This window comes from Hypanus sabinus, chromosome 23, assembly GCF_030144855.1.
Source record: "Hypanus sabinus isolate sHypSab1 chromosome 23, sHypSab1.hap1, whole genome shotgun sequence".
NCBI classification, from domain to species: domain Eukaryota; kingdom Metazoa; phylum Chordata; class Chondrichthyes; order Myliobatiformes; family Dasyatidae; genus Hypanus; species Hypanus sabinus.
The window spans coordinates 55,691,743-55,943,208 of NC_082728.1; the positions used below are offsets into that span (position 1 = coordinate 55,691,743).

Here is a 251,466-nt window from a genome sequence, read left to right on the forward strand (position 1 = left end):
AACTTGCTCTGTAACTGTTGTAGTTTATTCTGCATTGTTATTATTTTACCTGATTCTAGCTCAATGCACTGAGTAATGATCTGATCTGTATGAACAGGGTACAAGACAAGCTTTTCACTTCATTTTGGTACAATACATGTGACAATAATAAACCACTACCATGTTCCTGAGGCAAATCACTTTCCCTTCTCTTAGAATTCCTTGGAATTGCAGAGAATTCCTGGATTAGTGCTTTGCAGCTGAAGGTCAGAGGTAAGTCACTAACCACAGGATGTACAGCCTCTAATGTGTTTTAGTGCACTAACTGGTCTCCAGAATGTTACTTGTGAAGGACTGGACAATTGTAATCAGTCTTCAGTAAATGGTGAATCTTCCTGTCATTCTCCAGCAATCTGCAGAAGTGAGGAACCATCCTAAACCCTTATCATTATCTCTTAGCTGACAAGATGATGGCATAGTAGCACAGCAGACAGTGCAAACTTTACACTGCCAGCTGTAAGACTGGGTTCAATTCCCACTACAGTCTGTAAGTTTACGTCTTCTTCCCATGACCACGTGTGGTGACACTTGTGGATGACCAGCAGAATCCCTGCTGATTTGATGCAAATCACTGTTTTGATTTACATGTGACAAATAAAGCTAATTATTCTTTCCATCTTTCACAGCAGTGCCTCTACTTTCTGAGGAATCTGCTAAGATTCTGCATTACATCTAAAACTTTGACAAACTTTTATAGATGTGTGGTGGAGAGTATACTAACTCGCTGCATTGTACGTAAACTCCGATGCCCATGAACGGAAAATCCAGGTAAAGCCCTCCCACCTTTGAGTGCATCTACACAAGCCATTGTCACAGGAAAGCAGCATCCATCTTCAAGGACCCCAACCACCCAGGTCATGCTGTCTTCTTGCTGCTGCCATCAGGACTTACACCACCAGGTTCAGGAAGTTATTACCTCTCACCATCAGGCTCTTGAATCAAAGGGGATAACTTCACTTGCCCCATCATTGAAATGTTCTCACAACCTATGGACTCATTTCAAGGACTCTTCATATTTATTGTTTATTTATTTATTTTTGTATTTGCACAGTTTGTGATCTTTTGCACATTGGTTAAACATCCAAGTTGGTGTGGTCTTTATTTGATTCTACTATGGTAAATTGGGAGAATCAGGTTGGTGCTGGATTGCAAGAGAGAGAGTTCATAGAATGCCTCTGAGATGGCTTTTTAGAGCAGCTCATAGTTGAGCTTGCTAGGGGAATAGGCTATTCTTGATTACGTGTCGTGCAGTGAATCAGAATTGATTAGAGAGCTTAAGGTAAAGGAACCTTTAAAGAACCATAGAACATTACAGCACAGAAACAGGCCTTTTGGCCCTTCTTGGCTGTGCTGAACCATTTTTCTGCGTAGTCCCACTGACCTGCACCTGGACCATATCCCTCCATACATCTCTCATCCATGTATCTGTCCAAGTTTTTCTTAAATGTTAAAAGTGAGTGGCATTTACCACTTCATCTGGCAGCTCATTCCACACTCTCACCACACTGTGTGAAGAAGCACCCCCCCCATCTCCCCTTTAAACTTTTCCCCCTTCACCCTTAACCCATGTCCTCTGTTTTCTTTTTCTCCCCTAGCCTCAGTGGAAAGAGCCTGCTTTCATTCACTCTACCTCTACCCATCATCATACCTCTATCAAATCTCCCCTCATTCTCCTACGCTCCAGGGAATAAAGTCCTAACCTATTCAACCTTTCTCTGTAACTCAGTTTCTCAAGTCCCGGCAACATCCTTGTAAACCTTCTCTGCACTCTTTCAACCTTATTATTATCCTTCCTGTAACCAGTGATCATAATATGATAGAATTCACCCTGCACTTTGAGAATGAGAAGGAGAAGGAGAGTGGAACTGGCCAAAATTGATTGGAACAGTACATTGGGATGACAACAGAGCAGGCTGGCATATCTGGAGGCAATTCAGAAGGCACAGGATATATATATCCCAAAGAAGAAGAAATATTCCAAAGATAGGATGACACAACCATGGCTGACAAAGAGTACTCAAAGCCAACATAAAAACCAAAGAGATATAATAGAGCAAAAATTAATGTTGTTAGAGGATTGGGAAGCTTTTAACAAAGAAGCAAAAGATGGAATACAAAGATAATCTAGCCAATAATATTAAAGAGGATACATAAAGTTTCTTCAAAAGAGAGGCAAGTGTAGACATTGGACCACTGGAAAATGATGCTGGAGAAGTAGTAATGGGGGGACAAGAAAATGGTGGTTGAACTATTTTGCAGCAATCCTCACTGTGGATGGAACTAGCAGTATGCCAGAGGTTCAAGAGTGTCAGGGGCAGAAGTGTGTGAAGTTACCATTACTAGGGAGAAGATTCTTGGGAAACTAAAAGGTCTAAAGGTGGATAAGTTACTTGGACCAGATGGTGTACACCCCAGGGTTCTCAAACAGGTGGCTGAAGAGATTGTGGAGATATTGATAATGATCTTCCAAGAATCAATTGATTCTCCCATGATTCCAGAGAACAGTAAAATTGAAAATGTTATTCCACTCTTCAAGAAGGGTGAGGCAGAAGAAAAAAAAATTATAGGCTAGTTAGTCTGACCTCAGTGGTTGGGAATATGTTGGAGTCAATTGTCGAGGATGTGGCTTCCGGGTACTTGAAGGCACATTATAAAATAGGCCATAGTCAGCATCGTTTCCTTAAGGGGAAATCCTGCCTGACAAATCTGTTGGAATTCCTTGAAGAAATAACAAGCTGGAAAGACAAAGGAAACTTTATGGGTGTGGTGTACCTGGATTTTCAGAAGGGTTTTCATAAGAGGCTGCTTAACAAGTTAAGAGACCATGGCATTGCAGGAAAAATACTAGCATGAATACAGCATTGGCAGGAGGCAAAGAGTGGAAATAAAGGGAGCATTTTCTGGCCAGCTGCCAGTGACTAGTGGCGTTCCACAGGGACCCTTGTTGGAATTGCTTCTTTTTACATCACATGTCAATGATTTGGATAATGCAATTGATGGCTTTGTGCAGATGGTGACGATAGATGGAAGGACAGGTAGCTTTGAAGCAGAGAGGGTACAGAAGGACTTAGACAGATTAGAATGGGTAAAAAAGTGGCAAAAGGGAATAACTTTGGGAAGTGTATGGTCATGCACCATGGTAGAAGAAACATAAGGGTAAACTATTTTCTAAATGGAGAGAAAATTCAAAAATCTGAAGCACAAATGGACGTTGGAGTCCTTGTGCAATATTCCTTAAAGTTTAATTTGCAGGTTGAGTCAGTGGTGAAGAAGGCAACTGCAATGTTAGCATTCATTTCATGAGGAGTAGAATACAAAACCAAGGATGTGATGCTGAGGCTTTATAAGGCACTGGTAAGGCCTCACTTGGAGTATTATGAGCAGTTTTGGACCCCTCATCTAAGAAAGGATGTGCTGGCATTGGAAAGGGCATAAATGAGGCTCACAAAAATGATTTTGGGATTGAAATTGTCATCAGAGGATCTTTTGATGGCTCTGGGCCTCTACTCATTGGAATTCAGAAGAATGAGACTTATCATTGAAACCTATCAAAAGTTGAAAGGACTTGACAGAATGGATGTTCTTTTAGAACAGAGATGAGGGGAATTTCTTCCACCAGACTGGTGAATCTGTGGAATTGGTTGCCACAAGTGGCTGTAGAGGCCAAGTCATTGGGTATAGTTAAGGCAGAGGCTGATAGATTCTTCATTAGTCAGGGCATGAAAGGATATGGGGAGAAGGCAGGAGATTGGGGCTGACAGGAAAAACTTAACACTCATAATGCAATGGTGGAGCAGAATCGATGGGCTAAATAGCCCAATTGTGCTCCTATATACTATAATGTTATGGTTATTATTCTATTATAGATAATTAGAAAAATATACAGAAAAATCATAGAAAACCTACAGCACAATACAGGCCCTTCAGCCCACAGAGCTGTGCCAAACATGTCCTTACTTCAGAAATTACCTAAAGTAATTTAGGGTTACCAATAGCCCTCTACTTTTCTGAGCTCCATGTACCTGTCCAGGAGTCTCTAAAAAGACACATCGTATCCACCTCCACACTGCCACTGGCAGCCTATTCTACACACTCACCACTCTCTGTGTAAAAAACTTACCCCTGACGTCTCCTCTGTACCTACTTCCAAGCACCTTAAAGCTGTGCCCTCTCGTGATAGCCATTTCAGCCCTGGAAAAAAGCCTGACTATCCACACATTCAAAACCTTTCATCATCTTATACATCTCTATCAGGTCACCTCTCATCCTCCGTTGCTCCAAGGAAAAAAGGCCGAGTTCACTCAGCCTATTCTCATAAGGCAAGTGGTATCTGACCAGGGTCCTATATAGCCGCAACATTACCTCTCAGCTCCTAAACTCAATCCCACAATTGATGAATGCCAATGAACTGTATACTTTCTTAACCACAGAGTCAACCTGCACAGCAAGCTTTGAGTGACCCGTGGACTCGGACCTCAAGATCCCTCTGATCCTCCACACTGCCAAAAATCTTACCATTCTGTCATCATATTTGACCCACCAAAATGAACCACCTAACGCTTATCTGGGTTGAACTCCATCTGCCACTTCTCAGCCCAATTTTGCATTCTATCAATGTCCCACTGTAACCTCTGACAGCCCTCCACACTATCCATAACACCTCCAACCTTTATGTCATCAGCAAATTTACTAATCCATCCCTCCACTTCTTCATCTAGGTCATTTATAAAAATCATGAAGAGTATGGGTCCCATAACAGATCTCCGAGGCACTGCACCGGTGACCAACCTCCACGCAGAATATGACCCATCTACAACCACACTTTGCCTTCTGTGAGCAAGCCAGTTCTGGATCCACAAAGCAATGTCCCCTTGGATCTCATGCCTCCTTGTTTTCTCAATAAGCCTTACATGGGGTACCTTGTCAAATGCCTTGCTGAAATCCATATACACTACATCTATTGTTTTTCCTTCACACCCTCAGAAAGTTCAATCAGGCTTCAATAGTCAGCCATGCTGACTATTCCTAATCATATTATGCTACTCCAAATGTTCATAAATCCTGCCTCTCAGGATCTTCTCCATTAATTTACCAATCACCGAAGACTCACTGGTCTATAATTTCCTGGGCTATCTCTACTCCTTTTCTTGAATAACTGAACAACATCCATAACACTCCAATCCTCCAGAACCTCTCCCATCCACATAGATGATACAAAGATCATCTTCCTCACCTCCCACAGTAGTCTGGGGTACATCTCATTTGGTCCTGGTGACTTAACCAACTTGATGCTTTCCAAAACCTCCAGCACATCTTCTTTCTTAATATCTACATGCTCAAGCTTTTCAGTCCGCTGTGAGTCATCCCTACAATCGCCAAGATCCTTTTCCATAGTGAATACTGAAGCAAAGTATTCATTAAGTACCTCTGCTATCTCCTCTGGTTTTAGGCACACTTTTCCACTGTCACACCTCATTGGCCCTATTCTCTCATGTTTTATTCTCTTAATAGACAATAGATGCAGGAGTAGGCCATTCGGCTCTTCAAGCCAGCACTGCCATTCACTGTGATCATCCAAAATGTTCCTGCCTTCTCCCCATATCCCTTGATTCCGCTATCTTTAAGAGCTCTATTTCTTTCTTGAAAGCAACCAGAGAATTGGCCTCCACTGCCTTCTGAAGCAGAACATTCCACAGATCCACAACTCTCTGGGTAAAAAAGTTTTTCCTCAACTCCATTCTAAACGGCCTACCTCTTATTCTTAAACTGTGGTCTCTGTTTCTGGACTCCCCCAACATCCGGAACACGTTTCCTGCCTTTAGCATCTCCAATCCCTTAATAATCTTATATGTTTCAATCAGATCCCCTCTCATCCTTCTAAATTCCAGTGTATACAAGCCCAGTCGCTCCAATCTTTCAACATATGACAGTCCCACCATCCTGGGAATTAACCTTGTGAATCTATGCTGCACTCCCTCAATAGCAAGAATGTCCTTCCTCAAATTTGGAGACCAAAACTGCACACAATACTCCAGGTGGGGTCTCACCAGGGCCTTGTACAGCTGCAGAAGGACCTCTTTACTCCTATACTCAACTCCCCTTGTTATGAAGGCCAACATGCCTGCTGTACCTGCATGCTTACTTTCAGTGACTGATGAACAAGGACACCCAGATCTCATTGTACTTCCCCTTTTCCTAACTTGACATCATTCAGATAGTAATCTGCCTTCCTGTCCTTGCCACCAAAGTGGATAACCTCACATTTAACCGCATTAAACTACATCTGCCATGCATCTGCCCACTCACCCAACCTGTCCAAGTCATCCTGCATTCTCATAACATCCTCCTCACATTTCACACTGCCACCCAGCTTTGTGTCATCTGCAAATTTGCTAATGTAATTTTTAATCCCTTCATCTAAATCATTAATGTATATTGTAAATAGCTGTGAGCCTTGCAAGGCTCCGAGCCTTGCAGTACCCCACTAGTCACTGCCTGCCATTCTGAAAGGGACCCATTAATCCCTACTCTTTGTTTCCTGTCTGCCAACCAATTTTCTAACCATGTCAGTACCCTATCCACAATACCATGTACTTTAATTTTGCCTCCTATGTGGGACCTTATCAAAGGCTTTCTGAAAGTCCAGGTACATTACATCCACTAGCTCTCCCTTATCCATTTTCATAGTTACATCCTCAAAAAATTCGATTAGATTAGTCAAACATGATTTCCCCTTCGTAATTCCATGCTGACTTGGTCCGATCCTGTTACTGCTATCCAAATGTGCCGTTATTTCATATTTTATAATTGACTCCATCATCTTCCCCACCACTGATGTCAGACTAATTGGTCTGTAATTCCGTTTTCTCTCCCCCTCCTTTCTTAAAAAGTGAGATAACATTAGTTACCCTCCAATCCTCAGGAACTGATCCTGAATCTATAGAACATTGGGAAAAGATTGGGAAAATGCATCCACGATTTCTAAAGCCACCTCCTTAAGTACCCTGGGATGCAGACCATCAGGCCTTAGGGATTTATCAGCCTTCAGTCCCATCTGTCTACCCAACACCATTTTCTGCCTAATGTGAATTTCCTTCAGTTCCTCCATTACCCTAGGTCCTCTGGCCACTATTACATCTGGGAAAATTATATCTTGTAGAATGCCTTGGGGTTTTCCTTAATCCTGTCTGCAAGGCTTTCTCATGGTTCCTTCAGGCCCTCCCAATTTCTTTCTTAAGCTCCTTCCTGCTAGCAGTATAATCCTCTAGATCTCTATCATGACCTAGTTTTTTGAACCTTTTGTAAGCTCTTCTTGACTGCATTTACAAGTGGTTTTGTACACCATGGTTCATGTACCCTACCATCCTTTCCCTGTCTCATTGGAACGTACCTATGCAGAAAACCACGCAAATAACCCCTGAACATTTGCCACATTTCTTCCGTACATTTCCTTGAGAACACATGTTCCCAATTTATGCTTCCAAGTTCTTGCCCGATAGCCTTATATTTCCCCTTACTCCAATTAAATGCTTTCCTAACTTGTCTATTCCTATCCCTCTCCAATGCTATGGTAAAGGAGATAGAATTGTGATCACTATCTTCAAAATGCTCTCCCACTGAGAGATCTGACACCTGACCAGGTTCACTTCCCAATACCAGATCAAGTACAGCCTCTCCTCTTGGAGGTTTATCTACATATTGTATCAAGAAACCTTCCTGAACACACCTAACAAACTCCACCCCATGTAAATCCCTCGCTCTAAGGACATGCCAATTGATATTTGGGAAATCAAAATCTCCCACCACGACAACTCTGTTATTATTACACCTTTCCAGAATCTGTCTCCCATCTGTTCCTCGATGTCCCTGTTACTATTGAGTGGTCTATAAAAAACACCCAGTGGAGTTATTGACCTCAACCTGTTCCTAACTTCCACCCACAGAGACTCCCTAGACAATCCCTCCATGACTTCCTCCTTTTCTGCAGCTGACACTATCTCTGATCAGCAGTGCCATACCTCCACCTCTTTTGCTTCCCTCCCTGTCCTTTCCAAAATATCTAAAGTCTGGCACTCTAAGTAACCATTCCTGTCCCTGAGCCATCCCTGTGAAATGGCCACAACATCATAGCTCCAAGTACTGATCCACGCTCTAAGCTCATCTGCTTTGTTCGTAATACTCTTTGCATTAAAATAGACACATCTCAAACCATCAGCCTGAGCTCGTCCCTTCTCTATCACCTGCTTATCCTCCGTCTCGCACTGTCTCCAAACTTTCTCTATTTGTGAGCCAACTGCCTCTTCCTCTGTCTCTTCAGTTTGGTTCCCACCCCGCAGCAATCCAAGTTTAAACTCTCCCCAACAGACAGCAAAACTCCCTGCCAGGATATTGATCCCCCTGGGATACATGTGCAACCTGTCCTTTTTAGTACAGGTCACTCCTGCTCAAAAAATGGTCCCAGTGTTCCAGAAATCTGAATCCCTGCTCCAGTCCCTCAGCCACACATTTATCCTCCACCTCATCCTATTCTCAATGTCACGTGGCACTGGCAGTAATCCCGAGATGACTACCTTTGTGGTCCTGCTTCTCAACTTCCTTTGTAACTCCCTGTAGTTTGTTTTCAGGATCTGTTTTCTTTTCCTATGTCATTGGTACCAATATGTACCACAACCTCTGGCCATTCTCCTTCCCACTTCAGGATATAATGGAAGCAATCAGAAACATCCCGGACCCTGGCGCCTGGGAGGCAAACTACCATCCATGCTTCTTCCCTGCCTCTTCAGAATCACCTGTCTGACCCCCTAACTATAGAGTCCCTTATCACTGCTGCCACCCTCTTCCTTTCCCTACCCTTCTGAGCCACAGGGCCAGACTCTGTGCCAGAGGCGCAGCCACTGTTGCTTCCCCCAGGTAAGCCATCTCCCCAACAGTACTCAAGCAGAGTACTTATTGACAGGGGGGGGGGGTACAGTCACAGGGGTGCTCTCTAGCCTCTGACTCCTGCCCTTCCCTCTCCTGACTGTTATCCACTTACCTGTCTCGCCAAGCCCTGGTGTGACTACCTCCTTATAGCTCCTATCACCTCCTTGCTCACGCTGAGCAGACGAAAGTCATCAAACTGCATCTGCAGTTCCCTAACACAGTCCCTGAGGGGCTGCAGCTCAATGCACCTGGCACAGATGTGGCTGCCTGGGAGGCTGGGAGTCGCCCGGACTTCCCACATCTGACACCGAGCACAGAACACCGGCCTCACATACATTCTTCCTGTCTGTATTCTACACAGATAACCTACTTTGCTTTGACCCATTGAGCCAAAGCCTTCCTATAAAGCTGTTTCCTTTTAAACTCTTCTCGCTGTTCTTACTCGCTGACGTCCACCTGCTTGCGCAGTCGTGCCCTGATCAAACCACTGAAGAAATTATTATATATAATTGAGTATGCCCACAAGAAAATAAATCTTATTTATATATTGTTGTATATGGTGACATTTATGTACTTTGATAATAAATTTACTTTGAATTTTCCACCTGTGGGTGAAGTGAACCTTGATAGGTTGTTTTGGAATAAATGTTATGTGACTTATTGACAATAAGATCTTGTGACAGTGGTCACAGCTACACGAGGGAACAGTCTTCTGTGGTCACACTCATCCAGGTTCCACACAAAGAGCGCAGAGCATCACCTGAAAGATCCTGCAGACTGGGGCAACCTCAGCACCGGCACTGTCTAACATTCACCTCTCAGGGAGTATGATGCAGGTGCCCCTCTCCTCAAGATGCTGTGAACACAAATTCTCAACCTGCAAATATCCAGAAGTTAACACCTTCAGGGACTGAAAGTGATGTGGATCCAAAGTTTAGGCAGGGGTATAGAGCCTGAACTGCTGCTGATGGCTGACCTGAGTGATCACACCTTCCAAACACTGGAATCTGTGATGCACCGCTGCTGAGACAATATGAAGGTGGGAGCATCACCCCCAGAAATCGAGGGTATACAGGCCCAAAAGCCCTATTTCCTCACTGAAGCTGACTTTCATTTCTTCATCACCTTTCACCCTGCTCTTCTCTCTGCTAGAAACTCTGCTAAACAGCTCCTCAGAGGAAATCTAAAAAAGTCTTAATTGTTGAGTAGCATTGTAAAGACTAGCACACTCTAATAAGATCCTTCCTAACTCAATTTGTATCAATGAAATGTAAGGTGAAAGTACACAGTTAATGGCTGGATCCTTAACAGCACTATACACAGAGAGAGATTGGAGTGCAAGTCCTGAGCTCCCTGGCAGTAGCAACACAAGCCGACAAGGTGTTAAAGATGTACAGCATGCCTGCCTTCATCGGTTGGGGTATTGGGTACAAGTGTCAGAAAGCTCTGTTACAGCTCTGTAAAATATTGGTTAGGCTGCATTTGGCATTCGGTTCTGGTTGCCCCATTATAGGAAGGATGTGGAGGCTTTGGGTAGACTACTGAAGAGATTTATCTGGATTAGAGGCCGAGAACCTTAAGAAGAGGTTGGACAAACTTAGGTTGTTTTCACCAGTTACTTGGAGGCCGAGAGATCTGACAAAAGTTGGTAAAATTATAAGAGGCACAGGGAGGCAGTCAGAGTCTTTCTCTCAGGGTAGAAGTGTCAGATACTAGAGGACAAGCAGTTAAAGTGAGAAGGGGAAAGTTATTAAGGCAGATGTTGTGAGCAGGTTTTATTTTTAAATGCAGAGTGGTAGATGCTTTGAACAGGCTATCAGGGGTACTACACAAGCAGATATTATAGTGGTATTTAAGAAGTTTTTAAGATGGATTTTAAAAGAAAGATGGATGGAGGGATTTGGATCATATACAGACAGAAGGGATTAGCTTAATCGGACATTGTTCAGCAGAGATACTGTGGGCTGAATAGCCTGTTCTTGTGCTTTACTGTTGTATATTCTATGTTCATCCTGCAAATATTTGATAATCCTCTCAATCAGCACAGGTGTGGAGCTGTTTAATGCTCTTCCCACTGATTTCTCATAAGAGGACTCACTCATGGCATAGTTGTGACACACATGACCTAGTGTGCACCAATTCTGTATCTGCACTTTAATCTCACTTTATTTTTTATTCTTCACAGTTGTTGAATGTTGTTGCTTTTTGCTGCACTCACCAACACACCACAGCAAATTTCTATTACATATAAAAATGTATATTGCGAATAAAGTGAATCTTTGATCACTGCTTCATCCCACCAGTGTCCTCAAAGCAAAGACAAAATAATAAACTCTTGTAACTTTCTTCCTTTCCTTGAGTACATACAACTTTTAAAAACAGAGCTGATTCATCTCCGCTCAGAAGCTAAGGTTTGCACTCTCACAGAGTTGATCTTAATATGTAACTAAGTTCCCCTTGCCTCTTCCCTCTAGATGATAATAGAACAGGGAACAGCACAGGGAACAGCAAAGCCTTATCAGAAATTAAAACATCACTTTAGTGTTGAGCTCCAAAGTACAGAATAGCTGAGTCAAACAAGAACTCCTCCAATCTGATCCACAACAGCACCCCTCTCCAGTACATTGGTTAAACCCTCTTGGTCCAGTTTTTTTTTTAAAACTTGTACAAAATAACATTTTCCAAAACACAAATTCTATCCATAAAAATGTATTTTAAAACCAACAAACATTTCATTATCTTAAAAAATAATTCCATACAAATCTGAAGACCTCCACTTATCTAAGTGCTGGGTCCTGCACTTAATGTAAGATTCTCCTGATTCCCTCCCCCTCATCAATCAAGTAGAAAATATACATCAGACAAATCCCAGCTTCTAAAGGTGCCCACAACTCACATTTTTTGCACAGTTCTGGTCGTTTAAGGGAGGATATGGAATTAGAGGCAGTCAAGAAGAGACTAACTAGGTTAACTCCTGGAATGGGTGGATTGTCTTACAATGAGTAATTAAAAAATTGGAAATGTTTTTTGAAGTTTTGATGAATGAGTGGTGATAGAATTAAGTATGATGAGGTCTTGAAGAGCAGCAAAGGGTATGTTTTGTAGTGTTCCTCTAGAGCAGGAGTTCCCATCCTGGGATCCATGGACTTTTCATTTAATGGTATTGGTCCATGGCATAGAAAAAATGTTGGGAACCCCTGCTCTAGAGGGACAGTCATGAACAAAGGAGCAATTATTTAAAACAGAGGTGCATTTTAATAAGTCCAGAAAGGAGCAAACTCTGTAGTGCCTCTGAGGTTTTTGAAGATGGAAGTACTGCAGTATTTGGAGCAATGGAAAACGTGAGGCAACTTAATACAGGTGTATAAGATTATGAAAGGCACAGGTAAAGTGGACAGCCTGCACCTTTCTCCCAGGGTGGCAGTGTCAAACCAGAGGGCATCTGGTTAAGGTGATTGGGGAGACGTCAGAGGTAGGCTTTTCACACAGAGAGTACAAGATGCCAGGGTTGGTATCAGAGGCTGATACAACAGGGACATTTAAGTACAGTAACTCTTTAGACAGGCACATGGATGAAGGAAAATGGACAGTTATGAGCTGTATAGGAAGGAAGTGTTGGACTGATCGTGGAGTAGATTTATATAGGTCAACACAGCATCATGGGCCAAAGGGCCTTTATTACACTGTTCTGTTCTGTGTTCTTCTCTTCAAAGAGATTGATAAATACGTGAAAGATCAGAAAACTAAGGTCTCTGGGGAGAGTGGCACAAAAGAGAAACTAAAAATCATAAGCACAAGAGATTCTGAAAAACTTGAGCAACATTCGCAGAATGCTGGAGGAAATCTGCATGTCAGGCACAGCACCTGCCACTCTTTCTCAAAGCGCTCTACATGCACTGGGTACAGCTGAGCCCCTCTGTGAGACACCCTCTATCCACCCTTGGACAGAGTGAGGTATGGATGGAAATAAACATTTAACGCTTTGGGTCGAGATCCTTCAGGACTGGAAAGGAAGGAGGCAGAAACCAGAATAAAAATGGCGTGGGGGTGTGTGGAGAGAGAGGAGCACAAGCTGGCAAGTAATAGGTGTAATCAGGTGGGGGGGGGGATGAAGTAAGAAGCTGGGAAGGGATAGGGAAAGAGGTAAAGGCTGAAGAAGGAATCTAATAGGATTGGGGCAGATCAGCCATCGTCATATCAGATAGTGGGGTAGCCAAATAGCCTCACTCCTATTTCCTTATGAAGTCAGCTCCCTGCACCATCCTGGCGAAGTGTGGCAACAACGTTCTCACCCACCCAGACTGCGGGGTAGAGGGAGTGGATGAAAACGGTGTGGAAAGTGTGGATCAAAGTGATGGTGTCAGTGATGCCATAGAAGGAAAGAGTCCCTGCCGTGTAGTCTAGATACACTCCGACTCGTTGGTACTTAGCAGATGGCAGCTTCACCTCCTGGTTGGCGTGCCAAGCAGAGTAGCTCTTGCTGAAGAGCTGCAGGGACCAGGAAAGGCTGTTGCGGCCGATGAGTGTGGCAGGGCCCTTCCTGTCGATTGTACCGTACGCGACACCGAGGTAGACCCACTGGCTGCTGATCTCCACCTCCCAGTAGTGCTGGCCTTTATCGAAGCTCTCACAGCACAGCACCTGCCACTCTTTCTCAAAGCGCTCTACATGCACTGGGTACAGCTGAGCCCCTCTGTGAGACACCCTGTATCCACCCTTGGACAGAGTGAGGTATCGGTGCGCAGAGTTGGGATTGAATCGCAGCCGACGGTAATCTGCAAAGAGAAAGGACTCAGGTAACACAACTGTGCGATAGACATGACAGGGAATTTGCCCTCCATAACCGTTACCCTAAACAAACATTAACTCTCCACAGTTACACTAATCCTAGTCATACCAAATAACCACGCAGTAACCAGCTCTACACTTTTACAGTAACACTGGCCTTATGCAAAGAACAAGTCTACGCTCCTTGCTGCCTCAATAAAGTAGCCAACATGATCAAAGACCCCACCTAACCCGGACAATCTCTCTTCACTTCAGGCAGAAGATATGAACGTCTGAAATCGCATACCGCCAGAATCAAGGACCGATTCTACCCTGCTGTAATAAAGCTATTGAATGGTTCCCTAGTTCAATAAGATGGATTCATGACCTTACAATATACCTCATTCTAAACACCTTATTGTTTACCTGTGCTGCACTTTCTCTGTATTTGTTGCACTTTATTCTGCATTGTTATTGTTTACCTCAATGCATAATCATCTGATCTGTATGAAAGATAAACTTTCCACTATATCTGGGCATATGTGACAATAATAAACCAATTCCAATACAAACAACAAGATTTAGATAGAATGATTCGGTACTATTGCAAATGATAAAGTTTATACACTGCTCTCTAACGTTACAGTGAACATTTCAACACAATTACAGAGTAACACTTACCATGCACCACAGGTTCCCAACCTTTTATTATGCTATAGACCAATACCATTAAGCAAGGGGCCTGTTGACCCCAGGTTGGGAACACATGCTCTATACAAAGAATATTAATTAGAGAAAGAGCAACTCTGCACACAGAGAACAATCCTAACCCTAATGGCTTACTGAAAATCTGTAGAATTTTATAGAAAATGACCTCAGGCTAACTGGTCTAAAATTTCCTTTCTGCTGTCTTCCTCCTTTCTTAAAAAGTGGCAATGATTTTTAGAATATAGAATAGTACAGCACATTACAGGCCCTTCGGCCCACAATGCTGTGCTGACCCTCAAACCCTGCCTCACATATAACCCCCCACCTTAAATTCCTCCATATACTTGTCTGGTAATCTCTTAAACTTCACTAGAGTGACTGCCTCCACCATTGACTCAGGCAGTGCATTCCACACACCAACCACTCTCTGAGTGAAAAACTTTCCTCTAATATCCCCCTTGAACTTCCCTCCCCTTAACTTATAGCCATGTCCTCTTGTATTGAGCACTGGTGCCCTGGGGAAGAGGCGCTGGCTGTCCACTCTGTCTATTCCTCTTAACAGTTTGTACACCTCTATCATTTTTCCTCTCATCCTCCTCTCCAAAGAGTAAAGCCCTAGCTCCCTTAATCTCTGATCATAATCCATACTCTCTAAACCAGGCAGCATGCTGGTAAATCTCCTCTGTACCCTTTCCAATGCTTCCACATCCTTCCTATAGTGAGGCGACCAGAACTGGACACAGTACTCCAAGTGTGGCCTAACTAGAGTTTTATAGAGCTGCATCATGACATCGCGTCTCTTAAACTCTATCCCTCAACTTATGAAAGCTAACACCATAAGCTTTCTTAACTACCCTATCTACATGTGAGGCAACTTTCAGGGATCCGTGGACATGTACCCCCAGATCTCTCTGCTCCTCCATACTACCAAGTATCCTGCCATTTACTTTGTACTCTGCCTTGGAGTTTGTCCTTCCAAAGTGTACCACCTCACACTTCTCTGGGTTGAACTCCATCTGTCACTGCTCAGCTCACTTCTGCATCCTATCAATGTCTCTCTGCAATCTTTGACAATCCTCTACACTATCTACAACACCACCAACCTTTGTGGCGTCTGCAAACTTGCTAACCCACCCTTCTACCCCTACATCCAGGTTGTTAATAAAAATCACGAAAAGTAGAGGTCCCAGAACAGATCCTTGTGGGACATCACTAGTCACAGCCCTCCAATATGAATGTACACCCTCCACCACAACCCTCTGCCTTCTGAAGGCAAGCCAATTCTGAATCCACCTGGCCAAACTTCCCTGGATCCCATGCCTTCTGACTTTCTGAATAAGCCTACCATGTGGAACCTTGTTAAATGCCTTATTAAAATCCATGTAGATCACATCCACTGCACTACCCTCATCTATATGCATGGTCACCTCCTCAAAGAACTCTAACAGGCTTGTTAGGCACGATCTGCCCTTCACAAAGCCATGCTGACTGTCCCTGATCAGACCATGATTCTCTAAATGCCCATCGATCCTATCTCCAAGAATCTTTTCCAACAGCTTTCCCACCACAGACGTAAGGCTCACTGTAATTACCCGGACTATCCCTACTACCTTTTTTGAACAAGGGGACAACATTTGCCTCCCTCCAATCCTCCAGTACCATTCCTGTGGACAACGAGGACATCAAGATCCTAGCCAGAGGCTCTGCAATCTCTTTCCTTGCCTCATGGAGCAGCCTGGGGAATATTCCGTCTGGCCCCGGGGACTTATCCGTCCTAATGTATTTTAACAACTTCAACACCTCCTCTCCCTTAATATCAACATGCTCCAGAACATCAACCTCACTCATATTGTCCTCACCATCATCGTTCTCTCTCATTGGTGAATACTATAGAGAAATGTTCATTCAGGACCTCGCACACTTCCACAGCCTCCAGGTACAGCTTCCCACTTTTATCTCTAATCAGTCCTACCTTCACTCCTGTCATCCTTTTGTTCTTCACATAAATGAAGAATGCCTTGGAGTTTTCCTATACCCTACTCGCCAAGGCACTTCTCATTACCCCCTTCTTGCTTTTCTCAGCCCCTTCTTAAGCTCCTTTCTTGCTACCCTATATTACTCAATAGACCCATCTGATCCTTGCTTCCTAAACCTCATGTATGCTGCCTTCTTCCACCTGGCTAGATTTTCCACTTCACTTGTCACCCATGGTTCCTTCACCCTACCATTCTTTATCTTCCTCACCAGGACAAATTTATCCCTAACATCCTGCAAGATATCCCTAAACATCGACCACACGTCCATAGTACATTTCCCCGTAAAATCATCATCCCAATTCACACCTGCAAGTTCTAGCCTTATAGCCTCATAATTTGCCCTTCCCCAATTAAAATTTTTCCTGTCCTCTCTGATTCTATCCTTTTCCATGATAATGCTAAAGGTCAGGGAGCGGTGGTCACTGTCCCCCAGATGCTCACCCACTGACAGATCTGTGACCTGATCCGGTTCGTTACCTAATACTAGATCTAGTATGGCATTCCCCCTAGTCGGCCTGTCAACATACTGTGACAGGAATCCGTCCTGGACACACTTAACAAACTCTGCCCCATCTAAACCCTTGGAACTAATCAAGTGCCAATCAATAATAGGGAAGTTAAAGTCACTCATGATAACAACCCTGTTATTTTTTGCACCTTTCCAAAATCTGCCTCCTAATCTGCTCCTCGGTATCTCTGCTGCTACCAGGGGGCCTATAGAATACCCCCAGTAGAGTAACTGCTCCCTTCCTGTTCCTGACTTCCACCCATACTGACTCAAAAGAGGATCCTGCTACATTACCCACTCTTTCTGCAGCTCTAATAGTATCCCTGACCAGTAATGCCACCCCTCCTCCCCTTTCCCCCCCTCTCTATCCCTTTTAAAGCACTGATATCCAGGAATATTGAGAATCCACTCCTGCCCTGGTGCCAGCCAAGTCTCCGTAATGGCCATTACATCATAATTCCATGTATGTATCCAAGCTCTCAGTTCATCACCTTTGTTCCTGATGCTTCTTGCATTGAAGTACACACACTTTAGCCCTTCTACCTTACTACCTTTATACCCTTTATTCTGCTGCTCTTTCCTCAAAGCCTCTCTATATGTTAGATCTGGCTTTACTCCATGTACTTCTTTCACTGCTCTATCGCTCCGGGTCCCATCCCCCTTGCAAATTAGTTTAAACCTTCCCGAACCATGCTAGCAAACCTACCAGCAAGGATATTACTCCCCCTCGAGTTCAGGTGCAACCCATCCAATCTGTACAGGTCCCACCTTCCCCAGAAGAGATCCTAATGGTCCAAAAATCTAAAGCCCTGCCCCCTGCACCAACTCCACAGCCATGCATTCAACTGCCATCTCCTCCAATTCTTACCATCACTATCACGTAGTACTGGCAGCAATCCTGAGAACACCACCCTTGAGGTCCTGTTCTTCAGCCTTAGCCTAGTTCCCGAAACTCACACTTCAGGACCTCATCCCTCTTCCTGCCTATGTCGTTGGTCCCAACATGTATCACCACTTCTGGTTGCTTTCCCTCTCGTACCAGGATATCATGCACCCGGTCAGATACATCCCAGATTCTGGCACCTGGGAGGCAATAAACCATGCCTGTTTCCTTCTCACGTCCACAAAATCTCCTGTCTGCTCCCCTGACTATAGAGTCTCTAATGACGACAGCTCTCCTCTTCTCCATCCCATCCTTCTGCACCACGGGTTCAGACTCAGTGCCAGAGGCCCTGCAACCATGGCTCACACCTGGTTGGTCATCCTCGCCAACAGCATCCAGGACGGTAAACTTATTATTCAGGGGAATAGCTATAGGGGTGCTCTGCACTACCTGTCTACTCTCCTTCGCTTTCCCCCCTCGGACTGTCACCCAACGACCTGCTTCCTGCAGCCTAGGTGTGACTACCTCCCTGTAGCTCTCATCTATGACTGCCTCATTCTCCCTTATGAGTCGAAGGTCATCCAGCTGCTGCTCCAGATTCCTCACACTGTCTTCCAGATCGCCGAGCCGCAAGCACCTGGCAGATGTGACTCTGCAGGAGAGGGGAGTTCCCCCAAGACTGCCACATCTCACAGGAGAGGCACATCACCATCTTAGGAGGCATTGCAAAGACTAACTGGGAAGAAACTCGTCCTCCGCCTCTTCCCGTCAAAGCCTCAAATCTCCACTCCTTCACTGGCCCATCTTGAAAGATCATTACTAATGCTTCCACAATCTCTACCACTACCTCTTTTAGAACCCTAGAGTGCAGTTTATCTGGTCCAGGTGACTTAAGTACCCTTAGGTCTTTCAGCTTTTTGAGTATCTTCTCCCTTGTAATAGTAACTGCACTCACTTCCCCCACACCCTTCCACATCTGGCACACTGCTAGTGTCTTCCACAGTGAAGACTGATGCAAAATACTCACTTAGTTCATCTGGCATCTCCTTGTCCCCTGTTATTACTTCTCTGGTCTCATTTTCAAGCGATCCTCTATCCACTCTTTTATGTTTTTTTACGTATTTGAAAAAGCTTTTACTATCCACTTTGATATTATATGCTAGCTTGATTTCATATTTTATTTTCTCCTTCTAATGATTCTTTTAGTTGCTCTCTGTAGGTTTTTAAAAGTTTTCCAATCTTCTGTCTTCCCACTAATTTTGCTTCGTTGTTTGCCCTCTCTTTTGCTTTTACATTAGCTTTGACTTTCCTTATCAGCCATGGGTGTACTATTTTGCCATTTGAGTATTTCTTTGTTTGTAGATTACATCTATCCTGCACCTTCCTCATTTTTCCCAGAAACTCACACTGTTGCTGCTCTGCTGTCAGCCCTACCAGCATCACCTTCTGATTTACTTTGGCCAATTTCTCTTTCATACCAATGTGGGGATAACTTAATTTGTCCCATCACTAAACTGTTCCCACAACCCATGAACTCACTTTCAAGGACTCTTCCTCTCACGTTCCTGATATTTATTGCTTATTAATTTATTACTATTTTGTTTTACTTTTGTACTTTCACAGTTTGCTACCTTTTGCACATTGACTTTTTGTCTGTCCTGTTGGGTGTGGTCTTTTATTGATTCTATTATGCTTCTTGGATTAGTATGTCCACAAGAAAACAAATCTCAGGGTTGTATAGGGTGACATATATGTACTTTAAGCTTTGCTCGGGCTTCCAGCTAGATACAGGTGTTGATTATAACTGACATTTTGATGACCAACTCTGCAATCTTCATCAGGGGTGATGCTTGGGCATGGCAAGTCTGATAGTATATACAGTCGGCCCTCCTTATCCGCGGGAGATTGGTTCTGGGACCCCTCGCAGATACCAAAATTCGCAGACGCTCAAGTCCCTTATTCAACCTGTCTCAATCCAGTGGACCTTAGGACCCAGCGGAACCCCAGATCTTATTCAACCTATCTCAGAGTGGAGGACATTAGGACCTGACGCTAGAGCTCTGAATGCGCAGTGTTTCTGTTCACAAAAATAATCACAATCACGATTGAAAATAAAGTGGAAATAAAGTGGAAAGGAGTGGAGGGTTATGGGCTGAGTGCGGGTAGGTGGGACTAGGTGAGATTAAGGGTTCGGCACGGACTAGGAGGGCCAAGATGGCCTGTTTCCGTGCTGTGATTGTTATATGGTTTATATGGTAATAAAGTGATTGAAAAGAGGTGAAACGCCATCAGTCATTGGAAAAGCATTAGGCTAGGTTGGTCAACGATCGGAACAATTTTAAAGGATAAAGTGAGAAAGGCTCTGCCCCGATGAAAGCTACAATTATTACTAAGCAACGCAGTGGTTTAATTATTGGGTTTTGAGTTTTTGATCCTCCACATCAACCCGGCACGGTGGAGAGCACACTCAGGAGCGATCTGTCCCCAGTCCCGAGAACTTCTGTTCCCGAGCCCGGCGCTGAAACATACATTCTTAAGTGTTTTATATGTATAGAATGGTAAAATATATACTATATACTAAGACAAACGTTTGACTAACTGACTGACGCTAAATAATAAAGGACTGACTTACTTAGTGAAACTTCTGATTTTTTCGATCCCGATGCACGATAACCCACGCACATCCTCCTGTATAATTTAAGTCATCTCTAGATTACTTATAATACCTAATACAATGCAAATGCTATGTAAAATGGTTATACTGCATTGTTTAGGGAAGAATGACAAGAAAAAAAAGTCTGTACATGCTCAGACAACAAGTGCTGGAAGAGCACTTCCAGGTTTTCGCGATTCGTGGTTGGTTGAATTCGCGCATGCGGAATCCATGGATAAGGAGGGCCGACTGTATACCACCGTTGTCTATCCTCTTGATTAGTTAGTCTTCATCCAATCAGATTTCCGCTGTCCCACCTTATTTACAATCGAATTCAAGTTCTTACTCAGAGCGAGATCTCTGTCTTTGTTAAAATTATTCCCCTCTAGTTTTATTTCAATTGCTTCTTTCACCAGGTGGTCCCAAAAGCCATTGGCATGGCACAGTAGTTCTGTGCTGAAGTCAATCCCATGGCCATTGCAAATGCAGTGTTCTGTTACCACTGATTTCTCTGGGAAACCCAAACGGATACACCTCCTGTGCTCCTTGATGAGAGATTCCATTATGCCAATATACACTGCTCTGCACCATAGACCACCGGACTTGACACATCTAGGCATCATGCAGAGTTTATTATCCAAATGTCAGTTATAATCAATACATGTACCTGGCTGGAGGCCCAAGAAGAGTTTATTCATCATATATACCTGGAAAACACAAGATCCATTTTAATATGTACAGTACTTCGATAATAAATTTACTTTGAGCTCAGAGAGCAAAGTATAGTACAGTGCAGGGACCATACTTGGTTATTTGTGAAATTACAGATAAGGGTAGTGCAGGAAAATGGTGCTGAGGTTGGCCATGGTCTAGCCAACTGGTGTAGTAGACTCAATTCTATGTCTCTCAACAGACCTGTGCATGAAAACACAGATTAGTATGTTGGTAAGTTTAAAATTAATGTCACCACCACAGAGTATCCCATGAACATAGAACAGAGTCACACACTTACTCTTGAGGAATGGCTCCCTTATGTGTGAAGTTGATGGTAGTACTCGAGGTTCAGGTTTCACTGACACACAATGGCTGTTCCCCGTGGATTCTGCACCAGAGAGTAGTTACAGTGAAGTTATACCTGCTGCACCAGTATACAAGGCCACAGAGTGAGATAAAGACATCTAATAAACGAGCGTACATGCTTCTTGTCTGCACAATTATGGAGCCAGTCATCACCTGACTGAAGTTCAGTACTCAGCTACAATTTCCCTTCTACACAGAGAGGTGCAAATGCCCTGGAGGTGATTACAAGCCTCTGTTGCATCATACTCTGGCTGCCTACAGTTCAAAAGGACACTTTCCTTACAATTATAGAGCTCTGTTGAGACTGGTGTTTTGTGTACTGGTCTGGCCCCCCTACTTCAGGAGGCATATTCTTGTAATAAAGAGAAAGCAATAAAAGTTCAGTGGATTGATTTCCTGGGATTGGGTATTTGTCCTAGAAGGGAGATACAGCAAATTGGGCCAATGCACTCTCAAGTTTAACTGCAATTGAAAGATACAAAATTCTAATGGAGCATAGAAGCAGTTACCAATAAAATCAATATATGATCCCCCTTTATCCCATATAATCTCACCAACCCAACCTGTGAAGATCAACCCCTGGGCCAGGATTTTGCTGTGAACTCCACAACATATTTAAGCTTGCCTCAAAGTGAAGATTTCTGGTAGGAACTATCCCTGGCTAGACAACACACTGTGACCATAAACCCCAGCACTCCCAATGTATCCAACCTCAAACACACATGATCCCAACACACCCAACGCACACCCACACACCCTCAACTCCCATTCTCTCTCCAAAGAACCCTCTGCCCTCACTCCCACCCTAACCCCAACTATCAGAACATCTCTGCATAAACCCAGCCAGCTCCCACTCCACCTTCCAACTTTCCTTTACAGAGGGATCTCGTGCTAACCAAGGTCACAACTGAATTTTGATGCAAGAGGGTCAAGATCTAGTGTTCCTTGCCTTACTTCCCTTTACTGTGCATGAGAACCCAACACAATGTAGCTGTGGTATTACCCAGCAATGTCTCATCCTTCCATTGGCCAGCTGTACTGAATGTACAGAAAAGGTTTTTATAATTAGTATTCCCTTAACATGACAGTGGTAATATACTGTGCAGTATGCCCTACTGGAGCAGATATTGGTGGTAACACATCCCTCAGAAAGAAAAGTATACTGTATGTTTTCTGATGCAGGGCAAGTTGATAACCTTGCTCTCTATAGTAGGTCTCTGTTTTAACAGATTTTACTAGGACAGTGGCAAGCCATTCAGCCCATCAATCCCATCCCAGCTTCCATCAGTCCCTTCTCCCTCTCCTTATTCCCCACACCACTGTGAATTATTCTCTATTAATTCCCTCTTGGTTCTTCCAGTATTTACCTGCTCTATGGGACAATTTATTGTGACATGAATTTACCAGCATACGTTTGAGATGTGGGGAAACAGATACCCGAAGAAAACAGAGAATGGGCAAACTCAGGGCAGCACAATGACAGGATCAGAGCCTTTATTAAGCAAACATGAGTAAATCTGCAGATGCTGGAAATTCAAACAACACACACAAAATGCTGGTGGAATGCAGCAGGCCAGGCAGCATCTATAAGGAGAAGCACTGTCAACATTTCGGGCCAAGATCCTTCGTCAGGACTAACTGAAAAGAAAGATAGTAAGAGATTTGAAAGTAGTGGGGGGAGGAGGAAATGTGAAATGATAGAAGACTGGAGGGGGTGGGATGAAGCTAAGAGCTGGAAAGGTGATTTGCAAAAGTGATACAGAGCTGGAGAAGGGAAAGGATCATGGGAAGGGAGGCCTCGGGAGAAAAACAAGGGGAGGGGGGAGCACAGAGGGAGATGGAGAACAGGCAGAGTGATGGGCAGAGAGGGAGGAAAAAAACAAACAACTAAATATGTCAGGGATGGGGTAAGAAGTGGAGGAGGGGCATTAACAGAAGTTAGAGAAGTCAATGTTCATGACATCAGGTTGGAGGCTATAAGGTGTTGTTCCTCCAACCTGAGTGTGGCCTCATCTTGATAGTAGAGGAGGCCATGGATAGACACATCAGAATGGGAATGGGACGTGGAATTAAAATGTGTGGCCACTGGGAGTTCCTGCTTTCTCTGTCGGACCAAGCATAGGTGTTCAGAGAAATGGTCTCCCAGTCTGCGTCGGGTCTCACCAATATATAAAAGGCCACACTGAGAGCACCGGACGCAGTATACCATACCAGCCGACTCACAGGTGAAGTGTCGCCTCACCTGGAAGGACTGTCTGAGGCCCTGAATGGTGGTGAGGGAGGAAGTGTAAGAGCAGGTGTAGCACTTGTTCCGCTTACAATGATAAGTGCCAGGAGGGAGATCAGTGGGAAGGGATGGGGGGGACGAGTGGACAAGGGAGTCACGTAGGGAGCGATCCCTGCGGAAAGCAGAAAGAGCGGGGAAGGGAAAGATGTGCTTAGTAGTGGGATCCCATTGGAGGTGGTGGAAGTTACGAAGAATTATACGTTGCACCTGGAGGCTGGTGGGGTGGTAAGTGCGGACAAGGGGAACCCTATCCCGAGTGGGGTGGCAGGTGGGTGGAGTGAGGGCAGATGTGCGGGAAATGGGAGAGATGCGTTTGAGAGCAGAGTTGATGGTGGAAGAAGGGAAGCACCTTTGTTTAAAAAAGGAAGACATCTCCTTCATCCTGGAATGTAAAGCCTCATCCTGAGAGCAGATGCGGCAGAGACGGAGGAATTGTGAGAAGGGGATAGCATTTTTGTAAGAGATGGGGTGGGAAGAGGAATAGTCCAGGTAGCTGTGAGAGTCTGTAGGCTTATAGTAGATATCAGTAGATAAGCCATCTCCAGAGATGGAGACAGAAAGATCAAGAAAGGGGAGGGAGATGTCGGAAATGGACCAGGTAAATTTGAGGGCAGGGTGAAAGCTAGAGGTAAAGTTAATGAAGTCAACGAGCTCAGCATGTGTGCAGGAGGCAGCGCCAATGTAGTCATCGATGTAGTGAAGGAAGAGAGGGGGACGGATACCCATATGGACTTGGAACATGGACTGTTCCACAAAGTCAACAAAAAGGCAGGCATAACTGGGACCCATACGGGTGCCCATGGCTACACCCTTGGTTTGGAGGAAGTGGGAGGAGCCAAAGGAGAAATTATTGAGAGTAAGAACTAATTCCACTAGACGGAGGAGAGTGGTGGTAGAGGGGAATTAGTTAGGTCTGGAATCCAAAAAGAAGCGAAAAGCTTCGAGACCATCTCGGTGGGGGATGGAGGTATATAGGAACTGGACGTCCATGGTGAAAATAAGGCGGCGGAGGCCAAGGAACTTAAAATCATTGAAAAAATTCAAAGCATGAGAAGTGTCACGAACATAAGTGGGAAGAGATTGAATGGGGGGGGGGGGGATAAGACAGTGTCAAGGTATGCAGAAATGAGTTCAGTGGGGCAGGAGCAAGCTGAGGTAATAGGTCTACCTGGACAGGCAGGTTTGTGGATCTTGGGTAGGAGGTAGAAACGGGAAGTGCGGGGTGTGGGAACTATGAGGTTGGTGGCAGTGGATGGGAGATCCCCTGAGCTGATAAGGTTGGTGATGGTATCGGAGACAATGGCCTGGTGATCTTTAGTGGGGTCATGATCAAGGGGTAAATAAGAGGAGGTATCAGAAAGTTGTTGCTGTGCCTCGGCCAGGTAGAGGTCAGTACGCCAGACAACAACAGCTCCCCCCTTATCAGCAGGTTTTATAGTGAGGTTGGGATTGGTGCGGAGGGAGCGGAGAGCAGAGCGTTTGGAAGGAGTGAGGTTGGAATTGGAACAGGGTGCAGTGAAGTCGAGACAGTTGATGTACCGTCGGCAACTAGCAATAAAGAGATCCAGAGCAGGCAGAAGACCAGAGCGGGGTGTCCATGAAGAGGAGGAGGGTTGAAGACGGGAGAAGGGGTCATCGGTGGTGGTAGGAGAGTCCTTGTCAAAGAAGTAAGTTCGGAGACGGAGCCGGCAGAAGAAGAGTTCAGCGTCATGGTGTACGCAGAACTCGCTGAGGTGTGGGCGAAGGGGGACAAAGCTGAGGCCCTTACTGAGGACAGAGCGCACTGCCTCAGAGAGTTGAAGGTCAGAGGGAATGGTAAAGATCCGGCACGGATGGGAGATGGGAACAGAGGGGGGAGGGAGGCTGGTAGTGTCAGTGGAGAGGGAAGGGTTGGAGTGAGAGGAAGATGGAGCCTCTGAGGGCCCAGGAACTGACGATGGGATCTGAGGGAGAGGGGATTGCAGAGTGGTGGTGGGGGAAGGGGAGACGGGAGACACAATCGCAGCGTGTGAAGACCCGGCCTGGAGTCGCAGTTGGTGGTTGCACAATCACTTTGAAGCTGTCCATGGTCGTCGGAACACGCGGTGATGGCGCTAGAGCCTGGGTTTTCAATATGCCCTGGGATGCTGTTGATGGTGCCTTTATTACTTGGATTTTTAGAAGGCCTTTGACAAGGTGCAGCACGTAAGGCTGCTAAACAAGACGTGATACTACTAGCATGGATAGAAGATTGGCTGACTGGCAGACAGCCAAAAGTGGGAATAAATGGGGCCTTTTCTGGTTGGCTACTAGCGAATAGTGATGTTCTACAGAGTTGGATGTTGGGGCCACTTCTTTTCATGTTATATTTTAATGAATTGGATGATGGAAACTTCCCTCCCCTTTCTCAATTTCTCTGTCCCTTTCTCTGGAGACAGCTTACCTACTGATGTCTATTACAAATCCAATGATTCTTACAGCTACCTGGATTATACCTCCTCCCACTCTATTAATTGTAAAATTGCCATCCCTGCTCTCAATTCCTTTGTATCTGCCACATCTACTCTCAGGATGAGGCTTTTCATTCCAGAAAGGAGACGTTCTTCTTCAAAGAAAGGGGCTTCCCTTCCTCCCCCATCAATGCTGTCCTCAACTGCATCTCTTCCATGTCACGCATATCTGCTCTTACTGGATCCTCCTGCCACCCCACAAGGATAGGGTTCCTCTTGTTCTCACCTACCACTCCACCAGCCTCCATGTCCAGTGTTCAGTGCTTTCACCTACTTATAGGTCTTAGCTGTACATAGATGAGACTGGTGTAGACTGGGAGACGGCTACGCTCTATCCATCAGAAAAAGCAGGATCTCCCAGTAGCCATCCATTTTAATTCCAATTCCCATTCTGATATGATACTGTTCTGATGAGGCCACACTCAGGCTGGAGGAATAATACCTTATATTCCGTCTGGGTACCTTCTAACCTGACGGCATGAACATTGATTTCTTGAACTTCAGGTAATGACCCTCCTTCCCCCTTCACCATTCTCCATTCTCTTTTCCTTCTCTCACATTATCTCCTTGCCTGACCATCTCCTCCCTCTGGTGCTCCCCACAATTTTCTTTCTTCCATGGCCTTCAGTCGTCTCCTGTCAGAGTTTGGAGTTCAATTCCAACACTGACTGTACGCTCTCCCATGACCACCTGGGTTTCTTCCAGGTGCTCCAGTTTCCTCCCACAGTCCAAAGATGTACGGGTTAATTGGTCATTGTAAAATTGTTCTGTGTTTAGGTGGGTTGCTAGGTAGTGCTACTTGTTCAGCCAGAAGGGCCTGTTCCACACTGTCTCTCCGAACAATTTTAAGTAAAGGGATATGTAGATGAGGGCAGAATGGATGGTGGTAAAAAGGAAACCCTGTTTTTTGACGGAGGAGTTCATCTGAGATGTTCTGGAATATTCCAGAGGACGGGACAGAGACATCAAGAAAGGGGAGAGGGAGAGACAGAGATGGACCAAATTAATTTAAGGGCAGGGTGGAATTTGGAAGCAAAGTTGATAAAAAAGATGAGCTCAGCATGGCTGCAGGAAGCAGCACCAATGCAATTGTCAACGTAGCGTAGAAAAATTCGGAGAGAGTTACCAATGTGGGCTTGGAACATTGACTGTTCCACGTAGCTAACAAAAAGGCACATGTAGCTGGGGTATGTGAGGGTGCCCATGGCTACGTCTTGGGTTTGGAGCAATTAGGAGCCAAAAGAGAAATCGTTGAGTGTGAGGACCAGTTTCGTCAGTGGAGGGTAACTGGTTAGAGATGCTGACTGAAAAGAGCAGAGCGCTTCGCCTTCCAGATGGGAGACAGAAGTATACAGGAATTAGACATCCTGAAAATGGGGCAATCAGGGTCAGTGATTGGTTCTTCCCGAATACGATTACTGCACGATCCCTTCTGTTGCTGAGACACTGAGCTCCGAATTCCCTCCGTCTTTACAACCACCCCCCCTACCAAGCTCTCAAACAGGATGTTACATTGTTTATGGGAATGTGCAAAAATTGTCTACCACAGTTTAATGAAGAACAAACAGTTTTCTTTTAGAACTCAGTGGGTCAAGCAGCATCTGTGGGGGAGTGGGGATGGTTGGAGGGAAGATCTCGATCTTGAGAACATGTGAAGTGTCTCAGAGCTGGGGGGAAGCGACTGAACCAAGGAGGACAAAATGTTATCAAGGCATGCGAGGCACCCAGGCCTAGCTGCAAAAGGAGGAGGGTTGGGTGAGGGGCTAGCAACTTCAACCCGCTTAAAAAAAAAACAGAGGCACAGAAACACCAGTTGAAGCTCCAAAGACCCATCCCTGAGAAAGGAAGGATCTTCAAAGATGGGCAACACCTGGGACAACTTGAAAGACTGGACCAGGACAGAGGACTCTGTCAGTGGTCTATACTCCAGCAGGGGTGATGGGCTTAAGTAAATACGTGGAAATGAGTTCAGTGGGAAGAGCAGGCTGTCAGGTTTGTAGATCTTGGGCAGCATACAATAAAGAAAGGGTGAGAGGAGATTTAGGACTAGACAGAGCTGGGGGGGGGGGGGGTTGGTGAAACCCTGAACATCGACAATTCTTCCCTCCAACTATCCCCACTCCCCCACAGATGCTGCTTGACCCACTGAGTTCTAAAAGAAAACTGTTTGTTCTTCATTCAACTGTGGCAGACAATTTGTGCACATTCCCATAAACAATGTAACATTCTGTTTGAGAGCTTGGTGGGGGGAGGGTGGTTGTAAAGACGGAGGGAATTCGGAGCTCAATGTCTCAGCAACAGAAGGGATTGTGCAATAATCGTAATCAGGAAGAATTATATTCCCTTAACTCCCATAAGATATCTCATTCACCATTCACAGATTTCCAGGAGAAATATCTGGAGAAATATCCCCCTCTCGGTCCAAAAATCACTGATCCCTTTTGAGACTCTGCCACCGAGTTCTCTACTCTCCAGACAAGGGAAGAAGTCCTTTCAGACATCTTCCTTGATAATAAAATGCAGACTTGGGTTTCAAAATAGTCACGCCTCTTTTTTTTCTAAATTCAGTGTGTGTTGGTCATTCCTATTGTAATGCCCTGGTTAATATTTTTACTGCAATGCTGTATGTACTTCATTTTGGCAGTTCTGTAAGAGTAGTCTGTTTTGTTTTCAGCTTGTTTGAGTTATTGTTGAAGATAAGAGATGAGGAGAAATGTCTGCCATCCAATTAGGATGGTTGAATTAAGGGGAGGTTTCTCTGGTGAAGAACACCGAGGTTGGTCTTGGGCTTTTGAACGAGAGGAGATGAAGAGGGAAGATGCTGGGGAGTCCCGGTTGTAGCATATGATTCGGTGGGAGACCCGTTTGTTCGAGATGGATTGTGAGGGACGTTCAGAAGGTGGTGTGTGCTTTCACGTTGACCGAGGGCCCAGTGCACAAGCGACAGAAAAGTTCAAGATTTATAACCATATAACAATTACAGCACGGAAATAGGCCATCTCAGCCCTTCTAGTCTGTGCCAAACGCTTACTCCTACTGACCCGCACTCAGCCCATAACCCTCCATTCCTATCCTGTCCATATACCTATCCAATTTTACTTTAAATGACAATACCGAACCTGCCTCTACCACTTCTACTGGAAGCTCGTTCCACACAGCTACCACTCTCTGAGTAAAGAAATTCCCCCTCGTGTTACCCTTAAACTTTTGCCCCCTGAATCTCAACTCATGTCCTCTTGTATGAATCTTCCCTACTCTCAATGCAAAGAGCCTATCCACGTCAACTCTATCTATGCCCCTCATAATTTTAAATACCTCTATCAAGTCCCCCCTCAACTTTCTACGCACCAAAGAATAAAGACCTAACTTGTTCATCCTTTCCCTGTAACTTAGGTGCTGAAACCCAGGTAACATTCTAGTAAATCTTCTCTGTACTCTCTCTATTTTGTTGACATCTTCCCTATAATTCAGTGACCAGAACTGTACACAATACTCCAAATTCAGCCTTAGCAATACCTTGTACTATTTTAACATTACATCCCAATTCCTATACTCAACGCACTGATTTATAAAGGCCAGCATACCAAAAGCTTTCTTCACCATCCTATCCAACATGAGATTCCACCTTCAGGGAACTATACACCATTATTCCTAGATCACTCTGTTCTACTGCATTCTTCAACACCCTACCATTTACCATGTATGTCCTATTTGGATTATTCCTACCAAAATGTAGTACCTCACACTTATCAGCATTAAACTCCATCTGCCATCTTTCAGCCCACTCTTCTAACTAGCCTAAATGTCTCTGCAAACTTTGAAAACCTACTTCATTATCCACAATGCCACCTACCTTAGTATCATCTGCATACTTACTAATCCAATTTACCACCCCATCATCCAGATCATTATTAGACAATAGACAGTAGGTGCAGGAGTAGGCCATTCGGCCCTTCTAGCCAGCACCACCAATCACTGTGATCACGGCTGATCATACACAATCAGTACCCCATTCCTGCCCTCTCCCCATATCCCTTGACCCCGCTATCTATAAGAGCTCTATCTAACTCTCTCTTGAATGCATCCAGAGACTTGGCCTCCACTGTCTTCTGGGGCAGAGCATTCCACATATCCACCACTCTCTGGGTGAAAAAGTTTTTCCGCATCTCAGTTCTAAATGGGCTACCCCTTATTCTTAAACTGTGGCCTCTAGTTCTGGACTCACCCATCAGGGGGAACATGCTTCCTGCCTCCAGTGTGTCCAATCCCTTAATAATCTTATACGTTTCAATCAGATCCCCTCTCATCCTTCTAAATTCCAGTGTATACAAGCCCAGTCAGTCCAATCTTTCAACATATGACAGTCCCACCATTCTTGGAATTAACCTTGTGAACCTACGCTGCACTCCCTCAGTAGCAAGAATGTCCTTCCTCAAATTTGGAGACCAAAACTGCACACAATACTCCAGGTGGGGTCTCACCAGGGCCCTGTACAGCTGCAGAAGGACCTCTTTACTCCTATACTCAATTCCTCTTGTTATAAAAGCCAGCATGCCATTAGCTTTCTTCACTGCCTGCTGTACCTGCATGCTTACTTTCATTGACTGATGTACAAGAACACCTAGATCTCGTTGTACTTCCCCTTTTCCTAACTTGACTCCATTTAGATAGTAATCTGCCTTCCTGTTCTTGCCACCAAAGTGGATAACCTCACATTTATCCACATTAAACTGCATCTGCCGTACATTTGCCCACTCACCCAACCTGTCCAAGTCACCATGCATTCTCATAACATCCTCCTGACATTTCACACTGCCACTCAGCTTTGTGTCATCAGCAGATTTGCTAATGTTACTTTTAATCCCTTCATCTAAATCATTAATGTATATTGTAAACAGCTGCGGTCCCAGCACCGAACCTTGCGGTACCCCACTGGTCACAGCCTGCCATTCTGAAAGGGACCTGTTAATCACTACTCTTTGTTTCCTGTCAGCCAGCCAATTTTCAATCCATGTCAGTACCCTGCCCCCAATACCATGTGCCCTAATTTTGCCCACTAATCTCCTATGTGGGACTTTATCAAAAGCTTTCTGGAAGTCCAGGTACACTACATCCAATGGCTCTCCCTTGTCCATTTTCATAGTTACATCCTCAAAAAACTCCAAAAGATTAGTCAAGCATGGTTTTCCCTTCATAAATCTATGCTGACTCGGACTGATCCTTCTACTGCTATCCAACTGTGTCGTAATTTCCTCCTTTATAATTTACTCCAGTATCTTTCCCACCACTGACGTCAGGCTAACCGGTCTATAATTCGCAAACACGAGGAAATCTGCAGATGCTGGAAATTCAAACAACAGCACACACATAATGCTGTGTTCCACCAGCATTCTGTGTGTGTTGTCAGTCTATAATTCCGTATTCTCTCTCCCTCCTTTCTTGAAAAGTGGGACATTAGCCACCCTCCAATCAGCAAGAACTGTTCCTGAAACTATAGAACTTTGAAAAATGATTACCAATGCATCCACAATTTCTAGAGCCACCTCTTTAAGTACCCTGGGATGCAGACCATCAGGTCCCGGGGACTTATCAGCCTTCAGACTCAACAGTCTATCCAACACCGTTTCTTGCCTAATATAAATTTCCTTCAATTCATCCTTTACCCTAGTTCCTTTGGCCACTATTACATCTGGGAGATTGTTTGTGTCTTCCCTGGTGAAGACAGATCCAAAGTACCTGTTCAACTCATCTGCCATTTCCTTGTTCCCCATAATAAATTCACCCGTTTCTGTCTTCCAATGGCCCAATTTTGGTCTTAACTATTTTTTTTTTGCTATTTACATACCTAAAGAAGCTTTTACTATCCTCCTTTATATTCTTGGCTAGTTTACCTTCGTACCTCATTTTTTCTTAGTGTATTGCCTTTTTTGTTATCTTCTGTTGCTCTTTAAAAGCTTCCCAGTCCTCTGGTCCTGCTCATCTTTGCTATGTTATACTTCTCTTTTATTTTTATACTGTCCTTTACTTCCCTCATCAGCCACGGCTGCCCCTTATTCCCCTTAGGATCTTTCTTCCTTTTTGGCATGAACCGATCCTGCACCTCCTGCATTATTCCCAGAAATACCTGCCATTTTTGTTCCACTGTCTTCCCTGCTAGGGTATTGTTCCATTGAACTTTGGCCAGCTCCTCCCTCATAGCTCCATAGTTCCCTTTGTTCAACTGTAATACTGACACATCCGATTTTCCCTTCTCCTTCTCAAATTGTAGGTTAAAACATATCATATTATGGTCACTACCTCCTAATGGTTCCTTTACCTCAAGGTCCCTGATCAAATCCGGTTCATTGCACAACACTAAATCTAGAATTGCCTTCTCCCTGGTAGGCTCCAGTACAAGCTGTTCTAAGAATCCATCTCGGAGGCACTCCACAAACTCCCTTTCTTGGGGTCCAGTACCATTCTGATTCTCCCAGTCTACCTGCACGTTGAAATCCCCCATGACAATTGTATCATTACCTTTGCGACATGACAATTTTAACTTTTCATTCAACTTACACCCTACATCCAGACTACTGTTTGAGGGCCTGTAGATAACTCCCATTAGGGTCTCTCTACCCTTAGAATTCCTCAGTTCTATCCATACTGACTTTACATCCCCAGATTCTATGTCTCCCCTCGCAAGGGACTGAATATTATTCTTCACCAACAGAGCCACCCCACCCCCTCTGCCAGTCAGTCTGTCCTTTCGATAAGATGAATATCCTTGAATATTCATTTCCCAGGCTCTGTCCGCTTGAAGCCATGTCTCAGTTATTCCCACAACATCGTACTTGCCAATTTCCAACTGAGCCTCAAGCTCATCTAACTTTATTCCTTATACTTTGTGCATTCATATATAATACTTTTAATTCAGTACTCCCCTCTCCTTTCATATCAATTCCTATTTCACTTGGCCATTCTGTATGATCTCTTCTTGAGCTTTCTACTCCATTGATTCTGTTGTCCTTTTTAACTTTTCTTATTTTCACTTTCCCTTTAACTCCATCCTTATATTTCCAGTTCATCCCCCCCCACCCCCCACTACTTAGTTTAAACACATCCGTGTTGCAGTGGCAAACCTATCTGCCAGAATGCTGGTCCCCCACCAATTAAGGTGCAACCCATCCCTTTTGTACAATTCATCCCTACCCCAAAACAGATCCCAGTGATCCAAGAATGTAAACCCTTGCTTCCTGCACCAGTTCCTCACCCACACATTCAGATCCATTATCTCCCTGTTTCTGCCCTCTCCAGCACGAGGAACTGGAAGCAAACCGGAGATAACCACCCTGGAAGTCCTGCTTTTCAGCCTTCTTCCGAGTTCTCTGAAGACCCACTGCAGAATGTCCTTCCTCTACTTCCCGATGTCATTTGTGCCGACATGCACTACCACTTCCGGCTGTTCACCTTCACCCTTGAGGATTCCCTGCAATCGGTCCGTGATGTCCTGGATCCTAGCACCGGGGAGGCAACACACCATCCTTAAATCTCGCCTGTTGCCGCAGAAACCCCTTTCCGTACCTCTTATTATGGAGTCCCCTACTATCACGGCTCTTCCTGATGTCTGACTTCTCGGCTCCGCTTCTGCACCAATTTTCGGCTCGCAGACTTGTCCGCCTCTCAGACTGGCAGAATCTTCTGTCCTGACAGCTTCCAAGAAGGTGAACCTGTTCACAACCCCTGGGGTCTCCTGTACTTCAAGCATCCTTACCTTCCTCATCGTCGACCCCTTTCTCTCTTCTGGTATCCTCGGTGTAACGACCTCACTGTAGGTCCTGTCCAGAAAACCCTCGTTTTCGTGGATATACCTGAGGTCATCCAATTCTTTCTTCAGTGCTGCAACATGCTCCTTCAGAAGCTGAATCTGGACACACTTTCCACAGCTGTAGCAGTGTACCATCAATGTCCTTGACCTCCCACATCATGCACGTAGCACACTGAATCAGCTTAGCGGTCATGTCTTCACCCTCTGCAATTGTGCCTGGCGTAGTCTCCTCGCTGAAGACTCTCGAGCCAAAGACTAGTACTTTTCACACCAGGCACTTCCCTCGACCAGGCCACTTCCCAACAGGCATTAATTAATGTATCTGACAAACAACATTGGACCCAGTACAGATCCCTGAGGCACACCACTAGTCACCGGCCTCCAACCTGACAAACAGTTATCTACCACTACTCTCTGGCATCTCCCATCCAGCTACTGTTGAATCCGTTTTACTACTTCAATATTAATACCTAATGATTGAACCTTCCTAACTAACCTTCCGTGCGGAACCTTGTCAAAGGCCTTACTGAAGTCTATATAGACAACACACACTGCTTTACGCTTGTCAACTTTCATCATAACCTCTTCAAAAAATTCAATAAGATTTGTCAAACATGACCTTCCACGCACAAATCCAAGTTGACGGTTCCTAATCAGACCCTGTCTATCCAGATAATTATATATACAATCTCTAAGAATACTTTCCATTAATTTACCCACCACTGACGTCAAACTGACAGGCCTATAATTGCTAGGTTCACTCTTAGAACCCTTTTTAAACAATGGAACCACATGAGCAATATGCCAATCCTCCGGCACCATCCCCGTTTCTAATGACATTTGAAATATTTCTGTCAGAGCCCTTGCTATTTCTACACTAACTTCCCTCAAGGTCTTAGGGAATATCCTGTCAGGAATATTCCTTAAAAGTGCCAGTACCTCCTCCTCTTTAATCGTCATAGTTTCCATAACTTCCCAACTTGTTTCCCTTACCTTACACAATTCAATATCCTTCTCCTTAGTGAATAGCAAAGAAAAGAAATTGTTCAAAATCTCCCCCATCTCCTTTGGCTCAGCACATAGCTGTCCACTCTGATTCTCTAAGGGACCAATTTTATCCCTCACTATCTTTTTGCTGTTAATATAACTGTAGAAACCCTTTGGATTTATTTTCACCTTACTTGCCAAAGCAACCTCGTATCTTCTTTTAACTTTTCTAATTTCTTCCTTAAGATTCTTCTTACATTCATTATATTCCTCGAGCACCTCATTTAATCCATGCTGCCTATTTTAATTGTAGATATCTCTCTTTTTCCTAACCAAGTTTCCAATATCCCTTGAAAACCATGGCTCTCTCAAACTTTTAACCTTTCCTTTCAACCTAACAGGAACATGAAGATTCTGTACCTTCAGAATTTCACCTTTAAATGACCTCCATTTCTCTATTACATTTTTCCCATAAAACAAATTGTCCCAATCTACTCCATTTAAATCCTTTTGCATCTCCTCAAAGTTAGCCTTTCCCTTTCGCATCTCCTCAAGAAGTTCCAAATTGTGCACATTTGACAGTTTAGTTAGAATGGGCTCTTTTCTTTTTGTTATTCTTTACTAACCCTTTAGTTAAGATTCATAATTTGTAACAGGGTAGCAAATTACTCAGCATCCACACAAACCGTGATTTGGAGTAGGATCGAGCCGTCTCAATCTCACAATTGTAGCGGGACTTGAGCTCATCTTCCCTAGACTTACCCAGCCATGGAAACTAGGGTGTTTCACTATCGGTTCTGTTCTTGTACAGCAAACCCTGCCAAAGGAATTTACACATTGCAACACTTGCAATACTTCCAGCACACAACATTCCAGGTGTAGACTTGCTAAAGGTGTGTCAGAAAAAACAAACTTCCTTATACTTTTACAACTTATTGCAAAATGACTATCGTACTATTTTGCTGATTGTTTACTGCACCTGCATCTTTCTTACTATATCCTATGATAAGCACTTACTTCTGCATACTATATTTCATCTGACACTGTCTCTCTGCTCTCTCTACATGCTCCTCACCTACTTTGAGTTAAGTTACTTGGGTCCAGAAATCTATTGCAATCACTGTGAAAATTATTTAGTCTTCTAGAGCGGAATGTAATCACCAAGATTTCTGGTTGAATCAAATCCCACACTGGGAATGTAACAGAGTAATTTAGCTGCAAAGTGCACGTTAATGATGTATTTGCTTGTATCAGATAGTGTAACAAACTGCTTCATTCTCTGCATATACGAAGAAGAAATTGGATATCCAAGCACTGAATCCAGTACTGGAGAGGGGGCTTAGATTGAAATTTGTATCAGTGATCTAGGATCCTAGGGTACTCTAGGATCCAGCAGTTTAGGGGTTGCAGTGGAGACATATTAAATGAAAGGGAACCCTGTACACCAGAGGCAGAGAAGGTCAAGTCCCTGCCATGTTCCAAAAGTACCATCCCATTGGAAGGTAGCTTGTTCTGCTCCACTGACTAGGAAACTGAATCGGGTCAAATGACAAACTTAACACATGGAGGTTGCCTGAAATTTTTTGCAGGATGGTGGAAAATGACCTGGGAATTAATTCTGGGGAAAAGAATCTAACTTCAATTGTGGCTCATGCAGTTGAATTGCTAGCCTAATACCTCTAGGTAGAGGTAGTACAATCAAGTTTGCCATTGAGAAGTGAATGTAAAAGCTTGGGTGTGGAAGTGTGGGTGCTATGAAAACTATTGATTGATTTATTAACAAAGGATTTATAATTCAGTTCAATATTCTCCAAAGTCTTCCTTTCCCATACATACTAAGAAATATTGCTGATTCTATCTCTTCCTTGTGCCCAAGCTAGCCTACTTCAGTCTGTGGTGGACTTGGTTGCCTATCCATTCTCTGATACAACTGAAGGGGGCATTGCTGGTACCGGAAACCGGGAAGTTCTGGAAATCCACATCATTGTGTAAAGGTCTCCACCCAAAGTGTCAAACCTTGTTTCATCTACTTTATAAACACTGACTCATCAGCTGTATATTTCTACATTTTTATTTCACTGAGGTCATCACTTCTATTTCTATTAAATTCCAAAGTACAGATAAATGTCTCCATCCATCACACTCAAGGCACTTCTGCAGAGTGTTGAATGTAAAACTATACGTAAATCTCTTCAGTTTGCCCTCATTACCAACAGCTCTCATGTCTTTGTAAGGTATTTCTGAATGGACAATGAACATGTACGCTACCTCACTCATTTTTTTGCCTCTCTTTTTGAACTACTTATTTAATTAACTTTTTATACTAAGTATCTTATTATATTGTCAAGAAGTTTTTAATTAAGTATAGCAAAGTACTGCTGTCAGAAAACAACAAATTTTATGATCTAGATAGATACTTTATTGAGCCCAAAGGAAATTACAGTGTCACAGTCGCATTACAAGGGCATAGATATACAAATATTATAAGAGAAGTAAGAAAGAATAAAAAAAATAAGTTACCACAGTCTAACAGGAAGGGGGTCATCCCTGCCTATAGATTAACTCACTATAGAGCCAAATGGCCAAGGGTAAGAATTACCTCACATAGTTCTCTTTGGAACAGCAAAGTTGTCTTAGTCTATGACTAAAAGTGCTCCTCTGGTCAGCCAAGGTGGCATGCAGAGGGTGAGAAACACTGTTCCAGAATTGACAGGATTTTCCGTAGGGTACTTTGTTCTACCACAGCCTCCAGTGTGTCCAGTTTGACTCCTATAACAGAGCCAGCCTTTCTGATCAGTTTATTGAGCCTGTTGGCATCACCCATGTTGATGGCATTGCCCCAGCACACCACCACATAGAAGATTGTACTGGTGACAACAGACTGGTAGAACTTGTGAAGGACAGGCCGGCATACTCCAAGAGAACTCAGTTTCCTCAGGAAGTAAAGGCGACTGTGTCCCTTACTGTACACAGCCTCTTTGTTGGTGCTCCACTCAAGTCTGTCATTCAGGTGCACCCCCAGGTACTTATAGGTTCTCCCGCATCCATGTCTCACAATCAATAGTAACAAGGAGCAATGCAGGCCTAGTCTTCCTAAAGTCCATCACCATCTCCTTTGTCTTACTGATGTTGAGCTGCAGACGATTCAGCTTACACCATTTGACAAAGTCCTCCACCAGTGCCCTGTATTCATCCTCCCGTCCTCCCTTTATACACCCAACTATTGCTGAGTCATCAGAGAATTTCTACCGATGACACGACTCAGTGTTGTGTATATGAGTGATATTAAACCTGATTCTGATTCTAATATTGTGATATTTGAACTCCTAATGCTTGTGCCACATCACCCCCACCCCACCTACATGGCATTTCCTCCACTTCACCACAGTCTGGAACTACTTCCCTCAACTCTACTGCTCTCTCGGCGAAGAGTCTCCTGATAACCTAACCAACAGTCCTTCACTATTCTGTGATGCGAGTACTAACATTCGTGGAAAGTGCTGTGGGATGTAATGCTGCATTAACAGTGCAAATTTTGTAGTTTGATCACCTCTGGCTTTTCGTGTCAGTTCTGTTACATATGATGATTATATCCCAATATAGAAGCAAAGCTCTGTTATTTAAACTCCAGAATCTAACATAAAAGCACCACCTATATGGCTGGCTGGTGGCGCAATGGCATCAGTGCTGGACTCCGGAGCAAAGGCCACCCCCAAGCTCGCTTTCCACCTGTGCTGGGTTGAGCATCGAGCTAGCCGCTCGGCCTCATTAAAAAAAAAGTCAAGTCAGGAACGTTCATATAATGATCCGGTTAATCCGAAAAGAGACCAATCCTGACACCACGCGCCAGACAAGAATGGCTGACTGTCTTGTGCAACGCTCTAAAAAAGACACCTGTATCTTTTCCTAATCCCAAGGAGGAAATTAACAGAAATAGAAGCAACAATCCAGACAAAGTTCTAACCTGGAATTTTCCTTGATTCTGGAGCTTGCCTGAAGAGACCCTGGAGGCACTTGGAGATAAGTAAGGAGATCGCCTCCAAATCCTTCTTCACTGCGTCCAGCTTGTTCTCTATTGCCAGCTCTGGAATAGGCTCTTCCAGGTTCTGGGAACTTTTTTTCAGTGCATCAATCTCTTGAGGGAACTGATAGGCAGTGTATATGGAGCAAATAAAAGAACTTGCATTAAAATACAGACTTTGCCACTGTAAGGACAGTCCAGACTCTCTATAGCTGTTAAAGTGATGGAACTAAATTCAAAACAAGATTATGAAAAGTTATACAGAACTTCACCAAGCTAGGGGGAAAAAAACACAATACACTGGAGAGACAAGAGACTACAGGTACTAGAATCTGGAGCAACAAACCATCAGCTGGGGGATCTCAGTCGATCGAGCAGCATCCGAGGGAAGAGTGTCAAAAATGCTTGGTTCCCACGAAGACCCGTTGTAAATTGGGGTGGGATGGGAGAAGGCAGGTGAGAGAGGGGGTTAGAAGAGGGTGGAACAGAGGTGGGGGAGAGAGCCTTGTACTCTCCCCCTCACTCATGAATACTTGTTGATGATGGATTTAGCGAACATTATTTTAGGGAGAGGGTTGTAAACAAACTTAAAGTTTTAAATGTCGCTATCCATTTCTGCTCCCTCTCCTATTGCTATCCATTTCCTCTCCCTCTCCTGTCGCTATCCATTTCCTCCCTCTCCTGTCGCTATCCATTTCCTCTGCCTCTCCTGTCGCTATCCATTTCCTCTCCCTCTCCTGTCGCTATCCATTTCCTCTCTCCTGTCATTATGAATTTCTTCTCCCTCTTCTGTTGCTATCCATTTCCTCTCTCCTGTTGCTATCCATTTCCTCCCTCTCTCTCCTGTCATCTAGTTGTTGTTATTCTACCCTCTTTTCCAGCTCATTCTATTTTTTTTCTCTTGGTCAATCCTGAGAGATGGATCACACCATTTTCTCTTGGAATTTTGAGAATGGCCACCTTTCCAGAGTCTTGAAGAATTTATATTCATGCCATGCAGTCGATGGCAAAGGTTTTAGCTGAGGATCCTCCATCTCAACAATCACTTTAGTACAGTGAGTCTCCTTCTCCAATTTTTGGTTGGGCTGCAGAGTATGCTAATCCTTCTCATTGCTGTAAATGTAAATGTGCTATTGCACATAGTCCTAAAGCAAGCAAATTGGATTAGTGTAGATGGGCAAAAAAGGATGGCTTTACAGGTCAATTTCTGTCTGCACAACCTCAAGACATGAGTCAGAGACATTTCACACCTTCCTGCTACATGCACCATCCTTCATTTACTAGCTCACAATCTGACCAGATGACACATCTGGAAGGTGTGACCCTTTGACAACTCTCTGAATATCAGCTGCACATTGACATGGCATTCCCATTGACATTCAACGACATTGCCACATTCTGAGTCACTACCAGTCAGTAACTCAACTGAGCAGGCACTGAAAATACCCCAGGTCACAGGGCACATATCGTATGAAGTGACTCATCATGGAGAGAGTGGACATGGACAAGATGTTTCCATCAGTAGGATATTCTATGAGCCAAAGGCACAACCTCAGATTAAAGGGAGACCCCTTTAAAACTGAGACAAGGAGGAAGTTCCTCAGCCAGAATGTGGAGAATGTGTGGAATTCATTGCCATGGAGGCCAGGTCAGTGGTTATATTTAAGACAGAGATCAATAGGCTCAACAAACCGCAAGAACACTATGGGCACAGTCACTCTTGAAAAGCCTCTTCAGTACCTACCCCCAACCCTCAGTCTCACTCTTTAAAGTGGAGGTCAAGTGTCCAGAAGAATATCAGCACCTTCATGTTTTCCAAGAACTTCCAAGACTTGTGAAAGTTGTGAAGCTCCCATCCCATCTGTACTGTTAATCACCAACACTTCAAGAAGGTCAAGAACTGGGCCCAGCATTGTTTACAGAGCCAATTATTAATGGATGATAAAGAAGCTTGAGAGGCAAACTTTTCGCACGCAGATGATCAGTATGTAGAAAGAGCTGCCAGAGGAAGTGGTAGAGGTGAATGCAACATAAAATATTGAATAGTACAGCACAGGAGCAGGTTCTTCAGTTCACAATGTCTAACCTGACAACTCCATTGCCAATGCTCAAGAAACTCAGTGCAAACTAGGACAAAACAGTCCCATCCAACACCTCATCTACTCACCACAAGCACATTAAGCCACATACAACTACCACATTTGGAACGGAATATGGATAGGAAAGACTTAGAGAGAAATGGGTGAAACATGGGTAAATGGGTTATGTGTACTGTTAGCTTAGTTGTGTGTACTGGTCAGGCTGGATGAGTTTGTGTGAAAAGTTATACAATGTGGAAATAGGTCCTATTTACATTATGAGGATGAAGATAAAAGAAAGCTGCTGATAGGTCTACCCAATGAGGAGGGACATTAAATTTTGTCTCCAAGGGATTTCTGGTGACACCATTATCCAGTATTGACCTGCCTCGCATTCCCTCTCACGAAACTCGAAGAATAATAGCTGTTACGTTACTTTTGGCTATCTATGAAAGACGTTTTTGCTAAGTAAAGAGTAGAGGAGCACGACTATGGCATCTCGGACTTCAAAACACACCGGAAAACCAGAAATACAAAGAGAAAGTAAAGACAAAAAGATACAGCTAGCGCCAGAACAAGCTGAAGCTAGCAAAGATGAGGAGGAGAAAGATATGGTCGTGATACTATATGAGTTGAAGGAGTTGAGAAAAGAGGCATCCCTACCAAGACTGGAGACCTTGGTGACAGATCTGAAGGAATGACTGGACCTACTTGGGCAGAAATCTCCCAAGTCTGAGTCCAGAATTAGTGCTAACTAGGATGCACGTTTCCGGCATGAGAGAGCACTTAAATACCTGTTGAAGTGAGAAGCCGCTCTTACCACAGCTTGCGATGATCTCCAGAACCGCTCACGAAGGAATAACTTAAGAATCTATCAGATACCTGAGGGTAGTGAAAAAGGAGATATGGTGCAGTCTATCAAACAGTTAATTAAAACGACGCTTCGGCTGCCAGAGGACTTAAATATATACATTGAGAGAGTCCACCGATTCCTGATCACAGAGCCAGTGCCCTCTGCACCACCGTGCTCTGTCATTGTACAATTCTTGGATTATACAACAAAAGAGGCAGTACTGCGTCAAGCATGGGCTCAAAAACAAGTTACGCTTCAAAGCAGAGTCATCTATTTTGATCAGGACTACTCTCCTGAGGTCCAAAAAAGAAGAGCAAAAGTCCGCACTGCGATCAAACAGCTAAAGGAGAAAGTTGTGCAAGCAAGTTGTCGCTTCCCAGCACAGCTGAGAATAAACTTGGATGCTGGAGTGAAGACATGTCTTTCCTTGATTGGATTTTACCTACACTTAACAACCTGGGCGTCTCCATGCCGGTGAATGGGAGGGAGAAGTTGGAGCAACGAGGTATGGCAGGTGCAGCGGAGGGGGAGAGGAGGGAGCGCTGAGCTGTCAGAGGCAGACATGAGAGCTTTCCAGACATAAGAAAAGGATGATTACATTTTTTTTTCTCTCAAGGAAAGATGTGTTATGAACAGTGTCTTCTTTGGACTGATTAATAATTTCTGGGTGTGAGCAATATTTAACTGTCTTCGCCAACATGTACAGTTATTTACCAGCATAATTGATATATCTTGATATACAATGCAGTTTCATGGGGAGGGGGAGGGCGAGTTACATTTTGTTAAGCAGGCAGAAAAGGAAAAGGAATTGCCAAGGGTGGGCAACAACTCAACCAGGAGAATCTAGTTTGTAGCTATGACAGCACTGTGTGCATGTTCCCCAGAGAGAAGTAGGTGTCATTACTCTCTGCCTAATTATTATCAGGGTCTGGACTTGATAAGAGAAAAAGGAGTCATAATAATTTGTTTTATCAGGAATGTTAAAAGACCAACTGGGTTTTTGGAAGTCTTGTTTGGTTTTATTGTGTTTTGTGAATTATATTCTTTTGTAAATAGCTCTCTAGGCATTGACAGGTCATCACAAGTTTTTCCAGTTATTATACTATAAAAATGCCGGGTTTGGTTGAAGGTGGGGTGGGGGTGGTGATGTAGTAAGAGAAGTATTGTATCATGGCCACTTTGAACATAATTAGTTATAATATTAATGAAATCAATCACCCCATTAAAAGGAAAAAATATTGGCTCAGTTGAAAAAGCTTAATTGCCCTATAGCTCTATTACAAGAAACATACTTAGGAGACATGGAACACAAAAAATTAAAAAGAGAGTGGGTAGATCTAGTCTATTATTCATATTGCCCTAATAGTAGAAAGAGAGGAGTTGCAATATTAATTAACAGATTAGTTTATTTCATGGTGGAAAAAGACGTTAAAGATTTCTGACAATACGTGTAGATATGTGTTAGCTTTGTGCTCAATGGGAGGTGAAGGATTTACTAACACGAGTATCTCAGTGTGGAATGGCAATTGTCCCGTATCGGACTGTAAAGACCTCCAACGGGTGGTGAAAACTGCCCAGCGGATTATCGGCACCCAATTGCCCACAATTGAGAACATTTACCATAAACTGCCTGGGCAGGGTGAGAAGCATTATCAAGGATACATCTCACCCTAACCATGGACTTTTTACTCTCCTGCCATCCAGTAGGCGCTTCAGGAGCTTCCGCTCTCACAGGCTCAGGAACAGCTTCTTCCATAAGGCTGTGACCCTGCTGAACCTCACATCACAGCGCTAAGCAGTATTGCACCCATTTGTACTGCCTCAATACTTTTATATTTGTATGCTGTTGCACTTACTTTTTATTAGCAGTTATTTTGTAAATAACACTATTCCTTTGCACTTCTGGTTAGATGCTAATTGCATTTCATTGGCTGTACTCGGCACTATGACAATAAAGTTGAATCTAATCTAATCTACTCACCGAATGAAGATAACCCCACCTTTTTCAAAGAAGTAGCTTTATTACTTGCCCGGGAAGCTAGAGGTACTGTTATAGTTGGAGGAGACTTTAATTGTATTCTTAATAGGAGTTTGGATAAATTAGCTGGGAATGGAGAACCCCTGAGCAAGAAGTCTAAAGCAGTAAAAATTATGTTGGATGAGCTTGGGCTAATTGATGGCTGGAGAGCTTTGAATCCAGGTGCCAGGGATTTTAGTCATATATCAAGAGCCCATGGCTCACGTTCAAGAACTGACCTTATTTGCATCCCAAAGAAGGATCTACATCAGGTGACATTGTCAGATCATGTTCCTGTTAGACTTGTACTGAAAGTAGGCTCTGAAACGGCACTTCAAATACTGGAGGCTCAATGTTTCCACGTTGATGGACCCCTCTTCCTATAATCAACTAAAACAATGCATTGACGAATATTTTGTGACAAATGACAATGGGGAGATTTCTCCCTTGATTGTGTGGGGAGGTGCAAAAGCTGTGATTAGGGGAAAATGTATTGATTTGGCTGTTCAAATGAAAAAATACCAAACAAGGATGATTGGAAAAACTTACAAAAGTGTAGGGATGCCTTGAATGAGTTGCTCACATACAAAGCAGAAGGAGCACTTATATACACAAATCAAAAGTATTATGAGATGGGGAACCAGGCCAGCCATCTATTAGCATTTCAGTTGAGAAAGGCACAATCTAACAGAGTTGTACCAAAAATTAGACATCCTTTAACTTTCTCCAAGTTATCGAACCCAAACGATGTAGCAGAGGCATTTAGGGCCTTCTATAAAGATCTGTATGATTCTTTGGATCCACCACAAAATAAAGGCAAGCTGGACAAAATTTTCAGACATCTGTATAAACAAACTTTCAGAAAGTGAGATTGTTTCACTGACACAACCAATCTCAGAATTAGAAATAAAAGATATTATTAAAACATTAAAATATAATAAATCTTCAGGTATGGATTTCCGGGTGAGTTCTATGAGATACTTACAAAATAACTTACTCCAATTTTATGTAAAGTTTTTAGTTAAGCTCTGAATGAACATGAACCCCTGGAGAGCTAGTCAGAGACAATCATATCAGTAATCCACAAGGATGGAAAGGATGATATAGTTCATATAGACCAATCAGTCTGCCTGGTACTGATGTGAAGATTCTTTGTTCTATTTTAGCAAAGAGTCTACAGAAGTATATAAGATCAAACTGGATTTATTTCAGGCTGCCAGGGAGCAAACAATGTTAGAAGAGCTTTAAATACCCAGTCTTTAGCACAGAGATCCATCCACCCTTCAATGTTTCTTAGCTTAGATGCCGAGAAGGCATTTGATAGGGTGGATTGGATATACTTAGATAGACCAGTGGTCCCCAACCACCGGGCCGCAGACCAGTACCAGGCCGCAAAGCATGTGCTACCAGGCTGCGAGAAAAACGATATGATTTGGTGATATGAAACAATATCAGCTGCACCTTTCCGCATTCCCTGTCACACCCACTGTTGAACTTGAACGCACGCGAGGTCATTACTCATGCGTCATCCATGTCAGCACGGGAAGAAGACCAACTCCTTGAGCTTGCAAATGATGGTGGCCTAAAAAGTATGTTTGACATAACATCTCTGCTGGCATGCTGGATCAAAGTCAAGGCTGAATATCCTGATATAGTCATGAAAACGTTGCTTCCATTTCCAACATCATATCTCTGCGAAGTGGCTTTTCTGCAATGAAAACTAAATTGTGGAATACACTGGACATAAGGAACCCCCGTCAAGTATCGCTGTCTCCCATCTCCCGTCAATGGGACAGTCTTGTTGCAGGGAAACAAGCCCAGGGATCCCACTGATTTAGTGGTGTGTTGCAATGATTGTATATTTTCATTTGGAGAAAATATGCGCAGTGTGTTTAATATTAAATTCATTAGATATACCCTTTTAGAAACAAAACTGAGTGAATTAGCCACTTACAAGTGACTTAGTTGACTTATCATCTATATTCCGGTCGTGACTACCTGAGGTCCCTGGTGGGGCAAGAATATTGTCAATATTAAACCAGTCTGCAGTGCAAAAAAGGTTGGGGACCCCTGACTTAGACTATACCTTAGAAAAATGGGTTTTAATGCAACATTTTGAAGTTAGATGAAGATACTGAATAAAGATCCAATTTCCAGGGTTAGAGTAAATGGATACTGTTCTAATTTCTTCAGGCTCAAAAGGGGAACCAATCAGGAGCCCCCTATCCCTGATATTATTTGCCTTAAGCAGCGAACCACTGGCTGAGTTAATAAGACAAAATGAACAAATTAAGGAGTGTAACAGATAAAGCAGATATAACCCATAAGATAGCTTTATTTGCAGATGACTTTCTTCTCTTTATAAAGAACCCTCTTTCATCAGTCCCCACGCTTATACAATGTTTGAGAAGCTATGCTGAGGTCTCTGGATACAAAGTTAACAAAGCAAAATCTAAAGCTATGATGATTACAGGGCAAAGCCAGCTGGATGATGAAGTGACTTTTCATTGGCCAAAACAGGACTTCAGATATTTGGGGGTTAGTCTATCTCATAGTTCCTCCGAGCTCTTTGCAGCCAATTATGTTAAACTTATTAATCAAGTGAGGAGAGATCTTGAACATTGGGAGATGCTTCCTTTATCACTGATAGGTAGAGTAGAAATGATCAGGATAAATATTTTGCCCAGGTTTCTTTTTCTTTTCAGTGCTCTACCCATAATAGTTCCTATACCTATGTTTAAAATGTTGGACAGACTCATCAGTAGGTTTACAGTATATGGCAGAAAGAGAGGCCTAGGGTGAGACTAAAAGTGTTATATTCAAATAAAAAACAGGGAGGTTTAGCTTTACCTCATTTAAAGACCTATTATTGGGCTACCCAATTAAGAGCAATTGTGTCATGAATCAGAGAAGACGTGGATTCAAGATGGGTTCACATAGAGCAAAATTCACTTGGTGAGTTATCTTTAGCTTTTTAAATCCAAACGTGTGGAAGAATGTTAGGTCTCAGAATGAATGGGTTAACTAAACATTGAAAGTATGGGATAAAACAAAACAACACAGCACAGTACAGGCCATTCAGCCCACAATGTTGTGCCGACCCTTAAACCCTGCCTCCTATATAACCCTCCACCTTAAGATCCTCCATATACCTGTCTAGTAGTCTCTTTAATTTCACTAGTGTATCTGCCACCACCACTGACTCAAGCAGTGCATTCCACGCACCAACCACTCTCTGAGTAAAAAACCTTCCTTTAATATCCCCCTTGAACTTTCCCCCCCTTATCTTAAAGCCATGTCCTCTTGTATTGAGCAGTAGTGCCCTGGGGAAGAGGCGCTGACTGTCTACTCAATCTATTCTTCTTAATATCTTGTGTACCTCTATCATGTCTCCTCTCATCCTCCTTCTCTCCAGAGAGTAAAGTCCTAGCTCCCTTAATCTCTGATCATAATGCATACTCTCTAAACCAGGCAGCATCCTGGTAAATCTCCTCTGTACCCTTTCCAATGCTTCCACATCCTTCCTATACTACATCATTACATTGTGTCTCTTAAACTCTATCCCTCGACTTATGAAAGCTATCACTCCACAAGCTTTCTTAACTACCCTATCTACCTGTGAAGCAATTTTCAGGGATCGGTGGACATGTACCCCCAGATCCCTCTGCTCCTCCACATTACCAAGTATTCTACCATTTACTTTGTACTCTGCCTTGGAGTTTGAGTAGAGGTCCCAGAACCGATCCTTGTGGGACACCATGAGTCACAACCCTCCAATCCAAATGTACTCCCTCCACCACGACCCTCTGCTTTCTGCAGGCAAACCAATTCTGAATCCAACTGGCCAAACTTCCCTGGATCTCATGCCTTCTGACTTTCTGAATAAGCCTACCGTGTGGTACCTTGTCAAATGCCTTACTAAAATCCATGTAGATCACATCCACTGCACTACCCTCATCTATATGCCTGGTCACCTCCTCAAAGAACTCTACCAGGCTTGTTAGACACGAAGCCCTTCACAAAGCCATGCTGACTGTCCCTGATCAGACCATGATTCTCTAAATGCCCATAGATTCTACCTCTAAGAATCTTTTCCAACTGCTTTCCCACCAGACGTAAGGCTCACTGGTCTGTAATTACCTGGACTATCCCTACTACCTCTTTTGAACAAGGGGACAATATTCGCCTCCCTCCAATCCTCCGGTACCATTCCCGTGGACAATGAGAACATAAAGATCCTAGCCAGAAGCTCAGCAATCTCTTCTCTCACCTCGTGGAGCAGCCTGGGGAATATTCCAGAAAATTGTATCTTGTATATATATAAAAAAAACCTGGATACAATGGATAAAACGTTAAATGTTAAATATAAGTGGGAATTGGAGGTAAATACCATAATAGAAGAGGAAGAGTGGAAGAGGTCTTGGGAGTCATGGCATAAATGCTTGAATAGTCCCAATTGGAGGGAATTTGCTTGAAAAATAAAGATGAGGTACTTTAAAACCCCGATAGTAATATCATTATACACAAAAGAAAACAGCAGACTTTGCTGGAGAGGCTGTGGCCTAGCGGGAGATTTTGCACATATATTCTAGGACTGTCCCAATTTAAGGGAATTTTGGTACAAGGTCACTGAGGAAATAAGAAGGATTTTAGATATAAGTACACTCTTTGAACCTAGTCATTTAATTTTAGGCAAGCTCCTGCATTCTGCATTAGAGAAGAATAAACTATACATGTTAAAAGTCTTGATTCTGATTGATCATAAAATGATAACTGTTAACCGGCTTAAATCTCATCCACCCACTTTGGAACAATGGATAGAGACTGAAAGAAGTGAACTGCATGGAAAATATCACTGCAAGTTTACAACTGAACATGGACTCTTACTTGGACAGATGAAGCTCTGTTATAGTGTACCTGGCACAGTGAAAGACCCACACAGGGGCCTGGTAAAATATAGGACGAGTTGATTACTGAGGATTGCGATTTTATTTAAAATAGATGTAAATCTACATTGAGGGGTGATGTAAAGTATGTAAATCATGCGCATGTTTGTGTTTGTATGTAATTGTATGTTTGTGCTCTTTGTTTCTTCTTTCTCTTGCTCCTACCCCAGTATTGTTAATATAGGTATTTACCATTGTGCAGTGAACTGTGGACTGATAGCCGATGCTTGTTTGTAGAGCAAACACGAGGAAATCTGCAGATGCTGGAAATTCAAACAACACACACAAAACGCTAGTGGAACACAGCAGATGCTGCCTGGCCTGCTGTGTTCCACCAGCATTTTGTGTGTGTTGCTTGTTTGTAGATATGTGTTTGTTCAATAAATTTAAAAAAAAGAAAAAAAATTGTCTCTGATAGCTCTCCACGGACCAGACGTACCTGCAAAATCCTCCATGGGTCATTGCTCTTCAGTGCGGTCTCTAGCTTCAGCCTGGCATTCCTCAGCTCAGTGTACCTCTCTTCCAGTTTCTCCAAGGTGCTGCTAACCTGCTCCAGAGAGCTATTTTCCTTGGTCACTATGTACTCAATCACTTTGGCCTTCATCTCTTCCAGCTCCCTTGCCAATGTACTAAACTTGTTGACGTAACTCGTTTGCACTCGAGAAACTGAGTCCTGGAAACAAGCCAACATTGCAATCAGCTAAGGGACGGAAAACAATGGAAACACTAGCAGGTCTGGCAGTATCATAGGAAAGACACAGCAGTGATATTTCAGCTTAAAGAACCTTGTTCAGACCTGAGAAAATTTAGAATTCAGGTGTACTTAAATTTGCTGGTTTTCAGGTTTTCTCAGCTCTCAGGAAAATCAAGGACCTGGAATGTTTCTTTTGCCTCTGCCAGACCCAATAGGGGCGTCCAACCTTTTCCTTCGTTTCAGATTTTCAGCATCTACCATCCACTTGTCAATGCTGTGGATAGGAGTGATCCCCTACCTTCTCTGATTTACCGGCAAGTTCATCCAAGACAGCTCCAATTTCTGATCCTGTCACTCTGAAAGTTTTATAGGTTAAAAAAAGCTGCAAGAAGCTTCTGCTATTTATTTCCCAGAGGGAACTGACATATCAGCTCATTCTTCACCACTCAGTAACACTACTTAAAAGCTCCCCTGTGCCACTGCCAATACTTACCTCTTACCAAAAGGTTAGATTCTGTGTTGGTGCTTCATGTGCATTAATAGCTGGCCAATTTTGGGCTACATGTGACCTCTTCAAAGGGCAATTAATACTTAACCACACCACGTGTTAGCAAGTCCAACAGCGGTTGGAGCGGGGGGGGGGGGTGGGGGTGGCAGTTTTATTTAATTAATGTGCCACTAGGTGAATTATTTGGGCCTTTATCACAATGCCATACAACACTCTATTTTTAACATTTTTCTTATTTACTGTATAATGCATTTGAACGTAATTAAAATCCTAAAGTGCACAGGAGGGAGTGCAACTCACTATACATTGTATCATCCAATCACTGCTCTCCATTCTTCCAATTTGTTGGTGCAGGGGTTCCCAACCTATGGTCTATAGACCCCTCAGTTAATGATAGGGGTCCATGGCATAAGAAAGTTTAGGAACCCCTGTGTTAAGAATGATAACACAAATCATGGACCACAAAGACCCCAGAAATGTTCTAGACAGCAGGGAGATTAACGTTCTCCTTTCAGATGACTCTGTTACAGAGATTAATTGATGAGGGTGACTGTACTTAACATGAAATATCCTAAACCATACATACACTGGGCTGGTATTGGTCATGATCTATTTGCCATCACTTGTTCGGGTAAGTCTCTGTCATTCTCAGCTGTATGGGATTGATTTTGATAGTGTAGTAGAAGGGTAGGGGCCAAGGAAAGGACTGTAGCCAGAATTTTTCTTTGTGCTAGTTTGCCTGTGTGTTTAAAACTGTATCCACATACACATCCTGTTAGGTCTGTGCAGAACAGCCTATTCTCCAATCATCTTGAAACTTCTTCCCATTGGAGCAGGACACCACTCTGGCGACTCCTTGGTGCAACACTGCTGCAAGTAAAACAAGTCATACTCAAGCTTCTTCCATCTTCTGAATCAGACGGATGGACAACTAACAAGACAGAGACATTCCTCAAATATATGATTCTGCAGATGCAGGAGATCTTGAGCAACACACACAAAATTCTGGAGCACATCAGCAGGTTAAGCAGTATCTATGGAGGGAAATAAACATTTCGGGCCAAGACCAGTACAGAAGCTTGCCTGCTCTTCCTCAGGTCAAATCTGAGAATTCTTACCAGCACCTGAGGCCTTTCTACCTCATGCAAACGACAGAGCTTATATTGTTGCAGCAATAGCACTCCCCACTATTCAAGTAAAGGCTAGGATCTTCAATATCCTCCTCAGAAGGCAACGAGCATTGATTATTAAAGGAATGGGGAGTACCTCAGGCTGCGTTTAGAACCACCCTGTCCCCTCCAATTAGGTTTGACCCAGAATGAGGCCCTTATTAATGGGGAATAGAGTCTTTATTTTCTTCGGAGGTCAAGGAGGTTTGGCTTGTCACTAAATACTCTAACAAACTTCTACAGATGTACTGTTGAAAACATCCTTAACTGGTTGCATCATGATCTGGTAGGACAGCTTGAATGAGCAAGAAGCTGCAGAGAGAGTCAGAGGGGAAGACAGAGATAGAGACAGTCAGATAGACAGAGACAGAGACTGAAGGCAAAAGACTTCAGGCCAGGAGGACCAAAAGGCAATACATATCACAGGACAACCAGACAAATTGGCAAATAAAAGATTATATGATGTATAAAAGTGGAAAATAATTTTAAGTCAGAAATCAATACTCTTATTTGAGCTTATATACCCTCACCACCTCAACAACCTCAAGATTGATGGACTTTGGGCCCAACACTTCCAACAGCCAAACAGCTTGGCTGTTCATCTGATAAACCCACAGAACCTTCAGGGAACTCAGATTTAAATAACAGACGGATGAACAACAGGAAGCAAATACAAAACTGAAATGCAGAACTGCCTTTACCAAGTTACCCCCCATCCCCTTCCCTCTCTGCTCTTCAGCTGAGACTGAGATGATAGCTGAGCTTAACTGGAATCTCTCACATCCCCCATTCAGGGGCTTGTGACCTTAAGCCCCTTTGATTGATTTGAGAAAAACTCAGCTGATGCCGGTCCTGTAACTGCAGTGGCTCCTCCCGTCCTCTCTGATGGAAAATACCCCATGCCATTATTCAAAGAGCAGGAGAGATCTTTCATTTGATGACCAACCAATGTCAACGGGATGCTGCTAGTTGCTATACCTTGCTGTGCACAGTGCCCACATCACAACACAACCTGCTATCACCACTTATCAAGAAAACAAACACCACTCATTCTGCAAATGGAAGGAACTGTGAGAATGACTTTTGGGTAACAGAATAGGGGCAGCACAGTAGCATAGCATTTAGTGTAACTCTATTACAGTGCCAGCAACCTGGGTTCAATTCCCACTACTGCCTATAAGGAGTTTGTCCATTCTCACCATGACCATGGGGCTTCCTCTGAGTGTCCCTGTTTCCTCCTATACTTCAAAGACATTCAGGCTAGTAAGTTAATCAATCCTCCAAGAGAACAATAACCTTGTTGTAGGACTTGGAGGCTATGGGCCTAAATAACCTGGAGAGCTATGTCGGCTGGAGTCAGGACCTTGTGCTTTGGTTCATGTAAGGTCACCATGCCAAACAGGTCAAAGGGTAGAGGCCAGACCAAGAGTGGCCCACTGGTCCTCCAGGTTCAGGGTGTTCATCTCCCTGACTGGTCAAAAAAATATTGTTATGGAAACAGCAATGAAGAATCCTTCTGTATCTGTGTCGACTGAGAGTCCTAAACCACACCTGGGGCACAATAGAAAGGACAGCCAAAGACAGACAGAGATGGAGGACCTTCTTTGCTGCCCTAAACATCAGAAGCGGAATGGGGATCTTGACGAGGTTAATTGATCACATAGGTGTAATCAGGTAGCACGGACTCATCGGGTTGGAAAAGTTTGTTACGAATGGAACCGTTATGTGCACAATGGCTGCTCTATTACTCTAAATGTACCTTCCTGACCACACATGGCTTTGAGACACATTGAACTGTTAAATATACAGGCAGTCCCCAGGTTACGAATGAGATCCATTCCTAAGTATGTCTTTAAGTCAAATTTGTACGTAATTCGGAACAGGGACATACGGTTCTTATTTAGTGTCAGTTAGTCAAATGTTTGTTTTAGTATATATTTTACCTTTCTATGCATATAGAACACTTAAGAAACACTTCCAAATGTACTAAAACATCTTAAAATACAATAATAATAATAAAAGTAACTACATATGGTACTGAAGACAAAGAGAATCTGTGTGTGTGTGTGTGTGTGTGTGTGTGTACGTATACAGTACTGAAAAAAACCATAAAAGAAACAGTTTAGATAGAAAAAAAGAAAAATGATCATAAAGGTTAACACTTTCTCTCGTTCCATCAATGTCTTGCATACCGGAAGGGGCATTCGTGAGGTAACGTTATGATAACATTAATAATTAGATGATGATAAACACATTGATGAAGGAAGAGCAGTAGATGCAGTGTGTATAGATTTCAGCAAGGCATTTGATAAGGTACCCCATGCAAGCTTATTGAGAAAGTAAGGAGACATGGGATCCAAGGGAACATTGCTTTGTGAATCCAGAACTGGCTTGCCCACAGGAGGCAAAGAGTGGTTGTAGATGGGTCATATTCTGCATGGAGGTCAGTCACCAGTGGGGTGCCTCAAGGATCTGTTCTGGGACCCTTACTCTTCGTGATTTTTATAAATGACCTGGATGAGGAAGTGGAGAGATGGGTTAGTAAATTTGCTGATGACAAAGAGGTTGGAGGTGTTGTGGATAGTGTGGATGCTGTCAGAGGTTACAGCAGGACATTAATAGGATGCAAAACTGGACTGAGAAGTGGCAGATGGAGTTCAACCCAGATAAGTGTGAAGTGGTTCATTTTGGTAGGTCAAATATGATGGCAGAATATAGTATAAACGGTAAGACTCTTGGCAGTGTGGAGGATCAGAGGGATCTTGGGGTCCGAGTCCATAGGACGCTCAAAGCAGCTGTGCAGGTTGACTCCGTGATTAAGAAGGTGTGTGTGGTGTATTGGCCTTCATCAATTGTGGGATTGAATTTAGGAGCCGAGAGGTAATGTTGCAGCTATATAGGACTCTGGTCTGACACCACACTTGGAGTTCTGTGCTCAGTTCTGGTCTCCTCACTACAGGAAGGATGTGGAAGCCATAGAAAGGGTTCAGAGGAGATTTACAAGGATGTTGCCTGAATTGGGGAGCATTCCTTATGAAAACAGGTTGAGTGATCTCGGCCTTTTCTCCTTGGAGCGAAGGAGGATGAGAGGTGACCTGATAGAGGTGTATAAGATGATGAGAGGCATTGATCATGTGGATAGCCAGAGGCTTTTTACCAGGGCTGAAATGGTTGCCACAAGAGGACACATGTTTAAGGTGCTGGGGAGTAGGTACAGAGAAGATGTCAGGGCTAGTTATTTTACTCAGTGAATGATGAGTACGTGGAATGGGCTGCCGGCAATGGTGATGGAGATGGATATGATAGGGTCTTTTAAGAGGCTTTTAGATAGGTATATGGAGCTTAGTGAAATAGAGGGCTATAGGTAAGTCTAGTAATTTCTGAGGTAGGGACTTGTTCGGCACAACTTTGTGCAGTAAGTTTTCTATGTTTCTAAAATGCAGAAGATGATGGAGAGATGGCTACTGTTGAAGATGATTGGCCTGGTGCTGGAGAGTCAGGGTTTGATTCTGATGCTGGGGGTGGGAGGTTTAACTACTGGAGTCAATTTCTTGAAGTTGGCATCAAGGGAAGCTTGTACAGAGCTTTTCTTTCTCTCGTCATAAATGGCCTTGTAGCAGCTGAGGCCCTTGGTAACTGTACAGTAAACTTTGGTGAACCTTGCTGTCTTAGGATCTTGCTCCTCTAATTTTGCCATCCCTGCTTCAATGAGACGAAAGGCTTGAGCTAACTCTTTCGTCAAAAACTTTTTCCGGTTCTAGAGTTTTTAGGTCCCAGTCTTCTTCCTCAAATGCTATCATATGCTGCTCTAGTTCCATAAGGTCTTCATTGGTTAGTTCTTCGGCATGGGAGTTGAGTAACTCTACGACATTATTTTCACTGTTGTCTAACTGCAGTTGATTACCAATATCAACCACAGCTTGCCTGGCTACGGCAATATCGTCACCTGAAAAGCATGCGTGAATTGGGGGCACAATTTGTTCCACACTCCTTTCATATTTGACTGCTTCACTTCATCCCAAGAATCAGCAATATTTTTGATGGCATCATAGATGTTATAATTCCCACAGAATTCCATTAAGCTCATCACATCACCTTGGGTAGCCCTGACAGCTTGTGAGAAGGTTCACCGTAAATAATAGGCCTTAAAGTAGGTTATGACTCCCGGATCCATTGGCTGAAATAGCCATATGGTGTTGGGGGTAAAAATACAACCTTTACATTGGGGTGAAGGTCATCTAAAGTGCTTGGATGTCCGGATGTATTGTAAAGCACAAGGAGAATCTTGAAAGGAATTTTCTTGGCCAAGCAATAACATTCAACTGCAGGGACAAAATGGTTCAAGAACGAATCTTTAAGGATGGGAATTGTAACCCAAGCCTTTGCATTTGCCTTCCAAATAACCGGAATAGATACCTTAATGACATGGCGAAGTGCCCTTGGATTTCAGGAGCGATACACAAGCAAAGGCTTAAGCTTGAAATCCCTGGATGCGTTACCCCCAAGCAATAACTTTACCCTATGCTTCAATGCCTTTTTCCCCTTTCGAAATGTAGGTCCTTTCATTTTCTTCTAAAATAAGACAGTCTCGTCTACATTAAATATTTGGTCTAGCAAATAAACTCCCTCCTCAATAATTTTTCAACATTTCAGGAAAATCACTCGCAGCACTTACATCGGCACTCACTGCTTCACCTTGCACTTTAATATTATGTAAATTTGCCCTCACTTTGAAACAATTGAACCAACCCCTACTCGCAACAAATTCTTCATCAGTCACCTTCACTTGCTGCACATGCAGTTTTTAAATCATTGAAAAGGCTTTGAGCCTTTTCTTGCACTGAAGTAAGGCTAATAGGCACATTACACTGATTTTGATCATCTAACCAAATTATCAATAGCCTTTCCATTTCAATAATCAAACCACTACTTTGCTTAGTAATAATTGTAGCTTTCACCAGTGCAGGGCCTTTCTCATGCTTCATTATTCTCACTTTATCCTTTAAAATTGTTCCGATTGTTGACCGACTGTAGCATAACGCTTTTCCAATGACTGATGGTGTTTCGCCTTTTCTGATTGCTATAATATTTCCACTTTATTTTCAATCGTGATCGTTTTCCTTTTCTTCGATGCATCACCAGCACTTGCATCGGATTTACGCTTTGGAGGCATGGTTACAGGGGTAAATAAGAGAAGCTGAAGCCATGAAATGTTTTCATGAGCATCACAAAATAGTGCGTGTGTTTGTTATTATGAATCTGTAGCGGTGTGCTACACGCAGTGCTGAAATAATGACACGGAGTCGGTAAACTGCAGTTAAAGAAGATTTTATTCGAACTTAGCGGCTTCGCTTTAAAGCCTCCCTGATCCCGCCCTCCCCGGGCGCGGATGCTGTAGGAGGCACGTATTCATAGTCCCGCGCGGGCTTTTCCCTTTGTTAGTGAAGCAGACCTGGCGCCCTTTTGGGACTGGCCTTTATGCCAGCGCGCTATTTGTGAGCCGGTTCGAGTGCGCTAGGTCGCCACATAACCCCCCCAGAACCGGCGATACACCCCCCAATGTCCACAGTCTGGGCTGGACCCTGTTTGGGAGGTCGGCCCCGGCGTCGTGGTGCTGGGAACTCGACCGGTTGCACCACGTCCACATGGGCCGGTTTGAGTCGGTCCACTGTGAAAACCTCCTCTCTCCCCCCAACGTCCAGGACGAACGTGGATCCGTTGTTCCTGAGCACCGTAAACTGCCCCTCGTAGGGCCATTGCTGCAGTGGCTGATGCCCGCCCCTTCGTACAAACACAAACTTACAGTTCTGCAGGTCTTTGGGTACGCAGGTCAGGTTCTGCCCATGTTGCGAAGTGGGTACGAAGTGGTTACCAAGCCTCTCGCGTAGTCTGCCCAGGACTGCTGCGGGTTCTTCATCATGCCCCCTTGGGGCTGGCATGAACTCCCCGGGGATGACCAGGGGTGCACCTTACACCAACTCGAACGACGAGGTTTGCAGATCGTCTTTGGGCACCGTGTGGATGCTGAGTAGGACCCAGGGAAGCTTGTCCACCCAGTTAGCTCCTCGCAGGCAGGCCATGAGAGCCGACTTTAGGTGACGGTGGAAACGCTCCACTAGTCTGTTTGACTGTGGGTGGTAGGCAGTTGTGTGGTGCAGCTGTGTCCCCAAAAGGCTGGCCATAGCTGACCACAGGCTGGAGGTGAACTGGGCGCCTCTGTCGGAGGTGATGTGAGCCGGTACACCAAAGCTGGACACCTAGGTGGTGATCAGTGCCCGGGCGCAAGATTCGGAGGTGGTGTCGGTGAGCGGGATCACCTCTGGCCATCTTGTGAACCAGTCCACGACAGTGAGAAGGTGCCGCGCTCTGCGCGACACTGGCAGGGGGCCCACGATATCCACATGAATGTGGTCAAAACGCCGGTGGGTGGGGTGGAACTGCTGCGGCAGAGCTTTGGTGTGCTGCTGCACTTTGGCCGTCTGGCAGCGCATACACGTTCTGGCCCATGCACTGACTTGCCTGCGGAGTCCATGCCAAATGAACCTGCTGGAGACCATCTGGACGGTTGTCCTGATGGAGGGGTGCGCTAAGTTATGAATGGAGTCGAAAACACGGCGCCACCAGTTTGCCAGGACAATGGGACGGGGTTGGCCGGTGGTGACGTCACAGAGTAGGGTCCTCTCACCTGGGCCTACGGGAAGTTCTGGAGCTGCAAACCGGAGACTGCGGTTCTGTAACTAGGGATCTCCTCGTCTGCCTGCTGCGCCTCTGCCAGCGCCTCAAAGTCTACCCTTTGGGAAAGGGCATGAATGTTAGGGCGAGAGAGCGTGTCCGCCAAGACACTGTCCTTACCCGAGACGTGCCGGACATCCGTCGAGTATTCAGAGATGTAGGACAGATGGCACTGCTGGCGGGACGACCAGGGGTCGGACACCTTCGTGAACGTAAAGGTAGGCGGCTTGTTGTCTGTGAACACGGTGAAGGGCCTACCTTCCAAGAGGTACCTGAAATGCCGGATTGCCAGGTATAGCACCAACAGTTCCTGGTCAAAAGCACTGTATTTGAGCTCGGGCAGTCGCAGGTGTTTGCTGAAAAACGCCAGGGGTTGCCAGCGACCCGCGATAAGTTGTTCCAGTACCCCACTGACTGCCGTGTTAGATGCATCCATTGTGTGGGCGGTAGGGACATCCATTCTGGGGTGCACTAGCATCACGGCGTTTGCCAAGGCTTCTTTCATTTTAATGAAAGCGGCGGCGAACTCCTCGTCCCAGGTAACGTCCTTGCCCGGACCCAACATCAGGGCGAACGGGGGCGCATGATTTGGGCAGCTGAAGGGAGGAAGCGGTGGAAGAAATTTACCATATTTACCATATACGAATTCCTGAAGGACAGCAGCAGGCACATGTCCTCTGGCATCTGCTCCAGGAATGCCTGCTCAAACATGAGGGAGGGCTTGTGTCCTCTGGCTACAGACAACATCTCATCCATTAAAGCCGATGGAGGTCTGTCCCCCAAACCATCCAGGTGCAGTAAACAGGCAGCCCGCTCGCGCCATGAGAGTCCGAAAATCCTTATGAACAGGGCTTTGAATTCTGTGTACTTGCCGTCCGCTGGGGAAGACTGTATGAACTCCTCAACCTGGGCCGCTGTGTCCCGGTCGAGGGAGCTCACCACGTAGTAGTAACATGCGTCCTCTGAGGTTACCTGCCGAACGTGGAATTGGGCTTCTGCTTGCTGGAACAACAGGTGAGGTCGCAGAGTCCAGAAGCTTGGCAGTTTCAACGAAACTGCATGAACAGATGCGGCGTCGTTCATCTCTGGTCCAAATATCATTTGGATCATCGGGGTCACCAATTGTAGCGGTGTGCTACACGCAGCGCTGAAATAACGACACGGAGTCGGTAAACTGCAGATAAAGAAGATTTTATTCAAACTTCGCGACTTCGCTTTAAAGCCTCCCTGATCCCGCCCTCCCCGGGCGCGGATGCTGTAGGAGGCACGTATTCACAGTCCCGCGCGGGCTTTTCCCTTTGTTAGTGAAGCAGACCTGGCGCCCTTTTGGGACTGGCCTTTATGCTGGCGCGCTGGCTATTTGTGAGCCGGTTCGAGTGCGCTAGGAAATGGGTCGCCACAAATCACTGTATTTAACTCAGATCTTTAATAGGCTTTATGGCAGTCTGTTTGTATGTACGAGTTGTCCGTAAGTCAGACGTTCTTAACCCAGGGACTTAATGTACACTGTTATGAATGAGGAGCAACTCTAATGGGCAGAAGGGTACAGAATCGCAAAGTCGCCCCCCCCCCCTTCGGAGAATCGCAAATCGCTACTATTCCAATGCTGTTATCAAGGGAGATGAGAGAGACACAGGATAACAGAAAAGGCAGTTGTTATTGACAATGCAGGGATACACAAACGTGGAATGTCTCCTTCTAAGCAGAATGGAAGCACTGATTACGGCTATTGTCTCTTGGAGAAGGAATTGTGTATTGAGTACTGTTCTATTCATTGAAACCCCTCAGGGGGCAACCAGAGTGGTCTGGTTGAGGGATTGCATCATCCCAACCTGATTGACACCTGAGACCCCGTGAGTGGGGATAAAAGTAGGGTCTGGGGCAACACCCCTCAGACGCACCAGGAGAGATGCTACGAGACCGGTGGGGGCACCTTGCCTTGGTGACAAGTCCTCCATGGAACGGACTAGCTCAAAGACGGAGGGGTCATACGTGAATGGTCACAACAACAACGTATCGAAGGATCAAGATCGTAAAAGGAAAGTCAGCTAGTTAATAGCTGTTACTGCATTCTCTCTCTCTCTCTCTCTCCAACAATTGCAACACAGTGAACAACAACTACTGCAGCCTGTATGAAATGAACTGAACTTCATATTTTCATCGGACAATTCATTATCCCCTAGACAATGATAGAGCTTATTTCTTAATGATTATTATTATACCCGCACTTTTAGGTTTAGTATTGATGACGTATATTATCTGTATATTTGCATTGATATTATTTTTGTGTATTTTTACTAATAAATACTGTTAAAAATAGTATCATTAGACTTCAACGGATACTCCTATCTTTGCTGGTCAGACACCCAGTTACGGGGTTTGTAACAACACCACAAATACAACTCCTTTCATTATTACAAACAACACACACAAAATGCTGGTGGAACACAGCAGGCCAGGCAGCATCTATAGGGAGAAGCACTGTCGACGTTTCAGGCCGAGACCCTTTATCAGGACTAAGGGTCTCGGCCCGAAACACCGACAGTGCTTCTCCCTATAGATGCTGCCTGGCCTGATGTGTTCCACCAGCATTTTGTGTGTGTTTTTTTTTTGATTTCCAGCATCTGTAGATTTCCTCGTGTCTGCTCCTTTCATTATTAAATAGTTATAAGGCCATAAGACCACAAGACATAGGAACAGAATTAGGCCATCTGGCCCATCAAGCCTGCTTCGCCATTCAATTATGGCTGATCCTTTTTTGCTTCTCCTCCTTTTTGTTAAGAGTTTGTTAAGTGTGTCCAGGTTGGATCCCTACCACAGTATGTTGACAGGCCGACTAGGGGGAATGCCATACTAGATCTAGTATTAGGTAACGAACAGGGTCAGGTCACAGATCTGTCAGTGGGTGAGCATCTGGGGGACAGTGATCACTGCTCCCTGGCCTTTAACATTATAATGGAAAAGGATAGAATCAGAGAGGACAGGAAAATTTTTAATTGGGGAAGGGCAAATTATGAGGCTATAAGGCTGGAACTTGTGGGTATGAATTGGGATCATGTTTTTACAGGGAAATGTACTATGGACATGTGGTCGATATTTCTCTTGCAGGATGTTAGGGATAAATTTGTCCCGGTGAGGAAGATAAAGTATGGCAAGTTGAAGGAACCATGGGTGACAAGTGAGGTGGAAAATCTAGTCAGGTGGAAGAAGGCAGCATACATGAGGTTTAGGAAGCAAGGATCAGATGGGTCTATTGAGTAATATAGGGTAGCAAGAAAGGAACTTAAGAAGGGGCTGAGAAGAGCTAGAAAGGGGCATGAGAAGGCCTTGGTGAATAAGGTAAAGGAAAACCCCAAGGCATTCTTCAATTATGTGAAGAACAAAAGGATGACAGGAGTGAAGGTAGGACCGATTAGAGATAAAAGTGGGAAGATGTGCCTGGAGGCTGTGGAAGTGAGCGAGGTCCTCAATGAATACTTCTCTTCGGTATTCACCACTGAGAGGGAACATTTTGACGGTGAGGACAATATGAGTGAGGTTGATGTTCTGGAGCATGTTGATATTAAGGGAGAGGAGGTGTTGGAGTTGTTAAAATACATTAGAACGGATAAGTCCCAGGGGCCTGATGGAATATTCCCCGGGTGCTCCACGAGGTGAAGGAACAGACTGCTGAGCCTCTGGCTAGGATCTTTATGTCCTCATTGTCCATGGGAATGGTACCAGAGGACTGGAGGGAGACGAATGTTGTCCCCTTGTTCAAAAAAGGTAGTAGGGATAGTCCGGGTAATTATAGACCAGTGAGCCTTATGTCTGTGGTGGGAAAGCTGTTGAAAAAGATTCTAAGAGATAGGATCTATGGGCATTTAGAGAATCATGGTCTGATCAGGGACAGTGAGCATGGCTTTGTGAAGGGCAGATCATGTCTAACAAGCCTGATTGTGGAGGTGACCAGGCACTTAGATGAGGGTAGTGCAGTGGATGTGATCTACATGGATTTTAGTAAGGCATTTGACAAGGTACCACATGGTAGGCTTATTCAGAAAGTCAGAAGGCATGGGATCCAGAGAAGTTTGGCCAGTTGGATTCAAAATTGGCTTGCCTGCAGAAGGCAGAAGGTCTTGGTGGAGGGAGTACATTCAGATTGGAGGGTTGTGACTGGTGGTGTCCCACAAGGATTGGTTCTGGGACCTCTACTTTTCATGATTTTTATTAATGACCTGGATGTGGGGATAGAAGAATGGGTTGGCAAGTTTGCAGACGACACAAAGGTTGGTGGTGTTGTGGATAGTGTAGAGGATTGTCGAAGATTGCTGAGAGACATTGATAGGATGCAGAAGTGGGCTGAGAAGTGGCAGATGGAGTTCAACCCGGAGAAGTGTGAGGTGGTGCACTTTGGAAGGACAAACTCCAAGGCAGAGAACAGAGTAAATGGCAGGATACTTGGTAGTGTGGAGGAGCAGAGGGATCTGGGAGTACATGTCCACATATCCCTGAAAGTTGCCTCTCAGGTAGATAGGGTAGTTAAGAAAGCTTATGGGGTGTTAGCTTTCATAAGTCGAGGGATAGAGTTTAAGAGACGCGATGTAATGATGTAGCTCTATAAAACTATAATTAGGCCACACTTGGAGTACTGTGTCCAGTTCTGGTCGCGGAAGCATTGGAAAGGGTACAGAGGAGATTTACCAGGATGCTGCCTGGTTTAGAGTGTATGCATTATGATCAGAGATTAAGGGAGCTAGGGCTTTACTCTTTCGAGAGAAGGAGGATGAGAGGAGACATGATAGAGGTGTACAAGATATTAAGAGGAATAGACAGAGTGGACAGCCAGCGCCTCTTCCCCAGGGCACCACTGCTCAGTACAAGAGGACATGGCTTTAAGGTAAGGGGAGGGAAGTTCAAAGGGGATATTAGAGGAAGGTTTTTCACGCAGAGAGTGGTTAGTGCGTGGAATGCACTGCCTGAGTCAGTGGTGGAGGCAGATACACTAGTGAAATTTAAGAGACTACTAGACAGGTATATGGAGGAATTTAAGGTGGGGGGTTATATGTGAGGCAGGGTTTGAGGGTTGGCACAACATTGTGGGCCGAAGGGCCTGTAATGTGCTGTACTATTCTATGTTCAACCCCTGTTCCCAGCCTTCTCTCTGTAACCTTTGATGCATTGTCCAAACAAGAGCCTATCAATCTCTGCCTCAAATACACCCATTGACCTGACCTCCACAGCTGTACGTTGCAACAAAATCCACAAATTCACCGCCCTTTGGCTAAAGAAATTTCTTCGCATCTCTTTTTAAAAGAGTGCCCCTCTATCCTGAGACTGTACTCTCTTGTCCTAGATTCTCCCACCATGGGAAACATCCTTTCCACATCTACTCTGTCTAAGCCTTTCAACATTTGAAAGGTTTCAATGAGATCCAGCCTCATCCTTCTGAATTCCAGTGAGTACAGACTCAGAGCCATCCTCGTATGATAACCCTTTCATTCTTGGAATCATCCTTGTGAACCTCCTCTGGACCCTCTCCAATGCCTGCACATCTTTTCTAAGATGAGGGGCCCAAAACTATTGACGACACTCAAGGTGATGCCTCACCAGTGCTTATAAAGCCTCAGCATCACATCCTTGCTCTTGTATTCTCGACCTCTTGAAATGAATGCTAACATGCCATTTGCCTGCCTTACCACTGACTCAACCTGAAAGTTAACCTTCTAGGTGTTCTGCACAAGGACTTCCAAGTCCCTCTGCACCTCAGATTCCTGGATTTTCCCCCAGTTTAGAAAATAGTTTGCACATTTATTCTTATTACCAAAGTGCTTGACCATGCATTTTGCAAATCTGTATTTTTTATTTGCCACTCTCTTGCCCATTCTTCTAATCTAAGTCCTTCTACATTCTACCTGTTTCCTCAACCCTACCTGTCCTTCCACCAATCTTTATATCATCTGCAAACTTGGCAATAAAGCCATCTATTCCATCATCTAAATCATTTATAATCAGCATAAAAAGAAGCGTCCGAACATTGATCCCTGCAGAACACCACTAGTCACTGGCAGCCAACCAGAAAAGGATCCTTTTATTTCTACTCCCTGCCTCCTACCAATCAGTCAATGCTCTAACCATGCCAGTAACTTTCCTGTAACACCATGGGCTCTTAACTTGGTAAACAGCCTCATGCATGGCATCTTGTCAAAGGCCTTCTGAAAGTCTAAATACACAACATCTACTGCATCTCCTTTATCCATCCTACCTGTAATCTCTTGTATTCCAACATCTCATCCTTATCAATTGACTCTAACATCTCCCCAACCTAACTGGTCTATAATTTCCTTTCTGCTGCCTTCTTACTGGAGTAATGTTTGCAATTTTTTAGTCCCCTTGCACCATGCCAGAGTCCAATGATTTTTGAAAGATAATTTCTAATACCACCTCAATCTTTAATACTAGCTCTTTCAAAACTCTAGGTTGCAGTTCATCTGGTCCAGGTGACCTATGTACCTTTAGGTCTTTTGACTTTTTGAGCACCCTCTCTCTTCTAACAGTAACTGCACCCACTTCTCATCCTTCATATACATCAGGCATACTACTAGTGTCATCCACAGTGAAGACTGATGCAAGATACTCATTTATTTTAGCTGCGATCTCCTTGTCTCCCATTATTATTTCTCCTGTCTCATTTTCTAACAGTCCTATATCCACTCTCATTTCTCTTTCATTTTTAACACACTTGAAAAAAACTTTTACTATCCGCTTTGATATTATTTGCTAGTTTGCTTTCATATTTCATCTTTTCCCTTCTAATGGTTTTTTTTAGTTGCTCTCTGTAAGTTTTTAAAAACTTCCCAATCCTTTATCTTCCTACTAATATTTGCTTTGTTGTATGCCCTTTATTTTGTTTTTACAATAGCTTTGACTTCCCTCATCACCCATGGTTATACTATTTTACCATTTGAGTATTTCTTCATTTTTGGAATATACACGTCCTGCACCTTCCTCATTGTTGCCAGAAACGCACATCATTGCTACTCTGCTGAAATACCTGCCAGCAGCTCCTTCCAATTTATTTTGGCCAACTCCTCTCTCATACCACAGTAATTTCCCTTACTCTACTGAAAATCTGCTACCTCAGGCTTCACTTTCTCCCTATCAAATTACAAGTTGAACTCAATTCATATTGTGATCACTGGTTCCTAAGGGTTCTTTTACCTCAAACTCCGTAACTGCCTCTGGTTCATTACATAACACTCGATCCAGTATAGCTGATCCCCTAGTAGGCTCAACGACAAACTGCTCTAAAAAGCCATCTCTTAGGTATTCAACAAACTCACTCTTTTGTGATCTATTACCAACCTGATTTTCCCAATCGATCTGCATGTTAAAATCTCCCATGACTACCCTTTTGACTTGCCTTTTGTATTTCCTGTTGTAACCTGTGGTCCACCTCCCAGCCACTGTTGAGAGGCCTGTATATAACTGCTATCAATGTCCTTTTACCCTTGTAGTTTCTTAATTCACCCCATAAGGAGTCAACATCTTCCAATCCTACATCACATCTTTCTACTGATTTGATGCCATTCTTTACCAGTAGAGCCACACCACCCCCTCTGCCTACCTTCCTATCCCTCCAATCCAATGTGTAACCTTGCATATTCAGCTCCCAACTACAACCATCCTTCAGCCACAATTCAGTGATGCCACAACATCATACCTGGCAATCTGTAATATTGCAACAAGATCATCCACCTTATTTCTTATACTACACTCATTTAGATACAACACCTTGAGTACCGCATTTGTTGTCCTTTCTGATTCTGCATCCTTAATGATTTGATACTCAGCCTGTTGGCTGCAACTAAGTCTGATCACCTGCCTGTCCTTCCTGACAATCAGACTGTATGCCTTCTTTACTTTTTTACCATCTGTCCTTCCACTCCAGTTCCCACCACTTTGCCAAGTTAGTTTAAACCTCCCCAACAGCTCTAACAAACCTGCCTGCAAGAATATTGGTCCTCCTTGGGTTCAGGTGCAACCCATCACCTTTAGCAGGTCATACCTCCCCAGGAAGAGGTCCCAATAATCCAAGAACCTGAAGCCCTATCCCCTGCACCAACTTCTCAGCCACATATTTATCTGCCAAATCATCCTGTTTTTACCCTCACTGGCACGTGGCACAGGCAGCAATCCAGAAATTACTACCCAGGAGATCCTGCTTTTCAGCTTTCTACCTAGCTCTCTAAATTCTCTTTTCAGGACCTCATTGCTTTTCCTTCCTATGTCATTAGTACCAATAGGTATCAAGACATCTGGCTCTTTCTGAGGGGAATGGCCACAGGGGTGCTCTGCTCTAACAGCCTATTTCCATGACTCCTGATGGTCACCCAGCTACTCACCTCCTGCAACTTCGGGGTGACTACTTCCCTGTAACTTTGATCAATTATATTCTTGCTCTCCCGTACAAGGCGAAGGTCATCCCACTCCTGTTCCAGATCCCTAACACGGTCTTCAAGGAGCTGCAGCCAGATGCACTTCACACAGATGTAGTTCCCCAGGAGAGCCTGGGTCTCCCAGTTCTCCAACATCCAGCACAAAGAGCACAACAAAACCATTTAGATGGTACAGTGAGAGAGGGAAAAAAACTAAAAGGAAACCTTAACAGATGTTTTACACAGAGCCGAAGCCTCTTTTGAGCTAAAGCCTGTTGCTTCTACTCTCGACACTGGCCTACTCCTGATAATGGCTGCTCCACTTATCCCTTCTGTACTTTTATTTAGTTCATAGAGCTCTGTTGTCATCACTGATAGCTTGTACAATGGACAAACGCTCCTGACGCTCCCTTTTTAAATAACTGCCGCCAACCTGCAAGAAATCCCTCTGGGTAAAGCTCTGTTGACGCCACTGATAGGCCACGTACAATGGACAAACACTCTCGAAGCTCCCATTTTAAATAACTGCTGCTGACCCGTTATTACCTTGATAGATATGCTTTGTTGTTTCAGAGTGTTGATCCGCATTTTCATCTTCTTTTCTTGACGCTCAATCTCCTCATGTTTTGCCATAAGTTCTTTCTAAAACATTTTAATCAAGAGATGCTTGTAAGTAATTGTACCCTTGGTCTGGACTTAAGTAATGCTTCATATGAATAAGCAGTTTCTCTACACCAACAGCCCAGTTCAGCAATACACACAAAGTGCTGCAGGTACTTGGGAGGTTAGGAGGAATCTATGAAAATGAATAAACGGTTGGTGTTTCGGGCTGAGACCTTTCTTCTGGACCGAGAGGGGTGAAGAGGCCAGAATAAAAAGCTGGGGGGGGAGGAGGGGAAGGAAGCTAGCTGTAAGGTGATAGATGAAGGTGGGTGGGAAAGGGAAAGTGCTCAAGAGGAAGGAATCTGATAGGAGAGAAGAGTGGATCATAGGAGAAAGGAAAGGAGAGGACCCAGAGGGATACAATAGGCTGGTGAGAAAATGTAAAGGCCAGAGTGGGAAATAGCAGAAGAGGGGAAGCAGAGGGGAGGGGGAAAAAGTTGTTCCTCCCCTAGTTCAGCTTTCGGGAGAGAAGTTGCAAAATCTCAGTGGATAAGGCCTTATATTGTCTCCATCTGCCCTTACACATGGATAAAAGTGTCCCAGGTTTATTTTCAGTGAGCACAGCTCCCACTCCACTGAATCAGAATCAGGTTGAATATCACCAGTAACACGTACAAACAAGCTGGAGGAACTCAGCAGGTCGGGCAGCATCCGTGGAAACGAGCAGTCAATGTTTCGGGCCAAGACCCTTCGTCAGAACTAAAGAGGAAGGAGGCAGCGACCCTATAAAGGTGGGGGGAGGGTGTGAAGGAGAAGGCTGGTAGGTGCCAGGTGAAAAACCAGTAAGAGAAAAGATCAAGGGGTGGGGGAGGGGATAGGCAGGAAAGGTGAAAGGAAAGCACTTAACCCTGCAAGCGTAAGTGCTACACCTGTCCCTACACCTCCTCTCTTACCACCATTCAGGGCCCTAAACAGTCCTTCCAGGTGAGGCAACACTTCACTTGTGAGTCTGTTGGGGGTCATCTATTGCATCCGGTGCCCCCAGTGCGGCCTCCTCCACATCGGCAAGACCCGACGCAAATTGGGGGACCGCTTCGTCGAGCACCTCCGCTCCATCCACCACAACAGACAGGATCTCCCGGTTGCCACCCACTTCAACTCTGTTTCACATTCCCATTCGGATACGTCTATACATGGCCTCCTCTACTGCCATGATGAGGCCAAACTCAGGTTGGAGGAGCAACACCTCATATACTGTCTGGGTAGTCTCCAGCCCCTTGGCATGAATGTTGAATTCTCCAACTTCCGGTAATTCCCTCCCTCTCCCTTCCCCCATCCAGTTTCACTCTGCCTCCTTCTCCAGGTGCCTATCACCTCTTTCACGATTCTGCCTTATTCTACTACCCATAGTGCTTTCCCCTTACATTCCTTCTTCACCTTAACTGCCTATCCCGCCCCCCACTCCTTGATCTTTCCTCTTATTGGTTTTTCACCTGACACTTACCAGCCTTCTCCTTCCCACCCTCTCCCCATCTTCTTTATAGGGCCCCTGCCCCCTGCCTCTTCAGTCCTGACGAAGGGTCTCCGCCCAAAATGTTGACTGCTCGTTTCCACGGATGCTGCCCGACCTGCTGAGTTCCTCCAGCTTGTTTGTACATGTTGCTTTGACCCCAGCATCTGCAGTGTACTCTGTGTTTTTGAATATCCTGAAATTTGTTAACTTAGTTACAATATATCATAAATATAGAAAAAAGTTAATAAATCAATTATTGTATATAAATTAAATAGTTAAATTAAAAATAGTGCAAAAATAGAAATAGAAATAGAAAAAAAAGTGAGGTAGTGTTCATGGGTTCAATGTCCAAATGGAAGTCAGATGGCGGGGGGAAGAAGCTGTTCCTGATTCACTTGATGTGTACCTTCAAGTTTCTGTACCACCTTCCTGATGGTAACAATGAGAAGAGGTCATGTCCTGGGTAATGGGGGTCTTAATAATGGACACCATCTTTCTGAGGCATTGCTCCTTGAAAATGTCTTGGATACTATGGAGGCTATTATCCACAGTCATGACAATACACAGCTCCCACTAACCAAGTATAGACAATGTACATTGTTGGCCCTGGAGAATCAGATGTGGAGGGGAAGGGATAGATCAGTAATTGGAAGGGAAGTTGGAAGGATTAAGGTGAAAAGTAGGACTTGTGAATGGAGAAGTCCATGCAGACTGTTTAGTGCCATGGAAGTCACAACTCTACCCAACATTTCAATATGGCCATTGCTAACCTGCTGTACCTCGTCTAGATGATGGCAGAGGCAACAAAGTTCATTACAGTTCACTATGAGTGGAATGTAACCTGGAAATGTTTTACGTCAGAAACCAAACGATGGAAAGTAGGACTCAGCTCACTGACAAGAATGAACAGATTTGGTACAAAGATATCCGGGTGCACCGACCTCCCGCTGGGCCCTCTCGTCGTCCACCGTCACCAACTCGTGGCCCCGGTGCTCCCCAATGGAGCAGGCGGAGCAAATGAGGCGGCCATCCCCCCTGCAGTACAGGTCGAGCGGCTTGGAGTGATGGAGGCAGCTCGCTGGCTCGGCCGATACACGCTGCGGCTGCCCGCTACTCAGCTTCAGTAGCTTCACCATCTCGTCCAGCACCAGATTCTTGGCGAGGGGCTCGGGCCGCCGCTCGAATGTCGTCCGGCAGGCCGGGCAGGTGTGCAGCTCTTGCCGGTCCAGGTGATCAGACAGGCAGCTTCGGCAGAAACTGTGACCGCACAGCGTGGTCACCGGCTCGGTGAAGAGTTCCAGACAAATGGCGCAACTCAGCTTCTCCTCTAAGTCCAGCCCGGCCATGACTAGGAGACGGCACTTCCGTCAACAAGCCAGCGAAGAGGGCGAAACTAGAGGCGGAGTCCATTGAGAGGGGTGGTGACAAAGCGGGAGCCGGGGAGATCGCGGAGGCAAGGTCAGTGAGGCCGTGGCATAGTTGGAGTGGGGTCCGGACTGGAGAGCGATGGTGCGGAGAAATTATATGCATTGGCGGGATAGAGCAGGGAGTTGGTCTGAAGCCACGTTAAATTTATTCATCCTTTTCAACTTATCTCTGTAACAGAATTATCATAATATCTCACGATAAACAGAACATTTCTGGGCCCTCTTTGAACTGTGATTTGTATCATCCAACGATAGGACAGAATAAAATGTTCAGCTTCGAAAGCCAACTATATTGTAACTTAGAATTAAATTATATTTAATTCATCCCCTTATTCAGTAGATCACTATAAATAGTCAGAAATATTTTTTGATGAATATTTCTATTAATGCCCTGGTGTGATTGAGACTACAGGTATGGCACCAATGATGAATTGGGCGGTGTCTGAAAGTGAATTTGGCTGATAATCTGATGGCTTTGATGGAACTATTCAACTTGTTCCACTTCCTGCTCTCCACAAATTTACAAGATATGGTGAGACCATCACACTCAATACTGGCAGTTGCCTTCAGCTGGTCTCCAGACCAACTCAATCACATGCTCGTTCCTTCCTTGGTCACAGATATAAATACCCATTGCTTATTTCCCCCATCCTCCTTGACACTTGTCTCTTCTTCCTGCATCTTCAGATTCTTTGTTTACCACTTGCTTAGCCACAATCATGCAAAAAACTGGCAATGGATGGACTTCACATCTTGCACATGAAAGTGGCAAACAATATTCTCCATGGTTAGGTTGTACTTTGTCAGGCTATTAAATGTACTGATCTAGAGAAGAGTGCTCCTCCTCCTCCCCCCCCCCCCCCAGGGGGAACTATATACCATATGCCCCACTGCAACAAAATTACCTCCCCAATATGCATACTGAGGCCTGGACTCACCAATCTCCTTTCTCAATATGACTAATTGATGAGAAAAAACAGAGGAGTTGAAATGCTGGTTAAAGAGAGCAATGTGGCTGCTTGCAAAGCCTTTTGAAATTAACTAATAAGCCATTTCAAAAATAATCAGGAACTACTACATTGATCAAAGGAAGTGGTAAATCCCTAAAGGAAGAGAGAAGGGCATTAATGTCAACCCAAATATCAAGACACTAATTATATTCTGCTGCACCTAAATTCTTGTGACAAAGGAAAATAGCAGAATTAAGATTACTGAAGGTCTTGACTTTAAAAAGAATTTTCTCTAATCAGTAGGGCAAGATTATAACCAGAGGGGGGTGACAGAGAGGAATAGGATTTTATGGAATCAGTATGACCAAATGGAAATTATGCCATGCCACAGCACTTTAAAAGTAACAAATATACTCCATTAGATTTGGCAGTCATACAAAAAGAGAGCAAAATATCTTAATGAAAGTAGGGACATGTCAGCAAGCTGTTTAAAATATTTTCCAAACTGTAATGACAGTATTTATTCAGAACAAATCAGTGTCACAGCAGGAAGAACCATTCAGGTCAAGTTGTTTCCTCTGGTGGGAGAGTCACAAAAAGAAAATATTGCTACACAATAAGGAGCCAGTTATTTATAACTTTGAGGTGTTTAGACATTTATTCTGTAATCTCTGATGAATCTCTGTAATTATTGCCTCAGAGGGTGGCAGAGGTTAGATCATTTGATGTATTTAAGGTGGAGGTAAGTATTTGAAAGATCCGGGAATTAAGGGTTATGGTGAAGCGGCAGAGGAGTTAAGGACAGCACAGATCAGTCATGATCACCCTGAAAGGCGGGACAGACTCAAGGGGCTGAGTGTGGTGACCTACTCCTGCTCTTACTTTCTTTTGTTCTTGGATGGATGGACTTAAGGGAATGGCAGTATTGTCTTCAAAACACACACCTTGCAAGTAAATCAATAAAGTCATTACAGTAGCTGAATGTGGAATAAACTGTTATAGTTATAACTGACCAAAAGGGCCATGGTGGGGAGGAGAAACTGAAGCTCTGTACAAGAAAAAAATGACCTATCTCCATACACTTAAGTACTTTGCTTCATTCTTAATGCATGAAACATCACCAGATAATTCATGTTACTGCCTCCACAAAGAAGCAAGGTTAATACATAGAAAAGGCAGGGGTATGGAGTCAGAGATCTTCCATAATTTCATGACATAGCAGAAGGGTCTTGGGGGAATAAATGGACTACTTCAGCTTTCAGTTATGTTAAGAACAGCTTATTCCGTTCCGCCATCATATCACTGAACGGTCCATGAACACCACCTCATTATTCATCTTCTGCACTACTTATAGTAACTTGTTGGTTTCGCACTGCACTGTTGCCACAAAAGGACAAACCTCACGACACATATTAGTGATAATAAGCTGATTCTGGTTCTTTACCATTGCCTTGGTTAATCTCAATGCTGAAGAGATTGCAGACACATCATGCTAAAATAATACACTATCAGCCTCTTGGTTCCAGGGTAATTAGGAATGAAAAACAAACAAAGGTCTTGTTAACAATTTCCATTCAGCTCCAACAGATGGTAATTTAGATTTCTACATAAAATCAAACTTGCAACCGTGAGTAGTGGGCCATTGCAGATCAATGGGAACTTGGATTTGAAGTTTAACTGCATCCGTGTAAATGTCTAAACTCACTGCTAAGGAAACTAAAGGGCACAGGTTTAAGGTCAGAGGGGAAAGATTTAAAAGAGACCTGAGAGTCAAGTTTTTCCACACAGAGGGTGTTGAATATTTGGAATTTAAGTGGTAAAGGTTGGTACAATTACAACATTTAAGAGACATTTTGACAGGAGAAAAGGTTTAGAGGGATATGGGCCAAATCCAAGCAAGTCAGATGAGCTCAGAAAAGTACCTTGGTCAAGGTGGACAACTTGGGTTGGAGGACCTGTTTCCATGCTGTATATATAAGAGCCTCCAGAACTTAAACTTTCCAGTACAATTGATCAGTAATCTTAGAAATAAACCATCTTAGGTTATTGTAATTTTCATCAGAGGCAATGAATATGTAGTAGTATATAGTTGGAATAATAAAGTGCTCGAGGAATATAAAGAATGTAAAAAGAATCTTAAGAAAGAAATTAGAAAAGCTAAAAGATATGAGGTTGCTTTGGCAAGTAAAGTGAAAATAAATCCGAAGGGTTTCTACAGTTATATTTATAGCAAAAGGATAATGAGGGATAAAATTGGCCCCTTAGAGAATCAGAATGGACAGCTATGTGTGGAGCCAAAAGAGATGGGGGAGATTTTGAACAATTTCTTTTCTTCAGTATTCACTAAAGAGGATATTGAATTGTGTAAGGTAAGGGAAACAAGTAGGGAGGTTATGGAAACTATGACAATTAAAGAGGAAGTACTGGTGCTTGTAAGGAATATAAAAGTGGATAAATCTCTGGATCCTGACAGGATATTCCCCAGGACCTTGAGGGAAGTTGGTGTAGAAATAGCAGGGGTTCTGACAGAAATATTTCAAATGTCTTTAGAAATGGGGATGTGTATTGCTCATGTGGTTCTGTTGTTTAAAAAGGGTTCTAAGAGTAAACCTAGCAATTATAGGCTTGTCAGTTTGACATCAGTGGTGGGTAAATTAATGGAAAGTATTCTTAGAGATGGTATATATAATTATCTGGATAGACAAGGTCTGATTAGGAATAGTCAGCATGGATTTGTGTGTGGAAGGTCATGTTTGACAAATATTGAATTTTTTGAACAGCTAACTAGGAAAGTTGACGAGGGTAAAGCAGTGGATGGTGTCTATGTGGACTTCAGTAAGGCCTTTGACAAGGTTCCGCAGGTTGAAGCTTCAATCATTAGGTATTAATATTGAAGTAGTAAAATTGATTCAACAGTGGCTGGATGGGGGATGCCGGAGAGTAGTGGTGAATAACTGTTTGTCAGGTTGGAGGCCGGTGACTAGTGGTGTGCCTCGGGGATCTGTACCGGGTACAATGTTGTTTGTCATATACATTAATGATCTGGATGATGGGGTGGTAAATTGGATTAGTAAGTATGCAGATGATACCAAGGTAGGAGGCATTGTGGATAATGAAGTAGGTTTTCAAAGCTTGCAGAGAGATTTAGGCCAGTTAGAAGAGTGGGCTGAATGATGGCAGATGGAGTTTAATGCTGATAAGTGTGAGGTGCTACATTTTGGTAGGAATAATCCAAATAGGACATAGATGGAAAATGGTAGGGCATTGAAGAATGCAGTAGAACAGAGTGATCTAGGAATAATGGTACATAGTTCCCTGAAGGTGGAATCTCAGGGTGGTGAAGAAAGCTTTTGGTATGTTGGCCTTTATAAATCAGAGCATTGAGTATAGGAGTTGGTATGTAATGTTAAAATTGTACAAGGCATTGGTAAGGCCAAATTTGGAGTATTGTGTACAGTTCTGGTAACCGAATTATAGGAAAGATATCAACAAAATAGAGAGAGTACAGAGAAGATTTACTAGAATGTTACCTGGGTTTCAGCACCTAAGTTACAGGGAAAGGTTGGACAAGTTAGGTCTTTATTCTTTGGAGTGTGGAAGGTTGAGGGGGGACTTGATAGAGGTATATAAAATAATGAGGGGGATAGATAGAGTTGACGTGGATAGATTTTTTCCATTGAGAGTAGGGGAGATTCAAACAAGAGGACATGATTTGAGAGTTAGGGGGCAAAAGTTTAAGGGTAACACGAGGGGGAATTTCTTTACTCAGAGTGGTAGCTGTGTGGAACGAGTTTACAGTGGAAGTGGTAGAAGCAGGTTCGGTATTGTCATTTAAAGTAAAATTGGATAGGTATATGGACAGGAAAGAAATGGAGGGTTATGGGCTGTGTGTAAGTGTCGGCATAGACTAGAAGCACTGAGATGGCCTGTTTCTGTGCTGTAATTGTTATATGGTCCCTTTTAAAACTATCCACTTTCAGAAGTCGTCAGCCATTCCATTCAAAGTAAATAGTTTCTTGGTGCAAGCGCAGTAAGTAAACAGTTTGTGCACATTTCAAATCTTTAACTACACCAACATACTATAAAAATATTTATTTTGGTTGCATGAACAGAGTATTTGTTCTTGTAGATGGCCATGTGAAATTGCCATGATGGAGCCGACTTGGGTAGTCATCCACAGCTGTAGTGGAAAATGTTGGACCTCTGTGGGAAGCTGCTGATGGATCAGTAGATGCCATAGGTGGGCTCTTGGCTGTCTCTGTATCGGTCCAAGTACCGGAGTGGCTTACCATGTGGGTACTTTCTCTGAGCTGGATGGTAAGCTGGAGGAAAGTCATATTCAAATATTGGCTCCTTCATATCTGCCAAATACAAGGAAATTATTGATCATTCTCTCCTTCTCTAACTTGATTTCTTCCATCCCTTTTTCCAGCACTGGAATCACTGATATTTTCAATTCTGTTTCTTGTTTCTCATAGAATTCAAATACATAATAAATTCTTTCCCTTGACAGTCTGACCTGCAGTCCTCTGTATTGAGATAGGACTGCACTATTTCCTCCATTCCTAAAGCGGCCACCAAGAGGTTCAATTTCTTCTTTCATTATAGTATATTGCAAATTACAGCCCAAACTCCACCAGTACTTCTATAAATTACTATAAAAACTGGACAGCCTTGAGTATCAGTATGCTGTCAACCCCTGAAGCTGTTACAGCATCTTTTGAAGCTTTTGATTTTTCGGAGCGAAGTGAGTTTTTTTATTACTCGGATTAAAGAGAGGCAAGACTGCACAGGCATGTGACGTCAGCCAGTAGAGCGCGATAGGTTTAAAAAGGCAAGGAATCTTCAATGGCTTTTGATTTGGAGCAAGAAGGCTGCAAGTGAACTGCTAATTTTTTGGAGCAAAGGGAGTATTTTTTACCACTAAAGGGAGGCAAGACTGCTCAGGCGCGTGACATCAGCCAGTAGAGCGCGAAAGGTTTAAAAAGACCACCATATCCAACAGGCAGTGGAGTGAGAGGCAGCAGAGTAATAGGACTTTGACTCAACAGGGTTAGGCAGTAACAGGACGAGACGAGGTAGGAAGCATGTGTGTGAGGCTAGTTTTCTGTGCTCAGTGTCAGATGTGGGGGGTCCTGGAGTCTCCCAGCCTCCTGGACGGCCATACCTGCACCAGGTATGTCGAGCTGCAGCTCCTGAGAGACTGAGTGAGGGAAGTTAGGGATGCAGCTCGATGACCTTCGCCTAGTCAAGGAGAGTGAGGAGGTGATAGGAGTTATAGGCAGGTGGTTACATCAGGGCCATGGGATACAGACAAGTGAGTCACAGTCAGGAGGGGGAAGGGGAAGAATCAGGTACTAGAGAGTACTCCTGTGGCTGTACCCCTTGACAATAAGTACTCTAGTTTGAGTACTGTTGGGGGTGGGGTGGGGGGGGGGGGGAAGACAGCCTACCTGGGGGAAGCGGCAGTGGCCATGCCTCTGGCACAGAGTCCGGCCCTGTGGCTCAGAAGGGTAGGGAAAGGAAGAGGAAGGCAGTAGTGATAGGGGACTCTATATATAGTTAGGGGGTCAGACAGGCGATTCTGTGGACGCAGGAAAGAAACTCAGATGGTAGTTTGCCTCCCAGGTGTCAGGGTTCGGGATGTTTCGGATCGTGTCCAAGATATCCTGCTGTGGGAGAGAGAACAGCCAGAGGTCATGGTACATATTGGTACCAATGACATAGATAGGAAAAAGGGAAGAGGTCCTGAAAAAAGACTACAGAGAGTTCGGAAGGAAGTTGAGAAGCAGGCCCACAAAGGTAGTAATCTCTGGATTACTGCCTGTGCCACGTGAAAGTGAGAATAGGAATAGAATGAGGTGGAGGATAAATGTGTGGTTGCGGGATTGGAGCAGGGGGCAGGGATTCTGATTTCTGGATCATTGGGACCTCTTTTGGGACAGGTGTAACCTGTATAAAAAGGATGGGTTGCACTTGAATCCCAGGGGGACCAATATCCTGGTGGGGAGGTTTGCTAAGGCAACTGGGGAGAGTTTAAACTAGAATTGTTGGGGGTGGGAACCAATCTGAGGAGACTGGGGAAGAGAAGGTTAGCTCACAATACAGAAAGCTTGTAGACAGTGCAAGAGGGAGGATAGGCTAGTGACAAGAGAAGGGACATGCTCAGACCGAAGGCTAGAGAAGTGTCTATTTTAATGCAAGGAGTGTTGTGAACAAAACAGATGAGCTTAGAGCATAGATCAGTACTTGGAGATATGATGTGGTGGCCATTACAGAGAATTGGATGGCTCAGGGACAGGAATGGTTACTTCAAGTGCCGGGTTTTAGATGTTTCAGGAAGGACAGGGAGGGAGGCAAAAGAGGTGGGGGCGTGGCATTGTTGATCAGAGATAGTGTCACGGCTGCAGAGAAGGTGGATGCCATGGATGGATTGTCTACGGAGTCTCTGTGGGTGGAGGTTCGGAACAGGAAGGGGTCAATAACTTTACTGGGTGTTTTTTTACAGGCTGCCAAATAGTAAAAGGGATAGCGAGGAGCAGATAGAGAAACAGATCCGGGAAAGGTGTAATAATAAGAGTTGCCGTGATGGGAGATTTTAACTTCCCAAATATCAATTGGCATCTCCTCACAGCAAGGGGTTTAGATGGGGAGGAGTTTGTTAGGTGTGTTCAGGAAGGTTTCTTAACACAGTATGTAGATAAGCCTACAAGAGGAGAGGCTGTACTTGATTTGGTATTGGGAAATGAACCTGGTCAAGTGTCTCTCAGTGGAGAGCATTTTAGAGACAGTGATCATAATTCTATCTCCTTTACAATAGCATTGGAGAGAGATAGGAACAGACAAGCTAGAAAAGTGTTTAATTGGAGTAAGGGGAATTATGAGGCTATCAAGGAGGAAATTGGAAGCTTAAATTGGAAACAGATGTTCTCATGGAAAAGTCTGGAAGAAATATGGCAAATATTCAGGGGATATTTGTGTAGAGTTCTGTATAGGTACATTCCAATGAGACAGGGAAGTTATGGTAGGGGTACAGGAATCATGGTATACAAAGGCTGTAATAAATCTAGTCAAGAAGAAAAGTTTACAAAAGGTTCAGAGAGCTCGGTAATGTTAGAGACCTAGAAAATTATAAGGCAACTAGGAAGGAGCTTAAGAAGGAAATTAGGAGAGGATGAAGGGTCTCAGCCCGAAATATCGGCTATGCTTCTTCCTATCGATGCTGCCTGGCCTGCTGCATTCCACCAGCATTTTGTGTGTGTTGCATATATGAGGAATGTTAGAAATGAATAAACTTAGCCCAGGAAGTCATATTGCATCAAATAGTTTCTCCACCATTCCCCAGGGAATGCAGCATTCATATACATTTACCCCTATGGATGGCCTCTATGTTGGAGTGTCAAACATCAGGAGCACATAATCAGTTTCCAATTTGAGCTGCATCAGATAGCAAGTGTCATTCTAAGGGTGCACTTGGGGGAAGGGGACATCAAAGAATCAAGTTTATTATTATTTGTTCTTTTGTGGCAGCTCCACAAAGGTGGAGTGTATTGTTTTTCCACCACACATTATTCGTCAGTGGCAAAAAGAAGTGATTTCTACACAGGGTCTAAATATCCTGATAGGTCCCAAATACACAGCAAGAGGAAAATTAAGGGCAACTTTCACTGGCTTCAGTACTGTTCTAGAGAGGTCACCCAGTTCTACAACCGTTTTTTTTAAACCACACACCTTTAGCACACAATATGGGAGAATGTACAGGGACTTACCGAGAACGTTGTGGAAAGTATGCGTTACAGACTCATCCCAGCGACTCTGGAAGAAAGTCATCCCAGCTGGAGTCATCAGATCCTGATGTTTCTTGTAGAAGTCAAATGTTTTAAAGGTTCGCATTTTCAGGCTGAAACTATGAATACATAAGTAGTGTATAAGAAATGCACGTATCAGAGGAAAACTATTCCATGGCTTACTCAGGAATGTAGACATCTAATATCAAACAGACCAATCACAAAGAAGGGGATTATAAGCAATTAAGAACAGAACACATTCACAGGGTGACACACGTATACACATGCACAATCTCAAAGATTGTCAGACATTGTACAAGAGAGATGATAAGACATTGGAGCAGAATTAGGCCACTCAGCCCATCAAGTCTGCTCCACCAGTCCATCATGGCTAATCTATTATCCCTCTCAACCCTAAGGTGAATAGTTACACCATTTTTCCCTGGAGGAGTGTTAAACAAAAGGGGAAGATTTAAGGTGAGAGGGGAAGGATTTAAAGGAGATCTAAGAGAATTTTGTCCACACAGAGGGTGGTGGATATATGAAAGGAGGTGCTAGAACAGATAAGAAGGCAGATACAATTGCAATGCTTAAAAGTCATTTGGACAGGTACATAGATAGGAAAGGTTTAGAGGGATATGGACCAAATGCAGGCAAATTGGAATAAAGTAGTTAGGCATCCTGGCCAGCGTGGATGAGCTGGGTTGAAGGGTTTGTTGTCTATGAATCTAATTTATCTACAATATCTAAGATACAACTTAATTCAGTTTTAATCAGAATCAGCGTCAGTATTCATACCATACGTTGTAAAATTTGTTCTTTGCGGCAGCAGTACAATGCAATACATAATAATATAGGAACAAAACTGAATTAAAGTATATATTAAATAGTTAAATAAGTAATGCAAAAATCAGGCAATAGAAAAGTAATGAGGTAGTGATCAGAGGCACTAACCGGGTAAATACAGAAGTGAGAGAGCTTCATGATGTTAAAACTAGGTAGTCAAATTCTATTTCCATTTATTTTGGCATATATAGTGCAATACTTAATACTGAAAATATCACCAAGAGCTCAAGAGACATGGCAGACATCGTGGTAAGTGTATTCTCTTTGCACTATGCTGACTTAAGTCCAGTCCTTAAACACTGAGATTACATTTGCAGCTGTTTATTTAACCTTACCAAGGGTTTGACCTGGAGTCATCTTTGAAATTAATTGCTTTATCTTGTTTAAAGAGAATGAAGATGCATCGATGATATCCTGTGCCTTTAGCAGGAAAAGGAGGGCAATAGTGGCAGATGTCCTCTCCTTCTGAAACCGCATTCCCCGGAATATTACCACTGCATAACAAAAAAATATAATGAAATAAACGGATCCAAATTCCTTAATTTACTTATTTCACCATTTACAGATGTTATGAATGTACCAGAGCTCTGAGGGGCCGAAGGGGCGGGAGCAGCCCCCTCCTTCCGGAGAATCGCAAGATCGCTATTAATTCGGGTCTCAGACCCAGGAAGTGAGAGACAATGCAACGGTTTTGGCCATTGTTCTCACAGGCAACTGTGGGACGTGCATGTCCCTGCTACGTGACAGCTACCATGGATATGGACACCCTCGGGCAATGTGGGGGTGGGGATTGCATCACCCTACTTTGATGGACATCTGCAACTCTGCAAGTCAAGATAAAAGGGGACTGCAGGAGGCAGTACCCCAGCGACGCACCAGAAGGACACCCTCGCTCAGTGCTCTCGTAATAGCTGGAAGCCACTCAACGCCACGTGCGCTCCTAACTCCTTTGCCTGTGGAGCGGTTGGCTGATAATACCGAGAAGGACTTCGAACTAACAACAGGGAAACAACGTTCCCCTGATTTTACGGAGTGGCTTCATAAAGACCCGGGCAAGTTTTTTCCGTTTTTCACCGATCCCTCCAAAACACGTGAAACCCAGCGATTCCCCGAAAGGCTAAAGTCTGCAGACTTCTGAGTGATTTTTATATTTTCATCGGACAATCTATTAACCCCTAGACAACAGTACAGCTCACTTCTTAATGATGATTATTACTATACCCGCGCTTTAGATTGAGTATTGACAACGTGCATTATCTGAATGTTTGTATTAACCTTACTTTTGTGCCCCTTTATAAATAAAAACGTTTGAAAATAATGACATCAGACTTCAACGGACCTCTCTATCTTTGCTGGTAAGTTATCCAGTTACGGGATACGTAACACAGAACAGACACAATAATGCACATTAAAAACTTAACACATACATTTGGCACGGATGGGATTTCAGTAAATGCTTAACTATCACTGAGTACATTTTTAGGGGAATGATGGCAGAAAAAAGTACTCAGTTGAGTACTCGAGGAATCAACTTTCATTCATGCTAACACACTAACTAAATGCCAGACAGCAGATAAAACCAAACCAGAAGGGTTGGGGTAAAGCAAGGAAATAATTGATAAATCCAAGGAGATGACAAGGGAACTACACAAACACCAAAATCATAGAAAATTTATGACACTGAATGAGGCTACTCAACCATTGTACCTGTGCTGATTAAAAACAACTATACAATCAAATCATGCTTTCAAGTGTTAGGTCTGTCTCAATGATAGGTCCTGAGCTACACATCCAAGTTCACCCAACTTTTTTAGCATTTAACCTAAATCTATACCATCTGCTAAGGAAAGTAGAGTCTTCTTATTTACACACCCAATAATTCTGAAACAATTCAATTACGACTCATCTCAGCTTCCACTGCTCCACAAAAAACAAACGGAACTTGTAAATCTTTCCAAGTTGTACTGGGCTATAACTTGTACAGTCCTTACAATATTCCTGTAAATCTCCTCAGCGCCTTCACAATTTCATCTAAAGTGTTAACTAGAACAGTGTGCAATTCTCAAACTATAGTCTATTTATTACTGTATACAACTTTACCATAATCACCCTGCTCCTTTATTTTGTGCCAATCTAATAAAGGACAGAATAGAACATAACATGGTACAGCATAGGGACAGGCCTTTGGGCCCAACTAATTCCTTCTGCATTTGAAATGTCAATATCCTTCCAATTCCTGCACATTCATGTACCTATCTAAAAGCCCTTGAATGAACCCATCATATTTGCCTCCACCACCAATCCAGGAAGTGCATTCTAGCCACCTGTGATAAAAACTTGCCCTGCACATCTCCTTTAAGCTTGCCCCCTCTCACCTTATATACATGCCTCTGGTATTAAACATTTCAATCCTGGGAAAAAAATACTGGCTGTCTATTCCAATCTCACACGTTTTCTATATCCTGAGACCTGCCATGCTATATTTAAGATGCTATGGATATACAGTATACTCCAAAGTCTCTCGTTTCTTCCCACACAGTTTACCTGCCATTTAGTTTACATCTGCAACCCTTGTTGCACCCCCTCAGGGGATAAACTCCCCTTCTTTGGATAATATTATATTCTTTGGATTATTTTCCACTTTTCTGCTCAACTCACCAGATCATCTCTACCTTCCTACAATTTACAACTCTCCTTAGTCAACCCCTGGGCATTTTTTAATATCATCTTGATAATGTATCTTACATTTATGTCTAAATATTAAAATGTTGCACATAAAATTCTAGTTGAAAGTAAAATATTGCAAGAGACAGAAATTTGAAAATACGTATTAGTAGTAAAGGGTGTATAGGCACAGCAAGTATGTCTGCTGACAAAAAGATTAATGCTTTCACTCAGGAGAGGCAAATATAAAGCCTGGAAAGTTGTAATGTGTATTTTTATTAATTATGTATGTGGATATCACTGGAAATAGCAACATTCCCAGTAATATCCATACCTGCTTGCTCCCAAATCATCCCCATTGGTAACCCTGCAGATACCCACAAGCAAGATTACATAAAGACAGCAGAATTCATTCCTTGAACAAATTGATCTAGCAGGTAGATTTTTTTTTTAACAATAACATGATAGTTTCAAGTTTACCGTTATGGAGAGCAGTTTTTTTTGATGGAGGAAAGGACAAATAAGCAAAAACTTGGTCGGGTACTGACTTTAAGGAAACTTGTCAGCCGGAATAAGTGACAGTCAAAAGTAAGGGAAGTCATGATGGTGCCTGACATCTTGGCAACTGAAGATGTGTCTTCTGGATTAATTAAATTGGGGATGCTATGGAAACCAGAACTGAAAAAGTATGTTTCTTGGATGGATAAAGGAAATTGCAGAGATAGGGAAGGCCAAAACCACTGATGTACTTGGAAATGAAAATGGGAACTTTAAAACAGAGATGGTTTTCAACCAGGAGACAGCTTAGGTCAACCAAAGCACAGATGATCTAACACCAGGACTTCAGTTAGGATATAGTCTGCAAAGTTTTGGATGATCTCATGTACAGAGAAAAGCTGGATATGATCATAATAAATAATAATAGGAAGTCTACTTCAATCAACAGCATCCAAATTTAATGAGTTTAGGTATTGTGTGTCATAACTTGATATTTTATTATTAATATATTTCTGTAGCACCCAGTACTCCAAATGGTAAAGATTATTAAGCAGATCAGATGGAAGTTATTTCTTGTTACTGAGTAAAATGATATTAGACATGGAGAACAACATTTAGCTCCCATTGACAATACTCACACAAGCCAGTGGATGTACTCTGATTCATTGTCTCTCAGGTGTCCATCTGAAATACAAAACAACCAAAAGAGGGTGGCACAATTTAAGTAATAATGAGCTTAATTGTGAAAATTAAACAAATTAATCAGAATAATCTTCTTGAAAGGTCCAAAATGTGTGGCTTTTATGATATGAAATGACATACTTTAAAATTCTCATGAGCAGATCCATCCATGGGCTTGCATTTCTTTGTCCTCCAAGCCCATATCCATTTGATCTCTTGCACATCCCCAGTCTCTTTTACCTTTTACCCCTCTAATAACTTGGTTACATTGAAGTTCATAATAAATAGATAGTATCATTGTTTTAGGTGATACATTGTAGGGAGGGAGAGGTGGGAAGTTAAGAGCCCAGGAAGAGAAGTTCAGACCATGGACCAGCAGGGGGAAAGCTGATAGGTAGCTCTGGGTTTCACTGTTCCTCACCTTATAGCTGGATATTGGTGACCAAGCTAGTATTAGTTTTAGTGCACTACAAAAGATATGATATGGAAGGAACAGCAAGACAAAGTGGAACTGATTAAAACTAGTCCCAGGTCCTGGTGAATTGCCCCAATTTGCACTTCCATAGCCACACTATCTCAATTCCAGTCCCTTTTCTGTCTGTCCTCAGTTCCTTCCTCCTCCAAATAAAACACTCTCCCAGCACTCCATTCACTCTATTCCACTTCTACGACTTCCAACATCTGTACTCTCCCAGCCATTTAACTTCAACCCCATGCTCCCTTCCCTCAAATCCACAATCTCTTCATCTCTGTCTCTCAACCTCCCAGCAACCACCGACTCTCTGCAAGTATTTGAAACCAATTTAAGCCAATAAAACATGTTGACATCCTTGAGAAGATATCACAACAAGGCTGGGGTTCCCAACTTTTTTTATGCCATGGACCCTTACCATTAACTGAGGGGTCGTGGACCCCAGGTTTGGAACCCCCACAATAAGTGAGCCAAAAAAAATACAGCAAAAAACTTTTCCAAACTATGATGTAATTGTTAAAATCTTGAATTGTATTGGGAGAGAACATTCTGAGCTTCACAGTTTATAAACCAGTTTTTAAAACTAATAATCAAAACTGGTTTGTAGCAAAAAGTTATGTATACTTAGATATGAAGGCACTGCTGGTTACAGATTCAACACTGCATGGTATTGTGTAAAGTACTGGTAATTTTATAACACCATGATTAGAGTTCTTTGGGACCCTCCAAAATCTTAAACATCTTCCAAGGATTTGACTCCAAGTGCCCAAGCAGAAGGAAGTTACAGTTCCTGCTGGACATTATCAAACTGAATTACTACACTGCTACTGGTGCCTTTGGAACAGCAAAAGCCAGAGAGAGAAACTAGAATTACTGTAAATGAAATGAACTTCAAGAGATGATCTTTTTCCCATAAAGGATTGCAGTTATGTTTTGATGGCTTTTGAGTTTCAGTTCCACTCCAATTCGAGAGAAATGCAGACCTGGATTGGTAAACAGCAACGTCCATAGGGAACCCTCTTCTGCCTCAAATGATACCTTGGGAACATTTGTAGCCTGGGAAAGACAAAGGAAAATTGGTAGGATGTAGAATCAGCACAATCTGCACAAATGAATGTAATGCTATTCCATAACTCAAAAAATATACTGTACAAATGGTACTATTGAAACAGCATGGATAGAGAAACTCCCTGATCAAAGTAAAGAATATTCATTTTGTCTTTTTATCCAAAGACTCCGCTCCCAGCTTCTAAATTTCCTAGTCAGGAACAACAACTACTCTCAGTCATTTTCAGAATTTTGTAAATTTTACTGAGATTGTTTATTATTCTTCTAATGATAATAGACGTTCATACAGAATCTACATCCTAGGAATGAATCAATTGCCCAGATTTGTAAATCCTTCTTTAAATACAGAAATTAATTTTGCACTCAGTGTTCCAGTAACTAATGGCCAAGTTAAAATTAATTGAATTAAAAATACAATTATTAGGGAATAGTAACCATTCAATATTCTCATGATGTACGTTAGTTATGTATGGAGTGTATGTGAATTAAATAGTCAACTGAACTTGGCCAGTCATACCTCTGTGGGAGTGACTACGTTTCCAAAATATACTGGCATGGAATAGTCCTGACAGTCATAGTGAACACGTAGCATCACACGTGGAACGAAGGTTGCACCATTGAACAGGTCTCTAAAAACTGCATAATGTTCGCCAATGTTCCTTAGATGATAAGGGCCGTTTATTTTCTCCCAATCAGCATTCACTTCATCCAGTGGAATCAATACTGCAAGAATAGAGAACTCAGCTTAATTTAGGAACAGCTTAGGATAATCAAGGTTGCTCTGCCATTCAATAAGATCACAGTAAATCTGTTACATCATGGCTTTAATTTTCTGCACCACAAAATCATATTTTAATAGTCTGTGGACCCACAAGGCTCTCTGTACCTCCACTGTATGCAGCTTTTCATCAGCTCTTTTGCTATTATATTGAATGAACCCATACGACCTATTAAATTCAATTTTCCAACTCATTTAACACATTATTATCTCTGTCATTTCTTAATTCCATCTGTGTCCTAAGTTGACACAGGATTGCATTGTAACTAAACTTACCAAAAACTATAAACTAAACTGTCTGATCAAATCATTAATAAGTACAGCAGGCCAATAATTATAGGACACTACCAATCAACCTTGCCAAATATTGTTCTGCCCTGTTAAATCTACCCCTATTTTCCTGCCAACAATTAAGTTCCTAACAACAACATTAGTTTTGCTTCATTCCTTGAATGTTATGTTTAATAATGGTTTCCTAGGAAATATTTTATAATGTCTTTTGGACATCCATAGACTTTCTGCATATTCATCACCCACTATTCAAAGCCTGCACACATTCGCCATTATCCCCTCATGATTTATATCTGCTGACTCTGCAATTAAATGGATCCCGAATGGAATACAGAGAAGTCGACAGTGTGGAGGAGGAGCTGAAGTTAGTTGAAAAAAGGACAGGACTTGGTGGTTTTCACGGCACCACAAAGATTGGTGGCCACATGAAGACAAAGATGGGTGGTCATCAGTGCAATGGGATTAGGATCCAAAGGTTTCACAGTGATGAACTTAAAAAGCAGAAGTGGAGAGGGGAGATAAACTGGAGAGGTGTTTCAGGAATGGAAGATGTGGTAGGCAACCAGAAACACCTGAAGTTGACTAATATTCTTTTCAATCTTAGTGGAAGGAGCAGGGAGCCCTGAATAAGGATTCAAATTGAGAGTAAAATGAAAAGAGCCAGTTACCATCTCTTACAACCCAGGAGGACCCTTGAAGAAGAGGTAGTTGTGGAGACCCAATAGTGCTTTATGCTCCTTTTGTTCTAGCTTTAGTTTACTTATAATAAATGTCATGGACTTTCTTTGAAATTTCTCCACATTATTTGTTAACCCTTCAGGGTTATTTTTACAAGTGTACAATAGAGTTTCCTGGAGACTGCTATCTTCCAGTCTCCCTTCAGCCTTTATTTTAGTTCAGTAGAAATGGGCAGACGCACGTGGTTCTGATAGACAAGATGCTGTGCTTGGACAGTATCACAGCCAGAATAATCCTATTTGTGCGGACATAAATCAAACTTGCAGAGGCAACTTAACCAAATGCTCACAACCACCATCTAGTTGAATCGAAGCAAGTTATAAATCCAGACTGAGGACTACAAATAGGGTTGCCTTGCTTGGTCAATATCGTCTTTTAGTCTTTTACTTCTCAATACTGACTTACATGTCCTGTGCCGTGATGCTCTCTCAAGATCACTGTTGTTACGATTTGCCCTGAGAATGCGTTTACGTTCCTTCAATTCCTTTTTCCGAGATCCTCTAAAATGAGGGAGACCGATATCAATTTTCTCTGGAGCTATAAGAAATGCAATGGAAAATCCTGAAACACAGGAGCAAATCCCTCTGCTGCTTGAGAGGAAGTTTATTTTTACAAGTTCTGCTTTTTTACAACAGACTAACTATATTCCAAGTACATTGCCAATTAAGCAGCAAACCAGACATTTTGATTAAATTACCTTATACAAACCCAAGTGATCTATGTACAACAGTCACAACAAGCAGGCCAGTCAGTGACCTGAGAGAAGAAAGGTCACGGTTCCACAACATCCCATCAACATCTTCAGGATTAGAATCAGGTTTTATATCACCAACATATGTCATGAATTTCATTGTTCAGTTATAAACACTTGTGGTTATTGTTAACATGATACATTTCCCCCCTTATACAATACAACTTACTAGGCTTTTGTATGTGTTGTTGAAAAGTCCGCCACCAGGTGGGTTCCTTCTTTTTTCCCTCTGCCACCTGCAGATACCTTGAATAGCTGCGGTATTTCTCCAGAGACTCCAGGTCGGTTACATCAATATCCTCATTGGGCATTGGCCCAAGTGGAGCTGTACGTTTAAGTAGTACGGCTAAAGGATAGGAAGACACAGTAAGATATACTGGAATAATTTGGGTTCACTCAGTATAATGTAGCAAAATACCATTATTGTAGTTTAGACCAAGCAGAGATAGGGAAGGTGATCAGTAAAGATCAAAGATACAAGTTATTTTAAGGAATTTGCTTAAGACAACATGGTTGATAGTGCAAAACAAACTTCCAGATTGCAAGACAATATCGAAAACTACAGCAAAATACAGGCCCTTCGGCCCACAAAATTGTGCCGAACATGTCCCTACCTTAGAAGTTACTAGCCCTCTATTCTTCTAAGCTCCATTTACCTATCCAAAAGTCTAGTACAATAGTCAATAATAAGACTTATTACATAGAATGGAAGCAGCAAATTCAGTGCTGCATGTGGTAGCACTCACACTCTTAGGAAAGGCAAACTAGGCATAATAAGTGGTGAGATGCTACAAAATATAAATGAAGATAAATCGTGGAAAAGATGTCCACAACATCCTGAAGAAAATGGAACAGGTACGATGGTAAAATGGCAATCTGAAGACATGCCCTTATTAGTCAAAGAGATGTATAAAACTGCTAGAGTACTGTGCACTGTTCTGGTACTCCACTTTAGCTTTTGCTAAAGGATGCAAAGGAAATTTTTAAGGATGTTGCCAGGATTAAAGGAGATTTATAGATATGGGGGAATTGGGATGGTTGACATAATTTTCTTTGCAACAAAAGGAATTCAATCTAAGGGTTACAAAAAAGTTAACCAGAAATGCACAGCCGACGTCTCGAATACATACTAGCAGATTACATGGGTATAGTCTAAATATAAACTGAAAGTCAGTAGGTCAGACACTATTTCTGCAGAAAGAGCCTTCGATCAGAACTTGTTTCGAACCAGTTAGCTCTGCCTCAGTACAGGCCGAGACTCCTCACAACGCTCTCTCCTCGGGCGACAGCAGAGATGCTACTGCATCTCGTCGTCGGGGCCGGGTTAAGGAAGTGAGGACGGTCATCAGGTTCCCATGGTGACCCCAGACGACGCCGCTGTTCATTTAGAGTTCGACTCAACGAGGATGCTGCAGCCCAACGTCATCTTACTAACCTGTATTTGTCACCATCCTGACTGGTTTCACAACCTCCGGGAAATGAAATAAACCACTCTGCAATCCCGGACGTAGCCTCACCAACGCCGCCATCTTCTTTTCACTGGTCCGCCAAAACCCGTCGGCCCCACGGCATCAGTCTTCCTACAACATCCCAAGGGTGTCCTCCAGTATCCCGACAGGCACCAAAGCTCGTTCCCTTAACGTAAACCCGAACAGCAACTAGACGTCAGCTCGGGTGTTCTGGGTATTGTAGTCGCCGATGGCAAGAATTGCGGAGTGAGCGGTGTGTCCCCGTAATGTGATTGAAGAGAGCATATGGCCTGAAATTTAGATGGGGAGTTAAACGATGGTATGGAATGGCTTTTGGCAAGAAATAAAAGGAAAATGAGTCGGGGGAGGGGAACGGATTCGGATGTGCAGGGATTTCGAAGATGCTGTCGATGATGATTACTTAGGTATCTAATTGTGACAAAAATCTTCACCCGGTTAGATTGGCAAATGCTATTGAGAAGGATATTGGTAAAGTAAAATCAGCATTAAATCTCAGCAAAGGTAGGGTGTTGATTTAAAACAACAGGAGAAATTACTGAAGATGGCTCTGGGTGGGAGTAACATTGCATCCGTTACTCGGCCAGTTACCCTCCACCGTCGCGGTGTTTTTAATGCCAACGAGCGGGACTTGTTCTTGCAGGGGAGATTGCGATGCACAAAATGTGGAGGTGAATATGAGAGTTGTGAAGTTGCTGCAACTATGCGGATGCTGATAGTGCTGCTTATCAAGTCAAGTCAAGTCACTTTTTATTGTCATTTCGACCATAACTGCTGGTACAGTGCATAGTAAAAATGAGACAGATTTTTTCAGGACCATGGTGTTACGTGACACAGTACAAAAATTAGACTGAACTACGTAAAACACAGAGAAAGCTACACTAGACTACAGACCTACACAGGACTACATAAAATGCACAAAAACAGTGCAGGCATTACAATAAATAATAAACAGGACAATAGGGCAAGGTGTCAGTCCAGGCTTCGGGTATTGAGGAGTCTGATAGCTTGGGGGAAGAAACTGTTACATAGTCTGGCCGTGAGAGCCCGAATGCTTTGGAGCCTTTTCCCAGACGGCAGGAGGAAGAGATTGTATGAGGGGTGCATGGGGTCCTTTATAATGCTGTTTCCTTTGCGGATGCAGCGTGTAGTGTAAATGTCTATGATGGCGGGAAGAGAGACCCCGATGATCTTCTCAGCTAACCTCACTATCCACTGCAGAACCAGGCAGTGATGCAGCTGCTCAGGATGCTCTCAATACAACCCCTGTAGAATGTGATGAGGATGTGGGGGGGGAGGTGGGAGATGGACTTTCCTCAGCCTTCGCAGAAAGTAGAGACGCTGCTGGGCTTTCTTTGCTATGGAGCTGATGTTGTGGGACCAGGTGAGATTCTCCGTCAGGTGAACACCAAGAAATTTGGTGCTCTTTACAATCTGTACTGAGAAGCCGTCGATGTTCAGCGGGGACATCTATGTGCTATGTGTGTTATGTGTTTCTATGCGCTGTGGTCAGTCCAACAGTAAAGGGAGGAAATAAATCTAATAGACTCGGAATAGTGGTGGATGCAGCATCAAGGTATTTGGATTTAGTGCGAATTACTGCAGAACGGGTACATGAAGTACTTCAGAGAGAAGATTTGGGGAATGACAGTAGAGGGAATGGGCTGGTGGTGGATGGCAAATGGGGAATGGGCCACTGGCATGTCAGTACCTCCAGTTGAACTCTGTTTTTTGTGTGCTTCCCCCTAGCTGTCAGTCTGTGGTTTTGTATTGCCATGTGCCCTTGTTTGTTTTCGTGCCCCTTGTGCTCCTGTCTCTGCTCCTGCTCTACTCCAGGCCCTGTATTACTGAGTACTCCGCCTCTCACCTGTTTCTCATTGTTACCTGTTTTGCTGCCACCTGTGGCTCATTGTGCTCCACCTATCATCTGCCTCTCTGTAAATTGCTCAGTGTATTTCAGTCCTGTGTTTTCACCTGTTTGTTGCTAGATTGTGCCAGTGAGTTTTCCTGAGACTTTTTAGCATATGTATCTGTACTCTTTCCATCTAAATATTGACTCTGCCTGTTTCCTGATTCTGGTTTTTGGATTTCTTTGGAATTTTTTTATCTCTGCCTGAACGTTGATGCTGGCTTGTTGCTGCTCTGGATTTGCTACTCAGTAAATATCACAGTGCACACAGTAGTTGGTTTGTGATTGGGTCCCTGCTTCAGTGCCCTGACAGTGCAATCTGGCCAGGATGGATCCAGCAGACCCTGTTTGTCTGAGAGCTGTCCTGAAATAACAGGGAGTGATGCTGGGGAAACACCAGCTGGACTCTGTGTGCAGGGCAGTGGGGTTGCTTTCTGCCAATGTGATCTTGTGGCCCAGACTCAGTCACTCCAGCTGTCCCAGAGTGCCCATTGACAATCTGTGACTGAATTTTCTGCCGGGTCCTACACGTTCTCGCTCACACCTCCCATCCAAGAGCCCCGTCTGTCTCCTCTAGAAAAGTACTCAGATGAGCCCAGTACCTGCTGCTCTTACCTTTCCCAGTCCACCCTCATTTTTTGAATTACAATCAACAATATTTCCGACTGATCGAGGCAAGGTGGCCTACATCACCACCCAACTGTCTGGTCGGCGAGAGAATGGAGAACAGCCATCTGGGAGGCAGGCTCCCCTTTCTGCAGCAGTTTTCAGTTATTTTCTGAGGAGATGAGAAAAGTGCTTGATCGCTCCAAACATGGGAGAGAGGCTGCCCATGAAGTACTGCATATGCACCTGGGGCGCAGATCTGTGTCAGATTACGCAGTAGAGTTCTGGACCCTAGCCACCTCCAGCAGCTGGAACTCGGAAGCACAGTATGACACCTTCCTGAATGGCCTCTCTGAAATCATCAAAGATGAACTGGTTATCCAGGACCCTCCTGCCACCTTTGAAGCCCTGGTGGATTTGGCCATCCATATTGATTTTCGCCTTTAACAGTGCCACAGAGGGAGGGGTTCCAGAGGGTCCCTGGGGGCACTGGGTGAGTTCCAAGCTCCTTGTCAGTCTACTTTGCCCTGCTGTTTGCCCCCATCTACAATTCCTGTTCCAGAGCCCGAGGCTATGCATGTGACCATACCTGCGTGACACTGACTGAATGACAAAGCAGAATCAGCACCTGCTCCTGCCAGCCAGGACACTGGTGTGGAGGGGTGTTTTATCGATGCCGGCTTGGCTGCCCAGTGGGGATTACCTGTGTCTGCTCTCCGGTCACCATTAATGGCCAATGCCTTGAATGGTCGGAGACTGGCAAATATCACACATGTCACAACTCCGGTAAGACTCAGTTTATCCGGCAACCATCATGACAGTTAAACCTTTATGTTTTTGACTCTCCTCAAGCTCCCATTGTTCAAGGCCATCCCTAGTTAGTTAAACACAACCCCCACATTGACTGGCTCAGTTGCAAGATTGTAGGCTGGAGGCCAATCTGTCACTCCCACAGCCTCCTCCATGCTCAGCTCCCCTTGTCTCCAAGCCCAGATCCCCTCGAGGAATTTCTGGACCTCAGTGCCATAACCTCCTGAATATATGGATGTCAAGGCTGTATTCAGCAAGTCCTAGGCCACTTCCCTGCCACCTCGTCGTCCATATGATTGTGTCATTGACCTCTGAGATGGAGAAGATCCTGAGAGGCAGGATTTATGAACATTTGGAGAGGCATAATATGATTAGGATGTCAGCATAGCTTTGTCAAAGGCAGGTTGTGCCTTATGAGCCTGATTAAATTTTTTGAGGATGTGACTAAACATGTTGAAGGTAGAGCAGTAGATGTAGTGTATATGGATTTCAGCAAGGCATTTGACAAGGTACCCTATGCAAGGCTTATTGAGAAAGCAAGGAGGCATGGGATCCAAGGGTCTGAGTCCAGGTTGACTCTGTGGTTAAGAAAGCATTGGTCTTCGTCAAATGTGGGATTGAGTTTAGGAGCTGAGAGGCAGATGATAGGTGGAGCACAATGAGACACAAGTGGCAGCAAAACATGTAATAGTGAGAAACAAGTGAGAGGTGGATTAGAGCAGCAGCTGAGACACGAATAAGTTTGACGTCAGTAGTAGGTAAATTATTGGAAGGAGTACTAAGAGATAGGATCTACAAGTATTTGGATAGACGGACTTATTAGGGAGAGTCAGCATGGCTTTGTGCGTGGTAGATCCTGTTTAACAAATCTATTAGAGTTTTTCGAGGAGGTTACAAGGAAAGTGGATGAAGGGAAGGAAAGTGGATGAAGTGGACTTCAGTAAGGCCTTTGACGAGGTCCCGCATGGGAGGTTAGTTAGGAAGATTCAGTCACTAGGTATACATGGTGAGGTAGTAAATTGGATTAGACATTGGCTCAATGGGAGAAGCCAGAGAGTGGTAGTGGAGGATTCCTTCTCTGAGTGTAGGCCTGTGACTAGTGGTGTGCCACAGGGATCAGTGCTGGGTCCATTGTTATTTGGCATCTATATCAATGAGCTGGATGATAGTGTGGTAAATAGGATCAGCAAATTTGCTGATGATATAAAGATTGGAGGTGTCATGGACAGTGAGGAAGGTTTTCAAAGCTTGCAGAGGGATTTGGACCAGCTGGAAAAATGGGCTGAAAAATGGCAGATGGAGTTGGAGACAAGTGTGAGGTATTGCACTTTGGAAAGACAAGCCAAGATAGAACATACAAGGTAAATGGTAGGGCACTGAGGAGTGCAGTAGAACAGAGGGATCTGGGAGTACAGATACATAATTCCCTAAAAGTGGCATCACGGGTAGATAGGGTCGTAAAGAGAACTTTTGGTACATTGGCCTTTATAAATCAAAGTATTGAGTATAAGATTTGGAATGTTATGGTGAGGTTGTATAAGGCAATGGTGAGGCTGAATTTGGAGTATTGTGTGCAGTTTTGGTCACCAACTTACAGGAAGGATATTAATAAGGTTGAAAGAGTGCAGAGAAGGTTTACAAGGAAACTGAGTTACAGAGAAAGGTTGAATAGGTTGGGACTTTATTCCCTAGAGCGTAGAAGAATGAGGGGAGATTTGATAGAGGTATATAAAATTATGATGGGTATAGATAGAGTGAATGCAAGCAGGCTTTTTCCACAGAGGTTAGGGGAGAAATAAAAGAGAGGACATGGGTTAAGGGTGAAGGGAGAAAAGTTTAAAGGGAACATTGGGAGGGTGCTTCTTCACACAGAGAGTGGTGGGAGTGTGGAATGAGCTGCCAGATGAAATTAAATGCGGGCTCACTTTTAATGTTTAAGAAAAACTTGGACAAGTACATAGCTGAGAGATGTATGGAGGGATATGGTCCAAGTGCAGGTCAGTGGGACTAGGCAGAAAGTTTGGATTTGTGCTTTCAGAGGGCGAGGGCAAACTGGGGAAGATTTTCCAATGTGTGTGAAAAATCATTTGATCAATTATCTCTAGGTGATGCCAGAGACGAAGACCGTCAGAATATAATTTCTAGATAGTGTTGGGCAGCCCATCAAGCCAATCCTTTTGTTACGTACCCCGTAACTGGGTTTCAGACCAGCAGAGAAAGAAGAATCCGTTGGAGTCTGGTGGTACCAAAACTAAAGGTGTTTATTAGTAAACTACACAATACAGTATCAAAAATGCAAATATACATATAAAACCAGTTAGCAGTAATAAACCTAAAAGTGTAAGAATAATAATAAGCAATAATAAACAAGCTCTATCGATGTCTAGGGGTAAATGAATTGTCATAGAAGAGTATAAAGTTCAGTTCAGTTCATACATGCTGAGTTAGTTATGGTTGTTGTGTTGTAATCGTTGGAGAGAGAGCGAGGGATTAGTCAGCTGCAGCAGGCAAACCTTCTGTGGCTTTCATAACCCATTGTGTCGTTGTGGCCATTCAGTTATGACCCCTCCGTCCTTCAGCTAGACCATTCTAATGTGGTGGACTCGTCACTCTGGCATGAGTGGACACACACACGTCCCCACCGGCCCTGCTGTCACACTGTGAGCTTTATTGACCGATCTCCTGGTTTTGCCTCCAAAACCCCCACCTTTCTGTGGGTTCACAACACTCAGTCAGTGTCCACTAGTGTGTCTGAAGGGTGTCTCTCCAGACCTGTCTTTTATCCCTACTAACAGGGTCTCAGCTATCCATCAACTCTGAATGAGTCCATCAAATCAGGCCACTCCTGCTGTCTCCTGAGTAATGTTAATGAGCAAAGTTAAGTCCTTGTAGTGAAAGGTAAATAATCCAGGAAGAGTCAAAATACAATAAATCAACAGTCTCTCTCTCCCTCTTATCTGTAGCAGATGTTCTTGCCTGGGCTTCATCTCTTTCTCATTAGCAGCATAGCAACAGCAATAGTTCAAAGTTCTCGGGGGGGGGGGGAATGGTTAACTCTGCATTCCATTTCCATCAGGTCTGTTCATCACTCACAACACTGTCCAGGAGAGATGGTAAGAAATGTGTTCCTTGGTGGACACAAGAATGTACAGAGCCTATCAGAGACTGGAGGTGGGCTTTTTAGGTTTTGAAATGCAAGAAGAATTCTGAAGAAAAGAGTGATAGCAAAGAGGGAGCTTGGGATGATGGTGCCTGATGGTGATTTCTTTCTTTGCCTCTCTGGAAACAGCTCTATTTCTATCTTTAATATTTATTTTCCTTTCAGGGTTCTTTTGAAGACCCTGACCTAGAATTACACATTGACTTTGGTTCTTTGTGGGAATGGGACCCACTCTTGGAGCTTCATGACTGGCTGTTTTTCAATTATGCCAAGGACACGGCCTAGAAGACTAGTGCGCCTTCAGGGTTCTGGATTTTTGTTGCTCTGGAGGTGGCAAACTCAAGATCAGTGACACCGCAAAAAACTGGTGTGTTGTGGGAGTACATAAAGGATTGGCTGTTGGCTGTGTCCCCAAAGACCCAAGATCTTCGGGCATAGAGCTCGGAAAAAGTGATACAACAGACATTTAACAGCATAAATCGGCGAGTTGTTTTCTTAAGTCTCCCCTCACTGTGAAACGGGGACACCTCATTTATCCTTATTAAGGAGAGAGAGCCTGTGGAATCCCTAATACTGGATGGACGAGTAGTTTTTGGAGTACTGCAAGTATGTGTCTTTATTGATGCTTTGCTGCATGCTTGAGGGTTTGGTGGAAGGTGCAGATGCTTTTTTGCTGGTGGGGGAGGGGGCTTGTTGCTTTACTGCTGCTTATGCATGAGAGGGAAGGGAGCTGGGGGGGTGGGGGCTTTGGGGTCCTAACATTTAACTGTCATTCATTCTTTGGGGAACTCCTCTGTTTTCATGGACATTTGCAAAGAATTTCAGTATGTATATTGTATACATTTCTCTAACATTAAATTGAACCGATTAGCAATGGTAAATGGACAATTTGGAGAGGCTTTGCTTATCAACTGGAAGGGAAACTGGCAGGACAGTGGAGTGGAGAATGCTGAAGAAAATGAACATTGTCAGATGTTATAGTCAGCTTCTAGCGTTAGTGGAGCATGGAAATTCGACGACAATGGACAAAGAAAAGGCGAAATGTCTGAGAAACTCATTTGCAAAGAGACTAGACAAATTCAGGGATGAGTATGTTAAGAGAGGACAGTGTATTTTGAAGGAGAATGGTAAGATATGTGAGAAACGAGATGTTTGTGAGTGCCATGGATGAGAATTTTACGTTGTGTTATGATATGGCAACAATGAATATGGAATTGAGACAGGTTTTTCAGGAACAAATAAACATTTATTTAAACTCTGCTCAATAAAATTGAAAAATAAACAAACAACTAACTTAACCGAAAGTTAACTGCTAAACGGCAACTCGAACAGTTCTTAAAGCGATAAATGCGAAAGTCCAAATGATTTAACAGTCAATTAGGAGCGACTTTCCTGAAGTTATGAATTCCTCGACGACGTGACGTTACTGCTGATCCCAGCCAAAATATGCCTTACCCGAAGGATTCACGATGAAGGAAATAAAAACGGCTTGAAGGAACTGACCTTTCCCTTGATGAATAACGCTGCGCCCAATCCTTCCTGCTCTTACAGTGGGGGCTATCTCAGATTCAGATCACTATTTCTGGAACGAAGATCCAATAAGGTCGATCCTGTTTTACCGCTAACGACACCAACTTTACTCGATCCTTTGGGTTTCTGTACCTTTCCCTGTTTTATACCTGTTGAAAACAGGCCATCACATGACCTCACATTGGCAGGAAAATTACATCATGTGACCTCACACTGGCAGGAAACTACATCACTTCACCATCACAAAACCATTACCCTGCACTCACCGGATACTCAATTACATCATGATCATGTGACAGTCATAAGATACCTATGTGATATGTAACACCTCCCTCCAAAAAAAATTTGATCCGTCAAGAGTAAAATTTTAACAATTAACTATTTACAAAAAAATTAATAAAATCTACAACATGTACAATATACACAGTATTATCATATAGCACCTTACAAATTACTATGCAGTAGGAGTGTTACAAATGTTAATATCACTCCGCTGTGGGTGCTAGCTATCACTGGAGTGGGCTAGCACCCACAGCGTCTACAGCCCAAGCCCAGATTTGCCTCACCAGTCACCTCCAGACCCACAGTCACAAACCCTCCACCTGACAGAAGTCGTGGTCGTCTTTGACTCTGAAGGACGAACAACAACAACAACAATATCATTCCATAAGAAAATTACATTGTACGTTCAACATCTAGATAAACAATCAGCAATCACACTATCTTTGCCTTTAATATGAGTTATCAAAATATTATACTCCTGTAACATTAAACCTTTGTTGCTAAACTGGAGTTTGATATATTTCCTTAACCATTTTCCTTACTCAAGCCCGGACCTACAACATAATCAAGCTAAGTCTCAGTGGCATGACCAAATTCACTTTTAGCTAAATTAATAGTTAAGTTAGCTTTTGAAAGCCTTTCAAATAGTTTCTCTACAGCAGTAAAACACACACAGATACTTTCCAAGTATCATTTCCTGTAACTAATTCATCAATACAGACATCTCCAACATCTACATCACGTGAAGCTACTGTGGTTCTTCTAGGAACATCTGGAAATAAATCCCTATACTTAAGAATTAATTGCTTCATCTGCTGCTTCTGCTCTGGCTGTAAATGAGCTAATTTTTCGTCAATATTTTCCAGAATTGTTGAGTTTGGTAATCTGGCAGAAATAATATTGAATTTAGAATGAGTTTCAGATGAATTATCCATTAAGTTCCTAGTGAGATCAGACTCATTATTATTGACCACAACAGTCATAGTAGCAGATTGTTTCTCATAATATGCTTTTATCATATTTATATGGGTTGGCATTCTTCGATCTGGTGTTTTTATCACATAATCCACATCATTAACTTTAGACATAATTTCATAAGGACAATGAAATCTAGCTTGTAAAGGATTCATTTGCACCGGGAAAAGAACCAACACCTTATCTCCAGGCTTAAATGCTCTCATTTTAGCTTCTTTATCATACCAGGTTTTCATTTTCTCCTGGGCTGATCTTAAATTTTCCCTGGCCAAGCTACAAGCTTTATGTAATCTATCCTTAAATTTTAAAACATAATCCAGCAATTTAGTGTGTACCTCTTTATTAATCCATTCTTTTTTTATAAGGCCAAAGGTCCTTTAACTCTGCCCAAATACAAGTTCAAATGGACTAAAACCTAATGATGCCTGTACTGACTCCTGTACTGCAAATAGAAGTAAGTATAATCCCTCATCCCAATCACTTTCATTTTCTACACAATACGTACTAATCATAGTCCTGAGGGTAGAATGAAACCTCTCCAAGGCTCCTTGTGATTCTGGATGGTATGCAGAAGAGGTAATCTGCTTAGCTCCCAGTTTATAAACTATCTGTTGAAATAATCCAGACATAAAATTACTCCCTTGATCAGATTGTATTTCCTTAGGCAACCCAAAGTAAGTAAAGAATTTTATGAACCTTTGTTACAGTTTTAGCTGTTATATTCCTAAATGGTATTGCCTTTTAGTTTTTGGCAATGGGCCTACGCAATCTATAATAATTTTAGAAAACGGTTCACTGAATGCGGGAATAGGTTGCAGTGGAGCCACAGGAGTAACTTGATTAGGTGTACCCACAATTCGGCAAGTACGACACGTTCTGCAAAATGTCATCACATCTTTTCTCAAACCAGGCCAGTAAAAATCTTCAAAAACCTTGTTCACAGTTTTCTTCACTCCTTGATGTCCACCCAAGGGCACACTATGAGCTAAAGTTAAAATCTCATTTCGATAAACTTTAGGAACAACTACCTGGTGAACAACCTTCCATTCATCGCTTGCAGGAATTGTAGGTGATCTCCACTTTCTCATCAACACTCCTTTCTCAAAATAATATCCTATTGGCACCTTATCAATTTCACTATTCGGGGGAGCTTGTTCCTCAGGGTCTCTACTCTGCTCTGCTATCATCTCCTTCTGAGTCAGAGACAAATACTCATGGTCAGACTTACTCCAAGAATCTTGATCAATGAAGGTAAGAAAGTTTCTGACACATCCTCAAAATTTGAATCCCGAGTTGAACAGTCATGGGTAACAACCTCATCCCGCACATCAAGCTTTTTAGCCATAGCTCGCGTTACAACATGGGAGGAATCTGTATTAGAATCCATCTGTGGTTCCTCTGACTTTATTTTCAAATACACTTCAGGAAAAACTTGTCCATTTGCTAAGTCACTCCCCAACAATAGAGAAATGTCATTCACAGCTAAGCTGGGTTGTAGTCCTACTTTAACCGGTCCTGTAACTAACCCTGACCTTAAATTTACTCTATTCAAATGTACAGGCATAACGGCACTCCCAACACCTCATTTATAGTTTACCTCACCAGTGTCAGACTAATCACTAAACTTTAACACACTGTCTGACATCAGTGATTGAGAAGCTCCACTATCCCATAGGATTTTTATTGGCACCGTAGGGATCCTCTTTCAAGGATACAAATCCTTCAGTTATAAAATGATCATATCCCCTCTTAACTTGGTCAGACTCTGACAAAGCTTCATGTGTGTTTATCAAACCCTGTGGATTTACAGGTGTTTCAATATGTTGCACACAGGCATCTGGGACTGCTTCCCTCTTCTTTTTCATTGAGAAACAGTTAGCTATTATGTGACCAGGTTTCTTACAATAATTACACATGGGACCAAACTATCTTTCCTTCACATGTTTTCTTTCATCCTTACCTTTCTCACTAACTTCTGATTTAATTTCTGGTTTACCTTGACTCTCTGTGTTATTTTTCCTTTTAAAAGTTCTACACTGATGGAATTTATTCTTATGGATTAAGGCATACTCATCTGTTAATCTAGCAGAATCCTGCAATGTAGCAGTGTCCCTTCTATTTAAGTATGTTCTTACTTCAACAGGGATGCTCCTTTTAAATTCCTCCATTAAGATCAACTTTTTCAATTTATTATATTCCACATTCACATTTTTAGAGGAAACCCATCTCTCAAAACACACAGCTTTATTGTAGGCAAATTCCACATAAGTTTTTTCTATGGACTTCTTCAAATTTTGGAATCTTTTTCTATAAACTACTAGAACCAGTTCATACGCTCTCATTATATGCTGCTTCACACTATCATAACCAAGTGCTTGTTCAGCAGTTAAAGCTGTATAAACTTGTTGTGCCTTGCCTTTAATTACACTCTGTAACATCACTGGCCATTTCTCTTTCAGCCACTCTGAAGTCTGAGCAACACTTTCGAAACGTTGGAAATATTTATCCACTTCTGTTTCATTAAATGGAGGAGCTAATATAACTTCTCGACTAGCAACAAACTGTTGCCGAGAACCAGAGGGCTGATTTTTGAGATTTAATTTCATAGAAACATAGAAAACCTATAGCACAATACAGGCCCTTCGGCCCACAAAGTTGTGCCGAACATGTCCTTACCTTAGAAATTACTAGGCTTACCTAGAGCCCTCTACTTTTCTAAGCTCCATGTACCTATCCAAAAATCTCTTGTGTCCATCTCCACTACCATTGCCGGCAGCCCATTCCATGCACTCACCACTCCCTGAGTAAAAAACTTACCCCTGACATCTTCTTTGTACTTACTCCCCAGCACCTTAAACCTGTGTCCTCTTGTGGTAACCATTTCAGCCCTGGGAAAAAGCCTCTGACTATCCACACAATCAATGCCTTTCATCATCTTATACACCTCTATCAGGTCACCTCTCATCCTCCGTTGCTCCAAGGAGAAAAGGACGAGTTAACTCAACCTATTCTCATAAGGCATGCTCCCCAATCCAGGCAACATCCTTGTAAATCTCCTCTGCACCCTTTCTATGGTTTCCACATCATTCCTGTAGTGAGGCGACCAGAACTGAGCACAGTACTCCAAGTGGAGTCTGACCAGGGTCCTATTTCGCCATCACAAGTTCAAATTCCCTCTGTTTATTTGCAGCTTCTAACCAACTTTGTTCCAAGTTCGCTTCCAATTGTTTGTTTTAACTCAGCTTCTATTCTAAGCGTTTCTAACGCCTTACATTGCTTTAACTTCATTTGTTCAATTTGTAACTGCATTTCCAGGTTACTTCTTGGAAACATATCTAACACCGCTTCACCCAACTCTGCATAGTGTGATGCGATTTCTCTCTGAATTACAGGCTTTGATGTAGCTTTCAAAATACCTTTAAGTTCCAAACTGCTCACAATCCTAGATACATCACTCTTTTTCACCTTCGCTAATAACTCCAAGTCTGGCGATGCCAGAAAGTTGTTGATATTCATTGTTGCCGAATATCACCCACAAGCCAATAAAAGAATTGGGAATTACCCTTTTCCAAATCAGACTGATAATTAAGCAAGCACTTAAACTCAAAAACGGAACATATCCAGGCCGAGCCCCCAATTGTTACGATACAGCAACAATGAATATGGAATTGAGACAAGTTTTTCATAAACAAATAAACATTTATTTAAACTGCTCAATAAAAATGAAAAATAAACAAACGACTAACTTAACTGGAAGTTAACTACTAAACAGCAACTCGAACAGTTCTTAAAGCGATAAATGCGAAAGTCCAAATGATTTATACAGTCAATTAGGAGAGACTTTCCTGAAGTAACGAATTCCTCGATGACGTGATGTTACTGCTGATCCCAGCCAAAATATGCCTTGCCCGAAGGATTCATGATGAAGGAAATAAATACGACTTGAAGGAACTGACCTTTCCCTTGATGAATAACCGAACCCTTTCTGGTCTTAGAGCAAGGGCTATCTCGGATGCAGGTTACTATCTCCAGAACGAAGATCCAATAAGGTCAATCCTATTTTACAGCCAATGACACCAACTTTACTCGATCCTTCAGGTTTCTGTACCTCGATAAATCTTCACTCTCCAATACTTAGACTTTAAAATTAAATCAAAAATACATCAAACATAATTGGCAGTGATTTTCAAAACTGCTGGCACAATGACAATGTACCTTACAGTAAGAATTAAAACTCCACGTTAAAACAAAACTGTGTCATGAAACCAAATATGCAGCATAACAGAGTAACAGACTACTTAAACGATGTCCCATCAAAAACTCCTGCATCACAGCAGGCTTTCCCTGTTTTATACCTGTTGAAAACAGGCCATCTCATGACCTCACACTGGCGGGAAAATACATCACTCCACCATCACAAGATGGAGTGCTCACCAGATACTCAATTGCATCATGGTTATGTGACAGTCACAAGATACCCACGTGATATGTTAACAGTTGGCTGTACTGAAACCTGCTGACAATAATGTAAGTACTACAGCCCCAGGACAGGATATCATGTGCTCCAGTATCTGCCCTAAAGATATTGCTTGAGCTTTATAATAAGGTCTGGAAGCAAGGAATGTTCCTAGGAGACTGGAAAAGGGCTGTAGTGTTGCCTATTGTTAAACCTGAGAAGGATTTGACCCAACAAGTAGCTACAGGCCTGTTGCTCTCACCTCTTCACTGTGTAATGGACAAAATTATAGTAATTGGGCTTCCATTTGTTTTGAAGAAGAGGGAATTAATTTGTCGCTACTAGTGTGGGTTTCATGACTGGAGATCTACATATGATGCCCTTCTATGACTGGGAAATGATATTTGGAAAGCTTTTACAGTAAAAGAGTCAGTAGTTGCAGTGTTTCTGGACATCAACAAAGCTTATGAAAAGCTATGGAGGGAGGGGCTTTTGATTAAACTAAGTAAGCTTGGTATTGGTGGCAGGCTATACAACTGGGTTTTGATTGGCCAATGGTTTAGAGTGGGTGGGAGAAGTGTCTTCAGAGTTTTCAGCGGATTGTGTATTCCACACCCCCCCCCCCCCCGGGTAGTGTCATTAGTACAATATTTTTGATTGTATTGGGCCTGGCTTTGTATGCTGATGATGAGGCTCTGGAAAACGCATCATAATACTACCTATGTGGTAAGGTCTGTGCAAACAGTGGAATCAGCAATGGAAGAATGGTCTTCAGACTGGGTTTAAAATTTTATTTGATTCTGTCAAAATATATGGTTTTTACTTGGCAACATGGGTTGGAAATACATATTCACCTTACTCTCTATGGGCGATCACTGTCTAGGGTTCCCGTGTTTAAATAGTTGAGGTCATGGCTGGATGCACGACTGACTTTGAGATGTTTTCGGAGGCTAAGTATAAGTTTGTCATTAAAATTTTGTGGTGTGTAGCTGGGGAGCTTCTAGGGGTGTGCTATGGACAATTTATCACACTTTAATACGCTCTTGTCTGGATTATGGTTGTATGATTTATGGGAAGGCAGCTCATTTAGTTTTATACCTGTTGGATGTTCTACAGGCCAGGGCACTTAGAATCTATCATGGAGCATTCTGGACCACACCATGAGATGTATTAAGGGTTGAACTAGGCGAGATGCCACTTGACCTGTAGAGAGAAAAATTGAGCCTTGCATTCTGGACTTCATTAGTAGAATGCGGGGGGGGGGGGCAATCCCATTAGACATATTCAATTTTAATGGATTGTTGGGAATATACTAACAGAATTGGTAAATGTTTTGGGCAGATATTTGGGGTGTAGGTACAGGAATTTAGTTTTGGGGATTTGTGAATTAGCCCCAACAGTGGCCTGACCTTGGAAATTTCCAAATGTGGGAATAGATTTGTCATTACTGGGGGAGAGGCAGAGTCCTGTGGGTGGAAGGATTATTATTATTACATTATCTACAGCAGAAGCATTTTTTCTTCTTTTTGCTCATCTTTACAGATGGTTCCAAAGATCTAGTTAATAACTAGGTGGGCTCAGGGATATTTTTCCCCTGGTTTAATGTTAAGGTGGGGAAAAGGCTGGCAGATGGGTTGTCTGTCTATACAGCAGAATTTATGGCCTTTATGATTAGTTTGTAATGGGTTGAACAAGTTAAGTCAAACAGGGTTATGATTTGCTCAGACTCTGCCTTGGTACTGCGGAGTTTGGAATTGAAGTGTTGAAGGAGAGCTGATCTGTTGATCAACATGTTGATCTGTTGACCTATATGTTCTGGAGAGTATGGGAATAGTAGTGAAGTTTTGTTGATACCTGCCATGTAGGTGTATTGGGTAATGAAAGGGCAGATGATAGAGCAAAACAGGCACTTAGTAAGTCAGATGTAGACATTTCTAGTCAATATAGGAAAGTATGAAGCCAAATCTTGGATTGGCTGGGATTGGGAAATGGCAGAATTTGTGGGATAGGAGTGGGACAGGGAGGTGGTATTACAAATTGGTTCCATCAATTCACAGAAGGCGCCTTTTGGGTAGGAGGGAAGATGTGTAGTTGGCAAGATTGAGGTTGGGACACAAGAGTTAGCACACTACTTTGGCACTTCTTGGTAAACATGGGAATGGGTGGTGTGACTTTTGTAAGGTATCAGAGACAGTAGAATGTGATCATGGTGAGCTACAGATACTCATTAGAACATAGGAAGCTGTTTAGGCAATTATAGGGTAGATCTGGGGTGCCTAGGCTGCAGGATATTCTGGCACCTGAAGCAGGGATGACCAAGTCATGTAAGGCCCTGGTGAACTTTTTAATTAAAACAGTTTTGGGAGGCAGAATCTGATCCCTGTTATGGCTCCTGTCACACTCCGTTACAGTAGATGGCATAATGCACTTCCCTGATGAGTGTGAGCTGCCACTAGCACAAAGCAAAAACAGGAAGATACATTAGTGACAGCAGAAGCTGTGTTAGCAAACTGTGTGACACATAACTCTAAATTTGATTAAAGTAGACAGTGGAACCAAGGAAGGGCTGGTTATGGTGTGGGTGGGAAGGGTGAGGAGCGGCTGGGATTGCACCATTACCATCCTTCCGTTGATGAGTTTCTGCAGCAGACTCATCCCCTCAGTCCCAAAATGAGAGAAACCTGGACTGTAACTCTCCACAGAGCCCTTGCGTTGGCTGCTCTGAGCTTCAGTGTGTCCCTCAGTACGTACTCCTGCAACCTGGAATATACCTGTCTGCATCATTAGCTTACAGACATCTCACTGTGCTGGAGACCAACAGATTTTGGGTAGACCAAAGAGCATCTTTCACTATACTGATCATCTACTAGTGTACCGGAAAAGGAAAGATGGTGAAGTAGAATAGGAGGAGATCATAGGCATATGGGCCAAATGTGGGGAAATGGGGCTTGTTTAGATGGGCACCTCGCTTGGCATAGACCAGTTGGGCTGAATGTATGACTGTGACTTGATGTCTGCCTCTTTGTTTTGTATGTGTGTGCGTGTCCTAAGGAATAGCCCATTGATAACTTCACTCAACTTCGAGTCATAGTACAGCACAGAAACAGGCCCTTCAGCTCACCTATGCTGAACCATTTAAACTGGCTACTTCCGTCGACCTGCATCGTGACCATATCCCAACATACCCATCCCATCAATGTACCCATCCAAACTTCTCTTAAACATCGAAATAGAGCTCTCATACACTACTCGGTCTGGCAGCTCATTCCACATTCTCACCACTCTGAGTGAAGAAGTTTCCCCTGATGTTTCCTTTAAACTTTTCACATTACACCCGTAGCTCATCACCACTGGTAGTTGTTCCACCCAACCTCAGTGGAAAAAGTCTCTCAAAAAACTTCACTTGTCCCAACATTGAAATGTTCCCACAACCTATGGACTAAGTTTCAAGGACTCTTCATCTAACGTTCTTGATACTTACTTTTTAAAAATTATTTTGTATTTAGTTTGTTGTCTTTAGCACATTGAACACCAAGTTAGTGCAGTCTTTCATTATGTCTTTTATTCAGTCTTTTATTATGGTTATTATTCTATTCTGGATTAGAGAATGCCTGCAAGAAAATGAATCTTGGAGAGGGCTGACATGGTGACATATATACTTCAATAATAAATTTACTTTGAACTTGGATCACATCAAAAAGACTGTGCAGATGAATTCCTCGCCACTGGGTGGCAAACTGCTCTCCAGAATGCAAAGACTCAAGACACTGAGATCATTCAGAAGTGGCAGATATTTGCTCATGGAGGGATACAGTGCATAAACGTTGTGCACCTCAGACATCAGCCTAATGGATGGCAGATCTGGCTTCAAGAGCCTTGCTTTCTTCCCCCCACAAAGAGGTACTGCCTGGGCAGCTGAAGGTATTCAAATAATAGGCAAAAATAGAAATAAATACATTTAAATATGATGACTGGCAAGGCAGAGAACTTGTCTGGTCCATGGCAACTTCTTGCTGCTACATTGTACAGGAAGTACAGAAGCCTGAAGTCCCACACCACCAGGTTCAAAACCACTAGCTCCCTTCAACCATTCAGTTCTTGAACCCACCAGCAAAATCCTATAGTTACTACCTCAGATGGCAACACTGACCACTTTGCACTAATGGACTATTATTATCATTTTTTTGTAAAAATTGTGTAAAATTTGTTTTTTACGTGAATGCTACTTATCTGATGCTATGTGCCTGTGCCACTGCTGCAAGTAAGATTCTCATTGCACCTGTGCACACATATACAGTTACAATGGAGTTTAGTGGGACTGGTACATTTTGGCGCAATTAAGTGGCTGCCTCAATTAGCTGAAGTTTCATGGAAATAGGTAAAAAGGTACAAAAAAGACAAACTACCATCTAACTGAGGAACAAACTATGTATTCAAATGAAATACAGAACAAATTATAGCACTATCAATACTGCTACAGTGCTATAAACTGTATTAGTTCCTAACAATTATCGATGGAGAAATTCATCTGCCACATTCTTTAGCCTGAGACCGTAAATAAACAAAATCAGTGCAGACACCTAGTGTAAGATAGTGGACTACCTTCATAAAATGCTATTAACAATTGCATCCTCCAAATCTTCATTTCCATTTTAACATTCAAGATGATGTTAGTACCTTCCAATTCCTTATAATTCCTAACTTGTTTAAGTAACTTTCATTTACACTCCCGGCCGTTTCTGGCCTGAATGCTTGAAACCTCAGTGAGCAAAACAGTTCTAAATTGTCTTACTGCTTACTTCTCACCAACTTTCAGTGATAAAAGTCACTGTTTTTGAATACAAGCACATGCCACTGACAGTTAAAAACTTTGCACTAAGCATGGTGTAGTGTCTAACAGCTACACAAGAGTACGCATCTGACACTAGTTAGAAACTGTGCAGCTACAGACTTCTGCCCCAGTTAACTGGCATAGTGTCCTAAATAAACAAAGGGAATTCTGGCTAGTTTCTCAATTACTTTTTGTTCTGTAAGAGTTGTTTCAAATAAGCAGCTGCCCTGATTAACCAGAATCCACTGTATTTGCTAACCACAGTAAACAACATTGATCCTAAAATGCATTTCTGTTTTGAAAGCCTGCAATGGACAACAGCAGCAATACTGGCCACATCTTCAGAAAATGTCTAGCACTGAAGAATCAAGAACTAATAGGCATGAGATAATTGGAACAACTTTGTAATAAGGCTTCTTAGTTAGGCTGAATGGCATTTAAAAACAGTTGGCTTTTGTTGACAGAAACAATGAACATGGATACCTGATGTCATTTTCTGTAAGGAAAAATTTGGAAGTTGGGTGGGTGTAACCAGATTTGAGGACAAGAGGCTCTCTGCATGGAGTTCGTATTAAAAAGAAACCTAATGAATGGGTTCTCCTGGAGGTGGTTACTTTGGAGAATTTTGACATCAAGAATGCATTTTTTTTGGCATCATATTTGTGCTGGAGAGAAAAGGTTCTTAAACTCACTTTCTTGGACCCGAGAAATTTAATGAGTGTTTGCTCCAGGCTGCCCATGACTACTATCTAACAGGATTTTAAAGTTGTTTATTTTTTATATACTGTTATTTGTGTACTTTAGGTTATTTCTCTTGTTTTTATATGTTTCTATGATTTTATAATTCACATTGGTCTAATTTATGTAATAAAATTTATAGTTCTGTTTTTAAAATATCAGTTGAAGCCTTTACATATGAATGGTCTGAACCCTTTCAATCTTCTCATAGCACTGCACAGTGGGAGATCAGCTAGGTTCCCTTGTAGATTAGGAACAGTAAAACCATTAAAGATTAGAATAGATAAATTGTTAGTGTGCTATCATAGTTTGAGTCAATCTGTGAGGTTGCTCAGGAGGGAAAAGAATTTAAACTTGACCCAGGCCTTAAACTACCTTGCTGTAAATGTAGCAATGTTAAACCAATGTTGATCCATTTGAGACTAAAACCAAGAAGAGAGGGCACATGCATTCATACAAGCACATCACTATGATAGAATCACATCAAAGTAGCGAGAGTAGTGAGCCAGACTGGCAGGGAACGGTCTGACCTGAATCTGCATATTTTGTCTCAATATACATTTATCCAAAACTGGCAGATACTGTTGGAAGTAGGTAAGACAGTCAGTTCCACTTCCAGCACTTTGTTTTAATTTCAAAAATATAAATAAAATGTGCTGCATTTAATTAATTTTGTAGAGAACTTCTCATAATGTACATTAACTAATCTCTAGAAAACTATCAAGAATCCTTACAGTAAAAATAGATGAACTAGATAGTTTGTTTTCCATGAAGTGAGTATTCCAGAAAGTAGCAGGCTCTTTTGGGTTGGAGCCACAGTTTCAAGAGAATGAAAGTTTTTAATACTTTTGATCATGGATTGATCTGCTGACAGGATTAAAAAGACCATTCTGAAATTTGAAATCCGATGTACATTAATGTTCAAAAGTTAAGACTAAGCTTCCCTTCTATAAGCTTCTCTATACTTAACACAGATTGCCAGCTGACTGTCTAATTCCAGTATCAAGTCAAACCATATAGTCCTTCCCAGGAAAGTAATCAACTTATCAAGAAAACGAAATGATTAAGGGAATAGAACTAGGTATGGGCTGTGAGCAAGTTAATTTTTTAATTATGATTTAGAAGTGCGTATTTCAGAAAACTCAGACCATCCTTAAAGTCCCTGTCTGCATAGGATTTTTGGTTCATAACTACTGAAAAAGTTCCGTTACAAATCTGGTAGCTTCAAACATTGCCATGTCAGGTCTGTCAACTGCCCACACAATGTGATTTACATTTGAGGGACTAGGCAGGAGTTGCTTGATTTTCACAGACAGTCTAAACTTGTGTCAAAAAATTAGTTACATCTGAGCCAGCAGATGAGTTAGAAATTGTTACCACGGGAACAATCAGGTACATATTCATTCACAAACTGATATTTTAATGTACCTGACTTGCTTTCCTACAAAAATAATTAATATTTAAAAAGTACTAGATTAAAAGTTTGCACAATTACTACGTACAGTTTACACATATAACAAATGTAAAAAAAAATGCCAAGGGAGGACCAGCATCATGCAGTTTTTATGCTGTTTGGCTAAATACATTATATTGAGCTTTCTTCAGCGTCTCCAGGAAGAACTGCTCATCTTCAAGAAAATCACGATCCTGCAGAAGGAGAGAACAAGACATGTCACTGAAGGGGCACTATTAAGCTAATTGTGTATCAGACTGATATTGACAATATGATTTCAGAATGTGCTAATTCTATTCAGAGCTAGAAACATAGAACATAGAAAACCTACAGCACAATACAGGCCCTTCATACCACAATATTGTGCCGAACATGTACTTACTTTAGAAATTACCAAGGGTTACCCATAGCCCTCTGTTTTTCTAAGCTCCACGTACCTGTCCAGGAGTCTCTTAAAAGACCCTATCGTATCTGTCTCCACCACCGTTGCTGGCAGCCCATTCCACGCACTCACCACTCTCTGCGTAAAAAAACTTACCCCATGACATCACCTCTGTACCTACTTCCAAGCACCTTAAAACTTTGCCCTCTCATGCTAGCCATTTCAACCCTGGGAAAAAGCCTCTGACTATCTACATGATCAATACCTCTTATCATCTTGTACACCTCTTCTAGTACACCTCTATCTGTCAGCTCTCATCCTCCGTCACTCCAAGGAGAAAAGGCCAAGTTCATTCAAGCTACTCTCATAAGGCATGCTCCCCAATCCAAGCAACTTCCTTCTAATCTCCTCTGTACCCTTTCGATGGTTTCCACATCCTTACTGTACTGAGGTGACTGAGGGCAATATTCCAAATGGGATCTGACCAGGGTCCTATGTAGTGTAACATCACCTCTCGGCTCTTGAACTTAATCCCACGGTTCATGAAGGCCAATACACTGTATGCCTTCTTAACCATACAGTCAACCTGCACAGCAGCTTTGGGTGTCCTATGGACGGACCCCAAGATCCCTCTGATCCTCTACACTGCCAAGAGTCTTACCATTAATACGATATTCTGTCATCATATTTGACCTACCAAAAATGAACCACTTCACACTTATGTGGGTTAAACTCTATCTGCCACTTCTCAGCCTGGTTCTGCATCCCACTGTAACCTCTGACAGCCCTCCACACTATCCACAACACCCCCAACCTATGTGTCATCAGCAAACTTACTAACCCAACCCTCCACTTCCTCATCCAGGTCATTTATAAAAATCATAAAGAGCAGGTCTCCCAGAACAGATCCCTGAGGCACCCCACTGGTGATGGACCTCCATGCAGAATATGACCCTCCTATAACCACTCTTTGCCTTCTGTGGGCAAGCCAGTTCTGGATCCACAAAGCAATGTCCCCTTCGATCCCTTGCCTCTTTACTTCCTCAATGAGCCTTGCATGGGGTACTTTATCAAATGCCTTGCTGAAATCCACGTACTACTCTACCTTCATCAGTCACATCCTCAAAAAATTCAATCAGGCTCGTAAGGCATGACTTGCCTTTCACAAAGCCATGCTGACTATTCCTAATCATATTATGCCTCTCCAAATGTTCATAAATCCTGCTTCTCAGGACCTTCTCTATCAACTTACCAACCACTATTAAGACCTACTGGTCTATAATTTCCTGGGCTCTCTCTACTCCCTTTCATGAATAACTGATCATCTGAAACCCTCCAATCCTCTGGAACCTCTCGCATCCCTATTCACGATGCAAAGGTCATTGCCAGAGGCTCAACAATCTCCTCCCTTGCCTCCCACAGTAGCTTTGGGTATATCTCATCTGGTCCCGGTGACTTATCCAACTTGATGCTTTCCAAAAGGTCCAGCACATCCTCTTTCTTAATGAATTGAATTGACTTTAATTCTTACATCCTTCACATACATGAGGAGTAAAAAATCTTTATGTTAAGTCTCTGTCTAAATGTGCAATGTGCAATCATAGTAATTTATAATAAATAGAATAGTCAATGTTACATAGAAATACACTGTAGAAATACAGCATGAGTTAATCAGTCTTATGGCCTGGTGGAGCCTGTTGGTCCTGGATTTTATGCAGCGGTACCATTTTCCGGTTGGTAGCAGCTGGAATAGATTGTGATTAAGGTGACTGGTCCTGAAAGATCCTTTGGGTCCTTTTTACACACTGTCTTTGTAAATGTCCTGAATCATGGGAAGTTCACAACTACAGATGCGCTGGGCTGTCTGCATCACTCTCTGCAGAATCATGTGATTAAGGGAGGTACATTTCCCATACCAGGCAGTGATGCACGTAGTCAGGATGCTCTCAATTGTGCCCCTGTAGAAAGTTCTTAGACTTTGGGGGCCCATACAAAACTTACTCAACTGTCTGAGGTGAAAGAGGCGCTGTTGTGCCTTTTTCAACACACAGCTGTTGTGTACAGACCACATGAGGTCCTCAGTGATGTGGATGCTAAGGAACTTAAAGCTGTTCACCCTCTCAACCCCAGATCCATTGATGTCAAAAGGGGTTCCTCCTATAATCCACAACCAGCTCCTTTGTTTTTGTGACATTGAGGGTGAGATTGTTTTCTTGACACCATTATGTCAGAGAGATGACTTTTTCCCTGTAGGACCTTGTTATTGTTTGAGATTCAATCAATGTAGTGTCGCTGGCTGTGGGTGGAGACACAGTCACGGGTATATAAGGAGTAAAGGAGGGGATTCAGTACATAGCCCTGAGAGGCTCCCGTATTGAGAGTCAGAGGTGTGGAGGTGAGGGAGCCCACTCTTATCACCTGTCAGTTATCTGATAGGAAGTTGAGGCTCCAGCTACACAAGGCAAGGTCAAGGCCAAGGTCTTTGAGCTTCTTGTCGAGCCTGGATGGAAATATGGTGTTGAATGCTGAATTGTAGTCCAAGAACAGAATTCTCACATAAGCCTCCTTCTTCTCGAGATGTGCAAGGATGGTATGTAGAGCAGTAGCTATTGCATCGTCTGTCGATTGGTTGTGTTGGTAGGGGAATTGTAGGGATCCAGTTTGGGTGGTAGTAAGCTGCAGATTTCCTTCTTGACCAGCCTCTCAAAGCATTTGCTTATTATTGAGGTGACACCAGTCGTTCAGGTCTTTTTTAGTACAGGGACAATGGTGGATAATTTGAAGCAGGAGGACTATATGCTCAAGCTTTTCAGTCCGCTGTAAGTCATCCCTACAATTGCCAAGATTCTTTTCCGTAGTGAATACTGAAGCAAAGTATTAATTAAGTACCTCAGCTATCTCCTCCCTTTTCATGGCCCCTTCTGGCACTCCTAATTTCATTCTTAAGTTCCTTCTTGCTAGCCTTATAATAGAACATAGAAAACCTACAGCACAATACAGGCCCTTTGGCCCACAAAGTTGTGACGAACATGTCCCGACCTTAGAAATTAATAGGCTTACCTTTAGCTCTCTATTTTACTAAGCTCCATGTACCTATCTAAAAGTCTTTTAAAAGACCCTATCATATCCACCTCCATCACCATTGCCAGCAGCCCATTCCATGCACTCACCACTCTCTGACTAAAAAACTTACCCCTGACATCTCCTCTGTACCTACTCCCCAGCACCTTAAACCTGTGTCCTCTTGTGGCAACCATTTCAGCCCCGGGAAAAAGCTTCTGATGATCCACACGATCAATGCCTCTCATCATCTTGTACACCTCTATCAGGTCACCTCTCATCCTCTGTCACTCCAAGGAGAAAAGGTCAAGTTCACTCAACCTACTCTCATAAGGCATGCTCCCCAATCCAGGCAACAGCCTTGTAAATCTCCTCTGCACCCTTTCTATGGCTTCCACATCCTTCCTGTAGGAGGCGACAAGAACTGAGCACAGTGAGACCCATGTGGGGTCTGACCAGGGTCCTATATAGCTGCAACATTACTTTTTGGCTCCTAAATTCAATTCCACACTTGATGAAAGCCAATACACCATATGCCTTCTTAACCACAGAGTCAACCTGCGCAGCTGCTTTGAGTGTCCTGTGGACTTGGACCCCGAGATCCCTCTGATCCTCCACACTGCCAAGAGTCTTACCATTAATACTATATTCTGCCATCACATTGGACCGACCAAAAGAAACCACTTCACACTTATGGGTTGAACTCCATAAGGCACTTCTCAGCCCAGTTTTGCATCCTATCGATGTCCCGCTGTAACCTCTGTAACACTATCCACAACACCTCCAACCTTTGTGTCATCAGCAAACTTACTAACCCAACCCTCCACTTCCTCATCCAGGTCATTTATAAAAATCATAAAGAGCAGGTCTCCCAGAACAGATCCCTGAGGCACCCCACTGGTGATGGACCTCCATGCAGAATATGACCCTCCTATAACCACTCTTTGCCTTCTGTGGGCAAGCCAGTTCTGGATCCACGAAGCAATGTCCCCTTGGATCCCTTGCCTGTTTACTTTCTCAATAGCCTTGCATGGGGTACCTTATCAAATGCCTTAATGAAATCCATATACACTACACCTACTGCTCTTCATTCATCAATGTGTTTAGTCACACCCTCAAAAAATTCAATCAGGCTCATAAGGCATGACCTGCCCTTGACAAAGCCATGCTGACTACTCCTAATCATATTATACCTCTCCAAATGTTCATAAATCCTGCCTCTCAGGATCTTCTCCATCAACTTACTAACCACTGAGGTAAGACTCACTGGTCTATAATTTCCTGGGCTATTTCTACTCCCTTTCTTGAATAAGGGAACAACATTTGCAACCCTCCAATCCTCCGGAACCTCTCCCGTCCCCATTGATGATGCAAAGATCATTGCCAGAGGCTCAGCAATTTCCTCCCTCACCTCCTACAGTAGCCTGGGGTACACCTCATCCAGTCCTGGTGACTTATCCAACTTGATGCTTTCCAAAAGCTCCAACACATCCTCTTTCTTAATTTCTGCATGCTCACGCTTTTCAGTCTGCTGAAAGTCATCGCTACAATTACCAAGATCCTTTTCCATAGTGAATACTGAAATAAAGTATTCATTAAGTACCTCTTCTTTCTCCTCCAGTTCCATACACCAGTGGTCCCCACCCACCGGGCCGCAAAGCATGTGCTAACGGGCTGCGAGGAAACGTTATGATTTGGCGGTATGAAGCGATATGAGTCAGCCGCACCTTTCCTCATTCCTCATCATCATGCCCACTGTTGAACTTGAACGCACGCGAGGTCATCAGTTGGTCATTAACCTACAACTACTTGATGAATAAAAAACAAACGTCGCTTGAGAGTTTTTTTGGAAGAGGTAGTAGGGGACATAACAGGCCTAATGATGATGATAACGCTTGACAGTTGAGGTTGAGACTGCAAAAAAAAATAAAGCTTCCTTCAATAGAAAATGCGACGAGTCGTACATAAAATATGGCTTTAATGCGATCAGTGACTCGCACACTCCAAGCCCCCTACGTGTGATATGTGGAGACAAGCCATCTAATAAGGCAATAAAACCCTCAAAACTTCTTCGATACCTTGAGTCCAAGCACCCTGCACTTAAAGACAAACCCGTTGAGATTTTTGAGCGGAAAAAACGGGTCAGAAGCAAGTGCTGAGAGCCACCACTTCCACAAACACTGCTGCTCTGAGAGCATCGTACTTAGTGGCTAGCCGTATTGCTAAAGCTAAGAAGCCTTTCATCATTTGTGAAAAATTGATTCTATCTGCTGACAAGGACATGTGCCGTGAACTGTTGGGAGAAGCTGCAGCTAACAAGATGGCACAGGTTTCTCTTTCAGCTACCAGTGTTTCAAGTAGAATCGATGACATAGCGGAGGACATCAAAGCACAGCTGTTGGAATGGCTTAACGAGTCACCATGGTATGCTATCTAGGTCGACAAATCTACCAATGTCTACAACAAGGCAATACTGCCGGTTTATGTGCGATATATATTTCAAGATGATGTGCATGAGGATATGTTGTGTGCACTGCCGCTGCCAACTAACACAACTGGGACAGAACTATTCAAGTCTTTGAATGACTAAGTGTCAGGCACACACAGTTGGGGCTGCAGCTATGACTGGACGGCTGTCTGGTTTCACTACCCGAGTCAAAGAGGTTGCTCCTGAATGCCAGTCTACACACTGTGTCATACACAGGGAAATGCTGGCTAGCCAAAAATATCACCTGATCTTAACAGTGTATGAGTGACATTGATGAAGTTATCAATCACAGCAAAGCAAAAGCCCTTAACTCACGTGAGTTTGAGCAGCTTTGCGAGGAAATGGATGCAAAGCACAAATGCCTTCTCTTACACACTGAAGTCAGGTGGCTATTGAGGGGGAGAGCCCTGGCCAGGGTTTTTGAGTTAAGAGAGCCGCTAGAGATTTCTTTCAGGAAAAAAGTCACCACTGGCAGCACACTTAAGTGATGAGGAGTAGATAGCAAAACTCACTTACATGTGGGATATCTTCAACCTGCTCAATGAACTCAATTTGTCACTTCAGGGGAGAATGACAACTGTCTTCAAGTTGGCAGATAAAGTGCTGCTTTCAAAGCCAAACTGGAACTGTGGGGACAGCGGGTGGACAGGGGCACATTTGACATGATTGGGATTTTGGGAGAGACTGAGGTTGCACCGTCCTTCTCACAACTGGTGATCACCTATCTTCGCTGTTGACAGAAGTTGAGCGTTACTTCCCAACCGCAAATGACCCAAGGCGTATAAAGGAATGGGTCCGTGATCCATTTGTGAATGTCCCCAGTGAATCATCCATGTCAGCACGGGAAGAAGATCAACTCCTCCAGCTTGCAAATGACAGTAGGCTGAAAAGTATGTTTGACATAACATCTCTGCTGGTATTCTGGATCAAAGTCAAGGCTGAATATCCTGAGATAGCCACAAAAACACTAAAAACATTGCTTCCATTTCCAACATCATATCTCTGTGAAGCGGGGTTTTCTGCAATGAATGCAACGAAAACTAAATTGCGGAATAGACTGGACATAAGGAGCCCCCTTTGAGTATCGCTGTCTCCCATCACCCCTCGATGGGACCATCTTGTTGAAGGGAAACAAGCCCAGGGCTCCTGCTCATTCAGCGATATTGGTGTGTTGCAATGATTTTATATACTCATACGAGGAAAATTTGTGCTGTGTGTTTAATATCCAAACGTTATTTAACATGATGCTATTGACCTATAAGTAACATAATTGACTTACCACTATATTCACGTGAGGAAAATATGCGGTGTGTTTAATATTGAATTCAAGTCAAGTCAACTTTTTTTGTCATTTTGACCATAACTGCTGGTACAGTGCATAGTAAAAACGTTTTTCAGGACTATGTTGTTATATGACACAGTACAAAAAACTAGACCAAACTACGTAATAAAAAAACACAACACAGAGAAAGCTACACTAGACTACAGACCTACTCTGGACTGGATTAATTAGATAAACCCTTTTAGAAACAAACTTGAGTGTATTAGCCACTTATAAGTGACTTATCACCTATATTCCGGTCGTGATTAACATCCCCTTCCCCACCCTCGTCAGCCGGTCTGCAAGAATATTGTCAATATTAAACCGGTACGTGATGCAAAAAAGGTTGGCGATCCCTGCCATACACACTTTCCCTCTGTCACACTTGATAGGCCCTATTCTTTCATGTCTTATCCCCTTGCTCTTCACATACTTATAGAATGCCTTGGGGTTTTCCTTAATCCTGCCCACCAAGGCCTTCTCATGGCCCCTTCTGGCTCTCCTAATTATCTCCTTAAGCTCCTTTCTATTAGCCTTGTAATCTTCTAGATCTCTAACATTACCTAGCTCCCTGAACCTTTAGTAAGCTTTTCTTTTCTTCTTGACTAGATTTATTACAGCCTTTGTGCACCACAGTTCCTGTACCCAACCATAACTTCCCTGTCTCATTGGAATGTACTTATACAGAACTCCACACAAATATCCCCTGAATATTTGCCACATTTCTTCCGTATTTTTCCCTAAGAACATCTGTTTCCAATTTAAGCCTTCAATTTCCTGCCTGATAGCCTCATAATCCCCCTTACTCCATTTTAACACTTTTCTAACTTGTCTGTTCCTATCTCTCTCCAATGCTATTGTAAAGGATATAGAATTATGATCACTATCTCCAAAATGCTCTCCCACTGAGAGATGCCTGATAATCCTTTTGATGCAAATATGTAGTAACTTCTACTTTGAAAAGGACCTCTTGACAACTTCGTGCCCAAAAGGAACAACTTTATCTAGGACGGTAAAACAATATTCTCATACAGAAGTTTTCACTAATGCGCACCGGGCAGAAAAGATGGGAAGGAAAACCCCGCAACCCTGGAAACAATTTCTCTTTACAGTTTCTGTAGTGGGAGTATTGCTATATTACCACGATCCTAATTGGTATTAACTTATCTTTATAATGCTCACATTACAACCCTTCTCCCCCTTAAAATTCCAACATTCCCCAAATGTACCAGAAACGGGAAACAAGAACAGTGGTGTCATTAGCTTGTGAACCCCTGAAACTTACACTAGTGTCTTAGTAATAGTTTACCAATACCAAGTAAAGTTCAGGAGCTGAAATCGGGGTTGAAGGCCCAGCAAACATGCTGCTCAGAGGACGTGGATTGACAAGTGTTAAAGGACTTTCACTCTGTGAATATTTTTCACTACAGTTTGATGAATCCCTGGATGTAATGCAAACAGCTCAGCTTGTTGTATTTGTCTGCATGGCTTTCCAGGATTTTACAAAAAAGGACTTCCTCACTCTATTGCACTTAAAGGAGAGAACAAGAGGTGAGGATATTTACAAAGAGTTTAAAAAAAAATGTCCATGAAAATGACATCCCCATTCATAAACTGATGGCAATTACTACCCAGCAATGCACGATGTGTGCGTTGCTTTTATAGCACAGTGCTGTAATGACCCTGATTTTCCCAACTTCCTGGATTATCACTGTGTGATTCATCAGCAGGCCTTGTCTGGGAAGGTTGTGGACTTCTCTCATGTACTGACACTGGTGGTCAAACTGATAACTTGATGCCACTATGGCCTGTTTGATATGCCAGTTACAGTGTTTTCTTGGTTAAATTAATTTGAAAGTTTGACAAAAGCATTTTATGTAATTAAAATAAAATTAGCCCAAATAAAGGGCCTCAAGTTGGAAGTACAATCTGAGCTGGGTTTTTTTTCTGAATGATTTAGTAAGTCGATCTTGCCTTTCATTAAGGCCGAGGTAGGGGATCTTGGGCTTAAAAAAGGTTGGTGACCACTACTCTAGGGAGATGCCAATCGATATTTGGGAAATTAAAATCTCCCATCACAACAACTTTATTATTACTACACTTTTCCAGGATCTGTTGCCTTACCTGCTCCTCGATATCCCTGTTACTATTGGGCGGCCTATAAAAAACACCCAGTAAAGTTATTGACCCCTTCCTGTTCCTAACCTCCACCCACAGAGACTCCGTAGACAAACCCTCTAGGGCGTCCACCTTTCCTGCAGCCGTGACACTATCTCTGATCAACAGTGCCAGGCCCCACCTCTTTTGCTTCCCCCCGTCCTTTCTGAAACATCTAAGACCCAGCACTTGAAGTAACCATTCCTGTCCCTGAGCCATCCAAGTCTCTGTAATGGCCACCACATCATATCTCCAAATACCGATCCATGCTCTAAGCTCGTCCGCTTTGTTCACAACACTCCTTGCATTAAAATAGGTACATTTCAAACCTTCGGTCTGAGCGCATCCCTTCTCTATCACCTGCCTATCCTCCCTCTCGCACTGTCTACAAGCTTTCTCTATTTGTAAACTAACCTCTTCCCCAGCCTCTTCAGTTCGGTTCCCAACCCCCAACAATTCTACTTTAAACTCTCCCCAGTAGCCTTAGCAAACCTCCCCGCCAGGATATTGATCCCCCTGGGATTCAAGTGCAACCCATCCTTTTTGTACAGATCACACCTGCCCGAAAAGAGGTCCCAATTATTCAGCAATCTGAATCCCTGCCCCCTGCTCCATTCCCTCAGCCACACATTTATCCTCCACCTCATCCTATTCCTATTCTCACTGTCACGTGGCACAGGCAGTAACCCCGAGTTTACTAACTTTGCGGTCCTGCTTTTCAGCTTCCTTCCAAACTCCCTGCAGTCTTTACTAGATCTCTATCATTACCTAGTTTTTTTCAACCTTTCATAAGCTTTTCTTTTCTTCTTGACTAGATTTTCAACAGCCTTTGTACACCATAGTTCCTGTACCCTACCATCCTTACCCTGTCTCACTGGAATGTACCTATGCAGAACACCATGCAAATATCCCCTGAACATTTGCCACATTTCTACTGTACATTTCCCTGAGAACATCTGTTCCCAGTTTATGCTTCCAAGTTCCTGCCTGATAATTTCATGTTTCCACTTACTCCAATTAAACGCTTTCCTAACTTAACTTAACACTATCTCCAAAATGCTCTCCCACTGAGAGTCCTGACACCTGACCTGGTTCATTTCCGACTACTAGATCAAGTACAGCCTCTATTCTTGCAGGCTCATATTCATATTGTGCCCAGAAACCTTCCTGGACACACCTAACAAACTCCACCCAATCTAAACCCTTTGTTCCAATCAATATTCAGAAAATTGAAATCTCCCACAATGACAACCTTGTTATTATTACACCTTTCCAGAATCGGTCTCCCTATCTGCTCCTCGATGTCCTCTTACTATTAGGCAGCCTATAAAAAACACCCAGTAGAGTTATTGACCCCTTCCTGATTCTAACTTCCACCCACAAAGTCTCACTAGTCAGTCCCTCCATGACTTCCTCCTTTTCTGCAGCTGTGACAGAAAAGCTTGAGCATATAGATATTAAGAAAGAGGATGTGCTGGAGCTTCTAGAAAGCATCAAGTTGGACAAGTCACCGGGACCGGACAAGATGGGGGAAGCGGATACGATACGGTCTTTTAAGAGACTCCTGGACAGGTACATCATGGAGCTCAGAAAAATAGAGGGCTATGGGTAACCCTAGGTAATTTCAAAGGTTAGGACATGTTCAGCACAGGTTTGTGCTGTAGGTTTTCTATGTTTCTATGTGACACCATCTCTGATCAGCAGTTCCATGCCCCCACCTCTTCAGCCTCCCTCCCTGTCCTTTCTAAAACATTTAAAGCCTGGAACTCGAAGTAACCATTCCTGCCCCTGAGGCATCCAAGTCTCTGTAATGGCCACAACATCAAGAAAGAGTTAGATAGAGCTCTTAAAGATAGCGGAGTCAAGGGATGTAGGGAGAAGGCAGGATCGGGGTACTGATTGTGGATGATCAGCCGTGATCACAGTAAATGGCAGTGCTGGCTTGAAGGGCCGAATGGCCTACTCCTGCACCTATTGTCTATTGGGGATCATGGTTTCACATCAAGGAGTTCACCATTCAGGACTTACAGTGAAAATAGTTTCACTCAGCAGATATTTGTTGTTTGGAATTCTCTACAACATCTCCATGGAGGTTTAGTCACTGAGTATATTCAAGACTGAGGTCAATAGATTTTAAAATATTAAGGGAATTGAGGGAATAAGGTTTTAGTGCAGGACTACTGCAGAGATAAACCATTCACCATGCTTTTAATGAATGCGAAAACAGACAGGAGGGGATGAATGGCCCATTCCTGCTTCAGCTTTTATTAACAAAGATCAAAAGACCTCACCTTCTCACCAGCAAGTCTGAAAACAGCAAGTTTGGCCCCCAATTCAGAAGCCTCAGATCCTACAATTTTCTCAGTATATTGATCTGATCCGGAATTCCCAGGTGTACCCTGAAGAGCATTCTCACGCATTGGAGAAAGATCTGAAAGAGAAATGAGCAGGACTCAACATTTACCTTTGGCTTTTGCAACTTGCAATGAAGGACACAGATAGTATTATTCCAAAAATCACTTGAAGTTGGAGAAAAATTTTAAAAATGTCAGAACCTCATATATTCCTTATGTATGGAGGAGAGGCAAACAGCCTGAAATCACATCCTCGACTTTGGGATTTGTGCTGGTGACACCTTGCCATGTTTACCTGGAATCTTACTGCCAAAAGCTTCCATCAATGTCAAAGGGAAAATTAAGTGATTTACCACAACCCAAATGAATAGAAACTACTAGTACTGAAACATTTGGGAGACATGGGTCTGAATTGACCCATAGATTTGCAGTGAGGGGTATGGGAAGATCCAATCCCTGATTATTTTTAACATGGGGAATTCAGCCTGACTCAGTGTACGCTCTCATTGCTACAGCTGCAGGTTTGCTAGAGCTCCAGAACTTGAAATGTACTTCAGTGTTGTAGAAAGAGCTGCTGTGGTGTCAGCTGTTTAAAAACAGAATGCTGGAAATACACCTGAAATGCTGACAATTCCTCTTGCCCTCCCACCCCTGCATCCCCAACCCCATATCCCCACAGATGCTGCTCAACCTGCTGAGTTCCTCCAGTAGATTGTTCAATGCTGGAAATACTCAACTGTTCAGGCAGCATCTTTGAAAAAGAAATGTAGCCCGATTTTACTGAGAAGCCGTGTGGTATTTTATTGTGTATTCTTAAACATTGTTTTTTCAAAGCTGATGGACTCACAGTGTAGGTGCCACAATCAACACCACTCCACACCTTCACACTGCATTATCTCCACACACAATACACCCTTTACTGTAGGTATTACACACCCCTCTGCATTGAGTGCTACAAGCTGAGGAATACAACTAACAAAAAGTGCACTGCATGTACCAATCAATGGGAGATTGTAGTTTCAATGAAGCACTTACAAGAATGGTCTACCATGGGTACCATTTGGTTCCTGATAGGTGGCACCAGTGTATTGATGGGAATTTCTGTTGTGAATTTGCGTGGTTGATATCGTTGCTGGGCTAGACTCAAACGCTCCTGAAAATCAAATTGAGTTTAGTCAAAAGAGATGCAACTTGATCCATCTATTTCTCTTCCCATATTATTTTCAACAGTATCACCCACTCCTATCTATTAAGCACTTAGATTGAAACAACACTCCCTCTTTACAAATGTTGTCACAGTTCCATTATAGTATTAAGTGGAAACAGTTGAGTCTCCCCTGCAGCCTATCCATGAAAAGGTGTCTGTTATTTTCCTCTCCTTTTTACACAGGCCCGTGCACAGTACATGGAGGTGGGTCAGCATGATCATCATATGCCAAGACTGTCTTCTCTCCTCCCCATCCAGCTGTAGTGCTTGTCAAAGCCACCCCCACCTGACCCAACAGTAAGAAGTGTAAATGTTCCTTGCTTTTCCCCTCCACCCTTGTCACTCTTGTACCTGGTGTATCTGCTGTTCTTGCTGCTGAAGTCTCTCCATTTTCCGTTGGATAGCATGCAGTCGTGCTTGGTGCTCAGACTCTACCCGTCTGGCTTCCATAAAAGCTTGTTCCCCTTCCTCAAACTTCTGAGAGGCAAGCTGCAGAGGAAAAGATTGAAGACAGCCACTTGACATTTTTAACTCACTTAATAGAATGCATTCACCTGGTAATTATTCCAGAAAATGATCAAAAACTCCTTGGACAAGTAATTCATGTGCAACACCTAAGTCACACCAATTGGAACACGTGGCCAGGAAGGCTGTCTAAGGTGTGTGAGTGGGAATTCCCAGCAAAGTGAAAGGCTAACTGTCCTAAGTTATCAAAGACTCCAGATTGAACCCACAGAGTTCTGGATATGAAGTGGTGTGTTGGTGTTATTGGTGGGGCCAATGATTATTGCCCACCTCTGACTGTCCTTAAGATGATAGTGATCTGTATTCTTGAAATATAGCAGCCTGTGTTTTAAAATGAACAATGAAAAATTGAACATATTGTGACAAATACAAGTATAAATGTTAACATAGCTATAAATAAACACCATTTTACATTTTAAAATTTCCCAAGAAGGTGCATATGCAGCTGGATACTACTTTATTTACTGGAGATATTTAACAAGTCATCAAAAAAGTGATAATTTATTAAAAAAATTCTGTTAAGTGGAAACAGACCAAGTGGATCTGGGATAGGGAGAGATGGTGATAGAACAAAGAGTATGTAATGCCCTAGTTCATATTTTTACTGTTATGCTGTTATGTATTTCATTTAGCAGTTCTGTAAGAGCAGTCTGTTTTGTTTTCAGCTTATGTTTGAGTTATTGTTGAAGATAAGAGATGAGGAGAAATGTCTGCCATCCAATTAGGATGGTCGAATTAAGGGGAGATTTCTCTGGTGAGGGATACTAAGGTTGGGCTTGGGGGTTTATTCGAGGGAGATGAACAGGGAAGACGCAGGACAGAAGAGGTCATAGGATTCAATCCAGAGTGGGACCGTGATTCGAAGAAGCCAGGGGTGAGATCGACTGAGCATTTGTGGAAGCTGAAGGACGCTGGGATCCAGAGCCCTGATGCATCCCCAATGGTAGAGGACAAGAAGATGAGAATGGGAAGGTACGGATGTGTGTGGACTATAGGACTCTGAACAGGCATACTGTCCCTGACCAGTATACGGACCTGAGGATCAAAGACGTGCTAACCTGTCTGAATGGTGCGAAGTGGTTCAGTGTACTGAACTTGAGGAGTGCGTATTACCAGATCCCTATGAGTGAGGCTGACAAAAAGAAGACAGCACTTATATGTCCACTGGGATTCTTCCAGTTCGAAAGGATACCCCAGGGCACATATGAAGCCCATGTGACTTTCCAGCAGTCATGGAGAAAACGGTGAGGGATATAAACTTACTTGAGGTATTGGTGTATCGGGATGATCTCATAGTATTAGGTTCCACCTTGGAGGAACATGAAGCAAGGCTACTGAAGGTGCTGGGCTGCCTGAAAGCTGAAGCTTTCCCTGGACAAGTGCCAGTTCTGCAAGATGTCTGTCAACTATGTTGGGTACAGTCTCATGGGATAGAGTAGCTAAGTATCTGTCTAAGATAGAAGCGGTGACCACATCATCAAGGCCCAAGACTGTGAGCGCTTTGTGCTTGTTCCTTGGGTTCTGTGGGTAATATTTGAGGTTTGTGTAGGGCTACACGAAAGTGAGTCACCCTTTAAATCAGCTTCTGTGCGGTTACCCTCCCTTGGGGAAGAAAGGGAGAACAAAAGGAGAGGAGAGGAAAGGTCATCTTAACCCTTCAGAGCCTTTTGGAGTGAGATGGAATGTGAAATGCGAAGAGGCCTTTTAGTCACTGAAGGAGCTGCTGACAAAACTGACTCTGCTGGCTTTTGCAGACCCCGATTGCTGTATGTACTGAAGACGGATGCCAGCAGAGAGGGCTTAGTGGATGGCCTTTCTCACGATCAGAGCACAGAGTTGAGACCTGTTGCAGTTGTCAGCCAGTGACTGTCACCCTCTGAGAAAAACTATTCCACGCACAAGTTGGAATTCCTGATATTGAAATGAGCTGTGGTGGATAAGTGATTTCCTCTCTGGTGCCAAGTTTGAGGTGAAGACGGACAACAATCTTCTAACTTATATCTTGACCTTGGCGAAATTGAACACTGCAGGCCATTGGTGGATGTCAGCGTTGTCTGCCTATGATTTCAGCCTGAATTATCAGCTGGGAAGTAGGAACATTAATGCCGATGCATTGTCCCGACATCACATGACAGGCTGCAAGGGGATGGAGAGTGTTCCTGCCCCAGGAGTGAAAGCCATGTGTCAGTTTTCCATCACAGTGAAGGCAAGGACAGGATCAATTGGGAGCTTTTGATGGTGCCATTCCACAAGCTTACTGCAACCTGACTGCTCTGAAGACAAACCAGTTGCCGGAATTGAGTCCTTGGGAAGTGGCAGTTGCTTAGCGAGGTAACCTGGGCATCGGCACTGTTTGGTCACAGATCGGCACAGATCGAAGAGTACTGCAAGTCGTGCAGTTGATGTGTACGGAGGAAGATACTGCCTATGAGGGCCGCCCCATTATCCCACTTGTGGAGTATGGAGCCACTTGACCTAGTGGGCATGGATTTCATGTCAATAGAGCCACATGTCAACAACATGGCGAATATCTTGGTCATTACAGATCACTACACCAGATATGCGCAAGCCTTCCCTTCCAAGGATTGGAGGGTGTCCACAGTGGCCAAAGTGTTATGAGAGAAGTATTTCATTTATTATCGGCTCCCCAGCTGGATACATAGTGATCAGGGACAAGATTTTGCAAATAGGCTCATACATGAGTTACTAAACATGCTTGGAGTCGAGAAGTCGAGGACTATGCCTTATCACCCGCAAGGTGATCCCCAGCCCAAGAGGTTAAATTGGACCTTGCTAGATATGCTCGGAACCTTGGAGATCAGCAAAAAGAACAAGCGGAGGAGTCAACATATTGGACATCTGGTCCACTGCTACATATATACACAAAATGAAGCTACTGGGTACTTGCCATATTATCTGTTGTTTAGACGCAAGGCGAGGTTGCCTGTCGACCAAAGACTTATCTGAAGTATGTGCCTGATATGAGAAGGGTGCTGAAAAAAGCTTATGAATTAGCTGAGGTTGTGGCTGCCAAGCAGAATCAAGGAAATAAGAGGAGGTATGATCAAAAGGTTTGGTTCTCCCAACTCAGGCCTGGAGACCAAGTCCTCATAAAGAATTTGGGACTACCTGGGAAGTGTAAGTTGGCTGTCCACTGGGCGGCTATGCCCTATGTAGTGGAGAGTCAGATGCCAAACATATCAGTTTTCTAGGTAATATGAATGGGCCTGTCAAAATGCCCCATCAGAACCACCTTTTACCTCTGGGACAAAAGGCATGTTTTGACCCAGAGTCTGACCTGGGCCTTACACCTAGTAAGAGGACTCTGCGGCAATGTGGGAAGAAAAACCAGCAGCCGGAAGGATTAAACTGGCACCCACCCTGAATGGGATACGGACTTGGAAGATGAGGAAATAGGGGTGTGGTATATACTGCCTTTAACTCCCTAATAACTGAGGAAAAGATTCCCAACCTTTCTCATGCTGAGGCAGGTGAAATGGGGGTGAGGGGGAATTAGCAATGCTCAGGCAGGCTTGCAGCTGGACCATGAAGGGGAGGCTGGACTCTAAAGTAACTGGGGATGAAGCTGAGCTCAGCCAAGTAGCAAAAGGATTTGGGGGAGGCCTCGCCCTATAGACCAGAAGTAGACAAGGAATGTCTGAAACTGAAGAATAGATGATGGGATAAGGAGGTTTCAAAGAATTAGGAGATCCCCCCCAGATAGCCTAATAGCCTATGTAGCACCAGGGGAACAAAGTGCTATGACTATCCCCCTACTGAGATACGTCACTACCCTTTACAAACGGATTGGAGGTGCTGACATCACGAATTTCTTTTGAAAGCGGTGTTATTAATACGAGAAGACAAATTATTTCAAAGTCATGAGGACATGACTATTTTGGTGGGAGGGATGGGGAAGAGTGTAATGCCTTGGTTCATATTTTTACTGTTAAGCTGTATGCATTTAATTTTGGCAGTTCTGTAAGAGTAGTCTGTTCTGTTTTCAGCTTGTTTGGGCTATTGTTGAAGATAAGAGATGAGGAGAAACGTCTGCCATCTAGTTAGGATGGTGGGGTTAAGGGGAGGTTTCTCTGGTGAGGGACACTAAGGTTGGGCTTGGGGCTTTTGTTCGAAGGAGATGAAGAGGGAAGACGCAGGAGAGAAGAGGTCGTAGGATTCGACCCAGAGCGGGACCATGATTCGACAAAGCCAGGGGCAAGATCAGTTGAAGGTCGGTGACTATGGAGAAACTTTGAGCTCCAATTTGTGCACATTTGACTGTTTAATTAAAATGGGCCCTTTACTTTTTTTTGTTCTTTTCTTTACTAGCCCTTTAGTCAAATTAAGATTCATGAATATAATCTTTTAATCATATGCAATGTACTGAATGTTATTTGGTAGCACTAATTTGTAACAGGGTAGCAAGTTACATAGCATCCACACAAACAGGAGTTTGTGCCTCAATCTCATGAGTTTGGCAGGGCTGGAGGGTTTCTTCCCTAGACTTATGTAGCCAAGGAAACCAGGAGGTTTCAATAGTAAATCTGGTGTATAAATTTTCATTGATATTATTCCACAAACTCTTGAATAAATGGGGAAAATGGTTGCTGATTCCTTGGCTGCTTTTTCCCTAGTCAGCTAGGCATAACTGATTTGATAGTTGATTCCAGGTTGCTAAATTTGTATACAACCACTAGCATAACAGTAACAAGATTTCCCTGTGTTGAAGTGTTGGGAAATTGGACCCAGGCATCATTCACCTTAACAAAGGCTTCATTTTTGCCCGTCATATTTCCTTATGACATATCAATATCTGTTTTAATTAGTTAATGACAGAAATTAGATCCAAAAAAATCACATGGTTTGTAAACAGCTCACAATAAAATAAGAACAAGATGGCATCAATAATTGGTAACTTCTTGCAAGCAGCTCCAATGGGAATCATCAAATAGGGCTACTACAGCTGACAACCATACTCACAGCCATGGCTACCTTGGTAAGCTACATTATTTTAAGGCAATTAAAAAATCTATCAATATTCAAGATCAGCAGAACCCAGACTGCAGACTTGGTTCATGAGTTCAATTCCCCTTTTAGGAAATGGAAGTGTGGAAGACAAGCCAGTCTACAAGTATGATTGAAACGCAGAGGCTTTAGACCCCCATTCTCAACGATCCTGCTCATGAATGTACTATCTCTGGAAAATAAAACTGAAGATTTCTGAGCAAGATTGCAGTATCAGAGGGATATCAGAAACTGCTGTGTACTTTGCTCTACGGAAGAATGGCTCATCACCACCACTTCAAATGCAGCAAAGATAGGGCAGCTCATGAGATTGAGCTTTTAAAGATTGAGGAGGTGGAGTAAGATTTATGATTAATTCATGATGCACAGACATGGTGGTTCTGTCTTAACCCTGCTCTTCCAACCTGGAACATCTAACAGTCAAATGTCATCCATTTTATCTGCTGAGGAAGTTTTCAGCCAATGTTGAAGCAGTGATGTTTGTTCCACCTCAGGCCAACATCAGCGTGAGCACCATGATCAGCAGAACCAAAACAGAACCCTGATGCCTTCTGTATTGTTGCAGGGGATTTCAACCAGGCCAGCTTGAAGAAGTCTATGAACTTTCTAGGTGGAAGTCTAAACACCTGGCTGTACTTCTACTCCAGCATATACACAGAGACTAAAGACCACAATACCAGTGGTGTGGTCCAAGAAGGTATGATGAAGGGAGTTAGAGGAGCACTAATTGGACTGACTGGACAATATCTAGGAATTCATTTCAGACGAATACGCCATGTTGTCACCGACTTCATCAAGACTGTGTGAATGAGTGTGTGCCTTCAAGAATATACCAGATGTACCCAAGTCAAAAGCTGTGGATAAACCAGGAGATTCATAGTCTGCTGAAGGCTAGATCTGTGGTATTCAAGACTAGTGATCCAGGATTATACAAGGCGTCCAGGTACAATCTACAGAAGGCTATTTTAGAATAAAAAAACAATTCTGACAGAATTAGATGCACCTAAGCTCTGGCAGGGTTAGCAAACCATTACTTCCTTCACTCAGTTTTGGATCACCTGGACAATAGCAACACCTACATCACGATGTTGTTAATTGATTACAGCTTAGAATTCAACACAATCATATCCTCAGTTCTAATCAACAAGCTCCAAAACTTAAGCCTCTGTTCTCACTCTGCAAATGGATCCTTGACTTCTTCACCGGGAGACCACAGTCAGCGTAGATTGGAAATAACATCTCTACCTTGCTGATAATCGGCATTGGCAACCTCATGAATGTGTGTTTAGCCCCCAAATCCTAAGACCTTTCTACAGCGGCACAAATGAGAGCATCCTGACTGGCTGCATCACTGCCTGGTATGGGAAACTGTACCTCCCTTAAACGCAGGATTTTGCAGAGAGTGGTGTGGACAGCCCAGCGCATCTGTAGTTGTGAACTTCCGATGGTTCAGGACATTTACAAAGACAGGTGTGAAAATAGGGCCCAAAGGATCATTGGGGACCCGAGTCACCCCAGCATAAAAGCCAGGACCAACAGGCTCACTAGGCCATCATACTCATTAACTCAAGCTGATTTTGAGTATTTCTATGTTACATTGACAGTTCTATTTATTATAAGTTACTATGATTGCACATTGTACATTTAGACAGAGATGTAATTTAAAGATTTTTACTCCTCATGCATGTGAAGGATGTAAGAAATGAAGCCATTCAATTCCTCACTGAGGGATCAGTAGTGGAAAAGATGAGCAGTGTCAAGTCCCTGGATGTCAATATTTCTGAAGCCCAACATATTGATACAATTACAAAGAAGGCACGACAGCGGTTATGTTTCATTAGGAACTTCAGTAGACTTGATATATTACCAAAGACTCACTAATTTCTACAACTGTAATGTGGAGAGCATTCTAACTAATTGCATCACAATCTGGTATGAAAGGGCTGGATCAGGATCAGAACACAGGATCAGAAAAGCTGCAGAAAGTTGTAAACTCACCCAGTTCCATCAAGGGAACTAGACTTCCAGCATCCAGGACACCTTCAAAAAGTGATCCCACAAGAAGACTGCATCTATTATTATAGTACCTCATCATCCAGGACATACCCACTTCTCATTGCTATCATCACGAAAATGGCCTGAAGATACATACCAAACATTTCAGGAACAGTTTCTTCCCCTCTGCCATCAAATTTCTGAATGGCAGAAAACTCACTTCTGTTTTTCCCTTTTTGGCACTACTTATTTAATTGATTTTTATGTATACTTCTAATTCTATTTATTATTTTTAATAATTATATTAATATTTTTAATATTACACATTGCAATGCTGACGCAAAACGACATACTTCTGGACATAGGCCAGTGATAATACACCTGATTCTGAGTGTGTCACACTGAAAATAAAATAATTTGGTTTAAGTGTTCTTCCCTCGGTGATGGTCCTTACTTTCAGAAATATTGTGGGCACAAAATTGTGGGCCAAAGGGCCTGTACTGTGCTGTATTGTTCTATGTTGTTCTATTCCCATGAAGCTTTTTATTAGGTTAAAAAAAGACTGGTGCTTGCAGGCCTTTGTAAAGACTGAGGCTCCTGTGAACTAAGTGTAGTTTACAGATCTCTCCATCTGTAGACCTAGTACCTACCATTGATTGTTTGGCTTGGGGTCACCCAAGATTACAAGGCACCACTTTGCCTGCTCCACAGTCAGAATTAACTGCTCAGGCACTCATGTGCTCTTCACTTATCCATCTTCCATGATTTTCTTCCCACCAACCCCCCACCCCCCCAGTGAATTATCCCTTAGTTTCAAGGCAGAAATTTCTTTAAAAGGTTGACTTGCGCAGTAGTTGCCCATTAGGCAAAGTAGCTTTCATCTGTAAAACACATCAGATGCCATGTAACACTCTGGAAAGGAATCATAACATACCAGCCTGTGTCTTACATATAGAAGATGGAAAATACAACATTTTAAACAAAATATTAAATTTTCTAGGCATGACATAATCATCATTTTATTGTGAGTTGTTTACAAACATCATGAACTTTTGTTCCAATGTCTGCATTAAATAACTAAAACAATTACTTTTTAAAGCAAGGGTGTTCCAATTTCAAGATTTTTTTGTGATTTCCAATATGGCATTAGCATAATATGCAGCATCCATTTAACTATTTTTATTTAGAGATATAACACAGAATAGGCCCTTCCAGTCCTTTAAGCCACTCTGCTAGCATCCCACTAATTCAACCCGAGCATAATCACGGGATAATTTACAATGACCAATTAACCTAATATCCAGTACATCTTTAGACCGTGAGAGGAAATCAAAGCACCTGGAGGAAACCTACAGACCCCAAGGAGAGAACGTACAAACTCCTGAGGATGCCAGGATTGAACTTCAAACTGACGCCCCAAGCTGAAATAGCATTGTGCTAACCACTACAAAATGCCTAATGTCTAATTCAATTCACACATATCAGATCAAAAGATAGGCTGTTAACTGCCTTTCTTTTCTATCCTATTATGTCTCATTTGGTCAACAACTGAGGATTACTTCAGTGGCAGACCTACAGATTCAAAATTTGTCTCTTTAAAGTGGTATTAAAGTTATCCCTGCTCCTTGTTTCTCAAGAAATAAATTGAATTTAATTCCTAAACTATATTGTAAACTTTGTTCTTGGTAGTAATTTGAATTTAGAAATGAATTTAATAAAACTAGGATTTGCACACCTTACTCATGTTGTCCACCTCTTCAGCCCTCTGCTTGATGCGAATTGCCATAGCGTTAATCTTCTCCTTTTCCAGCTGTAGTTCATGACGCTCTTGATTCAGCAGCTCTCGTTCCTCAGCTAGCTTTTCCTCCTTTGATTTCATTTGCATGGCTTTTAACTTCAATTCAGCATGTTCCTACAGGGACAAGGTCAGTTACAAATATTAAGGATGAGGTTTCGGGGTACTTAGAGGTAGTTGATAAAATAGATTGAAGTACTGATATTATTAAGGAAAAATCTTGCTCAACAAATCTGTTGGAATTCTTTGGGGAAATAAAGGGGAGGATAGACAACGGAGAATCAGTGGATGATGTTTAGCTGGATTTTCAGAAGACTCTTGACAAAATGCCACACATGAGGCTGTTAAACCAGTTAAGAGCCTACGGTACTATAAGAAAGATTGGCTGATTGGCAGAAGGCAAAGATGGGACCTTTTCAAGTTGGGTGCTGGTGGTTGCCACAGGGGTCAGTGTTGGATGCACTACTTTTCACATTATATGGTAATGATTTGGATGATGGAATTGTTGGCTCTGTGATCAATTTTGTGGATGATACAAAAATAGGGGGGGGGGGAGTAAGTAGTGTTGAGGAGGTGGGGAGTCTACAGAAGAACTTAGATTAGGAGTATGGGCAAAGAAGTGACAGATGGAATACAATGTAGGGAAGTGTATGGTCGTGCACTTTGATAGAAGGAATAAAGGAGTATGGGAAGCAAGTTCAGAAATCAGAGGTGCAAAGGTACAGGATTCCTTAAAGGTTAACTTGAAGGTTGAGTTGGTAGTTAGGAAGGGAAATGCAATGTTAATATTCATTTCTAAAGGACTAGAATATAAAATAAGGATGTAATGCTGAGACATTACAAGGCATTGATCAGACCATATTTGGAGTATTGGGCCCTACGTATAAGAAAGGACATGCTTGCATTCGAGAGTCTGGAGGAGGTTTATGAGAATGATCCCACGATGAAAGGGCAACATATGAAGTTCACCTGAAGTCTCTGGGCCTGTACTCAATCAAGTTTACACCTACTCTCTCGGAGTGTCAGACACCCTGAGCCAATAGGCTGGTCCTGGACTTTTTTCCACCTGGCATAATTTACTTATTATTATTTAATTATTTCTGGTTTTATATTGCTATATTTCTACACTATTCTTGGTTGGTGCGACTGTAATGAAACCCAATTTCCCTCAGGATCAATAAAGTATGTCTGTCTGTCTGGCTGTTTAGGAGAATGAGTTAGGATCTCATTGAAACCTAGCGAATATTGAAAGGACTAGATAGAGTGACCCTGCAGAAGATGTTTCCAATAGTGGGAGAGACTAGAACTAAAGGGCACAGCCTCAGAACAGAAGTACATCCCTTTAGAAGAGATGAGGAGAAATTTCTTTAGCCTGGGGATGGTGAACCTGCGGAACTCATTGCCACAGACATTTGTGGAGGCTGTCATATTTAAAGCAGAGTCTAATAGGTTCTTGATTAGTAAGGGCATCAAAGATTGTGGGAAAAAGGCAGGAGAATGGAATTGAGAGGGGAAATAAAGTTCAAATAGAATCAATGAAAATCTACACAGAAAGACTGACAGATTGTACGAATACAAAAGAAACAAGCAATATAAATAAATTAGATAGATAGATAGGTAAATCAATCTGAGAACATGAACATAGAGTCCTTGAAAGTGAATTCACAGGTAATGTTCAGTGATCATTTCAGTGTTGTAGAGTGAAGCTGTCCATGCTGGTTTGGAAGACTGATTGTTGAAGTGTAATCAGCCATGATCAAATAGTGGAGCAGAGTTCATGCGCCAAATGATTTAATTCTGCTCCTATGTCTTATGGACTTATGGTCTAAACAACAGATACTGACTTTTGAAACAACCTTGAAACATTCTTAAAGTAACTAGTACTTAACTATGAAGCTGCTAGCTAAAAGACAAAATCCTAATAAAACAATAAGATTTTTGTATTTAAAATATACAAATGGTCAAACCAATCAAAATATTCAATGAGAAAGATCTATTTGAATGTCTTTACTTGCTATGCCTCTTTGCATTCATTATCTTTAGGAGGTGGAGCAGCTTCAATGAAATGTTAAAATGAGAAATTTGGCCAATTGTGATAGAGAAATATTTACCAGATCAGACAACATCTTGCGAGGAAAGAAATAAAGATAACGTTTCAGGACAACAAACCCATCATCAAAGCCGTGATTGGTTAACGTGATTTTAAGGTGCAGAGAAGTTTGGAAAGGTGGGGGGGGGGGTGTTGAGGAATTAACAATAATGAAGGTCTGTTACAGAACCAAAGGAGAGAGTAACTGTCAGAGGGGACAATGATAAAGGCAAAGTGAGTGGCGACAGAACAAATAAAGAAACAATACAGGAGATATGCAAGGGAATAGCTATTCACTATTTCATATTAGTAAACTCAAAGCTGAAGACAGCACACCTAGTCTGAAGATTGTGCTATTTCTTAGTTACAGTGAGTTTCAATGGAAAAACATGGAAGATCAAAGAGACAGAGAACAAAATGGGAGTGAAGAGAAAAATTAAACTGGAAGCTCTGAATTACTTAAAAAAAGGCATTTTGCAAAATGGTCCTCCAAGCTGTATTTGGTGTCTTCAGCAAAGTAAGCAGTGGAGACAACTGTTTCATCTGGACAGAACTGGATGGTGCAGGAGGTAAAAGCACAGGTATTGTATCCCTAGTAATCATAGACTAGGCGGAAATGAATGGAATAATGAAACAGGGAGGAGCAGGAATTTGGTGGCACCTTCCCCTGTAACCACTGGAAGCGTAGAGTCTGACTTTACTCATTTTTATGGCGTTGCTATTCAATATTTTGTAATATTATTTGTTTTGTGTATAGGTTGATACATTAATGAGTATCTCCGGCTAATATCCTCCATTCTGTGTAGTCTAAGCTAACAGCAAAAACTAGATAAAGTTCACACAAATTAATTACCTAATTTTCAACAGTTCTGCAATTAAGTCACCAGAAATTAAAATAACAAAATATATGCTTTCTATGTTACCAAATTATATGAACTAAGTATTCAGTTGTCTAATTAACTTGCTTTTTCCAGTACTAGCATATTAAAGGAACTTTTTGATGGTGGTGATGCAGGAAAGCAGCTGGTCTTAATTTTGAAGCAAATAAACTTGTCATGACCCTACAACAAATGCTTGGGCCTAAATGAGGCTAACCACTGAAGTAACTGATATCCAAGAAATCAACTCCTCTGATAATAGATAGATAGATAGATAGATACTTTATTCATCCCCAAGGGGAAATTCAACATTTTTCCAGTGTCCCATACACTTATTGTAGCAAAACTAATTACATACAGTATTTAACTCAGTATAAATATATGTATCTAAAATCACCCTCCCAAAAAGCATTAATAAATAGCTTTTAAAAAGTTCTTAAATAGTTTACTAAAGTGCATTGAGTGGTAACTTAAGCTCAGTCCTAACCCCGGCACTTTAACATGTCTTGCCCCTGGTGGTTGAATTGTAGAGCCGAATAGCGTTGGGGAGTAATGATCTCTTCATCCTGTCTGAGGAGCATTGCATTGACAGCAACCTGCCCCTGAAGCTGCTTCTCTGTCTCTGGATGGTGCTGTGCAGAGGATGTTCAGGGTTTTCCATGATTGACCGTAGCCTACTCAGCGCCCTCCTCTCTGCCACCGATGTCATACTCTCCAGTTCTGTGCCCACGACAGAGCCCGCCTTCCTTACCAGCTTATTAAGACGTGAGGTGGCCCTCTTTTTAATGCTGCCTCCCCAGCACGCCACCACAAAGAAGAGGGCGCTCTCTACAACTGACCGATAGAACATCTTCAGCATCTCACTACAAACATTGAATGACGCCAGCTTTCTGAGGAAGTACAGTCGACTCTGTGCTTTCCTGCACAGGGCATCTGTGTTGGCAGTCCAGTCTAGCTTCTCGTCTAACTGCACTCCCAGATACTTGTATGTCTTAACCTGCTCCACACATTCTCCATTAATGATCACTGGCTCCATATGAGGCCTAGGTCTCCTAAAGTCCACCACCATCTCCTTGGTCTTGGTGATATTGAGACGCAGGTAGTTTGAGTTGCACCATATCACAAAGTCCTGTATCAGTTTCCTATACTCTTCCTCCTAACCATTCCTGACACACCCCACTATGGTCGTGTCATCAGCGAACTTCTGCACATGGCAGGACTCTGAGTTATATTGGAAGTCTGATGTGTACAGGGTGAACAGGACCGGAGAGAGCACGGTCCCCTGCGGCGCTCCTGTGCTGCTGACCACCGTGTCAGACTTACAGTCTCCCAACCACACATACTGAGGTCTGTCTGTCAAGTAGTCTGTTATCCAAGCCACCATGTGTGAGACTACTCCCATCTCCGTTAGTTTGTGCCTTAAGATCCTGGGCTGGATGGTGTTAAAGGCACTAGAGAAGTCCAGGAATGTAATCCTCACAGCACCACTGACCCTGTCCAGGTGAGAGAGGGATTTGTGCAGCAAGTACATGATAGCATCCACCACTCCCACCTTCTCCTGATACGCAAACTGAAGAGGATCCTGGTTTGGAAGTCCTGGATAAATCAAAGCCAGCTCAGTCTTGAAGCCATCAACGGTTCTTGATTACTTTAGATACCACAATATCTCTCCACCTAGTGGCCTGGGTCTTGAGCAATTCAGTGATCTGTTTATTCACTAGATGTGGACACCTTTGACAAGGGCATCAATTGTTGTCCATCCTTAATTGACCTGAACTGAGGAGATAGGTATGAGTCAATCAGCTTGATGAATCTCAAACCATGGAATGTAGAAAGTATAAAGCCAGAAAATTTCTTTCCACAAAGAATATTAGTGAACCAGATACAGTTTTCAACCATCCAGTGGTTTCAGGGTTACAATTACTGCATCAGCTTCCTTTAGTTACTTGAATTTCCATTTCCAATTACCATGATGAGATTTGCACTGATGTTCTGGATCACTGATCTGAACTGTAGCTCTTGGTTCATACTCTGTCATTGTATCATTGTACCTCAGTACGGGACTTAGATAGATTAAGCGATTGTTCAGGTAGAGTGACCTGGTTATATTCATCTCCACTACAGTCTTGGATGGCCAAAAGTTCACAGGAAGATCAAATGCCTTTAATACTTCCTGCTGAATGTCTGCACACATAGCTCACCCAAGCTGATCATTCTGAATAGGCTAAATTCGTTTCCATGGTACAGTACCAAACAAAGTAAAGCCTAAACTGCCTATAAAGTACATTAAATCCCTGTATTTATACATACCTAGGTCCAAATCTCCAGTTTCTGTACTAATATCCACATCGATAGAAACACATACCTACATACAAACATTCCTGCATCCTAGGACTGAACAGAGAGCTTACCACTTTATTAGAGAAAAGTGCTGCTCACTTACTTTTGCCAGGCTGAAGATTGCTCCTTCTTGCTGTGCATTGAGCTGTAAGGAACGATTGGTATCTCGTTCTATCCGCCCACTGTTCAGTTTCTGTTGTGTGTGAAACTCTGCCCATTCACTAGCCAGTCTTCGACGTTCCTCGGCACAGCGCTGCATCGTTGACTGCTGCTCCTCCAGCAAGGCACTCTGACAGATTGAAGCATGCATTATAACCATGGAGTAAGGCCCCTTTCCCACCCACTGTCTCACAATCAGAGCTGCAGACAATCCCTTGGAAACACCTAGTGAGCTGCAAGAAGACTTCCATGTTTTTCCACTGAAACCATCTTAAACCAGCCCAGCATTTCACCTACTGTTTAGGTCAGTGGACCAAAACCAGTGGGCCGCGGCCCGGTAGCACATGCTTTGTGGCCCGGTGATTGGGGACCACTGGTTTAGGTGACCTAAGAGCAAATGAAATTTTTTTACAATCTGCAGATGCTGAAAATCTGGAATAACTGAAACAATATTGGTATTGGTTTATTATTGTCACATTACAAAGATGAGTGAAAAGCTTATCTTGCATAGTTTATACAATCACATCATTACACAGTACATTAAGCTAGAATAAGGAAAACAATAACAATACACACTAAAGTGTAAAAGCTACCAAAAGAGCATAGTGCAGGTAAATGATAAGGTGCAAGATCATAAAGAGGTAGATTGTGAGGCCAAGAGTCCATCCTATTGTACAAGAGGTCCATTAAAGAGTCTAATAACAGTAAGATGGAAGCGGTCCTTGAGCCTGCTGGTATGTGCTTTCAGGCTTTTGTATCTTCTCCTGGATGGGAAAGGTGAGAAGAGGAGTGAAAGCTGGAAACACTCAGTAGGGCAGATAGTAAGGGGTCTTATGCAAACAAGAGCATTGTAGCTAAATTACTGTGAGAATAATTTGGCAGCCTAAAACAATGATCCAGAAATATTAATTCAAATCCAAATTTAAATTTAATTAGTTAAGAATAAAAAATAGTATCAGTGATAATAATCATGAAACTACCAGACTGCTGTACAATCCCAGTTGGTTCATGAGATGTCTGTCAGGGAAAAGAAATCTGCAACCTTTACCTGGTTTGGCTTTTCTGTGACTATAAGACCAACAGCAGTGAGATTGGCATCTAACTGCTTTGTGAAATATCCTGACCAGTCATTCAGTTGTGTTAATCCAATACAACACAAAACAATTTAAAAATTCTGGTCAAACCAACCAGTATCAACTAGGTACCTAGGTTCAGATGCAACCCTAGAAACTAACTCTTCTCTACATTTAGACTGGATTAGGTGAAAATTGTTACATATACTGAGGTACAGTGAAAAGCTTCTCTTGCATGCTGTTCTTACAGATATATTCATTACATACAGTTAGTCCCCGAGTTACAAACGTCTGACTTATGGACAACTCGTACTTACGAACCGAGGAAGGAGAACGCTGTCCGCCATTTTAAGTCATTGCCGTTGACACTGTGTTGAGTGTTTAACTTGTATTTGGCCTAAATTTTTCTTAGTAAGATTCACCCTGACCCCACCCCACTCCATTCCAGTCGGCTCGTGGCGCAGTGTGATCAGCGCCGGCCTGGAGAACAGAGATTCCCAAGTTCGATTTAGTGACAGACCGCTCCCGTGCCGGGTTTGATGTCGATCCAGGACTCCCATACCATCTGTGCTAGGTTGATGTTGAGCTCACAACTCGACTTCGTAAAAAAAAACACTGCCACCTCCAGTTTAAATTCCCAACACGGAATATTGTGGAGGATCAAAAACCCAAACCCAGCACAGCCCCCACTTGCCCCATTTAGCCTGTCTCAATGTGGCGGTTCTTAGGACCCGGTAAATTCAGTGCGGTGGTCCTTAGGACCCAGTGGACCTCGGGAGCCGGCAGAGCTCGGGACCCACCCGAGTGTTTCTGTTCTGTTGAAAGGAAGCGATTGCAATTGAAAATAAAGTGGAAATAATAAAGCATTTGGAAAGAGGTGAAACGCCATCAGTCATTAGAAAAGCGTTAGGCTACAGTAGGTCAACGATCGGAACAATTTTAATGGAGCATGTGAAAGGCCCTGCCCCAATGAAAGCTACAATTATTACTAAGCAATGCAGTGGTTTAATTATTGGAATACATATGTTTCTTAAGTGTTTTATATGCATAGAAAGTTAAAATATATACTAAGACAAACGTTTGACTAACTGACGCTAAATAATACCAGATGTACTTGTTCCGACTTAAAGATGGTCTCAGGAACGAAACCCGGGGACTGCCTGTAGTGCATTAAGGTAGTACAAGGTAAATCAAAAGCAGATGCAGAATAATGCAGAAAAGCTGCAGAGAAACTGCAGTGCAGATAAACAGAAAGAAGCAAGATAGATTGCAACCAAGTTAGATTGTGAGATCAAGAGTCCATCTTATTGTCGTAGAGGCCGTTCCATAGTCGTAATAACACTGGCACAGAAGCTGTCCTTAAGCCTGGTGGTATGTACTTTCAGGCAAGGAGAGGGAAGAAGAGAAAATGTTTGGGGTGGGTGAAGTTTTTGATTTGTGCTGACTGCCTTGCAGATACAACAAGAATTGCAGACCAAGTTCATTGAGGGGAGACTGGTTTCTGTGACGTGCTGAGCTGTGTCCACAATTCTCTGCAGTTTCTTGCAGTCATGAGCAGAGCTGTTGCCATACTAAACCAAGATTTTATGCTTAGATTAGAAGAACTGTCTCACTGATGAGGCAAGGAATCATATACTTCTTCCATCACAGATACAGGTCTGGTAGACCTACAGCTGGCAGCATAAGGATCTACAGCAGAATCAGAATGTCCCTCTAGGTCTTCACCACTGACACTAAATGCCATGAAAGCATTAGATCAAACCTCCTGCTGATAGGATGAATCTGAAATGATAATTCAAAGAACACACACAAAATGCTGGTGGAATGCTGTGTTTCGCAAGCATTTTGTGTGTGTTGTTTGAATTTCCAGCATCTGCAGATTTCCTCGGTTTGCTCTGATAATTCAAAGGTACATTTATTATCAAAATATACACCATGAAATTCTTCTTTTCCAGATAGTCAGAAAACCAAGAAAGAAAAGAATGACAGCACAATTAGCAACCCCCACATCCCTCCTCCCCGTACAAAAAAATTAACAAAACCGGAATAGCCACAGCAACCAAAATCCCCTCACCTGCATGCAAAAAAACAAGAAAGAGCAGGCAAAAAACACAGAATGTAAAAAACTGTAAGATAGATAAAACGTCCATTCAAGTCCATATCCATATCCAAAAAGCAGCACATACAGATAAATTCTCTGGGTACAGCAGCAGCCTCTCCCTTCTTCAGCAGTAGAGTGATCACCAGCGATCAAAAGGCGGTTTTCCTCTCTCCGCAGCAGAGTGATCAAAAGGCAGTGTCCCCTCTCTGGCAGCACAGTGATCCTCCACTGATCAAAAGGCATTCTCCCCTCTCTGGCAGCAGAGTGATCTCACTAGTGATCAAAAGGCAGTTTCCCCTCTCTGGCAGCAGAGCGATTCCACTGGCAATCAAAAGGTAGGCTGCTGGCGACTCACCTTCTGCATTTACCTTGACGTTTCAATCTTCTGTGTCACTTCAACTAGCAAATAATGGAAGCTTTAATCAGCAAAATGGAGTCGAACATCAGCTTGTGCCCCGCAGCGTCCCATAGTCTTCTCGCCACAAGGTTTGCACATGCTGCCTCTGCCACCTGGAATCCTCTGAGACTGCAGAGCATGGAAACACCCAAACGATCTCCAAACTGCAAACCACAGGCTCTAGCATAGTGGTCGCCAACCCGTCGATTGCGATCGACTGGTCGGTCTTTGAGACTTTCCCAATAGATCCCGAGAAAAATGAAAAATAAATACACAAATACTATTGAGAGATAGTTTTCAGCGGGAAAAAATGTGAGCAAGTGGGGCAGAAGCTAAGTGCCAAGAGCCGCGAAAACTAAATTGCGGATTAGACTGGACGTAAGGAACCCCCTTCGAGTATCGCTGTATTCCCATCGTGTTTAACACACACCCCCACCCCCCGGCTGGTCCGCAAGAATATTGTCAATATTAAACCGGTCTGTGGTGCAAAAGTGGGTGGTTACCCCTGATGTTTATATATTATTTCTACTTCCGGGTTGCGTGATTTTACTTCTGGTCTTTTCTGCCCTGGTGCACATGCCTGTAACTAATCGATCTGAGGTCGATCTCGCCTTTCACTAAGGCCGAGGTAGGGGACCTTGGGCTTAAAAAGGTTGGTGACCACTACTCTAGCAGTTCCAGAATCAGATTCAAGAAGAAAAACAAACATGACAGACATAAAAGAAGTGAAATGTATGGTTTCATGATCTATCCAAAATATTTCTTCTGAAGGAGCATTGTACGCAGGCACCATTTTGACCAGAATTTCGCCAGGTTGAAGACTAAATTGAAGCAGTAAGAATACAATATACTCTTGTAGAGTTGCAGCTCTGTGACTTCATATTAAAAAATTCAGTCAGCAGTTTGTTTCATTCATGAAAGAACAATATAAGAAAAAAACCATAAGGCCTCATTCTCACAAATCTGCCATTACAGATATGTCTACGTGTGACATTTTCTTTAGCAGTGATAAATAAACTGCTTCAAGGAAACAACGTCCTGTCTTTGCATTGACAACATCCTCCATGCTTTCTGCCAATACTGTCAAATGAAGTGGGCTAGCTTCAGAACAGATCAAACAGTTCAACTGAGAATCCAAGAGGCAGTGGGAACCATCTGACAGAAGGTGAGGTGTATTCCACTAGTAATGTCACTTTACCAAGCAATCAGTCACATAAACCTAAACACTAGTAGCAACTACTTCACTAAATTCAGGGTCCCAAACAGTCCTTCCAATTGAGGCGACACTTCACCTGAAAGTCTCTGGGTGTTATCTACTGTATCCGGTGCTTCTGGTATTGCCTCCTGTAAATCGGTGAGATGTGACGTAAATTGGGAGACTACTTCACTGAGCACCTAAAGCAGGATCTCCCGGTAGCCACCCAATTCAATTCTACCTCTAATTCCCAGTCTGGCATTTCAATCTGTGGCCTCCTCTATTGATACGATGAGACCACACTCAGGTTGGAGGAGCAACACCAATATTCTGTCTGGGTAGTCTCTAACCTGATGACATGAACATCAATTTCTCAAACTTCCGGTAATTACCCACCTTCACCACTCCCCATTCCTGTTCCCCTCTCTCACCTTAACTCCTTATCTGCCCATCACCTCCCTTTGGTTCTCCTCCTCCCTCCCTTTCCTCCATGGTCTTCTATGCTCTCCTTTCAAGTTCCTCCTCTTCCAGCCCTTTATATCTCTTTCAGCAATCAACTTCCAGCTCTCTACTTCACCATCACCGGCCACTTTGTACTTCCTCCTCCCCTCCCCACACCTTCTTACTTTAACTTCTCATCTTTCTTTCCAGACCTGACGATGCGTCTTGGCCCAAAATGTTAACTGTTTACTCTTTTCCACAGATGCTGCCTGGCCTGCTGAGTTCCTCCAGCTTTTTGTGTGTGTTACATAAAGTTAAAGATGTTTTCTGCTCTAAGCAGCTTGTGTCTCTACCTTTGCCCTCTCCAGCTCCTCCCTCTCAATACTGAAGTGTTGATTCATGAGTTTACGTTCTTCCTCCAGGGATCGCTGCAGTGATTCCACTTTACTTTGCTCTGCTGATGCCCTCCACCGCTCCTGCAGAGAAATGCAAAACAGAGACATGTACAGTCAGTGGCCACTTTATTAGCTACACTTGCAAATTTCTAATCAGATAATCATGTGGCAGCAATTCAATGCATAAAAGCATGTAGACATGGTCATGCTGTTGTTCAGGCCAAACATCGGAATGAGGAATAAATGTGATTTAAGTAACTTTGACCATGGAGAGATTGTTGGTGTCAGATAGGGAAGTTTGAGTGTCTCAGAAACTGCTGATGTACAAGGATTTTCATGCACTACAGTCTCTAGAGTTTACAGACAATATTGCAAAAAAACAAAACATCCAGTGAGTGGCAGTTCTGTAGGTGAATACACTTTGAGAAATCAGAAGGAAATAGCCAGACTGGTTCAAGCTGACAAAAAAGTGATAGTGGTGTGCATAAGGGTATCTTTGAACGTACAACACATTGAACCTTGAAGTGGATGGAGATGAGTTATACAGCTCTCGTTACATGCACGTGCAGTTCAACCCTTTGAGTGATAATGCAGAAAGTTTGAAGTTAATAACTCATCTCCTTCTACCTTAGGCCACGAACTTATCAGTCACCCCTGCTGTGGACCACTCCTGGAGGTCCAAGATGCCTACAAAGAAGGGATCCATATGCTCCAGACCACTGGACTAAGTGTGTAAATGTAGGAAAAAATAAATGTGCTAGGTTTTCTAAAATTGACTCCTTCTACCTTAGGCCATGAACTTATCAATCACCCCTTGTAGAAGCAGCATTAGGGCATGGCCCATTGAGTCTGCTCCGCCATTCAATCGTGGCTGATTTATTATCCCCTCACAACCCCATCCTCCTGCCTTCTCCACGTAACCCTTGCTACACCGACTAATCAAGAACCTATTAACCTCCACTTTAAAAATACTCATTGACCCTGCTGAATTCCCAGTCTACCTTACTGGCAAATAAAAACACAATGTCCTGGTCCAGGCCAAAAAACCTGGCATCAACAGTATGCAGCTTGAGAGAACATGCGTCTTCAAGATCAGTGTAAAAAAATTAGTTTTCTTCTCCCACAACCAAAGAATGTTAACACAGTAAGATGACATGGCCACACATGTACTTTCCTGGTTCTCAGGTTAACAGTTACTCTGGATGCCATCTGGAGAATACAAACAGGAGTGTAAGGTTCTCAGATTATTTACTGTAATGTTAACTGTTAACTGCATATATAAAATGGCTTCTCTGTAGTGTTATAATGAAATGGCTTCTTTGTATGTAACTGATGAAGCAATGCTCTGTTTAGTTGAAATGTTTTGAGTTATAATTATTGATAACAGAGGAACTAACCAATGGAAGCGATATTATTCTATCTGTATGTGTGGAAACCTGGAGATAGTGTGCAGGATTTTTGGCAGGAGAACCGAAGAGGAAGGATGTGTTGGATGCGCTCTGGTTGACCACCAAGGTTGGACCCAGGCAGCGGGTCGAGGAGGTCGGAGAAGATCAAATGGTGGACAGAGGGCTTCGATAATTGAGCTCCAACGGTTGTGCATGAACTGATTGAACTCTGGTAAGCTCTGGCGCCTTTTTCTTTCTTTTTATATTGTATCACTATTAATTACCTAGTTCCAGTAAGATTTATAAAGTGTAATCTGTAAAACATACATTGTGTGCTGTCTGATATTGTAGGTGTGAGCTTGTACCAGTGTGTATTACACAGCATCTACACAAACGGGAAACACAATTTGGCAGGTGGACGGATTTTCCCCTAGACAAACACAAGCTGCTAGCCCTCAGTGTTACATTTGTGGGGGATCGTCCCGGATAGAATTCTGTGTGACCAATCTGCTTAAATAAATCACAGTTAGGATGGTGGCAGCTGCTTTTCAGCATTGGTGTGCAGCTGCGAAGGTGGCAGAGAGGAATGCGTGCGTGTTGAGGGGAGTGGAGACTAGCGTACCGAATGAAGTGTTACTTTGAGGTTTGAGTGCGGTTAAAACTTTTCGCAAAGTGGAAATTGTATTGCGGAACTTTGATTTTGAGGCAGGTACAGATATTGTGTTAGGGCAGACAAGTGAGGACATAATGGGCGGAGTTGCCAGAGGAGATTGACATCCCTGGGGAGGCGGGGCCATGGCACCTGCAGAGTGTCGGGGAGGGAGGGGCCAAAGCTCAGCAAGCAGGGTTGCCTGCAGAGGAGGGAGGAGATCTTAGGGAACAGATTCTTTCGGTGCTGGAGGATGAAGGGAAGGAGTGGTCAGATTTGGAAAAGTTGGTCTGTTCCCATTCCCCAGTGAAAGGCAAGAGTTCTGAGTTGGCCTCTGCACTTACCTCCTTAGCGAGAAGGACAGAGGATTAGAGGATAGCCAGAAGATAAGAGTTTTCTCAGGGATAACGCCCACTCCCGAGGATGAAGAGGATTATGAGACATAAGTAGAGCAAACGTCACAGTTGTTAAGTGAGTGGCAATGCTCGGATGAGGAAAAGTGAATGAGATTGGTTGAAAGTTTGCCAGGAGTGGCAGCTGGGGTAGTGCGAGGCGTGAAGGTTAACTGGCCTTTGGCCACTCTTAAGGACGATATGGAGGCCTTCAAAAGTGCTTTTGGGTTGACCGGGAGCTCCTCAGGGAGTTTCAAAACATGTGTCAGGAGGGTGAGAAGCTCTCTGCGTACCTTTTTCGGCTAGAGAGACAGCTTAGTGGGCTGCGGCACTTGGGGATCATTCAGACTGAACAGGTGGATCAGTCGAGGATGGATCAGGTGCCCAAGTCAAGGACATAATTGCTTGGAGTCTCCAGCAGTCTTATAAAACGCACCCTACTCCGACGTTCATTCAACTGATCAGAGATGTGAGGGGGGGATGAGCGCGCGTTCAGGCCGCGGGAGGACTCTGTCAGCAGGATGAGATCCTCAGTTGTAGCCCCTAGTGGGGACAGGAGAGGAGCCGGCTCCACCTGGCAACTGATAAAGGAGGTGGTGGCCGAGCTGAGGACTGAGGGATCAGTAGGGAGGGCTTTGCCCCCCCCCAGAGGACAGGATGCTGCGAATGGCGGGAGGTCTGTGAGAAGAGGGGCGGCTGGTAGCGTGAGCTATAACTGTGTGTAAAGGGGATTTTTTTCTTTTTCTTTGTTACTGTGTATGTAATCAAAATGGCTTGTTTTGTTAAAAGTAGGAATGCTTCTTTGTTGCGAGAGAGTGCTGGAAGTTTGTTTGGGTTAAAATTTACTGATAACGAGAATTGTATTCCTTTGTAAACCAATTGGGATTAATGTTGTTCTTTCTTCTGAGTCTGTAAGCTATTGTTGGCCAGCTTTTGGGCAGATCGGCGCGAGGGGGTGAGAGAGAGAGGACCCGATGCTGTAAACTGGGCGAGGAACGGACCCCAAGAGGAGGGGTCCAAGGCCAGGAGGTACCCTGAGGAGAGGAGACGATGATAGATGTGCTTGGTTGACCACTTCGGGTGGTCCTGAGCTGCGAGTCGAGGAGTTCGGAGGGGATCGAATGGTGGCCAGAAGACTTAAGTAACTGAGCTCCAACTGTTGTGCACGAAGTGGTTTGGACTTTGATAAGTTTGGCGCCTTTTCTTTATTGTTTTTCCTTCATATATACAGTATCATTATTAATCACTTAGTTATAGTAACCTTTATAAATTGTACTCATTTAATCGCATATGGTGTACTGTCTGTTTTTGGGCGAGGTGGGGACATCACACAGCATCCGCACCAGCTGATTACCCAGTTTGGCGGGGCCGAAGGCTGCTCCCCCTAGACGAGAACGAGTTGAGCGAGCCTGAGGCGACCCAGGGGGTTACATGTGGGAAAGAGGGGCACTTCTGGAGAGACTGCAGGGGGTGTGCTATAACTGCGGGGAGGAGGGCCACTTCCGGCGGGAATGTGAGCGGCCGGAAGCCTCTAGGAGGGCGAGTCCCCAAGTATCCAAGAAGGGAGAGGTGTCAGAGAATTTAGAGGGAAACTAGTGAGGGAATGGCCTGGTGTCTCTAGGAGAACACGTTCCCAGCAATGTACCAAGGAAAGCCCGAAATCAAAAGACTTGAATTTGGAAGGATTAGTGGGACCCCGCTCGAGCGAGTTGCTACGGATAGAGGGAATCTATGCTAAAGCCATACTTGACACCAGGTCGCAGGTCATGCTACTATACCGCTCGTTTTACAACCAGTACTTAAAGCATTTGCCATTGACCCAATTCCATGCACTGGAGATTTTGGGCGTTAGTGCTAGGGATTATCCGTATGATGGGTATTTGTCAGTGAAACTAGAGTTTTCAGAAGCCAATGTGGGAGTGTCCGAAGTTTTGGAGACATTAGTGCTGATTTGTCTGGACCCGGTTGGGGGGGGGGGGGGGTGCTTCAATTCTGGTGGGGATCAACACCCCTGTGGTGCGGAGGCTCATGGGGGCCTGCCAGGAGAGGGAGAGTGAGAACGGTTTGGAGACCCGGGCCATGCACCCAGCGTTTCAAGCTGCTTTTGAGGAAGTGTGGTGCCGCCCTGGGCCAGAGACTGAATGTAAACCAGGGACTGCGTGGTGCACCCAGTCGAAGCTTGTGATAATAAGGCCTGGGGAAGTAGCGAGAGTGATGGGAACTCTCAGATTTCCAGGATTGCGAGGCCCTTTTAGTGGAAGACCTCGAGGGGGAGACACAATTTCCAGCTGGGGTGCCGGTGAGGACCGAAGTGCAGAGGCCCTCGATGGTACAGGCAAGGCGGATAGCTGTGAGTGTCAGGAACACTACGAAGAAAGAAATCACCTTTAAGAGAGGGATGCGGCTGCTGCATTTGTTCCCGGTGATGGCAATGTCTAAACGCCCCTGTGAAGCCCACTTGGGGGGGGAGGAAAGGATTGGAAAACAGAGGAAAGCCGACCACTGACGCCTTTAACTTTGGGGACTCTCCTATGCCGCCGACGTGGAAACGCAGGCTGGTGGAGAAGATGTCGAAGCTGGAAGATGTTTTTTTCTCTTGGAGAGATTGATGTGGGTTGTTCCAAGAGCACTCGCCATACCATCCGAGTGACCGAGGACACCACATTTAGAGAGAGATCACGGCGACTGGCCCCTGCAGATGTGGAAGACGTGCAGCAGCATTTGTGCAAGTTGAAGGAAGCTAGAATCATCACTGAGTCCCTAAGTGTCTGTGCGTCCCCGATAGTAGTGGCCCAGAAGAAGAACGGAAAGGTACGCATGTGTGTGGACTATAGGACCTTGAACCAGCGCACTGTCCCTGACCAGCATACAGTCCCGAGGATCGAAGTTGCGCCGGCCTGTCTGAGTGGGGTGAAGTTGTTTAGTATGCTAGGCTTGAGGAGTGGATATTACCAGATCCCGATGAGTGAGGTCGACAAAGAGAAGACTGCATTTATATGCCCTTCTTGGGTTTTTCCAGATCAAAAGGATGCCCTGGGGATATCTGGAGTCCCTGCCACCTTCTAGAGGGTTATGGAGAAGACAGTGGGGGATATGAATTTGCTTGAAGTGTTAGTATATTTGGATGATTTGGTAGTGCTTGGAGCCACCTTGGAAGAACACGAAGCGAGGCTACTGAAGGTGCCAAGTTGACTGAAGGAGGAAGGATTAAAACTCTCCCTGGACAAGTGCCAGTTCTGCAAGATGTCTGTTAGCTATGTTGGGCACATAATATTGCAGGATGGAGTAGCTACAGACCCAGCTAAGATAGAAGTGGTGACTACGTGGCTGAGACCCTGGAATGTGAGTGCTCTGCACTCATTCTTGGGGTTCTGTGGTTATTATCGGAGATTCGTGAAGGGCTACATCAAAGTGAGTCACCCCTTGAACCAGCTTCTGTGTGGTTACCCTCCCTTGGGGAAGAAAGGGAAAGGGAAACGTGAGGTTGGAGAATATCTCAACCCATTGGAGCCCTTCGGACAGAGGTGGGATGCAAAATGTGAGGAGGCTTTTAAATCACTGAAAGAGTTGATGGTCCAGGCACCGGTGCTGACTTTTGCGGACCTCCGATTACCCTATGTACTACACACTGATGCCAGCTGGCAGGGATTAGGGGCCGTCTTGTATCAAGATCAGGGTACCGGGTTGAGACCTGTCGCGTTTGTCAGCCGGAGTTTGTCACCCTCCAAGAGAAACTATCCCCCTCCCAAGTTGGAGTTCCCAGCGCTTAAGTGGGCAGTGGTGGATAAGCTGAGTGACTATCTCTACGGAGCCAGGTTTGAGGTGAGAACGGACAACAACCCACTTATATCCTGACTTCGGCGGAACTGGATGCTACAGGCCATTGGTGGTTGGCGGCCTTGTCGGTATATGATTTCAGCCTGAAGTACCAGCCAGGGAGCAGGATTGTCAATGTGGATGCTTTGTCATGACAGGAGCATGAGGAACAGGAGACAGACGAGGAGTGGGAGAGTGTTCCTGCCCCTGAGGTGAAAGCCATGTGTCAGTTTGCTATCACCATGAAGGCGGAGGAAAAGGAGAGGCTGGAGCAAGCAGTGGATCCATTGAGGGCTTCTGATGACGCCCTACCCCCAGTTTACTGTGACCTGACTGCACTGAAGACTAAGCAGTTGCTGGAACTAAGTCCGGGGTCAGTAGCAGCTGCTCAGTGAGATGACCTGGGCATTGGCACTGTTTGACGCTCGGTGGAAAAGGGGGACATGGTGTGGGAGGACAAGACGAAGCATGATTCAGTGCCTCCGTTATTGAGGGAATGGCCTCGGTTGAAGTTGAGGAAACAAGTTTTATATCAGGTAAATTTACCCCTGGACCGACCTTGGTGCTGGCAGTTGGTCCTGCCTGCTAAGTATCAGAAGTCCCTGCATAATGATTCTGGACATTTGGGGGTAGAGAAGATCTATGGATTGCCCAAAGACTGGCTTTACTGTCCCTGAATGAAGTCGAAGGTGGAAGAGTATTGCAAGTCCTGCATTTGCTGCATACGCCGGAAGACGCTGCCTGTGCAGGCTGCTCCGTTGTCACACTTGCAAAGCGAGGGGCTGTTGGACCTGGTGTGTATGGATTTTCTGGCCATAGAACCTGGTGCCAGCAATACGGTGAATGTCTTAGTCATCACAAACCACTACACCAGGTATGCTCAAGTGTTCCCTACCAAGGATCAAAGTGGACTACAGTGGCAAAAGTGCTATGGGAGAAGTATTTTGTGCATTATGGCCTTCCCCGGCGGATACATAGTGACCAGGGGCGAGACTTTGAAAGTAAGCTCATCTATGAGCTACTGGGTATGTTGGGGTTGAGAAATCAAGGACTACGCCCTATCATCCGTAGGGCGATCCCCAGCCAGAGAGGTTTAATCGGACGCTGTTAGACATGCTTGGAAATCTGGAGATAGCAAAAAGAGCCGATGGAGTCAACATATTGGGCATCTGGTTCACTGTTACAACTGTACATGCAATGAAGCTACTGGATACTTGCCCTTTTATTTGATGTTTGGGCGCGAGGCAAGGTTGCTCATTGACCTCTATTTTGGACAGATGCAGGTGAAGTATTGCCGAAGCCCTACTTGAAGTATGTATCTGATATGAAGAAAGAAATACAAAGAACTTATGAGTTGGCTAGGGAGGCAGCCGTCAAGCAGAATTGGGGAAGTAAGAAGAGGTATGACCAGAAGGTGAAGTTCTCCCAACTCCTGCCAGGAGAGCAAGTCCTCATAAGGAATTTGGGACTACCTGGGAAACACAAGCTGGCTGATCGCTGGGCAGGCACGTCCTATGTAGTAGAGAGTCAGATGCCAAATCTACCAGTTCTCCAGATGAGGCCCGAGCATGGGAGGGGGCCTGTCAAGATTCTCCATTGGAATCACCTGTTGCCCCTGGGGCAAGATGTACAGGTACAGCGGGAACCCAAGGTGCCGGCTGAGCCTAGTACCGGGACTCTGCGTCCATGCAGGGTGGAGGAAGAGCCCACCCAGGGAGATTGGGGCCCAGGCCCAGTCCCTGTGAGGGATACTGACTCGGAGGATGATGACTCAGAAGACTAGTACATGCTGCCGTTCACTGATGCCCCTGTGATGGAGGAGGAGACCCGTGGCCCTTTCCCTACTAGGTTAGATGGGGTAAAGGGGGTTAGTGATGAGAAGTTGAAGGTAACACTGAGTGTTAAGAGAGGAGGATGTGGGACCCGAGTGAGAGATAGCAGGTTCTGAGGTGCAGAGGGGTTTGGGTGACTGCTCACAGGAGGGTTTGCCTTGTAGTTCCCATGAGCCTCCCGTCTTGTCCGAGGTGGAGGAGTTAGAAGAGGGGGTGCGCAGGTCTCAGAGAAGTAGGCACCCCCCAGATAGGTTGGCCTATGTAGCACCTGGGGAACAGGGTGTGATCTCCCCTGTTTTGGGGAGTTATACCACTGCTTTCTGCACATGGATTGGGCTGTGTGTTCTGCAGGAAGGGTTGGCGAATTATCTGAACGTCATGAGAGCATGACTTAATTCGGTGGCGGGAAAATGTAAAGTTCTCAGCTTATTTACTGTAATGTTAACTGTTAACTGCATTTATAAAATGGCTTCTCTGTAGCGTTATAATGAAATGGCTTCTTTGTATGTAACTGATGAGGTAATGCTCTGTTTAGTTGAAATGTTTGGGTTATAATTATTGATAACGGAAGAAATAACCAATGTAAGCAATATTATTCTACGTGTGTGTGTGGAAACCTGGAGTGAGTGCTCAGGTTTATCGGGAGGAGAACCGAAGAGGAAGGACGTGCTGGACATGCTCTGGTCGACCACTGAAGTTGGTCCCAGGCGGCAGGTCAAGGAGGTCGGAGAAGATCAAATGGTGGACAGAAGGCTTTGATGATTGAGCTCCAATGGTTGTGCACGAACTGATTGAACTTTGTAAGTTTTGGCGCCCTTTTCTTTCTTTTTATTTTGTATCATTATTAATTACCTAGTTCCACTAAGATTTATAAAGTGTAATCTGTAAAACGTACATTGTATGCTGTCTGATATTGTATGTGCAAGCTTGTACCAGTGTGCATTATACAACATCTACACAAATGGGAGACACGGTTTGGCAGGTGGATGGATTTTCCCCTAGACAAACACAAGCCACTAGCCCTAAGTGTTACAGGAGTCATACAATGAAGGTACGTGAATGTTTTAACAGATCAAATTATAGATGAAATTTAATTAAAGTATAATCAAGTATATAGTACAGGAATTACTGAGCATATCTGCAGTCTAAGACAACCAACCTAATCGTTGAAAATTGAGTGTTTGTGGGGTTATTATCAGGCACAACTTTGCTGCATTGTAAAACTTAGAATTATTACAATGTAAATTATTTCTTCCTCAATGCCTCAACCACATCTCCATACCACCAGTCTCTTGCACATCTGGCAACTGGATACAACTCCACAAGTTCCCAAATTACTACATTCCTGACATTGAGCCATCTCAGTTATTCTTGTCTTTTTCATTCATTCCTTTATTCAATTCTTGATCTTAAACTCGATAGATTCTTTTCATCAGTAAATCAAGTTTTCAGACTTTCTCCAAAGTTTATTTTTCCTGCTTTCTTTAAAGATACAATTGTATCTGAATACTTATCTGAAGCAAACTTGTCTCTGACTCTCCAGTCAATCCTATGATTTAATGGCAATGTGAAGATAATAATAATAATAATCCTTTAATGAAGAAACAAGAAGTGGGTAAAATTTGGAATGAAGTGGAATGTCTGAAAAATATTTAATCCAATTCCAATCAAAAACACAATCAGGAATACTTATTAACATTTCAGGCATTGTAACGTATCACAGATTATAACAATTATCTAACACACCTTTTCAAGAAGTCGTGTTTGTTCATTCAGCCTGATCTCCATCTTAATTATAACATCTTGTAGACGTGCCCTCTCTTCCTCTAGGTCTCTCTGCTGGTGTAACAGTCTATCCTGCTGAGCTGAAAAAGATAACAAAAAATATCAAAAGATTCCCAGGTAACATAATCCTCACTAACACAGGACTGACTTGTCTCTAGTACTGGTGCTCTAAATGAAAGAAGTGTTTATCATTATGTGGAATGTTATTTTGAACTAGAAACTATAGTTATATGCACCCTATTACCCAAAAGTCGACTGTACTCTTTTCTATAGATGCTGTCTGGCCTGCTGAGATCCTCCAGCATTTTGTGTGTGCTGCTTGGATCCGCAGATCTTCTCATTTTCATAACCAGTATTAGAAAAAAATAATTGAATGCATTTTCTGATGAGTAGGCTGAAAGAGTTTTCCTACTGTAACAAGCTTAACATCTGGAATGCATTTAGAAAGTAAAGCTCTTTCAACATGTTATCTTGGCATTCTTGAGAACACCACATTGATAATGGAAAAGAAATTGATTTTAATGAAAAGATCTCCATTTGCAGTAAAACTTCAGCAATCCATGGAAGATTGAACCAAAAATTGGTTAGAAATATTTATAAACAGTGAGGGCATGTGAAATACTGAAGTGAAGTTGGTTGATGACTGTTGATTGAAGCTTCTTTCAATTTAAGCTGATTTGAAATTTATTGCACATTAACAGAACAGTTGATGTAGTCACAGCATGCAAGTGGGACATTTCACTGCTTTGTGAGCACCTTTGGAAAAACATTCCTCAATGTTTTGAAAGTTGTGCATTGAATTCTATAAACAGTTATAAATATCAATCGCTTTTACTAATTTGTAGCTAATTACAAAAGGTATGCACAGCTGTTAATGATCAAAATTTCCATGAACCTAGACTTAGTTGAAACAGAAGCTTTTTGTATGGGGGCTGGGGGGAGAGTAAGCATCAGCACTGTACCTAGATACTTATCCAATAGCTTCAAGGACATTTCTTGTCAGTACTTCCCTCCCTTTTTCCCTTGGTTCAGTCAGTTTTACTTCAGTCATTTCCATGTTAAATGGATATAGAATATTTCAGAGCTGTTTGAAAGTGAACAACAAATACTTAACTCTAGTCCACAAATCGAATGGAATAATGCCTATATTACATCAATAACGACTCATTGATAGCTGTAAAGATCATTAGGTTAGAAAAGGGGCCAGAAGTATCTACACAGATGTAAAGTTTTGAGAATTCAATCTTACTCATTAATAAATAGTTACTCCCCAATGTACATGTACCTCGCTGCTGCTCATCTCGTAACCGTGCATTGATCTCCATCTCATGGGCCGTGCTCTGATGTGTGCTTTCCACTTTATAGGAAAGATCATTCAGCTTCCCAGAGAAGATTTCCATCTGCTCAATGATACCATTGAGTGATCTAAAGGACAAGAAGGACAAAGAATTAAAGCTCAAGTCAAGGATATACTAAATCGACACTTTAAAAATTACCAAACTTTTTGATTTATAATACTTCTTAAATTACACATTATAATCAAATCTATCATGATACATTTTAAACCATTCATATTATTCAATTACATTCCACCATTGAATTCCCTCCTAAATATTATTCAATAATCAAACCTTTCCATTATTTGTCATTCACATTTGTATGATCTGCATATTTGTCATTCCACATATAAATAATGTGATGCCCTTTATTAGATTCCCATTGCAATTAACTCACTGATTATCTTTGCTCTCTATATAAACGACCATTAAATTCCAGAAACTTCCTTCTTGATTACATACATGATCTCTTTGTGTACAGCAGAAACTGAAAATGCATATGATGTCGGTGAGGACCTCACTCCTGATGTAATGACGAGAAATTAATTTAGATTGAAAAGCTGAAGACAGTTAAATTTAATCTGTGATAGTGATTTTGCTAATCACTATGGTGCAGCAGTGGTTGCAGAGCACTGGGTGCAGAAAAGAAAATACAACCAAGAAACCTGATCACCATCAAACAAGATTGGTGATTTGGTAGGAACAGGATCAGACTGCACTAACGCTGATATGCACAACAGATTGATTATCTCAATAAAACAATTCACAACAACAACCTTGCATTCAACATCAGTAAAAAGAAGTTGAAAGAACACATATCAGTCGTCATCAGGGAATCAGCAGTGGAAAGGGTGAGCAGTTTCAAGTTCCTGGGTGTCAGCATCTGTGAAGATCTATCCTTGGTCCACCATATTGATGCAATTTCAAAGAAGGCACTATAGTGGTTCTATTTCATCAGGAGATTAAGACGACAAGGTATGAATCTTGCACGTTTCTACAGGGGAGCATTAACTGGTTGTATCACTATCTGGTATGGAGGGCCAGTACAAAGGGACTACTTTTTGCACTACTATTTAAGTTAATTTTTAAAAATCTATTTCTTATTGTAATTTCTAGTTTTATTATAATGTATTGCAATGTACTGCTGCTGCAAAACAATAGATTTCACAACATATGTCAGTGATATTAAACCTGATTTTGATTCTAATTTATAAGGGAAGAGTCTAAAAACCTTTGGCCCCTGAGCATTGCTAAGTATTAAGATGATTCCCTTATGGTCCAATATAGAAAGTAATTTAAAAAAAATGTCTTGCCTCCTTAAAAAATTACAAAGGAGAATCATCAAGCCTATCAGAGGAGCTTTCCCCTCAACCTTCAGCTTTACAGAAGTTAATTTATTCCAAATATAAACAGTAAAATCTTCTCCTTCATAAACATTTTAATAGTATGCCAGTGATACAGGCTATAGATGAAAACATATTATTCCAGGGTTGGTTCTAAATCTTTATGTAGCACGTTGCTTCCTTTTTAATTGCTGCTTCACATTATAATTTCAAGACAATTGGAGTTCAGCAATTCTGGCACAGCAAGCAAGCACCTGCAACCACCTTCTCCTTTGTGCGTACAACAGAGTGAATCAGTGTGTGCAGGATGGCATTGGAATGCTGAGATTTTATGAAGTTCTTTTCTTCTGCTTTTCAATAATAGTATGATAAATGAAGTGTCAATGGACACACTCTCCCAAGAGCATTGCCACATTTTTACATCTCTTTATGTCAAAATGTTACCTCCATCATATGAGGATAGAGTCTAAGTGAAATTGTGAGCTTACTGCCCAGAATGTTACAGCATTCCTGATACAACTCCAAACCAAATGAATTCTAAGGAAGGGTCATGGCCCAAAACTCACTGCTTATTCATTTCCATAGATGCTGTCTGACTGCTGAGTTCCTCCAACATTTTGTGTATGATGACTAGGATTTACACTTAACTGAGTATAATGGAGCTCACTGCTCACTTAGTGCCAACTGCTCATAAGGTTGTTAGCTTGCATGCATTGTGCAGTAATAATGACGATGAATGTTAATTTAAAATGATGCTGTGTTCTTTCTATCTATTGCAATTCTTTTAAGTGAAAGGTTGGTCAATTAGCTTCTTATCATCACAGCTATGGAACACCAGAGATGCCCCTGCAGCAGTGACTTGGAGCACCAACTATCAGAATAAAATTCCATTCTTTATCAGTCACTTGATTTTTCTATGCAATTCTCTTCAATATTGTTCCTGGTACCTTTTCTTTTGCTACCAACCACAAACTCCACACTCCTAAAGGTTTTAAAGTCTTGCTGCAAGCTAGTGTCTCATCTGGAAATCCAGAGTGTTATTTGCATCCTCTCTTCATCCCCCTCACAATTATTATTACTATTTACCCTGTATCTTTAGTAAACTTGGGTAATTACAATCAGTGCCTTCATCCAAAGTTATAAATATAGCTTGTAAATATCTGATATCTGCATACTAATCCTTGGGGCTAATTACAGTCAATTTATGTCAATGTTATGTCAATTTCCATGGTTATGCACTTGCTACCAACCTCATGAATCCTTACCTTCCAAAGCAATGTTTTATATGGAATCCTATTAAATGTCTTTTTAGAGATTTAAATTTACCTCATCCACATTTCCTCCTTAGTAACTCTGCTGCAGTCTTCCTAAGACAGCTTTGAATATAAAACATAATTTCCTTTCATAAACATGATTTCGCTTTCGGCATTCAATACCATCATCCCCTCAAAACTAATCAATAAGCTCCAGGACTTTGGCCTCAATACCTCCTTGTACAACTGAATCCTAAATTTCTTCACCTGCAAATCCCAGTCAGTTCGGTTTAGCAACAACATCTCCTCCACAATTCCCTTCAGCATAGGTGCACCACAAGTCTGTGTGCATAGCTATAGCTCAACATGGAACCTTCCAAACTCCAAAGGGGAACAAGACAGGGCTATCCCCTATCTCCCCTTCTGTTTATCCTGGCCATTGAGCTGCTTGCTATGGCAATTCGAAAAGAGGCTACAATAGGAGGAATAACTATAGGAGATAGAGAACATCGCATGGCCCTGTACGCGGATGATGTAATTTTGTTTTGTTCTAATTTGAAACAAACATTACCTGCCTTAATTGACCTGATAAGTACTTTGGTACTTTTGCAGGCTACAAAATAAACAACAATAAATCTGTAATATTATTCATGGATAAAGATGAGAGACTCAATCCCTCATTTCAAACTCCATTCATGGTGTCAGTACGGGGTTTTACTTATTTGGATGTTAAAATCACTCCTACTATTGATGAAATTATCCCAACTAATCATAATCCTCTCACAGACTCAGTTATTCAACTTATAAACAGATGGTCGAAATTGCCTATATCTCTGATTCGACGCATAAATATTCAAAAAATGTCAATTTTACCGAAGTTCTTATACCTTTTTCAATCTATCTCACTTTCTCCTCCATCATCTTTCTTTTATTTATTAAAGGAAGTTTTTTCTAACTTTATCTGGAATAATAGACGTCCAAGACTCAGGCTTTCCCTATTATATTTGCTGTATGATAGAGGCGGCCTACAGCTACCAAATCTTATATGGTATTTTTGGGCGGCCCAAATTAGAGCAGGAATGTTCTACTTGGTTAAGGATCACTCCCCTACTTGGGTCTCAATGGAATCCCAGTCGATCAATATCCCTCTAGATCTTTATTTGTATTCAGCAGATAAGAAAAAACTGATTAAACAAACTAAAAATCCTTTTTTAAAAAAGACAATGATGATATGGCATGATGCTTTTGCATATTTGGGAGAGACATCACAGTTATCCCAGTTTACCCCCATCTTTGGTAATGATGGCTTTAGGCCCGGCAGAGCAGACCCTGGTTTTAAAACTTGGTCGACCTGAGGCATAGTAAAGGTGTCTGATCATTATAAGGGCGATACATTTATGTCATTTGAAGAACTCAAGGCCACATATGGAATTCCAATAAAACACTTTTTTAAATACCTTCAGTTGTGAAGTTTTATTACGTCCAGGCATGGCAACAGCTTGAAATTCCCTCCTTTGTCTACCCTAGAAGACTTATCCGGACTTATCTGAAGCTGGGGGACATGTTTCTGTACTATACAATTTATTTGCAAGCAAATGCAAAGAGTCATCAAACAACATACTTCAAGCATGGAGAATTGATTTGAATGACAATCTATCTCAAAAAGAATGGTCAGAAGCTTGTCCCTTAGCTCAAACCCAATCAGTGAACACTCACTCTAAATTATTACAATATAAATGGATAACCAGACAGTACATTACTCCAGTCAGATTGCATCATTTTAACCCCAACTTTCCAGACACTTGCATTAAATGTAACCATCAAAAGGGGTCTTTGTTTCATTGCATGTGGGAGTGCCCCCGGATAATCTGTTTCTGGAAGAAGGTGCTGGATTTGATTAGTCAGATTATTGGGAAAAAGGTGCCCCTCAATCCTCTATTATGTATTCTAAATATTTATCCAAATAACTTTGTAACCTCCAAAAATGTAAGGACTCCACTTAACATTTGTTTTTTGGAAGCTAAACACTGCATAGCCTATTCATGGAAGAAACCATCAACCGGTGGACTCTCACAATGGTTGAAAGGAATGACTTCTTATCTTGCTTTGGAAAAGGTAAGTTACATTATAAAAAACAAACGTGACAAATATGGAACATTTTCTACAAGTTCCTGGAGAATAATACTCAAGATGATGAAAGTAATGAACTGAATTGACTGCTTTTTTTCTTCACGGTGGGATGGCTGCATCTTTTTTTTTTGATTATATTTTTTCTTCAAAGTTGTTATATTTTCAACTTATGAATGATATATATTGTGTTTTTTTTGTTATTCCGTAAAAACAATAAAGAGATGTTTAAAAAAAACTATAGCTCAACATTTAACACCATCATTCCCACAATCCTGATTGAGAAGTTCCAGGAACCTGGGCCTCCGTACCCCCCTCTGCAGTTGGATCCTCGTCTTCCTATCCAGAAGACCACAATCTGCGTGGATTGGTGATAGTATCTCCTCCTTGCTAATGATCAACACCGGTGCACCTTGGGGGGGGGGGGGGGTGTGCTTAGCCCACTGCCCTACTCTCTATATATCCATGACTATGGCTAGGCATAGCTCAAATACCATCTCTAAATTTGCTGATGATACAACCATTGTTGGTAGAATCTCAGATGGAAATGAGAGGGCGTAAAGGAGCAACATATACCAACTAGTGGAGTGGCGTGGCAGCAGACTGAAGTGTAAGACGAAGGAACACATACCAGTCCTTATAGAGGGATCAAAAGTGGAGAGAGTGAGCAGTTTCAAGTTGCTGGGTGTCAAGATCTCTGAGGATCTAACCTGGACCCAACATATCGATACAGCAATAAGTTAAGTCATCAAGTCAACTTTTATTGTCATTTCGACCATAACTGCTGGTACAGTGCATAGTAAAAATGAGACATTTTTCATGGCACAGTACAAAAAACTAGACTGAAGTATGTAATAAAAAAAAACAGAGAAAGCTACACTAGACTACAGGCTTACACTGGACTGCATAAAGTGCACAAAAACAGTGCAAGCATTACAACAAATAATAAACAGGACAGTAGGGCAAAGTGTCAGTCCAGGCTTCGGGTATTGAGGAGTCCGATAACTTGGGGGAAGAAATTGATACATAGTCTGGTCGTGAGAGCCCAAATGCTTCAGAGACTTTTCCCAGGCGGCAGGAGGGAGAAGAGATTGTATGAGGGGTGCATGGGGTCCTTCATAATGCTGTTTCCTTTGCGGATGCAGCGTGTAGTGTAAATATCCATGAAGGCAGGAAGAGAGACCCTGATGACCTTCTCAGCTGACGTCACTATCCGTTGCAGGGTCTTGCGATCCGAGATGGTGCAATTTCCGAACCAGGCAGTGATGCAGCTGCTCAGGATGCTCTCAATACAACCCCTGTAGAATGTGATGAGGATGGGGGTTGGGAGATGGACTTTCCTCAGCCTTCGCAGAAAGTAGAGACGCTACTGGGCTTTCTTTGCTATGGAGCTGGTGTTGAGGAACCAGGTGAAATTCTCCGTCAGGTGAACACCAAGAAATTTGGTGCTCTTTACGATCTCTACCGAGGAGCTGTCGATATTCAGTGGGGAGTGGTCGCTCCGTGCCCTCCTGAAGTCAGCAACCATCTCTTTTGTTTTGTTCACATTAAGAGACAGGTTGTTGGCTCTGCACCAGTCCGTTAGCCGCTGCACCTCCTCTCTGTAAACTGACTCGTAGGCAATACAGTGATTATACTTCATAAGGAGTTTGAAGAGATTTGAAATGTCAACAAAAACACTCAAAAACTTCGGTAGATGTACCATGGAAAGCATTTTGACAGCCCGCATTACTATCTGATATTGGGGGGCGGGGGGTGGGGGGAGAGGGCTACTGAACGGGACTGAAAGAAGCTACAGAGGATTGTAAATTCAGTCAGCTTCATCTTGGTTACTAGCCTACACAGTACCCAGGACATCTTCAAGGAGCAGTGTCTCGGAAAGGCTGAAGCCTGAAGGCACACACTCAGCAAATCAGGAACAGCTTCTTCTCCTCTGCCATCCGATTCCGAAATGGACATTGAACCCGTGAACACTACCTCACTTTTTAAAATATATATTATTTCTTTTTGCACAATTTTTAATCTATTCAATATACAGACTCTGTAAATTATTTATTTATTTTCTTCTTCTATATTATAACCATATAACAATCACAGCATGGAAACAGGCCATCTTGGCCCTCCTAGTCCGTGCCAAACCCTTAATCTCACCTAGTCCCACCTACCCGCACTCAGCCCATAACCCTCCAATCCTTTCCTGTCCATATACCTATCCAATTTTACCTTAAATGACACAACTGAACTGGCCTCTACTACTTCTACAGGAAGCTCATTCCACACAGCTATCACTCTCTGAGTAAAGAAATACCCCCTCGTGTTTCCCTTAAACTTCTGCCCCCTAACTCTCAAATCATGTCCTCTAGTTTGAATCTCCCCTACTCTCAATGGAAACAGCCTGTTCACGTCAACTCTATCTATCCCTCTCAAAATTTTAAATACCTCGATCAAATCCCCCCTCAACCTTCTACGCTCCAATGAATAGAGACCTAACTTGTTCAACCTTTCTCTGTAACTTAATTGCTGAAACCCAGGTAACATCCTAGTAAATCGTCTCTGCACTCTCTCTAATTTATTGATATCTTTCCTATAATTCGGTGACCAGAACTGCACACAATATTCCAAATTTGGCCTTACCAATGCCTTGTACAACTTTAGCATTACATCCCAACTTCTGTACTCAATGCTTTGATTTATAAAGGCCAGCGTTCCAAAAGCCCTCTTCACCACCCTATCTACATGAGACTCCACTTTCAGGGAACTATGCACAGTTATTCCTAGATCTCTCTGTTCCTCTGCATTCCTCAATGCCCTACCATTTACTCTGTATGTTCTATTTGGATTATTCCTGCCAAAATGTAGAACCTCACACTTCTCAGCATTAAATTCCATCTGCCAACGTTCAGCCCATTCTTCTAACCGGCATAAATCTCCCTGCAAGCTTTGAAAATCCACCTCATTATCCACAACACCTCCTACCTTAGTATCATCGGCATACTTACTAATCCAATTTACCACCCCTTCATCCAGATCATATTATGTATTGCATTGAACTGCTGCTGCTAAGTTAACAAATTTCACAACTCATGTCAGTGGTAATAAACCCGAGTCTGCTTCTGATAGCCCCCTGCTCTACTCACTTTATACTTACGACTGTGATGCTAAGCGCAGCTCCAATGCCAGATTCAAGTTCACAGACAACTCCATCACAACTCACTGTGAACTTTTATCATATTGTTATCATTTTTCCCTAAAGTATCCTTTATTTTGAATTTACTGTCTCATTATTCAAGGCAAATATCACAGCATACTCTTCAGTTCTTACTTTGAATACATTTTACAAACACAGATGAAAACATTCAATTTAAGGATGGGCAAAAGGCATAATTTGAGAATTATTAGAGAAAAATCTGCCCTTTGTTGCCCTCATCACATGACTACTACTGGCACCTGGAGCTGCACCAAGTTGTACATTAATTACACAGATTATACCTTGTATGTGAGGATGCACTGGTGACAGCATCGATCTCCTGCTCCTTCAGTTGCTGTATATACTGTAACTGCTCTTCATGTTGTCTTTGCATTTCTGCAATTGACTGTCTGCAAATTAGAGGCAGGCAAGTGTCAAGTTCATAAGTAAAATTATTTTGGTTTTACATTTATCATGCCCATTTTACTGTTATAAGACACCTAAAGCTGTCTTTATGTCCCACTAGATCTCGTTCAATCTTCATTTCTCTGAAGATGACTAATTGTAACTAAAAGCTAGATAACCTCTGATGAATGTACATGCATGTGATGGAGGAAGATAGAAACAGTTGCGATGCGCTATTGTCAGATGGCTCCTAACAATTAGAACATAAAACACAGAACACAGAACATTGACAATAGTTAGAAAGAGTTTAATTGAAGTAAGGGGAATTATGAGGCTATCAGGCAGGAACTTGGAAGCTTAAACTGGGAACAGATGTTCTCAGGGAAAGGTACGGAAGAAATGTGGCAAATGTTCAGGGGATATTTGTGTGGAGTTCTGCATAGGTATGTTCTAATGAGACAGGGAAGTTATGGTAGGGTACAGGAACCGTAGTGTACAAAGGCTGCAATAAATATAGTCAAGACGACAAGCTTACAAAAGGTTCAGAGAGCTAGGTAATGTCGGAGATCTAGAAGATTATAAGGCTAACAGGAAGGAGCTTAAGAAGGAAATTAGGAAAGCTAGAAGGGGCCATGAGAAGGCTTTGGTGGGCAGGATTAAGGAAAACTCCAAGGCATTCTACAAGTATGTGAAGAGCAAGAGGATAAGATGTGAAAGAATAGCACCTATCAAGTGTGACAGTCGGAAAGTATGTATGGAACTGGAGGAAACAGCAGAAGTACTTAGTGAATACTTTACTTCAGTATTCACTATGGAAAAGGACCTTACTGATTATAGTGATGACTTGCAGCAGACTGAAAAGCTTGAGCATTAAGAAAGAGGATGTGCTGGAGCTTTTGGAAAGCATCAAGTTGGATAAGTCATTGGGACTGGATGAGATGTACCCCAGGCTACCGTGGGAGGCGAGGGAGGAGATTGCTGAGCCTCTGGCAATGATCTTTGCATCATCAATGGGGATGGGAGAGGTTCCAGAGGGTTGGAGGGTTGCGGATGTTGTTCCCTTATTCAAGAAAGGGAGTAGAGATAGCTCAGGAATTTATAGACTTCAGTGGTTGGTAAGTTGATGGAGAAGATCCTGAGAGGCAGGATTGATGAACATTTGGAGAGGTATAATTTGATTAGGAATAGTCAGCATGGCTTTGTAAAGGGCAGGTCACGCCTTACGAACCTGATTGAATTTTTTGAGAATGTGATTAAGAGCAGTAGATGTAGTGTATATAGATTTCAGTAATGCATTTGATAAGATACCCCATGCAAGGCTTATTGAGAAAGTAAGGAGGCATGGGATCCAAGGGAATATTGCTTTGTGGATCCAGAACTGGCTTGCCCACAGAAGGCAAACAGTGGTTGTAGATGGGTCATATTCTGCATCGAGGTCAGTGACCAGTGGTGTGACTCAGGAATCTGTTCTAGGACCCTTACTTTTCATGATTTTTATAAATGACCTGGATGAGGAAGTGGAGGGTTGGGTTAGTAAGTTTGCTGATGACACAAAGATTGGGGGTGTTTTGGATAGTGCGGAGGGCTGTCAGAGGCTACAGTGGGACATTGATAGGATGTAAAACCGGGCTGAGAAGTGGCAGATAGAGTTTAACCCTCATAAGTGTGTAGTGGTTCATTTTAATAGGTCAAATATGATGGCAGAATATAGTATTAATGGTAAGACTCTTGGCAGTGTGAAAGATCAGAGGGATCTTGGGGTCCAAGTCCATAGGACATTCAAAGCAGCTGCGCAGGTTGACTCTGGTTAAGAAGGCATATGGCCTTCATCAATCGTAGTATTGAATTTAGGAGCCGAGAGGTAATGTTGCAGCTATATAGTACCCTGGTCAGACCCCACTTGGAGTACTGTGCTCAGTTCTGGTCGCCTCACTACAGGAAGGATGTGGAAACCATAGAAAGGGTGCAGAGGAGATTTACAAGGATGTTGCCTGGATTGGGGAGCATGCCTTATAAAAACAGGTTGAGTGAATTCAACCTTTTCTCCCTGGAGCAATGGAGGATGAGAGATGACCTGATAGAGGTGTATAAGACGATGAGAGGCATTGATCATGTGGATAGGCAGAGGCTTCTTCCCAGGGCAGAAATGGCTGCCACAAGAGGACACAGGTTTAAGGTGCTGGGGAGTAGGTACAGAGGAGATGTCAGGGGTAAGTTATTTTATGCAGAGAGTGGTGAGTGCATGGAATGGGTTGCCTGCAATGGTGGTGGAGGCAGATACGATAGGGTCTTTTAAGAAACTTAAGTAAGAACGAAAGGAAGAAGACAAAGAAAAGACTAAGAATAAAGTCATGGACACCTTACACTGAAAATAAGCTCAATCTAAATCAACACGAGAATTTCTTGATAGGAACAGCTCTGAGACAGTTTGCATGACTCAGGCTACAAACAACAAAACTATAACTTATAGAGCACCAATTATACTACAAATTACTACTGAACTCACTATACATTTCCAGACCTACACGTGATTATACAAACATATGTATAAGCAAGCATAAAGAAAGTTAAATTACAAGAAAAATTGTAACTTAAACCCTAATCCAATGCAGTCAAAAATCAATGACCTCTGGAAGTGGAAGAGAAAGTTCTTGGCAAAAGATAAAGCCATAGAGCTTTATTTGTTAAAAACAGCAAGACCAAGAACAGCTTGTCCATACTAAATGCCTTCCTCTCACCGCTGTAGTTCTCTGAGCCGCTCCCTCTCCTTGGCTTTTTCCTCCTCAAATTCGCTCAGTTTGCGCTGGTACCGTGCAACCATTTCTGATCTCTCTCGATCCAGGCACTGTTGCCATGCCACGTGCTGCTCAGAGAGTTCCCGATTCTCATCTTGCAGTCTAGCCACCTGTTGCTGATACGATAACTCAATTATCTTCAAACGATTCCTGGAAGGGAGGGAGACGGGAAGAAATGGTGAATCAAATCTCTTACACGCCAGCTTATAACACCTGGATTTTCAATAACAGGAAAAATGAGGCAATATTCACACCCTGAACAGGAGGGTTGTCTTCCATTTGGTAAGGAAAAGATCAGGCTTGATAGTAGATTCTTCTGAGCTGAACAGGTCAAGTATCATTTATAACCATATAACAATCACAGCATGGAAACAGGCCATCTCGGCCCTCCTCGTCCGTGCCGAACTCTTAATCTCACCTAGTCCCACCTACCCACACTCAGCCCATAACCCTCCACTCCTTTCCTGTCCATATACCTATCCAATTTTACCTTAAATGACACAACTGAACTGGCCTCTACTACCACTACAGGAAGCTCATTCCACACATATCCTTAATTAGATATTAATTAATTAATATCATTCCACACATATCCTTAATTCAACATGGAAAAACCCATTAATTTTTTTTCAACCAATGTTCCAAGATCAATGTTCACAAACATAGTAAGAAAAAATTGTGCTATACTTATTTATGTTATTCAGCCATCCTATTATATCGCGTATCAGCCATCCTATTATATCATACAGATCAATGCAAAGGATTTTTTATATGATATCTAACCTGTGCTATGCCTGACCTGGAAGTCAGCATACAGAAAACTTCATTCAAGGCCTTTAAAATTATAGTTCTTATTTTGAAATACATTTGGTCTGCAACTGGAAGCAATGCATTCAGATGTCATGGCTCTAAGCTGTGGGATATTTTTCTCTTGACTCAACCTATAAATCTGCCTTTAAGATGCTTCTTAGAATAAATTTGTTGGTTGTGCTTTCGATCATACTCCGAAATCCAGTTTTGTTGCTTGATATATTATGAAATGTCTTAAGTCAGTTTAATACAATGAATTCACTAAATAAATGGAAGTTACTTGGTTGCCTTTGAGAGAGGAAAAGAAAAAAACAGAAATAAAACCCTTAAGTATTCCTCTCTAAGTGATTAAAACTAGTCCGGGAGATCACCCTAATCCTGACGACCACAGCCGGAAAAACAAGTCCAGCTCTCACATGAAGCAATTCCCTGACTCGGCATCCACTATGTTCTGGAAACCCACTAAGCTCTGGGAAACAAAGTATATCTTGATATCTTAGCTATAACTGGTCCTCCAGGTCATTCCATTGTAATCCAGAATGCAACCAGAACATTATCTGCTCCCATCTTTTTATAAACTTTGATCAGATCTCTCCACTTTGTTTAAAGTGTAAAATTCAAGCTATTTTAGCCAATTTTGAAAACAAAAAGCTTTAAGTTGGAAAGTCATCCTAATGGCATCCTTCTAATGACTGAGCATTACCAAACCAACAATGGGCAAATTATTCTAACCAAGCCCTGACCATGAGGCTTGAAATAAAAAGGATTTTGCTTTAAAAGCAATAATCTTCATTTCTTATTTATTAGATGTAGCTTAAGAGTATTATATGTAGAGTTTTGAAAATGTATGCACTAGAATATCCAGTTTCACTCTCCACCTTTTGCAATGTTTTTTCACATGTACTGTCACATATATCAGATGCTTTGAACTTTAAAGAAAGACTCTCATGTCAGATTTGTTCACCTACTGGGCTACACTCAATCACATCTGGCGATTCATTAAAATAATCAAGCAGCAAGACACTTACTCTTTTTCCTGAAGTCATGTGTTTTCCTTATGTATTCTTTCCTATCCAATAATAAGACTAACTCATCCAGTTTATATATGAACAGAATATTTTGCCCATTATTGGTCTGGAGTTTCTTTACCATAAATACTGTGATCCTTGCCTCAGAGCCTTCAACCGGATAAAGCTTTGCCTACTCTGCATTTTCCTTCTCACCTATGTGCATCTTCTATCAGGTCTAGATCATCCTTATGTTGCTGCTGCAGGCTCTCCAACAGACTCCTTTGCTGTTCTCGCTCCAGCTCCAGCTTTCTCACCTTACGTAGACACATATTGAAATTTATGAGGTCTTTATTGCAATGTTATCAAAAAAAAATAAATACAATTAGTTAAAAACCTAAACATTGAAAGAGAAATAGCTCTCCCTTTCACTAATTTCCATGTAAAAGATTTAGACCTGTTTTATTTTTTTCCTGGTGACACTTGAATATGCTTCTGCTTACGATGTACACTGTATGTTAAGTATTGGTTTTAGAATTTGTAACAGGGTTAACTCATTATCATAACAGAGACAGACAGGTCTGGCCAATTTCTGTTGTGAATTTGGGCAAAAATCTGTCTTCAGCGTTTCTTCCAATGAACCTTTTATACAGAACAGAAATCACTTTGTATTCACGCAAATTAATTGAAATTTCAATTTCAATTTCTCATGTATGAATACTAAGTCAAAACCTTAGTCTCAAATGACTTCTGTATTATTTGTACTTCAGTAAAATCACAGATGGTTTTACAGTAAAGGAAACATTTTCCCACCCAATCTTTTATCACTTGATTCTTTCAGTGTCCAAACATCTATCAGTTTCAGTCTTGCGTATACTCAGTGATTAAACATTCACAGCCTTTGGAGGATGGAGGATTTCAAAGGGTTAATATCTTCACCACAGTCCTAAATTCTAGATTTAAGAAACAAAGTTCCCTCACAATCTCTTCAAACTTGTAATTACTCCACCCTTCAATGTTCTGAACAAAAGAGAATAAAAATCATTCATAAATCTAAGATAAATTAAATTCAAAAATAAATGTAATCTGTGCTGACGTTAATACATGTGAATGTGTGTCATAACTCCTCAAGAGCCACTATTTCTTTCCTGATGTGCAGTACCCAGAAAGGATCCTCCAAAGGGTATCTGGTCAAGGCTCTACACAACAAAAGCATTGCTGTTAGTTTTACATTCTTAAAGTATAGGCCACCACTCCATGTAGCTCTTTTGGTATTTTTTTGTACCAGTGTTCATTGAAGTGTATCTGAAAACTTAACTCCTTCTGCTCCTGCATGAAACAATGAAACCCAGTTTCCCTCAGGATCAATAAAGTATGTCTGTCTGTCTGTCCTCCAAAGCTCCTAGTTTACATTAAGAAAATATTCTAATTTATTTTCCCTCAGTCCAATGTGAATATGTCACACTTCCCTATGATAAACTCCATCCGTCATATCCTCCATTCAGGCTGCTTATATCCTTTTGCCGTCTCCTTTTTTTTCCCATCCATGCACTGTACAGAATCTGCTAAGTCACTCCCCGCAATGCTTGCCCTGAGGCTCTCAGATACCTTACACTCCAACTCAACGATTTTGATCTCAGCAGCCTTCAGGGTTGCTTGCTGTTCAGCTTCCTCATTCTTCAGCTTCTTCTGCATGTTTGTCTGTCTATTCTTCAGTTCCACAGCATCGGGCCTATCCACATTTGAACCTTGTCTCTCAGACTTTGACTGAAGCAGCTGAGAAAGACAATATTCCATGAAGTTAAACTGTAGCATGTTAATCTATATTTTCAAAGAATGACTTTTAAATAATACTTGCTGTACCACCCTTTTACCATAAAACCTAAATATACACCAAAAAACTATTCTTAAAGGTGGGGCAAAGTTAAGATGGCACTAAATGGCGACTCTTTTGCTTGCATCTTCGGAAATAGTTTTATTTCTATCTTTAATATCGCTTTTTTCTCCTTTTCAAGGTTCTTTTGAAACCCTGACCTGGAGTTACACTCTGACTTTGGTTCTTTGTGGGAATGGGACCCACTCTCAGGGCCTCATGACCAGCCGCTTTTTGATATCCCAAGGACGCAGCCTGGAAGACTAGTGCATCCTCAAGGTCTGGGATTCCGTGGCTCTGGGGACTTGCTGATTCTAGGCTGGTGCCCTTCACTGAAGTGCTGCAGGAGAATATGGAACATCGGGTTAGCTGCTGGGGTTGTGTGCCCAGAGAGCTGCGCAGAGCTGGGAAAAAGCGATGCAACAGACTTTCAACATCGTAAATCAATGAGTTGTTTGTTATGTCTCCCTCTTGCTGTGAAACGGGGGCACCTCTTTTTCCCTTATTAGGGAGAAAGAGAGAGAGCCTGTGGTACATCGAATTATCGAGTGAATGAGTAGTTTTTGGGGCACTGCAAGTCTGTATTTTTATTGATGCTTTACTGTAGGCTTGAGTGCTCTGTGGAGTGTGCTGATGCTTTTTTACTTGTGAGAGTTGGGGGGGGGGGTTGGTGCCTTGCTGCTAATTGTGCGTGGGAGGGGGAGTTGAGCAGGGGTTTAGGATTCTAATGTTTTAACTGTCATTCATTCTTTGCGACACTCCTCTGTTTTTGTGGATGTCTGTGAAGAAAAAGAACCTCAGGATGTATATTGTATACTTTTCTCTGACATTAAATGCACCTATTGAAACCTATTGAAAAACGGCTCAATGTAAGTGCCTATACTAAATTACCACCTGAAAATAATATCTGGCTGCAAATTACTTCACCCACAATCTTTTCACAAAAAAAAAGGTTTGCACTGCACCTGGATGAACATTTATATAGCTCATAATGACAACCTTAATTTGAAAGTTCTCATCCTTATTTTAATCTTTCCATGATCCCAACTTCTTTGTAACAATTAACTGCACATTAATTTCCTTATAATTGTGTATAGAAGAGAATCAAAATGAATTGAGATGGGAATTTTGGGACAATTAAAATGGCATGAATTGTAATGGTCAGCATAAACTCAACGGGCCAAAGGGGCTGCCTCCTTGCTGAATCTCTATAGAGCAAAAGAGTGCAGGATCAGGCCAATGATACCAGGGCACACTGATCTACAATGGCTTCTGGTTCAGTAAAGCCGTAATTTAAAACTTTTCGTCCCTGGTTTCAATTGTTCTATGGGCTCAATTCCTGTTAGCTTGTCAAACATCTCCTTCACAGAAATATTAACTTCCATGTAATTTCTCCAAGTGTGGATTGATTCCTCGAATGGTGGGCTTGATATTATGAAGTTTAGTCTGGCTAGAATATCCAGAACAAGAAGTCACAACTCTCAAGTTATAGGGTAAGAAGTTTAGAACTGAGATGAGAAATCCTTTCTTCTAAGAGGGTGGTAAACATGTGGAATTTGTACCACAAATTACTATGGAGATAAGGTTGTTGAATATGAAATAGGTGAGAAGTTAGTAGAGCAGATTGATATTGAACATGGATGGATTAGTGCATTCAATACTTTGTTAGAGCTTCTAGAGATTGATAAATTTCTTTTTATGTGGGATATCAAGGAATTTGGGAAGAGTTCAGGAATGTAGTATGAATCAATCACACTCAAAGTGATAGGGAGAGCAGGTTTAAGTGTTAAATGGTCTGATTCCTAACCAAAATGAATTTAGATGGGAATTTATTCCAAATCCTATATTGTATCTTATCCATAAGCTGAACTACTAGCAGTAAATAAAAAGCTCTAACAAAGGAGTATTGAATGTACTAATCCATCCATGTTCAATATCAGTCTGCTCTACTAACTTCTCACCTATTTCATACATGCTGGACCATTTTGCTCAGCTTTTTGCTCAGGGTATACTTTTGAAGTATCAGCATTACATTCTTATCTATCAACACCTTAAAAGAGAATAGGATCTCATATTGTAAGCAATCTAACCTTCAATATCACTAATACCTCATCACAGGGACAACCTAACAATGACAGCAATAGGGATATTGCAAAAGTGTGATGGAGAGAACAATGGGAAAAGTTGGAGTGCAAAAGTGCAAAAGAAAACTATCAAAAGAACATTTGAACGTTTTCATACCATTCCAACCAGTTATAGAATACAGGCTGTACCCCAGATAACAAATAGATTCTGATTTTACAGATTCCTGTAAGTCCGTAAGTACACAAATGCTACTGAATGTTGCAATGAGTGGCATTAAAAATGTGACAGATACAGGTGGACAAATACTAACAGTAAAGTGCGAGGAAACTAGTCCTGCTATTCAGAGGGACAAACGTTTTTACATATATCAGACTGTTGGATTTAATAACATTATGGGAGCTCCTTTGTATGTCATGGTGTCAGTAAGGAAGAGTTTATAACCTGGAGATAGCCTACAGAGTTATACTGTATGGAAACAAGCATTCAGCATACATCAAGCATTCATTTGCATTTACCCAAATTAACCCTATTTTATTCATCAGTTCCTTCCAGGATCTACCACTCATCTAGACTGCACAGCCATTAAAATACAAACCTGAACATCTTTGAGATGTGGGTGGAAACTAGAGCACATGGAGGAAACCATCACTGTCACAAGAAGATAGTATACAACCTCCACCCAGGAGCAATGGGGATCATGATTACACTCTGACTGCTGGAGCTGCAAGGCAGAACCTTTACTAACTGTACCACCCTGTCACCCAATAATGTTGAGGTTAAACCACCTCAACCCACCCTATCAAGCAGCACATCAAATCCAAAAGTTAAACTGAAGAGAACAAACTATTTGTATAAAGTTTCTCCTTGGATATCATTGTTATTTTTCATTTGTGTACTCAGATGCAGGGATAACAAGGCCCACTTTACATGCAATTCAGATTATTGATGGGTCCTCACCTGGAGTTGAAGTAACTGCTGCAGTTGATCAGTAGACAGTGATACCTGGGGGGCAAAAGCAGGATAAGAAAGGAGGAGAGGGGAGAGTGAAGGACAGCAAAAGAGTAAAAATGACAAAAAATGGAAAAGAGAAAGGGGAAGATGGAGGTGGTGGAAAAAGAGGAAAACAAAGATTGAATGATTTAGTTTGTAGACACCTCATTAAAACACTGAAATCCAACTGCTCACTAGAAATAACCAAACTGACTACAAGGAGAATGGGGTACAAAGCAGATGTATAGCTGAACAGGTGACATAATTGAATATTGAAGGAAAACTAACTCTGTCCAATAGGCAGAGCAAACATGGGCGTGATAAGGTATAGGGGAGTTGGCTGTCCAATGTGCCACAAGGCTAAATTGTATTTATTTTAATGTATTTAGTCAAAGCAGTAAGGCAGATGAACTCAGAGCATCGATCAGCAAAATTTAAGTACTTTTATCTCTCCACACATGCCGCCTGATCAGAATTAGCAGCATATGTTGTGAAATGTGCTGTTTTGCGGCAGCAGTACATTGCAATACATAATAAAAACAGTATAAATTACAGTAAGTACAATGCCTTGACAAAGTATTCAGCCAGAACTATTTTCACAGTTTACTGTCTCATTTTCTAAATTTAAGATGTATTGAAGTAGTATTGTTTTGAGCTAATGTACAAAACATTGAGCATCATGTCAAATCAGAATAAAAATTCCAAATCCCGTCAACAATTTACTAAAAATTAAAAACCAAAATTGCAATGTTGAAAAGGTATTCATCTCTTTTATCATTACTATAGTAACCTTACTAAGGCACAATATACGTATTACTTTACCAACTCATTCAATTTGTTGATGTAGAAAATTGGAGGATCACCTGTTTTTGATCAATTCATCAGAATACCCCCCTCTCTCTGTAAGTTTCAACAGTATGACAGATTTTCAACAGACCAAACCAAAACTAAGACAAAAGAGCATTCAAGACAAGTCAGGTAAATGATAATAAAGCACAGATCTGGGAAAGGGACCATCTCAAAGGTACTGAGCATAACTCAGAGCTCAGTGCAGTCCATGGTGAAAAAGTGGAAAAAATATGAAGTCACAGACACACTGCCCAAGTCAGGCCATCCCTCTAAACTTAGTCACTGGAGAAGAATAGCACTTGTAAGAGAGGCTACTGTCATGCCAATAGTCAATCTGAGTGAGCTGCAGAAGTCAGCGTCTGCAAGTAGAGAAGATGTTCATGGCTCCACAATCTTTAATGCCTTGCACAAGAAGGGTGTTTATGGAAAAGTGGCAAAAAAGAAAGCATACTCTTGCCCGTAAAGACTTTGCAAAGTGTCATTAGGAGATCCCGTTAAGATATGGAAGAAGGTTTTGTGGTTGGATGTGTGTAAAGTGGAACTTTTTGACCTCAATACTAAGTGGTACATGTGGGGTAAATCTATTACTGCATATCAGCCAGGTAACACCATCCCTACTGTAAAGTGTAGTGGAGGTAACATCATGCTATGTGAATGCTTTTCAGCAGCAGGGAGCTGAAAATATGGCCAGGATTGATGGAAAGATGAATGCTGCTAAATGCAGAGAGATCCTGGAAACCTTCTAGCCTATGCCAGAAAATGAGGAGGAAGTTTGTCTTTCAAAAGGACAACGACCCAAAGCACACTGCCAGAAAAGTCATAGAATGGCCTCAAATGAAGAAAACTGATGTCCTTTCCCAGTCAGAGTCCTGACCTTAATCCGATCAAACATCTCTGGCAAGACCTCAAGATTGCTGTTCACTGCCACTCTCCAGCTAACATGTCACAACTTGAGCAATTTGCAAGAAAGATGGGAAATCTTGCTCCATCATGTTGTGCAAAACTAATAGAGTCTTATCCAAAAAGAATATTGGCTGTAATAATTGCAAGAAGTGGTTCAACTAGTACTGAGCAAAAGGAGATGAATACTTCAGAATTACTGACATTTCAGTTTTTGAACTTTTAGTTTTTTGTTCTTTAAAATGTTTCCTGTTTTTTGGGTTCTACTATGAAAGAAGGAGCATGTTATTTACAAATAAAATTTCTCAGTTAAATTGAGCAAAACCTATGTTTAATACTATTTTAGGTGAACAAGGAGTTGGGGATAAATACTTTTATAAGGCACTGTATATATTGTACATAAAAAACAAATACATAGTGCAAAAAGAGAGGGGAAACAAGTGAGGTAGTGCTCATGGGTTCACTATCCTCACAGAAATTCTGAATACTTACAATATTGTTTTTTTTTTCGGATTTACAGCAGCTGCTGAGTTTTGCTTTATTAAACCTGGGAATCTGCAGAAATAAAATGATTACAGCAGTTGTCCAGACAACAATTGCAGAGTGGACAAAACAAATTCATACCTGTATGGCAGGTAGTTTATCTTCTGGCAGATCTTGGACAGATGCTGTAGATATACAAGAATGAAAGTACGTGAGCCCCATTTAATTACAAAACTAGTGAACTTAGAAAAACATCAGGACAGCGTGCCATGGAATTTATTCCACAGCTCCTTCCACTTACTTAATTACTTTACTTGATAGTACTTTGTTAGATCCTCAGAATATATCAGTACTTTAGAGATTGAAGTTACGCTTGCTAGATTCAACATATGCTGCCAGTCTCTAGCTTGACAACTTCGTCAGGAGGAAGTTAATAGCAAAGTTATGTCCATGAAGGCAACAGTCGCTAAAGTGACTGACTGGCATTTCCAAACAATCTGACATCTTCACAATAGCTTTTCCACATGATTTCTCCAGATACTATTGTGTAAACAAAATTCAAATTATCAAAATGCCATACTGACATTTGAAACCACATATTCTGGAACATTCATTTTGACCTCTGATTTCTAGTTCTTATTAATGCTAACACTAGATTACCATACCCAGCTATGATCACAGCATGAGCAAGAATGACATGAAATAGAAGCGTTGGTCAGTTAACCTCTACGGATAAAAGAACACAATTAACTGTTTCAAGTCACTGACCTTTCATCAAAACTGGGAAAAGTGAGGAACAGAAGCACTTCAAGTTCTAGGAAAGGGAAGTGTGGAAAGAGTAAAAGCAATCTATGTTACAGGATGGAGAACAAACGGTAGAAAAGCAGAATGCAATGACTTATTAATGGCAGCTCATCTTTCTGTAGGAGGTGTAACAAGAGGGAGAATAAAGGAGAGAAATGATACCAAGGAATGCTTGAAAAGGAAACAAAGTACAGCAATTTCTGGAAATCTGAAATAAAATGTTGGGAAAGCTTAACATCTGCAGACACAGGAAATCTGGGCTAGTGACTACAACCACCTCAACTTTTCCACCACCTATATTTACTTTAACCTGTACCCCTCTGAACTCACAATGGATGAAACCTTAACATTATAATCAGATTTATTGACAAGGATGATACTCTAGTGCTTTATTACACCTCCTCATTCCTTCTAGACAGGACTCCACAACAAAACATCAGGTCAGTGTCTTCCAGAAGGTCATATGAGCCACTCTCCACAGTCCACCAACTAGGAATCCCTCAAAAACACAAAAAGCACTTCTACCTCTTTTGTAAGCTCCACAAGCAGGATTATTCTGGTAGACTCATTGTTTCAACCTGATCATATCCCACATAATATACTTCTTCCTATCTTAACACATTTCTTTTTCCTTTCTCCTATGTCTTCTCACTTGCATCTTTTACACTGATGATGCACTCTGACACTCTGAAAGTTTCGACTTTCTAGATCCTAACAATTCACACCACCATGGCATCTAATCCTTTTGCACTTTCACTCTGGACAGAATGACCTGAGCAACATTTCTTTGAACAACTAGACCCTATCCACCACCACTCTCCTTCATCAGGTTGCAGTTGGTAATACATTCAACAACTCTTACAGGTTCCTTGATTTTCACGAGATCAAAGGGTTAGTTATGAAAATCTGCAGTTGTCTAAGCAATGCATATTCCTTTATGAGATACATGAAGCTCTCCTTGTTTAGTCCTGTTCCAGGTATCCTCTCTCATTCTTTTCCACTACATTGATGGTTTGTGTGATGCTTCTTGCTCTCATGTAGAACTTGCATGTTTGCACCTTGCTTAAAATTTCACATGGTCCATCTCTGATTCTTTTATTCACTTCCTTGACTTCTCTATCTCTATTTCAGGGAGTAAGGCAGCAAACAACATCCATTACAAGTCTACACACTGTCACAACTATTTTACCTAAATCTCCTGCCACCCTACTTTCTTAAGGATATCATTCCATTATTCAGCTTCTCCTGACAACTACTCTGACAATTACACTTACCATTTCTATGCTTCTGATAAATCTTTCCTTTTCCTTAAACAAGGTTTCTCTTCCACTAAGATTAACAGGGATCTTAAGCCTCCATCCGGGGTGGAGGGGCAGAGGGAATAGACTCTATTCAATTCTTCTCTCATGCCCTCCTCTCCTTTCTGGAGCAAGGATAAGGTTCACTTTGCCTTCAGCTTCTACACCATCAATTTCTGCATTCAGTGGATCTTAACCTGCAATTTCTAGCACTTTCAGCAAGATGCCAACACCAGACAAATTATCCCAACTCCCTCATCTGTTGAAGGGAGCATTCCTTCTACAAACTCCCTGGATCACTCTTCCATCCCTACCAACATCCACACTCCTTCTCTTGACAGATGTCCATTGCACCTGCCTTGTTACTTCTCCATCTGGTATAATTAAATCTGGTATGGAGTAAGAAGGGGAAGAGGGGCATTATCAGAAGTTAGAGAAATCAATGTTCATGCCATCAGGTTGGAGGCTAACCAGATGGAATATAAGGTATTGTTCCTCCAACCTGAGTGTGGCTTCATCTTGACAGTCGATGAGGCCATGGATAGACATCAAAATGAGATTGGGACGTGGAATTAAAATGTGTGGCCACTGGGAAACCCTGCTTCCTCTGGCCGACAGAGCGCAGGTGTTCAGTGAAATGGTCTCCCAGTCTGCGTCGGGTCTCACCAATATATAAAAGGTCATACTGGGAGTCATACTGGACAAAGTATACCACACCAGCCAACTCAGGTGAAGTGTCACCTCACCTGGAAGGACTGTCTGGGGCCCTGAATGGTGGTGAGGGAGGAAGTGTAAGGGCAGGTGTAGCACTTGTTCCGCTTACAAGGATAAGCGGCAGGAGGGAGATTGGTGGGAAGGGATGGGGGGGGGGGAACAAATGGACAAGGGAGTTGCGTAGGGAGCGATCCCTGCGGAAAGCAGAAGAGGGGGAGGGAAAGGTGTGCTTGGTAGTGGGATCCCGTTAGAGGTGGCGGAAGTTACGGAGAATTATACGTTGGACCCGGAGACTGGTGGGGTGGTAGGTTAGGACAAGGGGAACCCTATCCCGAGTGGGGTGGCGGGCGGATGGGGTGAGAGCAGATGTGCGTGAAATGGGAGAGATGCATTTGAGAGCAGAGTTCATGGTGGAGGAAGGGAAGCCTCTTCGTTTAAAAAAGGAAGACATCTCCTTCATCCTAGAATGAAAAGCCTCATCCTGAGAGCAGATGTGGCAGAGATGGAGGAACTGCGAGAGGAAGATGGCATTTTTGCAAGAGACAGGGTGGGAAGAGGAATAGTCCAGGTAGCTGTGAGAGTCAGTAGGCTTATAGTAGATATCAGTATAGATATACTGATCAGTATAGATATAAGCCATCTCCAGAGATGGAGACAGAAAGATCAAGAAAGGGGAGGGAGGTGTCAGAAATGGACCAGGTAAATCTGAGGGCAGGGTGAAAGTTGGAGGCAAAGTTAATGAAGTCAACAAGCTCAGCATGTGTGCAGGAGGCAGCAACAATGCAGTCGTTGATGTAGCAAAAGAAAAGGGGGGTTGGATACACGTATAGGCTTGGAACATGGACTGTTCCACAAAGCCAACAAAAAGGCAGGCATAGCTGGGACCCATATGGGTGCCCATGGCTACACCTTCGGTTTGGAGGAAGTGGGAGGCGCCAAAGGAGGAATTATTGAGAGTAAGGACTAATAGACGGAGGAGAGTGGTGGTAGAGGGGAACCGGTTAGGTCTAGAATCCAAAAAGAAGCAGAGAGCTTTGAGACCTTCCTGGTGAGGGATGGACGTATATAGGGACTGGACGTCCATGATGAAAATAAGGCGGTGGAGGCCAGTGAACTTAAAATCATTGAAAAAATTCAAAGCGTGAGAAGTGTCACGAACATAGGTGGGAAGGGATTGAACAAGGGGGGATAAAGCAGTGTCAAGGTATGGAGAAATGAGTTCGGTGGGACAGGAGCACGCTGAGACAATGGGTCTACTTGGACAGGCAGATTTGTGGATCTTGGGTAGGAGGTAGAAACGGGAAGTAAGGGGTATGGGAACAATGAGGTTGGTGGCAGTGGATGGGAGATCCCCAGAGCTGATAAGGTTGGTGATGGTGTGGGAGACAGTGGCCTTGTGCTCTTTAGTGGGGTCATGATCGAGGGGTTAATAAGAGGAGGTATCAGCGAGTTGTCGCTGTGCCTCGGCAAGGTAGAGGTCAGTACGCCAGTCTACAACAGCAGCCCCCTTATCAGCGGGTTTTATAGTGAGGCTGGGATTGGTGTGGATGGAGTGGAGAGCAGAGCGTTCGGAAGGAGTGAGGTTGGAATTGGAATAAGGTATGATGAAGTCGAGACGGTTGATGCCTCGTCGGCAGTTAGCAATAAAGAGATCCAGAGCAGGCAGAAGACCAGAGCGGGGTGTCCATTAATGCCCCTCCTCCCCTTCTTACCCCATCCCTGATATATTTAGTTTATTTTCCCCCTCCTTTTTTTTTCTCTCTTTCTGCCCATCACTCCATCTCCTTCTGGTGCTCCCCTCCCCTTTTCTTTCTCCCTAGGCCTCCCATCCCATGATCCTTTCCCTTCTCCAGCTCTGTATCCCTTTTGCCAATCACTTTCCAGTTCTTAGCTTCACCCCACCCCATCCTGTCTTCTCCTATCATTTTGGATTTTCCGCTTCCCCTCCTACTTAACAAATCTCTTACTATCTTTTCTTACAGTTAGTCCTGACGAAGGGTCTCGGCCAGAAACATCGGCAGTGCTTCTTCCTGTATATGGTGCCTGCCCTGCTGCGTTCCACCAGCATTTTGTGTGTGTTGCTTGTGTATCAAAGCTTGTGTATCAAGGTTCTATGTAAGGCAAGCACTCTGTAACCAGAAGCAGGAGCTCTATGAGCCCCTTTAGTCATCCAACAAGTCTTGGCCTCAGAACTACTACCCTGCTCTTTCATCATACCCATCAACTTTAAAATGTCTGTCATTCTCTACCTTGAATATATTCAAAAGTTCTTATTCTTCCCCCTCCCCAAATATCTGACTTTCTAGTATCCTCTTGAGTTTTAGGTTTCCAATAACTGCTGAATTCTGTATCACTCTGTTCCAGTCTTTTTCTCTTTCTGCTTCCATTTCTACAGACAGATAAGTTATTAACAAGTCATCAATTTACCAGTTTTAACTCAGTGGCCACTTTATTAGGTGCACTTGTACACCTGCTTGTTAATACAAATATCTAATCAGCTAATCATGTGGCAGCAACTCAATGCACAAAAGAACGCAGACATGGTCAAGAGGTTCAGTTGTGGTTCAGACCAAACATCAGAATGGGGGAGAAATGTGATCTAAGTGACTTTGACCATTGGTGCCAGTAGGGGTGGTTAGAGTATCTCAGAACCTGCTGATCTCTTGGGATTTTCACACACAAGTCTCTAGGGGAGTTTACAGAGAACAGTACAAAAAACAAAGAGAAACATCCAGTAAGCTGCATTCTGTAGGCAAAAATGCCTTGTTAATGAGAGAGGTCAGAAGAGAATGGTCAGACTGGAATCAACCATATGTTATAACAGTGGTGGGCAGAAGAGCATCTCTAAATGTACAATACATCAAACTTTTAAGTGGGTGGACTACAGCAGCAGAAGATCACAAACATACAGCCAATGGCCACTTTATTAGATATAGGAGGTACCTAATAAAGTGGCCACTGAGTATGTCATTCATTTTCTTTTGGACTGCTCACTACAACAGACACTCTTTTTGCTCCCTCCATTATTCTGCTTCTCTACCACTCAAAACATGCCTATTTTCTAATGTTTCTCAGTTCTGGTGAAAGGCAAGTAAGATGAAATGTTAATTTTGCTTCTCCCTCTATGGGATACTGCCTGACTTGCTGAGCATATCAAGAAATTACAGCCTTTTTTTTTCAGATTTCCAGCATCTACGGTTTTATTGCTTTCCAGTTAGCTTTCCTCATTTTTCTCGACATTACTGGATAAATTGAAGCACAAGAAGTGCTTATTCAGGAACATCTATATATGTAGCTAATTCTTCAGTGCTTCAAACCACAATTGTAATGTTAACAGCAACTCACCAGACAAGTCTATGTTTTTGACGATGGAATCTTTCAAAGAATCAGACAAAACTGGTGGAACAGCCTGCTTTTGTGAAATCTCTTTTGAAAATGATGACCTGTTAAGTAAAGATGAAAAGAGCTTTGGAAAATGCATATAGCACATGCATACCCAAGCACAGAGAAGACAAATATCCTGAATGCACGTACTATGTAATAGGATGTACACAACTGTGTGGTTTATACAGAGTTAAAGGAACAGATCATTTTCAAAGTTTTATTTTGATTACTTATATGGCTGTTTCTACACATAAAGGGACAAACAAATGTTTCACATACCGAGGATCTACATGATCATTAAGAGCTGTCGGTTCTATTACTACAGCGAGTGATGACTCTCCATGTGCATCTGGCATTCCACTTTGTTTGCTATAACAAAATAAATTCATCAGTTCAATGGGACAGAAAACATGGATCAGAAAGATATCAGAGTCATGTTCTTGGAAGTAAGAATTTACTTAATGGCTTCTACTTGTCTCTCTTCTTGTGAAGTCTACAACTTCAAAACCTCCCTATGACATTTAATACAATAAAATTAAAGCCTGAGGAACCCTTCTTAAAAAGTTAACTACCATTAATATACTTTTTACCCTCTGTTTCCCCACCACTTTAAGACTTTTCCAAGATATCCATTCTATACACTCCTTCCACGGAAGATTCACACATTATATTAAATATTTAGCATTATTCACTAGTTCCCTACCAGGTCCCTCTTTGGTTGTTCTCCAAAATTGCTGCCAAATTTCAGGCTCTCCCTACTGAGGCTATTTTTCTTCTCATCTCAGTGTTAGTTTCTGCATTCATCCATTTTAAACACATTTAATTCTTGCCTATCTAAATCATCTTAAAATACTTGCTAAATCAGTATCATTAAATATTTCAGCATTAACTTTCTTTTTATACCTTACTCCACTGGATTGCCTTTGTAGGTCAGTCCTTTCTGACGGCAGCCTGATGATACATGCATTCCACATTACTAGCACTGTTGCAGCCAGGAACACCTGAACTACTAAACAGCAGGAAAATCTGCTCTAGTAGTGTGTCTAGTCAAATAGTTTTAAATGTTGATAGCTTTGATTTCCTAATCCAAGCACGTTCTTACCATATGCCTGCCACTCTACCAACTTCATCACTCAATGTCAAAGGATGAGATTCTGAAGCTTGAGACTTTTGAGATAGTATCGTCTTCAACCAATCATCCTTCACTACATCAGCTTCATCAGTCTTTGAGTTGGAATGTGAAGATCTGACTGGCGTCTTCTCATTTGGCTTTGGTGCAGATGGGGGACGCCCGGCTGAGTGTGGCCTTTTACTTTGGTCATGGCTGGCTGAAAGATTGGAATCAGACATAGCTTTGAAAAACATTGACCTTTTCTGCACTTCCTTGGCTGAGGTTTGATTATCCAAATCAGGAACATCATCGTCCTTCAGGCCCAGCCAGTCAGCAGCTCCCTTATTTCCCTGTGCTTGCATTGGGGTTACTGACGGTGTGGTTGTTTTGGGTTTCTGATCAATATTGGATTTCCTTTCTCCCTCTGAGCTAAATCTGAAAACGGAGACAGTTAAGAATGAAAGAAAACACAAATGATTCATATTGATCATGGAGAATGCAAAACAAAACTATTATTACAGCTTCAGCCTTATTACACTTCAAATGCTCCACCCTTCTCCACCTGTCCCTTTAATGTATGCTGTAGTTGATCAATATCTCCTCACAAGATGGAAAGCAATAACTAAGTAATAAAGATCAAGAACAAAGTTAAACATGAGACATTGCTTAGATATGATTACAATAATAACTTCCAGGATTTAAAATTGTGTTATCAGTCTTTTAGACAAAAACCTATTCATTTCAAAATGAATGGTTTTTACACTGTCTTGAATCAGGTTTAAAGACTGTGAAATAATTAATCTGGACTTGCTCCATCTTCTATTTAATGGCACAAAGGAAAATGATGATAATTAATACTGCATAATTCAACAGGGACAAAGATAATCCTCTCTAGTGAATGACGCACCTCACTGATTGACGCCTGGTCTGACGATCCTCTGGGGCTGTGGCCACAGTTGGCTGGTAGGAACCGAATGCAAAATCATCCAGGTGGTCCTCCTTTTCTAATCAGAAACAAAAGGCAAGCAACTCATGAACACATTTATTTTCAGATTTTTTTTGCTTCTTGTAAAAACATAATTTTTTAGCAATTAGCTATAGTCTCAACAGAAGCTCACTATGAGGGAAAACACTAATTTTGTACATACCTGGAAAAGACTAAAGATTCAAAGAACATTTATTATTAAAGTATGTATACAGAATAGAACCGAGATTCGTCCTCCTACAGGCAGCCAAGAAACAAAGAAACACCATTCAAACAGCCAACGTGCAAAAAAAAGAACAAAGTGCATAAGTGGCAAAAAAAAATGTACAAAGAACACATGAAATACCAAACATAAAACCAGGAGTCCAGTAATATTCAGTTTAGTTCAGCGCCATGCCCCATCACACACACTGCAAGCCCCAGAGTGCCACAGTCCAAATCGATCACCCCAATCAAACCGTTCAAAAGCAACAAAAAAAGTAACCAGAATCCAGAATCACGTGCAACATCAACCTCAAAGTCCCCAAAAATGAGACCACAATCTTGCCAATCAATCCTTAAAATATGGATCCTAAAACTCTGGAATTTTCCTCTGTCAGCTGCTAGCAAGAGAGAGATTGTCCTCCACTCTCATCTTTGTTGACTTCAACCATGCTCAATGCCTCAACTGGAGAGAAGCAATGGACTCAATTATGGGCTGAAGCTCCATCTCCAGGCCACACATTCTGCTCCAAATCTCACCAAACTCCCTCGGATACAGCAAAGTGCCAAGATTGCTCAATTAACCCAAAAACACACCAACAAAATGCAAGTCACAGATTCCAATTACATGCAACTTTGTAGTAGAATCATATTTGAAAGAAGAAGTAAAAAAAAAGTAAAAGAAGTGATTTCATAAACTGCTTACAGGATTCTTCTGTTGGTCAGACCTACATCTCCAAAACAAAAGAGCCAGATGTATTGTGCGCTTTGATTTCATCACACAGTACCATCGGAGACCCTATGCATATTCTGCAGCTACACTATACATCTTGAAGCCTTGTGGATTTAAACAAACTACAGGCCTAATTACCATAGTTATACCATGAAGAAAGAGAGCAGTGAGCAGTGACTAGCCTCCATTTGGGTAAACTAAGAGCTGAGTTTTATGCTGTCAAAGGCCTTTTGAACCCTTTCTAAATGTCTTTGGTAATCAGAACCATCTAAAGAGAGATAAAATGATTTGAAAATGTTCTAATGCTTTAAAAATTAATGCATGTTAATTTTTGGAAAAGGCAAATAATTAATATTCTACGCAGGTTGGTTACTCCAGTCAAATGACCATGCTAAATAGGCCAGGCATGGCTTGAACAAAGCTAAGGGACCAGATCCAGAATGTATCCAGCTCCTTCATTTAGCACACTGAGCTCCTTTTCTGGAACCTGTTCTGCATCCAAAGATAGTGAGGGAAGTCAGATAAGCTGGGATCCAACCTCAATGTGCCCTGACTTCAGTACATATGCTGAACTGTAAAAGCCCCATCCACCACCCAAACTGCTGCAAAAGGGCAAATATCTTTCATCTCATTACTAACAGTGTTAAAGAAGAAATCTGCACAGCTGAATTAAGAAAGTAAAGGTGATGGCAAGTTCTACCAAGTTTGAATATTAACTTTTTGGAAATAATAACCTGGGAGAAAACTTACTACACCTGGACAAATATACTGCGTGGCTAATTTTTTAGACTGAAGGAAAACTTATCTGCAGTCAAGGACTCAGGGAGCAGGGGAATGTCAATGAACTACAAGGAAACCAGATAACTTCCTTGGATTGCTCTGCACTGCTTCACCATTAGAGTAACTAGAGCTGCAACCGGGCCTGGGGTCCTGCATTAATATAAAGATTCTGTATAACAATTACAGCTGCTCTTGATGCATTATTAAGACAGACTGAAAATCATGCAGTTGATATAAAACGTGCAAGTGTACCAAGCATGAAAGATAGCAGTTAGACTAAGATTGGATGGAAATGAGTCAAGCAAAATTCATTGCAGGCAAACATTGTAGGATGTATTGTGGCAGGAACAATCAGGAGAAAGTAAAATAATAATGGCCTGACAGGCACTCAGTGATTCCATGTGCAAATCTTTGAAGGTGCACAGTAGCTTAACAAAGCTGTCAAGAAAAGCAAATGTGCTCTTGGGTTTTGCAAATGGAGACACTTGCCTGGAAATTCTATCACACAGTGCCAAATAATTCTTTTTGAAAACCATTTTTTTTATTGTGTTTTATGGAGACTGACAAACTGCTTCTACATTTCTGCTCAAAGGCGCAAGAGAGAAAGCTGACAAAATCTGGAGGTGGTGTTTAAAATTTTGAGCAGTTTTGATACAGGACATAAAATTATAAAGCACAAGTTGAAGGAAACTTGCACAACTACCATAAGTGATTTAAGAAAAAAACCTTTAAAGAGTGGTAAGAATTTGGGAATATACTTCCTGACCAAATGCAGATATAGATTCAATAACACTAGAAAGTCTGCAGATACTGGAAATCCAAGGAAACATGCACAAAATGCTGGAAAAATTCAGGTCAGGCAGCATCTATGGACATGAATAAACAGTCAACACTTCAGGCTGCGACCCTTTCTCAGAACTGAGAAGGAAGGAGAAAGATGCCAGAATAAAAAGGTAGAGGTAGCAGAAGGAGGCTAACTGGAGTTGATAGGTGAAGCCAGGTGGGTGGGAAAGGTCAAGGGCTGGAGAAGAAAGAATCTGATAGGAGAGGAGAGTGAGCCATAGGGGAAAGGGAAGGAAGAGGGGACACAGTGGGAGGTGATAGGCAGTTGAGAAGAGGTAAAAGGTCGGAGTGGGGTAGAGGGTCGAGGTGAGAAATTGTTTTACCAGAAATCAATATTTATGCCATCAGGTTGAAGGCTACCCAGATGGAATATAAGATGTTGCTCCTCCACCCAGAGGGTGGCTTCATCTTGGCACAAGAGGAGGCTATGGACCGGCATATCGGAACGGGAATGGGAATCAGAATTTAAATGTTTGGCCACTGGGAAGTTCCACTTGTGGAAGATGAAATGGAGATGTTTGATGAAGCAGCCCCCCCAATTTATGATAGGTCTCACTAATGTAAAGGAGGCTGCATCAGGAGCACCAGACACAATAAACAACCACAGCAGATTCATAGGTGCCTCACTTGGAAAGACTGCTTGTGGCCCTGGATGGATGTGAAAGAAGAGGTGTTTGGGCAGGGGTAGTACTTAGACCACTTGCAGGGGGAAATAGCAGGGGGAAGATTAGTGGGGAGGGACGAAAGGACAAGGGAATAGCAGAGGAAGTGATTCCTGTGGAAAGTGGCAAGGTGGAGGTAAAGATGTTTAGTGGTAGGATCCCTTTGGAGATGGCAGAAGATGATGTGTTGGTTGTGGAGGCTGATGGGTGGTAGATAAGGACAAGTGAGACTCCATCACTGTTAAAGCAGCGAGAAGATGGGACGAGCGTGGGTGTTCAGGAAATGGAGGAGATGTAGGTGAAGGTAGCATTAACAGTGGAAGGCAGAAAACCCCGTTTTTTGAAGAAGAAAATTATCTTGGAGGTCCTGGAATGGAAAGCCATGTCCTGAGAACAGATGCAATTGAGAAAAGGGAATAGTAGTTTTACAGAACATAGGGTAGGAAGAGGTATAATCAAGATAACCTTGGGAATCAGCAGACTTTTATTTTTTATTTCAAATATTTTTATTGGTTTTTAAATAAAGAGAACATAGTATAAAGAAGATTTGTGCACTTCATAACAAATATATCAAATGTACAATTTACATCTATGAAAGAGATACAATCATGCTTTAGTTGCCTCCCTGCCCTAACCCACTCTTCCTAATCCCCATCTCCAAGCCAGCATTGCATTAGCAAAAAGGGTTAAACAGAACCTTTGTCCCCACAGAGCTACATTGGTATGTTTACAAGCCTGGGTCTGTAGAATTTTACTGTGAAATGCTGGAGGTCAGGGATTTATGTGCAGAGGAAAGGAAGAAAGGGTGGACCTTTAGTTTGGCTGGGAATTCTGAAAATATTCAAGCAAGGGTCCCCACACCTTTTGGAACTTTATGTCCAAGTTGAGAATTGAATAATGGATCTTCTTAAGGTTTAGACTGGACATGATGTCCCAGAGCCACTGAGCATGGGTGGGCGGAGCAACATCCCTCCACCCGAGCAAGACTGCGCACCTAGCAATTCAATATAATTAATGATGATGAGTCATTGACATGAAATTAAATCAGTTTTGCTGACTGAGTTGCTGATAATTTTAGCAGTTCCTGTTTATATCTCATTCTTCTTTCATTGTTGCTGGACCTGTGTGCAGTACTAGCAACTTTATTACTGCAACCCTTGTAGAAACTATTCTCCAAACATCCGCACTGTCCTTTTTTTTTCCCCAATCGCTTCATTCTTCACCCCTGATCCCACTCAGAAGCCTCTCAGGGCAAAGCATATACAACAGAAAATTGAAGTAAGATAAAGAAAATGCCGCAAAATGGCCAGCAGGTCAGGCAGTATCTGTGGAAAGACTAGAAGCATTAGCTTTCATTGCCTTTCCACAGATTCTACCTGGCCTGTTGAGTGTCTCTAGCATTTCCCATCTTTATTAAACCACCCATAATGTTGCACCAGTGAGGCTTCCATTTTAAAAGGAAAATCTGACATTTGGAATGTGACATACAGACAGAAACCTTATGTCCTGGATTACCTTGTGTTTTTTTGTATTTGGGATCTAGTTTAAATTCTTTCCTTTCACCAGTTGAGGGTTGCTCAAGTAACTTCTTGACTGTACTTCTTCCTAACAATTCATCCAGCTTCGAACGAGCGGGACGCAGTGTCTCTCTAATGCCAAAAGAGAAACAGGCGAAGTTAAAGAACGCAGGTCAAATTAAATTCAATAGATTATTATACTGGTCTACTTACTGGGTACAGAATCATCCAAGTCAAAAGAATGTGGATTCATGCACCCCCTCCTAAACTTGAGTATGTTACGTAGACTGGAATTTCAATACAGAAATCAGGGAGTGCCATAATATCAGGGAATCATGGAACTGTACAGCACAGGAATGGAACCTCATCAACCCACCTCATCCACACCGACCATAATTGTCTTCATACACTGCATTAATCCCATTTGCCTACATTAAGTCCATATCCCTTTACTCTCTCCCTAACTATCTGCCCAAATGGCTTTTAAATAAGGTAATTTTATTTGCCTCTACCACCTCCTCTTTTGTTCGCCTTACAACACTTCGCTTTTACAAAAGACCTACATTAGTTACCTGTTTTTGCTAACCAAAGAGTTTTCGTTTTTACGAAAAAAGGCAGTGCACACCCCGAGCAGCCAAGCTCCTCCCTGGAACTGCATGCAGCATCATAGCTTAAACACGTGTCTGTAAGCATCTGTGTTTTATCTCGATTTATTTTGTGCATCCATTAGCAAGATGTGTCCTAAGGTATCAGAAAAGCCTGAGAGCCCGTAAGGGTGTTACACTTAGCGTAAAATTGGACATAATTAAGCGTTTTGATCGTGGTCAACGAAGTAAGGACATTGTCCATGCATTGAACTTGCCTGCATCCACCATTCGCACTATTTACACGCAGAGAGAAAGAATCTTGAAAGCTGCCAATGTTACTGTTCATAACTCGTAGCAAAGTGGTCTCTTTTAGTCTGCTAGGAACTTTTCGGCAGCTTCATAGTTTAACGTTTACTGGAGAAAGTGCTTCGGCTGATATTGAAGCTGCCGAAAAGTTCCTAGCAGAACTGCAGAAAATAATTACAGAAGGTGGTTATTCATATAAGCAAGTGTTTAACTGTGACGAAACTGCAATTTATTGGAAAAAATTACCGAGCACCCCAACCTCCAACGGTTCAGCCTAACACACCATCATCATCTTCACGATTCCAGTAAGTGAAACTACACTGTACATACATTATTTCTACTTTATATAGGCTCTGTATTTTTATGTGTAATTTGGTATGATTTGGCAGCTTCATAGCTTAAAGGTTACTAGAGAGAGTGCTTCTGCTACACTAGTTAGCACTACGCAGTGAGATTTTTGCTACGCTTGACAAAGCTGCAATGATTGCAGAAAAGTATTTCTATTTTATATAGGCTGAGTATTTTTGTGTTATTTGGTATAATTTGGCAGCTTCATAGCTTAAAGGTTACTAGAGAGAGTGCTTCTGCAACGCTAGTAGCGCTATGTAGTGAGATTATACACTATGTAGTGAGATTTTCACTATGCTAGACAGTACTGCAATGATTATAGAAAAGTATTTCTACTTTATATAAGCTGTGTATTTATCATATCATTCCTGCTTTTACTATATATCACTGTTATTTTAGGTTTTATGTGTTAATTGGCATAATTTTGCGGGTTATTTTTTGGGTCTGGGAACGCTCTCAAATTTTTCCCATATTAATAAATGGTAATTGCTTATTCATTTTACGACATTCCAGCTTATGAACCATTTCATAGGAACGCTGTACCTTCAGATAGTGGGGGGAACCTGTGTTACAATAGTGTTATTACCAATATTCCAGAGACTGTACTTAAAAATGTTTAATTGGTTTTACAGTACTTTAGGGATTCTGAAAAATATATAAAAAACTTGGAAAAGAAAGCCTCCTTTTCTTCTTTAACTCTCAACTACAACAGGTCTAAGATGTACATTGTTTATGAAGACAGTAATTCACCAGTTGTGAATCTGCTTTGGCAAATTTTAAGTGCATTCTTTAAGCTTCTGGTGCATATGAAGGAAGCAGACAGTAAGAGACCATAATAACAGACTGACTGTGAGATGTTGAAGGATCTCAGTGGTTCTAAGTATGTAGTTAGTAGACACTAAAGGGTCTACACTTACTCTTCCACTCTCTTCAACTGCTTTGATGTCTCTGAACTGTCTCCAAATCCAAGGGCATCCATAAGATCATCTCCTTCATCATCAAAGAACAATTCTTCTTTCCTCTGTGCAGTAGTCATAACTGGAATAGATGCTGAGCTGGAGGGAACTGTGGAAAGTATTCACAATGTTACATCATCAGATGAATTCTGCAATCTATTACTGAACCTGCCAAACTCACTAATCTTATTAATTGGGTCCAGCTACAAGTGGTGCTGGGCATTTCTTAAATTAGTCCTTCATCATTGCAATACTGTGGTAATTTGTAGTTAAGAATCAGTAAACATAGAAACATAACAAGGAACAACCATCCACTGTAACCTCTGAAGACTTACAGCAATATAGCCACAAAGTAAATTTAAACTGAAAATTAAAATGTATTCACATGGCACATTAGAATGTCCTGAAGAACTTTTAAAATTTAGACAAATTACTAGACATTTTGCACATGCCATGTTGTACAATGAAGGATCAATCAGCTACTTAATTTGCTTTTGGTGGTGCTAGGTGAGTGGTATATATTGGCAAGAACATGTCCCTTCTCTTCTCCAGCTATGGGAACCCTTCTCATATACACTGAAAAGCATATGGTTAAATTTCCATCTTAATATGATAGTTCAGATAAAAGGTTTCATTACCTTAGAAGTATAAAAGTTCATAAAAGCTGAAGGAAAACGTACAAAATTTGACAGATGTGAAAGATGTTGGTCAAGAAGTCAAGGCAGTCAAACAAAACTTGGAAATAAATAAAAGGATGCTATTGTAAATGTTTAGCTATTTAATTACTGTTAAATTATTTTAATCACTGACTATGCAAACCAAGCCATTGATAGGCAGTGCACGCCTTTATCAGGAGAAGTCTCAAAACTAAGGATAGCAAACTAAGTCCTAAAGAACAGTAATGAGCTATTTACCCACACTAATCCAATTTGCCCACATTAGGTCAATTTCCTCTACATCCTGCCTGTTCAAGTGCCTACCTAAATGTCTCTTAAATGAAAACTTTATATTTGATTCCATTTCCTTGAAGACCTATCAAGGTGACTGCCATCTCTTTTTAAAAGAGACATATCCTCACTCTTTTATAACCTTCTCGAAATCACTAGCTTTTGTCTCATTTGTCTGGTTCTGCCTCTATAAGATCCCTGAGCCATTTTACTAAAGATTCCAACTTTAACTAATGACCTTTCGTTAATTCTTGTGAAGGTTTAATGAAGCTGAAACAATAACACTACTTCTCTCTACAGATGCTGCCTGACTGCTGAAGGTTTCTGACATTTGTTTTTATTTCAGATTTCCAGAATTTCCAATGGTTTCAACTTGTCGCTATGTTACACCAAATAGGTTTTGGGCCAAGATGGGTAACAGTGTATTTGGAACCTGGGCTGTGGTTTTCTGCTTTCCAAATCACTTTCAATTAAAAGTTCCTGGAATATAGTCTAGCCATTTTCAAAATTTATTAAATAAAAATGATGATAAATAGAAACAATATTCACCAGTATTTTGAAAAATCCTAGAACTTGGACAGTTATCAAAAGAAGGATCAGTTTTGGGATGCAAATTAGGCATTATTTACCAGTTCAACACACAAACATATTAGAAGTAAAATAATAAACTAAGTTTGCACTCTGTTAAATAAGTTAGAGTACATAAAGATACCCATTAACAGAATAATCCTTTGTTACCCAGGGAAGCACAGCTTATCTCTTCATGGGGAAAAGATAAGGCAAAAATATCATCTAGTGTAAGTTTATGATGAGCTGGAAAATATGTGCTGTATGGCAGTATCAAGAAATGTCTTAAATAGTCATCCATAATTTTCTGGGGGTTTTTTTATAATCAGGGTGCCAAATAACTTCTTCCTGCCAAAATATTTTTCCAGTACCTTTCTCCTCCTTCTTGTGTGCTTGAAGATCTATGTTTGAGAGGGTCAGTTTTTGTTCTGATTCTGCTTTTTTCTTTGGTTCCTCTTCTTCATCAGAAAGAATCCCTGCCAATGGATCGTCTTCATCTAGAAAGGACAAGGACATTAACAGTTCATGCAGGAATCATTCAACAGAAGGCATCAGAATTGTGTGGTACAGCCTTAGTCACTTTGATGGTTTTCATTTGCAACATGGTGATTCAAGTGAGCAGAAACTCATAGGAACAACTGTTAGCATTTCAGTGTTCATATCGCTGATGAAATGTATGTATCTAGCATCAAATTCAAGTTAAATCAGTCTTTACAGGGAGAAGCATAGAAACTACATTAGGAAAAAGATATGCATATCCTTTATAAGTAATTACCAGAAGAAACATTATTTTGGACACATTTGAAGTGTGTGTCTGTGACCACTTCCTATTGAAGCCATGCAACTGGGAAAATGGACAAGCACTTCCTGATACAATTCACTCTGGCACTGTTTTGCCCGAATATGTGATCACAGTAGCCTCATAAAAAATCGTAGTATCTACCTTTATATTAACTCAGAGCTCAACTGTGTGTGATCTAAGCCATCCCCTAGATGTTATTAATTAAAAACAATCAAAGCTCAATCTTATCAATATTCATAAGACCTTTCAGGAACTTCTACAGTGTTGGAGATCGCGCAACAAATTCCTTATGTAACAGAAATGTACTAGATTTTCTGTGGAACTGGAGGTTATTAGACACTTGGCATGGACCAATAAAAAGAAGTTACGTTTAAGCAGAGTGGCCATGTGCCAGTAGGCAGAGTTAGAGTGGGGAACTGAGGCTTTAACTTAGGAGGCAGAGGCTAAGTTAAGTTTCTTTTTCTCCCTCTCTTTCTGCCTTTCTATCCTTCTTCTTTCTCTCAATCTTTCTCTCTCTCATTCCACAGTTATAGCAGTGGGAGTATCAGTCAGGACACAGGAGTGCTCCTCTTGCAGGATGTGAGAAGACAGGAAGACCTCCAGCTCATTCAGGAAACAGAAGAGCTGATGGACAAAAGATACAGAGAGGTAGTTACACCCAAGGTGTAGGATACAAGTAAATCAGTGACTGCTAGGAAAGGGAAAGGGGAAAAGGCAGCCAGTGCAGGCTATCATTTTGGATACTACTGGGGGACAACCTAGCACAGGAAAGCCACAGTGGTCTGGTCTCTGGCACTGAGTCTGGCTCTGTAACTTAGAAAGGAGAAAGGGAAAAGATACAAGTAGTAGTGAGGTTTTGTGGACAAGAACAAGGTACCCAGATGGTATGTTGCCTTCCAGGTGCCAGGGTCAAGGCATCGATTGGAGTTAATCTTAGACTGAGTTCATAGCATTCTTAAGGGGGACAGTAAGCAGCCAATGGTTGTGGTCCATGTCAGCTCCAATACCAATGGCAAGAAGGGTAAATGTGGTGCTGCAGAGTGAGTTCAGGGAGTTAAAGGTACTAAATTAAAGGACAGGGCCTCCAGGGTGGTGATCTCAAGGTTGTTACCCATGCCACATGCTAGTGAAACTAAAAATAAGGTAATACAGTTTAAAACATGGTTAAGGAGATGGTGCAGGGTGCTTCAGATTTTTGAATCACTGAGTTCTCTTCCATGGAAGGTGAGATGAAGGGACATGTTGCACCTGAATCAGAGGGGTACCAATATCCTTGCAGGAATGTTTGCAAGTACTGCTCCGGGAGCGGGGGATAGGGGAGGAGGGAGTTTAAACGACTCCAGTGGGATGGGAACAAGAGTGCCAGGGCAGTGAGTGGAGCGTTTGTGGGGAAGATAGATGTTAAGCTTACATACCAAGACAGGACCTGAAAGGTTGAGCATGGTGGGAGTTAATGTTCTCATTTGCAGGGAGTATTGTAGGTAAAGCAGATGAGCTTAGAGCTTGGATCAGGACACGGAATTATGATATTGTAGCCATTAGTGAGACTTGGTTACAGAAGGTTCAGTGTTCTGGAGTTAGAAACATAGAAAACCTACAGGGCAATACAGGCCCTTCAGCCCACATAGCTGTGCCGAACATGTATTTATTTTAGAAATTTCCTTGGGTTGCCCATAGCTCTTATTTTTCTAAGCTCCATGTACCTATCCAGGAGTCTCTTAAAAGATCCAATCATATCCACCTCCGCCACCATCACCGGCAGCCCATTCTATGCACTCACCACTCTCTGCTTAAAAAACTTACCCCCTGACATCTCCTCTGTACCTACTTCCAACCACCTTAAAGCTCTCGTGTTAGCAATTTCAGCCCTGGGAAAAAGCCTCTGACTATCCACACGATCAATGCTTCTCATCAGCTTATACATCTCTATCAAGTCACCTCTCATCCTCCACCTCTCCAAGAAGAAAAGGACAAGTTCACTCAACCTATTCTCGAATGGCATGCTCCTCAATCCAGGCAACATACTTTAGATCTCCTCTACACCCTTTCTATAGTTTCCACATCCTTACTGTAGTGAGGTGACCAGAACTGAGCACAGTACTCCAGGTGTTCCATTCTTTTGTACATGATGGAGAAGAAGGTAGTAAAGGGGAAGAGGCGGCATTACTTGACAGGGAAATTGTCACAGCAGTACTCAGAAAGGACAGACTGCAGGCTTGTCTGCTGAGGCTATATGGGTGGAACTGCAGAATAAGAAAGGAATGACTGTATAAATGGGGTAATATTACAGCCAGCATGATTTAAAGGAACAAAACTGTAGAGAGATACACAACTGGCAAGAAATATAAAATTGTGATAATAGAAGATTTTAACTTTCCAAATATTGCTTGGGACTTCCATACTGTAAAAGAACTGGATGGAATCAAATTTGTTGGAATTTTTCCTTAGTCAATATATAGTGGTCTCAAGAAAACAAAGTGCAATATTAAGGAATGAAACAGGGCAAGTGACATAAGTGTGCGCGGGGGAACACTTTAGATCTAGTGTTCATAATTCCTTTAGTTCCAAGATACTTATGGAGAAGGATAGGACTAGTCCTCAGACGGAGATCCTAAATTGAAGAAAGTCTAATTTTGATAACATCCAAAAGGTTCAGACAAGTGTGGGTTGCAACAGATCATTTTCTGGCAAAAGAATACTTGGTAAGTAAGTCTCCAACTCCAGTTCTGACACCTCTACATGCATCCAGACCACGGCTCCTGCCACCTCCCGCTCGGACTTCAATTTAATTGGTTACCTCTAGACTGCAGATCCTGCCATATCTAACTCTGGGTCTGATTGTCCTGGATGCATCCAGACTGCGGACACTACTGTTGCTAACTTTTGCTCCAACAACCCAGGACAGCTCCAGACTGCGGATCCTACCGTCACCAACGCCGGTTCCAAAAACCCCAGATGCCTTCATATCACAAATTATGCAGCTTCGAGGTCCAGCTCCAGCCCAGACCTCGGTGCCTCCACCTGCAGGCTGAGACCTTTAGGCTCCCCTTCTCCCACAACTCCTCCCCAGCTTCAGGTCTCTCAGGCTCCCCCATCACCTCTTGTGTCCTCGGAGCCCCCATCATCCTCCACCCTACCTTTCCTAAACACTTCAACCCTCTCCTCTCCGATGCCTCCCACTCATGCTTCTGGAGACAGAGGTGACTATATTGAGCTCTTCCCAACCTGTCTGCTGTAAAAATGCCTTTCCCTTTTCTCAGTTCCTTCATATCTGCTGCATTTGTTGCAAGGACGAGGCTTTCTATTCCAGGACATCAGAGATGTCCTCCTTCTTCAAAGAACAGGTTTACCCTTCCACAATTGATGCTACCCTCACACAGACCTCCTCCATTCCCCCAACATCCGCGCTCACCCCAACTTCCTGCCACCTTAATAGGATTTGAATTCCTCTTGCCCTCACCTAGCACCCCATGAGCCATGGCATCCAACATATCATTCTAAAGGCATGAACATTGATTTCTCCAACCACCAGTGATTTCTCCCCCTAACACTTCCCTCTTCTTCATTTCTCCACTCTGCCCACCTTCTTACTTCTTCTCCTCGCCTGCCTATCACCTTCCTCAGGTGCCCCCCTCCTTCCTTTTCTTAATTGTTCACTCTTCTCTCCTATCAAGTTTCATCTTCTTCAACTTTTTACCTTTTCCATCTATCACCTCTTCTTAATTCTGCTTCTTACTTCCTCCCCCTTCCCCACCCACTTGGCTTCACCTATCACCTTCTAGCTTGTCCTTCATCCCCACCTTCTTATTTTGGCATCTTCCCCCTTCCTTTTTGACATGATAAAGGTTTCAGTCCAAACCATTTATTCACTTCCATAGATCATGCCTGACCTTCTAAGTTTCTCCAGCATTTTGTGTATGTTGCTCTTGGTAAGTGGGAGGCCTTCAAAGAGAAAATTTGAGAGTACAGATTGTGTATGTTTCTATTAAAATAAAAAAAACAAGGCTAACAGGTTTAGGGAACCTTGGTTTTCTAGGGATATTGAAACCCTGGTTAAGAAAAGCAAACACATATCAAATAACAGCAGTTTTGAACAAATGAAGTGCTTGGCAAGCATAAGAAATGCAAGAGAACACAAGAGGAAAATCAGGAGGGCTGAAAAAAGACATGAGGTTGCTCTGACAGACAAGGTGAAGGAGAATCCCAAGGGCTTCTACAGATACATAAAAGCAAAAGAATGGCAAGGGACAAAATTGGTCCACTTGAAGATCAGCACGGTCAACTATGCATGGAGCCAAAAGAGATGGGAAAGATTGTAAATGGATTTTTTGCATCTGTATTTGTTCAGAAGATGGACACAGAGTCCATAGAACTGAGGTAAAACAATACAGGGGCCATGCACCATATTCAGAATACAGAAGATGAGGGGCATCTTGAGGCAAATTAGGATGGATAAGTCCCCAGGGTCTGACAAGGTGTCCCTTCAGACCTTGTGATAGGCTAGTACAGAAATTACAACAGTCCTGGAAGAAGTATTAAAACATCTTTAGCCGTAAGTGAGGTGCCATAGGACTAACGTTGTTGCATTGTTCAAGTAAGGCTCTAAGAATAAACCGGGCATTTATAGGCTGGTGAGGCTGATGTCAGTAGTGGGTAAATTAATTGAAGGTATTCTAAAGGACAGGATAAATAAGTATTTGGATGTTCAGGGCCTGATTGGAGGTAATTAATATGGTTGTGTCTAACCAATCTTAAAGAGTTTTTCAAGGAGGTTAGCAGGAAAGTTGATGAAGAAAAGCCACAAAAGACATTTGACAAGATCCTGCATGGGAGGCTGCTCAAGAAGGTTCAGTTTCTTGGGACGTAGGATGAGGTAGTAAATTGGATTAGACATCGACTTCGTGGGAAAAGTCAGAGAGTCGGAGTAGAGGGTTGTCTCTCTGACTAGAGGATTGTGACTAGGGTCCTTTGTTGTTTGTCATCTATATCAATGATCTGGATGATAATGTGGTTAACTGGATAGGCAAATTTGCAGGTGACACCAAGATTAGGGGTGCAGTGGACTTCAAGGAAGGCAATCATGGCTTGCAGAGAGATCTGCATCAGCTTTAAAAATGGACAGAAAAATGGCAGATGGAATTCAGTGCACACGCATGTGAGGTGTTACACTTCGGTAGGATCAACCAGGGTAGGTTTTACACAGTGGTGGGGCATTGAGGAGTGCAGTAGAACAAAGGGATCCAGAACATAAGCCCATAATTTATTGAAAGTGGTGTCACAGGTAGATAGGGTCATAAAAAAAGCTTTGGACACATTGACCTTCAGAAATGAAAATATTGAGATGGAATGTTATGTTGAAGTTGTATAAGATGGTGAGGCCTCATTTGGAATACTGTATTGTGTGCCGTTTTGGCCACCTACCTAAAGGAAAGATGTAAACAAGGTCGAAAAGGTGCAGAAAAAATTTACAAGGATTACAACCCTAATACCACTTTCAAATCTCTTACTATCTTTTCCTTCAGTTAGTCCTGATGAAGGGTCTCGACCCGAAACATTGACTGTACTTCTTCCTATAGATGCTGCCTGGCCTGCTGCATTCCACCAGTATTTTATGTGTGTTGCATGAATTTCCAGCATTTGCAGATTTCCTCGTGTTTACAAGGATGTTGCTGGTATTGTGCCTGTGCAACTACGTATCAATTAAGTAAAAGTACGCACATGTGAGATGGCTTTAACTGGTGTGTGAGTGTGAGAGACAAAGAGAGTGAACAGGAGAGAGTGAGACAGGGTGGGAGAGAGGCAGTAGGAGTGAGAGTGTGGGAGAGAGGGAGAGAATGAACAATGCGCATGAGTAGAAAACAGTTCAATTCACATCTGCAGACAACAAATCAATACATATACATAGACAACAGGTCATACATAGTGCTAAGGAGAGTTATTACACTAAAAGAATCGCATTATAGAGGGCCTGAGTTATAAGGAAAATTGAATAGGTTAGGATGATATTCTTTAGAATGTAGAAGATTGAGGGGAGATTTGATAAAGGTTTACAAAATTATGAGGGCTACAGATAGGGTAAATGCAAGCAAGCTTTTTCCACTGTGGAGTGAGACTATAATCAGAAGTTATGGGTGAAAGTTGAGAAGTTTAAGGGGAACATGAGGGGAAATTTTTTCCACTCAGACGGTAGTGAGAGTGTGGAATGAGCTGCTAGCAAAAGTGGTCCCCAAGCAAGCTTGATTTCATTTAAGAGAAGTTTGGATAGGTGCGTGGATGGTAAGGATATGAAGGGCTATGGTCCCAGAGTAGGCTGTCATGACGAGGTAGTTTAAACAGTTTTGGCATGAACTAAATGGGCCAAAGGGCCTGTTTCTGTACTGTATTTCTCTATAACTCATAAGTAGTATTTAATATTGGCTTAGTGAGATGCCAGAAATTGTAATAGATAGTTGCCTATTTGACTGGAGAGCTGTAATTTGTGGTGTTCTGTAGGGATTGGAGTTAAGTCCATTGTTGTTGGTCAGCTATATTAATGATTTGGATGATAATGTGGTAAACTGGATAAGCAAATTTGCTGATGACAGCAAGCTTGGGGGCATACTGGACACCAAGATTGGGGGCTAAGGGAAGGCTATCTTGCAGCAGGATCTAGACCAGCTAGAATAGGCTGCAAAATGGCAGATGGAATTTAACCATATAACAATTATAGCACAGAAACAGGCCATCTTGGCCCTTCTAGTCTGTGCCAAACGCTTACTCTCACCTAGTCCCACCGACCTGCACTCAGCCCATAACCCTCTATTCCTTTCCTGTCCATATACCTATCCAATTTTTTTTAAAATTACAATATCGAACCTACCTCTACCACTTCTACTGGAAGCACATTCCACACAGCTACCACTTTCTGAGTAAAGTTCCCCCTCATGTTACCCCTAAACTTTTGCCCCTTAACTCAACTCACATCCTCATTTGAATCTCCCCTACTCTCAATGAAAAAAGGCTATCCACGTCAACTTTATCTATCCCCCTCATAATTTTAAAGCAGACAATTGTGCGGTATTGCACTTTGGGAGGTCAAACCAGGGTATGGCTTACACAGAAAGCAGAGAACAGAGGGATCAGGGAATACAGATATATAATTCCTTGAAAATGATCTCACATGACTTTATTCCCTGGAGTACAAAGGAAGATTTGACGGAGGCATACAAAATTATGGGGGACATAAATAGGGTAAATGCAAGGTGTGGGTCAATGGAACTAGACAGAATAACAGTTCAGCACAGGCTAGATTGGCCAAGGGCCTGTTTCTGTCCTGTAGTGCTCTATGACTCTATAATCTTCTAACCTTCGGTGTAATGAGCAAAACTGCAATGCCTTTGGCATCATGCTTAAATATGCTAATTGTTCACTAAAATGACTGCTTAAAAGAAGCTTAAAGCAACTTCATTAATCACAAAAAATGGAGGGGAATTTTAGACATAAGACTAAGTTAGCTTTTGCTTCAGTGTGAACATACCAGCTTTGTCATCAATCTATGCATTTAATGACTCACCATCAAATGTAAACTTCTTGTAATGGTTCCTGAAAGTGGTAGCAACACAGTGATGATTTTCTTTCTGACCAGATAAATCTGAAGGGTAGGGCAAACAGTTAACATGAAAATCTTTTTAGCTTTTTAAAAAATAATATTTAAGAAGATATGTAATGCTTCACAGGGTTTCCAGTTCAAGAAAGGATCTATTGCCTTTGTTTTGCCCACAAGAGCCATATACCATGCAACACCGAGATTCAAAAGATTCAAAGTACATTTATTTATCAAAGTTTGTATGCAATATGCAACCTTGAGATTCATCTTCCCACAGACAGTCACGAAACAAAGAAACACCATTGAACCTGTTCAAAGAAAAACATCAAACACCCAACATGCAGAAAAAAGAACAAATCATGCAAACAGCAAAAAATTAATGAAAAACACAGAATATAAAACATCAAACCATAAAGTAATAGAAACAGTCCAGGAATGTTTAACTTAGTTCAGTTTAGCGCTGTGTCATTCATTGTCTGCAGGTTGCAGTCAGTCCATCCCAAAATCGCACAAAATAGCAATAAAAAAGGAACACCCAGAAACACATCATATGGTGAACTAGAGTCTAATCCACAAACCGCATTGATTAAACCTTGCCAAAGACCCAAGACTCCAGCATTATCGAGCAAAGGAGGGGGGAGAGGGGGGAGAGAGGGGAGAGAGAGAGAATGGTCACAGACAGGCATCTTCCTCCAGGAGCATTGAGCGAGACCAAAAATGACTGGTAACACACAGGCACATTCCTACACAGCAGCGAGAGACTGGTCAAATGCTGGCAGGTGGCGCTGAACACCCACTTGCCTTTCACTCTCATCCTCCATGATTTCAATCTTGCTCAATGCTTTAGTTGGTGAGATTGGCAAGAAATGGAGATGATCATGGGCTTGCACTGTCTCCAGGCCACACACTACAATCAAAACCTCACAAAACTCCCTTAGAGACAACAAAGCACCAGATTGCTCAATCAGCCCGAAAATACACCATCAAAATGTAAATCACAGGTTTGAATAGCAGCAAAATCATATTTGAAAGTAAAAGAAGCAAAAGGAGTTTTATGAACTGTCTGAAGGATGTCGCCTTTAGTCACTTTGTTCGTTGGTGCCATCTCTTTCCAACGAGGTTTTGGATTTTAAAACAACTGACATTTCATCTGGTGATGAAATAACCATAACAGTTGTTGATGCCCTGCATCTACATCATTCCAATCACCAAGGAACTGGGAGCCTCCTCCTTTCTTATTGACGTGGTCCTACGTCAGTAAAAAATTGAACACTTATTGCCTTATGGCTGATCTGGTCCATCGGTCTGCCTTGTCTTTTTGATGCTCGACCCTCAACATTTTGAACAATCAATGCCAAAGTGATCACAGCAAACAAACTGAAGCCTGTATGGTCCAATTTCTATTCCAAAGCTAGCAGATTACCTCCACTAGAGCAACACACAAAAATGCTGGAGGATTTCAACAGATCAGGCAGCATCTATGGAGAGAAATGGACAGTTTACATTTTGGGTTGAGGATTGCGAAGAAAGAGCATAGAGCATAGAAAGGAGATGAGGAGTGGAGCAGTAGCTGGCGGGTGATATATGGATCAGGGTGAGGAAGAGAGAAGAGTGGGAAAGATGCAAGAAGCTGGGAGGTGATAGGTGGAAATGGCAAAAGTAGAATCTGATAGGAGAATATAGTGAACTGTGTAATAAAGGGAAGAAAGTAGCAAGGGGAAGCAGGTGAGTGGTGTGTGGGTGACAGGTAAATGGAGAGCATAGGGAGAAGAAAGAGATAGGATAATGGAAATCAGTGGGATCAGGAAAACAGAGAAGGAAGAAGGGAAAGGGAGGAGTGGTTACTGGAAGTTAGAGAAATGGGTGTTCATGCTGACATATTGGAGGTTACCAGGGTAGAATATGAGGTACTGTTTCTCTAATCAGCATCCTGCCTCAATTTGGCAATAGAGAAAATCTTGGACAGACATGTCAGTGTGAGAATGAGAAGTGGAATTAAAATGGCTGGCCACTTTACAGTAGAAGGAGAAAAGATGCTTGGGAAAGTAGTCCCCCAATCAGTTACAGGAGACTGCATGAAGGGAACAGTGTATCAATGTTCAGATACGACATTTCATTTGATAATTGAGCTTGAACTTAACCTACAATCTCAGCAGGTGAGAATCTAAAGATTCTAGAGTGCTGAAATTATTTAGATGTAGGCCAGATACCAACTGTGAACAGCCACTCAGAATAGTGGATCAGACAGCAGGTCCTGCAGCCTTGAAAGCTAAGCCTTTGAATGAAGCTTTCTTTTGATTTCTCTTCAAAAGCTTCCCTTCTCTGCCTACAAAAATTGTTCCTGTTAATATTCAGGTCATGGGTTTAATTTTCCTCTCTTATATCTTCAAATCTCCTCTGGCAGTCATTGCATAAAGCAGTCAATATTTTTTTTTATAACAAACTTTCTCATGATTGAACAATATTCTGTTGCCAGACAACATTATCAGGTTAACAAAGATTGTGACGGATTTAGATAGACTAGATGAAAAGTAAATCACAAAATGAGTGTTCCTTTCCCTCTACATAGTATGGTTTACATCTCTTCAACTTTCCCACATTTTTCTGGAGCTTGCATTATTACTTGTAGTTACCTTTCACTGTTGAAGGTCTATGTACAGTTCTGGAAGATTCTGGTTTGGAGTCTTTTGTGACAGCAGGATATTCAGCAGGTTGTGTTGGAGCAGAGGGCCGATTCTTCTTCCCAAAGAGGTCGGCATCCATGTCATCAATATCCTACATATTAAAAATACAGGAAAGGATAATGGAGGCTAGTTGTTCTTGTAGAGGATTGTCTATGTACGAGGACAGTAGTTCAAAAAAGACCAGGACCAAGATATGAAACCTTTAATGTGAGCACTGGCAACAGAACAATAATCATAGAAACTGCCCAGATAAAATCAGAAAACAAACTGCTGGATGAACTCAGTGGATCAGAAAGCACCTACATATGCAGGGAAATAGACAATTGAAATTTTGAGTCAATGCCTTTCTGGCTAGATGAACAGTCTCAACCCAAAATATCTATTGTCCATTTCCCACTATTGATGCTGCCTGAGTCTCCAACAGTTTGTTTTTCTTTGGCTGCAGGCTTCTGTATCTGTAGCCTCCTGTGTTTCAATTGCCCAAGTTCAACTAGTTTAATAATATCCTCCAAGGAAGGGAAGGCTGCCTACTTTGCCTGACCTGGACATAACTCAAATCCCTCACCTTGTGGTTGTTATTTAATAGCCTCACTAAGGGATCTTGCCCATGTCAACTTTATACCAAAGAAAAATGAAGACAAAAACTTCACTGCATAGCCAATTGCATTTTCTCTAAAAGGAAACAGCAAACTGTTCGAAATGCATTATTTTTTCCAGCTTGTCAAGATGCCACTCAGTTCACTTCAGAAACCACACATATATTTGACAGGATATTACAGCTAAAAAGACCATCATGATTGTACAGATTATTTAAAACAGTTATAGAATTGGACCTATTCCCTGGCTTTTCCACACTGCCCTGCTAATATTTCCATTTTCTTTTCAAATTTACCTTAAAAACCCTTCCATATATGAAATTCCAAATCACAATACTCACACTGTTATTTCTCCTCTTTCCCAATTCCTGGTTCTTCTACCAACCATGTAACCTCTAATTACCAACCCTTATTGTAAAATGCTTCACTTACTTACAAAATGGTTTCCAGATCTGACATGTTTAAAATTAAACTTCCTTCATAGAGATATAGTAAGGGGAAAATCCTGACTAATAATGAAAATTCACTGTAAGGTTGAGATGACAGAGTGATTCAACTAGAAAGGCTGCTGCGTCACACCACATTCAACTCAGGTTCAGTCTTGGTCTCCAGTGCTGTCTGTGTGGAGGTTGCGTGTTCACCCTGGGGACTAACATGGGGGATAAGCCATAGCAGAGGATTCTGAATTCAATGCGAACTTGCACTTAAGCCCTCTGAAACTGAGCAGCAGCTTTCTTGAACTGCTGTAATCCATCTCTTATTTTTGAGTAGGAACTAGACACAGCAATGGTGATAAGTTTTCAGGACAGAAAGTGTACAACTTGAAGAGTCCAACTGCTGCACTGCTACTTATAGATGGTTCAGGCATAAGAAGCAATATTAATGTGGCAACACAGATGACTAATATACATCCACTAGTGAAGCAAGTGAATGTTCAGGATTGCCGATTGAGTACCCAACCAAATGGGTCAACTAACAAGTTCCTGATGATGTTGAGTTTCAAGTTTTGTTAGAGTTGTACTCACTCAGGCTAGCAGAGTACAGACAATCCCTGCATCACAGCAGTTCAAATAACAGAAATTCACCCTTGCAGAATTCACAATTCATTATCCAAAAATTTGAAACTTGGAATTAAATTAACTTCCTTGAGATTTATGTGTTGCAAAGTAAATAAAATAATTTTTTCAACTTCCACTTTTTGACTCATGGGGTTTCACGTTACCAAAAATCAAAGTGTGGACAATTTCCTAAGTACACGCTTCCACTCCTATTAATGCGAGGTTTTAGGTTTTTCCTGGGTTATGGTGCATGATTAAATGCCTTGGACAGTCATTTTTTTTCATATTTTAATGTATTCATTTTTCAGGGCCTGGGTATCACTGGTTAAGGCCAGTACTTAATCCCTTCTCCAACTGTCCTCTGAAAAGTAATGTAGAGCTGCCTTTGTAAACTGCTGCAATTTTTCTAATAAACTATTCTTACAGAGCTGTCAGGTCTGGAGTTCCAAGGTATAAACCCAGTAACAATTAAGGAAAAGCAATGCCAGGGTAATAAGAATCATGGAGAGAAGCATACAGCTGATAATGTCAGCATGTGGAAGTCACTGTTTGAGAGGTTCTGCTGGAATAGCCGGGAGGGCGGAGCTTAGGATGATGACACCTAACAGCGACTCCTTTGCTTGCAAGTTCAGAAACTGCTCTAGTTCCATCTTTAATAACTCTTTTTGCCCCTTTTCAGTGTTCTTTTGAAGACCCTGACCTGGAGTTACACACTGACTTCGGTTCTTTGCGGAAAGGAGACCCACTCTCGGAGTCTCACACCCAGCCACTTTTTTATATGCCAAGGACATGGCCTGGAAGACTAGCACTGTTGCCTGTTGAGATAGCCGTGGGAGACAGATCATAAGCAGCGAGCTGGCTGCTGGCTGTCTGCCCAGAGACCCTAGTTCTTTGGGCACAGAGCTCGGAAAAAGCAACACAAAAGACTTGTAACACCATAATTCTGTGAGTTGTTTTGTTATGTCTCCCCCTTCGCTTTGAAATGGGGACATCTCTCTTTCCCTTATTAGGGAGAGAGGGAGCCTGTGGTATGTTGAATTACCGGGTGAACATGTAGGCTTTGGGGTACTGCAAGTCTGTGTCTTTATTGATGATTTGCTTCACACTTGAGTGCTTGGTTGGGGGGGGGGGGGGTGGGTGCCAATACTTTTTTTGTTGGTGGGGTGGTTCATAGTTTTGCTACTGCCTACATGTGGGATGGAGGAGCTGGAGGGGCTTCGGGATTTTTTTTTGTAATTTATTTTTTCTTGAAGTTCATCATCAAGTATTTCCATAAAATGTATTTCAGATACCGTACATATATTCATATATGTATTCATATTTGCCACAAATCTCCACATAATATTTACCTGAGGTTCACACTTATAGGAAAGAAAGAACAAGCAAAAGGAGAAAACTATGTACAAGCAGGGAATGATTTTTTTTACAACATCTTCATTGATTTGTGAGAATAAAATCAGGTCCATGAGGTGTTATGTAGTTAAACCATTTTTCCCAGTATGAATCAAATTGTTCCAACTTTATGATTAACAAATACTGTTATCTTCTCCATTTTGTAAATGTTCATTGTAATTTCCATCCATGCGTTTAAGGCTGGGCTCTCCTGTGATAACCATTTCCTAGTAAGAGTCTTTTTACCAGCCACCAATAGTATATTCATTAAATATTTATCTCTTTTACTCTCTAAGGGTATTTCACATTTAAAGATGTCTTGTAGGACATTGTGTATCCCACTCCAATAGTCTTTGATAACGGGGCAATCCCAGAAAATACGGTAATAGTTTGCATTTTGATTTCCATAATTTCTCCAGCAAACAGGGAGGTTACTATAATGGGATTCCTGAGAGGGTGTAATAAAATATCTTATCAAGTTTTTCCATCCAAACTCCCTCCATTTCTGTGAATTGGTACACTTCCATTGATATCTCCATATTATTATCCATTCTTCCTCAGATATAATTATCCCTCCTTCCTTCTCCCATTTTGTTTTAATGTATGAAGTGTTTTAAGATTTGACAAACCCTTATACATGCTCAAAATGATCCTACTACCACTATCTGAATTATATGCTTTTCTAAATAGCTCTATCAAGCACGTACTTGCCTTGGTTACATTTTTAACCCTCCTCTTAACATACGGTCGCATCTGCAAATACTGATAAAAGTCTTGTTTTTCTAATAAGTGTTCCTCTTCAAGCATTTCAAAACTGAACAGTGTTCCTTCTTTCATTATGTTGCAAACTGTTATTCCTTTAGTTGTTCAGTCCTTAAATCTAGCAACTAGTATATTTGGCATAAAATCCGAGTCACATGCACACCATTTTAAGAATTGCAATATCTCCCTCTAGTTTATATTCTTTTATAATAGTTTTCCATATTTTAAGAGTCAATTTCACCCATGGGTTATCAATAGTAATCATCTAACTTTGTAGGTTGTTATCAGCGAAAATTGCCTGTATGGGGATGGAAAGTATCCCGTCCTCAATGATTTTCCATTGAGTTGGATATTCCAATGATGGGTTGCACCAGCATATCACAGCTCTCAACTGTGCTGCAAGATAATAATCTCTAAGAGAAGGTAGGCCCTATACCCTTTTCCTTGGCTAATTGCAAAGTTTTGAGATGAACTCTAGGCCTTTTACCTTGCCATATATACCTTGATAACATCTTGTTCCATTCATTGAACTGAATTTGGTTAATCTGTATTGGTAGGGTCTGAAAGAGATGTAATAGTGTGGGAAATACATTCATTTTAATGGATTCTATACTTGAACTGAGACTAAAAAAAGGAATTAGGTTCCATCTTGTTATATCTTCCTTAATTTTTTTATATCTAGGTAGATAATTGCATTCTGATAATTTTGCCAAATCTTTTGGCATAATGATGCCCAAATATTTGAAAGACTCTATTTGTCATGCCCAGGGATATCTACTTTCAATTTCCCTTGATGGGCTATAGCAGGGGTGTCAAACTCATTTTAGGTCACGGGCCGGATTGGGCAAAATGCAGCTTCATGCGGGCCGGATCAGTCGGGCGCGTGCGAACGCAGCTTTCATTGCCTCCGTTTTTTCAGCCTGTTCTCATGCGTCTCAGTCTCTGCTATAACTACAAAGTGTTTCACTTCACAAATTCCGTTTCTTATGAAGAAGACTGCTGAGCAAGCATTATTTTTATGATTGGTATTAACTTACAATCATAGGCTTCATATCGCCGGGCCATTAATAATTAAAATAATAGATCTATCTAAAATGATCTCGCGGGCCAGATATAATTGTACGTCGGGCCGGATATGGCCCACAGGCCTTGAGTTTGACACCTATGGGCTATAGTTATATGAAAGTAATTGGGTTTTATCTATGTTGACCTTGTATCCTGATAATTGATCATATTGTTCAAAGAATTGCATCAATTTAGGTAAAGAGAATGCTGGTTGTCCTAAATAGATCAAAATACCATCTGCATAACAGGCCAATTTATGCTCTGTCCCTTTAATAGTAATTCCCCTGATATCTTCATTTTGTCTGATGTATTGAGCTAGTGGCTCCAGATATAATGTGGAGTAGCGGTGACCATGCACAACCCTGTCTTGTGCCCCTTTCTAGGGTAAAACTATTCAATAAATATCCATTGATTTTAATCCTAGCAGTAGGGTTGTCATATAGTGCAAGACTCTGTAAAGAAAATTCCAATTAACTGAATCAAATGCCTTTTCAGCATCCACACTTATCACTATTGCTTCGATTTTATTTTTTTGTACATGATCCATAATGTGAAGTGTCCTTCGTACAAGTGTCTTGTGTCTGGCATTGTCGTATAAAACCTGTCTGATCGTTACGTATCAGTATGGATAGAAACTCCTCTAATCGTTTGGCCATGATGGAGGTAGATAATCTATAATCTACATTAAGAACGGATATTGGTCTAAATAACCCGCATTCCATTTTATCCTTGCTTTCTTTTGGTATACCTGAGATTATCATTTCCTTCCAACTAGGTAGCATTTGTGCCTTTTTTTAGAGTTCAGTGTGGGGAGTAAAACAGAAATTAATTCATTTTAAAATTCTTTATACCACTTTGCCATACATCCATCTGATCCTGATGACTTGCTTAATTTGAGCCTACTAATTGCAGTTTTTAGTTCAGCTTCAGTTATGTCAGCAGTCATTATTCTATTTTGTTCTTCGCTTAAAGTGGGTAACTCTAGAGAATTCAGGAAGGTGTCAATTAGGGTTATGCTTCCCCCTGGAACTTTGGAATATAGAGTTTTGTAAAACACTTCAAAAGCTTCTTGAATTTCACTTAGTTTACTTTTATCACCTTTGTTCTTGGATCCTTAATTCTATGAATTGCATTTTGTGCTATCTTTTTGTTTTTCAGTTTCCACACCAGTATTTTCATAGATTTCGATCCACTTTATGGTATCTCTGTTTCAGAAACATTAGATTTTTCCTGATTTCTTGTGTAGCCAAACTATTAATTTCATTCCTAATTGTTAAATTTCTTCTAATGTATCCTGTGTCAAACTCAAGTTCCTTCAACTTATTTTGTAATTCCTCTAGTGCTTTATTCCTTATTTTTTTCTCTTAGATGAAGATATCGCTATAATTTCCCCTCTTAAGACAGCGTTCAGAGTATCCCATAGAATGGGAGATGAAACCTCTCCAGTATCTTTGAATTCTAAGTAAAAACCAATTTCTTTTTTAATTTGTTCCATAAAATAGGGATAATTGAATAGACTTGAACTTAGTTTCCAAACAGTATTCTTTGGTTGTAGGTCAAAATCAATATATTAAAAAAACTAGAATGGTTGGGGGGTGAGAATCAAATTGAAGAGACTAAGAGAGAGGAGGTTAGTTCACAAACAGAGAAAGCTTGCAGACAGTGTGTGAGGGAGGATGGGAGATGTAGGGGAGAAGGAAGAAAAAGTTAATAAAGTTGTTTGCCTCCAACTTTCACCCTGCCCTCAAATTTACCTGGTCCATTTCTGACACCTCCCACCCCTTTCTTGATCTTTCTGTCTCCATCTCTGGACACGGCTTATCTACTGATATCTACTATAAGCCTACACACTCTTCTACAGACTATTCCTCTTCCCACCTTGTCTCTTGCAAAAATGTGATCCCCTTCTCACAATTCCTCCGCTGCATCTGCTCTCAGGACAAGGCTTGTCATTCCAGGACAAAGGAGGTGTCTTCCTTTTTTAAACACAAGGGCTTCCCTTCTTCCACCATCAACTTTGCTCTCAAATGCATCTCTCCCATTTCCCGCACATCAGCCCTCACCCCACCCGCCCACCATCCCACTCGGGATAGGGTTCCCCTTGTCCTCACCTACCACCCCACCAGCCTCCGGGTCCAACGTATAATTCTCCGTAACTTCTGCCACCTCCAACGGGATCCCACTACCAAGCACATCTTTCCCTTCCTCCCCTTTCTGCTTTCTGCAGGGATCGTTCCCTACGCGACTCCCTTGTCCATTCGTCCTCCCCATCCCTTCCCACTGATCTCCCTCCTGGCACTTATCCTTGTAAGCAGAACAACTGCTACACCTGCCCTTATACTTCCTCCCTCACCACCATTCAGGGCCCCAGACGGTCCTTCTAGGTGAAGTGACACTTCACCTATGAGTCAGCTGGTGTGGTATACTGCGTCTGGTGCTCCTGGTGAGACCCGACGCAGACTGGGAGACTGTTTCGCTGAACACCTACGCTCTGTCTGCCAGAGAAAGCAGGATCTCCCAATGTCCACACATTTTAATTCCATGTCCCATTCCCATTCTGATATATCTATCCATGGCCTCCTCTGCTGTCAAGATGAAGCCACACTCAGTTTGGAGGAACAACACCTTATATACCGGTTGGGTAGCCTCCAACCTGATGGCATGAATATTGATTTCTCTAACTTCCGTTAATGCCCCTCCTCCCCTTCTTACCCCATCCCTGATATATTTAGTTTATTTTCCCCCTCCTTTTTTTTTCTCTCTTTCTGCCCATCACTCCATCTCCTTCTGGTGCTCCCCTCCCCTTTTCTTTCTTCCTAGGCCTCCCATCCCATGATCTTTTCCCTTCTCCAGCTCTGTATCCCTTTTGCCAATCACCTTTCCGGCTCTCAGCTTCACCCCACCCCTTCCGGTCTTCCCTTATCATTTTGCATTCCCCCCCCCCTCCTACTTTCAAATCTCTTACTATCTTTCCTTTCAGTTAGTCCTGATGAAGGGCCTTAGCCTGAAACATCGACAGTGCTTTTTCCTATAGATGCTGCCTGGCCTGCTGCGTTCCACCAGCATTTTGTGTGTGTTGCTTGAATCTCCAGCATCTGCAGATTTCCTCATGTTTGCTATTGAGTATAGGAGTTGGGATGTAACGTTAAAATTGTACAAGGCATTAGTAAGGCCAAATTTGGAGTATTGTGTACAGTTCTGGTCACCAAATTACAGGAACTATGTCGACAAAATAGAGTACAGAGGAGATTTACTACAATGTTACCTGGGTTTCAGCACCTAAGTTACACAGAAAGGTTGAACAAGTTAGGTGTTTATTCTCTGGAGAATAGAAGGTTGAGGGGGACTTGATAGAGGTATTTAAAATTATGAGGGGGATAGATAGAGTTGACGTGGATAGGCTTTTTCCATTTAGAGTAGGGGAGATTCAAACAAGAGGACATGAGTTGAGAGTTAAGGGGCAAAAGTTTAGGGGTAACATTTAAAGTATACATTGTCATTTATAGTAAAGTTGGATAGGAATATGGACAGGAAAGGAATGGAGGCTTATGGGCTGAGTGCAGGTCGGTGGGACTAGATGAGAGTAAGCGTTCTGCACAGACTAGAAAGGCTGAAATGACCTGTTTCCGTGCTGTAATTGTTATATGGTTATATGTTATTGGTTATAAATATATAGATGCATGGTCACTTACATCAATTGTCCCAATTCCACAAGAGTTCATTTTGTCTTTATCCTTTCCAAATGTTATGAAATAGTCTATTCTTGTATATACAGAATGGGGGGCAGAATAATGAGTGTAATTCCTTTTGTAGTAGAAAAGGTCCCTCTATATATCAATATCGACCAACATCCTCAAAAAGTGTTAACTTTCTTATGTAAGGACTTTATTTCATAGGTTTTTCTATTGGAAGAGTTTAACTTTGGTTGTAATTGTAAATTTAAGCCTCTCCCACATATCAAGAGACCTTCTGTTTCCATTACCATAACATTAGTAACTTTCTGGAAGAAACTAATATCACTTCCTGGGGGTGCGTATATATCCAATAGAGTAACTGAATTTCTGTCTATATTCCCCTTTACCAGAGTATATCTGCCCTCCTTATCTCCCATTTCGAATATTTTTTCAAAATTTAGCTTGCTTGAGATGAAAATAGCAACTATTTTCCTTTGTCCTGATTTATATAAGGAGAAAAACAAATTAGTGATGCCCATTCTCTTAAGTTTTCCATGCTCGTTATCACTTGAGTATCCTGTAAATGCACTACATGGGCTTGTTCTTTCTTCATTTTTGATAGAATTGAGTTTGATTGTATTTAACAGCCCATTGACATTAAAAGAAATGAATTTTACTTTGTCCTTAGCCATGTGTATTTATCTGTCAGTGTATCATTAAAATTAGCAAAATAGAATTTAATCGATCTACTCCCTGAACAAGTAAGAACCAAGAAACGCGAATGAAAAAAAAAGATACCAGAAGTGTGATTCCAAGGCTCTGGCCTCTAGTAGTTGACCCTGGGTTGAACTAGAGGAAATGTCTAGCTGTGGGGGATAGCCTCTCCTGCCTGTGAGTTGAGGGCCCCCACTGCAGTACCCATAGAGTAAAAAAATCTATGTCCATTAACTGAAAAGATTTCTCTGTGTATTCCTCCCATGTATATATTCTCATTTAGGAGGGGATAAAGGAATGAATGAATGAATAAAAAATAATTAATTAAGTAATATAAAATCCATATTATAATAAGCACCTTGAGATAAGTATAGCACCATCTATTTTTGCTTCTGTTTAGCTTATCAACACTTTTGAAATTAGTCAGACCTCATGGCTTTTCTGGAGGGGTTGAGAGCTGTCTTCTGAAAACTCACAGTCTCTTCCTGATATTCTTCTCTCGCCCTCCTCCCATCCCCTGCTTTCTCGATTCTCTCAGTATTTCCCAAGCAGAACAGGCTTTCCCTCGGTTTGATCACGCTTATGGTCAACCCTCTGTCCGTCACGTCTGTAGTCGCCCCTTCCACTGTCTGATACAGCTACATCCCGTCTTCATAAAACACTCACAGTTTAGCAGGGTACAGAGTCTGGAAGCTAATCCTTCTTTGCGTTAATACTCGCTTCGCTTCAGAATATTCCTTACATTTCTACAGGACTGCTGGGTGGGGGGTAATCTTGATCAAAATATATTAATTTCCCATTTTAAATACCTTCTTCTTCCCCCAGGCATGCAGAATCTCTGCAAACACGAGGAAATCTGCAGATGCTGGAAATTCAATCACACAAAATGCTGGTGGAACACAGCAGGCCAGGCAGCATCTATAAGGAGAAGCACTGTCGAAGTTTCGGGCTGAGACCGACCTGACGAAGGGTCTTGGCCCGAAATGTCGACAGTGCTTCTCCTTATAGATGCTGCCTGGCCTGTTGTGTTCCACCAGCATTTTGCGTGTGTTGCAGAATCTCTGCTTTGGTTTTGTTCGGGGTCCCACAGGTTCCATCCTAGGTCCCATTCTTTTCTCTATATATATGCTTCCCCTCAGCCAAATCATTCAAAAATATGACATTTCTTTCCACTGTTATGCTGACGACACACAGCTTTATTTCCCTCTGAAACCAAACAACCAGACAAATCTAGCCAACCTCGTGAACTGTCTTGAGGACATAAAAGTGTGGGATGGCACAAAACTTCTTACAGCTGAATGAAGGCAAGTCTGAAGTTGTCCTATTTGGCCCCCCTGACTCCATCAAAGTGATTACCAACAGTCATGGTAACCGGTCCATCCTTTTCAAACCCCATGTTAAATCCCTTGGTGAGATATTTGATTCCACCTTTAAGTTTGACAAGCAAGTTAATGCAGTAGTAAAAGCCAGTTTTTTCCAGCTTTGTACTATTGCTAAAATCAAGCAGTTTCTCTCTTTCAAAGATCTCGAGAAAGTCATTCATACCCTTATGTCCTCCCGCTTGGACTACTCTAACTCCCTGTATACTGGGATTTAGTCAGTCATCCCTGTCCCGTTCTACAAATGGTCCAGAATGCCACAGCCAGGCTCCTGACAGGTACCCGGAAGAGGGACCATATTATTCCTAACACATACAAAATGCAGGTGGAACGCAGCAGGCCAGGCAGCATCTATAGGAAGAAGCACTGTTGACATTTCGAGCTAAGACCCTTCGTCAGGACTAAGTGAAAGAAAAAATACTAAGAGATTTGAAAGCAGGAGGGGAAGGGGGAAATCCGAAATGATAGAAGACTGGAGGGGGTGGGGTGAAGCTAAGAGCTGGAAAGGTGATTGCCAAAAGGGATACAGAGCTGGAGAAGGGAAAGGATCATGGGACAGGAAGCCTAGGGAGAAAGAAAGGGGGGGAGCACCAGAAGGAGATGGAGAACAGGCAAGGAGTGATGGGCAGAAAAAAAAGAGGGAGGGGGAAAAATAAATCAGGGATGGGGTAAGAAGGGGAGGAGAGGCATTAACGGAAGTTAGAGAAATCAATATTCATGCCATCAGGTTGGAGGCTACCCAGGCGGACCCAATGGTGTTGCTTGAATTTCCAGCATCTGCAGATTTCCTTATGTTTCCATATTACTCCTATCCTGGCCTCCCTCCACTGGCTGCTAATACGGTTCAGAATTGACTTTAAGGTTTTCCTGCTTGTTTATAAACACCTAAATGGGCTGGCCCCCTTATTTCATAGATCCTCTAATCCCTTATTCTACTTCCAGGTCCCTCAGGTCAGCTGACTTGGGGCAAACACGAGGAAATCTGCAGATGCTGGAAATTCAAACAACACACACAAAATGCTGGTGGAACACAGCAGGCCAGGCAGCATCTATAAGGAGAAGCACTGTCAACGTTTCGGGCCGAGACCCTTCGTCAGGACTAACTGAAAGGAAAGATAGTAAGAGATTTGAAAGTGGTGGGGGGGGGGGGGGGGGGGGGGAATGCAAAATGATAGGAGAAGACCGGAGGGGGTGGGGTGAAGCTAAGAGCTGGAAAGGTGATTGGTGAGAGTGATACTGAGCTGGAGAAGGGAAAGGATCATGGGACGGGAGGCCTCGGGAGAAAGAAGGTAGGGGGGAACACCAGAGGGAGATGGAGAACAGGCAAACAACTAAATATGTCAGGGAAGGGGAGGAGGGGCATTAACGGAAGTTAGAGAAATCAATGTTCATGCCATCAGGTTGGAGGCTATCCAGCCGGTATATAAAATGTTGTTCCTCCAACCTGAGTTTGGATTCATTTTGACAGTAGAGGAGGCCATGGATAGACACATCAGAATGGGAATGGGATGTGGAATTAAAATGTGTGGCCACTGGGAGATGCTGCTTTCTCTGGTGGACCGAGCGTAGGTGTTCAGCTAAACTGACTTCCAGTCTGCCTCAGGTCTCACCAATATATAAAAGGCCACATCGGGAGCACCGGACACAGTATACCACACCAGCCGACTCACAGGTGAAGTGTTGCCTCACCTGGAAGGACTGTCTGGGGCCCTGAATAGTGGTGAGGAAGGAAGTGTAAGGGCAGGTGTAGCACTTGTTCTGCTTACAAGGATAAGTGCCAGGAGGGAGATCGGTGGGAAGGGATGGGGGGGAGGGGGACGAGTGGACAAGGGAGTCGTGTAGGAATCCTCTCCCTTCTCCAGCTCTGTATCACTTTTGCCAATCACCTTTCCAGCTCTTAGCTTCATCCCACCCCGTCCGGTCTTCTCCTATCATTTTGCATTTCCCCCTCCCCCCACTACTTTCAAATCTCTTACTCTCTTTCCTTTCCGTTAGTCCTGACGAAGGGTCACGGCCCGAAACGGCAACAGTGCTTCTCCTTATCAGCAGGCTGCCTGGCCTGCTGTGTTCCACCAGCATTTTGTGTGTGTTGGCTGACTTGGGGCTCCTGGCTGTCCCGCGATCTAAACTTAAGCTCAGTGGTGACTGTGCCTTTGCTATTGTAGCCCCTAGACTGTGGAACAGCATTTCCCTCCCCATCAGATCTGCCCCCTCCATCAACTCTTAAATCCAGGCTCAAAATTTACTTTTATTCACTAGCGTTTGAATCCTCCTGATGTGGCGGATTTTTGGCTTGTGCCTAGGCCCTTGAGTTGTTTCTTTTGTGCCTATAAGCTATTTGCCCTGTTAGTTATGTCTCGTGTTTCTTGAATTTGTGATTTTAGCTATCTGCTCTGATCTGTACAGCACGTTGGTTGTTTTTAAATGTGCTATATCAGTAAACTTGACTTGACTTTGTATCTAAGGAACCTGATTACTATTGACTGTAGCTTATTTTCCCTGTTTCCAGAAGGCCTCGGGACGAGTGCACAGTGTGCTCTCTCAATGTCAAGTGTCATGGTCGGGGGAAGCTCCAGCGTGTCCCATAGCAAGTTTTCTACAAACTCTGCCATAGACTACCCCACCGCTCCTTCAGGAACATTATATATCCTGATATTCTTTCGTCGTGATCTTCCTTCTTGGTTGAGTCATTTATTTTCTTGATGATTTAATACTTATATCGTCTTAGTGTCCATTCCACATTTAGAACGTGATCTTCCACCTTTTCAATTTGTCTCTCTGCCACCACTATTTTGAATAACATTGGTGAGCTCTGACTTGATATCATTTAGTTGCTGTTTTATGTCTTTTTGGAATTCCTGTATCTCTTCCAGAATTTTTACTAAATTTGCCACTTGGCCTGAACAAGGTCCAGCATCAGCCTATCAGCCTCACTGCCATGTGCTTGTGAAGGAGACCTGCTCGTTGCACCCCACTCGTCCACTGGCTTCACAGTGACGCTTTTTTTTATCTCCATTCCTTTTCTCTCTTAACAATTCAGATATTTTCTAGAGATCTAGTATTTGGCGGATTAACGGGGCAAAATAAGCATTTTTCCGGAGGAGTTATTATTTTAGGCTGCCATTCTGAATGATGAAGTCACCGGAAACCTGGGGTTCTAACACTTAATTGTCATTCATTCTTTGCACCACTCCTGTTTTTGTGGATGTTTGCAAAGAAGAATTTTAGGATGTATATTGTACACATTTCTGTGATATTAAATGTACCTATTGAAACCTATTGAAAACAGTGATATAATTTTGAAAACAATACACACTGTAGCCACAATGCTCCAGTAATGGAGGAAATTAATGTTTAGGGTAGTAGAAGGGGTATTAATCAGACATGTGCTTTGTGGTAGATGGTGCCAAATCTCTTGCTGAATATTACCACACGTGTCAAATGGGAAATGCAATGTAGGCTGGGCCTAATTTTAGGACATGTATTTTGTACAATTTTTGTCAATAGAATTTTGTTAGGTGAAGGTTGGGTGACTGTGTTAGTCTAACAGGAAAGCAATATTCTAATTTTCCAATTTGCATTTACTCATTTGCATTCTTGAATTTTCTGTTCTTGGTGCAGTTTCTGGATTACCTATTGTTCAAAAACTGGCCTGTTTAAGACAAAATCAGATTGTCACTTAGAGTAGAAGCAATAGTGAGTGATTATGGCAGTGAGGAGTATCTATGGGATTAAGTTATAATTTTAGGCCTCATCTAATGTGGATAAAGCAAGTATTGAATCTATCTATTCATTAGGTTCTACAAAGGAGAGCAAGGGGCAACCATTATAACTTGTATTACATAAACTTACCTTCATTGTTTCTAATAGGGCCTGGTGATCGACCTCTGAAATCTCAGACTCCTGCACAAAGAGAATAAAGTCCTTTACACAATGCACAGTACTGTTCCCTTCAGTACAACTTCAACCAATTAATCCTATATAGTCAAGAATTCAGCCAGTTATTCCCAATTTGTAAATGCAACTTTCTATTAAAGGTTTCCACAGGTGTAATCAAACCAGTTAGGGGGAGAAAAAATGATGGGGAATGAATAATGGCGGGTTTCACATTTCAACTTCGTAAAGAGCACGGGAAATCAGACTGTCTGGAATTCTCACAAAGTCAGTTAAGTGGATAGATTATTCTCAAGGCACAAAACAATGTAAGGAATAAAATTTACGCTGAATTAGGATTTATCATAAATTAGTCAAAAACTGGATGGCCTTGTAAATATATCAGACATAATTAATATAACACTTTTCTAAAATGATCTCAAAACACAATTCAATCTTTCATATTATCTTGTCACCAGGTTCTGACTTCTGAGCTCATGCAGTATTATGATTATAGCAGCATGGAAGCATAGAAAACAGGAGTGGGCCATTTGGTCTTTCAAACCTACTCCCCCATTCAATACAATCATAGCTGAATATTCATCTCAATAAATTACTGTAAAGGGGGTTTCTTCTTTTTTCTTTGTTACTGTTGGGAAAGGGTTTCTTTTTGTTAACTAGCAGGAATGCTAATTTATTGATACCGAGAATGGTATTCCTTTGTAAACCAAATGGGGATTAATGTTCTTTCTTCTGAGTCTGTAAGCTTTTGTTGACGGGCTTTTGGGCAGATCGGCGCGAGGGGGTCGAGAGAGAGGACGCAATGCTCTAAGCTGGGCGAGGATCGGACCCCAAAGGGGGGTCCGCGGCCGGGAGATTCTCCGAGGGGGGGGGGGGATGAAGCTAGATGTGCTTGGTTGACCACTCGGAGGGTCCTGAGCTGTTTGGAGAGTCGAGGAGTTTGGAGGGTCCTGAGCTGCAAGTCGAGGAGTTCGGAGGGGATCGAATGGTGGCCAGAAGACTTCAGAAATTGAGCTCCAACGGTTGTGCACGAAGTGGTTTGGACTTTGATAAGTTTGGCGCCTTTTCTTTAATTTTCTCTTCATATATACTGTATCGTTATTAATCACTTAGCTATAGTAACCTTTATAAATTGTACTCATTTAATCGCATATGGTGTACTGTCTGTTTTTGGGCGAGGCGGGGACATCACACAGCATCCACACCAGCTGATTACCCAGTTTGGCGGGGCCGAAGGCTGCTTCCCCTAGACGAAACGAGCTGAGCGAGCCTGAGGCGACCCAGGGGGTTACATTACATTACATGTAGACAATTCTTGGAACCTTTAAATGAGCCAGAGAATATCTTCACATAAAAAGAAATGCTTTCCTCCTCAGCGGAATCTGATCGTGGCAATTTCTGTGGTCCAGATTTTCTGTTGTCCAGCACGATTAGGTCCCAAAGGTGCCAGACTAGAGAATTTCAGCCTGTATTAAGTGTGGACTAAGCAGTATTAAGGAAAGACACACACTCACATCATTGTCCTTGGCAGCCTCCTGTGCTAACTTATTAAAAAACTCATCATCCAGCAATGACCTGAAAGGGAAAAACACCTATGCATGAATCACTAAATATACAGAGCCTCTGCAGTTTTAGTTATACAGTCTATTGTAAGGACAACAGAATTTGACAATATTGTCATGGATCAGGACATTTTAATGCAACTTGAAAGCTAATTTAAGTTTTCAAACTCCTTCAAATTCAAGCTCTATTTGCACAAAGTAAATATTCACACAGCACGGCTACTGTTCCTTCAGTCAAGCAGGCTGCTAACCCATACTTTTTGTTACTTCTGGATGATGCGGGAGCTGATCTCCTGGGGGTGCTTCCTGATTGCATGGTAGGGAAAGTGATTTTTTTATCTGCAAAGCAAAGTTACAGAATTAAAACAGTTGGCACACCAATACATTCTCAAACCATTGCTTCAATGCAATACTTTAAATAATTTTGCCATCACAGCTCAGGAGATGAAGATGAAATTACAGAAGTTTCCAAGACTAGTTGGAAGTTCCCAGAGATAGCAATGGTAAGCAGTAAAGTGATCACCAATATAAAGTCAAAATTTTTTTTTTAAACTCAACTGGAAGATTATCCTTTCTCACTTCAATTAAATTAATAATGTAGCTTACACTTAAATTTTATTCTCTCATTGCCTGCAGGAGTGGAGGTGTTGCTCACCTTACTGCTTGGGAAAAGTCACTGTTCTTGAGTCTGGTGCTCCTGATGTGGACACTACGTAGCTTCCTCCCTGATGGCAGTGGGACAAACAGTCCATGATTAGGGTGAGTGGGATCCTTCATGATATTACTGGCTCTTCTCTAGCACCTTTCTGTGTGTATCTTTGATGGTAGGTAGGCTCGTTCCAGTGATGCATTGGGCAGTTTTGACTACCCACTGTAGAGCCTGCAGTGCAGTTTCTATACCATGTAGTGATGCAGTATGTTAGGATGCTCTCTACTGCACATTTGTAAAAAGACATGAGTACATATCTGGGATTCCTAACCTGGTGTCCATGGACCCCTCGGTTAATGTTAAGGGTTCATGGTATAAAAAAGGTTGGGAACCCATGGTATAGATGTACATAGTCCAGCTCTCTTCAGCCTCCTCAGAAAGTAGACACTGGTGAGCTTTTCCAATTGTATAGTATGTGTTCTGGGATCATGAATCAAAATTAGAATCAGGTTTGTTATCACCAGCGTGTGCCGTGAAATTTGTTAACTTAGCAATTGCAGTTTGATGCAATACATTATATAAAAGAAAACATTAATAATAAATAACTATACATATAATGAATAGATAAAAATTTATACAAAAGCAGAAATAATATATATTAAAAAAGTGAGGTAGTGTTCACAGGATCAATGGCCATTTAGGAATCGGATGGCAGAGGAGAAGAAGCTGTTCCTGAATCACCAAGTGAGTGCTTTCAGGCTTCTGTACCCCCTACTTGATGGCAATAGTGAGAAAAGAGCATGCTCTGGGTGCTTGGGGGTCCTTAATAATAGAGGCTTCCTTTTTGAGACACCGCTCTTGAAGATGTCCTGATTACCTTGTAGGCTAATACTCAAGATGGAGCCAACTAATTTTACGACCCTCTACATTCTTTCGGTCCTGTGCAGTAGCCCCCTACCCCCACTCATACCAGACAGTGGCGCAGCCTGTCAGAATGCTCTACACAGTACATCTATAGAAGTTTTTTTAGTGTATTTGTTGACATACCAAATCTCTTCCAACTCTTAATGAAGTATAGACACTGTCTTGCCTTCTTTATAGCCACATCAATACGTTGGGACCAGGTTAGGTCCTCAGAGATCTTGACACCCAGGAAGCTGAAACTGTTCACTCTCTCCACTTCTAATCCCTCTATGAGGATTGGTATGTGTTCCTTCATCTTACCTTTCCTTAAGTCCAAAATTAGCTTTTTCATCTTACTGCTGTTGAGTGCAAGGTTGTTGCTGTGACACCACTCCACTAGTTGGTATATCTTGTTCCTGTATGCCCTCTCATCTCCATCTGAGATTCTACCAACAATGGTTGTATCATCATCAAATTTATAGATGGTATTTGAGCTAAGCCTAGCCACCAGTCATAGGTATAGAGAGAGTAGAGTAATGGGCTAAGCACTCCACTGCGGTGCACCTGTGTTCATCGTCAGTGAGGGGGAGATATTATCACCAATCCGCACAGATTGTGGTCTTCTGGTTAGGAAGTCGAGGATCCAATTGTAGAGGGAGGTACAGAGGCCCAGGTTCTGCAACTTCTCATTCAGGATTGTGGGAATGGTGGTGTTAAATGTTGAGCTACTGTTGATGAACAGCATCCTGACGTAGATGTTTGTATTGTCCAGGTGGTCTAAGGCTGTGTGAAGAGCCATTGAGATTGCATCTGCCGTTGACCTATTGTGGCGATAGGCAAATTGCAGTGGGTCCAGACCCTTGCTGAGGCAGGAGTTCAGTCTAGTCATGACCAACCTCTCAAAGCATTTCATCACTATAGATTGGAGTGCTACTGGGAAATAGTCATTAAGGCAGCTCACATTATTCTTCATAGGCACTGGTATAATTGTTGCCTTTTAGAAGCAAGGGGATCTTCTGCCCATGGCAGTGAGAGGTTGAAAATGTCCTTGAATACTCCCGCCAGTTTGTTGGCACAAGTTTTCAGAGACTTACCAGGTACTCCATTGTGTGAGATGTGCACTCCCAGGAGATTGAAAATGTGGCATTGTAAATAGGGGTGTGGGTGGTCAAAGGTGCAATGCCATCTTTCAGATTGCATACCACTGAAAATAAAACTTTTTTTGCACTGTTAGATCCAAGTTCTAGGCTCTAGAATGGGGAGAACAGTGAAGAAACATTTGTTTTGACAAAGTTCAGAACTGGTACATTAAGTATTTTGGCACAACATGTAGTTGAGATACAGATGAGCCTATTTTAAGGGAAAGGAAATACTTTGGCAATACACTGAGTCATGAAGAACAAGTGCAGGATAGGTTTTGGATCATTTCAGAAAAGCCAGTACCTAGATGAGAGGTTCATTAGTCCTTTCTGATAGGTAAAGATGTATGGTTGTGAATCTGGTCTCGTAACACCTTGGTTCTACACTCTGGACATTTGATAAGCAAAATAAGCCCTTATGAGGAAAGTGCATACATTGCTATCAGACAAACAGAAATTCTATAAGTATGTTTTAGTTCAGTTTAATTCAGAAACTTGCAAGGTAATTGATGGCTGTGAAAAAGATGATCAAATTACATGCTGCTTTTTTTCTCTCCTCTGCACACTTAGCATGTTTAAGTTGGGGCACAGTGTCCTGTGTTGTCTCCTCTTTCTTTCCCAGGGCTTCATGCTGAACCTTCTTCCCAAATTATTCTTTTTTGAAACTATACAATGTGCATCATGTCCCCATTAGTGTTTCACTTATCCATTCTCTGTTGTTACTCTTCAAAAACTCTCCGCATTAAGCACTGGGTTTTCATTTCCCCAACTAAAACAAACAAACTTTCTTCAGTCAGTTCTCTGTCATACAAAATATCCCTACAATCCTGTTGTTACACAGATAGGCAAATGAGTTATTTTTAACCATTTAAAGAATAAAGCAAGAAAATAATGCATGAATAATGAACCATTTGGATCGAGTTACCATCATCACCAAGCAGGTCATCCAGAACGTCATCAATCGACTCTGAAAGAGAAAGGTACAATGGTAGAACCATTAATCTTACCATTTCTCTACTTGCTTGCTTGATAATAAAGCTGCATAACTACACAGTGCAGAAAGACAAGAAAATCTGCGGAAATACTGGTCACACACACAAAATACTGGAGGAACTCAACAGACCAGGCAGCATCTATGGAAAAGAGTAAACAGTGGACATTTTGGCCCAAGACTCTTCATTGGGACTGGGGAAAAAATAAAGTTAGAGCAAGAACATGCGGGGAGTCAAGGATGAAGTACAAAGTAGTAGGTGATAGGTGAAACCAGGAGAGGGAAAGGGGTGAAGTAAAGAGGTGAGAAGCTGAAAGGTGAAAGAGATAAAGGGCTGGAGAAGGGAGAATCTAATGGAAGAAAGAGAAGGGGGAGGAACACCAGAGGGAGGTGATGGGCAGATAAAGAAATAAGATGAGAGTGGGAAACTGGAATGGGGAATGGTGAAGAGGGTGAGGGGTCAATTACCAGAAGTTCGAGAAATCAATGTTCATGCCATTAGGTTGGAGGCCACCTAAAGGGAATATAAGGAGTTGCTCCTCCAACTTGAATGTGGCCTCATCATGGGAGTAGAGGAGGCCATGGACTGACATGTCACAATAGTCTTCTACCATCTCTCATCAGATTCCTCCTTCTCCAGCCCTTTATCTCTTTCACCTATCATTGTCTCAGTTCTTTATTTCAAATCTCCCCCCCCCACCCAGATTCACCTATCACCTACCACCTTGTACTTCTTCCTCCCCTCCCCCAACCTTCTTGCTCCAACGTCTCATCCTTTTTTCCAGTCCTGGCCCAGTTCATCAACTGTTTACTCTTTTTCATAGATCCTGCACGGCCCGCTGAGTTCCTCCAGCATTTTGTGCAGTATAGAAAGAGATAATTTTCCCATTGAGTCTGCTTTCTCTGAATTATCTAATTAAAGTAGCTCTCCTGATCCTTCTATTTAAATCTGCAAATATCTCCTTCACAATGTTGTACTCAATTGTAATGAAATATGCTGACAGAATAAGGCACAAGGGATCCATAGAAGCACAGAGTATAAAGTAGGGAAATTAAGTTGGAATTCAAAATATTAGTTAGGTTGCAGTTTGTGTTTGGAGTCTAGTTCCGTTCATCTAGCCTTCAGAAACAGGTGAAAACCCAAGAAATGAGACAGGAAACCATTACTGGCATAGTTCAGAGCTTGAGATTAGAAGATTGAGAAAAGGTGTTCAAGATCATGATGTGTTTAAATAGAGTGACAAGAAGGTATTCCCATTCACGGATTAACATGAGAAGCACTTGATAGCTTGGACCTGTACACACTGGAGTTTAGAAGAATTGGGTGGGGTGTTGGATCTCATTGAAACCTACTGAATATTGAAAGGCCTAGATAGAGAGGATGAGGAGAGCATGTTTCTTTTTGTGGAAGAGTGTAAGACCAGAGGGTATAGCCTCAGAATAGAAAAACATGCCTTTAGAATAGACATAAGAAATTATGTCTATTCTAAATATTCTGTCTATTTAGCCAGAGGGTGGAGAATCCGTGGAATTAATTGTCACAGACAGCTGTAGAGGCCAAGTTATTGATCATAAGCATAGGAGCAGAATTGGGCCATGCTGCTCATCGAGTCTGCTCCACTATTGTATCATGGCTGATTTATTATCCCTCTCAACCCCATTCTCCTATACTAAACCAGTAACCATTGTTGCCCTAACTAATCAAGAACCTACCATCTATCATACTCTGCTCTAAATATACTCAATAACTTGGTCTGCACAGTCATCTGTAGCAATGAATTCACACAGATTCACCACCCTCAGGCTACAGAAAATTTTCCTCAGTCTGTGGTCTGAATGGATGTTCATCTATTCCAAGTCTGTGTCCTCTGGTTCTTTACTCCCCCACTGTGGGAAATATCCTCTCGATATCCACTATCTGAGCCTTTCAATATTCGATGGGTTTCAATGAGATCTCCACCCCATTCTTCTAAGCTCCAGCAAGAAGAGGTCTACAGCCACCAATCCCTCCTCATATGTTAACCCTTTCACTCCCAGAATTATTCTCATGAAATTCCTCTGGACACGCTCCAATGTCATCATATCTTTTCTTAGATAAGAGGCCCAAAACTACTCACCATACTCTAGGTACAGTCTGACCAATTCCTTATAAAGACTTAGCATTACATCCTCGTTTTTATATTTTTTGTCCTCTCAAAATGAATGCTAACATTACATTTATCTTCCTCACCACTGACTAAACTACAAATTAACAGAGGATTCTGCACAAGAGCTTCCAGGTCCCTTTTCATCTCTGATTTTTTAAATTTTCTCCCCATTTAAAAATAGTCCATGCCATTATTTCTTCTGCTGAAGTGCATGACCATGCACTTCCCAACACTATAATCCATCTGTCACTTCTTTGCATGTTCTCCTAATCTGTCTATGTCCCTCTGCAGACACCCTGCTTCCTCAACACGACATGCTCCTCCACCTATTTTCATATTGTCTGCAAACTTGGCCACAAAGCCACCAATTCCTTTATCCAAATCACTGGCATATAACATAAAAGAAGAGGTCCCATCCCAAACCAACCCCCCGTCCCCCCCATGGCACACCACTGGTCACTGGCAGCCAACTAGAAAATGCCCCCTTACTCCCACTCTTCCCCTCTTGCCAGTCAGGCAATCCATGTCAGTATTTTTCCTGTAAGATCATGGTTCTTATCTTATTAAGCTGCCTGAGAGGCCTTCTGAAAATCCAAATAAACAATATCCACTGACTCTCTTTTTCCTATCCTGCCTGTTATTTCCTCAAAGAATTCCAACAGATGTCAGGCAAGATTTCCTCTTAAGGAAGCCATACTGACTTTGGCCTATTTTGTTATATGTGCCTCTAAGTACTCCAAAACCTCATCCTTAACAATGGATTCCAGCATCTTCCCAACCACCGAAGGCAGGCTAACTGACCTGCAATTTCCTTTCTTCTATTCCCTCCCTTCTTAAAGAGTGAAATGACATTTGCAATTTTCCAGTCATCCTTAACCATTCCAGAATCTAGAGATTCGTGAAAGGTCATTACTAATGCCTCCACAATCTCTGCAGCGACCTCCTTCTGAATCCAGGGGTGTAGTCCATCTGGTCGAGGTGACTTATCCGCCTTCAGACCTTTCAGCTTCCCAAGCACCTTCTCTTTAGTAATGGCAACAACATTCACTTTTGCCCCCAACACTCACATTTCTAGCATTTTTCTAGTGTCTTCCAGAGCGAGGACTAGTGCAAAATACTTCAAAAGTTCATCTGCCATTTCTTTGTCCATTACATGGCTTGCCCACTGAAGGCAATGGGTGGTTGTAGATTGTTTGTATTCTGCAAGGAGGTCTGTGACCAGTGGAGTTCGCAGAGATCTGTTCTGGGACCTCTCCTCTTTGTGATTTTTATTTATGACTTGGATGAGGAAGTAGGAGGGTGGTTAGTAAGTTGGGGGTGTTGTGGATAGTCTGGAGTGTTGTCAGAGGTTATAGCACAACATAGATAGGATGCAGAACTGGGCTGAGAAGTGGTAGATATAGTTCAACCCTAAGTGCGAAGTGGTTCATTTCGGTAGGTCAAATTTGCAGGCAGAATATAATATTAATGGTAAGACTCTTGGTAGTGTGGAGGATCAGCAACATGCTTGGGGTCCGTATCCATAGGACAGTCAAAGCTGCTGCACAGGTTGACAGTGTTGTTACCAAGGCGTATGGTGTGTCAGCCTTCATTAACCGTGGGATTGAGTTCAAGAGTCGTGAGGTAATGTTAAGTCTATCTAAGACCTTAGTTACACACCACTTGGAGTACTGCGTTCAGTTCTGGTCACCTCACTACACATCACCATATCCAGACACTATAGAGAGAGTGCAGAGGAGACTTACAAAAATGTTGCCTGGATTGGGGAGCATGCCTTATGAGAATAGGTTGAGTGAACTTGGTCTTTTCTCCTTGGAGCGACGGAGGATGAGAGGTGACTTGACAGAGGTGTATAAAACGATGAGAGGCATTGATTGTGTGGCCAGGGGCTTCTTCCCAAGAATGAAATCACTAACATGAGGGGGCATAGTTTCCAGTTGCTTGAAAGTAGGTACAAGGGGGATGTTGGATGTCAGTTTTTCACACAGAGAGAGGTAGGTGCATGGAATGCACTGCCAGCAAAGGTGGTAGAGGCGGATACAATAGGTCTTTTAAGGGACTCTTAGATAGGTACATGGAGCTTAGAAAAATAGAGGGCTATGTGGTAAGGAAATTCTAGGCGGTTCCTAGAGTAGTTACATGGTCAGCACAACATTGTGGGCCGAAGGGCCTGTAACTTGCTGTAGATTTCTATGTTTCTATGTTATGCTACTAACTCTCCAGCATCATTTTCCAATGTTCTGATATCCACTTGTCTCTCTTTTACTCTTTATATATCTGAAAAAACTTCTTGTATCCTCTTTTATATTAACGCCTAGCTTCCCTTCATATTTCATCTCTTCTCTTTTTATTGCTTTTTTGTTGCCTTCTGGTGATTCTTAAAAGCTTCTTAACCCTCTAATGTCCACTATTTTTGCTATATTATAATACCTTTTCTTTTGCTTTTATCCTGTCTTTGACTTCACTTGTCAGCCACGGTTGTCTCATCCTCCCTTTACCAACTGCATATATTAGCTAACTGTGTCATTGAGTATATTTAAACCAGAGGCTGATAGATTCTTGATTGGTAAGGGTAGCAAAGCAGAGGATTGAGCAGAGATTGAGAGGGGAAATAATTCAGCCATGATTAAATGGCAGAGTATACTCAATTAGCCAAATGGCCTAATTCTTCTCCTATGTCGAATGGTCTTGATGTTACATCTGAGAAAAGTTTCACCTCTTCGATGGTTCAGAATCAGTGCTACAAGTGGAATCCCAGCATTCACTCCAATAAAGATTAGGCACTTTTTTGTTCAATGATGTGTAAATGCTTCTGCCATCAATGGCTCTCCCCTTTTAAAGCAAGTGAATAAAATTAGATGACATATTGTTGCTTACCTCGAAAACCTTTCTTCTGTTTTAATACCTGAAATACAAAAAAAAACCAAATCATTCACATTTTACTCTCAATGTGTAAACCTTTAAAAACTATAAAAGAAAAAACTTCTGTAGCAAAAAAAAATTAAAATATAAAATTATTAAAACTAAGTAATCTTTCAAAATAACACTACACAAAATTCACTTCAATGGCACACAAGCATGAAAATCTGTAGGATACAGTCATGAGGTCACTGAAAATGTATCATAGATATCTACTGGATTATATAGAATTGGACAGATTACTTGATATCAACATATCCATTGTGGACCGTAGCATGTAATGTACAGGCTTCCTTTAACCTTAAACAATTGAATGTGTTCAGAGACAGAAGGGACTCCCCACCAGTACTATTTAAAGAAATCATTCTTTTAGATTAATTGCCAAGTAATTTCTTCGATATTTGCTATAATTCTAAAAGGAATTAACGTCCTAAGGTCACTTGGGGTTGCAGAAATCTACAGAAAACAAAAGGGATTAACCTACTTTCACCTCATCTTCACTTACCTACCTGATGCAAATGTCCTGACGTGGTAAGAAATGCCACTTACAAATTGCCTATTGCTAATTCCCATCTTGACAGGGGACATTCTTCACCATTCTGACACCACTATTGTGCTAGACTAACTCAAAATTGAGCATTGTATTCATGAAAGCTTCTAATTGCTCCAAACAAGAGACCCAGCCTTACCAAAGTGGATTGAAATCAATAATATGCTTAACTATTTTAATAACGAGGTGAAGAAGAAACTCAATAGGCTGAATCACCACGGACCCAGTCTGTTGTTGAGACTACAGTAATTCAAAGTACTACCCCACCCTGTTCCACAAGGATCAGTGCTAGGAGCTCTGCTGTTTAAGATATATGTAAATGACTGCAATAGAAATATAGGTGGATTGATTGGTAAATTTGCATATTTGTGAGTTGTGGATAGTGAAGAAAGATTGTTAGCAGAGTCAGGATGACAACACTGAACTACAAGCTTACTTATCTAACGCTGGTGAATGAGTGGGAGGGCTACATGGAGTACATAGTTCAGACTAAGGAAGGGAAAGCACAACCTTATTCAAGGTGTGAAACACCATCTTGACTGCCAATGACAAGACAGTATTTAGGATATTTTCACCCCATTTTAGATAAACAGAATTCTCAGTGCTGGGTGAGCAGCTGTGTTCTTTAATCAACATCTAATCCACCTATTATTACACTCTGGATGATCAATGCCTTTCGAAATGATTGTGAATTCACCAATGTTTGGCTTGACTTCAAAGATATTAATCACAACATACATGTCAAATTTTGCAGCATTTCTTTCCTGTTCTGCCTAAGTCTTCACAGAAACTGCTCATTCCCATTTAAGGTGATGATTCAAAGTAAGTCAGCTCCTCCATTAACACTAGCCCAAGACTGGAAAAGTAACAACCTCTTCCAGTGTTCTAACGGGTTAACTGATCTACCACCTTGTTCCTGTAACTCTTAATAACCCTGTTTAAATATTTTTTCTGAACTTAAATCTCACAATATATCTGACAAATTTAAGTTCATTATAGTAAACTAATCTGAGATAGAACAGTGAATGTGCAACTATAAGATTGTTGCAAAAACCCAGGATGCTTACTCATATCCTTGTTGCGACCTTACCAGAATCAGAATTCGTGTCCAGCTTAATATTACTGGCATATGTTGTGAAATCTGTTATGCGGCAATGGTACAATGCAATACATAATAATAAAATCAGTGAATTACAGGAAATATATATAAATAAAATAGTTTAATTAAATAAGCAGTCCAAAAAAAGTATTGAAGTAGTGTACACGGGTTCAATGTCCATTCAGAAATCCAATGGCAGAGGGGAAGAAGTTGTTCCTGAATCATTGTGTATGTGCTTTCAGGATCCCATACCTCCTCCCTGATGGCAGCAATGAGAAGGGGGCATGTCCTGAGTGATGAGGGCCCTTAATGATGGATGCCGCCTTTTTGAGGCATCACTCCTTGAAGATGTCCTGGATGCTACACAGACTAGTGCCCATAAGTGAGCTGAATTCACCAGTTTCTAGTTTCTTTTGATCCTGTGTGGTGCCCCTTTCCCCACACCAGATGATGAAGCAACCAGTTAGAATGTTCTCCACGGAAGGTCTATAGAAATTTATAAGCGTCTTTGGTGACATACCATACCTCTTCAAACTCCTAATGAAATTTAGCAGCTGTCATGCCTTCTTTGTAACTGCATCAATTTGTTATGTCCAGGATAAATCCTCAGAGATTTTGTCACCCAGGAACTTGTGTACTTCAATGAAAGAAGCATCAGGAACAAAGGTGATGAACTGAGAGCTTGGATACATACTTGGAATTATGATGTAGTGGCCATTACAGAGACTTGGCTGGCACCAGGGCAGGAATGGATTCTCTATATTCCTGGATTTCAATGTTTTAAAAGGGGAGGAGGGGTGGCATTATTGGTCAGGGATACTATTACAGCTATAGAAAAGGTGGGTAATGTAGCAGGATCTTCTTCTGAGTCAGTATGGATGGGAAGTCAGGAACAGGAAGGGAGCAATTACTTTATTAGGTATATTCTATAGGCCCCCTGGATGGAGCAGAGATACCGAGCAGCAGATTGGGTGACAGATTTTGAAAAGGTGCAAAAATAACACGGTTGCTATCATGAGTGACTTTAACTTCTCTAATATTGATTGGCACCTGATTAGTTCCAATGGTTTAGACAGAGTAGAGTTTGTTAAGTGTGTCCAGGACGGACTCTTGTCACAGTATGTTGACAAGCCGACTAAGGGGAATGCCATACTAGATCTAGTATTAGGTAATGAACTGGGTCAGGTCACATATCTGTCAGTGGGTGAGCATCTGGGGGACAGTGACCACTGCTCCCTGGCCTATAGCATTATTATGGAAAAGGATAGAATCAGAGAGGACAGGAAAATTTTTAATTGGGGAAGGGCAAATTATGAGGCTATAAGAACTTGCGGCTGTGAACTGGGATGATGTTTTTGCAGGGAAATGTACTATGGACATGTGGTTGATGTTTAGGGATCTCTTGAAGGATGTTAGGGACAAATTTGTCCCAGTGAGGAAGATAAAGAATGGTAGGGTGAAGAAACCATGGGTGCCAAGTGAGGCGGAAAATCTAGTCAGGTGGAAGAAGGCAACATACATGAGGTTTAGGAGGCAGGATCAGATGGGTCTATTGAGGAATATAGGGTAGCAAGAAAGGAGCCTAAGAAGAGGCTGAGGAGAGCAAGAAGGAGGCATGAGAAGGCCTTGGCGAGTAGGGTAAAGGAAAACCCCAAGGCATTCTTCAATTATGTGAAGAACGAAAGGATGACAGGAGTGAAGGTAGGACTGATTAGAGATAAAAGTGGGAAGGTGTGCCTGGAGGCTGTTGAAGTGAGCGAGGTCCTCAATGAATACTTCTCTTCGGTATTCACCAATGAGAGGGAACTTGATGATGGTGAGGACAATATGAGTGAGGTTGATATTAGGGGAGAGGAGGTGTTGGAGTTGTTAAAGTACATTAGGACTGATGAGTCCCCAGGGCCTGACAGAATATTTCCCAGGCTGCTCCACAAGGCAAAGGAAGAGATTGCTGAGCCTCTGGCTAGGATTTTCATGTCCTCGTTGTCTACGGGAATGGTACCGGAGGATTTGAGGGAGGCGAATGTTGTCCCCTTATTCAAAGAAGGTAGTAGGGATAGTCCGGGTAATTATAGACCAGTGAGCCTTATATCTGTGGTGGGAAAGCTGTTGGAAAAAATTCTTAAGAGATAGGATCTATGGGCATTTACAGAATCATGGTCTGATCAGGGACAGTCAGCATGGCTTTGTGACGGGCAGATCATGTCTAACAAGCTGATAAAGTTCTTTGGGAAGTGACTAGGCATATAGATGAAGGGTAGTGCAGTGGATGTGATCTACATGGATTTTAGTGAGACATTTGACAAGGTTCCACATGGTAGGCTTATTCAGAAAGTCAGAAGGCAGCTTGCCTGCAGAAAGCAGAGGGTCATGCTAGAGAGAGTATATTTGGATTGGAGAGTTGTGACTAGTGGTGTCCAACAAGGATCGGTTCTGGGCCCTCTGCTTTTCGTGATTTTTATTAACAACGTGGATGTGGGGGTAGAAGGGTGGGTTGGCAAATTTGCAGATGACACAAAGGTTGGTGGTGTTGTGGATAGTGTAGAGGATTGTCGAAGATTGCAGAAAGACTTTGATAGGATGCAGAAGTGGGCTGAGAAGTGGCAGATGGAGTTCAACCCGGAGAAGTGTGAGGTGGTAACTTTGGAAGGACAAACTCCAAGGCAGAGTACAAAGTAAATAGCAGGATACTTGGTAGTGTGGAGGAGCAGAGGGATCTGGGGGTACATGTCCACAGATGCCTGAAAGTTGCCTCACAGGTAGATAGGGTAGTTAAGAAAGCTTATGGGGAGTTAGCTTTCATAAGTCAAGAGATAGAGTTTAAAAGTCGCGAGGTATTGATGCAGCTCTATAAAACTCTGGTTAGGCCACACTTGGAGTACTGTGCCCAGTTCTGGTCGCTTCATTATAGGAAGGATGTGGAAGCATTGGAAAGGGTACAGAGGAGATTTACCAGGATGCTGCCTGATTTAAAGAGTATGGATTATGATCAGAGATTAAGGGAGCTAAGGCTTTACTCTTTGGAGAGAAGGAGGACGAGAGGAGACATGATAGAGGTATACAAGATCTTAAGAGGAATAGATAAAGTGGACAGCCAGCACCTCTTCCCCAGAGCACCACTGCTCAATACAAGAGGACATGGCTTTAAGGTAAGGGGTGTGAAATTAAAGGGGGACATTAGAGAAAGGTTTTTTACTCAGAGAGTGGTTGGTGCATGGAATGCACTGCCTGAGTCAGTGGTGGTGGCAGATAGACTCGTGAACTTTAAGAAACTACTAGACAGGTATATGGAGGAATTTAAGGTGGGGGGGGGTATGTGGGAGGCAGGGTTTAAAGGTCAGCACAACATTGTGAGCCGAAGGGCCTGTACTGTGCTGTACTATTCTATGTTCTATGGAACTGCTCACTCTTCCAGTTCTGATCCACTGTGTGGTCCCTCGTCTTACCCTTTCTGAAGTCCACCATCAGTTCTTTGGTCTTATCAACACCGAGTGCCAGGTTGTTGCCGTGACAACACTCAACTAGCTGATATATCTCACTTCTGCATGCCCTCTTGCCAACATCTGAGATTCTGCCAACAATAATAATGTTGTCAGCAAATTTATTGATGGCATCTGAGCTGTGCCCTAGCCACACAGTCGTGTGTGTCAAGAGTAGAGCAGTGGGTTAAGCACACATCCCTAAGTGTGCCAGTGTTGATTATCAGTGAGATGAAATTATTTCTGATCTGCACAGATAGTGGTCTTCCAGTGAGGAAGTCGAGGATCCAGTTGCAGAGGGAGGTACAAAGGCCTAGTTTGGTCAATGTATGACTCTATAGAATACCTCAACTATTCAAAGGTTTCAAAGGTACACTTAATGTCAGAGAAATGTTTACAATATACATCCCAAAATGCTTTTTCTTCATAATCATCCACAAAAACAAAGGAGTGCCCCAAAGAATGAATGACAGTTAAATGTTAGAACCCCAATGCCTCCCCAGCTCCCCCCTTCCACGAGTAAGCAGCAGCAAAACAATCCTCCCCTCCCAGCAAAAAAAAGCATTGGTGCGCCCCACCAAGCACTCAAGTGTGAAGCAAATCATCAATAAAGACACAGTCTTGCAGTACCCCAAAGACTACTCGTTCACCCGGTAATTCAACATACCCCAGGCTCTCTCTCTCTCCCTAATATGGGAAAAAGAGGTGACCTATTTCACTGCAAGAGGGGAGACATAACACACAACCCGCTGATTTGCAATGTTAAAAGTCCATTGCATCGCTTTTTCCAAGCTCTGTGCCTAAAGAACTCGGGTCTCTGGGCAAGCAGCCAGCAGCCAGCTTGCTGCTTTCCATCTTCCATCTCCCACGATGCACCGATTCCCTACAGAGGCACCCACCTCCAGAGTCAAAATATCCCAGAGCTCTATAGGCAAGCGAAGCTTCTAGGTCATGTCCATGGTATATCAAATAATGGCCAGTCATGAGACCCCGAAAATGGGTCCCATTTCCGCTATTCAATTGTAAGATGAAGATAGCCACTGTTTTTGGGCCCTTGATATAGAAAGGTTTAGTAAGTCTATAAAAATTAGTCATTGAAACTATTCCTACCAATACCTCCAAAATTCAGCCTTTCTACCACAAAGAGGGGCAAGGACAGAAGGTGAGAGAAAACACAACTACCTGCAGATTTCCTTCTACTTGGAAATGTATTGCCACACCATTTCCTGACACTGCTTACCACCAAAATAGTGGGAGTGCCTCCATTGGAGAGACTGCAGTTGTTTAAGAAGGCACCATCACCACCATCCTTCTCAAGGGCACTTAGGCATGGTCAATGAATGCTCTACTACCAATGAACCCCACGTGATGTGAATGAAAACATTTTTTTTTAATTAAAACTAACACCAAAAGAAATCTAAAATTTATATTTCAATTCTATTTCACAACACATTCTCAAGCTAGTGCTATTGTTTCAACCAAAATGGAATGAGCATCACAAAACACAATCAAAATCAGCTATTTTATCACCAGCATGTGTCATGAAATTTGTTAACTTAACAGCAGCAGTTCAATACAATACATAATATAGAAAAAATAATAATAAACAATCACAATATATATACTGAATAGATTAAAAATCGTACAAAAAACAAATAATATATATTAAAAAGTGAGGTAGTGTTCACGAGTTCAATGTCCTTTTGGGAATCGGATGGCAGAGGGGAAGAAGCTGTTCCTGAATCGCTGAGTGTGTGCCACAGTCCACAATCAGCATTTTCGTCTTACTGACATTGTGCAAGGATGTTGCTGCGATACTACTCCACTATCTCACTCCTGTATGCCCTCTCATCTCCATTTGAGATTCTACCAACAATGGTTGTATCATCAGCAAATTTATAGATGGTATTTGAGCTATGCCTAGTCACACAGTCATGGGTATACAGAAAGTAGAGCAGTGGGCTAAGCACACACTCCTGAGGTGCGCCAGTGTTGATCATCAGCAAGGAGGAGATAATATCACCAATCCATCAAATTACGGTTTTCTGGTTAGGAAATCGAGGATCCAATTGCAGAGGGAGGTACAAAGGCCTAGGTTCTGTAATTTCTCAATCAGGATTGTGGAAATGATGGTATTAAATGCAGAGCTATAATAAATGAACAGCAAGTCCCCCACTTACCATATCTGGTTAACTTCAAAACCAAACTTGTGTAGGTACATCAGCATCTCTTATTGCAAGGAGTCTTGAAACAGACGAGACCTGCCAAAAATCCAATTCTTGTACTATATTGGCGTGAAAGATATCTACCAGCTCATCTGTTCAAAGGAAAACAAAAGAAAAATATTTGAGATGGTGATATTGTAAAACATAAAATACACGAAATAACATGAGGAAATTCAGAAGTCAAAAAACTGCAGATGCTGAATATCTGAGGGAAAAAAGCTGATATGCAGGTGGTCAGGCATCTCTGGAGAGTAACAGAGTCAATGCTTCAGATCAATTACTTGTGAACAAACTGCCAGCCTGCACTGGTACAGCATTCATCTGAAGGGTCGTTGACCTGCAGTACACTGCTTCTCTTGACACATATGCTGCCTGGCTTGCTAAGGGACCTCCAGCAATTTTTATCTTTACTTAACCACCGAATCTTTGTTTACCTTATTTAGCTGTTAAACTTCAAACATAGTTTTAATACACTATTTTTAAAAAGGTTGATAAAAAGATGGCAACAGCAAGCAGCAAACAGTTACAGTATGTCATACTTGATATATCTATGTCACATATTGCAACTGCCCTAACTACTCATTTATCACATGATCTTAGGAGTGTGAAGCCAAGCTTTATTTGCCACCACATCACTTAATATCCAATCCTCAGAAATGTAACAAATATTCTAATGTCTCAACATTATTCAGACTGAAAGACTGTATTTCCCTTTAGTTCAATGCTACTTAGAAATACAGTGGGTTCCAATTAATTAGACATTGGTTATTCAGCTCAGTCGCTTATTTAGGACAACCCTTAAAAGAACAAAAACTAATTGAGGATATAGCCAGGATTCCCTTTGTTTACTATGCTGATTAATTGGGACGGGTAACTGTTGCTGAATGGTTTCTAACTAGCCTCAGTCTCTTGTACTTGCATGGCCATTGGACACTACATCGTGCTTACAGCAAACAGCTTTTAAATAGCAGCAATTGCCCATGTTTGTATTCAAAAAGTAGTGATATTTGTCACTGACAGTTGTCGAGAAATAAGCAGCAAAACAATTCAGAACGGTTTTGGTCACTGCATTTTTAAGCATTCAGGCAAGCTCCCATGAACGTCCCCTTGAGATGCCAGAAGTAGCCTGGAGTGAAAATGAAACAATTTCACGCAAACCAGTTGGAAACTATGAAGAACTTGAAGCAAAATATCTTGAATGTTACAATGAAAATGAAGATTTGGATGGTGCAATCATAGAAAGCATTATATGAAAGCAGTCCATTATCTGCACCAGGTGTCTGTGCTGATTTTGTTCTTTTACAGTACAAATACACTCTCCAGTGCACATCACCATTTCAATAATCCCCTATCTCTATCTTCCACATATTGCTTGGATCTTGTCTCTGGCAGTTGCTGCTGGGCTGAACAGCAATGAACCAGAAAAAAATGGATTTGGTTAAGCTCTTCTCCAGAAACTTGTGCAGTAAATGGCTACAGCCTCCACCCCTACCAATGTCACAGTAAGGGCATGCTTCACCACAGATGAATCTTTTTTCAAATCATCCACAAAAGAAAGGCTGCATCCCAAAGCAGGTAAATGATCCCAAATCATGGACCATTGATGAGTTCTCCTGGCTAATATTCATACGCAGCCAACATCACCCCAGAATCTAGTAGGTACTTTGACCCAAGGATCGAGCAGCATCTTTGAGGGGGAAAGGAATTATAGTCATTTGGGGTTGGAACTTTGCATCAAGACAGAGCGAGGGAAGTTGAACAACAATAAAGAGGGGTTGGGCTTGGTGCTTGGAGCTGAGATAAGACTTGCTCTCCTTCCGGTTCTCTTTCCCATACACCCACAAGAGACACCCACCACTCACTTTCATTCCCCTTTCACCCTCCTGGTTTCATCCACCTACTACCTTCCCTGCACCATCCACTCCCTCATCTAGTTCCTTTATCTTCCCCCCCCCCCATAGATTCCATATTATGGACACCTGCCTGCCCCCAACTCCACCTCTCCCCTCCCCCCCCCCCCCCGCCGCCAGTCTCCATCACCCCTCCTGTCCATTGCATTAAACCTGTTCCAATGACTCCCCATCCCCCAAACATGCTGCTCGAGTTCCTCCAGACTGTGTGTTGCTGAAGACTGCAGTCACTTGTGTCATCAACACCAAGATCTCTGCTCAAGGGGCCGTTGATGGGAGCTTGCTGTGCACGGTACAGCTGCAACACCACTTCACCGGCAGCAGAGCGGGTTTGGTTAGGTTGCTACCTAAATGCAGGTTGACAGTCCATCAGCACATGAAGCCGGGGACAGATAGAGTATTACAGCGGGTCTTCTCTCTCAGCCCACTCCCTCCCCGCAGCGCAGTAACTGCATTACCTGAATCAGCGGGTGGCGTGGGCCCCGTTACTAACCCTCCCCTGGCAACGTGAGTACTTCCGGGGCAGCTTCCCCCTTCACCCGTTCGCTGCCAATTACGCATGCGTCCCTCTGAGCCCGGTCAAATAGTTATGCATCAGACTCCGCGAGTCAGCATGTGACGCGATGTTACCACGGCGACGGTGACGTTACTACCCTTCGTACGCCCTGTCATTGTAGTTGTAGTTTAGTTGTTTTCAAATCAAGCCCGTAAATACTGAAATAGAATTGAAAACACTCCGTGAATCAGGCAGCATCTATGTGTTCATGAAATGTTACTTTATTTCTCCACAGTTGCTGGCTGGACTGCTAAGCATTACCAACATTATCTCTTTCTGCAATGGAATAACAACTTGTGATCATAGAACCACAATCTGTAGCAAAACACAAACTGCTGAGAGCACTTACAGCAACCAGCATAAAATGCTGGGAGAACTCAGCGTCTATGAAAATGAATAAACAGTTGAGGTATCTGGCCAAGACACTTCTTCAGGACTGAGAAGGAAGGGGGAAGATGCCAGAATAAAAAGGGGTAGGGGAAGGAGGATAATAGATGAAGCCATGTATGTAGGAAAAGTCAACGGCTGGAGAAGAAAGAATCTGACAGGAGAAAAAGGGAAGCAGGAAGCTACCCAGAGGTAAGAGGCCAGAGCGAGGAATAGGAGAGGAGAAGAAAAAATACTGGAAGGAGAAATAGATATTCATGCCATCAAGTTGGAGGTTACCCAGATAACAAAATATAAGGTGTTGCTCCTTCACCCTTAGGGTGGCCTTGTCTTGGCATAAGAGGAGGCCATGGACCAACATGTCAGAATGGGAATGGGGATTTGAATTAAAAGAGGTAGCCACTGGGAAATCCTGCTTTGGAACAAAGGTGCTCAACAAGGTGGTCCCCCAATCTGCATCAGGTCTCACCAATGTAGAGGAGGCCACATCAGAAGCACCGGATGCAGTAGATGACCTCCACAGATTCACGGGTGAAGTGTTGCCTCGCCTGGAAGGACTGTTTGGAGCCCTGAATGAAGGTGAGGGAGGAGGTGAAAGGGCAGGTGTAGCACTTTGGCCTTTGGCAGGGATAAGTGCCGGGCGGGAGTTTAGTATGGAGGGACAAATAGACAAGGGAACCATGCAGGGAATGATCGCTGCAGAATACAGACAGAGGAGGTAACAAAATGTCCAGTAGTAAGATCCCTTTGAGATGGGGGAAAGTTGCAGAGGATCATGGGGCGGTAGGTAAGGACAAGAGGAACTCTTACTGTTAAGGTCAGCGGGAAGATGGGGTGAGTGTGGACGTACGGAAAATGGAGGAGATGTGGATGAGGGCGGTATCAATTGTGGAAGGAAAACCCTGTTCTTTGAAGAATCGGGTCATCTCTGATGTCCTGGAAAGTAAAGTCTCATTCTGGGAACAGATGCGATGGAAGACAAAACAAACTGAGAAAAGGGAACAGCATTTTTACAGCAGATAGTGTGGGAAAAGGTATAGTCAAGATAACTATGGGAAATAGTAGGTTTATAAAGGATATTGGTTGACAGTTTGTCTCCAGAGATGGAGACAGAGAGACAGAAAAGGAGGTCAGGTGTCAGAAATAGACCGTGAATTTAAGTTCAAGTGGAAGTTAGAGGCAAAGCTTAAAGAATTTAATGGGTTAAACAACATCATGGCACTAATATCAAATCTTCATGATTAATTATCAACTAATTAGGTACTTTTGAAATGGAATCCGTGTTGGAATATATTGACAGAGCGATTGGCAAAAGAACTTGTGGAAGTGGGAGCAACAAAAAAGCACTGGAGGAACTCAACAGGTAAGGCAACATGCATGAAGGGAAATGGACAGTTACATTAAGATCCTTCTTGTGGACTGTGGATTGGACGGATAGAGATAGGGATAGGGGGAGAGGACTAGTATGAAAAGGTGGAGGAAGGGTGGGGCAAGAGCTGGAAGCTGATAAATGCATCCAGGCTGATAAGCAGATGGGGTGAGTATGATACCAGAAGATAATAGGTGGAAGAGACAAAGGGCTGAAGATTTTGAAATCTGATAGGACAGGACTGATGATCATGGAATAAAGGATCCCATTCGCCTTGTGGAAACATTTTTTCTATCCTTAAAAAGCGGTTTGGATCTGTTGATCTTACCACCACATATGATCAGGGGAAGACTGGCAGCTCTCATATCAGGAGAACCGAGCCATTCTACATAGTCTAGCCCAAAACTTCCAGTCATTCTAATACCATTAATCAATAAGCTTCAAGACCTTGGCCTCAATATCTCCTTGTGCAACTAGTCCCCTTGCAGGCCCAGTCAGTATGGATTGGCAATGACAACTCCTCCATGAACTGCATTGGTACAGGCTGTGTGCTTTGCCCTCTGCTCTACTTGCTTTACATTTATGACTACAGCTAAGCACAGTTCTAATCCCATATTCAAGTTTGCTGACAACACCACTGTTGTAGGCCAAATCAAAGGTGGTGACGAAACACCGTATAGGAGGGAGACTGAAAATCTGGCTGACTGGTGCTACAGCAACAACCTCTTACTCAATGTCAGCAAGACCAAAGAGCTGATTATTGACCTCAGGAAGAGAAACCCAGAGGTACCTGAGCCAGTCCTCATCAGGGTATCAAAGGGGGAAAAAGGGTCAGCAAATTTAAATTCCTTGGTGTTATAACTTCAGAGGACCTGTTCTGAGCCCAGCATGTAAGTGCAGTTATGAAAAAAGCATGGTAGCACTTCTATTTCCTTAGGAGTTTGCAAAGATTCAGCAAGACATCTATAACTTTGGCAAATTTCTATAGATGTGTGGTGGTGAGTATATTGACTGACTGCATCACATCAATGCCCTTGAACGGAAAATCTTACAAAAAGTAGTGGATATGGCCACAGATAAAGCCCTCTCCACCATTGTGCACATCTGCGTGGAGCACTGTCACAGAAAAGCAGAATCCATTATCATGGACCCAACCTCCCAGGACATGCTCTCTTTTCACTGCCACCATCAGGAAGAAGGTAAAGGACCCTCATGACTCACACCATCAGGTTCGGGAACAGATATTAACCCTGAACCAGAGGGGATAACTTCACTCAGCTTCATTTGCCCCATCACTGAACTGTTCCTTAACCTCTGGATTTACAAGTACTTTCTTTTCTTTTTAAATCTTTTTATTAATTTTTAAACAAACATAAATGAAACATGAATACAAAGTGTTTGAGAGTACATAATTGATAGTTTAAGTAGACATTCAAATATATAATAATCAATATATATAGCCTCCCAAACTCATAGTATTTATGAACAAAAGAAACAAAAAGAAAAAAAAAACAACCCCAAAAAAGAGAAGGAAAAAAAACACTAACCAACATGGGCCGTTGCATAATGTTAAATACATACAGTAGTGCCAATAACTCTGAACCTCCATCCAAATAATTAAGGATAATAAAAGGAAGGTTTAGGAAAAGACAATTTAACTCATATGAAAATGTTGAATAAATGGTCTCCAAGTTTCTTTAAATTGAACTGAAGGATCAAAAACAACACTTCTAATTTTTTCTAAGCTCAAACAAGAGATAGTTTGAGAAAACCACTGAAATATAGTTGGAGGATTAATTTCTTTCCAATTCAATAAAATAGATCTTCTAGCCATTAATGTAACAAATGCAATCACTCGTCAAGATGAAGAGGATAAACAACTATTATCCACCATTGGTAAACCAAAAATTGCAGTAAAAGGATGCGGTTGGAAATTGATATTCAGAACTCTTGAAATAATACTGAAAATATCTTTCCAGTAATTTTGTAAACAAGGACAAGACCAAAACATATGGGTCAATGAGGCAACATCAGAATGACATCTTTCACAGTTTGGATTAACGTGAGAATAAAATCGAGCAAGTTTATCCTTAGACATATGAGCTCTATGTACAACCTTAAATTGTATTAGGGCATGTTTAGCACAAATAGAGGATGAATTGACTAATAGTAAAATTTTCTCCCACTGCTCAGTGGATATAAGACAATGAAGTTCTTCTTCCCATTCCTTCTTAATTTTTTCTGATACACCTGGCTGTATTTTCATGATCATATTATAAATGACAGCTACTAAACCCTTTTGACAAGGATTCAGAGCTAAAATTCTTTCCGTAATGTCCAATGGACATAGTTTCGGAAAAGACTAACTCATTATACAAAAAATTTCTAACTTGCAAATATCTAAAAAAATGGGTTTTAGGTAAATTATATTTATTAGATAGCTGTTCAAAGGACATAACGCTATCATCCAAAAACAAATCACGAAAACATGTTAGACCTTTTGTTTTCCATAAAAGAAAAGCTTGATCCATAAAAGAGGGCCAAAAGAGATAGTTAGATATTATAGGGCATGATAAAATAAACTTATTCAAACCAAAAAAATTACGAAATTGAAACCAAATTCGCAATGTGTCTTTGACTATAGGATTAGTTATTTGTTTATTCAATTTAGATAAAGAAAAAGGAAGTGAAAATCCTAAGATTGAAAACAATGAAAAGTCTTATACAGATTTACATTCCAAATTTACCCATTGTGGGCAAGCAGCTGTAGTCAATTCTTGTGTCCAAAATATTAAATATCGTATATTAACTGCCCAATAGTAAAATCTCAAGTTTGGCAAAGCCAAACCACCCTCCTTCTTAGGCTTCTGTAAATATTTTTTGCCTAGTTTAGGATTTTTATTCTGCCACAGGTAAGAAGATATTTTGGAGTCAATAATATCAAAAAAAGATTTAGGAATAAAAATTGGTAATGCTTGAAATAAATATAAGAATTTGGGTAATACCATCATCTTAATAGCATTAATTCTACCAACCAATGACAAAGAAAGTGGAGATCACCTGATAGCAAGTTGCTTAATTTGGTCATTAAGGGTAAAAAGTTAGCTTTAAATAAATCTTTATGTTTTTTAGTAATTTTAATACCTAAATAAGTAAAATAATCTGTAACAACTTTAAATGGTAAATGTTTATAAATTGGAACTTGCATATTTAATGGAAATAATTTGCTCTTATTAAAATTCAATTTATAACCAGAAAAGTTACTAAACTGAGCAAGCAAGGACGAAATAGCAGGAATAGATCTTTAAGGGTCAGATATGTATAGTAACAAATCATCAGCATATAATGATAACTTATACGTCCCCTCCCCATGAGTAATACCCAAAATATTAGGTGATTCACACATGGCTATAGCCAAAGGTTCTAAAGCGATGTCAAATAGTAAAGGACTTAAAAGACAACCTTGCCTTGTACCACAGAATAACTGAAAAAAAGGAGAACTTTGATTATTGGTAAAAACCAAAGCCAAGGGTTTATGGTATATTAATTTAATCCATGATATAAATTTTGAACTAAAATTAAAATGCTGCATCGTATTAAATAAATATGGCCATTCAACTCTATCAATTGCTTTTTCAGCATCTAAAGAAATGATACATTCTGGTATTTTGGGTGAAGGAGTATAAATAATATTAATTAATTTTCTAATGTTAAAAGATGAATAGCGATTTTTAATAAATCCAGACTGATCTTCAGAAATGATTCGAGGTAATATATGTTCTAATCTAGTAGCCAAAATTTTACTAAAAATCTTAAAATCCGTATTCAGCAAGGATATAGGCCGATAGGATGCACATTCAACAGGGTCTTTATCTTTTTTAAGAATTAAAGAAATAGAAGCTTCATAAAAAGATTGTGGCAATTTGCCTATAATTAACGCATCTTTAAAAATTTTACAAAGCCAAGGAGAAAGTATAGAGGAAAAAGATTTTAAAAAATTCTGCAGAATAACCATCTGGACCAGAAGCTTTACCGGAATTCATTGAAAAATAGCCTTTTTTATTTCAGTTTCCATGATAGGTGTATCTAAGAATACACTATCCTCTACTGTTAATTTTGGAATATTCAATTTCCTTAAAAATTCATTTATTATAGAAAAATCCTCAGCAAATTCTGATTGATATAAGGAATTATAAAAATCTTGAAAGGCTTTATTTATCTCTGTATGGTGAATCGTCAGAGTGCCATCTTGTTTACGAATGCTAGTAATCTGTCGTTTAACCAAAGCAGTTTTCAATTGATTAGCCAATAATTTACCAGACTTATCTCCATATACATAAAACTGGGTCCTAGATTTAATTAACTTATTTTCAATCGAAGAGGATAATAACAAACTATGCTCCATTTGAAGTTCCACTCTTTCTTTATAAAGTTCTTTGCTGGGGCTCACTGAATAAATCTTATCAATTGCTTTGATTTTATCAACCAATGTTAATATTTTAGAATTAGTTCATTCCCTAACTCCAGCAGAGTATGAAATAATCTGTCCATGAATAAATGCTTTAAAAGTGTCCCATAAAATTCCACTAGAGATCTCTGCTGTAGAATTTGTTGAGAAAAACAAATCAATTTGTTGTTTGATAAAATTGACAAAGTCTAAGTCCTGCAATAAAATAGAGTTGAACCTCCAAGATTTAGCATTAATAGATGAATCCATTATCTTAATAGATAACTTCAAAGGTGCATGATCAGAAATGGTAATACAGTCATATTTACAATCGATAACATCTGTAAGTAAACGGTGATCAATGAAAAAGTAATCAATTCTTGAATAATTATGATAAACATGAGAAAAGTGTGAAAACTCTTTGTCATTGGGGTGTAAAAAATGCCAAATTTCAAAAATTGCTGAATCAGTCATAAAGGAGTTGATAAGAGAGGCCGATTTATTCGGAAGAACTTGGATGGGCTTGGATCTATTACAAGTACTTTCAAGGGCTCTTCAGCTCATGTTCCTGATATTTATTGCTTATTTATTATTATTATTATTATTATTATTATTATTTGTATTTACGCAGTTTGTTTTGTCCTCTTGCACACTGGTGGTCTACCCTGTTGGTGCGGTCTTTCACTGATCCTATTATGGTATTGGATTGGTTGAGTATGCCCGCAAGAAAGTATATCTCAGGGTTGTATATGATGACATATATGCACTTTGATAATAAATTCACTTGGAACTTTGAACATTATTATCCAGTTGGGGACTTTTGTAATCAGTGAAGTATATTAATAATACCTCTGACAAAAGAACTTGTGGAAATAAAATTTTATTTTCACAAGTGGATTATTGTCATATAGAATATTACATCCAAAAGAAGGTAAAACAATTTCAGTAGTAATTTCTGAAAGAGAATCAAATGGATCTGGGTGTTAACTGACCAACTGCTTCTGCCCATTCCTCCCTGCCAACCCATTCCACCACCCTCACTACAAGCACAGGTAGGTTCCATTGACAAGTAATTGGACTTGCTAGTTTGAATCAAATTGTTGCTTCAAATCTCACAGCCTCACTTTAGAATGGGGACAAGCTTAGGAGCATCATTAAATTGCAGTCAGAATGTAGACACAAGGGAGCCTGCAGGTGCTGGAATCTGTACCAATGGACAAACTGCTGGAGGCAAAGGGAGGTTCGAAAGGATAGTTTCAGTTTGAGACCCTGTATGAGGACTGAGAGGGTTGCAGGAACCTGCCAGCCCTGCATCACTTCTTCATCTCCCCTCCTAATACTAGCTAACTCCCCACTACACTCTCAGTCCTAAAAAATTAACTATTCATTTGCCTCCACTGCTGCTGCCTGACCCACTGAGTTCCTCTAGTGGTTTTCTGCTGCAGCCGGAATCTGTTTTATGCCCTCCAGAGTTAAGGATGTGAAAAGATGGTGCACAGCATACTCAATAGATAACCCTCCTTTCTGGAAGAATTTCACATTTTACCATTAAAAGTTGACTTTACCCAGAGTGAGGCACAACAATCAACATTTCCAGGTGGTTTTTACCAAAATTGTAATTTGGCATTATCACTTTTGCTGCAAAACATGACTCACATGTCAGGTCAAACCCATTCTTACGTGCAAGGCATGTAACTTTCTGTTGTCTGCGTTTTGTGATGTACTATGCTGTTGCTTCAAAAAGCTCACTTTCATAATATTTATACCCTGTGCATGTATGCTTATGACAACAATAAACCTGAACTTGAGTTATCACATAATTACTCCTCATGCAATGCCCTATTTGGGGGTTAAGTTGTCCCAGAAGTGTCATTGGCTGGAACACCTGGACAACATGGCCTTCCAGCAATGGAGTAAATTAAAACCCCTGCAAAGTTGGTTCCTTACTTGCCTTTGGTTATTAACACTATCCTTCCTCCTCATGCCATTGAATTCTCTCGCCAGTTCCCTCACATCAGAGTTCTGTGAACTGTTTTGGGCTCCTTATCTAAGAAAGGATCTGCTGGCATTGAAGAGGGTGCAGAGGATGTTCACAAGAATGATCTAGGAATGAAAGGGTTAATGTTTGATGAGTGTTTGGTGGCTCTGGGTCTGTGCTTGCTGGAGTTTAGAAGAATAAAAGGGATCTCATTGTCCCTATCGAATATTGAAAGGTCCAGAGATAGTGGATGTGGAGAGGATTTTTTTTTATAATGGGGGAGGCTAGGACTAGCAGGCACAGCCTCAGAATATGGTGACATCCCTTTGGAACAGAGGTGAGGAAGAATTTCTTTACCCATTCGGTGGTGAATATATGAATTTCATTGCCACAGACAGGACAAAGATTGATAGATTTTTGATTCATAAAGTCATCAATATTTACAGGAGAAGGCAAAATAAAGGGGTTGATAGGGATAATAAATCAGCCATAATGGAATGGCAGAGTAGACTCAATGGCTTGATTGGTTAATTCTGCTCCTATGTCTTATGGCCTTATGGTCTTGTGGCGACCCATTTCCTGGCACATCCAAACCGGCTCACAATTAGCCAGCTTTTCGGCTAAGGGAGATAGCCTACGGGGGTTTGCGAGCACAGAGCTTTGGAGCCTCTGCGCCACGGGGGGCAGATTGAGGGAGGCTTAAAAGTGAGGCTGAGGATTTCAAATAAAGTTTTTCCTTCGACTGCAGTTACCGACTCCGTGTCGTAATTTTAGCGCTGCATGTAGCACACCGCTACAGTCTTATCTTTTTCCCCAAAGCAAACAAACCTAGGTCCTAAATCCCAAATCTTACTCCTAGGCCCTTCAGTCTCAGTCTTGACACCCTCCCAAGCTCAGGCCCAGAATGGAAGTTTAAGCCTGCCTCCATTGGTCCTTCATGTGATGGCCACATATCTGAACAGCATTCCCTCTCCCAACCCCATTCACCTCTGCAAGTACCCCTCACAGATCTCTTTGCTGTCTACATGCCTGTGTAGCCAATCCCAGGCTCCAGTCCTGCTCTATCCCCTCTAAACCTAGCCTTGATCTACTGACGAACATTTTCAACAATCAAAGTTCTCAGTGAAAAGCTCCTGATTTAATTGGCCATCAATGTACTTCTGTCCCTCACACCATCACTTCCAGTCATACTGACTCAAATCCCTCGGCAATAAAATACAATGGATTGCATAGAGGCTGTCATTAGAGTCAAGCATTGAACTGAATTCAGCAGTGTTCGAGAGACAGAACTGCAATCAATGATCAGTTCACATTCTTTAGGTGGAAAAAATGTTTTCATTGATGGCAGGAAGAAATCCCCTGCACTTCATTTGACAAGTACCTGGATATGTTTTACATCAATCTGCAGCCTCAGTTTGTTGGCTCTGCCATGGAAAATGATAGAAGTGCAGGCAGAACAAGTGGAGATTATGGGGGTTTCAATGACTTCTTTCCATTGTAGTTCCAGTGGTAGAGCACCTGTACATGGGCTTCCTGAGGAAGAAAGTTTGAAACCATTTCCACCTAACCAGAGTCATTAATTAACTATACTGTTGCACAATTATGTCTTGAACCTCCATAATAAGACCCCGTATAATGTTTATCAGGGTTTTAGTCTAAGATTATGTTACTTTAAGGGTATGAAGAGAATGATTCAGGGAAGACTGGTCCATCCTTAACAATGGCAATCACTGAGAAGAAATGGTCATACTGACACATTGGGATGGGAGGCAGCCAGAAGACAATTTAGATATTCTATAGAGTATAGGAAAATAGACTTTAGATATAACATGAGAGGGCAAACCAACATCCAAAAAAGTAAAACAATGGAATTGGATGGTTGAGGTTACACAATACAGGGGCTCCGTGGTCAGAAAGGACCAAGTCTAAGGAAATCCAACCTGATGCAAGTTATCCGCTAGTTTTGTAAAGTATTTTGCAAACTAGTAATACCAATAATAACGTATTTCATGTCATCTATTAAAGGGTGAATACAGTTTGTATTCCATTAGTCTAATTAAGGATAATGTTAGGGGGATTATTCAAAGAATTCTTGAATGTGATTCTGGAACTCTTGGAGCGTGTGATTTGTAGTTTAGGATCATTTGAGTGTTTCAGTGCTCTGAAGTCTCTGAGGAGATTATTCTTGGAGGCATAGGCAGTGTGCAGGAATCTTGTGGTGAGAAGGCTACAAGCCAATGTTCGACTCCATTTCGCCAATTAAACCTATTGTTCACAGATTAAAGTGACAAGGGGGATTGAAACACTGGGTGCCTGCTTTTTTTTAAAAAAAATCGCTGAGGGCTCACTCTGCTGCCAGAGAGGGGAGACTGCCTTTTTATTACTAGTGAGATCGCTCTGCTATCACAGAGAGGAGACTGCCTTTTATCGCTGGAGAGATCACTCTGCTACAGACAGGGAGACTGTTAACTAGGTTTTCTGCATTTTGGATGTGAACTTAGACTGTGGATTTATTTCAGCCTTATATTTTTTTATATTCTGTATTTTACGCCCAATCTCTTGTTTTTTTTTGTGTCAGGGGAGGGAGATTTGTGCATCGATCTGCCTGTTCTGTTTTTATTCACTTTTTGTGCGAAGAGGAGAGATTTGGGGGTTGATTATCGTGCTGCCTTTCTTTTTTTTTTGTTAGTTTTTTTTTGCATTTTCTACATCACTACAGATAGAAAAAAAAACCAAATCAAAATGAAGAACATTAATACAGTGCAAAAATAAACATACAATAATATAATACAAAAAAGATAATTGAGAAAGCACCCAAATTGAAGACATGTAAAATTAGTATCCTCCCCAAGCCCCGCAACAAAAAAAACTCCAGACCAACCACAACACAATATAGAGAATATAAATCAGGACATTCAAACCCCCAAAACTGTAAATACACTTAAAAACCGAAGATGATAATGCCTACTACCAAAAAAAAAGAGCTGAAAGCAAGGGACCAAAAAAAAACTTTAGTTAAGAGGAAGGTTATGAAAGTACTCAATAAAAGGTCCCCAGACCTTATGGAACTTTATATCCAAATTAAGAACTGAATAATGAATTTTTTCAAGGTCTAAGCAGGACATAATATCATTAAGCCATTGAGCATGCGTGGGCGGGGCAACATCTCTCCATCTAAGGAGGATTAAACATCTAGCCAGGAGAGAAGCAAAAGATAATATTCGACACTTAGTCAAACTCAAACGTAAATCTGTCTCACCCAAAAAACCAAAAAAGCAATTAAAGGGTTAGGTTCTAGGTGGTGATTCAGAATATAAGATAAAGTTATGAAGACATCTTTCCAAAGTTTCTCCAAGCTGGGACAGAACCAGTACATATGAATAAGAGAGGCCTTGCTCCTTTTGCATTTATCACAAAGCGGACTAATATTAGGGTAAAATTGAGATAGTTTAGATTTAGACAGATGGGCTCTATGAACAATCTTAAACTGTAAAAGGCAATGGCGAGCACAAAGAGAGGTTGAATTAACCAATTTAAGAATTGAGTCCCAAGTCTCATCAGATAAAGAGATATTTAAATCATGCTCCCAAGCCATTCTAATTTTATCCGCAGAGGCACGCCGTAAGAATGCTAATTTATCACAAATAAATGATATTAAACCTTTACCCAGTGGATTAATAGAAAGAAATAAATCCATAACATTTTTCTCAGGCATTTCAGGGAAGTTAGGAATTAAAGGATTAATAAAGTGTCTAATTTGGAGATATCTAAAAAAATGAGCATTAGGCAGATTGAACTTAGCAGAGAGCTGTTGAAAAGATGCGAAGCGATTATCAATAAAAAGATCTTCAAAATGTCTAATGCCCTTCCTATACCAACCATGGAATGTTGAATCATACATAGTAGGCAAAAAAAAGGTGATTATGTAAAATAGGGCTAGAAAAGGAAAAACCTTAGAAACCATAAAATTTCCTAAACTGAGCCCATATTCGCAAAATGTGTCTAACGAGGAATAACAATTAATCTGGACAAACTACTAGGGAGTACAGAGCCAAGAAGTGCAGGAATAGATAGATCTTTAGTGGAACTCAACTCCATTGCCACCCAATTAAGGCACTGGGTTGGCCATGGAAAAAAGACCAAAAGGTAGCACAACGTATATTGGCTACCCAATAATATAAACGAAAGTTAGGTAAAGCCATGCCACCCTCTTTCTTAGATTTTTGGAGATAAACTTTATTAATTCTAGAATGCTTATTCTTCCGCAGATATGACAAAATAATAGAGTCTAAGGAATCAAAAAAAGATTTAGGAATAAAAATTTAGAGGTGACCATTGTAACAGACTCTGTTTTGTAGTATATAAAAGATTGGCAAAATTTTCACGAAAAAGATCTTTAAACTTCCTTGTGACTGTAATCCCAAGTAAATTGATTATGAACTACTTTAAAAGGGAGGTCACGAAATGTTAATTCTTGTGCTTCTTTATTAATTGGGAAAAGTTCACTCTTATGTAAATTACGTTTATAGCCAGAAAACTGGCTAAACTGATCAAGAAGTGAAAACATTGGAGGTAAGGATGTAGACGGATTTGGAAGAAAAAGTAATAAGTCATCAGCATAAAGAGAAACTTTATGCTCAACACACCCCCCCCCCACCAAATCCAATTTGGGCAGCTTCGAAATGCTATCGCCAAAGGTTCTATAGCCAAATCAAAGAGAAAGGGACTTAAAGGGCATCCTTGACAGGTGCCACGTTTGAGGTTAAATAACTGGGATTTCTGAAAATTAGTCAAAACAGAGGCAGTAGGACACAGATACAGCAATTTGATCCAAGAGATAAAACTTTGACCTAAGTCAAATTTTTCTAAAACTGCAAAAAGGTAGTTCCACTCTATACGATCAAATGCTTTCTCTGCATCGAGGGAAATAACAGATTCAGGAATCCCAGTTGAAGGTGAATATAAAATGTTAAATAAACGCCGAATATTAAAAAAAGGAAGATGATTTTTAATAAAACCAGTTTGATCATCCGAAATAATAGAGGGAATAACAGTTTCTAATCTATAAGCCAAAACTTTGGCCAAGATTTTAACATCAACATTAAGCAAAGAAATCGGCCTATATGAGGAACACTCTGTTGGGTCTTTACTCTTTCTTAATAAAATAATAGATGCCTCATTAAAAGAGGGTGGCAATTTACCGTAATTAAACGAGTCAGATAATATTGAGAGTAACTGAGGAGAAAGAAGTGAAGAGAATGATTTATAAAATTCTATGGGGAACCCATCAGGTCCAGGAGATTTCCCTGAAGACAATGCAGAAATTGCAAAAGATATTTCTTCTGATGATATAGGCACATTAAGTTTGGCTTTAAAATCAGATGAAAGCAAAGGAATATTCAGATTATTTAAAAAATGATCAACAGAGATATTCTCATTCAGAGATTCAGAGGAATAAAGTCGAGAGTAAAAATTTTGAAATATGTCATTGATTTCTAAGTGATCCGATGTAAAGTCTCCATTCTCCTTCCGGATCTTTGGAATAAGTTGTTTAGCTTTGGAACGCCTCAGCTGATTGACTAGAAATTTACCAGATTTGTCACCATGAATATAAAAGCGACTCTTACTTTCAAGAAGTTGGCGTTCAACAGGTTGAGTAGACAGAAGATTAGTTTGAAGTTCTACACGCTTCTTGTATAATTCAGGATTCTTAGTTTGAGCATACAGTTGATCTAATTCTTTAATCTGATTAATGAGGTCTAATCGAACTGTACAGGACTTTCTACTAAGATTTGCTGTATAGGAGATTATTTGACCCCTCAAATATGATTTCATGGCATCCCAGACAATCTGGGATGACATTTCAGATGATGTATTGGTGTTAAAATAAAAGGTTATCTGATCATTAATAAATTTTAGAAAATCATCATCCGATAATAAAGTCGAGTCAAGATGCCAGTGTTTATTCCTCTGAGGGAGACCAGGAAAATTTAAAGACAAAGTAATTGGGGCATGGTCAGAAATCAGTATACTCTGATAATCACAAGAATAGACAAATGGAATGTTGATTATCAAGTAAAAAGTAGTCAATTCTAGTAAAGGTATGGTGAACATGTGAAAAAAAAGAATAATCTCTCTCAGCAGGATGAAGGAAATGCCATATATCAGAGATACCATAATTAGAAAGAGTGAATAGCTAAGGCAGATTTAGTAGGTAATCTAG

General features: G+C 42.1%; 3 protein-coding genes and 1 long non-coding RNA gene across 14 annotated transcripts; 1 reads left to right on the forward strand and 3 right to left on the reverse strand.

Annotated features, from left to right (window-relative positions):
• Positions 1-293: 293 nt before the first annotated feature.
• LOC132380205 (E3 ubiquitin/ISG15 ligase TRIM25-like) lies at positions 294-70,166 on the reverse strand. 3 transcript variants are annotated; one of them, XM_059948904.1, is made up of 6 exons: positions 69,656-70,166; positions 67,145-67,240; positions 49,518-49,751; positions 39,128-39,308; positions 21,529-21,618; positions 295-13,736 (listed from the first exon to the last, which is right to left on the reverse strand). In XM_059948904.1, exons 1-6 carry the CDS (start codon positions 70,058-70,060, stop codon positions 13,207-13,209), a joined length of 1,536 nt encoding a protein of 511 aa, XP_059804887.1. In that variant the 5' UTR covers positions 70,061-70,166; the 3' UTR covers positions 295-13,206. The 3 variants fall into 3 exon arrangements, with proteins under 3 accessions (XP_059804889.1, XP_059804888.1, XP_059804887.1); XM_059948906.1 differs by lacking the exon at positions 49,518-49,751 and having other exon boundaries at positions 294-13,736; XM_059948905.1 differs by lacking the exon at positions 21,529-21,618 and having other exon boundaries at positions 294-13,736.
• Positions 70,167-75,168: 5,002 nt separating this feature from the next.
• Positions 75,169-89,263, reverse strand: mrpl38 (mitochondrial ribosomal protein L38). The gene is made up of 9 exons (XM_059948907.1): positions 89,101-89,263; positions 87,835-88,011; positions 87,320-87,451; positions 85,625-85,830; positions 85,023-85,095; positions 83,525-83,570; positions 80,060-80,218; positions 78,861-78,997; positions 75,169-75,452 (listed from the first exon to the last, which is right to left on the reverse strand). The coding sequence occupies exons 1-9, from the start codon at positions 89,192-89,194 to the stop codon at positions 75,316-75,318; spliced, it is 1,161 nt and encodes a 386-aa protein (XP_059804890.1). The 5' UTR covers positions 89,195-89,263; the 3' UTR covers positions 75,169-75,315.
• Positions 89,255-134,792, forward strand: LOC132380208 (uncharacterized). 2 transcript variants are annotated; one of them, XR_009507701.1, is made up of 3 exons: positions 89,255-89,453; positions 95,803-96,243; positions 134,665-134,792. It is a non-coding gene; the product is annotated as an uncharacterized LOC132380208 (long non-coding RNA). The 2 variants fall into 2 exon arrangements; XR_009507700.1 differs by lacking the exon at positions 134,665-134,792 and adding an exon at positions 114,966-119,662.
• On the reverse strand, positions 109,994-237,051 carry LOC132380202 (fas-binding factor 1 homolog). Of its 8 annotated transcripts, XM_059948895.1 has the most exons (33): positions 236,965-237,051; positions 234,552-234,688; positions 227,202-227,229; positions 222,112-222,153; positions 219,151-219,220; positions 218,753-218,834; positions 218,448-218,508; positions 216,892-216,942; positions 202,349-202,490; positions 199,683-199,760; positions 191,700-191,825; positions 189,776-189,923; positions 187,616-187,749; positions 182,804-182,900; positions 181,888-182,331; positions 181,065-181,154; positions 180,747-180,844; positions 174,727-174,770; positions 174,595-174,657; positions 172,321-172,365; positions 169,014-169,181; positions 167,622-167,722; positions 165,532-165,738; positions 162,691-162,798; positions 154,427-154,566; positions 153,103-153,221; positions 143,238-143,360; positions 137,622-137,807; positions 132,152-132,328; positions 123,223-123,360; positions 122,700-122,817; positions 121,602-121,741; positions 109,994-110,096 (listed from the first exon to the last, which is right to left on the reverse strand). In XM_059948895.1, the coding sequence occupies exons 6-33, from the start codon at positions 218,809-218,811 to the stop codon at positions 110,013-110,015; spliced, it is 3,489 nt and encodes a 1,162-aa protein (XP_059804878.1). In that variant the 5' UTR covers positions 218,812-218,834; positions 219,151-219,220; positions 222,112-222,153; positions 227,202-227,229; positions 234,552-234,688; positions 236,965-237,051; the 3' UTR covers positions 109,994-110,012. The 8 variants fall into 8 exon arrangements, with proteins under 8 accessions (XP_059804878.1, XP_059804883.1, XP_059804875.1 ...); XM_059948900.1 differs by lacking the exon at positions 219,151-219,220 and having other exon boundaries at positions 182,155-182,331; XM_059948892.1 differs by lacking the exon at positions 219,151-219,220.
• Positions 237,052-251,466: the final 14,415 nt, after the last annotated feature.

Excerpts from the sequence above, each read along its gene's own strand:
- LOC132380205 (XM_059948904.1), bottom strand. The coding sequence starts at position 70,060 with ATGGCCGGGCTGGACTTAGAGGAGAAGCTGAGTTGCGCCATTTGTCTG. Across the intron at positions 67,241-69,655 it reads ACGAGAGGGCCCAGCGGGAG|AAAGAACTTATGGCAAAACA; the intron begins GTCGGTGCACCC and ends AAAATGTTTTAG. Across the intron at positions 21,619-39,127 it reads AGAATCAAGGAAAATTCCAG|AATCCACGGGGAACAGCCAT; the intron begins GTTAGAACTTTG and ends TCTCTGGTGCAG.
- mrpl38 (XM_059948907.1), bottom strand. The coding sequence starts at position 89,194 with ATGGCGGCGTTGGTGAGGCTACGTCCGGGATTGCAGAGTGGTTTATTT. Across the intron at positions 85,831-87,319 it reads AGCATCACGGCACAGGACAT|TATTGATTCCACTGGATGAA; the intron begins GTAAGTCAGTAT and ends CTATTCTTGCAG. Across the intron at positions 75,453-78,860 it reads TACTTTCCACAACGTTCTCG|ATATGAAGGAGCCAATATTT; the intron begins GTAAGTCCCTGT and ends TGTATTTGGCAG.
- LOC132380202 (XM_059948892.1), bottom strand. Across the intron at positions 182,332-182,803 it reads ACCAGGCGTCAATCAGTGAG|ATTTAGCTCAGAGGGAGAAA; the intron begins GTGCGTCATTCA and ends CTCCGTTTTCAG. Across the intron at positions 154,567-162,690 it reads AGTGCATCCTCACATACAAG|ATCACTCAATGGTATCATTG; the intron begins GTATAATCTGTG and ends CTTGTCCTTTAG.